This window comes from Vulpes vulpes, chromosome 2 (assembly GCF_048418805.1).
Source record: "Vulpes vulpes isolate BD-2025 chromosome 2, VulVul3, whole genome shotgun sequence".
Lineage (NCBI taxonomy): Eukaryota > Metazoa > Chordata > Mammalia > Carnivora > Canidae > Vulpes > Vulpes vulpes.
Genome location: NC_132781.1, coordinates 148543918 through 148823999, shown reverse-complemented (window position 1 = coordinate 148823999; position 280082 = coordinate 148543918). Strand labels below are relative to the sequence as shown.

The 280082-nt window shown below is 46.5% G+C and overlaps 14 protein-coding genes and 1 pseudogene across 28 annotated transcripts; 11 read left to right on the top strand and 4 right to left on the bottom strand.

Moving 5' to 3' along the window:
• Positions 1–13965: 13965 nt before the first annotated feature.
• On the top strand, positions 13966–54380 carry KHDRBS1 (KH RNA binding domain containing, signal transduction associated 1). 2 transcript variants are annotated; one of them, XR_003237348.2, is made up of 11 exons: positions 14082–14599; positions 27619–27743; positions 28570–28686; positions 30601–30747; positions 33412–33545; positions 34488–34689; positions 35202–35269; positions 36027–36085; positions 38372–38564; positions 41169–41228; positions 53701–54380. XR_003237348.2 is itself a non-coding variant. In XM_026014339.2 (9 exons), the coding sequence occupies exons 1-9, from the start codon at positions 14218–14220 to the stop codon at positions 38467–38469; spliced, it is 1332 nt and encodes a 443-aa protein (XP_025870124.1). In that variant the 5' UTR covers positions 13966–14217; the 3' UTR covers positions 38470–39720. The 2 variants fall into 2 exon arrangements, 1 of the variants encoding a protein (XP_025870124.1); XM_026014339.2 differs by lacking the exons at positions 41169–41228; positions 53701–54380 and having other exon boundaries at positions 13966–14599; positions 38372–39720.
• An 8587-nt stretch (positions 54381–62967) lies between these two features.
• Positions 62968–82233, top strand: TMEM39B (transmembrane protein 39B). 6 transcript variants are annotated; one of them, XM_072750390.1, is made up of 10 exons: positions 62968–63123; positions 64782–64908; positions 65416–65635; positions 66042–66124; positions 66240–66323; positions 66645–66799; positions 73799–74135; positions 75067–75254; positions 80177–80297; positions 81779–82233. In XM_072750390.1, exons 5-10 carry the CDS (start codon positions 66270–66272, stop codon positions 82019–82021), a joined length of 1098 nt encoding a protein of 365 aa, XP_072606491.1. In that variant the 5' UTR covers positions 62968–63123; positions 64782–64908; positions 65416–65635; positions 66042–66124; positions 66240–66269; the 3' UTR covers positions 82022–82233. The 6 variants fall into 6 exon arrangements, with proteins under 6 accessions (XP_072606491.1, XP_025870225.1, XP_072606493.1 ...); XM_072750392.1 differs by lacking the exon at positions 66042–66124 and adding an exon at positions 69362–69632 and having other exon boundaries at positions 62996–63123; XM_072750391.1 differs by having other exon boundaries at positions 63017–63123; positions 66042–66086.
• Positions 82234–83905: 1672 nt separating this feature from the next.
• On the top strand, positions 83906–139487 carry KPNA6 (karyopherin subunit alpha 6). Of its 2 annotated transcripts, XM_026014437.2 has the most exons (15): positions 83906–84732; positions 84918–85011; positions 121905–122038; positions 122906–122998; positions 123410–123509; positions 124815–124909; positions 126564–126695; positions 127900–127988; positions 129072–129171; positions 129492–129655; positions 129839–129917; positions 131540–131665; positions 131968–132095; positions 133535–133713; positions 134287–139487. In XM_026014437.2, the coding sequence occupies exons 2-15, from the start codon at positions 85008–85010 to the stop codon at positions 134472–134474; spliced, it is 1611 nt and encodes a 536-aa protein (XP_025870222.1). In that variant the 5' UTR covers positions 83906–84732; positions 84918–85007; the 3' UTR covers positions 134475–139487. The 2 variants fall into 2 exon arrangements, with proteins under 2 accessions (XP_025870222.1, XP_072606490.1); XM_072750389.1 differs by lacking the exons at positions 83906–84732; positions 84918–85011 and adding an exon at positions 85351–85953.
• Positions 139488–142151: 2664 nt separating this feature from the next.
• Positions 142152–157375, top strand: TXLNA (taxilin alpha). Of its 2 annotated transcripts, XM_026014326.2 has the most exons (11): positions 142152–142464; positions 143007–143216; positions 143853–144191; positions 145796–145887; positions 148236–148406; positions 150219–150413; positions 151060–151179; positions 151397–151471; positions 151973–152065; positions 152455–152550; positions 153884–157375. In XM_026014326.2, the coding sequence occupies exons 2-11, from the start codon at positions 143039–143041 to the stop codon at positions 154208–154210; spliced, it is 1686 nt and encodes a 561-aa protein (XP_025870111.1). In that variant the 5' UTR covers positions 142152–142464; positions 143007–143038; the 3' UTR covers positions 154211–157375. The 2 variants fall into 2 exon arrangements, with proteins under 2 accessions (XP_025870111.1, XP_025870112.1); XM_026014327.2 differs by lacking the exon at positions 142152–142464 and having other exon boundaries at positions 142907–143216.
• A 2878-nt stretch (positions 157376–160253) lies between these two features.
• CCDC28B (coiled-coil domain containing 28B) lies at positions 160254–164658 on the top strand. 2 transcript variants are annotated; one of them, XM_026014479.2, is made up of 6 exons: positions 160254–160381; positions 161573–161763; positions 162874–163040; positions 163162–163355; positions 163549–163571; positions 164471–164658. In XM_026014479.2, exons 2-6 carry the CDS (start codon positions 161600–161602, stop codon positions 164523–164525), a joined length of 603 nt encoding a protein of 200 aa, XP_025870264.1. In that variant the 5' UTR covers positions 160254–160381; positions 161573–161599; the 3' UTR covers positions 164526–164658. The 2 variants fall into 2 exon arrangements, with proteins under 2 accessions (XP_025870264.1, XP_072606498.1); XM_072750397.1 differs by lacking the exon at positions 160254–160381 and having other exon boundaries at positions 161126–161763.
• A 139-nt stretch (positions 164659–164797) lies between these two features.
• Positions 164798–167592, top strand: IQCC (IQ motif containing C). 2 transcript variants are annotated; one of them, XM_026014477.2, is made up of 5 exons: positions 164798–164985; positions 165400–165543; positions 165770–166034; positions 166250–166368; positions 166491–167592. In XM_026014477.2, the coding sequence occupies exons 1-5, from the start codon at positions 164944–164946 to the stop codon at positions 167340–167342; spliced, it is 1422 nt and encodes a 473-aa protein (XP_025870262.2). In that variant the 5' UTR covers positions 164798–164943; the 3' UTR covers positions 167343–167592. The 2 variants fall into 2 exon arrangements, with proteins under 2 accessions (XP_025870262.2, XP_025870261.2); XM_026014476.2 differs by lacking the exon at positions 164798–164985 and having other exon boundaries at positions 165211–165543.
• Positions 167593–167981: 389 nt separating this feature from the next.
• DCDC2B (doublecortin domain containing 2B) lies at positions 167982–172906 on the top strand. 2 transcript variants are annotated; one of them, XM_072750395.1, is made up of 9 exons: positions 167982–168351; positions 169260–169311; positions 169715–169791; positions 170197–170328; positions 170643–170789; positions 170890–170929; positions 171521–171743; positions 172153–172256; positions 172512–172906. In XM_072750395.1, the coding sequence occupies exons 1-9, from the start codon at positions 168011–168013 to the stop codon at positions 172608–172610; spliced, it is 1215 nt and encodes a 404-aa protein (XP_072606496.1). In that variant the 5' UTR covers positions 167982–168010; the 3' UTR covers positions 172611–172906. The 2 variants fall into 2 exon arrangements, with proteins under 2 accessions (XP_072606496.1, XP_072606497.1); XM_072750396.1 differs by having other exon boundaries at positions 172440–172567.
• Positions 172907–172911: 5 nt separating this feature from the next.
• On the bottom strand, positions 172912–178855 carry TMEM234 (transmembrane protein 234). 2 transcript variants are annotated; one of them, XM_026014351.2, is made up of 5 exons: positions 178797–178855; positions 178355–178506; positions 177529–177595; positions 173857–173949; positions 172912–173711 (listed from the first exon to the last, which is right to left on the bottom strand). In XM_026014351.2, exons 1-5 carry the CDS (start codon positions 178810–178812, stop codon positions 173683–173685), a joined length of 357 nt encoding a protein of 118 aa, XP_025870136.1. In that variant the 5' UTR covers positions 178813–178855; the 3' UTR covers positions 172912–173682. The 2 variants fall into 2 exon arrangements, with proteins under 2 accessions (XP_025870136.1, XP_025870135.1); XM_026014350.2 differs by having other exon boundaries at positions 172912–173611; positions 178797–178837.
• EIF3I (eukaryotic translation initiation factor 3 subunit I) lies at positions 178846–187417 on the top strand. Its single transcript, XM_026014349.2, has 11 exons — positions 178846–178934; positions 179025–179117; positions 180633–180720; positions 181031–181096; positions 182171–182320; positions 182407–182534; positions 185788–185898; positions 186023–186112; positions 186415–186488; positions 186996–187088; positions 187245–187417. Exons 1-11 carry the CDS (start codon positions 178932–178934, stop codon positions 187324–187326), a joined length of 978 nt encoding a protein of 325 aa, XP_025870134.1. The 5' UTR covers positions 178846–178931; the 3' UTR covers positions 187327–187417.
• A 2211-nt stretch (positions 187418–189628) lies between these two features.
• On the bottom strand, positions 189629–193835 carry LOC112931664 (myotubularin-related protein 9-like). Its single transcript, XM_026014352.2, is given in 10 exon segments — positions 189629–189995; positions 190078–190169; positions 190172–190218; positions 190394–190497; positions 190499–190572; positions 191914–192142; positions 192648–192818; positions 192917–193039; positions 193278–193386; positions 193565–193835. Coding segments are annotated over 10 exon segments (1356 nt in total). The 5' UTR covers positions 193750–193835; the 3' UTR covers positions 189629–189773.
• A 2450-nt stretch (positions 193836–196285) lies between these two features.
• FAM167B (family with sequence similarity 167 member B) lies at positions 196286–197904 on the top strand. Of its 2 annotated transcripts, none has more exons than XM_026014537.2 (2): positions 196286–196766; positions 197429–197904. In XM_026014537.2, exons 1-2 carry the CDS (start codon positions 196506–196508, stop codon positions 197654–197656), a joined length of 489 nt encoding a protein of 162 aa, XP_025870322.1. In that variant the 5' UTR covers positions 196286–196505; the 3' UTR covers positions 197657–197904. The 2 variants fall into 2 exon arrangements, with proteins under 2 accessions (XP_025870322.1, XP_025870321.1); XM_026014536.2 differs by having other exon boundaries at positions 196290–196766; positions 197426–197904.
• Positions 197905–199826: 1922 nt separating this feature from the next.
• Positions 199827–223843, top strand: LCK (LCK proto-oncogene, Src family tyrosine kinase). 2 transcript variants are annotated; one of them, XM_026014471.2, is made up of 13 exons: positions 199827–199974; positions 215092–215201; positions 215463–215544; positions 215740–215830; positions 216279–216377; positions 216505–216608; positions 216854–217003; positions 217303–217455; positions 217606–217785; positions 219925–220001; positions 220094–220247; positions 220329–220460; positions 223206–223843. In XM_026014471.2, exons 2-13 carry the CDS (start codon positions 215097–215099, stop codon positions 223406–223408), a joined length of 1530 nt encoding a protein of 509 aa, XP_025870256.1. In that variant the 5' UTR covers positions 199827–199974; positions 215092–215096; the 3' UTR covers positions 223409–223843. The 2 variants fall into 2 exon arrangements, with proteins under 2 accessions (XP_025870256.1, XP_072606465.1); XM_072750364.1 differs by lacking the exon at positions 217303–217455 and having other exon boundaries at positions 199842–199974; positions 223206–223545.
• On the bottom strand, positions 221475–221535 carry LOC112931848 (U4 spliceosomal RNA; annotated as a pseudogene).
• A 4484-nt stretch (positions 223844–228327) lies between the features above and the next one.
• Positions 228328–262883, top strand: HDAC1 (histone deacetylase 1). The gene is made up of 14 exons (XM_026014472.2): positions 228328–228499; positions 235409–235521; positions 248391–248508; positions 255359–255433; positions 256790–256928; positions 257389–257530; positions 258572–258664; positions 259790–259898; positions 259981–260121; positions 260669–260777; positions 260872–261002; positions 261281–261433; positions 261947–261995; positions 262270–262883. Exons 1-14 carry the CDS (start codon positions 228451–228453, stop codon positions 262295–262297), a joined length of 1449 nt encoding a protein of 482 aa, XP_025870257.1. The 5' UTR covers positions 228328–228450; the 3' UTR covers positions 262298–262883.
• A 208-nt stretch (positions 262884–263091) lies between these two features.
• Positions 263092–265517, bottom strand: MARCKSL1 (MARCKS like 1). The gene is made up of 2 exons (XM_072750362.1): positions 265201–265517; positions 263092–264359 (listed from the first exon to the last, which is right to left on the bottom strand). Exons 1-2 carry the CDS (start codon positions 265285–265287, stop codon positions 263850–263852), a joined length of 597 nt encoding a protein of 198 aa, XP_072606463.1. The 5' UTR covers positions 265288–265517; the 3' UTR covers positions 263092–263849.
• Between the last annotated feature and the right edge of the window lie 14565 nt (positions 265518–280082).

The following is a 280082-nucleotide window of genomic DNA, read 5'->3' as shown; positions in this document are numbered from 1 at the left end:
GAGCCTGATGTGGAACTCGATCCAGGATCCCAGAATCACGACCTGAGCTGAAGGCAGGTGCCCAACCGCTGAGCCACCCAGGCATTCCAGAAATTCTGTGTTTATGGGTTGTTAATATCTTGTCTATAAATGTTTGTGTTCATAAATATCTCAAACCATTGTATTGATACCATCATATAATTACTGAATTCAATATAATTACGCCTGGGGTACCTGGCTGGCTCAGTCAGTGGAGCATGCCACTCTTGATCTCAGGGATTGTGAGTTTAAGTCCCACATTGGGTGTTGAGATTACCTAAATAAATACTTAAAAAAAAAAAAGAAGTATCCAATATAATTATGCCCAATTTTATAGAACTAGAGGACAAAATTTACCTATTTATATCACTTATTATTTATATTTATATCACTTTATTATTATTACCAATTTATATAGGGGTTTGTGGTTATATCCTTGTAATTAAATCCCTAAATTGGTCCCACTTGCAATGTATTGCTTAAAAATTTGGGTTGAGTCTAACTGCCTGGGTTCAAATCCCTGGTAACCTGGAGAAAGTGATATAACCTTCCTGTGCTTGTACTTTTTCAACCATAGTGTAAGAATAACAGCACCAGCTTCATAGGACTGTTGTGAGAATTATATAAATTTGAACACATGGGGATGTTGACTATTATTGGTTTTCTGTGATTCCAAGTTCCTAGTAAGGACTGAATTGTGGAGAGAAGTAGGACCAGCTTCTCCTACCAAAAAAGATTTGACTGGCGCTTGCGTGGCACAGTTGGTTGAGCATCTGACTCTTGGTTTCAGCTCAGGTCTCCTCCCACTCGTGCTCATATTCTCTCGTTCTCTCTCTGTCTCTCTCAAATAAATACATAAATCTTTAAAAGAAAAAAGGTGGGGTGGCTAAGTCGGTTAAGTATCTGCCTTTAGCTTAGGTCACGATCCCAGAGTCTCTGGATAGAGCCCTGTGTTGGAGGGCAGGAGTGTTTGTGTGTGTATGGGGGAGGGGGGGCCTGCACAGCAGGGAGTCTGCTTCTCCCTCTGCCCCTCACCCTGTTCGTGCTCTCTCTCTCTCTCTCGCTCTCTCAAATAAATAAAATCTGTTTAAAAAAAAAAAAGTATCTGAAAAGTCCTAAGTGCTCTAGTGATCTTGCCTCAGGAAAAAATCTGACCCCACAGGTAGTGAACCATTATCTAAAGAAATGCAGACTAACTATGCCAGTCAGGAATCCATTTTAAGCACAACCACTCTAGAGGTTAGGGACAAACCTAGCAAGTCACCTTATTGGAGCATAGAATCAACTGACTGGTCCTATCCTTCAACTAATAGAATTTTTCAGGAGTCCATAAGAAAGATTAAAGCAGGGGCACCTGGGTGGTTCAGTTGGTTAAGTGTCTGCCTTCAGCTCAGGTCATGATCTGGGAGTCCTGGGATCCACCCTGCATTGGGCTCCCTGTTCCCTCTTCCTCTGCCTGCTGCTCCACCTGCTTGTGCTCACTCTTTCTTTCTCTCTGTCAAATAAATAAATAAAATCTTAAAAAAAAAAAAAACAAAAAACTTAAACCAGGGGCGCCTGGCAGGCTCAGTTGGTAGTGTGTGACTCTTGATCTTAGGGTTGTGAGTTCAAGCCCATTGGGCGCAGACCCTACTTAAAAAAAAAAAAAAAAAAACAGGCCCCAAGCCACTGTCCCCCTGGGCTGTGGCCTCATGGATGATAGGATCTAAGTTGTCTCAAGCAGTTTCCCAAATAGGGTCTTTTCCATTACTCAGAGAGTAGGGATTTTTCCCTCCACAGCTACTTCTCATCTAGCTAGGGGAAAACAAAAGTGTTCATCCAGGATGCTTTGTGCTTTTCGACACTAGGTATAATATCAGGTTCAAAGTTACAGCTCAATAGATTATTATTAAGACTGATCCGAGGAGATTAGGGAGAGGCAGTTGAGAGTTGGGCAGGCCCCTGAACTATGTCATTCTGTGCTGAAAAACCTTTCCCACACAAATTCAAAAAGCTTATATTTAAAAATAAAAGCAAAGACAACTTAAGACTGATTTCTTTTACAGAAGACATACGTCTAAGACCTGGCCACGCTGTACTCTCTGCGGGTCCTCAAACTCACTAAGTTCTCACTCCCCTCTAAGCCTCTCAGTGCTTGGGATGCCTTCCTCAGCCCTTCACCAAGCTGATTTGATTCCTGAGGTCCTTCGAGTTCACCTTAAATGACACCTCCTCCAGGAAGCATTCCTTAACTTCTCAAAGGAGCCCCCTCTGTGTTCTCATGGCACCTTGTACTTATCCCATTCTAGCATTTACTGATAGACAATCCCCAGTTTTCTTGTCTGTCCTGCACTGTCGTCAGCGACCTGAGGACAGAAACTTATATCTTATTCACCCTATAGCATCTAGCACAGTTCCTGGCATATAGCAGATGCACGAAAAATATTTGTTGAATATTTTACTGTAACAGCTTCCTTTTTTTAATTTTTATTTATTCATTTATGATAGTCACAGAGAGAAAGAGAGAGAGAGAGAAAGAGGCAGAGACATAGGCAGAAGCAGGCTCCATGCACCAGGAGCCCGATGTGGGATTCGATCCCGGGTCTGCAGGATCGCGCCCTGGGCCAAAGGCAGGCGCCAAACTGCTGTGCCACCCAGGGATCCCCTGTAACAGCTTCCTAATTGGTCTTTCTTTGTACTTCTGTTCTCTTCCATCCTGCACATCATTTTTCCACAAAAGTCAGGAAAAGAGGATCCCTGGGTGGCTTGGCGGTTTAGTGCCTGCCTTCGGCCCGGGACGTGATCCTGGAGACCTGGGATCGAGTCCCACGTCAGGCTCCTTGCGTGGAGCCTGCTTCTCCCTCTGCCTCTCTCTCTCTCTCTCTCTCTCTCTCTCTCATAAATGAATAAATAAAATCTTTTTAAAAAGTCAGAAAAAATTTGGTGCCACAGCCCTCATGGTTATATAGGATTCTGAACACACCCACCTCACCCATCTCACTTCTATGGCTAATCCCCATGCTCACTTTATTCTCCAGCCAAATGGCCTTCTTCTGTTTCTAGAATTCAATCAGCTCCCATCTCAAAGCCCCTACACTTGCTGTTCCTTTTTTCCAGAATGTCCTTCCTTCACCATTTGCCATGGCCAGCTTCTTCCCCCTCATCAGGACCCTCTCAGAGACCTTCCCCACCTAAAGTATCCAACCCCACCCCTTCTCGGTCACTCTATCAAAGTATCTGGTTTCATTTTCTTTTCTTTTTTGGGGGGATATTTTTTTTAAAAAACAGATTTTATTCATTTATTCATGAGAGACTGAGAGAGAGAGAGGCAGAGACACAGGCAGAGGGAGAGGCAGGCCCCATGCAGGGAGCCCAATGTGGAACTTGATCCTGGGTCTCCAGGATCACACCCTGGGCTGAAGGCGGCGCTAAACCGCTGAGCTACCCGGGCTGCCCCATGGCCGGGGTGGGGGGCGTGGGGGGGGGGGGGCGGGGGTTGTTTTCAAGTAATACCTACACTCAATGGAGGGCTCAAGGTTACGACCCCAAGATCAGGAGTCACATGCTCCGCTGAATAAGCTAGCCAGGCACCCCTGGTTTCATTATCTTCCTAAAACTTATTTTGGCCTTGTTTATTTGGTAATTATCTGCCTCTCCACTTACAAAGTACCACAAAAGCTGGGACCTGCTTATCTTGTTCACCACTTCCCTCAATGCCCAGAACAATGCTTAGCATCTATTAGATAGGTATTTAATAAATATTTATTGAATGGGTGAATGCATGCACACATAAATTAAACAAGTGCTGTCCTTGAAGGAGTTGCTTTGGGTGGGTGTGTCTACCCTTGTTCTGACAGTCATCATCGCTCAAAAGTATTTGGGGATGTCATCTTTTAGAATTGATTTCACGATCACTTTAAAAGTTACTCAAGAAAATCAGATTCACTACTTTGTCATCACACCTTTTTCTTTAAAAAATATTTCTCCTGGGTGGCTCTGTCGATTGAGCATCTGCTTTCAGCTTAGGTCATGATCTCTGGGTCCTGGGATGGAGCCCCACATCAGGCTCTCTGCTCAGCGAGGAGCCGGCTTCTCCCACTCCCTCTGTGATCTCTTTCATTCTCTCTCAAATAAATAAATAAAATCTTTTTGGGCAGCCCTGGTAGCTCAGTGGGTTTAGCGCCACCTTCAGTCCAGGGTGTGATCCTGGGGATCCGGGATCGAGTCCCACATCAGGCTCCCTGCATGGAGCCTGCTTCTCCCTCTGCTTGTGTCTCTGCATCTCTCTCTCTCTGTGTCTCTAAAAATAAATAAAATGTTTAAAAAATAAATAAAAATATTTTTAAAAAATCCTCCGCAACTTGATATCTTTTATTTTTTTAAAGCAAGCTCCATGCACAGCACGGGGCTTGAACTCATGACCATGAGATCAAGAGTTGCCTACTCTACTGATTGAGCCAGCCAGGTGCCCGTAACTTGATTTCTGGCTTATTCACTAACTTTGGCTCTGAATTATTTGCTTCCTCAAATTAATTTCAACTTCAAGAATAAAAAGTTGTCACCTTTGATAACAGTCTGAAGAATGGACTTTAGCCTCTGAAGACAAATTTGAAAAGAGGAATTCAAAACCTCTCATTTCAATGTGTAAGTTCTGAACTGTTGTGTTGATTTCAGATGAGATCGCGGGCGTTCAGGGTCGTATGGCCGTAGACAGTTGTTGATTTCAAACGATGCCCTTATTTTATAGTGAAACTCTTTACACTGGGACAATAGTATTTTCACCCCCCTGGATTTGTTTTTCATTTTAGTTATTTTTGAAACAGTTCCATTTTAAAGGTTTATTTATTGTTTGAGAAAGAGAGCAAGCATGTACGCATAAATGTGGGAGCAAGGGGACAGAGAGAGAGAGAATCTCAAGCAGACTCCCCACTGAATGCAGAGCCCTTGTCAGGGCTCAAACCCACGCCCTGAGATCAAGACCTGAGCCAAAATCAAGAGTCGGATACTCAATCAATTGAGCCACCAGGCCCCCTAAAACAGTTCCATTTTAAAGAATTTATTTCTAGAAAAAAATCCAATGGTTTTTAGATTCACAGGAAACCTAGGGTCTAAATAATATGCTTCCTTCTCTTCTATAAAAATCACTCCAACCCCCCCCCCCAAAAAAAATCACTCCAACCCAATACTTCATTATTCCTTAAACATTCTCACCATTCCTTCCTGTTCTTTCTTCTGACTAGAATGGACCTTCCATGCTTCAACCCAAGCCCTAGCAACACTGTAAGCTTCTTTTCAGGTCCAACTCAAATGATTGGCTTCCAGATGTTAGACTCCTGTCAGAATTAATTCCTTCATCCTCTGATCTCCCAAACCACCTGGATGTAAGCTCTGAGTCAGAGGCGTATCTGTCTTCTTCAAAATTATATCTCAGCACCAAGCATGGTGTCTAGCAAATGGCAGGTGCTCAAAATATATATATTGAATGAACAACTGCTTCTCAATTCTATTATCCAGCACGTAATATTTAGTTTTTTATCTTTCTCCCCCACAAGACTATCAATTTCTTCAACAGTAAGAACCATAGTCTTATTCATCTTTTATCTCTCTGTGACATGGACAGGGCATAGGTGAGCCCAGAAGTTAGCGTTTATCTTGCTAAAATTCCAAGATTTCCATTAATTTACACTCAGATCAGCTAGAATCAAAGTAGATTTCCTGGTTTGTTTTTATCTTCTCTTTACTTTAGTCCAATAAAAGCTGCCGATGGCGGAAGAGAGTCTCTAGGTTCTGAAGCTTCTTTCCCTCCCCCACCCCAAGCCTAGGCCAGATTGACTGGGTCCAGATGTAATGTCCCTTAGATCTAGGGGTCTCCATTCTCTTCTTTGGTTCCTCAGTTCCACGGCCCTTCCCCACCTGCTCCAACCAATGGTTCCCTCTAGAAAAGGGTCACTAACTCAAATGCTTGAGTCTGGTTGGGAGTAAAAATGTCTAGGGAGTTAAAGGCAGTTCCCTCTAAAGGCAGAAACTAACTATTGCTTGAAGGAATATGAACCCAGGGTTCCTAGAACGTCTGATGTTTCAAGAAAACTAGAAATCCAGAAATTATTTTTATTTTTTTCATAAATTATTTTTAAATGTGAACTCTCCCAATGTTTAAGTACCAGCAACTATTTCATTTTTAAAAATTAGGCAAGCAAATTAAAACATATGCACACACAAAAAACCAAAAACATGCACAGGGCAAAGCTGGCCTGTGACCACTGGTTTCCTTTTCTTTTTTTAAATTTTTATTTATTTATGATAGTCACACACACAGAGAGAGAGAGAGAGGCAGAGCCACAGGGAGAGGGAGAAGCAGGCTCCATGCACCGGGAGCCCGACGTGGGATTCGATCCCAGGTCTCCAGGATCGCGCCCTGGGCCAAAGGCAGGCGCCAAACCGCTGAGCCACCCAGGGATCCCCTGGTTTCCTTTTCTACTCTAGATCTGTGACTGTGTCACCTCACTGCTCCCCAAGGGCATCCTATTTCCTTACTTGAGCTTTGAGACACAGACTACCTCCTGAGCCTCATCTCCTGCCATTCTCCATGCACACTTCCCTCCTCTAATCTAAGTCATATGACATGACTTGTCAAACCAGGGACCCATGCAATGTTTTGTAATGTTTTAATGTAATGTTTTAATGCCTCTGCATGTGCTATTCCTATTTCTATTCATTGAGCCAACAAATCTTTGTTGATCAGACAGTCCAGCCCCGCACTCTGCTGGGTGCTGAGACATAACCCTAAACACCACTGGCAAAGTTCCTGCCCTCCTGGGGCTTACATTCAAGTGGCAGAAGCAGATGTTACTCAAACAATAATGCAAAGTAAATTTAAAATGTGATAGGTTTTAAAATAAGCCATAAGAACATATAACAAGAATTAACCTGACCTGCTTTGGGGATCTGGGAAGGATTCCCTAAAGAAGTGACATTTTGGAGCCACCTGGTTGGCTCAGTCAGTGGAGCACGTGACTCTTGATCTTGGGGTTGTGAGTTTGAGCCCCACAGTGGGTGTAGAGATTACTTAAAAATAAACTCTTTTTAAAAAGTGACATTTTAATACATCTGAAATTACAGTGACAGTATCCAAGGAAAATACATGGTGGGGAAGGGAGGGGTAAAGTGATCAGAATTTTAGGGTAGGGAACCAGAAAGTGTGCAGTTTGGAGGAAGCAGGAATCTGCCTTCTTTGAGGAACTGAAAAAGGCCAGTGCCGCTAAGTACAGGAACTGAGGAGAAAGACCTGAGTTGAGGCAAGAAGGCCAGGCGGGGCTTACCATGTGAGCAGGGTGAGTCAGGTATCTTCAGGGTTCTGGTCTTTAATCCTGAGGGCAATGGGAAGTCAGTGAAAAGGTTTTACGAGGGCTACGTGCAAGAGATAGAGAGAAGGAGAGAGCAGGAGAGGCAGAGACAGTGACAGGAACAGAGACAGACACAGAGAAACAGATAGGCAGGCAGGCAGACATGATCAAATCTGCATTTTGAAAATATGATGGCTTTTGGGTAGAGAATAGAGAAAGGATGCAGGAGTAGGAATAGAAGTAGGGGACCAGTCCAGGGATGGCAGAAGTTCAAGTGAGGCATTATATTATGGAGGCAGAGGTTGTGGAGATAGGGAAACATTCATGGGATTTGCAATATTTATGCAGTGGAGAGCAGTTAAAGAGGACTACCAGACTTCCAGCTGTCCAATGAGTTAGGGGTGCTCTTCCCTAAGACAGGGGACACTGGAGGAGGAGCAGGTTGGTGGTGAAGGTAACAGAGAGAATAGGAGTTTAATTATTTTGCAGATATTTACTTGGTCAGCATACATTTATTGAATGTATGAAGCTGCTCTATTCCAGCCTCTGTCTGTGTATACAAAGACAGAAGTGTTTCCTGCCCATGAGCTGCTCACCATACAGTTGGGGAGACAAGCAGAAAAGATGATTATAATCCAAATATCATGTAGGCCTCCTAAGCCTGTGGACAGAAACAAAATCACATGAACACTAATTCATCATCCTGAGTTCCAGTTGTTGGCCCTGCAAAGTCCCCTTTGAGTATTTTTGGGACACTTCTAGGGACTTTTGACAAGTGGCTGTCAGACAAAGCAGTAGGTTGTCACTGGCCACACCAACCCTGCTCTGATCCCCACTGTTCCTACCAAAGGCACCTTCTGTGAGAATGCAAAAAGCACCCTGGGACTAGAATGAGTCAAGCAAGGAGCATAGCCTTGAGAAGGAATCCCTCCTTAAATGTTGCTTGCCCTGATGCTCTCGAGGTGCTGGAGCAGGCCTAGGTCCTGAAAAAGGAGCTTCTTCCAAGCTCTGAGCTATGTTACATCATCTGGGCCATGAAGCAGTGCTGCTAAGGGCTGCAGTTGGAATGCTTCTGGGGACACATAGAGTTAGAGGAGTCTCTGACACAGCTAGACATGGGTATAAAGAGGGGTGCAATTGGCTATCTAGATTTGGAACTCAGAAGTTTGGGCTAGAGATCTACATTCCAAAGCCATGAACATGGAAAATGGAGAATAGGCACAGGAACCACACTCTGCTGAACAACCAATATTCATTCATTCATTCATTCATAACAACCAATATTTAAATGGCCTGCCCCCACTCCACCTGGCAACTTCCCAAAGATCCAACTTCCTTAATTCATGTCCCTGGTTGGTCAGTCACTCTTTTTTTTTTTATTTTTTTTTTATTTTTTTTTTATTTATGATAGTCACAGAGAGAGAGAGGGGCAGAGACACAGGCAGAGGGAGAGGCAGGCTCCATGCACCGGGAGCCCGACGTGGGATTCGATCCCCGGTCTCCAGGATCGCGCCCTGGGCCAAAGGCAAGCGCTAAACCGCTGCGCCACCCAGGGATCCCATTCTTTCCTGTGCATTCCTACAGCTCTTTGTAGGCCTCTACTATAACACTTTTCACTCTACATGATAACTCTTGGTTTGTATATTTGTCTCCTTCACTCAGCAGTGAGCTCCTTGAGGGTATGGACTCTTTTTTTTTTTTAAGATTTTATTTATTCATGAGAGACACACACACACACAGAGGCAGAGACACAGGCAGAGGGAGAAGCAGGCTCCATGTAGGGAGCCTGACATGGGACTCGGTCCCGGGTCTCCAGGATCAGGCCCTGGGCTGAAGGCAGCAGCAGTAAACCACTGAGCCACCTGGGCTGCCCCAGGTATGGACTCTTATTCAATGTTCAGTCTCATGCCATTTTCATCTACTACATTGGCAAAGACTAAAATTATGGGAAGATGATGCCCAGAATTAATGAGGAGAAGGGAGAAAAGAATGCTGCCTCCCCGGCTGCATGGCACTGTCTTTTTATATCATTTCTAGAATTAACCTATAGATATATGGATACTAGTGCACAAAGATGTTGTCCAATGATGCTCATTGCATTATGATTTGCCATACTAAAAAGGTGGAATGACCCTTACATATTTCCAAATATAAGCACCAGACCTAGTTGATGGAATGCTAGGCAGCCATGAAAAATGAAGTAGATTTATATATACTGAGAAGAAAAAATGGCCAGAATATTTCTTTAAAAACAAGTCAGAAACTATTCATACTGAATGCTGCAATTTTTTAAAAAAGATAGATTTGCATATAGATGTATTAAAATGTCTAGAAAGGGGATCCCTGGGTGGTGCAGCAGTTTGGCGCCTGCCTTTGGCCCAAGGCACGATCCTGGAGACCCGGGATCGAATCCCACATCGGGCTCCCGGTGCATGGAGCCTGCTTCTCCCTCTGCCTGTGTCTCTGCCTCTCTCTCTCTCTCTCTCTCTCTCTGTGACTATCATAAATAAATAAAAATTAAAAAAAATTTAAAAAATGTCTAGAAAGCTACACAAGTAACCATTGAATAAGGGCCTTTGGAGAAGGGTAGTCAAGTGAATGGGCAAGGTTTGGGGTGTATTTTACTTTTCACTTTATGCCTATCTTATGATTGGATTTTTTCTTTTCTTTTTTTTTTTTTTTAAGATTTTATTTATTCATGAGAGACACAGAGAGAGAAGCAGAGACATAGGCAGAGGGAGAAACAGGCTTGCTGCAGGGAGCCCAATGCAGTACTTGATCCCAGAACTCCAGGATCATGACCCAAGCCAGAAGCAGACTTAACCACTGAGCCACCCAGGTGTCCCTGGTTGGATTTTTCTTTTCTTTTTTTTTTTTTTAAATATTTTTTCTTTATTTATTTATGATAGTCACAGAGAGAGAGAGAGAGAGGCAGAGACACAGGCAAAGGGAGAAGCAGGCTCCATGCACCGGGAGCCCGACGTGGGATTCGATCCCGGGTCTCCAGGATCGCGCCCTGGGCCAAAGGCAGGCGCCAAACCGCTGCGCCACCCAGGGATCCCCAAGGATTTTTCTTAAAACTAGAAATATATGTATATATACATATATCTATATGATTTTATTTTTAAGTGACCTCTATACCCAACATGGGTCTCGAACTCAAAACCTCAAGATCAAGAGTCACATGCCCTACTGACTGAGCCAACCAGGCTCCCCAGTAGTATATATTTTTATAGAAAACAAATCTTAGAAAAAAATTTAAGACATCAAATCTTTTTTTTTTTTTTAAGACATCAAATCTTGATCTCCCTTTCTCCTTCTCCACCCTCCACATATTTGGCACCAAGAAGATGTTTAAGCTTGAACAGATGAATTACACTCTTGGAAGAGAAAGTCTCCTGTTCAGATCTGGAGCCCTTCTTCTCCCAGGAACTGGCTGCAAAGCAGGAGAGGTAGACAGGGCTTGTGGATCTCCATTGGTAGAGATCACACAGATCAGGCAGCTAGACAAATTTCTACCTTTCCCAGTCCATCCATTAGGGACTCACATGAAAGTGAAAATCTGTAATAAGGTACTCAAAAAAAAAAAAGTGTGTAGTAATAACAATGGTCACTATCACCTCTCAAGCACCTACTAATTACCATCCCTGGTGCTGAGTGCTTTAATCCTCATAGCCCGGAGGTAGGTATTGTTTCAACTCCTGATTTTATCAAAGAAGAGGAAGGAGAGGCTGAGTAAGGGTAAGTAATGTGCTCAAGCATCCAGCAGGTAAGAAGAAGCCAACTCCATCTGAATAACTATGCTCTCAATTGCTCCTACTACACCATAATAACTGGATTATAGGAGGAAACAGGGTAAAAGTGTATTTGGAAAACTCCCCTTCCAAATTAATCTAGTTAGAAGTCAGTGAAAGTGATACAGATTAGAGAGCAGGCCTTTGAGATCCGCAACCGAGATGAAGCACCTCAAACTCTTCATTGGGCACTAGATGGCAGGATGATAATTTTTCTTTTGCTTCTAAGTTATGTCAGGAGGTTTACATTTGTATTTGTTCACACGAATTCTGCAAAGTAGATGTCATTACCAGTTATCTCCACTTTAGAAAGGAGGAAACTAAGGCTCTGACAGGCTGTGCTTTTTGCTAATGACACACAGCGAAGACAAGGCATTGTTGTGTTTGAATCTGTCTAGTAATACTCCAATGTCAGCCTTTTCACAAGGCTTTATACTGTTAATACCTTTAGGCAAACCTGGAGCATCAGGTGATATCATGGTTAATACAAAATGAGCTCCAGACCTCTGGGCTTTCAGGACAGGAATTACCCTTTCTAACCTCCAGGGAACTCCCCTCAGCCCCTGGACTGGCCCAGGCCCACCTCCACCCCAACTGAAGGCTGCTGCATCCCTTACTTGTTAAGTACAGGACAACGTCACAACCTGTTGCCTCAGAGATTACCTTTTGTCTCATCAGGAAGAACTCAAATCTCCCTTCAACCCCACCCTTTTCAAATAAGTAAAGGTTTGGCAGCCATCCGGAAAGACTGGTGATTCTAGTCTAGAAACCCACAGATACCACTACCCAGCTCCTTCTCAGACGCTTTTTTTTTTTTTTTTAAGATTTATTTATTCATTCAGAGAGAGCGAAGAGAGAGGCAGAGACACAGGCAGAGGGAGAAGTAGGCTCCCTGCAGGAAGCCCAATATGGGACTCGATCCTGGGTCTCCAGGATCACACCCCGGGCTGCAGGCGGCGCTAAACCGCTGCGCCACCGGGGCTGCCCAGACACCTCTTTATCAAAGTTTTATTAGCCTCAGCTCAAGGTACCTCCATCTGGACATCTCATTATAGAGCAAGGACACTTCAGTCATTTGTAATACCACTCCCACCCAAACAGGATTTTCAAGGACAGCAGCAGGAATGAGTTGCAAGAGAGCTATAAAATCCACCTTGCCCCCTTTTCCCCTCCTCCATGCATTTGCTCTCTCAACCCACCTATTTCTTCATAGTCTGCAACTGGATTACTTCCAGTCCTTAAACGCATCTCTGACATTCTCATTTTGAATGTTCATTTGTTCACACTTCCCCTTGCCTGGAACTCATTCTCCCCTGGCCAAAATCTATCTCCTGCCTTGAAATCCAATGGCACTTAATAGTCACCTATCTTTTGGCACTGGTCACTTTGCATTTTTCATTACAATTACTCAAAAACAGTTTTCTCCTACTTATAAACTACCTAATGCTACTTCAAAGTCAAGTACTAACAGTAATATATTACTGTTGTATATACATAACAGTAATATATAATAAACGTGATAGTTTATGGAGATATTTGTTTGTTCTCATTTCTGTGGGTAATCCCCCCCCCCCCAGACGGTAGCCAGACCTTAAATCTTCCCTAGTTTGAAGGCTTCTAAGTTTCAGATCCAACAATTAAGTTTCCAGCCACATAAGACAATGTCCAGAAATGGTTTTGAAAAGCATGGGCTTACTAGGGGAACTGATCCAAAAGGAAAAGGGAGTGCTTTGGATGGGGGAAACACAAATCTGTGGAGGGAAAGAAAGGTTAGGGGAAGCACCAGGTTTCTGAGAATTCTGGAAGTAGAGACCTGGGCTCATTTGCATATAGCACTCCCAAGATGAGACTGTTATGGGAGACTGTCCACTATATGCCCTGGCCTGGAGAGCAGTGTTAATGCTCTTTCTGAGCAAGTCTGGAATGATCCATTGTGAAGAGTCCAACAGCGGCAGGGGGATTAACACCCGCATCAGTAGAAGGAGCCATCCTAGTGGTATAAGTAACCATCACGGATTAAGGACCTGACCTCTTCCTCACTTTTTTTGCGGAAGAAAACACTTAAGTCAGCAGAAAGCAGCACTGTATAAAGAGCTAAAATGTTTCGTCTTCTCAGACCAACAATGGCTCACCTTTTAGAGCCTACTATATTGGAAATCATGGGATAGGACTTCTGGGGTTCCTGATCCCATCGGGCGCCCTTTTCCTCGCTGGACTTCAGGCCTCCAATCTAAACCTTCCCTCTTCGTTCGAGTCCCTGGCCCGTCCTTCCTCAGTTTCTCCCTGCAAGCGTCCCTTCCCCATCTCCACCTCGCATCCCCGAAGCAGACTCTTTCAGTCGTCCCTTCTTCCCTCCTAGTTCCCCCGAGTCCTGTCCCTTCCCTCCCCCCGCCCGCTCCCCACCCCCCCCCGGGTTCAGGCAGTCGCTCTCCTCTCTTCCGACCCAGATCGCCCTCCAGCGACCCCCCGCGCCGGGCTCTGTTCCTTTCTACACTTCAGGGACCCCCTCTACCCACCCCATACCCACCCCACTTCACTCCCACCCGGAACCCCACTGGGCGCAGCCCCCCTCCGCGGCTCAGCCGTTGGCGGGGGCGTGGCCCCGCGAGTAACAGGTCTCCCGCCCCACACTCCGCGGGCCCGCGCGCAGACAAAGACATTCCACAGCCCCCGCCCCTTCGCGCACCCGGCCAGAGGGGGAGGAGACACGTGTCCCGCTAGCGCCGAGTCACGTGGAAGAGAAAACGAACGAAGCCCGCGGCCACTCGCGCACGCGCACCAGACTCTGGCCTGGCGGGCTCGGAGGGAAAAGGGGAGCGGGGAGGCGACTTCTTCGGGCTCCGCGGCGGTGCGCAGGCGCCGTGGCCCGACTGGAGACTTTGTTCTCCGCGGAGAGACCCAAGGGCGGTGCCGGTGGCTGGCTGCGCACGCGCGCCGCCTCATTTCCGGTGCTCTCTTTCGCTGGGTCGCTCGGGTCGGCTTCGGTCGCTGTCGCTCCCGCTCTCCCACCCCCGCCAACCGCCGCTCGGGCCTCTGCCGCTGCCGCGTCGCTTCCTCGATCCCTCGATCGCACATCCGCCCCAATGCAGCGCCGGGACGACCCCGCCGCGCGCATGAGCCGGTCCTCGGGCCGCAGCGGCTCCATGGACCCCTCGGGTGCCCACCCCTCCGTGCGTCAGGCGCCGTCTCGGCAGCCGCCGCTGCCTCACCGGTCGCGGGGAGGCGGAGGGGGATCCCGGGGGGGCGCCCGGGCCTCGCCCGCCACGCAGCCACCACCGCTGCTGCCGCCCTCGGCCACGGGTCCCGACGCGACAGTGGGCGGTCCGGCGCCGACCCCGCTGCTGCCCCCCTCAGCCACTGCCTCCGTCAAGATGGAGCCGGAGAACAAGTACCTGCCCGAACTCATGGCCGAGAAAGACTCGCTCGACCCGTCCTTCACTCACGCCATGCAGCTACTGACGGCAGGTAAGCGGGCCTCCCCGGTCCCTCTGGGTCGTCTGGCCCCCCGGGGGCATGGGTAGCAGTGGCTTTGTTCCGCCTGCCTTCCGCCCCCTCGGGGCCAAGGCCATCGTGAACTCCCCTCCTCTCCTCCTCATTCCGGGAGCCTGGATTCCACGCTCCCATCCCGGCCCTCGGTGCGAGGGAGAATTCTGAGGCTGCAGTGGAGGCCCAGAGGGGACTTGGTGATCTCTTAGCGCAAAGGTCTTGATGGATAGCGCTGCGCTCTCCGCCCCTTTGCCGACCCTTCCCCCTCCCACCTTTTGCAGCTGCCCTGCGCTCTGGGTATTCAGATCCTTCCAGAAGCGAACCTTTTATCTCCCCCTACCCCCAAAGGGAAAGCCTTCTTCATTGCAGGTGGCGGTAGACGCCTCTACTGAGGGTGTAGGGGGTGAAGACAGCCGGAGCGGGGAGGGACCGTGGGAGGGAGGGCCGGGGTGAAATGGGGTGAGGCTGGAGTGCCCTGTCCAGCGCGCCGCGTTCTCTGGGGCCGAGTCGGACTTAGCGGTAACAGGAGCTTAAGTTGCTCGGAGGCAGGAGCAACCTGTGGGAATCGGATCTTGAGGCTTTCCGAACCAGACTTCCGACTTGGGCCGATAAAATGATCATTGCTATACAGCCAGACGGTTGGACCCCTTTATTTTATAAGATGGTGTTCATCAGAAGGGTAAGAATAGCCCTAGAGACAGTGAAATGGAATCGGAGGAGGTAAAGGTTGGTTTGCAGGACATTTCTCACTCAATAAGATGGACAAAAATCGAGGGAAGTTGCAAGATGCTTGTACCTGAAAGGCTTGGTCTTCCTGTTTTATTTCTTTTTGCTTCAATAGTGAAATAGATTCTGGAAAGTAGTCTTTGTTCTGTGCCAGTAGACTAACGCTCCTTTCCTGCCCTAACTGGCCAATCACCTAGTCTAAAGACGTCTGTTTTGCCCCCACTTACAGTTTAAACGTTGTTTTAGTAAGTTATTTCTTATGAGACCTGAATTTTATAAGCAAGTAAAAAGTTGCAACCTTCAACTCTAAATGAGTAGTTGGACTCTTTGGCAAGGTTGATATAATGGACTGATCGATATTTCGTTTCCCTCCCCTTTGTTCTCTATCTCCTTACATTGGTAAGGGGTCTTCATTTTTTTAAGACAGTAAACAAATCTCGCTGTGGTAAAAAATAAGAACATTTGGATAAATTGCTTACATTTTCAATTGGGTGTTTTGCTGTTCTGTAACACAGTCAGATTGTTTGAAACATTACTGTTCATTGTGTTCTTCTGGCAGTCGTTTTGAAGGCCAGGGTGCTTTTTTTAATATTTATATTTTTCATGTTGTCTTGCAATATAGCAAACACCAGGTGTTTGAATCTGAAAACAACTACATGCAGACTTAGGAATGTCAAGCTAAATGCTAAAGGTTGACTTGGTAGTCTAATTTTTATTTCCTTTAATCTTTAAGCAGTCCAGGTTAAATGAGTGAGAATAACAAACTTTAGAACTTAAAGGTGTTGGCTTGGGTTTGAAATTCTGACCCTTAATTAGTTATCTACTCTTGGGAAGTTTTCAGAACCTCGGTAACCTTATCTGGAAAATGGGATGATGAGAGAATTAAGTGTCATGTAAAAGCACTGGCGCCATTCCCTTTGGCCATAATAATAAAGATAATAATTTGTCACCACAGTTTTCTAATAGTTGTAAATCCATGGTACTAAGTAAAGTATGAAAACAAGGTATTTTTTGCCTTTCTGACCACACCAAGTGCCTACCTAGTACACTGTTTGTCTTTTAAGTAGAAGGTGATTTTTTAGGATAACTATAAAAACTGTTGATCCAAAAAAAAAAAACTGTTGATCCTTGAGGACACCTGGGTGGCTCAGTGATTGAGCATCTGCCTTTGGCTCAGGTTGTGATCCCAGGGTCCTGCAATGGAGTCCCACATCAGGCTCCCCACAGGGAGCCTGCTTCTCCTTCTGCCTATGTTTCTGTCTCTCTCTGTGTTTCTCATGAATAAATAAGTAAAATCTTAAAAAAAAAAAAAAAAAAAAAAAAACTGTTGATCCTAAAAAGTTATTTACAGGGGTGCCTGACTGGCTCACTCAGTAGAGCATGTGATTTTTGATCTTGGGGTTGTATGTAAGTTGGAGCCCGCATTGGATGTAAAGATTACTGAAAAAAAATCTTTTTTAGAAAAGTTACTTAAAATTTTCACTGTTCTCTCACTGCTTAAATTCTGTTACAAGAGAGTATTTAATATTTTTTAACTTGGGTTTTGTTTTGTTTTGTTTTAATTTTAATCAAGTTATTTTCTTTCTTTTTTTTTTTTTTTTTTTGTTTTAGATTATTTATTTATTCATAGAGACACAGAGAGAGAGAGAGAGAGAGAGGCAGATGGAGAAGTGGGCTTCGTGCAGGGAGCCCGACGTGGGACTCGATTCCAGGTCTCCAGATCACGCCCTAGGCCACAGGCGGCGCTAAACCGCTGTGCCACTGGGGCTGCCCTTAACTTGGGTTTTTTTGATGTCTGCCTTTTTTTTTAATGAATTGAATTTAAAAAATATTTTTATTTATTTATTCATGAGATACACGAGAGAGGCAGAGACATAAAGGGAGAAGCAGACTCCTCGCAGAGAGCTCGATGCAGGACTCGATCCCTAGACTGGGATCACACACTGAGCTGAAAGCAGATGCTCAACCACCAAGCTACCCAGGCATCCCTAAACTGAATTTTTCATTGGAGAATTGGAGTTGAAGTAATGCTGGCTCATTGAGAGAGCAGACTTGGGGTATATGTTAAGTCTTGATATATATTGGACCTGGCTTTTAATGTATTTTTTAATGATCTGGAAAAGGGATTGTAGTGAAGTCAACCCACTGTGAGGAAGTGAGACACTGAGAAGACAGAATAGTAGTATTTAAACTCTAAGAAGGATATGTGTAAGAAAAATATAGTTAACACTTACTGTGCCAGGCACTGGACTGAGCACTTTAAGTCATATATTTAGTCTTTGTGACAATATTATGAGAACGTTATTCTTATCCTCAGTTTTACAAGATACCCAGAGATTAATTTGTCTACAGTAACAAAATTAGAAAACAGCATAACTAGGATTTGAAGTCAATCTGAGCCTGGATCCATATACCTAACCTTCTTCACCCACCCAACCCCCTACTATATAACTATATATAGTAACCTGCAACAAATTGTACCTTAAAATATTTTGTACTACTTGGACAAAATATTACAATTTATTCGAATGCATTGGAGTGCTAGCTAACAGGGCAGTAAAGATCATAATGCCAGAAGAAGAAGGAAACCCAAAGAGCAGAGCCTAGCTCTTGGAACTGACTCTCCTCAGGTACCTCTGCTCATTTCCAAAGAGAAGCCTCAAGACCCAGGCCACTCTTCCCTAGCCTTTTTTTTTTTTTTTTTTTTTTTTTAAGATTTTATTTTTAAGTAATGTCTCTACCCAACGTGGGGCTCAAATTTAAAATCCTGAGATCAGGGCAGCCCGGGTGGCTCAGCAGTGTAGCACTGCCTTCAGCCCAGGGCCTGATCCTCGAGACCCTGAATCGAGTCCCACGTCAGGCTCCCCTCATGGAGCCTGCTTCTCCCTCTGCCTGTGTCTCTGCCTCTCTCTCTCTCTCTCTCTCTCTCTCTCCTGAATAAATAAAATCTTAAAAAAAAAAAAATCCTGCGATCAGGAGTGGTATGTTCTATTGACTGAGCCAGCCAGATGTCCCCAGCTTTACTTTATTTTGTACTTAATCAGCATCTGATATACAATATATTGTAGTTATGTGTGTATTTGTTAACCACTCCTTCACAGCTAGAATGTCAGCTCTACCAGGGCAGGGATCTTTGTTTTTGTTCACTGCTATATCTCCTATTCTTGAAGAGTGCTGCCCAGAATGGACTCTTACTAAATATTTGATGAATGAATATTCATCTTCATTGCATGATGGAAAAATATCAACACAGTTCCGAGATACTTACATATTGACATTACATAGACTTCTGTGTTAGCCAAATTGATACTCAGTTATGATGACAATTAAATGCATTTGCAGACATGCAAGGACTCAGAGTACACATGCTTGTTTTCTGAAACAAAAATAATTTATCTTGTGTTACATATTTATGTAATAAACATAAAATTCTTATATGTGTATCAGCGTTTTTCTACTTTGTACAGTTAGGAAAATATAAGTTTGTAAATGTTTCAGGAGTAAGTAAACATTTTGAAGAGATTAACAATCCCCAGAAGATCTTGAAAATATACCTAGAAATCCATCTTTCAAAACACTCAGTAGACATTTAAAGACAGTCTATTGAAATTTCAGAATACTTAATTCCTTTATTTCATTCACAATATGCTATAAAAGTATATCTATTTCATTTCATCAACAGAGCTAGCAAAACCTATTAAATTCAGAAAGTGGAATTAGTTGCAAAGAACTCTAAACCAAATATAGATATAATAGGATAAGCAGGCAGAGATTATCACTATTGGCAGCAATATTTTTGTTTACATAGGTAAGTGATCAGTGATGCAGCTGATTACAAGATAGAGCTGTACAGATCAGTAGGTTTCTGATACATGAGCAGTAGCCAATTAGAAAAGAATTGACAAAATCATTTTTAGAATAGTATCAAAAATTAAAAATTTTTAAAAAATAATATCAGTTGCCTTGGGGTAAGCAATAAAAATCATTTTAAAAATGTATGTGAAGGGACACCTGGATGGCTCAGTGGTTGAACATCTGCCTTTGGCTCAGGTCGTGATCTCAGGGTCCAGGTCGTGATCTCAGGGTCCTGGGATGGAGTCCTGTATCAGGTTCCCCGCAGAGAGACTGCTTTTCCAAACTCCGCCTATGTCTCTCATGAATAAATAAAATATATATATTTAAAAGTATATGAATAATAACATTAAATAATATTTAACCTTGTGTAGAGCATGTTAACATGTGCCATGAAGTATGCTACTTATTCATTCAGTCTTCCTGGCCATTATAGGAGGGAGAATTTTTTATCTCAGTTTAACAGATAAAGAATTGGAATATTGTGATCATATTGTCAACTTTAAAATTTTATTAAAGGTGATAAAGATCTGAATGAAAAGAGAAATACGCCATGTCCTGGGGAAGTTGTGGGGTTGGGGGGACTAGCATTATAAAGATGACAGGACTTTTAAATTAACATGTTGATCTTTTGCATTTTCCAAACTAATTCCAACTGGATTTATTTTTTTAAGAGATTTATTTGGGGCAGCCCAGGTAGCTCAGCGGTTTAGCGCCGCCTTCAGCCCAGGGCCTGATCCTGGAGACCAGGGATCGAGTCCCACATCGGGCTCCCTGCGTGGAGCCTGCTTCTCCCTCTGCCTATGTCTCTGCCTCTCTCTGTCTCCCATGAATAAATAAATTAAAAAAAAAGAGAGAGAGATTTTTTTATTTTAGAGAGAGCATGAGTGGGAGGGGCAGAGGGGGAGAGAATCTCAGGCAGACTTCATACTGACTGTGGAGCTGGAGCTGGTCACGGTGATCGATCCCACGACCTCGACCTGACCTGAGTGGAAACCAAGAGCCAGACACTCAACCAGCTGTGCCACCCAGGTGCCCCACCAGGATTTATTTTTTCAACCTGACATATTGAATATAAAGTAGATAAAAGAGGAAATGAAGAAAAATGAGGAAAAATTTTGGAGACAGGAAAATAATGAAAATCTGAAGTATTGATGGAAATTCGGTTAAACAAGACTTAGGGTTTGAGAGTATGAGAATTAGAAGGAACTCTAAACATTGCTGGTGAAAGTGTGAATTGATACAACCACTCTGGATAACAGTTTAGCATTTCATCTGAAAATTAATTTTCAAATTCCTTAAAATTCAGCAACATCATTCCTAGGAATATGCCCAAAGAAATTTAAAAAAAAAAATTTTTTTTTAATTTTTATTTATGATAGTCACAGAGAGAGAGAGAGAGAGAGGCAGAGACACAGGCAGGGGAGAAGCAGGCTCCATGCACCGGGAGCCCGATGTGGAATTCAATCCGGGGTCTCCAGCATCGCGCCCTGGGCCAAAGGCAGGCGCCAAACCGCTGCGCCACCCAGGGATCCCCCAAAGAAATTTTTGTACATGAATGCCTCATTCATAAAATGGTACACCTTGTTCATAAAATAGTGCACCTTGTTCACAAAATGGTGCAACATGTTTCACCATTGATTGGAGATTGAACTTTTCAAAATAAAATATTTATGTAGCAGTGAAAACGAAAACTTACAGCTACATGCAACAACATAGAGAAATCTTGGAAATCTAATATTAGTATGATAATATTACTAATATTAGACTAATATTAGAAAAGCAAGTCCCAGTAGGCTGGATACATACAGTACAATACTATTTTTTTGGAACATAATACTAGTGAGACTAAGTATAAAATATTGTTAGCATACATTTTTCTCTGATAAAGCAGCTTTTTACAAAACTAAATATATGTTTACCATACGACTCAGCAATTGCACTCTTGGGCATTTATCCCAGAAAAATTAAAACTTAGTTTCACACAAACCTGTGCATGAGTGCTCATAGCAGCTTTATTCATAATAGCCCCAAAATGAAAACAAACCATATGCCTCCAATAGGTGAGTAAACAGGTACATTCATACCATGGAATACTATTTAGCAATAAAAAGAAATGACAAGTGGAACAACTTGGATGGAGCTCAAAAGAATTAGGCTGAGTAAAAAGAGCCAATCTCTAAAGGAAACATTGTATAATTCCATTAATTTAACATTTTTGAAAATACAAAATAATAGAGATGGAGAACAGATAAGTGGTTGCCAGTGGTGGGGGACAGCTGGAGAGAGGGGACTGTGGCTACAAAAGGTTGGGTGAGGAATCCTTATGGAACTGTTCTGTGCCTGGACTGTGGTGGTACTCGTGTGACTGATTAAATTGCATAGAACCAAACATAAATAAATGGGTGTAAAACTGATGAAATCTGAATAAAGTCAGTAGATTGTATTAATGTTAATTTTCTGGTAATGATATTGTATTATATATGTGCAAAGTATTATGGAGAAAATGGGTGAAAGGTATATGAGATCTTTTTATTACTTGGAACTGCATGTAAATCTACAATTACCTCAAAAAGGTTTTTTAAAAAAGAAAAAGGGTGCCTGGGTGGCTCAGTTGGTTAAGCATCTGCCTTCAGCTCAAATCTTGATCTTGGGGTCCTGGAATCGGGCCCCATGGTAGGTTCCCTGCTCCGTGGAGTCTGCCTCTCCCCCTACTTGTGCATGTACACACATGCTCTCCCTCTCTCTCAAATAAAATCTTCAAAAAAGAACAGAGAAAGCTCTAAACTCTAAATTGGATCATAAGAAAGAAATTCAGGAGACGATGGTCTATATGTCATAACAGGGTTTGCCACTATCCTGGAATGTGAGAATTGAGCCCCTTAGAGGGCTCTTTACTCAGACTAGGGGGATTTTTCTGAACCAATACCCACTGTCAGTCAACCTTGTCTGTGAAATATTGTATTATCTTTTCCTAGGGAACCCATCTGTACCTTTCATCAGATTTTCAAAGGAGCCCATGACCCCAAAAAAAGATTGAGAATCTCTATTGGTCTCTGCTCTTGCTTAAAACAGTTAAGTAATTTGATCAATAAAAAAATGGAATTTTTTTATACAGAGGTAGTAAGCTTACTGGACTTGTGATTCCACAAGGTGGGTATCAACAGAAAAGATACAGGGCAGAGAACTACAAATTTGGGGATGATAGTCATGAATCATTGATGGTGTTAATGGTATGTTTCTTTCATTCAGTTAACATTTATAGATGCCTATTTTGTATTAGGCATTATACTAAAAATGGCAGGTACTCAGTTTAGGATTGGAAGGGGTCCAGAAATCATTAACAAAGGAAGGAATAATGTAGTTAGAGGTATGAAGCAAGTGCATTGAGAGTTGAGAGGAGGGCATGATCCCTGACCTTTTGGAGCAGAGATCCTCTGAATCTTGCCCTCTTAAAAACACTGCCTCTGGATGTGTTAGCCAGGGAATCTTGACCATTGTCTTATAGCTTATACAGCCCTTATCACATGTTGTTGATGAAACATACATGGTAGTCTGTTTTTAGCCTATCCAGTTGATAAAATTTGTATATAATTTTCCCAAACTTCTCTAGTATTAACATTTTTGTTTATTAGATCTCTTCTTTCTTTTTTCTTTTCTTTTCTTTTCTTTTCTTTTCTTTTCTTTTTTCTTTTCTTTCTTTTCTTTCTTATCCTCCTTTTTTAAGAAGTAAGAAGGAGGAGTGCCTGGGTGGCTCAGTTGATTAAATGGCTGCCTTTGATTTAGGTCATGATCCCAGAGTCGGGATCAAGCCCCACATCGGGCTCCTTGCTTAGCAGGAAGCCTGTTTCTCCCTCTTCTCCCCACTCCCCATGCTCTCTTTTGCTCCCTTTCAAATAAAATCTTTTTAAAAAATAAAAGTAAGATGGGAAGACTAAGATTTAATGACCTGTTGAAGATCACATACCAAGTATGTACCAATACTGGGAATCAAACACAGTTCCATCTAGCTTAAAATTCATGCTCTTTCCTCTGAGATATGCATTTGAGAAACAATCCTTGGCAGCTCCTTTTGCCCATAGGTCCTGTCCCTGTGTTTTAATAAAACCACCTTTTTGCACCAAAAGAAAAAAGAAAAACCTCATTCTTTAGAGCTTACAGTCTGTGCTAAGACCAACCAAAAAAAGGAATGGTTAAGTTATAGTAAAAGATAGAATAAAAGAAATGCCACCAGAATAGTTGAATTTGTTCTGACTGATAGAAGGAGTGACCTGGATTTAAGTACCTCACTAACTAGTCTTGTGATCTTGGACAAGTTACATAACTTTTCTGAGCCCAGCTTTTTGCACCTGTTAAATAGGGATAGTCCTGGTTATAAAGACAAAATGAAACAATAAATGCAAAATTCCTGACACAGGCACTGCATGAAATACCATTTCCATAAGCATCTGGCTAGGAAACAAATGGATCACCTCTCTGTTGTTTACACCTTAGCTTTCCTTTCTTTGGCTCTTGGGACATCCAAGGTCTCCAGAGGCCCAAGCAAAGATCACTTAAAGGAGTTGGTTTCAAAAATGTTGTCTAGAAAGTACTTTAGCCTGAGGGTTAAACCATTTTTAGGAAGCTGCTTGATGTTTTTTTTCCCTCCCCAATATAGCCTACTGTAAGCTCTCTGAGAAAAGTAAGGCCAAGGAGAGAAATACAGAATTGAAAACTGTACCCAAAATTTTGCAAAATCAGCTTTTCCTTGCTTAAATAAGGTATATGTGTCCCGTCCCCCTCCCTCCACCCCTGTATTAAAAGTACGAGGTTTGAAGCTGGAGAAAGCCTGGGTTTTGATCCTTTTTCTGGTACTTTAACAGCTTTGTGACTTAGAAACTTTTCTCTGAATTTGTTTCCTCCTTTGTAAAATGGAAATAGTACCAGCTATTTCATTGAGTTATTTTGTAGGATAAATGAGGTAATATTTGTAGGGCATTTGATACATAGTAGACATTGAATGAGTATTCAGTCCTTCCCCTTCCAAACATGGAAGATGAGCCCTCTTAAAGACTTAAAGTTACCTCTTTGTGTTTTGCTTTCTAGGCTAAACTTCCCTGATTGATTGATTGATTGATTGATTTTTTTTGATTGATTGATTTAAGAGAGAAAGAGAATGAGTGAGAAAGCATGAGCAGTGGGGAGAGGCAGAGGTGGAGGGAGAAGCAGACTCCCCAGGACTCTGAGATCATGACCGGAGCCAAAGGCAGGTGCTTAATCCACTGAGCCAACCCAGGTGCCCCTCCCCTTTTTATCTTTTCAGTTCTCGGTTTTATTTAAATCACCATTCTGTGACTTCTCCATAAATGCTTTAATGTTCTCTTTTAAATTAAGAGATAAAATGTACAAAAGGATTCCTTTTTTTAAAACACAACCAATTCATTTTTTAAAAAATATTTTATTTATTCATGAGAGACACAGAGACATAGGCAGAGGAAGAAGCACACTCCTCTCAGGGAGCCCAGTGTGGGACTCGAATCTCCGGACCAGGATCACGCCCTGAGCCAAAGGCAGATGCTCAACCACTGAGCCACCCAGGCGTCCCAAGGATTCTAATTAAGATACAACTAGTACAGAATAGAACAGAAGGCCGTGTTATAGAAGGAAAGGCCTGAAATGTACAGGGTACATTCCATTGCATCAAAACAAACCTTTCTCTTGGTTCAGTCTTTGCAGCCCTGCTGCCTATAGGAGTACAACAGATTAACAGGCTTAGAGTCTTCTCTTCCTGCACTGGCCAAGGAAAGTTTCTGGAAAATGGTATAAAATACAGCTGAAGGGCCTAACTAGATGATAGCAATTAGGACACACAAGAGAGAATTAAAATGAGGCATGTAATTTGTTCCACATTTTTAGAAGCTCTTTGGTGATGTTTTCAGATCACAAATGTAGCATCTTTGTTCCTAGGATTTTTGAGAGTTGAGTACCCAGCTTTTCAGCCTGGAAACTCAAGAAGAGATGTATTCAGAGATGGTAGGCTCAAAACTGGTGACTAGAAAAAGCTAATATTAGCCGTAAGTGGGAGGGGAGAATAGAGGTCAGGATATACCACCAGTAAAAGAGCAAACAAACAGGGTGTTGAATGAAGCATTTAGTCTGTTAATTTTAAGGTCAAATTTGTTTTCTTTTCTAAGCAATGAAACATAGGAGTGTGTAGAGCATCGTCATCTACAGTTCTCATAGGAGTAAAGATTTAGTTAAGAATATTTGCAATATGATTTAGCAGTTTTAATTGTCAGAAAGCGAGGGAGTTTGTGCTTTTAGGCATAAACAGGTCAGTTAGCTCACCATATTCTGCAGCCTCTGAAATTGGCTTCTTAATAAACAGAAAGCCTTCAGTTTGAAATTCTGAACTCCTACGAAAGTCTGTCAAAATCAAAAGGATTTTCCTTCATCTGTGTACTTCACAGCTGGAATTAGTCTAAACAGTTATTTTTTTTTATTTTTTTTTTAAGTTTTTATTTATGATAGGCACACAGTGAGAGAGGCAGAGACATAGGCAGAGGGAGAAGCAAGCTCCATGCCCTGGGAGCCCGACATGGGATTCAATCCCGGGTCCCCAGGATCACGCCCTGGGCCAAAGGCAGGCGCCAAACCACTGCGCCACCCAGGGATCCCTAAACAGTTATTTTTTAAGGCTGTTAAAGGTATGGGTTTGCAGAATGTGTTTGAAATAATATATCTTTTAATATTTTAAAATAATCTCTACATCCATCATGGGTCTCAGTCTCACATCTCTGAGATCAAGAGTCGCATGCCCCGCTTACTGAGCCAGCCAGGTACCTCTGAAGTAATTTATCTTTACCCTTTAAACCAGTGGGTTTCAAAGTGTGGTCCCTAGATGAGTAATATCAGCATCACCTGGTAACTTGCTAGAAATGAAGATTCCTAACACAAATCCCAAACTGGGGTTGGGACCCAGCAGTCTGTTGAATAAGCCCTCCAGGTGATTCTGATGCATACTGAAGTTTGAGAACCATTACCTTAAAATTATAGAAGATAGAGGGGTGCCTGGATGGTTCAGGCGGTTGGGCATCCAACTCTTGGATTCAGCTCAAGTTATGATCTCAGGGTCATGAGATCGAGCCCTAGCTAGGGCTCCCTGCCTAGCTGGGAGTCTGCTTGAGATTCTTTCCCTCTGTCCCCACCCCCCACATTAGGGCAGACACATTCTCTAAAATAAAATATTTTTTAAAATTATAGAATTTAGAAGCTGTGGGAATAGTATATAAGGAGGATATTTGGCGTTACTTAGAATGTTCCACTGACTTTAGGGAGCATAAATTTCTTTTTTTGACTGTTTTCAGTGGACCATATAACCTTTTGTTGCTATTCATTGCCTTTGCGCACACTGCCCCATCTCTGTTACTACTCTTGTCATAGTACTTAAGTGTATTTCACTGCCAACTTCATAGACATTGTCAGTGTATAAACATAGTGAAGAGGGAGATCATATTTGACTTATTCTGTTGTATCTCCTATACTTTATAGGTTAGATGCCTGGCCCTTGGCAAGTCTCCCCTAGTGGTTAATGATCATACCTATATCTCTCCCTTATCTGCCTCTCCATAGGAAGCGCTCAAACGCTTCCAATGAGTGGATGAAGTTCCCTAATTATAGGAGATCTTTTTGGATACTAAGATGATAGTTTCATCTGATGAAACTATCTTAACCTGGGAATTGAAAGTACCTTGGTTTTCCTTTAGGACATTGAATTTGGCTAGATAATGTTGACCGTGTATCAAGCACTTCCTAGGAAATGGGTTTTAGTTGGTGTGTGTATATACATTATTTTACTCGGTCTTTATAGCAGCCTCATGTGAAGTAGGTATTCCCCCCATTTCACAGATGAGGAAACCAAAAATTAGGGCAATTAATTAAACAACTTTTCAAAGTTTACACAACTAGTAAATGGCAGACTAAGAATGACGTCTTTCAAAAACTCTTTAAGAACTACTATGATCCAAAGCTCTAATATCACAGTGGAATTTTAATGGAACCCTTCATTGTATTAGTAACTTTTGTTTCTTCATCAGGACTGTGCTCTTTTTTTTGATACAGGCTTTTTATTTTTAAGTCATTTATCCTCTTTTCCCCATCTCTCTGCATTTGTTTTGTTAAATTCATTTATTCTTGAGAAACATTTGAATGGCTCTGATGTAGAGGCTTCAGGTGGGGATGAAAGAGCAAACTACTTTCATAAGAAGCAGCCTCTGGGTTTCCTAGTTAACTCTGTACACCTTTGATGCTTTCGGCCAGTCTCTACCTGAAATTAGCACATTCATCTGAACTATTTGGTCTTATGTTGTTTTTGCTTTATGCAGACTTGGATATTTGCATTTAGTTACCAGAACAAACTGAATTGTGTTTGTCTTATTCAGAAATTGAGAAGATTCAGAAAGGAGATTCAAAAAAGGACGATGAGGAGAATTACTTGGATTTATTTTCTCATAAGAACATGAAGCTGAAGGAGCGGGTACTGATACCTGTCAAGCAGTATCCCAAGGTAAGGCCAGACGTGCCTCACTTGGTTGTCTTTGTAGGTGTGAGAGCCACGGGCTATAATAAAGACTTCTGGAAATTGTGATGCATTAGGTCCTTGAGCCTGTGAAGCTTCTCTTCCATACTTGTAGTACTTGTTTTTGGTAGTTGAAACATCTGAGTCCCTAAGTAGCCGTATACCTATATCTAGGAAGGAAATATAATCAACTTTTTATTACCAAAAAAGAGTTTCTTTCTCAAACATTCAGGCTCCAAGTTCAAAGAAAAAAACTGAAGAGTTGCTCTCTGTCAAAAGATTGATGTGGGGAAGAAAAAAGATTGATAAAATCTTAATACAGGGAATATAGCACAAATCTTTGACTAGATGAAGTTAATTTTATTTCTTAATCAGTGTTTTACTTTCAAATAAATACTTTTTTGTTTTTCTCCTCCTCCTCCTTTTTTCCTTTTTTTAAAGAAAAGAAATTAGTTATATTTAGTTTACCAAACAAGTACTATAAAAGAATGCCATATGTCTGTTCTGTTCTGTAGTCACTGCCTTAAAAATATTTGTTTGTTGAAGCACTAAGGGTTGCAGTGTGATAATTTGGAAAGAGCACTAGACTACATCTGGAAACCCAAGTTCAAGTCTAGGAACTGCTGCTTTCTATATGTATAATCTTAGACTATTCATTTTTTTCCGTGTATCCTCAGCATATCCTTTTCAGTAAAATAGGAATGGTAATATGCGCCCTATTTTACAGGGTTGTAGATCAAATGAGATAGTAAGACATGTGGAAGTGTTTTATAGGAACATACGTATTTAGAAATCTATTTTTATTTTCTGTCAGTTCAATTTTGTGGGGAAGATCCTTGGACCACAAGGAAATACAATCAAAAGACTGCAAGAAGAGACAGGTGCAAAGATCTCTGTGCTGGGCAAGGGCTCAATGAGAGACAAAGCCAAGGTAAGCTCACATCAGTGAGGCAAAAAGACAATGCCTTCTGGAAGCCAGTACTTATAAAAATACAGAATGTGAATCCCTTAAATTTGTGTTGGGTGTAAGAGATTACAGACCTAGTTAATTTACTTGTTTGGCAACGCTGGAAGAGCCTAGGTGTGCCCTAGTGGTTATTTTTTTTTCCTGACTTTTGACTGCCTCATAATAGAAGCAGCAGTAACACATTTCACATTTGTAAGCTTGTCTCTGAAAACTTGGAAGGGGAGCTGAATATGCTAAAACTTATCCAGACTAAAGACACTAAAATGTGAACAGCACATTCCCTTTCCAGTAACATTGAAAAATGAGAGCAGTAATGTTGTGAGTACAGGTGAATCTGAAGATTAGTTGTCTGGGTTTTTTTAGAGCCAGTTGGAATGTAAAGAACACTAAAAGTATTTCAAAAGGAACCATAGTAATCCTGACAACAGAACCTAATGCTAATTTTTTTTTTCCATGTCATAGCCCATGAGCTTTGTATTCTTTATAAGCACTCAAAAAAAAAAAAAAAAAAGAAAGAAAGAAAGAAAGAAAGAAAGAAAGAAAGAAAAAGAAATAAAATTCTACCAAAACAGAATAGTCTTAGCCTTCTAGGGTCAGCTTTTTATTTTTTTATTTTTTTTATTTTTTTTTTAATTTTTATTTATTTATGATAGTCACAGAGAGAGAGGCAGAGACACAGGCAGAGGGAGAAGCAGGCTCCATGCACCGGGAGCCTGACGTGGGATTCGATCCCGGGTCTCCAGGATCGCGCCCTGGGCCAAAGGCAGGCGCCAAACCACTGCGCCACCCAGGGATCCCCTAGGGTCAGCTTTTTAGATGAGATATATCAGGTACAGTCTAAGAACTTAGTCATTCAGGGCTCCTTTTATGCAGCCTAAACTCATGAACATTGTTTTCTTTTATCCACTCACATTTCTCACTAGATGAATACACTTAGGGCTGAAGTATGTTATTTCTAGCTAATGAGATTTTCTTCACTCTATTCTGACTTCTTTCCTCCCCTAGAACATCCCAGACAATAAAAAGAGCTGGTACTGGGACATCTGGCTGGCTTAGTCACTAGAATATGTGACTCTTGATCTCAGGGTCCTCAGTTCAAGCCCCACAATGAGGGTAGAGATTACTTAATGAATAAAAAAAGTTTAGGGGCACCTGGGTGATTCATTCGGTTAAGCATCTGACTCGGTTTCAGCTCATGTCATAATCTCAGGGTTGTGAGATCGAGCCCTGCTTTGGGCTCCTCACTGGGCATGGAGCCTGTTTAAGATTCCCTCTCCCTCTCCCTCTGTCCCCCCACCCCCAAAATAAATAATATTTTTTTTAGTGTAAAAAAAAATGAAGAGCTTGTGCTCAACAGCTCTACCTAGGATTTATTTATTTATTTATTTAAAAGATTTTATTTATTTATTCATGAGAGACAGAGAGAGAGAGAAACACAGGCAGAGAAGCAGGCTCCATGCAGAGACTCGATTCTGGGGACTCCAGAATCATGCCCTGGGCTGAAGGCAGACACTCAACCGCTGAGCCACCCAGGCATCCCTCTACCTGGAATTTAAAAACAAATACTTGGGAATGAATGAATGCATGCATGCTTGGCAAACAGCTTATATCTGAATGAAGACTGGAATTAAGTTTCTCTCTTCTACACCTAGTAAGAGCTGCAGTGAATATACCATGGACTCAATACAGTGGTTAACTTTTAGTAGCAGACCAATTACAGGTTTAGCAGGTTGTGTGAATTACTGTCCTCTAGACTTTGCTTTTGTCTTACACTTTGCTATTTTTCTTAGATATTTAATTTCTTTCTCTTTCAGCTGGAAATAACTATCATTTTCTCCCATTCTATGTGATGTGATGTTTTTCTGCATTTTTCCATAGGAGGAAGAGCTGCGCAAAGGTGGAGACCCCAAATATGCCCACTTGAATATGGATCTGCATGTCTTTATTGAAGTCTTTGGACCCCCATGTGAGGCTTATGCTCTTATGGCCCATGCTATGGAGGAAGTCAAGAAGTTTCTAGTACCAGTAAGGAAATCCACATCCTATATCTTTGAGCAAAAGAGAACTGGGATCTTGTACTGTTGCTAATAAGGCAGGGGATCTTAATCATGATCTCTGCATAACCTGAAATTGCATACCAAATTCTGTATTTATGTTCATTTTTCTGAGGTAGTGTGTTACTTATACCTAGTTCTCAAAGCACTGTGCCCCAAAGCTACTCTACCCCTCCTTGTCTAATGTGGTTTTGGTTATATACCAGGATCTATTGTTAGTATCTTGGGTCTGCAGTGTGTCTGGCGTTTTAACATCTGATTAACAAAGATTTAACAGTCTTCACCGAATTAAATGTGTTGGTACTAGTGTGGAACCAGGAGGTTATGATAAGAAGAAAGCTAAGATGGTCGTAAACTCTCTGTACTCAGGGGTTAATGTTCTAGACTTTGGAGAGTGTAGAAGATAACAGCAAGAGGCTTATAGCATCCAGTGTTAATATATTAAATTTTGACGTGGGTGCTTTCAGGGCTTTCTCTCCTGGAGGAATTTACTGACATGGAGTTTAATTTGAAAGAGTCATGATCTTATAGTCTTGACTATTGATATTAAACAAATTGGTGTGCAGTTCCTTTCAGAGTGTAACTGAGGCCCACAAAGAATTGGGACAGACCAGGTTACATATCTTGCTTATTTTACTACCTGGTCAGAGGGTCCATTCTTTGAATAAGCAGAAAATGTTGTGATTTTTGCTCAGCAAGACTTATTAGTTGTCAGAGTTAACAAACTACAGTTGAATGTTTAATAACCAAGGATGAATCTGGAACCTTAGGAAGTATGTGAAATACTCTTAGCTAGAATTGAGTAAGCATCCTGTTTTCATCACTAAAACTAATAGGAGGTGAGATACAGTTCTTGGTTTTCTTGAATATGCAAAATGAGGAGTTGGAACTATATGTGTCAGAGGATGTGAGAATTGGTAGAGCAAAAAATTTATAGGCGGTGTGTACCTATAATGCTGAGCTTCAAGAATTTCAACACTGTCTCAGATGTCTCAGCAGCTGCTTGGCTTCCAAATACTTCATCTTCGTTAGAATGTTCAAACATGAAACAGCCAATTTAAAATATCCTAGAGAAGAACTTAGAGCTGGTAAATTTTTCCTTGAGGGAGTCCTTTTTACTCTTTTTGAGGTGTTCTACTGAAGCATCGTGAGCCACCTAGTTCCTGAAGGACTATAGGGGAATGCCCATCTCCTCTTTATCCTTAGTCTCAGCATATTTCTCAAAAGGGATGGCTTTGCAAGGTTTTGATGTAAGTGGATCTTCTAAAAAGATGCCTATCAGGCAGATCTGGGTTTCCTCCGTATTGGTGTAGCATTTCGAAGAATTAGACAAATGGGCTGTCATTGGTTACTTGATTCTCCAGAGTGTGGGTCTCAAGCAGCAGTAGTGTGTAAGATAGGAGTAGGTGAAGAGTTGAGGGGGGACATCTCTATGGTGACCAGAATCTTCTGTTCTTGAAGCTCTATCCACCTGGGATATATAAAAAAAAAAGCATGGAGTATTAAAACTGAATGGCTCTCATCAGGAAGTATGTGAAAAGATTTGCAAATGGCAATTGACTCAATTCTTCCCTCTTGTGAAGAAAAAAAAAGTGAGCCTATTTTTGCATCCATGACCAGAGCCTCCGTTTTCCCCTTAGAACCATTAACTGTACCAGAGAGGCTTCCTGGTACAGTAGGAAGAGCACTGGACTGGGACCTTTATCCGCGTCATCTTGGACAAGTTATTATTTCACTTTTCTGAGCCTCAGGTTCCTTGTTCATCCCAAACATTTGTTAAGTATCTGGTAGGTGCCTAATACTCTGCTTGGGTCTGAAGTTACAAAAATGGCTCCTTTCTCACAATTTAGTGAGAAAGACAATTCTAGAATGACGTGGTAAGTGCTTGGGTAGAGAAAATTACACGGTGCTATGGAAAAAAGAGGAGGGAGTGGGGGTGGCGTCAAAGAAAGTTTTTCAAAAGAGGTAATATTTTATTTTAAATCTTGTAAGAGTTAGTCTCTCAGGTGGACAAGAAAGGCAGTGTAATCTAATGATTCAAAGCCTAGATTTTGGAGACAGGTAATTCTGAATTCACATCAAGTCTACCACTTAACTAGCTGTATATCCTTAATTTGGTGGCTTTATAAGCCTTGATTCTATTTCCCAACCGTAAAATGGGAAGACCTGCCTACTAACTTTGAGAGTTATCGTGAAGATTAAACTGCAAAATCTATAGAGAGTTATTATAAAGTACCCAGGGCGTAGAGCTTAATTAACGGTAGTGGCTTTTACTATTCTAGGAAGAGGGAGCTCTTTGCAAGAATAGGTGTATAAATATGCCAGGTTCTGAGCAACAAGTTGTTCTGCATGGCTTGAAAGGAGGTTATCCATGAAGAATGGGTAGAAGTGATCTGGAGAGCTAGGTAGGGACTAATTATGAAGAGCTTCAGCTGAATAATGAGAGGTCTGCCATCAGGACTTTCCTTGAAGAGGTGACAGGTAGGGTGCCATTTGACTTCAGAGAATGCATGACCTGAGACTTCATCCGGGCATTCAGAGCTGGTCTTAGTATCCAAGGCTTATGTGGGCTGGACAACTTCTCAGCAGGAGGTGGAGACATGGCACAATAGTCCTCATTATCTTTCATTTGCAGGATATGATGGATGATATCTGCCAGGAGCAGTTTCTAGAGCTCTCCTACTTGAATGGAGTACCAGAGCCCTCTCGAGGACGTGGGGTGCCAGTGAGAGGCCGAGGGGCTGCACCTCCTCCTCCACCTGTTCCCAGGTAAAAATAATGGAGACAACTACAAACAGGATATAAATTTTTTTTTTAAGATTTTATTTATTTACTCATGAGAGACTGTCAGAGAGAGAGAGAGAGAGAGAGGCAGAGACACAGACCGAGGGAGAAGCAGACCCCATGCAGAGAGCCTGACACAGGACTTGATCCCCGGTCCCCAGAATCACGCCCTGGGTTGAAGGTGGTGCTAAATCGCTGAGCTACCCGGGTTTCCCAGGATATAAATTTGATCGGTACCATCCTGGTACCAGATGGCCGGTAGCATCTCTTTCGTAGTGGTGCCCTTACCTCTAGCTTGGAAGGGGGCCTCAGGATTTGTACCATCAAAAGTGGAATAGTAGGGATACCTGGATGGCTCAGTGGTTGAGCATCTGCCTTTGGCTTAGGTCATGATCCCAGGGTCCTGGGATCGAGTTCTGCATCAGGCTTCCTGCCGGGAGCCTGCTTCTCCCTCTGTCTATGTCTCTGCATCTCACTCTGTCTCTCATGAATAAATAAAATCTTAAAAAAGAGTGGAATAGTTGATCTTAGGTACTTTGGCCATAGTCAGGTGCAGCAGTTCTGTTGAAACTTCTGGTCTTTTAATTCTGGACAGTTGTAACATTTTAAAATGGTCTCTGGCTTTAGAATTTTACCTTTTGTGAATGACCTTTATGGAATATTCAGCCTTTCCAAAATCGTCCACCGATGAAACATTCACAGACCCACTGTGGAACCTGGGGAGTCACCAATATGAGTCTTTTATCCACCCATATGTTCCTCTGTGGGTTTTTTGTTTTGTTTTGTTTGTTTCCTCTGTGTTTTTATAGTAGTCTATTTAAGGCCTCGTGAAATCTGCCTAGCTCCAGATTTTGCAAACAAATCTGAACAGGAATGTGTTAGTTGATGTATTAAAAGCTCCATTTAACGTAAATTTTCTTTTTGCAGGGGCCGTGGTGTTGGACCACCTCGGGGGGCTTTGGTGCGTGGTACCCCAGTGAGAGGAGCCATCACCAGAGGTGCCACCGTGACTCGAGGAGTGCCACCCCCACCTACGGTGAGGGGTGCTCCAGCACCAAGAGCACGGACAGCAGGCATCCAGAGAATACCTTTGCCTCCACCCCCTGCGCCGGAAACATATGAAGAATATGTAAGGAGTTGGAACAGTGTGCTGTTTCCCAATACCTAGAAGGTTGCCAAAGTTGAATGATAGGGCATTGGCCTTTGACATAGGTGGCAGGGACAACCTATAAGAGATCTGGAGTCAGTCTCTTCTCTTGCAGTGAGCATTAAAATATGAGAAGGTTTTTCCATTTTAAGCAGTTTACTATGTGTGAATAGATTAAACAGGAAATAGGCTGTACCTTGATATGTATATAGTCTTTTAGTAAGGGGTGTTTTCGCTAGTACTACTGATAATTCTCAACTTCAACTGTTTACCTTGTTTCCTGCCCACAATTTGAAGGGTGGTTTGGTTTGGTTGGTAATTCAGTTTTGTTTTGTTTTTTAAAAAAAATAACCCTTTCTCAACAATTCCCCAGTGAGTGTAAATTTTGGAGGGAAATTTTGCGTTGTTAATCTAGGAGTCTGCCATCCTCCTATGAGTTGTAATTACCTTCCCTACTCTGTGTGATTCTGACTATTTCATTTTATTTGTTCCAGGGATATGATGATACTTACGCAGAACAGAGTTATGAAGGCTACGAAGGCTATTACAGCCAGAGCCAAGGGTAAGTCAGGCAATAGAAGTGCTGTTTCGTGTCCTAGGGATGGATGGGAGGGAGTTTGAGCAACTGAGAGATTTAGGTAGCACACATCTAAGGAGCAGCGTGGCTCCCTTTTGGAGAGTATCGCCTTTACTTTCCACATCTGTAGGGCACACAGATCTATAAGCTTAGATAGCTGTGAATCTTAATTTACAGTGTAGAATTTGGGAATAACAGATGGAAAATTACTGAGCTGTGACCACATGGAAATGAAGGGAAAATGCCATTAAATTGTTTTGACGTATTCTTGTCACTTTAAAAGGAAGCCTAGAATCTTACTACCATAACTTGGGTTGTTTTGTGCACTCGTCTTAAATAATAATGTTTTTGTGTATACATATTTTGTGATTGATTGAAAAGTGTCTCATAATTATACAGTGGGGACAGGAACAGCATGTTTGTTTATTCTCTTCCAATGAGCCCTATAAATGTGTGTGTGTACACTATAATTAAGATGGTCAGTTTTGGATTATGCTCTCTCACTTTAAATTATGTGGCATCCATCTTTGCTATGGTTATCAATTTTTTTAATAATTACTAACTCCTTAAAAAAAATAATTACTAGCTCCTATGTGTTTTGAAAATGTTTTCTGGTTTGGAGATGGGGCAGAATGAGCATTTTCCTGTCTTCCACACCTAGTAAAATGACTGAAATGTGGGAGGAATAAGAAATGGAAACAAGAGTTACTCTAGCTCTCTAACCTCTGTCTTTGGCTTTCAGGGACTCAGAATATTATGACTATGGACATGGGGAGGTTCAAGATTCTTATGAAGCTTATGGTATGTCTTTATTTCCATGGTGGGCAAAGTGTGCAAGTAAGTGCCTGCAGGAATGCTGGTGACTCAATTATTGGGGACCACCAGTCACATACTGAAAGAGGAGCTTTTAGAAAGCTGAGATGTTGGTAGATGTGACAGTAGCTGTCCTGCTCTTATTGAAATTGTGTGATGTGGCATAGAAAGAGGAGCTCTTAAGGTGAAATGGGGTACTGTTACTCTTGGAAGGCTAAGTAGGTGTCTTAAACTAGGGCTCAGGTCCAGCTTGGTCTGGTTGGAGCAGCAGACTTTTAAGTTGATGTTGATCTTTTTCTACGTTAGACCAGGAGAGATGGCCAGGCCTAGGTCATGTTGCAGGGCCTTTGCTGCTGGTGCCTAGGCCACATTAGTAGATAATAAGAACTTAATCATATCTAACTTCATTCTCCAGCCCCACTTCATTTTTAGCAACGATTTTGGATCTCATTGAAAAGAATCTCAATGTAGAGGAAATGTTAGCTGAAAGAGAACGAGACGGCAAGTAGCTAGCCAAAAGCAGGTTGGGTGCAAGAAGAGTGCCTATCAGCCTCAGATCTGAGACTATAAGGGCTAGAGCCAATTCAGCTCCTTACTTGCTTGGAGACCTCTCAACTCGGTCCCTGATCCCAAAGGACCTATAGAGGCTGGAATGGCAGTAGGATCAAGCTGTCCTCCCTGAGGTTTAGTTGAAAACACATTGCTCAAGAGTGTCCTCAAGAGCCAATTATGGCCCCGTGTTAATGGGCCCCAAAGGGAGTGCCATGTGGCAGTGGGTGCAGAGAGAGCAGCCTTTTAAATGCAAGGATTTTCAACATACCTGAGGGAGTTCCAGAGTGCTTGGTGAGGGGCTCAGCAATTGACAGTTCATCTTAAGATGCTAGTAAACAGTCTCTCCTTACCCCTAGCTGAAAAGAAGGAGGTGGGGAGCCTCTTAGAGCTCCCACTGACAGACAAGCTGAGCTTTACTCCTCAGCACAGTTATGTAGTAGCCAGTCAGCTGCTTGCCTAGAGAAATGGTTTTTACCAATTCTAGCTAAATGGTACTGGATAGTTGCCATCAGTAACGCTGCACTGCTCTGAGGCCACCGTTTAAAAGGGCAGTGGGATTGCCCTAGGGCATTCCCTCCATTGGTGAGGCGGCACAACGGGGCCTCTGTATGTGTTTGACTAAATTACATTTCTCTTTTGCCAGAAAAGAGACGACCGAAAGAGTCAGACTGCTTCTTTTGCTCCTGGTGTGATGTTGCTGCAGTTAATCTGTTATGATTTCTACCTTTTATAAACGGAATTAGAAAAATAAACTGTCTTGGTAGTACTAGAAGCCACTTGGAAAATAATGGATGTACCTATCATACTAAGGGTATAAATAGGCTTGCATAGGGTTCTGTGGGACTGCGGGTCCATATAGAGGTTTTAGATCTGTAGAGATGGAGGCTCATATTTGTGATGCAGGCAGCTGGAGAAATACATTGGGGATGAACTGGCATAGGTAAAGTATGGGGGCGAGTGGGAAGAATAAGCTCATAATCACAACTCCTGTTCATAAGAGGTCAGCTGTAGAAGTAAGGGATCATCTCCCTCAGGCTTTTCCCTGTATCAAAGGAAAACCATTTGAGGATGTCAGCCAGGTTATCTGGCTTCTCCGGACTACTGCATGAGAAAGGAAATAATGAATTCTCCATCATATCAGTGTTATAAATACATTCAATTGTACTTCCCTCCGCCAGAGCAGTGGACCAGCTCTGCTGGTGGGGAGGCCTCATGAAATGTGGCCCTTGCTTGTTCCTCCCAGAGAGCCAGAGGACACTTCTTAACAGGGAAACCTGACTTAACTGGTGGAAAGGGAGACCACCTTATTTCCAGTCTGAAAGACCTTGCAAAGTTGCCACATTACCCAAGGCTTTCTGCCAGATGCTTTTGGGAACGGGAAGAAGGACATTGTGGACCCACTGAGATTCATCTCCTTACTGTCTCAAGCAAGGTGTTGGTTTATCCAGGTTTGGGGGTTGGAGTAGATCTCATGTTGCCAGTGGAGAATCTCTTTGCTGAAGATGATTCTAGGCCTTTTCTGAGCTGTTTCCTTCTGTCTGTCCACTCAAAATTGCCCTGTTCCAGAAGGCCAAACAGAGTGAAAAGTGAGGACCACTGGGATGTGGCAAGACACGGGAAGCAAAGCAGTGTTTTTGGTGATCTTAACCATATGACCTACTTCTGCTCATCCCAGCATGCCAATGGCACATGGTTTATAAATTGTTCTTGCTTTCCCCACAGGCCAAGACGACTGGAATGGAACCAGGCCGTCGCTGAAGGCCCCTCCAGCTAGGCCAGTGAAGGGAGCCTACAGAGAGCACCCATATGGACGTTATTAAAAACAAACATGAGGGGAAAATAACAGTTATGAGCAAAGTTGTTACTGATTTCTTGTATCTCCCAGGATTCCTGTTGCTTTACCCACAACAGACAAGTAATTGTCTAAGTGTTTTTCTTCGTGGTCCCCTTCTTCTCCCCACCTTACTCCATTCTTAACTCTGCATTCTGGCTTCTGTATGTAGTATTTTAAAATGAGTTAAAATAGATTTAGGAATATCGAATTAATTTTTTAAGTGTGTAGATGCTTTTTTCTTTGTTGTTTAAATATAAACAGAAATGTACCTTTTATAATAAAAAAAAAGAAGTTGAGTAAAAAAAAAACCACAAACCTGTTAGTTTCAAAAGTGACATTGCTTGCTTAAAGGTTCTGAAGTTTAAGGCTTGTTAACTTTCTCTTAGTTTTGATTTGAGGCATCCCGTAAAGTTGTAGTTGCAGAATCCCAAACTAGGCTACATTTCAAAATTCAGGGCTGTTTAAGATTTAAAATCACAAACGTTAACGGCAGTAGGTGCCACCATGTAAAAGTAAGCTCAGACGTCTCTAAAAATGTTTCCTTTAAAAGCACATGGCGGTTGAATCTTAAGGTTAAATTTTAATATGAAAGATCCTCATGAATTAAATAGTTGATGCAATTTTTAACGTTAATTGATTTAAAACAACAGCAACAAAATTAGGTTTGTAAAACTGACTTTTTCATTATGTGGGTTTTGAAATCTAGCCCCAGACATACAGTGTTGAGAGATACTTAGCCGGGAGTAGGTTTTGAAGAGGTTGATTTGGGGAGAGGGGCTGGCCACCTGGATTGAATTTATGCAGAGCTTTTTAGCCTTGAAAAATCTTCCAGTAATAGTACTAATACTTAAAATTTCAGTATTTAAAAAAGACAAAAGTGTTTTGTCCATCTGAGGTCTGCACTCCATGAAAAGCTCACTTGGACACTGGAGCCAAAAGCTGATGATTTTTTTAAGTTGACAGTTGTCAATATTGAACTGTTCCCAAGGTAGTTAGTCAAGTATGTCTCAACACTAGCATGATATAAAAAGGGACACTGCAGCTGAATGAAAAAGGAATCAAAATCCACTTTGTACATAAGTTAAAGTCCTAATTGGATTTGTACCGTCCTCCCATTTTGTTCTTGGAAGATTAAATGCTACATGTGTAAGTCTGCCTAAATAGGTAGCTTAAACTTATGTCAAAATGTCTGCAGCAGTTTGTCAATAAAGTTTAGTCCTTTTTTAATCAAAGTAAATGTGATGAATTGTCATTTTTTTGGGTGGACAATAAAATAGTTTTCTCTTTCAAATAAACTTAAATTAACTCTAAAGTTAATGGGCTTGTTAAAAGTTGGAGACATTCTTAAAAGTGGTGGGGGGTATTTTATTTTAAGTTTACCAAAAAAAAAGTTTATCGAGTTGTTAAGTTTTAGTTTAAAAATAACCAAAGCTTTTTCACCCCCTGGAAGTTGTTGACAGCAGTTTTATCCCATCCTATCTGCAAGCTCTAATTTCTGGAGAGAGAAACCCAACTGAGCCAAAACTTGGATTGGTTTCCACGCATAGGCCTCAGCGTTTAAAGTGCCAGCCACCCTCGTCTGCACCTTCTATAGAGCCCCTAGGTGGCCCTAAGCATGCACCAAATAATCTCCGTGAGCTTGAAAAGGGATAGCACCTGCCTTTAGATAATGACAATTCAGCAAACCCTGGATGCCCTTCAGGGTTTCCCTTCCAATCCCAGAAATGCCGGTAACAAATCAGATGGGCTGGGGCAGGATCTGGCATGATAGGCTGGCTCTAAACTCCCTCCTGAGAGACCAAGAGAGGAAATGATGGAATTGGTTGGCCCTGTTTCCACTCCTCTGTTAATTCTCAGGGTTCTTATGCCTTCCCTAAGGGAGCCACCTAAACTGCTCGGGGGTGAAAAATCCTCTTGTATGAAGTGCCAAGCTGCCTGCAGCAGTGCATGATGGACATTTTTTTTCTTTTTAAAACACACCAACAAAAAAATGTATTTGTAGATTGTGATAAAGTGTAAATAACTGAATTTTCAACCATGGTTTGAAGTCAGCTTTCAGGGCATTATGTCTTGTTTTGATGAAAAGAGATCACTCTATACCCCCCTTTTTAAAGGAAAATTATCGCAAGAGAATCAGGATGTGTAAAGCTAACATGCATCGCAAAAAACCAAAGGTAACCTAAATGTCTGATTTTAATAGCACATATTTCTCTTTTACATAAACTGTGACAGCAACTTGCATAAACAATTCTTTAGCTGTTAATTTTAATGTTAAAACTTTGCAAAACTTGTTTAATAAAAATAGCTGTAAAAAGAAAAACCATATGCTGCCGCATAAATTAGCCATAACTCTTAATAATCCTGCCCATCACAAGTGAACTGTAATGTAACCTGGGCACAAAGTCTGACATCTTAAATGACACATTGTAAAATTTCAATGACTGTAGATTAGACCTGCTGCTCCCCAAAGTCAAGCTTTCTGCTCAGCTATTTAAAAATGTACAAGGATGAGCCCCTATAGGTCCCCATATTGATATTCACAATGAAATGTTACTTAAAATTTCTTTAAAGTTGCATGTTTCTCTCCTGTAATGTGTAAACTGCATGCAGGATCTCTATCTTTTATTTTGTATGTCTTTAAAACTTCCTCTTCAAAAGGCTCATCTCTTACTTCTCCGTTTTCAGGTGGTTGAAAACTCCTGAGGCATTTCCTGGAGTAGAATGGGTAGTGAAGACCCATTTCAGGTATGTTAAGGTGGCTTTCTGTTAAGGATGTGGGACTTTTTTTTTTTCTTTTTTAAAGATTTTATTTATTCATGAGAGACAGAGAGGTTAGAGACATAGGCAAAAGGAGAGGCAGGCTCCCAGCTGGAAGCCTGATGCAAGACTTGATCCTAGGACCCCAGGATCACAATCTGAGCCAAAGGCAGATGCTCAACCACTGAGCCACCCAGGTGCCCCAAGGATATGGGACTTTTATCCTAACTATAAAGTAGTTTCGCCAGGTGGTGGCCTGGGAGGTGATCAGTAGGCAAATCTTTCTCACATGTCATTTGTACCATATTTACAACGCCATATTTATATGTTGGTTTATAGTCCATATTGAATTTACTTGTGATGATGGTAGTGTCAATATATCTATCAAATCCTGCCCTATCCTGTCAGTAACCTAATGGGACAGTGTTTCTTTTTTTTTTCTTTTTAATAAATTAATTTTTTATTGGTGTTTAATTTACCAACATACAGAATAACACCCAGTGCTCCTCCCGTCCAGTGCCCCCCTCAGTGCCCAGCACCCATTCACCCCCACACCCCGCCCTCCTCCCCTTCCACCACCCCTAGATCGTTTCCCAGAATTAGGAGTCTTTATGTTCTGTCTCCCTTTCTGATATTTCCCACACATTTCTTCTCCCTTCCCTTATATTCCCTTTCACTGTTATTTATATTCCCCAAATGAATGAGAACATACAGTTTGTCCTTCTCCGATTGACTTACTTCACTCAGCATAATACCCTCCAGTTCCATCCACGTTGAAGCAAATGGTGGGTATTTGTCGTTTCTAATGGCTGAGTAATATTCCATTGTATACATAAACCGCATCTTCTTTATCCATTCATCTTTCGATGGACACTGAGGCTCCTTCCACAGTTTGACTATTGTGGACATTGCTGCTAGAAACATCGGGGTGCAGGTGTCCTGGCGTTTCATTGCCTCTGAATCTTTGGGGTAAATCCCCAAAAGTGCAATTGCTGGGTCATAGGGCAGGTCTATTTTTAACTCTGAGGGACCTCCACACAGTTTTCCAGAGTGGCTGCACCAGTTCACATTCCCACCAACAGTGTAAGAGGGTTCCCTTTTCTCCGCATCCTCTCCAACATTTGTGGTTTCCTGCCTTGTTAATTTTCCCCATTCTCACTGGTGTGAGGTGGTATCTCATTGTGGTTTTGATTTGTATTTCCCTGATGGCAAGTGATGCAGAGCATTTTCTCATGTGCATGTTGGCCACGTGTATGTCTTCCTCTGTGAGATTTCTCTTCATGTCTTTTGCCCATTTCATGATTGGATTGTTTCTTTGGTGTTGAGTTTAAGAAGTTCTTTATAGATCTTGGAAACTAGCCCTTTATCTGATACGTCATTTGCAAATATCTTCTGGGACAGTGTTTCATTTGGAGTTCATTGGTTGTAAGCATCAAAGTGACTGGCTAGTATAAATGAGAATTTATTAGAAGGATGTTAGGGGCTCACAGATTTAGTGTGAAGCCCCGAAAATCTGGCATTCGAACAGGATTGGCTGCAGAGAACTGAGACAGCAGTGATAGACCACAGGAATGTTCTTGAAGCCAGGAGTAACTGTTTAGGTGCTATTGCTAGAATGCGTGAACTCTAGCCCTGTTTGCTTTCTTTTTCCCTTGAGGTTCAAGTTCTAGGGCGAGAATGTCAGACTGTATTAGCTTGAATCACATGTTCATAGTTTACCCGGATGTGGTAAGAAAAAACTAATTCCTCAAGAGGAAGTCAGGGTGTTATTAGGAAAAAGGAATGGATACTGAGCAGGCAAATAGCAATTGTCCAGTATTATTTGTGTATTACAGAAGTGACTTGAGACTTAGTGAGGTTAAATGACTTCCTGGGGTTCCATAATTAGTACGGTTATTAATCAAGCCCAAGTTTGTTGCTAGATCTTTATTCTCTATATTATACTACTTTTTTTTTTTTAATTTTACTTATTTATTCATGAGAAACACACACAGAGAGAGAGGCAGAGACACAGGCAGAGGGAGAAGCAGGCTCCATGCAGGGAGCCCGATGTGGGACTCGATCCTGGGACTCCAGGATCACACCCTGGGCTGAAGGCGGTGCTAAACCGCTAAGCCACCCAGGTGTCCCTGTATTATACTACTTTTAATCTAAGAAAGGGGTATTTTTCACCCTGTGGATACCCTCGGAATGGGTAATGTGGCATAGGAGGAAAGGCATTAAACCTGACAAACAGTATTGAATCAACAAGCTGTCTTTGTTTAGTGACCTAAAACAAATAATTTATTTCCACATCTAGCAGGGAAGATAGTGATAATGTATACTTTATAGTGATTGACAAACTGAGTTTTACTGAGTTTTACTGTATATAAGGCCAGTCAGGAAAAAATAAATAAATAAATAAATAAAAAATAAAAGCCCGGGGCGGGGGAGGGGGAGGGAAAAAAAAAAAAAAGGCCAGTCAATTCAGTGTCCTATACATATAAATATTCATGTTCTTTCTCTAAGAAAGCTTAGCCCCCTGATTTGGATTGGGCGGGGGCTCTGACAAGTGAGAAACCCATCCTGCTGATTGAAACCATCCAAAAAGTAGCTGCATGATTTTTCCCTCTGCCCCTGAGTGAGTTGTTAGGCTTAGGAGAGTACCAAAGGGACAAGACCAAACTAGGGAGAGGTCAAAAGCACGTACAGCCTTTGACGTGAAATATGCCTTTTTGGAAATCCAGTCTTCCCACCCTGCCTCTCAGGAGCCTCTGAGTTCAGGAGACTTTAAAGAGGACCGTGTGTATTGAGCATGATTCTGGGCACCAAGGAGGTCCTAAGTTTGATACTGATTACATGAATGGCAAGGCAATTTTTAGGGAAAAGTCTCTGAATGCAGAGAATTAGTTCTAACTCTTCCTAGAGTGATCTTTACAGCAGAATTTGGGGGATGCTTCTTTCTTCATTTGGCCTATAATTTACATCCGGAAAAACAGGTTTAATTGTTGGCAGACCCAGGTTTGCCAGTGGTCTGCCTTTTCTGAGCATGGAATTTAGTTAGTTGGTCTCAGTGTTTTCTGTAGCTTTCTGTTACTACCTGTGAATTTTTATTATAGCCCTGTAAGCTTTCAAGCCAGGCAAGATGGGATCCCTGGGTGGCGCAGCGGTTTGGCCCCTGCCTTTGGCCCAGGGCGCGATCCTGGAGACCCGGGATCGAATCCCACATCGGGCTCCCGGTGCATGGAGCCTGCTTCTCTGCCTCCCTGCCTGTGTCTCTGCCTCTCTCTCTCTCTCTCTCTGTGACTATCATAAATAAATAAATAAATAAATAAATAAATAAATAAATAAATAAATAAATAAATAAATAAATAAATAAAAAATCAAGCCAGGCAAGATTGGGGACCTGTCCTGACTCTGCCTCATTATAGCCTTTGTCTTTGTTTTAACAAAACCAAACCCTTAATTCCTCTCTGGGCTTCATTTCTTTATCATCAAATGAAGTTGATAATAGTAGCTAACATCACTGTGATAATATCCTAAGCAGTTAATAAAGATGATCTCGTTTAGTCTTCTCTACCTTTCACTCTTAATTGATATAAAATTTGTGTAAATTAAAATTTACCATTTTAACCTTTTTAAAGTATACAATTTGGTAGCTTTTAGAATATTCACAGTGCTGTGCAACCATTGTCACAAATTCCAGAAAATTCCCATTACCCCAAAAGGAAATCCCATACCTGTTACCAGTCTCAATTCCCCTCTCCCAAGCCCCTGGCAACCACTAACCTACTTCGGTTTCTATGGACTTGCCTATTCTGGACATTTCACATAAATGGAACTATATAACGTGTCTTTTGTGAGGCATCTTTCACTTCACATAAAGTTCTCAAGGATCATCCCTGTTGTAACATGTATCAGTACTTCATACCAGCAATAGGAAGCATATTACTTCCAAAGCAACCCATTTTATTTAAGACAGCTTCAAGTATTACAAGTTATCCCTCATTTTGCATGAGTTACTCCAGTAACTTATACTGATTCTACCTTGGACCCCTGAAGGAAGATCCTGTCAAGCATTTGAAGTTCATTTTCATTCATGTTTCTTTTCCAGCTCCACAAGTTTTTTTTGATAGATTTGATTTTTCCAGAAAAACTAGAAATTTGGATTTTACATACTGGCAGTTGTTTGCTCAGATTAGTATTAGTCCCTGTAAAACCTCTGCTGTAAGCCAAACATTTGCCCATAGGCAGCCTACCAGCTTGCAGCCTCTGGTCAGCTTCTATTAATACAAATTAAAAGACACATTAGGATTATTGAGATGCAATCATGTCCATACAATTCATCCATTTTAACTACAATTCAGTGGTTTTTAATAAATACAAAATTGTATAGTCATCACCACCATCAATTTGAGGATGCGTTTATCACCCCCAGAAAATTCCCACACCCCCGCCCCCCTTTTTTAAATTCCCATGCCCTTTAGCTATCTCCCCCGCCAGCCCACTTACCTTCTCCAGCCCTGAGCAACCATTCATCTACTTTCTACCTCTTGGTTTGCCTGTTCTGGACATTGCGTACAAATGGAATCCTACAATATGGGATCTTTTTTTACTGACTTCTGTCACTTAACATCATGTCTTCAAGCTCCATCCATGTTGTAACATGTATCAGCAACTCATTCCTTTCCTTGTTAAGTAATGTTTCATTGTGTGCATTTTGCAGCTTTATCCATTCACCCATTGACAGATCTCTGGGTTGTTTATGCTTTTTGGCTATGATGAAAAACACTGTTATGAGCACTCATGTACAAGTTTTTGTGTGGTCATGTTTCCAGTTTCTTGAACATGCATCAAGGAGAGGAATTGCTGGTTCGGACTGGCAGCTTAATGCTTAACTGTTGGAAGGACTGCCAGACTCTTATGCAGAGGCTGCACATTTCCACCAATAATGTATGAAATTTCTAATTTCTCCATATCCCTACCAGCACTTGTTATGTTCTGCTTTGTTTACTGTAGCCATCCTACTGGCTGTGAAGTGGTGTCTCACGGTGGTTTCCATTTGCACTTCCCTAATAACTGATGTTGTTGAGCTTCTTTTCATGTGCTGGTCCACTATTTGTGTATCTTCTGTGGAGAAATGTTTATTTAAATCTCATGTCAGTTTTTAACTAAATTATTTGTCTTTTTATTATTATTAAATTGTAAGTTTTTTATGTGATCTGCTGCTAGACCCTTGTCAAATAGGTGACTTACAAGTGTTTTACTCCCACTTCATAGGTTATCTTTTTATTTTCTTTAAAACACAAAAGTTCCATTTTGATGAAGTCCAGTTTATTTTCTTTTGTTGCTTGTACTTTGGCTGCCTAGATAAGAAACCATGGTCTGATTCAAGGTCCTGAAGATTTAAACCTGTGTCCATCTAAGAGTTTTAGTAATTCTTACATTTAGGTCTGTGACTCATTTTATGTTAACTTTTGCAAATGGTGTGAGATCGGAGTTTCATGTTCATTCTTTTGAATGCGGATATCTAGTTGTCCCAGCAATATTTATTTAAAAGACCATTTGGGGGGAGGAGGTGCCTGGATGGCTCAGCTAGTTGGGCATCTAACTGGATTTCAGCTTGGATCATGATCCTCGGAGCCATGGGATTGAGCCCTAAGTCAGGCTCCCAGCTTGGCAGGGAGTCTTCTTGAGTTTCTCTCCCTCTCCTCCCCCTCATGCACACACATTCAGATGCACGCTTTTTTTTTTTTTCCTCTCTCTCTAATCTTTTTTTTTTTTAAAGCATTAAAATGACTGTTTTTTCCCCATTGAAGAATGATCTTGGCACCCTCGCCCATATTGGCACATCAATTGGCCACAGAGGTAGAGATCTACCTTTTGAAGTAGGTATTACTTAAAGGTGATTAATATAATCTTTGGCATTGTAGTAGCTAGCTACTCAATAATAAGGACTAGCTGACTGAGTTATTTTGGCACCACTAAAGGCTAGTGGTAAGCGATGGGGCTAGAATTTGATCCCATGTGTGGGTATCTCTGAATCACATCTTTACCCTGTGCTTATACTGCAGGCTCTCAAGTGGAAATGAGGCTAGCCATTCTAGCTGCCATGCCAGCCACATGTAGTTCTTCAAAGGCTTTCGAGGCTGCGCCCCACATGCCATTTCCCCTGCCATCAACATCCTTTGCTCTCTCCATCTTCCTCCAGGGTGCTCCTGGCAATGACTGTCACTGCAGAGGGAACACTCTCACCCCCTCTTACCTAGGAATATGGCAGTTATTCAAGAAGCCTTGGTGTTTGTCCCTCTTGCTTTCTCTCCTATCACTTCCCACTCCCTGCCCCAAGCTAAGAATGAGGGTAAGGATGCATCAGAAGCTGCTAGGGCTTTCTGGCCACTAAGAATGAAACAGATTCAGACTGTGTTTTGTTTCAGGAACAGCAGCCTGAGAGTTGGGACTAAAAAACTTTCTTGCCTGCACATATGCAGAGTTCTATACCATGTGAATAGGGGGATAGAGGTGGTGTGGTAGTGGAAATGTTTTGCTCAGGTTTTTGAAACTTAAGTACTCCCTGCCTAGTCTCAAACCCTGAAGCTCTGCCCCTCAAGGCTTTGTCCAAAGATCATATCGGAATGAGAATCCATAAAGCAAAATATGGGTTCCCTCTTGATGTCTTTTTGTGCTTTGTGTGACCCTAAACAAGCTGCTGTTTGCTGGCAGTTAAATAGTCATTTAAATTGTTCCTCCATCTATTCCCATTCCTTGATTTTGTGACCCCACTTTGTGAAAGAGGGAAGAAGTAACAGAGAAAGTAGGCAGCTCTGCCTGGCTGAGGGAGGAGAGAACTGAATTTGCATGCCTACTGTGTGTCCCTATTTTTGTAAAGGAGACAGCTAATAGTAGGAGAGGTGAAGTAATTTGCCACAGTTGTATAGCAAGTTGTGGCGTGTGCCTGTCAACATTTTTTAAACCGAATTCTCTAAGATTCAGTAAGATAACACCATATTTCACTGATACTGAGACCATTAAGATGTATCAAGTACTGCAAAGAAAGAAAAAATACTGCAATTAAACCAACATAGTAATTTGTTTTCGTTATCAAGTGTAGGATGCATCCTGATTTCAGGGATGTTAAAATCAGAAAAATATATATTTTAACTACTATTGCATTTTGTCCTTTCTTTTTTTTTTTTTTTAAGATTTTATTTATTTGACAGAGTGTGCGCAAGCAGGGGAAAGGGCAGAGGGAGGAGGAGAAGCAGGCTCCCCACTGAGTAGGGAGCCCATCATGAGGCTCGATCCCAGCATCCTGGGATCATGGCCTGAGCCTAAGGGAGACACTTAACTGACTGAGCCACCCAGGTGCCTACACGTTGTCAATTCTAACATTGTTTCTTTACTATGTGCCATGCCTTATCTTCACCTGTAAAAGAGCTATTGTCTTGGTTTTTTTGTGTGTTTTTGTTTTCTTTTTTGGTTTTTTTTTTTTAAGGATCCTATTTATTTTGAGAGACACAGAGAGAGAGAGTGAGAGGCAGAGACACGGACAGAGGGAGAAGCAGGCTCCCTGCAAGGAGCCTGATGTGGGACTCAGTCCCGGGGCCCAGGATCACACCCAGAGCCAAAGGCAGATGCTCACCTTCTGAGCCACCCAGGCATCCCATATTGTCTTGTTTTTACAGAATGATGAAACTAAGGCCCAGAAAATTACTTACCCAAGGTCATGTAGCTGCTAAGTAGCAGAGTTGGGATTTAAGCATAGGCAGTCTGATTTCAGAGTCTGTGATCAATCTCAACTACTAGATTATGCTGGAATTTAGAAGCAGTTTTGTCAGCCTGAACCATCTCAGAGAGCCTATGCAGCCATTCTCTATCCTTAAAGGAGGCTTCTTCTGCAGGAATATTATTGCCAGTGCAATAAACATTTGCTGAGGCTACTTAGGTCTTTATTCTGGCTGTTCCAGGTCATGGGTCTCCATCAGTTCACAGTGTCTACCTATCAGAAACTCAGTCTAATGGGAGAGAGTAAGTCTTTAATAGTTGCAGTAGTGTGTGGCTGTGCTCTGTTGCTGAACTGATTACCAAGGAGCCTGGGGGAGCTGTCAGAGAAGGCTTAGGAAGCACCAGGCAGGCAGATTAACACAGCACCTTATTAATGGTTTTAAACAGATTAACATCAATTCTGCTGCCTCCAGAGTTAATTTTACTAGCTTCGGAGCTATCCTCCCCAAGACTCAGTTTCATCATCTGTAAAATGGGGGATTATCATTTATTTCACCACATTGTTGTGAAGATTGCATGAATTCATAATAAACATTCATTGTGACCTATAGTAAGCACCCAGTAAATGTTAGCTATAAATAGAGGCTGGAAGAGAAGTGAGCGCTCATTTTGAAAAGTTAAATGCTAGGCAAAGTATTCAGACTTGATTCTGGAGTTTAGGGAGTTATTTGAAGGCCTTGAGCACGAGAGTGACTTGACCACACCCATGTTTGCCATTGTGCTGGCAACATAGGGAAGGAGGGAAGAGGCAGAAGAGCAGAGCCTCCTGTGCAGTAGCACCTATCCTTGTGGGAGAGTGAAGGGTATATTCTCCCCTCACCTTGCCTGCCTTCTGCTGTCCTCTTGCTCCATGGCCTTTTGGTTTTTACCTTTTTCAGAAAGAATAATCCTCTCGTCAGAGATTTGGGCTACTTGAGGGTTGGACGTTAGGTCTTCGCCATGTTAAGGGAGGCTTCCCACCTCCTGTGCTTTTAACCCACCTGTGAGTTGGAGACCAGAACCTGCGGTCTCCTCTGATAAAAACTTTGTTTTTAAGGAATTGTGAAAGAAGGCTTTGCTTCCTCTGAATGCATGAAGTCTCTGCCTCCATTTTAAGCTCTTAATTCTGTGCTAATTCCATTGGAATTATCATATGCAGATGCAGTGACCCATTTAATTTTCACAGACAACCCTGTGAAGTGGGGATAATCCTGGGATCCCCTGGGAAATTGACAAATCTGGGTTAGGATGACCACAGGGCCCAAGAGCTGGAGTTTAAACCCAGGTCTCTGCTCTCACTTGACTGCCTCCTGGTCTCTATACCTATAGTGGGCACCAGAAGATCAGCTTACACGGCAAATAGTTCCCAGCTTTGGTGTACAGGATAGGTACCCCTTGCTGCGTTTCCAGATTCCTGAAATTAAGAGAATTGGATCGTTCTAAGCCTTCTCTTTCTCTCTCCAGAATTTTCTTTCTTTTTTTTTTTTTTCCTCTCCAGAATTTTCATGTACCTCTTGCTCTCTGGATTAATAGTCGTTACATGTTTAAAGCTAGCAGGCATCTGATGAATATTTAATAACCTGAGCAGACAGGCTGGATACAGCTGTCTAAGACAGCAGCTGTTGGGGGGAAGGGGAGGAAGTGCACTGCCCCACCTAACTACTTGTTCTTTCCTTCCCTGAGCTAGCCCTTGTAGGCCCCTTAGGAACAAAGGCATATGGTGGGCACTATACCTGAGTCGTGTTCTGGCCTGATTGCTTCCTGGGCTTCCAAAGAGGCTGCCTTTATGGAACAGACCAAACCGTTTTGGAGGGTAGTGAGCAGATAAGTTCACTGATCTCTAAAGTCAATTTTCTGAGGCGTCTGGGTGGCTCAGTCAATTAGGCATCCAAGTCTTGGTTTTGGCTCAGGTCATAATCTTGGGGTCATGAAATTGAGCCCCACGTTGGGCTCCTCGCTCAAAGGGGAGTCTGCTTGAAATTGTCTCCCTATACCCCCCACCCTTCAAATAAATAAAATATTTTATATATTTATTTATATATATATTTATATATTTATATATTTATATATGAAAATTCAATTTTCTAGCCCCTAGGCTGAAATTTTTTTTTTTTTTTTTTGAAAATTTTTTACTCTAACCTGTTTTAGCACTGCAGCTAATGACATGTTCTTATCCAATTCTGCCAACTGTAGCTCTCTATTCTAAGAGGAGGGAGACTTCTATCTGGAAGGGACTCCAATTTCCTAACCATGCTACTGGTGTTTAGCTTCTTGACATTCCTTGACTACAAACGCAGCAGCCTCTTGGCAGTGGCTCTACTGCTGTGATGAGTATCTTTGGCTACTGTTTTGGGCAGGAGATGGACAAGTAGAAGTTCTCAGATAGGGACACAAGCTATCCCAGTGCTTCTCCCTTGCCGAGACCTAGGAAGCTTGTCACTTCAGGAGGCCTTGTCGGTTCCAGGGCAAACTTGGGGAGGATATGGGGACTCCTGAAAAAAGATAACTCATTTGAGAGGTTTCCAGGCAGAATATGAAGCACAGCAGGCTGTCAGCCCAGATCTGTCACCGTGGAACACATTGCCAGGCATTAGGAGACTACTCCTGTTCTTAAAACTGCATTAAGGTGCCTGAATTAGCCATTCCCTTACAATCTCTGAAGCCTACCTATTCCACCTCAGTCTCTTCTTCCCAGACACTGTGGTGTGAGAACTTGAGATAGAAGAGTTTGGGTTTAGATAGAGCTAATTCCTCCCACGGGCTTTTGGCTCCTCCAGCCTTCATGCTTCCCATTCATGGCTCAGCTTTAGGTATAGAACAGGCGCCTCTCATTTCTCAGGAGGCTCTCTGCAGTTAGAGTTCAGAAACAATCTCTATCTGCCTTTGAGAAAGAAATGCCTTGTGCTCTGATAGGATTCATCATAAGATTGTCTCCAGGGATCAATATAAATGGCCCTTTCATTTTTTTTTTTTTTTTTTTTTTTAGATTTTATTTATTCTTGAGAGAGACAGAGACATAGGCAGAGGGAAAAACAGGCTCCCCATGGGGAGCCCAATGCGGGACTTGATCCCAGGACCCCAGGATCATGACCTGAGCCAAAGGCAGATGTTCAACCACTGGGCCACCCAGGTGTCCCAGATTTATTTATTTTTAGAGAGAGAGTGTGTGTGAGTGGGGGCAGGGGCAGAGGGAGAGAGAATCTCCAAGCAGTCTCCCCAGTGGAGCCAATTTGGGGCTTGATCCCATGACCCTGAGATCATGACCTTAGACAAAATCAAGAGTCAGCCGCTCAACCAAAGCCACCCAGATGCCCCAATATTATTTTTTTTTTTTTAATTTTTATTTATTTATGATAGTCACAGAGAGAGAGAGAGATGCCCCAATATTATTAAACACATTGGCTAATATATACTGGAACCTCTACTATGTGCTGGACCCTGGAGATTGGTGAATAAACAGTAAAATTAGCCCCTGACTTCATGGAGCTTATATATGAAGAGACAGACACTAAACAGATATTAGTCTCATAAATGACATACATCATTTCAGTTGTGATAAGTGCTGGAAAGAACAGGGTGCTATGAGGACAGACAACAGGCAACCTAGCTCAGGGGTTCTCTTTGAGGAAATGATGTTTAAGCTAACATCTAAAGGAAGAGGTGGCTAGGCAGAGAGTTTGTAAGATGGTAAGGACACAAAGCACATTCTAGGTAGAGGGCAGAACCAAGGCAGGTTTGCGGTGAAATAGGAACCTGGACTTTCCTCTGAGGTCAACACTGAAGACTACTGAATGAGATGTCAGAAACAGCATGATTAAATTTAAATTTCACTTGCTCCTAAGTGGAGAATGGATTATGGATAATGAGGACCTATTAGGAAACTTTGTGTTAATCTAGACAAGAAATGAGAAAGGCCTATAGTAAGTAGGGTGATAGCAGTGAAAATATAGAGAAGTGAGTGGATCCAAAGACTTTTCAGAGCTACAATAAACATAATTTGGCACTTGATTAGCTGTGAGAGAAGAGGGCATGATTAAGGAGGGCTCCCACGTTACTGGCTGGAACACCCAGCAGAATGGGGGTGCCATTTTTTAAAAGAATGAGAGTGCTGCTACAGGCTTAGGCATGAGAGCAGGGCCCTGCCCTGTGCCCCAGGCTTGAGATGTGTGTCTCCTACAGATAACCCTGAGTATCTGGGGCTGGGATGAATCCCTCAAAAAGGCAAAAGAGATGGCCCCCTGCACCTAGGATTGAGGTGCTAATAATAGCTGTAAGAAGATGCTGTTTCCTCATTCTCTTTTCCTCCAAAGGTTTTAAAACTCTTTGTTAATCTCTATATTTTTCACATCTCTGAGAGAGCAGAAATGATTTTCCCCTTCATACATCTGGAGGCCCCAAAGCTTGTATAGCTAAAGGCCCCGAGTGGCCAAGTTGATTCTGCCTTGGATCATTCAGCCCGGCATGGCCAAGGATGGGAGGTGTATAAAGTAAGACTCCATTTTCATTGCTTGACCATCAGCAAAAAGCTCTTAGGCTATGGACTTCTATTGCCTATCCATCTGTGCACCTAGAAACCTGTACCGAATGAAGTAACTAGAGCTGTGCTGTGGGATGGGGAGGTTGCAGGGGGGGGGGGCACCCTGGCCAAATGGGAGGCTAAGAAGCCCCCTGATAGGGTAATTTCATGTCTCTTCATTCTCTACCTGTGTCTTTGCAGTGATCAGAGGACTCCGGAAACCAGGAGAGCTGCCTGCTGTGTGTCAAGGCTGGCCTGAGGGCATCTGCCGAGCACAGAGAAACCCAGGCCACAAGAGCAACAGTCTTTTCCCACTCCACCTCTTGAGCTGTCTGATTTGCCCACAGAACACCATCCAGGATTCCCCTAACAGAGTCTCTGGGTCCGGAATGGAGTCCTCAGGGCTGCATGGGGCTGTGATGCTAACAGTTACACCTGCTCAGGACTTGAAAGAGTTGAAGGGGACTGACGGTATCCCAGGCACAGCCTCCCAGATCTGAATAAACTTCCACCTCCCACTGTGTCACTCCCATTTTGCCTGCTTCCCCTTAGCCTCCAGCAGAACTGGCTGGAACACACACCAGCATCACCTATTTCCCACCCTCCCACACTTGTGTTGTGGATGCCAGCCTGGAGGCCCTTGGGCACCTCCAGAGGGCTCTCGGGACAAGATCACTTGTCACCTCTATTACAGGTGGAGGAAAGCCAAGTGAGGAGGTTTATTTACTTTGAGCAAGTTATTTAACTTCTGAGCCTGTTTTTCTCTTCACAGTTGATTACTTACTTTGCTCAAAGGCTACTCTTGCAGGGTAGGGCTTTTCCTCTTCACCTCTGTACTATATCCCTTCCCCAACAAATAAAAGATTTGGTCACATGAAGAATGGTCCCACTCTGGTAGCCTCTGTCAGCTTTGGGAAAGACCCAAAGGCCCCTTGTCTAGCTAGTCCTCCTCCTCCAGCTATGTTGAGCTAGCTCTTGGTCCCAAACACTTTGTTTTGAAGGACTGGAAAGTCTGTCCTCAGACAGACTTCTAGTTTCCTGCAGCTGATTTCATACTGAGCTACCTGAGAGGTTAGGGATCTCTAATATTATACTCTTCCTTCAATAAAAATAACTCTTCTGGTCATTTATCCTAACAAAAGTACTGGGAAGACTAAGCCTGAGAAGAAAGACTGTCTGCATCTTCAATGTGCCTGGGGCATTCTGATGAGCTTGGATTCACTCTTAGCAAGATAAGGATGTTGAAATCAGTTGATTTACTTTGGGCAAGTTATTAAACATCTGACCCCATTTTTCTCATTTCTGATTATTACTATAAAGAATTACAAATATTTTGAGTGCTTATTAGTATATACTAGGCACTGCATCAAGTGTTTATGTGCACAATTTTACTTAATCCTCCAATCCATTATACTCATTTTACAGATGAGAAAACAGAAGCTCAAGGAGAATAAACTTGTATGAGGCTAAAAAAAGAAGCTATCATATAGACTTCATAGTCCCTGCTTTTCACCCATTCATACCTTTCACCACAAGTACTTTGAAATACTAAAGCATTTGTGTTTGTGTGAGAGGTTTGTTTATGGTTCAAACCTGGTCCTGGTTTACCCAAGAAAGAGAAGGTTCCTGGGGTGTCAGACTTTCAGTGCCCAGACCAGGCAAGTCCCAGGCAAACTGAGATGAGTTTGTCAAATGTTTGCATGGAGACTCTTGTTTCGGAGCTGGCCACTGAGGCTGCATTTTCCCTGGCTTCTTGGTCCCTTAGGCCTCACCTTGTGGCTAGAGATCCTTTATATATCTAGCATTTGAAGACTTGCTTCAGTTCAGCAGGCAGGGGAGGAGTTTGGGGCAGGGAGTTAGGGATTCGGATGGCATCTGAATGATAAATGGAGGCACAAAGCCTGGGTCACTATCTGAAAGCCCAGCGCTAGTTTCATAAGCAGCCACACCCTCAACCCCCAGATGCGGGATATCTACTTGGGAGCCACGGAATTACAGTAAAGCTCACAGAGCTAAAGCCAAAGCCTACATTCAAATCCTAGCTCATCACTTGCTGTGTATTTTTCTGGGCCTGTTTACTCCTAAAAGTAGGATAATAATCCCTGTCCACTGAGCAGGATCTGAGAAACAAATGAAATGGATGTCAAACACCTCTAACACAAGATCTACATAGAATACTTCTCAACACAAATCTTCCTCCTTTTTTCCGGCTTGTGTTTCTTAACCCAAGTCCTGTCACCTGTCACGTCTGTCACTAACAGCCTCCTCCCTCCTCCCTGTTCCCACTTGCAGCCCTAGGGATCTTTGAGAGCCCTGACCAGTGGCTTTGGCTGGCCCACCCACCCAGCTGCCCTGCATGTCAGTCACCTCCCCTGCAAGCAGAGAAGGGATGACATCAACCCTCCTCCCTCCCCCATCTGAAGCCTCTGAACTGTTTTGAGCCATAAATATTTTAGCTGGGCCTTTCTCTGGCTGTTGCCAGGGTGATGGGCTCTCAGGGGACTGGGGTGGGAGTGTGGAGGCAGGGCTGGCAGCCCAGGGCCTAGCAGCAGAGCTGGCTCTGGAGGGGCCGTGATGAAGTCTGGCCAAGAGCCAGTGCTTGCTGCAGCAGTTCTGAAGGCTGTTGCTCTGTCTGCCCGCCTTCCCTTTCCTGGGCCCCTCAGAGTTGTTCCTACTGCTTCCAGGCCCAGCTCTGCCCTTGAGTGCTGTATGATCGTGGATAAATTGCTAAGTGTCTTTGGGCCTTCATTTTAACACCTGTATCAGAAAAGTCCCTGCCTAACTCAGTACCGGGAAGTAGAGAAGACAAAGCAAAGGAGGTTTTATAAAAATCCTATCAAATACTAGGTTAGTTGTGATTGGAGAAGTTAGGCCCCATAACCCTTTCTGATAGACCTAATCAGAGTCCTAGGGCAGCATGGATGCCACTTTAAAGACTGATCGTCAGGTAGGGTGCTGCCTCTCCTTCCTCAGGCTGCAGCCCCAGCTCCTTTTCTAAGGTTCCCAGGTCTTGCTGGACTACCTGGTCTGGCACAGGGTGTTCTAGGAAGGAGTTGGGCCCAGTAACTTATGAGAAGAGTTGATGAAAGCCTTTTTTGTTTGAGATACAGAAATTCAGAACCCCCCAGATTAGATCTGGCCTCCATCCTCTACCCCTTGTCCTAGAGATCTTGTTTGGCCAGCTAAATTCTAGTTTGTTGGCAGCATGCCTCACCCCTCCTTGGGACGAGTCTAATAAAGAAAAGAGAGAGGAGGCACCTGGGTCCATGTCCCACTCACACCATTAAGAAGCTCTGGATTGGGTCCAGGATTCCATATCCTCTGCCCAACCAGGCCCACCACAATTTTCCTGTTGAGCCCAGAGCTCTGATTCCTTTGTACCAAGCTCCCTCTGGTGGTTGCCATATGCATTGCAGGAAAATAAATGGAACTAAATTGCAGGCCATCCAGATAGGTGAGATGGTTTGCTTTTATACCAAGGAGACAAGAATCCTTGTCCACAACTCCTAAGACAATGTTTTTTTTTTTTTTCTTTTTTTTTAGAGAGAGAGTGAGCGAGTGTATGGGATGTGGGATGAGAGAGTTCCGGGGATCCCTGGGTGGCTCAGCGGTTTAGCGCCTGCCTCTGGCTCAGGGCGTGATCTTGGAGTTCGAAGATCAAGTCCCACATCAGGCTCCCTGCATGGAGCCTGTTTCTCCCTCTGCCTGTGTCTCTGCCTCTCTCTCTGTGTCTCTCATGAATAAATAAAATCTTTAAAAAAGAGAGAGAGAGAGTTCCAAGCAGGCAATACGCCCAGCACAGAGCCCAACTTGGAGCTCCATCTCATGACCCTGAGATCATGATCTGGACCGAAATCAAGAGTCAGACGCTTAACTGACTGAACCATCCAGGTGCCCCTCGTTCCATTTCTTATCTAGGACATCTCTCCCACCTGTTTGCTTCTGTCATTAATCATCACAACAATGACAATCATCCTAATTTTACCAGTGAAACAGGCTTAGAAAAGTATAGTCAAATCCAAATTCTTCACTGTATGTAGCATTCAGGAACTTAACCTATTTTTCCAAGCCCATCTTCAATTACTCTCAAGCTGAAATGGACTTGCTCTCCTGCAACATACCTTGCCTCTGGGCCTTTGCTTATGCTGTCCTCTGTATCTTCATTGCCCACCCTACTCCTGACCAAGTACATTACCTACCAAAATCCTATTTGTTTTTGAACACCTAAGCAAGAAATACAGTATTTTCTAAAGCTTGCATTTATTATCTTTGTAATCAAATACTATAAGAAATGGAAAGACAAACATCTGGATGAGTACAAATGGGTGGGAGCCCTGAGATGTGGAAAATTCAGACAGGGAGACTAAGATATACATGGAAGTAAGAACGGCTTAGGAAAGTAGAAGAACACGAAGACACATGGATTCTCTTTTGGAGCTTGTGATAAAAATCATGTGTAAGTACTCTTGCTGGCAGAAGAAAGAGCAAATCCCTGGGGAGCTGGGACAGAGCTATGGATGACATTTCTTCAAAGTCTTCAATCTTAAATTCACATTAGTTTTTGTACTTCATAATAGATCTGTTATAATCATAGTAACTAATACTTACATAGCACTTATACTGTGTACCAGGACTATTCTAAGTACTTTACACAGACTGATTTTCACCATAATCTCATAAGATAGGTACTAATACTACCTTCACTTTACACTGAGGAAACTGAGGCACAGAGAGGTTAAGGAACTCCCTAAGATCATGAGGCTTCTAAGTGCTGAAGCCAGGATTTTATTCTAAGACTAGCGCAGAGAAGGCATCCTGAATAACTACACTTTAATATTGCCTCATGTTTTCGTGAATAAAACTGATACTCCAGGGTCTTCTGAGTGGTTCAGTAGGTTAAGTTCTGCCTTCAGCCCGGTCATGATCCCAGAGTTCCAAGTCGGGCTCCCTGCTCAGCAGTGAGTCTGCTTCTCCCTCTGCCCATTCACCCAGCTTGTGCTCTCTCTCACTCACTCTCTCTCTCTCTCTCTCTCAGATAAATAAAACTTAAAAAAAAAAAAAAGAAAAGAAAAAGAAAACTGACACTCCAGAAAGCAGTCCTGTGTTTTATCCTGTGGTTTCAGCACCCTCACAGGGTGCCACTAGAGGTCTACATAATCCAGGTAGAAAACTGCCAATCTAGAGGACAGAATTGTCAGCTATGGCCCCAGAATAACATGACCAAGGAAGAGATCCCAACTCTTGACACCTAATGACATAGGGCTGGCCTAGAGCCAGTGGCATTTCCTTAAAAATTCAGACTCTTGAAAAAGCCAATAGAGAGTTAGTTAATAAGGAAATAAAGATGCAAAGAAAGGAAGCAAGGGCTTTAAGGTCACAGAACAGCTGAGACATGTAGCCACAGATCTGAAAAACAAGAACCTAACCAACATCCTGCCACCTTATGATTCTTTTCCCCAGGGATCCTGTAGGAGGCAGATGTGAGAAGACTAAGACCCTAGATATTTCTGCTGGATACTGGAATAGAAGTGTACATTGTTCTGGATTATGTCAGTTGCAGTTGTCAGACACCAAAACACAAACTGGCTTTTTGTAATAAAAAAGGCCAGGAATGCCTGGGTGGTTCAGTAAGTTTAGGGTTCCACTCTTGATTTCGGCTCACAGTCTCAGGGTCTTGGGATCAAGCCCAGCATCGGCTCTGCACTCAGCTGTGAATCTGCTTAAGATTCTCTCTCTCGGGGCAGCCCGGGTGGCTCAGCGGTTTAGCACCTGCCTTCGGCCCAGGATGTGATCTTGGAGACCCGGAATCGAGTCCCACATCGGGCTCCCTGCAGAGAGCCTGCTTCTCCCTCTGCCTGTATCTCTGCCTCTCTCTCTCTCATGAATAAATAAATAAAATCTTTAAAAAAAAGATTCTCTCTCTCTCTCCCTCTGCCCCACCCCTCTCCTGCTAAAATAAGTAAATAAATCTTAAAACAAAAAACAACAACAACAAAAAAAAAACAAAAAACCTCCATAAAGGGTTCAGGTGTGGCTGGATCCAGGGGTTCAAATGATGCTATCAAGACAATGTCTACCAATTTTTTACTTTTCTATATTTCTTTTATTATCTAAGTTCTACCCCCCTAAAAAGTGGCAACATAGCCACCACAAGCTCCAAGTTTATATCCTGCTTGCTTAACCATCCCAGAGGGGAGGAAATTATTTCCTAATTGTTCCAGCAAAGGTCCTAGGATTGCATTGCATCTCATTTGGCCTGACTGATATCACTACCCCCTCCACTCCCCACCCCCAACCAGTCATTGTAGCATGGAGTGGCAGGGTTGGAATGCTTTGATTCACCAGGCCAGAGTTATCTGCCCACACTGCAACTGCAGAGTAAGGCAGCCCCACCAGACCACATGGACTCAGAGAGAAGAACGAAGGGTAGTTCCCCAAGGGAAAATCAAAGTGTTCTAACCAGAAGGAGGAATGGATGTTGGGCAGACAAAATCAAGTCAACCTGTTCAAGATGGCCAAGAGCCAGAGATAATGGGTTACGTGCATAGCTGTCCATTTGAGTGGCCTTACACTCTTACACGGGGCCACTGGGTTGTATGAATGCCCTCAAATCAATTAAGCAAACATTTCCTGAGTATTTGCCATGTACAAGGTCCAGCACCCTTCTACATAATGGATGGACAGCAAGACATGCCGTTGTCACCAGCACCACTAAGACAATTACCAGACCCAAGCTACTGCTTCCTCCCATAGGAGCATAACAGGCAAACTCTTATTCCTCTCTCAGAAACCAGCTCTGATGTCATCTTTCATGAAGGCTTCTCTTGATCACCTCCCTGTCAGAGTTAGTCACCTTCCATCCACCTCTGGACTTGGTACATACTGGTATTGTTATCACAGTGTGCCATAATTTATTGATTCTCTTGTCTCTCCGAAGATGAGTGGCACCCTGGTATCCATAGTGCCTGCACTATGATGACACTAAAATTTTTTTGTTGAACTGAGTTAAAACAAGTTCCCAGGAATAGCCCAGCTTCAGTCCTTTATGGACTATTCCTGAAACCATTTGGCATTCCTTCCCGTTAGCTTTCCTTTTAAGAGCCAGTTTGCCACTACCTGAATTTAACTCAACTAATACATATTTGAATGCCTATCATATGCCAGGTAGTGTTGGGCTTTGGCAATTCAGAAGTTAACAGGATATATTTCAAATTTAGTATTTCAAATTTCTGGCCAAGGTCAGAACCAGCTCTTCTACCAGAATTTTTTTTTAAGATTTTTATTTATTTATTCATGAGAGACACATACAGAGATGCAGAGATATAGGCAGAGGGAGAGGCAGGCTCCTTGCAGGAAGCCCAAAGTGGAACTCAATCCCAGTACTCCAGGATCACGCCCTGAGTTGAAGGCAGATGCACTTAACGGCTGAGCCACCCAGGTGTCCCTTCCAGAATTTCTTTAGCTGGAAAAAGGAATCTTAGCCCTGGTCTCTTCTCTACTTTGTGAGCTGGTCATTCTCCCTCTCTGCACATCTTTTCTCTCAGAAGAGAAAGCCTGACATGGTGTAAAATCTATAATTTAATAGGTGTATACGTGTTAAACACGTTTCCATTTGCCAAGGCTAAAAACCTTGGAGTAATACTTGATCTTCTCTTTCTTCCTTACACCTATCCAATCTGTCCACAAATCCTATTGACTTTTACCCTCAAATCCAGAATCTAACACATCTCCCTCACTCAATCTGTTACAATCCATCAATATCTCTTGTTTGAATCATTGCCCTATCCTCTGTCTGGTCTCCCTGCTTCCACCCTTGCAGCCCTGCAGTCTACTCTTACACAGGAGCCAGAGTGATTCTTTAAAAATATAAGTTCAAACCCTCCAATAGCTCCCCATCTCATTCAGCGTAAGGAGGAGCCCTATATGGTCCGTCCCTTCTTATGTCCCACTCTCATGTCTATTTCAACCAAGCCACACTGGTCTCCTTGCTGTTTCTTAAACACATTAGCTATGTTCATACCTGATGGCCCTTCCACTGGTTTTTCCCTCTGCCTGGAGTACCCCTTTTCTCTGGATAACCAAATGACTGACTCAGTCATTTCCTTCAAGTGTTTGGCCAAAAGTCACCTTCTCAGTGAAGCATTCTCTGACTGTCCCAATTAAAATGGCACTCTCCCATCCCCCTTTCCTGTTTACCTCCACAATTATTCCCTTCTAACATACTAACGAATTTACTAATTTTATGTCCATCTCCTCTCACTTAACTGTAAGCTCTGTGAATATAGGGGATCCCTGGGCGGCGCAGCGGTTTAGCGCCTGCCTTTGGCCCAGGGCGCGATCCTAGAGACCCGGGATCGAATCCCACGTCGGGCTCCCGGTGCATGGAGCCTGCTTCTCCCTCTGCCTGCGTCTCTGACTCTCTCTCTCTCTCTTTTCTTTCTCTGTGACTATCATAAATAAATAAAAATTAAAAAAAAAAAAAGCTCTGTGAATATATACTAATTAAGTATCTACTAATTCATTCGATTAATTGAATATTGATGTCTGTTATGTGCCAAGCACTGGGCTAAGCCATGGAGCTACCAGGTGATTAAGACAGCTGATAGGGGACGCCTGGGTCGCTCAGCTATTGAGCGTCTGCCTTTGGCTCAGGGCATGATCCCAGATCCTGGGATGGAGTCCCACATCGAGCTCCCTGCATGGAGCCTGCTTCTCTCTCTACCTGTGTCTCGGTCTCTCTCTCTGTTTCTCATGAATAAATAAATAAAATCTTAAAAAAACACACACACACACACACAGCTGATAGGTTTTGTGAGGGAAGAAGTCCTAACAATTGGTGGCAGTAGGTCATTTATTGAGTGCTTCCTCTGTGTTAAGTACTTGCCATGTATCCTAATAATAATGATGGCTAACATTTGTTAAAACAGACCTTCTACATGAGTTATCTCATTCATTCCTCACCAACACCTATAAGGTGAATATTACCAGCCTCATTGTAAAGAGCAAGAAACAAGATTGCAAGGCTCAGAAAGAGCGAACCAGGATTTGAACTGAGGTGGTGGCAAGAGAAAGATTTAGGACTTAGGGTGGGCAAAACTAGGTGAAATACTGGTTGTGGGGGGTCGAGGGAAAGAGGAGAATGACTCCCAGGTTTTGACTAGGGTGGACCAAAGAAAAATAAGGCTGAAGACAAAGACCAAAGCCCGCGTTGAGTTTGAGGCGCCTGTGGGCCACTCAAGGATACGGTCCATCTCGGGCAGGAGCCCCGAAGCGGTTCCGGCCTCCTCCCTCGGGCCTGAAGACGCTGGGAGAAGAAACGCACGGGAAGAGCAGGAGGTGACTTCCCTCCCTCGGGGTCTCGGAGCAGCAGCTGCAGGAAGGGCGTAGGGGACCGCGAGACAAAGAGCGCGCACGCACCGCCTTAGTCCGCGCGGCCCCTTTAAGAAGCGCGCCCCCAGCTTCCAGCCCGCCTTGTATGCAAATTTGGCGGCCAGGCGGGAGCGCGCGGCTGCTACCCGGGGACTGGGCTGCGGCGGTTAGTCCTCTCCCGGCCGCCGTCGCCTCCGACATATTGCCCGCAGGAGCTGCGGCGGCGGAGCGGAGAGCGCCGGGGGGAGGAGATGGGTGAGAGGAGCGGGTCCGGCTCGGCCGGGGAACAAGCGGGCGTGGGGGTCGGGATGGCCAAGATGCTGACTGCTCCCCCACGCGGACAGGATCCCAGCGAGGGAAGGGGGAGGGGATGCGGGGCGCAGAGGGACCCCGCCCCCTCCGGTCGCTTCGCGGGGTGGGGCCTCGCTCGCGGGGGCGGGGCATTGGCGCAGGGGCGGGGCCTCTAAAACGGAGAGGGCCTGTTGGGGCTTGGGCTCGGTGGAGGATCCTCGCCCGGGCCAGAGTGGGGACGGGGCCAGGCGGACGCCGGGGCGTTGGTGCTCGGGCGGAGCCCCGGGGCTGTTGGAGCTTGGGCGGGGGCGGATTTTCTGGGCTGTAGGGTCTTTGCACTGGGGGCGTTGGGGCGGGAAGGAGACCTTGCGGACCTAGGGAGCCCCTTCTGGATAAGGGCTTCTAGGCAGAAAGCTTTTATCGGCTTGTGGGCGGGTTTTCTTGGCTGACAACAGTGTGTAGGCGGGGCTTCTGGGCCCAGGGGCTTTATGTGGGTGTAAGAGCTTCTAAAGAAAGGAGTTAAGTGTGGGCAGAGTTGTGGGCTGAGGGTGCACGTGTGGGATGTTTAAGCCAGGTGTAATACTATAGGAACAGGGCTTTTGGGGTGGGGGCTGGTGGGGTGCAGAGCTCCTTGACAAGTACTTTTTTGGAGACGTGTGGGAAAAGCTTCTGAGCTGAGAAGCTAGGGCCAGGGGTGTGTGTGGGTGGGGTGTGTGTAGACTGTGCAGCCGCGATTTGAATAAGGCTGTAACTTTGATTAGGACTGGGTGGTGCTTTGGAGCTTTGTACAGGACCTTTGTGCAGGATGGTGCCTGGGAGCTTGGGGTGGACTGCTAAGCCTAGAGAAATAGGTTTTGGGTCCACCACCACAGCATTCTCCCAGAGCCCACATCTTTGACCCTATGTTCAGGCCCTGCTCCTGACCATGAGACACAAGGATACTTGTTTAAGCTGGATCTCAGACTCTTGAGGAAAAGGCTTTGAGGGTGCCCAGAATCATAAGACTTGTAGGATCTGAACAGAGCAGTGTTATACCAGACCTAACAGCTCAAGCCTCAGACCCAAACTACCTGTGACACGTTGTAAACTCAGTTTCCTAACCTGTGGAAAACTTACTTTGCTGGTTTCATTAATTCATCAACATGTAGTTCATGGCACTTTATACCGGGCACTGTGGTGGGGGTAACGGATACAACAGTGACAAAGATGTAATGACCTCACTGACCTTCCATTCTAGTGAGAAAGACAATAAATATGTTAATAAATGAATAAGATAAATTCCAAGGGTGAATTCTTTGTGAAGAAAAAAATAAAAATGAGAATTATGGAGGCAGATACTTTAAAAACGGCAGTCAGAGAGGGGCTTTGCAGATAGGATACAGTAAGTACAAGAGGTAACAGTTTGGTTTACTTAAGGAGAGAAAGGATAGTATGGTTGAAGCATGGAGGCCAGGCAGAGAATAGTAGGAGATGAGGCTGAAGAGGTAGACAGGGGCCGGATCAGAGGTCTCTGTAATTGAATCATACAATGAGACACCCAGTAACTAGTAGCCAGTATCATTGCTGTTATCCTTGATATACGCCTTCTGGCTTGAGGATCTACCTTATGTTGAGTCCCACAGGAGGACGAAGAGGTCCCAACAGGACATCCTACTGTCGAAATCCACTGTGTGAGCCAGGATCCTCAGGGGGCTCTGGTGGGGGCCATACTTCCAGTGCATCGGTCACCAGTGTCCGTTCCCGCACCAGGTAAAACACTCTTTCCCCTTGCTGTGGGCTCACAGGGACAATACGAACAAAGCTCTTCTTTACTAGGCTCGGACTCTAGGATATGATACCCCAGATGGCAGATGGGGGTTTGAGTATAGCAAGCAGGAAAAAAGCTCAGGTGGTGCTCACTTGGGTAGATGCGGCAGGACATAGTATAATAAGCCCAAAGGCCTGGATTCCAGTATACGGTCCTGCTCCTGATTTTCTCATGACTTGAACAAGTTGTTTCCTCTCTTTGGGCCTCCTTTTCCTCATCTGTGAAATGGATCTAATAATTTTTTCCTTCCTGGGACATGTTGGAAGGCCTAAATAAGATTAGGGATAGGAAAGTCTTCGCTGGCTCCTTTGTCTGACAGGCAGGATCAGGAAACTCAGTCCTTGCCATGAGCTGCCTTTCTGATCCAGCCCCGCCATCCTGTGTCCTGGAAGCCTGTCTTGATGGGGTTCTCTGGTCAGCTCCTAATGTTTTTCCCTCTCACTTCCCAGGAGCAGTTCTGGGACGGGCCTTTCCAGCCCCCCACTGGCCACCCAGACGGTTGTGCCCCTTCAGCACTGCAAAATCCCTGAGCTGCCAGTCCAGGCCAGCATTCTGTTTGAGTTGCAGCTCTTCTTCTGCCAGCTAATAGCCCTCTTCGTGCACTACATCAACATCTACAAGACAGTGTGGTGGTATCCACCCTCCCACCCACCCTCCCACACCTCCTTGGTAGGTGCCCAGCTAGGACCAGCTGTGTGTGTGTGTGTGTGTGTGTGTGTGTGTGTGCTCCAGTGCTCATGACATTTGGTTTCAGTTTAGCGTAGCTTACCAAGCGCCCTGTACACTTGGCCTCATGCTGGGCATGGAGGGCATAGAAGGAATGGGAAGTGAATGATTCCTGAACGCTCACCCCTCATTGCTCAGTACCATTTTAGGCATTTTAAAGGTAGCAGAGAGAAACGGGACAGATTTTGCCTAAAGGAGCACAGAGTCTTAAGTCCTGTGCGGGATAAGAGCCACAGGCATACATGAGTATTTCAGGAGTGGAAAGATCTCCATGCAGAAAAAGAGGTTCAGGAACAGGGTCATGGGTGATCAGAGCAAGAGGGCTCACACACCACTCTCTTATCTCCAGGGACTGTCCCACTTCCCTCCTCTGGGTCCTGTTCTGCTTCTCTAGGTAATTTCCTGGCCTGACTCAGCTGGAGGCCTGTGAAGGTCAGAGAGTGGGGACAGTCCCTATGGAAAGGACTGGGCAGGGGGAGGGGGTATGAAAAACACCCATCTATGGGCAGGGGGCCCATGTGACCCCCCGGCCTCTGCCCCCTGACAGAATTTCCACCTGATCGACTTCAACTTGCTGATGGTGACCACCATCGTTCTGGGCCGCCGCTTCATTGGGTCCATCGTGAAGGAGGTGACTGGGTCCTAGAGGCTGGATGGGGACTTTGGGACTCCCCTTTCCCCCGGGGGGTACCAAGGAAACATGCCAAACCCTTCAAGCCTCAGGCATTTCCTTGGGCTCCCTTTGAACTTGGTTGAAGAACGCTACATCATCCCATCACTCTTTGGTGTTTGCTGGGCATTGAGGAAAAAGATTCACCTTGCCAGATTCTGCCCAGGCTGCTGTCCCCATGTTTCCCTGGGTGGGATCGCAGGCCATGCTGGGTGGGACTTGGGCACAACCCCCGTGGCCTCCATCCAAGGCCCCAGCCCGTCCTATCTCGCCCTGACCCAGGCTTCTCAGAGGGGGAAGGTCTCCCTCTTACGCTCGGTCCTGCTGTTCCTCACCCGCTTCACCGTTCTCACGGCAACAGGCTGGAGTCTGTGCCGCTCCCTCATCCACCTCTTCAGGACCTACTCCTTCCTGAACCTCCTGTTCCTCTGCTATCCGTGAGTACCCCTCACTTCACCCTTCACCACGTAGCACCGGGCTCCTGACGTCTGCCCTGAGCGTGGCTGGGTCAGCAGGCCCGCATACCTGGAAGACTCTCCCACTGTCTGACCTAGCCTCCTGAGAACAAGGTGATTAGCTTTCTCCCGCAGGAGCAGAAACTGAGAGAACAGGCATCATTTACTCTAGTTGCCACCCAGGGGGAGGTGAGAACGGGACTCACATCTGTGTGTGTAGGCCAAAGGAACATTCCTGAGGAGGATGCATGGGCTTTGTCTCCCTCTCCCTTCCTTTTTCTCTCCGGTTCTTTCTTTTTTTTTTTCTGTCTTTTTTTGTATCTTAGTGTTTATGTAATCTCTCAGTGCCTCCCCCACCTCTGTGCATGCAAGCACTGGCGTGTGTGCCTGTTTCTGTGTGGGTGTCTGTGCATGAAACGTGTGTGTCTGCATGCATGTGTGTGTGCGTGTATCTGCACATACGTGTGTGTATGTCAGTCTTGGTGTCTGTTTGCTCAGTCACTCCATCTCCAGAGCCCAGATTGTTAAGGATGGGAAGGTAGTGTCTGGGAGGAGCCCAGGACTGCCCCCTTCTGGCCTTGAACTGGGGAGAACTTTGGCAAGCCATCCACTCTGGCTGTGCCTAGGGCAGGTTCCTGGCTGCCTGGGCATTTAGTCATTGCCCAGCCCCTGGCCTTTCTTTCTGGTTCATGAACTTCCTCAGGCTGGGCCAGTTCTCTGGCCTGAGAGGCTTCAGAGCCGGATACTCATTCCTCTCTACCCTGCATGATGAAAAGGGCACTGTCATGGGAGGAGCCCCATCGCACCTGTTTTACTTATAACTAGTTTTTAATTATAAGAGTGAGACATGTGTCATATAAAAACATTAAACTTTACAGAAGCTTTTAATGTAGGAAAGTCCTCTAATATCAGTGTTCCAGAAAACCATTATTTGCAACATATCCTTCTAGACTTTTTTCTGTTCAAGCATATATACATACTTTTTTGTTGTTGTTAGAAAAAAGGAATTAATCCATGCATGATGTTGCACAATTTACTACATTTTTCACATAATCATATAACTTGGATATTTTTCCATGGCAATACATAGAGGTTGGCCTCATTTTTTTAATGATCTCATAATATCCGTTGCTATTATAAAAGCCTATTATTTAGGCTTTTCACAGTTGTCGTATTTGTCTTCTATTGGTGACCTTTTGAGGTGTTCCTAGCTTTTCCCTATTGGAGACAATGAAGTAAGGAACCTTCTTTTGCGTACATCTTTGCCTGCTTGTCTAATAGTCCTGTATAACAGATTCCCAGAAACAGAATTACTGTGCTGAAAGGTGCAGTCCATTTATATTTCTGATATTAACAAACGGCCCTCCAGGGGTTAGTTGGTTACAGCCGTCAACAGTCACCTTAATTTTTTTACTTCATAGTTATTATCCAGTGAATCCATTCTCCTCAAACACAAGTATCACCCAGTATTCATATTTTGCTTTATTTTTTTATTTCACGTATAAATTTTTATTAACATAGGGAAGGCATATCACAGCAAATCAATCCAGGAGTGCAGAAAGCTTATGATGAAAAGCAGCCTCCAACCCCACTTTTCAGCTTTTTAACCCACTTCTCCAAAGTTACCCCCATAATTCTAGCATCCTTGTATCTTTATTCTTTTTAAAAACGTAGGATTGATTTTATAGTGGGATAATAGTTTACAGAGTTAAAATTCAAAATGTATAAATATGTGTAAAATGTATATATTCAAAATGTGTAAAGAATATAGAATGAAAAAGTCTCCTTGGCTCCTGTCTGTCAGCTGTCTGAAACTGTCTGTCCAGTTTCCCTTTCAAGAGGCAACCACCAATGCTTCTGATTTCTTATATATCCTGGAAATGTTTTATGCATGTACAAGCATACCATATACCCATATAGGCGCACATATACATTGATTCCCTTCAATTTCAGATGAAGATTTACTTAGTTCACCCTTCCATCCATACTGTTCCCAGTACTTTGTAACTGTTATTGCTCTATTGATTATCTTTTCCAATAATATCCGTATGCCTGTATTTTTTTATTTCATCAACAATAGTATCTTAATCCCTTTTCTGTAGGCAGTAATCTTAGGAACTCTACTCGTCCATTTTTCCTCCCCTCTTCCACCTCTCACTTCCTGGCAGGTATTCTCTTATGTTTTTAAGCATGACATACACATTCTCCTCTATAACCACATTCAAGTCTTCCATTCTTTGTCTAAGGTTAATTCTAAACACTAAAAAGCAGTAAGTAGTATGAAAATATTATTCACTTCAGGGCCAAGTAGTATGCATAGATGATATTCCTTCTCTATAGTTACTGAGTTATAATCTTAGGCCTCTTAAAAAAAGAAAGTTCCTTGTGTCAAGGTCAAATGGTTTCTCTTTTCTTACATTCCATCAATTGCTTAAAATCATGACACATTTTAGTTTGCTTCATATTTAGATTGTAACTTTCTTATACAGCCTTTTTTATTTTCTTGGAGTTCTAATTGTCTTTCTTTTTTCTTGTTGACAAAAGAATGATGGGCCTTCAACATATCCTCAAGTTTATCCAGCCTCTCAATCATGCTACCTGTTGCCTGGAGTCCATTTTTCCCCCTAAAGACATCCCTCCTGGAGCCTTCCATCCTCCTGCTCCAGTCTGGAGTGGTTGTTCTTTAGGCCTGCTGTACAGCTCTCAGCCTGGGACTTCCCTTCGCTGCCCTCCTGGGTTGGATCCACTGTTTCCTGGATCCCATGTCTTCCTCTTTCTTGGTTTTCTCCCTTATTATGCTGGAGTGCATTATCAGGTAATTTCCTTAACAATGGGTATGTGGGAGGTTTATACATTCTAAGGCCTTGCATGTCTAAAAATGCCTTTATTCTACCCTCATACTTGATTGATGATTCAGCTAAATGTAGATTTCTAAGTTCAAATTCATATTCTCTCAGAAGTTTGAAGATATTACTCTATTGTCTCTCGCATCCAGTGTTTCTAATGAGAAGTCTGATGCCAGTGTGATCCCAGTTACTTTGTAGATGACTTGTTTTTTCCTTTGAAAGTTTTTAGAAATACCCTGTTAATCTTTTGATTTGAAATTTCACAAGGTGGTATCTGGTGTGGCACTTTTGTCATTCATCTTATCAGTACTCTAGGACTCTTTCAACCTGAGATGTGGGTATTTGTTCAGAACAGGAAATTTTTCTATTATTTCTTTGATAATCTCTTCCTTCCATTTTTTTCTATTCTCTATGGGACTTCTGTTCATCAGGTGGTAGACCTCATAGATTGATCATCTGTTTCTCTTATATTTTCTCTCATATTTTTCATATCTCTCCCTTTCTCTCATCTTTCTTTTTCTCTCCCTCTACTCCCTCCCTCCATCCTGCCTTCTCTGTCCTACTCCTCTCTCTTTTTACTTTGCCTTTAGAGAGATTTCCTCAACTTTATCTTTTAGCTTTTTACTGAGTTTTTCAGCAATCATATTTTCATTTCTAAGGCCTCTTGTTTTCTGATTGTTCTTTTCTCATAGAATTCTGTTCTTGTTTTAAAAATCTCTTCTGTTCCCTGAATTTTGTCTTTCTACTAGAGTCAGTTTTTTGTTTCATGCTGCTAGTTTTATAAGCATAGTTTCTTTCTTTTTATTTTTTTTTAAGATTTTACTTATTTATTCATGAGAGAGAGAGAGAGAGAGGCGGAGACACAGGCAGAGGGAGAAGCAGGCTCCATCCAGGGAGCCTGATGTGGGACTTGATCCAGATCCCAGGACTCCAGGATCACACCCTGGGCCGAAGGCAGGCGCTAAACCACTGAGCCACCCAGGGATCCCCTAAGCATAGTTAGTTTCTTTTGTCTCTTTACACTTACAAATAGAGGACTGAATAGGTTGAACCACACTTCGTCTCCCTCTGCCATTGTATATGTGAGTGGGAGTTTTGATCAGGAATTCTAAGTACATAAGTAGGACACACTGACTGGCAGACTTTGCTTTAGGATGAGGGAGTATGGTGCTAGTTGTCGGGTTGTGGGCTCCAATAGGCCAGAAGCCAGAGTGAGGGGGTTACTCTAGGGTGCCCCCATTAGAGACCACAATTCTCCCTAGACAGTTTGTTCAAATTTTTTTTTACAGAAGAATCCTTCAGAGTTGCATGAGGTAAGAGAATGAGGGGACTGACTCTTACAAATAAATACAGATCTTTGCTTAATCCCATTTGTTCAGTCCTGCTGCTTGCTTCTACCCTTTATCATCTATGCCTACTTCAAGCCAGAGTCTCCCTTGGGTCACTGGGCAGATAAGCTCCTACCCCCAGGGCAGCCCTCTCATAGCATATTCTAGACCTATACACTCTAGGCCTACATCCAGTTTAGCAGCTTCTAACCACTTGTTGTTACTGAACACTTGAAAGAGGCTAGTTTGAAGTGTGTTATAATCTGAAATAAACTTCAGATTCTGAAGACTTACAACAAAAAAAGAAAGTAGGTTATACCCGGATGGCTCAGTCCATTAAGTATCCGGTTCTCGGTTTTGGCTCAGGTCATGATCTCAGGGTTGTGAGATTGAGCCCTGCATCAGCTCTGCACTCAGTGTGGAGTCTGCTTGAGATTCTCTGCCTGTTCCTCTCCCCTTTCTCCTTGCATGCACTTCTGTGTACTCTAGCTCTCGCTCTCTCTCTAAAATAAATAAGTAAAATCTTAAAATAAGTAAAAATCTCATTTGTAAATGTTGATTATATGTTGAAATGATAATGTTTTGCATATATTGGGTTGAGTATTAAAATTAGCTTCATATTTTTTTCTAATGTGGCTATTAGAAATTTTCAAAGTACGTATGTAATTCTCATTATATTTGTGTTGAACAACGCTGCTCTAGATGATGGCTTCCTTCCTCATCTGTCAACATGTTTCCATCTGCTTTCTAAATTTGTTAAAATCACTTGTGAACTGATAATCCCATTCCCATTCTTTTTGCTGATAGGAATTTCTTTTCTATTTTTATACTGTCGCGTCTTAAGTGGAGAAAAGGAGAGGGAATCTGCCATCTTACATGTGAGGTTGCTTCTAACTTGTGACCTGCGGAGCAGTCACTTGCTGTTACCAAATAATTAAATTATATTTGCAGTCCTTCTTAGAGGCAAAACCAGGGAGATTCTTAAATACTTGGACTTAAATTTGGGTCTGAATCCCTTGTATGTTCCTGTAGGTTCCCCACTCCTTCATTCCCACAAGGTGTCCTGAAGAGTGTTTTGGGAATCCCATTTCAGTCTTCTTTTCTGTCCCATACAATCACTGATCTCTCTTTTCTAAACAAAATTTTATGGATCTTCTCCTTTGGATCAAGCACCGTGCTGGGCATTGTTGGAAGGTTTAAAGAGAGTATTTATGAACACTAGGTGTAATGCCTGACTAAGTGTAGAAAATCAATACAAGCTATGTAACAGGGCAAATTAAGGAAACTGAGGTTCATATACATTAAATAACTTGCTCTAAATTACAATGCGAGTAACTAGCAGAGCTGAGATTTTAACCCTGGCCTATTCGACCAAAGGCTATGCTCCTGACCACAGTTCTCTAAGTTCTCTTACTTAACCTTACCCCAGGGAGAGCAGTAGCATCCCTGTTTTATAGACCAGAAAGCAAAACCCAAAAAGGCCAACTGCTTGCCCAAGAACACTCATGTATCCCTTCTTGGAACAGAAAAAAGGAAGAAAAAAAAATTACTACTGATAAGAAAATGCAGCATTCTCATTGGCCTTAACTCCTGGGGGCAGCCCAGGGACCCTTGTGGGGCTATGTCTGAGGTCCTGGAGAAAAGGATGAGCCCCAAGCTAAAAAAAGGAAAGCCTGTAAATAGCACCTATTACAGTGTTCCATGTACTGAGCTACTGTTTCCCATTTATTTACTTATTTGTTTTTTTATTTATTATTTTACTTAAAGTAATCTTTATGCCCCAGTGTGGGGGGCTTGAGCTCACAACTGCCAGATCAAGAATCATATGCTCCACCAACTGAGCCAGCCAGGTGCCCTGGCTCTTAACTACTTTTTTTAATTATCTACTTTCCCTACTTATCTACTTTCCTGGGCTTTGGGTCCATCTAATTTTCTCTTCAAAAGATACCAGCCAAAAAAGAAGATAGCAGTGATGCGCCCTTTGACTAATTAGCTACAGCCCTAAGGGTACTGCACAAGGAAAGGGATTAGTACTTTTCAAGGGCCCATTTCAGTGCCTGGCACATAATAGGCACATAGTAAATACCGTTCCTGAACCACCTTCCTCCACAAGCTGATGAGCTGACTCTCAAGTATGCAGCTGTAACAACTTAGACCTCTCTTGTGGTACTGCATACATTTTTTTTTTTAAGTACTGTGCTCAGTGTGGGGTTTAAATTTATGACCCCCACAATCAAGAGCCACATACTTCTCCGACTGAGCCAGTCAGGCACCCCTTGTACATTTTTAGCTAATTAATCACTCATAGTATTTGTTGAGTATGTATCTTGGTCTTTGGTACCAGATGGTTTTGGGCTTGAATCTCAGCTGTATTGCTTCCTTACTTAGGGTAACCTTTGGGAATCCACTTCAAACTCAACCTTTAGCTGAGCCACAGCTTCTTCGGAGGGATACAAAATAGTACTGAGTGCATAGTGTTCTTAGGAGAAGCAAAAGAAGACAACGTGTGTGCCCAATGAATGTGGGCTGTTAGGATCACTGTTAGCAATAGACCACGAGGCAGGGCCTCATCTCCTGCTTCCTACTCTATTCCCCGATGCTCGGCACAATGTTTGGCCTGCACCCAATAACACCTATGTTGAATGTCTGATCAGAGAATGGCTGAATAGAAAGATGGGGGTAAATTCTACCCCTCTGAGTAGCCAGGAAAGCTAAGGCCCAGGGAGGAAAGAAGATTCCCTCTGTGGGTAAGGGTTGGGATTGTGGCCCATGGGCAGGCTTCCCCTCACCACTGTATTCCCCAGCAGGTTTGGGATGTACATTCCGTTCCTGCAGCTGAACTGTGACCTCCGCAAGACCAACCTCTTCAGCCACATGGCCTCCATGGGGCCCCGAGAGGCCGTCAGTGGCCTGGCGCGGAGCCGGGACTATCTGCTGACACTGAGGGAGACGTGGAAGCAGCACACACGGCAGCTGTACGGCCCAGATGCCATGCCCACCCATGCTTGCTGCCTGTCCCCCAGTCTCATCCGCAGTGAGGTGGAGTTCCTCAAGATGGACTTCAACTGGCGCATGAAGGAAGTGCTGGTCAGCTCCATGCTGAGTGCCTATTATGTGGCCTTTGTGCCTGTCTGGTTCGTGAAGGTGCGTAGCTCAACCCAGAGAGGGGAGGGACCTGTTTGGGGCCTTACTCTGCTGCCTGCCCCCCAGGAGCCCTCCTGCTTGCATAAATAAGTGGACCACTTTTGATCAGATTGCTATCTGTTCTCTGGAGGGTTAGAGTAACTACTGCCTCCATTGTAGAGTGGAGAGAACAAGGCTGTTCTCCAAGTGACCTGCACCACCTGTCACCCAGCCAATGAGGGGGACATGACACTGTTGTTCATAGTACTTGATAACAAAACAGTGATGTATTTCACTATGACTATTGTGGCCCAGGCATGTCACAGTATCCAGCTTTATCATTCAGTAGGAAAGCCAGGATTCATCCAGACCTGAGTGATTCCAAAAGCCTGTGCTTTCTCTCTAGCAGTATGGTCGCCTAGGAAGGTCCCTCCCCAGCTGACAGTAGGCTTGAAACATTTCTCCGGGGATGGACTGCCCTGAGTGATTTGAGGCTGAGACGACTTACTGTTTATTGACCACCTACAGTGTTCTAGAGCTTTCATGAATGTGATAATCCTCCTAACACCTCTCAGAGATGATTGGTAACTATTACCATTTAAAAGAAGAGAAAGCTAGAGCATGGAGAAATGAAATGACTTGCCCAGCATCACATAGTTCATAAGCAGCAGAGCCAAGATTGGTACTCATGTCTGTTGGATCCCAGAGCCTGTGCTCTGGCTCAGAGAAGTAAGCAGTGGGAGCAATTTTTCTGTAAGAAGAGTTTGAAGGACTGAGTAGTGGCCACAGGGTCTAAGCTTAAGTCTTCTTTGGTGTTTGATCCTTGGTCTCAGGCCTCCCCCCTCCTCCCAGAAGGCTGCCATGGTTTCTGAGGCAGGTAGAATCAGGTAAGAGGGAGGGAGGGAGGCCATTATGGACATTCCTGGCCTTATCCATCTCTCACTGCTCCCAGAACACACATTACTATGACAAGCGCTGGTCCTGTGAGCTCTTCCTGCTGGTGTCCATCAGCACATCAGTGATCCTCATGCAGCACCTGCTGCCCGCCAGCTACTGCGACCTACTGCACAAGGCCGCTGCACACCTGGGCTGCTGGCAGAAGGTGGACCCAGCGCTGTGCTCCAATGTGCTGCAGCACCCGTGAGTCGCCCTCCCCTCCCCTGCCCAGTCTACCCGCTTATGGTCAGTGCCTGTGGAGTCACTGGTCTCCTCCCTCACCAATTCATTCATTCAGTTGGCAGATAGTTGTTGAGCACATCTCATATGCTAGGCGCCTTGAGGCCAGAGTAGGGTATGGCAGGGACCAAGGCAAACGTGTCCTCTGTGCTTAGGTAACTTGCAGTGTGCTGGAGGTGGGAGGAGGCCAGGCAGTAAATTCATAGACCCATTGACTTTCTCATTCACTGACCATTATTTATTCACCTCATTGACCAATATGCTCTTGCATTCATTCTCCGCTTCTCTGCTTCTGTCACCTGCTCACTCATTGTTCAATCATTAGGTCATCTTCTTTCTGGCAGACATTTACCTTCCCAGAGCTGTAACTGACCTGGTGCTATGTATTGGACAGAAGAGCTTGGATTTTGACCTACAGGCAGAAGGGTGCTATGGAGGGTTTTAAACAGTGGAGGAACCCATTCCAAGGTGCCTTAGAAACATCAGTCTGGTCAGAGGATATGGTGCCATGTCAGCCGATGGTGAGCCCTGGCCAGGGAAGCAGAGCCACAGAGAGGGAATGACTGAGATGTAGTCCTTGAGGATGTTGGTGTGGTGGAGGTGATAACCATGTACACAAATGGTTATAGGATGATGGGGAGAAAGAAGCCTGGCTGCAGGACAGCATTGCAGAGACAGAAGCATCTGCTCAGGAGCTCTGAGGTGCTAGGTCGGTCTCCTCTCAGCCTGGCTCATCCTTCATAGTACCTACCTCATGGTACATTTCATCCAGGTTACCCTCACTTTCCATTAAACCGAAAGCTCCTTAAGGCTGGGCCCACCTGAATCAAATCCAAGCCTTGGGCCCAGCACAAGGTGTGGCAGAGAAGAGGTCCCTAGGACAGGTTTTAGAGGTAGATCCACCAAGAAGCAGAGATGCCAAGGGAGGCTACAGAGGCACCTGGCTGGCTGAGTAGAGCATGTGTCTTGACCTTGGAATTGTGAGTTCAAGCCTCACAACTTGAGCATAGAGATTACTTTTTTTTTTTTAAGACATTTTATTTATTTATTCATGAGAGACACACAAAGGCGCCTTGAGGCCAGAGTAGGGTATGGCAGGGCCCAAGGCATAGAGATTACTTTATGCCACCTCCAGCACACTGCAAGTTACCTAAGCACAGAGGACACGTTTGCCTCTCAGAGAGAGAGAGAGAGAGGTGAAGAGACATAGGCAGAGGGAGAAGCAGGCTCCATGCAGGGAGCCCCATGCGGGACTCCATCCCGGGTCTCCAGTATCATGCCCTGGGCTGAAGGTGGCGCTAAACCGCTGAGCCACTGGGCTGCCCTAGAGATTACTTTTAATAAAAAATAAATAATGCAGGGGAGTAGCATGGAACATTGTAGTAGGTGCTGTTTTGTTTTGTTTTGTTTTTTAAGATTTTATTTATTTATTCATTAGAGACAGAGAGAGGCAGAGACATAGGCAGAGAAGCAAGCTCCCTGCAGGGAGCCCGATGTGGGACTCGATCCTGGGATCACACCCTGAGCCAAAGGCAGACGCTCAACCTCCTGAGCCACCCAGGCGTCCCATAATAGGTGTTGTTTACAGGCTTTCCTTTTTTTAGCTTGGGACTTATCCATTTTCTCAGACACAGCCCCCCAAGGGTCCCTGGGTTGTCCCCAGGACTTAGGGCGAATGAGAATGCTATATTTTCTTATCAATGGTCATTTTTTTTTCTTCCTCTTTTCTGATGTTCCAAGAAGGGATACATGAGTGTTCTTGGGCAAGCTGTTGGCCTTTTTGGGTTTTTGCTTTCTGGTCTATAAAACGGGGATGCTACTATTCTCTCTGGGGTAAGGCTAAGTAAGAGAACTTAGAGAACTGTGGTCAGGACCATAACCTTTGGAGTCAGATAGCCCTCTGTGCTAGTCAGGGTTCTTCTCAGGCTCTGTCCAAATGGTTCAGAAAAGGGGATGGACATTGCTAAATGAGCCAGAAGAGGGCCTAGCTTAGCCTTGGCCTCTGTGGGGGAAGGAGGAATAGAAAGATAAAATAAAGCTGAACATGAGGAGAAACCTGTGCCTTGCTCACAATGGTCCTGGTCTGTAGAGAAGACCCAGACCCCTTCATATGGCTTCCCAGCTGCTGAACTGGGTCCTGCCAGCCTTTTCTGCATCCTCTTTTACCCTGCCTTCTCCATTCATACTGTGCTCTAACCAGACCAGACCGCTTCAGATCCTCAGATTCTTTTTTTTTTCCCCAAAGATTTTATTTATTTATTCATGAGAGACACAGAGAGAGGCAGAGAGACATAGGCAGAAGGAGAAGCAGGCTCCATGCAAAGAGCCCAATGTGGGACTTGATTCCAGAACTGCAGAATCATGCCCTGAGCCGAAGGCAGACGCTCAATCACTGAGCCACCAAGGCATCCCAGATTATCAGATTCTTTGTGTATGTTTGTATCTATGCCTAAGCCACATGATGCTTGTTTTGCCTGGACTACCATTTCCAACTTTCTTTCTTGATTAATTCCTATGCATCCTTTAGCAGTTTGCTTCCTCTAGCAATACTTTCTTTACCACCCACAATGGGTTCAGGGCCCCCTCCCCTGTGCTCTCACAATCCTGTAATATCGTGATTATTGCACCTAACACTTCCTACTCTGTTTGCTTAGTTGCTTGCCTATTTTCCCAGGACTAAAGCTCCTGGAGGTCAGGATCCTTGCCTGTTAAACACTTGGCCATCTCTTAGCAGAATGCCTGGCTTATAATAGGTCCACAGAAAATTTTGGTGGTTTGTGTTTCATGTTTTTTTTAAGGTAAAATTTATATATGGTGAAATGTGCAATCTTTTTTAAATTTAAATTCAATTTAATGAACATGTATAATTAGTTTCAGAGATAAAATTTAGTGATTCATCAGTTGCATTTAACACCCAGTGCTCATTCCATCAAGTGCCCTCCTTAATACCCATCACCCTGTTACTCTAGCCTCTGCCTACCTCCCCCCCAGCAACCCTCAATTTGTTTCTGTAGTTAAGAGTCTGAAATGCACAAATTTTTTTTTTTTTTTTAAGATTTTTGTTTATTTGAGAGAGAAAGAACATGAGCTGGGAGGGGGCAGAGGGAGAGGGAGAATCAGACTCCCCACTAAGCAGGGATCCCAGTGCAGGGCTCGATCTTGAGACTCCAGGATCATGACCTGAGCTGAAGGCAGACAACCAACTGACAACCACCCAGGCACCCTGAAATGCACAAATCTTAAAGTGTACAGTTCTTTGAGTTTTGATAGTCCTGTACACCCATGTATAGGTAGAACAAGATGTAGAACATTTACAACTTCTCAGAAAATTTCCTCTTGGCTCTTCCCAGTGACCACCTTCCACTCACCACCACCACCTAGACAACCATTTTTCTACTTTCTTCTACTTCTTCTGTTCTACAACTTAACATAAATGAAATCTTGGTTCTGCTGCTTTTTCATTCAGTATATTGCCTATGAGATTCATCCACATTGTTAGGTATAACATGATAACTGGTTTTTAAATTTTTTTTAAAAGATTTATTGGGAGGCCTGGGTGGCTCAGCAGTTAAGCGCCTGCCTTCAGCCCAGGGCATGATCCTGGAGTCCTGGGATCAAGTCCCACATTGGGCTCCCTGCATGGAGCCTGCTTCTCCCTCTGCCTGTGTCTCTGCCTCTCTGTGTCTCTCTCTGTCTCTCAGGAATAAATAAAAATCTTAAAAAAAATTTTTTTTATTTACATGGTTGAGAGAGAGAGAGAGAGAGAGAGAACACATGTGAGCAGGGGAGGGGCAGGGGAGAGAATATCCAAGCAGACTCCCACCAAGTGCAGAGCTTGATGCTTCTCTCATGAGCCATGAGATTAGGACCTGACCTGAAACTAGGAGTCAGATGCTCAACTGACTGAGCCATCTAGGTGCCCTGATAACTGGTTTTTAAATGAATGAATCCACAGGGTAGGAACCTGAGTTAGGGTTTTTCGTGGACAGCAATTCTCTGTCCTCTGGCCCAGGACCTTTGGAGTCCCTGGGAAATCTGACAGAACACTGGAAGAATCGGAAGATTCCACCATCCCACCTTCATGTGCTCTCTAAGGCCCCTCTGTGCCAGGCCTTGTGCCATGCTCCAAGGACACAGAGATGAAATGGACACCGTCCCCTCCCTCAAAGACTCCCAGACTAGTGAGGGATACAGGGAAATAAGTAACGAAACATTGAGGAGAGTGGACCAGTAGCAGGAAATCCAGGGAGGTGCTGAAGTATGCTGAACTCTAGGGAGTTGGAGAAAGGCTTTCTGGAGGATCCTGAGTATAGAAAGAACTTGCCAGAAGGATGGGATCAAGAAGGGCAGTCCAGTTGGAGGGAGTGACTTATGCAGAGACATGAAACAGTAAACTGTGCTGGAGGAACTAGAAGCAGCTCTGAATGGCTTGATCACAAGCTGTACAGTAGGAGGGAGTTGGAAGACCGAGCAGGGCCTCAGAGGCCACGGCGAATCCTTAGGGACTTGACTCCAAGGGCAATGAAAATACTTCCAAGGGTTTTGAGTGGAGAATAGGCTCAGCTTGGTGTTTTCCCAAGACCACTCAGGTAGCTGTCTGGTGGACTAATGGAGGCTCTAGGTGGGACTAGAGGGAAAGGGTTTTCTTGACAGTCCCTCAGACATGAATCTCAACCCTAGAGCTTCTGACTCCCAGTGCAGTGGATTTCTCATGATTCTTACCCCATTTTTACAGAGGAGGCAACTGAGACCAAAAAAGGAAAGTCACTGTGTCTAAATAATAGAAATGGGAGTAGGGCCCTGGTGGTCACACCAGGCCCAGTCTTCTGGTACCCCCTTTTGGGGGCGAGCTGGGCATAAGGGGCACTCTTGGGCTGTGCCTCCAGGTGGACAGAGGAATGCATGTGGCCACAGGGCGTGCTGGTGAAGCACAGCAAGAACGTCTACAAAGCAGTGGGCCACTACAACGTGGCCATCCCCTCTGACGTCTCCCACTTCCGCTTCCACGTGAGTCTCCTCCCCGGGGAAGAAGGGGCGAGGGCTGCTTTCAAGGGCGGGAGGATCTGGGGGCGGGGGATAATGTCCTAGCAACAGAAAGCCATTTTCAGCATTTCTCAAATCCAAAGGAAATTCCACCTGTGCAGCACAGGACAGCCGTCTGTATGGTGACTTCATAACGGCAGCTTACTTGGTAGCAGACCTTTGAAAACATCAGGTGGAGGCAGGAAAACTGATAAAATAAAAGAGAGGTTCTCAGGGGCAAAAATCGTAACTGTTCTCATTCAGTGTGGTGTGCCAGGCACAATGGTAAGCACCTGCCACATACCCTCGATCCAACTATTGCTGGATGTGTGTGAGAGAAGTACCAGGGCTATCCTCATTTTCTGAGGCTGAAATAGACTTAGAATCTGACTTGTTCAAGGGTGCTTTGCTAGGAAACTTGGGGTCCCATAGTAAGGACTCATGGCCTCAGCATAGTGAAAAGAACTGCTCAAAATCACTGAGGCTAGTGGTCTCCATTTTATTTACTTATTTTGTTATCAAAATCCTTTTTTTCCCAACACTTTAGTCATAGACTAAAGTCTGGTATATAGGATTTCATGGCACCATTCTATTTGAAAGGGTTGGAACTCCCTTTACTTCCCACTCACCACTGCTGTAAGCCCCTAAAAGGCTGCCTCAGAACCTGGGTTTCCAAGGAACACAGTTTCAGAAATCATTGATCTTGGTGCCCTCTTTACATTAGAGAAATCTGAGCCCCAGACAGGAAAGGGACTTGCCCAGGGTTCTGCAGGCTGTCAGATGCAGAGCTGAGACTGGCGGGCTGGTTTCTTGGACTCCCATCTCCTGTCACATCTCTTCTTATCCTGTAAGCAGCTCTTGAGGTTTAGGTACCTTGGCCCCTGCAAAATCAAGATTCCCTAAGCGTTGATCACTCTTTCAAACTGATCAAAACATTTTTCTTGAGTTCCTGCACTCTCCCTTGCTTTGAAAACACCAGGTCAGAGTGAGGTGTCACCACATGCCCTGGAAGTTTCTGGCCTAAGTCAGGGTGCTCCCCATGAAGAAGTGGGTGACTCAGGCTGTAGAGTCTGTAATAACTTTCCACACCTGTGTCGTAAGATTCTAATTTGTTCAGGCCTGATTGTACCCAGAAGGATCACATATAACAAGGTGTTGATTGTAGACCAGAAAAAATTTGAGTGAGCAAGCAAGATCTCTCAAGAAAAGCTTCCTGGGGGAGGTTCAGCAAGATCTTAAACAACTGCTGTGGGAAGCAGTAGTCTTGACAGAAGAACGACCAAAAGCAAAAGCAGAGAGGTGGCAAAATCCACACCCAACCCTACAGTCTTCCTCCTCGCCCACGTCTACATGGGGCCCCATGAGCTTGTCCCCTTCACTGCCACCCTCCCCCCCTCAGAAGCCCCTTCCAAGAGGCAGGTTATTAGAACATACTTTCCCATTTCTGCCTACCTTTTCCTGGGCAGTTCTTTTTCAGCAAACCGCTACGGATCCTCAACATCCTTCTGCTGCTGGAGGGTGCTGTCATTGTCTACCAGCTATACTCCTTAATGTCTTCTGAAAAGTGGCACCAGACGATCTCACTGGCGCTCATCCTCTTCAGCAACTACTATGCCTTCTTCAAGCTGCTGCGGGACCGCTTGGTATTGGGCAAGGCCTACTCCTATTCAGCCAGCCCCCAGAGGGACCTGGACCACCGGTTCTCCTAAGTCCCAGGGTGACCCCAGGGACAGCATCCAGGCTTCAGCCAGGGGTTCTCTGGGAAGGGGCTGTTGGGGAGGGTTGGGTGAGGGGCAGAAAAACCCACAAAAAGAGACAAAAAAAATTTACCAGAGCTTTGTATTTTTGTTACATACTGTTTGTTTCTTTGATAATTGATGTGATTATGAGGGGGGGGAAAAGTCCTATTTTTATACTCCCATTAAGTCTGTGTGTCATTTGTTTCTTTCCCTTCTTGCCTCTGGGGCCTCTGTGGGTCCTGCCTTCTCCATTGGAGAAGAGTTGAGGCACCAGAGGTTGTGGAAACAGTGGTAGCTTCTGACGGCTGAATACTGTATATGGGACATTATTCTTATGTGTATTATAGGCCTTGTCTCAATCCAACTTTATGACAACCCTAGGAGGTAGGTGCTGTCACTCCAATCTTATAGTTGAAGAATGAGCACAGAGAACTATAGTGACTTGCCTAAAGTATCACAGAAGCCAAAAACCACCACTATCCCAGGAGAATGTGATGTCCTGCTGCTCTCAGCATGCAGTCACTGAGGCCCTGCTGTGTGTCAGGTGCTGTGGTAGACAGGATGCCAAGACAGAAACAAAAAAAGTCTTACTACACTGAGATGGGTATAACAGTTGCAAGATACAGAGTACCACAGGAGGGAATACTCTCTGGACTTTTTGGAGGATGGGATAGTCTGAGTTGTCAGCCACTTCCTAGGTGGACAAAATGGGGGAAGGGCACTTCAAGGACACATGGAATAGCCCAGAGATTTGGAACATCCTGGTGTATTTTGGAAGGGGAAGCAGAATGTTTTCTAGAGCAGGGAGGATAAGAAACATGGAGCAGGGGCGGGGTGGGTCTGCAGAGAGGTGATGGATTAGGGAGGACCAATGGTTCTGGGCAGGGGAGGGTGTGTAAGCAAGGTCAACACTAGAGTGGAAACAAAGATGCTTAGAGAGCTACCTGGCTCCTACAGGACAGGCTGGAGGGCTCAGGCTGGGAGAAAAGAACAGTCCTAGCCAGTCTACTCTGCTTTCCTTCGTTGAGCCCTTGTTAGCCACAGGATATGCAGATAAGACTGTGGTGGCGTATGGGAGACAGACACTACAACAAAAGATTTTGGTGTCTCTGTTGAGGGAGGCATCATGCTAGGCATGGAACAGATACAAAGATGAGGAAGATGTCCCTTCCTTAGACAACCAGGAGAGAGGCATAGCTTGTGAGCAAATTAGGGTGCTAAGTGCTGAGGAAAATACATGTCCAGGGCACTGGGAACAGGACAGAGAGACCCAGACTGTCTGGAAAGACAGGGTTTTTCAAGAAAGGGAGGGTTGAATTGGGTCATTTTATTTTACTTATTCATGAGAGACAGGGGCAAAGGGAGAAGCAGGCTCCATGCAGGAAGCCCGATGCGGGACTTGATCCCCAGACCTGGGATCACACCCTGAGCCAAAGGCAGATGCTCAACCACGGAGCCACCCAGGTGTCCCTGAGTTGGGTCTTGAAAGTGAACCTGTTCACCCTTTGGTCAAGGGGGAAGGGGAGGGCATTGCATTTCAAGCAGAGGAAACAGCACATACAATGGCACAAAAGATAGCATACTTGGGAAAGGGGGTTCCCCAAATATGGATGGAGCCTGGGTTGCCTAGTGGGGAGACCAAGAAGTGAATAAGGACCAGCCTGTGTGACAGATTGAAATGTTTGGACAGTACCTAATGACAGAAGATGCTAAGCAGAGGAACAACTCGACCATGTCTCTGCTTTATTGAGACAGTGGGTGCAAGTGGGAAAGCCTGGAGCTGGGAGACCAGTGAGAAGCAGGCAAAATCAACCAGGAGAAAACACAGAGATTCAGCCTTGAGCAGTGGCAGTAGGAAGAGAAAGATAATGCTCCCTTTCCTGGCCTGACCCTGAGTTCCAGAGTTGACTTTTTGAGTTGTTTTCCTTAAGGGGCCAGGCACAAACTAGAGAAGGCAATTTGTTGCAACAGAACCTGGAAACCCAGGTCTCTCATTCTGCTGCCAAAAGACAGTTCCCTGTAGGACTGGTGACTTGAAGACATAGCCTTCTGTTTGTTGAGGTGGGGGACAGAACTGGCCTGTCATTATGGAGGAAGGGAGGTCTGATGTATACCAGCTATAAATTCCATGAATCAAAAGGCACATGAACACTTAGCCTCAATTTCCTTATCTCTAAAAAGGGAGATCATCCTCGCTTATTAGAAATCACAGGCTTATTTATTTGTTCCTTTTTTACTAAATTATTTATGGAGCATATACCATGTGCAGATCCTGTGCTAGGTGCCTAAGATATGGTGATAAAAATACAGAACCTATCCCGCCCACACACACACACACCCCTCCTGCCCTCAGCTTGCTGGGGGTAGGGTGGAGGATGAAAGCGCTCTGTCAACTATAAAGCCCTGCACCGGTCTCATTATTTTTCCTCTTATCTCCCAATAAGGTTGTAATCGGGTTTACTCTTAACTTCTTCATTTCCTTATCTCCATATCCTTAAGCAAATCTCTTCTTCCAGAGGATTCCTTATAAATATCTAGCTCAGGGTCTGTGATCGGCTTTAACTACGAGAGGAAGGAATGCGTTTCTGGGAGAAAGATTTTCTAGGAGAGGAGACCGCACTATAAAGAGGAAATACGAGCAGGAAAAGCTGAGAATTCCTAAGCACTCTTGATTTTCCTTAGTAAGTATCCCTCCTAGTCGCTCTCCACTACTCCTTTTATAATCCATCCCTATTCGCCCGCCTTTAGTAGCTGCGGTCTCTTTAAATGCGCTCCTCCCAGTAAACTGGGCTGTGGGGCGGAGAGCGCGTTTCTTCCCCGGGTTGAATGTTAAATTGTTTGTCCGTTTCGGGCTGCCGTCCTGCAGATCCGCCATATTGTCTGCTGAAGCTACCGCTGAAGCTGCCGCCGCTGCCGCTGCCGCTGCCGCCGCCAAGTAGGAGCGAGCGGAGCCGCGATGGGTGAGTAAGGACGCCAGGCAATTGGGGACTCGAGCTGAGGCAGTCCTGGGGCTTGGGATCTAGCAGGAGCCTGTCTCTGGTCTGCGGAAGATGTCTGAGGCTCCTCCAGAGAGGTCTGAGGGGAGAAGCCAGGCCGGGAGAGCCGCTCAGGCCAGTTCGGGGCCGGACGAGGGCCCTTGCGGGAGCAGTCTTCGGAGGCTGGTTCCGGGAGCACCTTGCCACGCCTGGAGCCCCCACGTGGTGGCCCTGGGCCGGAGCCCACGCGTTCCCGGGGTCTGGAAGGGGGCCGCCCCTCCGGCCTGCGCCGAGACCCGGGCTGGGGGACGGGCTACCGGCGGCAGGCCGGGGCGGCGCTGAGGAGCCCTCGCCAGGCGTGTGTTTGACCGACGCGCATCTTGACTGGATCCGGGGGCTCCTGTAAACTCCGGGGAAACCCTGCTTACGTCGTGAATAGAGTCCTCTGGTGAGGTAGCGCCAGGCGAGCCGACTCCAGGCCCGTAACCAGGGGCAGCCATGCCGAAAGCAGCCCCGGCCGCTGAAGGCCGGCAGAACTTCCCGAGCCGCGGGCGGAAATGGGGTGGTTCGGTTGGACCCATTGACAGCCCAGTAGTAGGAAACCGCAGGCCAAGACCTCGGGGCCACATGTGGTAGATTGGGGATTTCAGGTGTGGGCCTGGCCCTGGTTAGGAGAAAAGGAGCGACCTGTTGCTCTTTCTGAAGGGACTCCGGCTGGCAAGGCCTTAGCTCGGAATAAGAAGGCGAGGTCTTTGGACTTAGCGACAGCACCATCAGTGAAGAGCTGTTTTCTCTTAAGCATTAAAAACTATTCATCTTGCTAAGCTCTTCCTCCGCGTGGGCATGATTTTGAGTGCTTCACGTGTCAAATTTTACTTAATGCGCGCAACCCAATGAGACAGATACAACTGTTACTCTATTTTACAGGTAAGGAAACTAAGGCTTATAGAGGGGTAAAGTAACTTACCAAAGGTCACGCACAGTTAGTGGCTAAACCAGGGTGATCCCACCAATGCCCTGGTTTATAGCTGCATTTTGTTATGGCTTGGCCACCTAGTGGTTGGGCTGGAAAGAAGGGAAGAAAGCTTTTAACCCCTAGGCAAAGTTGTAAAGGGTTTTGTTTTGGGGTTTTTTGGTGTTTTGTTTTGGTGCTAGTGGGTCCACTTTGAAATCTTTAATCTGAACAAAACGGAAAAACTCCAAAGTGAATTGCTAACCCCAACTATTGTGTGTAGAGGGGAGAGCTAAATGAGATTCTGGGGTTGAGTTTTGTAAGAACTCTGATCCTGAGGAAACATAAATTTTTCCCTTGAGTTGCAAGGCAGTAACTTTAGAATCAGATCTGGTATTACAATCCTGCCTGCCACTTTCTAGCTCTCATCCAGAGAAGTCACTTAAATATCAAATGCAGTAGAAAGCATCTAGTACAGCCCACAATCAATGTTATTTTCCTTTCCGATTCTTCCTTTCCTCAGCTCTAGAAGGAAGGGAAAGGGAGTGTTGTTAAGATCTTTGAGGACTAAGCACAGTGTTTAGAGCCTACTAAGAGCTCCATAGGCATCAGAACAGATTCTTTTCTACCTTCAATAGCATTCCTTTCCCCTAAGCACTTTGATTTCTAAAATCCACTGTCAAGCCTTATGGACTTACCTTTATAACTGCAGCTTTATTTATCAATAGAAAATTTAGGGGACTTTTATGTTGTAAATTTCCTATCGGCTTTCAATTTTAGAAACACTGGTGCCTCAAAGGGAGGGAGGGAGCTAATGTTAAGTTTATCAAGCTCAGGGAAAAAAGTTTATGGATTGGGAAACAACCTTAGAGAAGATAACACAGCTAGTAAGCTACAAAGGCAGAAGTGAGATCCTTACCCATTTTGTTGTACACAAACCTCTTAGAGTTAAGGTGTGAAGTAAAATTAGTCATTTTCTGGGAGGCTTAAATGGAGGTTTTTATGTGGAGCAACAAAGTCTTTCAGGACACTTTCAGGATCCTGAAAGTGATTTTTAGTATAGAGTCAGACTATACCTCTCTTTCTCTCCAACTCTATTTCAGGTACCTCTACCCTGTCCCTCTTGGTCTTTCTGAACATCCAGCTATTGGTGTATGTTTTTTTGGCTGATCCTTATACATATGATGTGAGTGAAACTAGTGTAAGGATATATTTAATCCTAACGTGGAATCCAAGGTAGTTTGGGTTATCCCCATTCATAAATGAATAAACTGAGGCTTTGAGAAGATTAAGTGACTTGTCCAAGGCTGGTGATCTAGTTAAGTGTGCTGGGGTCACTAACACAGCTTGTATACCACACCTCCATGAATCTAGAACTTGTTGTTCTCACACTGGCTCTCAGGTGAGCTCCACTCAAGCTCTGGCCTATATTTATACTGTTAGTCCTGTGCCAAATTTCATTAGCTTTAACAGACTTAGAGTGATTTTACTGCCATTTAGGAGCCTGTGGGGGTGATGCTTGCAGCTCTGGAAGTTACTTACTCTAACCTTCCCTAGCAGAGACCACAGTCCCTAAAGACTAAGCCTTGGCAGACTCTGGTTGTGTTATCACCCATTCCTGACATCTTGCTAACCAGGAACCTGGCAGCCCCTCCTCAGCCCCAGGGATAGGTCTTGATTAATATAAACTATAAACCAATTATTGTAATTCTATCTCCCTAGGCAGTGATTGATTGGGTTTGTGATGCAGCTCTGGCTAATTAGACAGGAAGGGAAGCCTGGCGGACTTCTGGAAAATACTTCCTTATTTAAAAGAGATTTTCCAGGTTTTGATTGATTGATTGATTGCCAACATCTATTTTAATTTGGGTATCAACAAAGTATGAGGACCTCAAAAAAAAAGAGAGAAAGAGATGGGCAAGCTATAATAGCCAGCACTTAAATGGAACTTGCTATATGCTAGGCACTAGGTACTACAGTATTAACTCCTTTACGTCTCAGATTCTCGTGTTCTAGTTGAGGAAACTGAAGCACAGAGAAGTTTAGTCATTTGTGCAAGGTTGGAGCTAGTACATAGAACACTTAGATAGTATGGTTCTAACCAACTTGTAGGCTATTAAGGGCTGTGTTCTGCTTCTGGAAAAGAGCCCTTTTCTGACTTTGAAATTAGCATTAGTAATGGTAGGGTCATGAGGCAGAATTTATAAATAAGAGCAGGCCGTTCTCAGGGTGAAAGAGAAGATGGGAAGAATTTGATGTTTTTGAGCAACTGAATTAGGCAACTTTGGAATTGTCTTATCTCTTGGTTTAACTAGAATACCTAAGGCCACTTCTAGTTTGTTTTTTGGCTGCAAGTAACAAAACTGTTCTAACTGATAACACTTCCAGATCAAGAAGTAACTTAGCTCATCTCTTTTAGTTTCCCTTCAACATTGCCCACCCACCCAACAGTGTATAACAGCTATTTGCAGAGCAGGCACCTAATCATCAATGACCTAAGTGTCACACAAGCATCAAACTCAAACTCCTTTCCTGGCCTGCTTTTCCTGCATTTTTGTTAATGGTAGGACTACTGGCCCAGACACTAGGGCATCTATCCATCTTTCGTTCCTCATTCTTTTATTCCCTTTCTGTATTGGCAGTTGAAGATTCAGTGAAGTACTATATATCAAAAAAGAGTAAATTGTAAAGTTAATAATTTAGAAGTCCTCCAGATCTTTTATATAGCTTCCTGTACCACTGCTGTAATTCTTGTAGCAATGTTGCTAAAACATCCATTTGACCTTGTCACTCTACTCCTTAGTTTAGGAATCTTCATGGAGTTATCTACAGGATAAAATCATAACCTATACAGTATGATATGCAAGGCCTTCCTATTGATTTTACTAATCTTATTCTATTTAAAGACTTCATAACCTGCATTCCATTCAGACTACCTCCTTTGTCCTTCAGCATTGCTGGCTGAGAATGTAAGAAGCAATCCCTTCCCCATCCATCTTTTCCTATGGAAATCTTGCTTGATTTTATGTCTTATTTATTTACTTTAAAGATTTATTAATTTATTCATGAGAGACACAGAGAGAGGCAGAGACCTAGGAAAGGGAGACGCAGGCTCCCCATGGGACTCGATCCTAGATCCCGGGATCATGCCCTGAGCCAAAGGCAGACGCTCAACCACTGAGCCACCCAGGCGTCCCTCAGTCTAATTTAAATGCTACCTTCAGGCACCTGTGTGTCTCAGTCACTTCTTCAGTTAAGCATCTACCAATCGGCTCAGGTCATGATCCTGGGGTCTTGGGGGTCCTGGGATTGAGCCCTGCTCTGTGAGGAGCCTCCTCCCTTTTCCTGCTGCTCCCCCTGCTTATGCACTCTCTTGCTCTGTCAAATAAATAAATAAATCTTTTTAAAAATGCTACTTCCTTCATGAATTCTCAAATACTTTATGCCTTCCAAACTGCAAGTGAACTCTCTGAATTCCATGGTACTTTGTTCTTACCCTTCATATAGCCAATTTCATATTCTTTATTGCATCAGTTATTTAATCTGTAATATAATTTTTTTTCAAATAACTCAATCTCCACAGTCTTACAGTTATCATCTCTAAAATAGGGATAATAATATCTACCTCATAAGGGTTAGGGGGATTCAATGAGCAAAAGCATGTAGACCATTTTAGCATGGTGTTTATAGCCATGTAATAAAGTACTCATAGTAATTGCTTTTAGTCCATGAATAAATAAAGGACTTAGTATGCTTCAGGCTCTATGCTAAATACAGGTTAATCAGTTTGTCTTTGAGGGGAAGGCAGTAACATGCTATGAAAACTTGTAAGAAACATACTTTTAGGGGCCAGGCAGGCAATGGTATTCATCAATTTCAGCAAATGTTTCTTGAATACCTAGTATGTGCCAGGGACTGTTCTAGGCCCTGGAAATACAGTGGTGAATGAAACAAACAAAAATCTGTCTTTCTGGTGCAATTTCTGAGTTTAAATTCTAATGGACGCCTGGGTGGGGCTCAGCGGTTGAGCGACCGCCTTCAGCCCAGGGTGTGATCCTGGAGACCCAGGATTGAGTCCCACATCGGGCTCCCTGCATGGAGCCTGCTTCTCCCTCTGCCTATGTCTCTGCCTGCCTCTCTCTCTCTCTGTGTCTCTCATGAATAAGTAAATAAGATCTAAAAAATAAATAAATAAATTCTAATGGATAATCAACCACATGGAGACTGGCAGGCCAACTACAGAGCTCCATGCGGTCTATGCAGCTCTAGCCATTTTTTGCCACGGTGACTAGAGGTCTGGCATTGCCTTGTTGCATAATTTCCCATTTCTTTCCACAGTCCCTCTCCCCTTGAAGTCGGAAATCCAGATTTTCATGATATTATTGGATTAAACATTTGTAAATATTACAAGTTAACTCTTAAGATCTAAAAACCTTGGGGCACCTGGTTTAAGCGTCTGACTCAATCTCAGCTCAGGTCTCAATCTCACCATCATGAGTTCAGGCTGTGTTGGGCTCTATGTGGGGCGTGGAGCCTACTTAAAAAAAATACTTAAAAACCTTAAGCTAACCAAATATTTGGATATTTGAGGCCAAATGTAGCCCAAGAACTGCCTGTCTTACTTGTAAAATATTAGAAATAATATTGTGTATTTTATAAAATATTTCTTGATTTATGTGTTTAAAAACATTTTTAAAGGATGAAGACAGAAGCACCCAGGGGGTGTGGTCGGGTGTCCGACTCTTGGTTTTGGCTCATGTCATGATCTCAGAGTCTTGGGACCCTGCTCAGCAAGGAGCCTGCATTTCCCTCTCTGCCCCTCCCCCCCAACTCTTGTGCACTCATACACCCACTTTCAAATAAATCTTTAAAAAAAGATGCACAAGAGATTAGAAGTCCGTATTTTAAGTAGTCTTCTAGATAATTTAATTTTTTGGCTGACTTTATCTGATTAGCTGGCCATTGTTTTTGTTTTATTGTGATGCGGCAGGTGAAATCCTGGTACTTAGGAGTCACACTTTCAAGGACATCAGCTCTGCTATTTTTTTGTTCCTCTTGTGCTTACATTATTAACATTATCTTCCATTAAGTTTATTGATAGGATTCCAAGCCATTTATCCATTTTGTGAATATTTAGTTAAAAGTAGATAGCTTGTAAATCCACTTAAATATAATGTAGCTTGTAAATCCAAACTACATTAGGAGGCAGTATGAACTAGTGAATGAACTAGTATCTCCACCTTCTTGGTATAACTTCCAGTATTCCTTTAGGAAAAATTTGGCCATTTGACCAGGAGATAAACATTGCCACATTGCCCAGGCTTTTTGTGTAGACTTGATAAGAGCCTCATTAACCTCTTCTTCTGTCACACACTCCAAATTTCTTGAAACAGTTTGCCTCTCCTCAATCATTTCTTAGCCCACTCTAATTTGCTTGCATGCCATCAAAACATTTTTTTAAAAGATTTTAAATTATTAATAGGGGGATCCCTGGGTGGCGCAGCGGTTTGGCGCCTTCCTTTGGCCCAGGGCGCGATCCTGGAGACCCGGGATCGAATCCCACGTCGGGCTCCCGGTGCATGGAGCCTGCTTCTCCTCCCTCTGCCTGTGTCTCTGCCTCTCTCTCTCTCTCTGTGACTATCATAAATAAAATAAAATTCTTAAAAAAAAAAAATAAATTATTAATAGGCTTACAAGTACATATTCATCTATAATAAAAGTAGGCCTCGCTAATGCCTATATTAGTATAAAATCATAAATTTGATCATAGGGGATCCCTGGGTGGCGCAGCGGTTTGGCGCCTGCCTTTGGCCCAGGGCGCGATCCTGGAGACCCGGGATCGAATCCCACGTCAGGCTCCCGGTGCATGGAGCCTGCTTCTCCCTCTGCCTGTGTCTCTGCCTCTCTCTCTCTCTCTCTCTCTCTCTCTGTGTGTGTGTGACTATCATAAATAAATTTAAAAAAATTAAAAAATAAATAAATAAATTTGATCATATCATTTCTGAGATTAAAACCCTTCAATGGCATTCATTAACATCAGGAAAAGTCCAAATATCATTTCCCTCCATGCTACCAGTCCATTATTCTACCAATCCTTTGCTTCTGAAATAATCATTCCCACCCTGCCACTAACCATTATTATTCCATAGGTGATATCACACTTAAAGGCCTTCCCTGAGTCCACAGCATTTTGGACTGCCTCATCCAAATATTTACCATTTTTCACTGGTCTCCAAAGTATGGGGCACATAACTAGGAGGTAGGAAGAAAAACATGTGTATATACTAATATATGCATTAGCAAGGCATACTTTTATTATAGATGAATATATACTTGTAAGCCTGTTAATAATTTAAAAATCTTTAAAAAAATGTTTTGATGGCATGCAGGCAATTTAGAGTGGGCTAAGAAATGATGGAGGAGAGGCAAACTGTTTCAAGAAATTTGGAGTGCGTGGACAAAGGAGAGGTTAATGAGGCTCTTATCAAGTCTACACAAGAAATCATGAAGACTTGAGTTAGGGTAGTTGGCAGTAGGAATGAAGAAAAAGAGAGTGCAAAAATAATTAAGAAATAACGTTTGCCCAAAAAAAGGAATAAAGTTTGCATTTCTTATTGATTTGATGTGTTGATAAGGAGAAAGTTGTCAAGAGTAATTCCCACGTTTCTAGCTTGAAAAGCTGAGATATTGGTACAGACCCCTATTTCCTTGTATCTGTATTTTCTCAGCCTTTTGTTTCATTATCATCCTCCTAAGGAGCTGTTGTAGACATTTTTTTTTTCCTGGTGCATTCCTCCCATGAAATTTTAACAGATATACTCTTTTTATGTACAGTAGTATATCTGTGCTCTATACCTAAAAAGAGTAGACATAAAGCTTGCTTTTTATTCAATATAAGGTTAAGAATGAAGAAATAGGGGATCCCTGGGTGGCTCAGCGGTTTAGCGCCTGCCTTCGGCCCAGGGCGTGATCCTGGAGTCCTGGGATCAAGTCCCACATCGGGCTCCCTGCGTGGAGCCTGCTTCTCCCTCTGCCTGTGTCTCTGCGTCTCTATCTGTGTCTCTCATGAATAAATAAATAAAATCTTTTTTAAAAAAATGAAGAAATAAAAACTTTAGGTTAAAAGTTAAATTTAAAAGTGTTTGCATTTAAGTAAAGTTTGTAGCTGTATTTGCTGAATAACTTTTAATGTAATATATTTACTTACAGATTATAATATTGATTTGCATATGCGTCTCACAAATAAATAAAATCTTTAAAAGAAAAATGTCAATAATATCTAAATGAATATCTAAAAGGTATTTAAGTTGTAAATTTTTTCATATCAAGCAGTTAAGTTTATCATTTAATTCTTTGCATATGCAAATTATCATTTATAAATACTTAACTAATCAAAACCTTTAAAATCAAAGTGTTCATTTTTCCAATAGAAAAAAAAAAACAGGGATCCCTGGGTGGCGCAGCGGTTTGGCGCCTGTCTTTGGCCCAGGGCGCGATCCTGGAGACCCGGGATCGAATCCCACATCAGGCTCCCGGCGCATGGAGCCTGCTTCTCCCTCTGCCTCTGCCTCTCTCTCTTTCTCTCTGTATGACTATCATAAATAAATAAAATAAAAAATTAAAAAATTAAAAAAAATATTAAAAAAAAGAAAAAAGAAAAAAAAACACTTTCTTGAAGTTACTTTAAGTGAACTTTTAACTGCTATAAAATATAAACTTTTAATTTCCAAGAAAGCATTAGGTATCAAACATAAGTAACATCTGCAAGGGATAATGATAGGTATGCACAAACCACTTCTTGTATGACTTCAAAATCCAGTGGTCAGTCAAGAGAAAGTCCCCTAGTCGTGGCCATCTATTCACCAGAACTTTGTAGTACAGATTTTGCATACTTACTGTCTGCCTTCCATGAAATCAGTGTCAATACTGCTCAAGTAATACTCAAGAATGCCCAATGAGAAAAATTAAATACTAAGAAATAAAAATTGGGGTACCTGGGGGGCTCAGTCTGTTAAGCATCTGCCTTTGGCTCAGGTCATGATCCCGGGTCCTGGGATCAAGTCCCGTGTCAGGGTCCCTGCTCAGTGGGGAGCCTGCTTCTCCCTCTCCCCTTGTCATGCTCACTCTTGTACTCTCATAAGACTTTGTTGATAATGTTGAGCTTTGGAGAACCACATACTGTTGTAACATTTTAAGTCTCCCACTCTCCATGAACCAGTTTCACCCTTTTGGGTGCAGTATTTACCCCATCAAGAATGCATGTCTTTAAGAAACCATTTATGCCTACTATTTCAGAATTCTTTTATATTTATATATATATAAAGATATATAAATATAATTTCTGAATTCTGAGATATATAAATTTCAGAATTCTAATCATTTAGATTTTATTTTTTTTATTATTTTTAAAGATTTTATTTATTCATGAGAGACACAGAGAGAGAGAGAGACAGAGACATAGGCAGAGGGAGAAGCATGCTTCATGCAGGAAGCCCAATGTGGGACCCGATCCCAGGATCCTGGAACCCCAGGATCACGCCCTGAGCCAAAGGCAGACGCTTAACTGCTGAGCCACTCAGGCATCCCTGTAGTCTCATGTTTTGTTCAAGTTCTGCTAAATATGTTTTGAAGCTGTATTTACTAAATATTTTCAGAGCTCTTTCAGAATTTCAAATAAGGGATTGTGGATAGTGAATTTAAAAGAATGTATAAGGAGCAGGTTTATGGAAAAGATAAAATTTTTTAACATGCTTTTTAAAAAGATATTTCTGGGGGATGTCTAGGGGGCTTAGTCAGGCGTCTTAACTCTTGATCTCAGCTCAGGTCTTCATCACAGGGTTGTGAGTTAAAATCTTGCATTGGACTTCATGCTGGATGGGGAGCCTACTTTAATAAGATGTTTCTGGGATATGGATAGAAGGACCCCCTTGGGTATTAGGTGTGGACTGCAGATGTAGATTTGAAAAGTATCACACTTTTTCTAAGATGCAATAATTGTCTAATGAGACATGATTGGAATTGCTTATTTTGGGATGAGATAAATGATAAAGGCCCCTTTTAAAAAATGATTTATTTATTTGAGAGAAAGACTGGGGGGAGTGGCAGAGGGAGAGAATCTCCAAGCAGACTCCCAGCTGATTGGGAACCTGAAAAAGGGCCTGATCTCACGACCCATGAGATCACTATCTGAGGTGAAACCAAGAGCTGAACGCTCAACCGACTGAGCCACCTAGGTACTCCAAGAATAAGCTCTTTTTTAAAATCTGGCTCGTTGGTTCTTTCAGCCTAGCTTTGGAGGGAGTGAGGATGGACTAGAAGGGTAAAGATTAAGAGAAAGCTACAGTATTGGGAAAAAGGAAAAGGAAAAACCACCAATTATAGAGAGCAAGAAAATAAAGCTGTCCTCTTTGGCCCTAACTTCCTAGAAATTGTCCTCGTGGGGAATTGAGGCCTTTCAGAGTAGAAGCTGAGAAGAAAAAGAAAATACCAGTGTTTCAGCATTGAGGCCCTACATACCGTCATGTTACTTAATCAATCCTACAAGACTATTAAGTTTATTCTTCTTTTATAGATCATGGAGGTAGAGACTCAAAGGTAGTGGTTATGCCATTAGGATTGCAGCCCAACCCAACTGCCTCCCAAATTGGTGCTCTTTCTCACTGAATCATTTTGGAAAGAGTTGATGGGGTTTAAGGGGCAACACTGGATGTCTATATACACAACCTGCCTTTGAGAGCAGAAAGGATTTCCTTTGTGGCTTCTCAGTCTGGTGCTTCTCCCCCATATTGTCTTCGGCCCTTTGTAGTTCGGGCCTTAGAAGATTGCCTCCCCAAATTGGCTCTTTTTTTGGATTAATATGAACAGGTTAGAGAAATCTCTCCTGCTGATTTGTCAGAAGGACTCTTGGAAAAGCCCTTTCTCAGATTACTAACAGTTAAAGAGCAAATCAGAGAGATTTGTGAGACCAACCTACAGACAACCCAGAACCCTCCATTTAAGGACTAGGGATGGAGCAGCATCGTGCTGCAGAATAGAGGCCCAAGTAGCCAGCAGTTCATGGTTACATCTCAGAGACGTTTTGCCATGGACTAACTAAACTGTTCTTGTTCCTCAAAACAACCTTGGGCTCTTCTAATCTCATCTTTGTTCCTGGTGAACTGTTCTCCTTTTCTACCCCATTACCTTCAGAAATATTAACCACCTAACTTCCAAAGACCCCTGTAGAGCATACACAGGACAGATAGTTCTTACTCCCACCTTCTGAACTCATTGAACACTTAGATTCATTGTCTTTTGTATTCTTGATGCTATAAGAGTTAAGTAAGTTGTAAAACTTCCTAAAGGCAGAAACCTTTACTCAGTGCCTGGTACACACATTTTTTAAAATGAATAATAAATCACTTGTCTATTTGAGTCAGTTTGAAGATGATTATTTGGATTATGTTTATAAATTTTTTTACGATTTTATTTTTAAGTAATATCTACAAACAGTATGAGGCTCGAACTTACAACCCCAAGATCAAGAGTCACAAAGCTCTACTAACTGAACCAACCAGGTGCTCCTATTTTCTTCTTCATTCCTTGAGTAATGGGTGTAGAAGATATTCAGTGAATATTTTGGAGCTAGCTTAAATGGAAGTTGAGCTCTTTGGTTTCTGTACTTTAATTCATCTTAGTTCCTTTCAGCAGCTAGTGGTAGTGGCAGTGGGGTATCCCTAAGAAGGTGAGAGCTGGGGTGGCTGGGTGGCTTAGTCAGTTAACCATCTGCCTTTGGCTCAGGTCATAATCCCCAGTGTCCTGGGATCATCAAGTCATTGGGCTCCCTGCTCATCTGGGAGTCTGCTTCTCCTTCTGCCTCTCCTCTGACTTGTGTTCTCTCTTTCTCTCTCTCTCTCGCTCACTCACTCTGTCTCTTAAATAAATAAATAAATACATTTTTAAAGGTGAGAGCTGCCAGATTCTGCACAGTCTACAAAGGATAATTGGAAATTTTCTTTGGGAGAAATTGTCTGGACTATAGCTATCCTAGTCCTGTCCTGTGTTTCCAACTACCCCTTATTTCCCACCACTAGATCTGACCATTGCACTTATATATAGACTCAAGGGCCAAAAGCACTAGTAAATCTATGGGAAAATTAGCCTTAGAGAATTAGTGCCTGGGACTGTCATCATCTGACTGATTCAGGACTTCAGTGTGCCATACTTCGCTTAGACCTTATACAAACTATGCAGATACAGTTTTTCCATGTGGTCTTTTAGCCAAACCACCTAGTTTATAGATTCAGCTTTGTTTCCTAGAGTGATCACTGTTCAGCCCAGTCCTGTGAGGATCTGCCAGAATAAAATAGCCTAATTATGGCCCCATTGTGGTTTGACCCAGTTGTCCCATAGAAGAGCCTCTCCCATTGTCTTGGTGACTAGCATTTCTGACAGGCTGGCAGATAACACCCTGAGAGCCTCATGCTATGCTGTTTCATAATACTGTTTTCTTGTTTGCAGTATTTCCTGGTCATAACACTATGGGAGAAACTCCAGAAGTTTGAAAGGCTATTACCAAACCTAATCCTAAAAGTACTTTCATGTGTATTGTTTATCTTCATCATAACTCTGAGGTAGACAGGGTAAGGATAGGAAAATTGAGATACACGTAAGTGACACCCAAGGTTGTACATTTATTATAAGTAGCAAGACCAGAAATCCAATTGTCTGGCCTTGTGGCTCCTTTTACCAGTACCACACTGTCTCCAGTATGGCTTTTGGTGGTCCATTTAGCACAGCTATCTTCTCTCTCTCTCTCTCTCTTTTTTTTTTTTTTTTTTTTTAAGATTTTATTTATTCATTCATGAGAGACACACAGAGAGGCAGAGACAGAGGCAGAGGGAGAAGCAGGCTCCATGAAGGGAGCCCGATGTGGGACTCCATTCTGGGACTCCAGGATCACGCCCTGGGCCAAAGGCAGGCGCTAAACCACTGAGCCACCCAGGGATCCCCACAGCTGTCTTCTCTTAGCTATTTCTTTCTAATGCAAACCCTTGAAGATATTTTGTCCATTTACATAATACTGAACTTTCTTTTTAAGAGTATTTCTAAAGATTTTATTAATTAGAGAGCATGAGCAGAGGGAGAGTGGCAGACTTCCCATTGAGCATGGAGCCCAACACCAAGCTCAATCTCATGACTTGAGATCATGACCTGAGCTGAAATCAAGAGTCAGATGCCTGAGTCACCCAGCTGCCCCTATAATGTTCAACTTTTTTTTTTTTTTTTTTTAAGATTTTATTTATTTGACAAAGCAGGGGGAGTGGGAGCGGGAGGGGCTGGATCCTAGGACCCTGGGATCATGACCTGAGCGGAAGGCAGATGCTTAACCAACTGAGCTACCCAGGTGTCCCTGTTGAACTTCTAAAAACATCTTTAAATCCTGCACCATACTTAAATGATATTTATCTTAGCTCATCATATTTCCCTCAACTTGATATCATCAGTGCAGCAGCTGTAGCCACCTCCAGGAACTCCCTTCTACACACACAAACACACACGCAGGGTGGAATACTTCTAAAACAAGGAGGATTAACTCAAATGATTGTTTTTGTTTATCCTTTGAAGTGGCAGACCGCCTTCAAATGATTGCCTAACCACCTGCCAGTCCCTACAATTTTCTACTTCTGTTCTATCAGTGTCTTTGTCATCTAATATTTGTATTCCCCATTCCTGGCAGAAACTGGATCACATCTCATACGAGGGATTGAAGCAGGCAGTCGTTAGGGTGGTAGAAGGAACATTGACACTTCTTCCAGAAAATAACAGGCTGTTAAGTATATGTGGTGGGGAGAACATTGGCTTTAGAAATACCTGGATTAGACCCATTTAATTAATTGGGTCCTTCTGCAAGGTATGCCTTTGTCTCCCTACCTCTGAAATGGGGATTCTATATGAGTTTAGCTTTAAAAGCTAACCATAAATGTTTGGGCGCCCAGGTGGTTCAGCGGTTTAGCACTGCCTTCAGCCCGGGGCGTGATCCTAGAGACCCAGGATCAAGTCCCACGTCAGGCTCCCTTGCACGGAGCCTGCTTCTCTCTCTGCCTATGTCTCTGCCTCTATGTGTGTGTGTGTGTGTGTCTCATGAATAAATAAAATCTTTAGAAAAAAAAGCTAACCAAATCATTACTAAATTGTTACTAATCAAATTTGAGTTTTCCTTGGGAATGTCTTCTCATAGATGTTAGACGTTGACTTTGGGCTATTTCAAAGATCTTTCAAAAGGGATATTTTGGATTTTACTCTGGATTTAGATAAAACCTTTTTACCATGATTAGAGACTTTGGAAAGCATTCTGGACTGAACTTGAAGACTGCTTCACATCTAGCAATGAGGACACAAATTTTCTTGGCAGGAGTATCATGAGCCTTACCTGTGTTGGGGCCTGACAGAAGTATTGCAAGACACAGAACTAAGAAACTTGACACAGGAAAGGAACATGTGTACTGCAGCAGTTTGTTGGTTTGATAGACTAGTTTAATCATAAAAATCATTAACTTTGAAGGTATCACAAAGGTAAATTAGTTAAGAAAGGACTTAAGTGGATCACTAGTTTATTTTTATCAGCCTCATGTGCTAGTTATTATATATAATGCCTAAAAAAGAATAAGTATCCATTTACAAAAGAACAGAGTTAGACATATACAAACATATACAAAATTAACTCAGTGGATCAAAGACAAATCTAACGGGCAAAAATTCTTTTTTTTTTTTTAAAGCAGAAGAAAAAATAAATAAAAATAAAAAGCAGAGGAGTAAAACTTCATGACCTTGGATTAGACAGTAGTTTCTTAGATATAAAAAAGCAGGGATCCCTGGGTGGCGCAGCGGTTTAGCACCTGCCTTTGGCCCAGGGCGCGATCCTGGAGACCCGGGATCGAATCCCACGTTGGGCTCCCGGTGCATGGAGCCTGCTTCTCCCTCTATGTCTCTGCCTCTCTCTCTCTGTGACTATCATAAATAAATAAAAATTAAAAAATAAAAAAAAAAGATATAAAAAAGCAACCAAAAAGGAAAAGATAAATTGGACATAGTCAAAATTTAAATTTTTTTTTTTTTTTAATTTTTATTTATTTATGATAGTCACAGAGAGAGAGAGAGAGAGAGGCAGAGACATAGAGGGAGAAGCAGGCTCCATGCACCGGGAGCTCGATATGGGATTCGATCCTGGGTCTCCAGGATCGCGCCCTGGGCCAAAGGCAGGCGCCAAACCGCTGCGCCACCCAGGGATCCCAGGACATAGTCAAAATTTAAAACTTTGGTGTTTCAAAAGGCACCATCATGGGGGCGCCTGGGTGGTTCATTTGGTTGGGCATCTGACTCTTGGTTTCGGCTCAGGTCATGATCTTGGGGTTATGGGAGTGGGCTCCACACTCAGGAGTCTGCTTGAGATTTCTTTCAAAGAAGTAAATGAATTTTTTTTTTAAGGCACCATTATGGATAATGAAAATTATGTAAGTGTTAACTCATTGCTTTGTTTTGGCTGCCAGGCAGCTGACATGTCAAAATGCAACTCTTTTTTTTTTTTTTAAGACTTTATTTAAAAGAGAGAATACATGTATGAGCAAGTGTGAGTGGAGGCAAGAGACAGAGGGAGAAGTAGACTTCCCACTGAGCAGGGAGCCAGACACAGGGCTTGATCTCAGGACCCTGAGATCAAGACCTGAGCTGAAGGCAGATGCTTAATCATTTGAGCCACCTAGCTGCCCCAAAATGCCACTCAGTTTTGATCATTGAGCCTTGCTTACCTATATTCATCTTTCCCTGTTTTGTTTTTTGTTTTTGTTTTTTATATTTATTTGAGATTGAGAGTATGAGTGGAGGGGGTGGTGAGGAGCAGAGGTAGAGGGACAAGCAGACTCTGCGTGAAGCATGGAGCCTTATGGGGCTCTGTTTCTGACCCTGAGATTGTAACCTGAGCTGGAACCAAGAGTTGGATGCTTAACCGGCTGAGCCACCCAGGACCCCTCATCTTTCCCTATTTTCTATACAAGTTGGTATATTCCTATTCCAGATTTTTTATTTTATATTTTTATATTTATATTGTAAATCACTTTGGATCCTTTGGGAAACTGAAGCTTAAGACGTCGGATGGAATGTTTGAGACTGTGTGCACTGTGCTGTGGATTCTTGCTCTCAAAAATTTAGCGGTTTATTTATTTATTTTTTTTATAGATCTAACATTTAATTATTTTCTTTTTTTTTTTTTTAATTTTTATTTATAATAGTCACATAGAGAGAGAGAGAGAGAGAGAGAGAGGCAGAGAGAGAAGCAGGCTCCATGCACCGGGAGCCCGATGGGGGATTCGATCCCGGGCCTCCAGGATCGCGCCCCGGGCCAAAGGCAGGCGCCAAACCGCTGCGCCACCCAGGGATCCCGGATTTAGCGGTTTAGAAGTGAGAGGTGATGAGTTGTAAACTACAGCAGTGTCATTGCAGGTTGTCAGTAGGAAGCAATTGGGAATCACAAGTCAATGATAAAGCGAGATACTAGTTAAAATGACTAGGACAGATGTTAATAATATACTATTACAACAGGGAAAAGTGTGAACTGAATTCAGCCTCAGTTTGTACAGGAGTAACTGGGCAGTTTAAAGGGAGGATGGAAGAATAGAGGGGCCAGAGAAAGGAGGTTCAGAAAAGTCAGGGAAGTGAAAAATAACAAAATACGAGAAATGGGTATTAGTTCATGTGAAACCCATCTGGGTTTGCTAACTGGTGCTTATTGACTTTATGCTCCTAACCTCCCACGGAGCCTGGGATATAGGGGCCTTGTTTTCAGGTATTGGTGGAAGAAACAGTAACTCTTCGCAGTCTTGAGATTTTTTTCAGGCAGGTACTTTAAGGAAGGACTAGGGTCACCCTAGTGATGCGACCCTGACACCTTAGAAACTGTGTTAGTGTTTTGTTCAACTGTTTATAGACCATGGTTGAGGCCTAGTTGAGAAAAGGCTCAGGGGAGGCTGAGTGGACTTTGGTTAAGAAGAGACTCTGGCATAGGTAAAAATCAGTTTATAAATCTGTTGAAATTTGGGGAGGAAGAAGTTCATGGCTGACTCTAAGGCCCGGTGAATGGTAATTATATTAACTGAACTAGGGAAGATGAAAGAAGAAATTGATTTAAAGAGAAAGCAAGGGGATCCCTGGGTGGCACAGCGGTTTAGCGCCTGCCTTTGACCCAGGATCGAATCCCACGTCGGGCTCCCGGTGCATGGAGCCTGCTTCTCCCTCTGCCTGTGTCTCTGCCCCTCTCTCTCTCTCTGTGTGACTATCATAAATAAATAAAAATTAAAAAAAAATAAAAATAAAGAGAAAGCAAGAAGGGCACCTGGGTAGCTCAGTCGGTTAAGTGTCCTCTGGCTCCCGTCATGATCCCAGGGTCCTGAGATCAAGCCCTGAGTCAGGTTCTCTGCTCAGTGGGAGACCTACTTCTGCCACTCCTGCTTGTGTGCTCGCTCTCACTCTCTCTCTGTCAAATAAATCTTTAAAAAAAAATTTTTTTTTTTTAAATAAAGAGAAAGTGAGGTGGAGATATAGCCAGTAGGCATTGGAAATACACTTCATGCAGGAGGCAGTGATGGTAGAGATTTGGTACTTTGGTATAAAAGTGGAGGTTGAAGCCAGGGGAGATTCCCTGGGGAGCAGGGTGCTCCTGCTGAGAAGAGGACCAAAAGTAGAACTTTGATCCATACTGACAATGAGAGATGGGCATGGAAGAGGAACACAGTATAAAACCTGAGGAATGGTAAGAAAGAGAACTGGTAGAAGGGGGACGCCTGGGTGGCTCAGTGGTTTGGCTTATGGCGTGATCCCGGAGTCCTGGGATGAGTCCTGCATCGGGTTTCCCTTGAGGAGCCTGCTTCTCCCTCTGCCTGTGTCTCTGTCTCTCTTTCTGTGTCTCTCGTGAATAAATAAATTTTTTAAATCTTTAAAAAAGAAAAAAAAGAAAAAGAAGTGGGAGAAGGTGGTGGTGTCAGAATCATGGGTGGAGTTTCAAGAAAGCAAAAGTGATCATCAGTGACAAATTAGAAAGTCAAATAGAATCAACACTGACAATATCACTGAATTTAGCGGTCCAAAATGTATTCTTCTGAAGCACCTGTGTCCTGCTGCTTTACAACTCATTTGTATTCAGTTTTTGTATCAATTCTAGAGGAAATCTATAATTTCTGGGTTTCTAGGAGGAAACTCTTCTAAAATCTGCCTTTGGAAGTTGTGCTCCACTCCAGTCACAGGTAGATTTCTTTGCTCTACAGGTCTTCACTTACCTTACACTTAACTGGCAAACACGTATTATGCAACTGTTAACACTAGGCCTTGTGTTTGAGGCAATGTAGGTATTCAGTAAATACTTAATAAACTTTTTGAACAGTGATTCATTAACAAATGCTTGTGAATTTATGATACTAAAATGCTGGAGATACAACAATGGTCCCTGCCTTTGCAGAATTTAAAATGTCCTACAGAAGAGAATAGAGACTGGAAAATAGTATAATGAAGGAAATAAAACAGATGTTCTGACAGAAATAGAGTAGCTTACTTTGGGTTAGGGTTATGAGGAACGGACCTAGCAATTTTAAGCGCTAGGGAAGAGCATTGTGGGCAGAGAGAAAAAAGGAAGTGTGAAGACCTCAGCCGGAAATAACCTGCAAATACTTGATAGCGCCATTGTGACAGGAGCATATGATGAATGAAGGTACGGAGTTGAATGAGATGAATATATATGCAGGGCCTTGAATTGGGTAGAGGATTTTATTGTACATGGGACCAGTGGTGTCTATGGTATTATTGTGGTGATGGATGGGGAGTGTGGGGGAAGAGAAGAAGAGGTAGAGTTTTTTTAGTAGCCAGAGGAGAGATAGTAGTGACTTGGATGACATCAGGGTCAGAAATTGATAGACGTGTAAATACATTCATGATATATTTGGAGATAAAACTAAGACACGTTTTGGCAATAGATTAGATGAAAGTGGAGAGAGTGTGTTGTATTAATGTTAAGAAATTGTAGGGAGGGACGCCTGAGTGGCTCAGCGGTTGAACGCCTGCCTTTGGCTCAGGGCGTGATCCCGGATTCGAGTCCCGTATCGGGCTCCTTGCGTGGAGCCTGCTTCTCCCTCTGCCTGTGTTTCCGCCTCTCTCTGTGTCTCTCATGAATAAATAAAATCTTAAAAAAAGAAATTGTAGGGAAGCAGGGGTTGGGTTCAGTAACTTGTAAATGCCGTTGAGGCTTGGGGGGGTTAGAGTTAATTTTAGATACCCAAGTAAAGATTTTGATAGTTAAATATATGGATCTGGAGCCCAAGGGAAAAGGCTGAGCTTGGGACATAAATTTGGAAGTTATAATGGGAATGGATGAAATCACCTAGTAAGAGTGGAGATAGAAACCAGTATGTAGATGTAGGGAGGAGGAGCCATTAAGAGGACTGAGAAGATTGGTTGAGGTTGGGAGGGGTGCCAGGAGAAGTGCTTCTGAGAGAGAACGGATTAGTAATTACTACTGAGGGCTTAAAAAGGACAGAAATTTCTGTCCATTAGATATGGATGGCAACAGGGAGGTTGTTGGTGACCTTCATAAAAGCAGTTTCTGTGGAACAAAAGGAATAGAAGTCGGATTTGAAGAATTAGAGTGAACAGAGCACACATAGGTTAAACAATAGTAGTAATGCCTACTTTTAAAAGTCATTTTATCATGCTTTATATCTTTATATCTTTATATCATATAAAATTCTTGCCAAAAACAAACATATTGTCAACCCAGGATGCCTGGGTGGCTCAGTTGGTTAAGCATCTGCCTTTGGCTCAGGTCATGATCCCAGAGTCCTAGGATCAAGTCCTTGTTGGGCTCCCTGCTCAGTGGGGAGTCTGTTTCAACTTTTCCTGGCCACCCCCCATGCTCGCTCTCGCAGATATCTCTCTTCCTCAAAAAAATAAAATCTTTAAAAAATAAATATGAATTATAAACCTGAATCTAGCCTCAAGACCTAACTTCCATTTTGCAGGAAATACAGGAGATAGGCATATAAATTAATGACAAAAAATGAAATTGTAGGGCGTTCATTAAGACAACTGACCTAGTCTCCAGAAAGTCAGTATCACAAGTAAAATAAAGGGATTGGAGGAGAGAAGGATGGGGATTTTACAGATTAAAAATGACCAAATGTTGGAATAATAATATTATAATGAATAAAAGAAAAGTTTTTTTGTTTTTTTTATAAATTTTTTTTATTTATTTATGATAGTCACAGAGAGACAGAGAGAGAGGCAGAGACATGGGCAGAGGGAGAAACAGGCTCCATGCACCGGGAGCCCGATGTGGGATTTGATCCCGGGTCTCCAGGATCGCGCCCTGGGCCAAAGGCAAGCGCCAAACCACTGCACCACCCAGGGATCCCTAAAAGAAAAGTTTTTATTGCTTAAAGCTACATACTGAAGTATATATAGATGAGATATAGGAATTTGCTTAAGTGATTCAGGATCTGGGAGTAGATAGAAACCTGGATTAATGGCTACTAGTTGATATTGAATCAAAATGATCGCATTGAGATTCATTTTACTTGCTATTCTGTCTACTTTTGTATATATCTGAAATTTTCCATAATAGTGTTAATAGACTAATATAGTGGCTGAACCTTGACTGGATTTTAGCTTGGGTTGAAAAAAAAAAACCAACTAAAGCAACCATTTTGAAATAAATAAGAAAATTTGAGCACGGACTGGATAACAGGTGTTTCATTAAATTGATGAATCTTAAAAGAGAGTTTATAGATATTTATTACGCTATTTCAAATTTTCAGTGTTTAAATAATTCATGGGGTGCCTGGGTGATTCAGTTGGTTAAGCATCTGACTCAGTTTCAGCTCAGGTCATGATTTCAGTGGTAAAATGGAGCCTTGCATTGGGGTCTGTGCTGAGCATGGAGTCTGCTTAAGATAATCTCTCTTCGGGGATCCCTGGGTGGCTCAGCGGTTTAGCGCCTGCCTTTGGCAGAGGGCACGATCTTGGAGTCCCGGGATCGAGTCCCACGTCGGGCTCCCAGCATGGAGCCTGCTTCTCCCTCTGCCTGTGTCTCTGCCTTTCTCTCTCTCTCTCTCTCTCTCTCTCTATGTCTATCATAAATAATTAAAAGTAAATCTTTAAAAAAAAAAAGATAATCTCTCTTCCTCTGCCACCACCCCCCCTTCCAGGTACTCTTTCTCTGTGTCAAAATAAATACATTATTTTTAAAGTAAATCATAAAAAGGGGACAAAAAGTTCTTTTGCTCTTAATGAGAACAGAGAAATAGGGCAGTAGCTTCAATGGGAGAATGAATGAAAAGATACACTCGCAAGTGACTGGCTGATTATTAGGATAAAGAATTAGGTGGTCGGGGCATCTGGCTGGTTCAGTCGGTGGAGCATGGGACTTGATCTCAGGGTTGTGAGTTCCAGCTCCACATTGAGTATAGAGATTACTTAATCTTTTAAAAAAATTTCGGGTGGTGAGATTCCTGGAACTATTCATTCCTATGGTGCTGACTTTAGCTAGCAAAGTTGTAAATCAGCAATACCAAAACTTTGTCATCAACTTTGTATGCATTCACAGGAATTATCTACTAGATAGACCAGCTCTTTATAGACAGACAAAATTTAAGCCAGTCTGTGTTATATTTGATAAGAAACTGAGTAGGTAAGTTGGAGGAACGTCTTTGAAAATGTTTGAATTTACCTCTGTCACTTGTGTTTTGTGTTGTCTTCCCACCTTTCCAGTCCTATCATTGCTAGCTTTATCTGTTCTAGAGGAATTTTGATTTGGTTAATTCTGGTTTGTACAGGTGTTTATACAGTGTAAGATGTACTTTAGGTTTGTGGTTAGTTGGATTTGTGGTCTAGAGAGAAGTCTCTGCAAAGAAAAACATACTAGGAAAATGAGTTCCAGGGTGCCTGGGTGGCTCAGAGCGGTTCAGCATCTTCTTTGGCTCAGGTGTGATCCCAGGGTCCTGGGATCGAGTTCCACATCAGGCTCGTCACAGGGAGCTTGCTTCTCCCTCTGCCTATGTCTCTGCCTGTGTGTGTGTGTGTGTGTGTGTGTGTGTGTGTGTGTGTGTGTGTGTTTCTCATGAATAAATAAATAAAATCTTTAAAAAAAAAAGAGCTCCCAAAAATCAGATACGGTGGATAGAGGGTGGAACTCTTAGGCAAACATCTTGGCAAAGTTTTCAGTTGCTCCCTGTATTCAGGTGCACTGTTAAGAGAATTGATTGCCAGTATTTCTCAAGTTAAAATGACTGTGAGTACATAGATCAGTATAGACAGAACCTAGTCTAAGGGCAGGCCAAATTGAATAGAATTATATGTATGGTGGGGGGAAAGGTAATTCTCAGAGGTTGGATGAAAAGTGGAGGCCATTAGAATTAGAGATCTAGATTCCATTCCCAGCTTCACGATTTAATGGCTGAATGATCTTGTGTTAGTAATAACACTTCTAAACCTGGTTCCTTAGCTATTAATTTGTCTTTAGTTACCGTCCAAGGGCTTAAAACCACTGATTTCACCCTAGCCCCTGTCAAATCTTGTTTGGCTGGCACAGTATTGTAAAAACTGAGTATGAGTACAGTTCCTGATGTAATATTATGACTGTCTTGTTAAAACTCACTCACCTCTTTACCTTTTAAGGCATTTAAGTTTGTAGTTAACTGAAATTCTGGGACGTGACCAGATTTGTTTCTTTATGGTGATGGAGTACCTTTCAACCCAGAATTCTGATGGATTTGTTATTACCAGTAGCTTTTCTTTTCAGGAAATAAGAACCTGGAGTTTGGGGCAGCCCTGGTGGCGCAGTGGTTTGGCGCCGCCTGCAGCCTGGGGTGTGATCCTGGGGACCGGGAATCGAGTCCCATATCAGGCTCCCTGCATGGAGCCTGCTTCTCCCTCTCCCTCTGCCTGTGTCTCTGCCTCTCTCTCTCTGTGTCTATGAATAAATAAATAAAATCTTTAAAAAAAAAAAAAAGAACCTGGAGTTTGGGACCAACTAGGTCAGGGTTGATGTATTAGCTTCCTGACTTGTTCACTTGCCCTCTGAGTCTCATTTTTCTCATCTGTAAAATAGATTCTCAGGATTGTTTTGAAGATTAGAGATTATATCAACAAAGAGCTTGGCACATTATTAAATGTTACTAGCCTGCTAAGGTTTATGGATTCTTTTTCCTGGTACCCCCTTATTCCTTTTTTTTATTTTTTATTTTAATTTTCTTTTTTTTTTCTTTTTTTTTATTTTTAATTTTATTTATTTATGAGAGACATAGAGAGAGAGAGGCAGAGACACAGGCAGAGGGAGAAACAGGTTCCATGTAGGTAGCCTGACATGGGACTCCATCCCAGGTCTCCAGGATCATCCCCTGGGCTGAAGGTGACACTAACTGCTGAGCCACCGGTGCTGCCCTCCCCTTATTCCTTTCTTTTCAGTAGCAGGCATATGACCATACGGTTTTATCATAGGAATTGTACGTTGATACATATTTACTAGAGAATTTCTAGTGAAAGTTATGAAAGGCCAACTGAAAAAAAGTCACCTCAACCTGGGAGAAATCTTGCTTTCCTGAAGGAAGAGGCTTTAAACTGGGGAGTAACTATTTATTTCTTTTATCTCTCTTCCCAGTGCCATTATGAAAACTTTAACACATCACAAAGAGTTGTAAAGCTTCTAACTGTAGCATATGTCAGTCTGTGTGATTTAAAGCCTTAGATCATTCTGAGTACCTGGGCAGCTACAATAACATTTCTTTAGAAAGCCTCCTTCTGCTGAGGAGCACCCACTCAACTTAGCACCAGGACAAGGGAAATCATTTGAAAAGAGTGATTGCTTCATAGTGTTCCAGGTCACATCTCCTTTGAAGATTGTCAGGCCATTGCCTAGAAAATAATGCTAGTTCCCTTATTTCCTAAATATAGCTCTTCTGGGTTCTTCCAGGCAGATGCCTTCAATCAATGATTGCTTGGTAGCTTTTTGAAGTACAGACCATGAACATAAGTCTTTGATTTGGAAAGCCCTAGAAGTCAGCAGGTGTACACGATGTGAGCTTGAAGGTGTAGTAGTATTCTTCCCATCCCATACACAGGACAGCTATGTGTAGTATGCCTTTTTCTGAAAACATGTGCAAAATTTTAAACATATCAGTGATTAAATGGAATGTTGCAGTAATCTATTGCTACTCCATATTTGACTTGAGACTCAGATTCTTGAGACTCAGATTCAGTTAGGGCTTACAGTAATTTGCTAGGGCTGCCATAATAAAGTACCACAACCTGTCTGGCTTAAACAACAAGAATATATTTTCCCACAGTTTTGGAGGCTAGAATTCCAAGATCAAATATCAGCAGGGTTGGCTTTTTGTGAGACTTTTCTCTCTTTGGTTTATCAATAACTGTCTTCATGTTTACATGGTATTCTCTCTCTGCATCTGTGTCTTAATTTTCTCCTCTTTATAAGGATACTAGTCATATTGGATTAGGGCCTCACCCCAGTATCCTCACCTCTTTAAAAACCGCATCTCCACATAGTCATATTTGTAGGGACTGGGGGCCAGGCCTTCAACATAGGTGTTGAAAGCAGGGCACAGTTCAGACCATAACAAGGTCCATGCTTATTTTGTATTATTATTGGTGATCCTTGCAAGTTTAGAGAGTGCATGGCAACATTAGCCATTTATTTTCTAGAAATGAGAGGTATAACTTCTAGGACCTATTCATCTTGAGAGAGTTCCTTGACTAAGAAAACCCAAAGGCTAAGACAGATATTAGGAAAAAAAGAAATAATAAGACAGATGCTAGAAAAGGTATATTTGTATCCTAGATTTCTTGATCCAGCCCTAGCAAGTAAGGGAGTGCATAATGAAAAAAGCAAGTTTGCCAATGGTTTCTCAGTGAGAGTCCAACATTCCTTTGGTTGCTGATTCCAGATGTGCTTCTGTGGTCATTCCTTCTTCCAATCTAACCTCCCCTGCCTGGCTTCTTCAGTGAAGTCATAAGCAAATATTTGCGATAGTTTCTTGTCACCATGGTGACTAAAGAAGCACAGCCTGGTTCTCCTTCCAGCTTTGCTGTCAGCTCTGCTTGAAGGAGGAGACCGCCCCCTGGGAGAGCCCAGGCTGAGTCATGAAAAACCATGTGTCAGGTAATGGGGGACAGCAATCCACAGTGCTGCCTTTAGAAATCTGTCCTGTGCCTCTTAGTCTCCAGGCACAGGGGTAATCAGGAACCCCAAAGGGAGGCCACTGCAGTCCCCTACAATTTTTTTTTTTATATAATAAATTCACTTGGGCTTCACCACATAGTTGTGTCTCCTACATTCTAAGACCTACTGCTGTGATTGGTTTGCCAAGCTACTTTTCAGAATGATAGAGGGGCACCCTCTCTGAAATTTCATTTCCTCGGTTTCTCTACCTCCAGAATTCACTTTTTTCAGCTTCCATTTTCGGTTCTCTTTCACTCAGATTCTCTTAATAGACTCTTCCCTGCCCCCCTCCCATTTATGTCCTTATTGTATTTCTACCCCCAACATGACTTTGTGGTTGAAGAACCAGCCCAAATCTTGAGATTTCTTTTTAAACTCCCATTACACTCACCCCAACTACTTCAGAAAGGGGGTACTCTTAATTACTTGTTCTGTTTGCCTGTAAAACTTATTTTTCACCCCTTTAGCAATACTTTTAGTAACTGTTTCCAGTTAGAAACATAGAGAGTGGGAGGCACCTGGGTGGCTCAGTCAGTTAGTTGTCCGACTCTTGATCTCAGGGTCATGAGTTCAAGCCCTACGTTGGGTTCCCATGTAAGCTGAAAGCTTACTTTAAAAAAAAGAGAAAAAATAATTTAGAGAATTAGGAAATACCTCTAGAGGAAGCCTACTTACTTGTGGGTTAACATAATCAGCTTCACTTTTTTTTTTTTTTTTTCTTTACAAGGGGAAGAGAGTGGGAGGGAGAGGGAGAAAATCTCAAGCAGGCTCCATACCCAATACAGAGTTCAATTACAACTCTGAGATCATGACCTGAGCCGTAATCAAGAGTGGGCCATTTAATCCACTGAGCCACCCAGATGCCCCAATCAGTTTCACTTTTACCAGTTTTTTAAATATTGAGATTGTTTTTAAAATGTCAGTATGGGGTAAGCTATGATAAAGTCATTCTGGCCACAGGAAGGGACAGGAATGAGGTGTAAAAGGAAGAAGTCTGTTAGGTTCACAGATCAGAGAACCACTGCATGCGTATCGGGTCACAAAAGAAAGCACCAGGCAGAAGGGGAAGGGCAAGCCAAATTAGGCCAGAGCCTTTACTAAAGTTTGAGGGAAACCGTGAAGGCAGGGCAGAGTATAAACAGTTGAGGATTGGCTAGTTTGAATGAATCCATGCTTTGGCCTACAGGAGTGATCTCTACTTGCCTACTACTACCTGACCAAGGGATGAATTAAAATGGAGGAATATTGCTTTTTGGGGTGTACAGGTAAGATAGAGGAGACGTGACCTTGGACTAGTTAGTTTGCATTCTGTTGGACAAGTTGTTCCCTTTAGGAATTACCAGCCATGGGAGGGGCAGTCTCTCCCTGGGTCTGTAAAGCTTGAAATGGAAAAACATCAAGAACACAAAAATAAGAAAATACGGTTAATATAATTGGCCCTGAAATGAAAGAATGTAAAGAGACAAATACAGAATCTTAAAAAGATTTAGAACAGGGATTCTTTGTCAGATTTAATTGGAGGAAGTGTGCTGCAATTTAAATTTTTTGTAAGGGGTAGCCCGGGTGGCCCAGCGGTTTGGCACTGCCTTCAGCCTGGGGTGTGATCCTGGAGACCCGGGGTTGAGTCCCACGTCAGGCTCCCGGCATAGAGCCTGCTTCTCCCTCTGCCTGTGTTGTGTCTCTGTCTGTGTGTGTGTGTGTCTGTCATGAATAAGTAAATAAAATCTTTAAAAATAATAATAATAAAATTTTTGTATGGTAAATATATCAGAATTCACCATTTTTAAATGCCTAGTTAAGTAGCATTTATTATATTACATTGTTGTGCAACCACCACCACTATCCATTTCCCAACTTTCATCACCCCAAACAGAAACTGTGTACCCATTAAGCAATAACTCTCTATTTTTTCCTCCCTGTAGCACCTGATAACCTTTAATCTACTTTCTGTCTCTGAGTTTGATTACTCTAGGTACCTTATAAATGTGGAGTCATATACTTGTCCTTTTTTGTCTAGCTTATTTCACTTAGCATGCTATCTTCAGGGTTCATCTATGTGTCAGACCTTCATTTCTTTTTATGACTGAATAATAATCCATTGTATGTATTTGCTCCATTTTGTTTATCCATTCAACTTATGACTATTGTGAATAATACCACATTGAATATTGGCATATAGTATCTGACTGAGTCTTGTTTTCAGCTCTTTTTTAAATATACCAAAGTCTTGAATTTACATTCCCACCAGCAATGCACTAGATACCCATTTCTCCACAGTCTTGAGAACACTTGGTGTTTTTTCTGTTTTTATTGTGGTCATTCTAGTAGATATGAAATCATATCTCATTGTAGTTTTGATTTGCATTTCCCTTAAGGTTAATTATGTTGAGCATCTTTTTTTAATATTTTATTTATTTATTAGAATATAAGCGGGGGGGGGGGGCAGGTAGAGGGAGAGAGAGAATCCAAGCAGACTCCTTGCTGAACCATGGAGCCACAGACCCTGATCATGACCTAAGCCCAAATCAAGAGCTGGTGACTTAACTGACTGAGCCACCCAGGCACCCTGTTGAGCATCTTTTCATGTGCATATTGGCATTTACATATCTTCTTTAGTGAGCAGTGCACAAATCATTTGCCCATTTTTAAATTGGGTTGTCTGTCTTTTTGTTGGGTTGTGGAAATTTTTTTTTAGATATTTTATTTGAGAGAGAGTGTGAGGGAGAGAGAGCATGAATGGGAGGAGGGGAAATTCTTTATATATTCTTGATATTAAATCCTTATCAAACATGATTTGGAAACAGTTTTTCTCATGCTACAAATTTTCTTTTCACTTTCTGTTAATATCTTTTATTGCTTGTGCTTTTGATGTCATAGGTAAAAGAATCCATTGCCAAATCAAAAGTCATAAAAAATTTTCTCGGTGTATTATTCTAAGCATTTTATGGTCTTGGCTTGCATTTAGGTTGTTGATCCATTTTGAGTTAATTTTTGTACATGGTGTAAGCTAGGGGTCCAACATCTGGAAATCTAGTTGTCCACACACTATGTTTTGTTTTGTTTTGTTTTTGTTTGTTTTTATTTTTGTTTTTTTTTTTTTCCCACACTGTTTTGAAGAGACTATTCTTACTCCATTGAATGAACATGACACCTTTATTAAAATTTGGCTCACCATAGATGTGTGAATTTATTTCTACACTCTGAATTTTATTCCATTGATATGTAAACATCCTTATGCCAGTACTACGCTATTTCTGATTACTATAGCTTTGTAGTAAGTTCTAAACTCAAGAAGTATGAGTCCTCCATCTATTAAGAGTATGAGGACGCATGGATGGCTTAGCAGTTGTGTCTGCCTTTGGCTCAGGTCATGATCCCAGGTTCCAGGGATTGAGGCCCACATCAGGCACCCTACAGAGAGCCTGCTTCTCCCCCTGCCTGTGTCTCTGCCTCTCTCTGTGTTTCTCATGAATAAAATAAATAAAATATTTTTTAAAAGTAAGAGTATGTTGTTGGGTTCCACATATTTGTGAATTTCTTGCTTCATTGCATATGGTCAAAGATACTTTGATTTTGATCTTTCAGAATTCATTGAGACTCTGGCCTACATGGTCTGTCCTGGAGAGAGCATTCCATGTATACCTGAGAAAGGTATATTCTGTTGTTGGGTGGAGTGTTCTATAGGTCTTTTTAGGTCTAACTGATTCATAATGTTGTTGGAAGTCCTCTTTTTCTTTATTAATCATCTATGTAGTGTTCTGTTCTTTTTTTTTTTTTTTTTTTTTAAAGATTTTTTTAATTTATTTGAGAGAGCACGAGCCAAGGGAGGGGCAAAGGAAGATGGAGAGAATCTGAAGCCAACTCCGTGCTGGGCTTGATCTCAAGACCTGAGATCATGACCCTAACTAAAACCAAGAGTTGGCTGCTTAACCAACTGAACTGCCCAGGCACCCTGATACATATATTTTATAATTGCCATATCTTCTTGATGAATTGACCCTTCTATACGGATATAATGTCCTTATTTATCTCTCTGTTTTAAAAAGATTTTATTTATTTATTTATTCATTCATTCATTCATGAGAGACACACACAGAGAGAGGCAGAGACACAAGGCAGAGGGAGGAGCAGGCTCCATGCAGGGAGCCCAACATGGGACTCGATCCCGGGTTCCCAGGATCACATACTGGGCTGAAGGCGGTGCTAAACCGCTGAGCCACCTGGGCTGCCCCCTTCTTTATCTCTTGGAACAATTTTTGACTTTAAGGGTTTTTTTTGTCTGTTATTAGTATAGCTAACCTAGTTCTCTTTTGGCTACCATACGGATGAAATATCTTTTCCATCCATTTACTTTAAACTTGTCTATGTCTTTGTATATGCAGTAAGTCTTTGCAGACAACCCATAGTGCCTAAAGAGCTTAATCTGTTTACATGTAATACATTACTGACAGGGAAGAACTTCTGGCATTTTACTCTGTTTTCCTTGTCTTACACCTTTTTCTCCTGCTCTTCCTCCATTACTGCCTTCTGTGTTTAGTTGATTTTTTTTTTTTTTTTTTGGTAGTGAATTGTTTTGATTCTCTTCTCATTTCCTTTTGTGTATATTTTTAATTTCTATTTTGTATTTTTTTTTTAGATATTGTGGTTACCATGGGGATTACATTTACCATTCTAAGTTTATAGCAGTCTAGTTTGAATTGGTACCAGCTTAACTTCAAAAAGTATTTCTGTACAGGTCCAATTCCCTTTATGTTGTTGCTGTCACAGATTACAGATTACATCTTTACATGTTGTATGCCCGGTAACACAGATTTATAATTGTACATTTGTCCTTTAAATCATGTAGGAAATAAGTGAGTTACAAACCAAAAATACAGGGATGCCTGGGTGGCTCTGCCTCTGTCTGTCTGTCTCTCTGTGTGTGTGTCTCTCTCATGAATAAATAAATAAAATACTTTAAAAAAAATACAATAATACTGGTTTTTATATTTACCCATGCAGTTACCTCTACTGGCTTCAAGTTACTGTGGAGTATCTTTTTGTTTCATTTTCAGTTTGAGGGACTCCCTTTAGCATTTCTTGTCTAGCAGGTCTAGTAGTGACCTGCTTCCTCAGCTTTTGTTTATGTAGAAATGTCTTAATTTCTCCCTTGTTTTTGTTTTTAAGATTTTATTTATTCATCCATGAGAGACACACACACACAGAGAGAGGGAGAGAGAGAGGCAGAGACACAGGCACAGGGAGAAGCAGGTTCCATGCAGGGAACCTGATATGGGACTCAATCCCGGGTCTCCAGGATCACACCCTGGGCTGAAGGCGGCGGCGCTAAACCACTGAGCCACCCAGGCTGCCCCCCACCCCCTGCCCTTTTCTTTAGTTTAAGTAATCTCTACATCCAGCATGAAGCTCAAACTCAAAACCCCAAAATCAATAGTTAGCATATTCCTCTCCCAACTGATCCAGGCAGGGACCTCTCCACTCCAGAACTTACTTGGTTCTTTTTCTGTTTGATATTCTCATTTTGTTCATGCATTGTTATCCTGATTTCCTTTAGGTGTCTTTTTTAAAAAACATTTTAAAGGGATCCCTGGGTGGCACAGCGGTTTGGCGCCTGCCTTTGGCCCAGGGCGCGATCCTGCAGACACGGGATCGAATCCCACGTTGGGCTCCCGGTGCATGGAGCCTGCTTCTCCCTCTGCCTGTGTCTCTGCCTCTCTCTCTCTCTCTCTCTCTCTCTCTCTCTGTGACTATCAAATAAATAAAAATTAAAAAAATAAATAAAATCTTTAAAAACATTTTAAAAATTATTTTTAGCTCTTTAAATGTATTTAAGACCATTCCTTGAAAGTCTAATATGTCCATTATCTGGGTTTTTGCAGGGATACTTTCTGTCAATTTATTTTGTCCTTTTGAATGGGCCGTATTTCCCTGTTACTTTATATGCCTTGTGTTTTTTTTTTTTTTTAATTAAAAACTGGAAATTTGAATATTAGAATATTGTAACTCTGGAAATCAGTTTGTTTTCTATTTGTCATGTGTTCTTGGTTTGTTTTTTTATAATTGCATTTTATGTCCATTATTGACTTGTAAACTTTAAAGAAATGTTTTAAATGGGAAAAAGTTACTTTATATGTACTTATATGTTTACCATTTCTAGTATCCTTCCTTTTGTGAGGATCTGAGTTAACATCTGGTATCATTTTCCTTCTACTTAACTGTAGTTTTTGTTTTGAACAGTAGTATTTCTTTAGTACATGTCTGCTAGAGACAAAATCTCAGCTTTTGTTTGAAGAGGTTGATTTGTATTTCACTTTCATTTTTGAAAGTATTTTCATTGAGTATAGAATTCCGGTTTGACAGGTTTCCTTCAGTATACTAAAGATGGTATTTCATTATCTTCTGACTTGTATAGTTTCTGGCAAGAAGTCACATCATTCTTACTTTGGTTTTCTGTGTGTAATGAGTCATTCTAGCTAATTTTCAGATTTTCTTTATCACTTTTTCAGGAATTTCACTATGATATGCCTCATTGTGATTTTCCTTGTTTTGTCTTTTAAAGACTGACTTATTTATTTGAGAGAGTGCATGAGTGAGCATGTGTGTGTGTGCAAGTGACAGGGGAAGGCAGAGGAAGAGGGAGAGAGAATACAAGCAGACTCTATGCTGAGTCTGAGCCCCATATAGGGCTCAGTCTCACGAGCCTGAAATCACCACCTGAGCTGAAACCAGGAGTCTGGGACACTTAGCTGACTGCATCACCATGAGCCTTTGATTTTCTTTGTTTTTATCATACTTAAGGTTTATCATGATTTTTGGAGGTTTTATGGGATCAACTTTGGAAATTTTTCAGTCTTTGTTTCTTAAGTTTTTTTCTGTCTCCTTTCCTCCATCCTACTTTTTCTCCTGTGACTCCAGCTGCATTTATATATTAGGGCTTTTGATAACACTTGCACTGCAGCATCATTTTCAAGTCTATTAATTGATTTTTCATCTGACTGCAGGTCACGTTTTCCTGCTTGTTGGCGTATCTGTACGTTTTTAATTGGATTTTTATGTAATTTTTGTGTTTTTTTAAGTATGTAGAGCTTTATAGGCTTTATATTCTTGATTGATTAGTTTAAGTCTTGCTTTTAAACTCTTGTTAGTAGTCTTTTCTGGGGGTAGTTTAATGTGAACATTAAAACATAGCCCTTTTAGGGTCTTCACTCCTTACTGAGTGATCAGTAAGGAATCTCCACTCTGATTCATCAGTTGCCTTCCAGCCTGTGTGAGATCTGCTTTGCCTGACACATGTATATCCTTAGCAGCACAGATTTAAGGGAACCCCAGGCAGATTTCCTGAGCTTTTTTCTGTGTATCTCTTCTCTGGAATTCTGCCTCACAATTTCCAGCTGTCTCAATCTCCTTGAGCCCTCTCCCTGCTCAGCGAAGCATATAATGTGCTTTGAGGCAGAAAGCCAAGGAGATAAGTAAGGCTCCCACTCTTGGGGATCACAGGTTTTCACCACCTCATGTCCAATATCTGAAACCGTTTGTAGCAGAATGGTTAATCCAATCTCTGTTATTCCACCATGATCAGAATGGAAGCTATGTTAATGTCTAACAAAGTAAGACAAAACACATTGTTAAGGAATAATTAGGCTGTTCACAATTTGGGGGGGAAAAAAAAACTTGAATAAACCAGGAAGACAGGACTGTTTCTAAATGTATGTACTTCTAATACAATTGTCTTAAAATATATACAGCAAAATAAAACTACAGGTGAAATGGATACATTCAGTGTTGAAAAGTCAAGAAAACGAGAAAAAAAATTGTAAATTAATGGAAGAATTGAACAGCATGGATAACAACCTGATTTAATAGATACATGGTATAGAGAAGGCCATGAACAATTATTAAAGAATATAGATTCTTTTCAAGCACACGAGGCACTAAACATAAATTGGATATATACAAAGACAAAAAAGCAAATATGTATTTATATACCCACCCCGACTTACTATGGTTCAACTTATAAGTTTTCAACTTTACCATGGTATGAAAGCAATATACAGAGTTCTGTCCATTCAATAAGTTATTTACTCTTATACATTCAGAAAACAAGAAGGAATTTTTTTTTTAAGGTTTATTTGAGAGAGAGTGAGAGTGGGGAGAGGGACAAAGGAAGAGCAGACTCCCTTGGCAAGCTGAGCCAACCCAGAGAACTAGGGGGTTCATTCCCAAGACCTATGGATCATGACCTGCGCAGAACCAAGCTGACACTTAACCAGTTGAGCCACTTAGGCTCCTGAAGAACATTTCTTTTGATAACACCAAAGAAGAAAAATAGAAAGTCCTATACTTTTTTATGTCACTTAATTCTAAATAATATTAAAACATAACCAGTGTATTAAAAACTCTAATCATCCTGACCAAGTGGAGCTTATTACTGGATTTCATGTGTAATTTTATATTAGAAAATCTATAGTTCAATTATGCTTCTTAAAAAAGAAAAACTAGGGACCGCCTGGGTGGCTCAGTGGTTGAGTGTCTGCCTTCAGCCCAGGGAGTGATCCTAGGGTGCCCGGATCAAGTTCCGCATCAGGCTCCCTGCATGGAACCTGCTTCTCTCTCTGCCTGTGTCTCTGCCTCTCTCTCTCTCTGTGTGTCTCATGAATAAATCTTTAAAAAAAAAAAGAAAAAGAGGGATCCCTGGGTGGCGCAGCGGTTTGGCTCCTGCCTTTGGCCCAGGGCGCGATCCTGGAGACCCGGGATCGAATCCCACATCAGGCTCCCGGTGCATGGAGCCTGCTTCTCCCTCTGCCTGTGTCTCTGCCTCTCTCTCTCTCTGTATGACTATCATAAATAAATAAAAAAAATTATAAAAAAAAAAAGAAAAAGAAAAACTGCATATCTCAATAGATGCAGAGAAGGATTGGATATAATATTCAATAGTTAGGATTAAAAACTTACAGAAAAAAAAAACTTACAGAAGACTATCAACACAGGGATCTTTTTTAACCTGATCAAAGATGTATGCCAAAAACCTGTAAACACCATTTTAAATCTTTACTTTCTAGTACTGAGTAGGGTTTTTTAAAATATGAGGATAAAAAAGAAAAAATCTATTATTTGCAAGTGACATATTTGACTACATTTTAAAAATCACAAATTTTGGAATTAATAAGAATTTAGTTTAGCAAGGTGTCTGGATATAAGATACACAGTGACTTCTTAACCGTCCCCACAAAAAAAGTACCTAAGAATAAATAAAATAAATCCTCGATCCCTGGACCTGAGATGATGACCTGAGCCGAAGGAAGATGCTTAACCGACTGAGCCACCCAAGTTCCCCCCAAATATAATCTTTTATTTTAAAAAAGAAAATATGATACTAGAACAAGAAAGAAATTGACCAATGGTAGAGATTCTAAAACTAGATTTGGTCATAGAAGGAGATTTGCTTGATGACAGGAATGGCATAGTGAGAAAGGAAAGTGTTCAGTAAACCTATGCTAAGACCATTGTTTATCCATGTGGAAAAAAATGAATCCCTATCTCATATACACACATAGTTAAATTTCTGATAGATAAAATACCTGAAATGTAAAAGGCAAGTTCTAAAACTTCTAGAAGACAGGGACACCTGGGTGGCTCAGAAGTTGGGCACTGCTCAGGTCGTGATCCTGGAGTCCCGGGATCGAGTCCCACATCGGGCTCCCTGCATGGAGCCTGCTTCTCCCTCTCCCTATGTCTCTGCTTCTCTCTCTCTCTCTCTCTCTATGCGTCTCTCATGAATAAATAAAATCTTAAAAAAAAAAAAAAACTTCTAGAAGACATAAGAAGCTATCTTTCTGATTTGGGGAGCATGAAAGGATTTATTAAAGAAGACACATAGAAAAAGCTAAGTGTAAAAGAGTATTTCAACTATATGATAATTAAGAACCACTTGTTAAAGAACTCCATAAGTGAAAATTGGAAAAAACTGAAAAGCTTTAGAATGCTGGAAGATATTTGTAATACAAATAACCAGCAAGTGATTAACAATTAGAATATCTAAACAACTACAAATCAGTAAGAAAAGGGTAAATAATTCAAAAGAAAAATATTCAAAATACACATGGATTTTTCACAGAAGGGGAACTGTGGCTAATAAATATGAAATCTAACCTCATTAATAATCAGGGATATGCAAATTGCTATCAATAAAATACCTTATACACAGTAGATTGGCAAAAGTGAAAATTGCAAGTAATAAGATATATATCCTTGGAAACCTGTTGTATACTGGTAAGATAATGGAAATTGGCATCACAGTGGAAGGCAGCATGGTACCAGTTAGTCAAGTTTGACATTTACCTGCCTACAACTGGCAGTTCATTGCTTAGAATTCTCGGTGTGATCTACAGAATATTTCAGAGGGCCTGGGAACCAAAGACTAAGATGTTACTTGCCAACTCAAAAATGGATTAACGAGGGGGATCTCTGGGTGGCTCAGCGGTTTAGCACCTGCCTTTGGCCCAGAGTGTGATCCTGGAGACCCAGGATCAAGTCCCATGTCGGGCTCCCTTCATGGAGCCTGCTTCTCCCTCTGCCTGTGTCTCTGCCTCTCTCTGTGTGTCTCTCATTAATAAATAAATCTTTTTAAAAAAATGTCCTTAATTGGGGGGCCTGGGTGGCTCCTTCAGTTAAGTGTCTGCCCTCGGCTCAGATCATGATCCCAGGGTCCTGGGATTGAGCCCTGCATTGGGCTCCAAGAATGTTCTTGATGAAACAACAAATTCAGGGCACCTGCGTAGCTCAGTGGTTGAGCATCTGCCTTTGGCTCAGGTCATGATCCCAGGGTTCTGGGATCAAGTCCTGCATCAGGCTCCCCACAGGGAGCTTGCTTCTCCCTCTGCCTATGTCTTTGCCTCTCTGCATCTCTCATGAACAAACAAAACTTAAAAAAAAAAAAAAAAAGAATAAATCCAACCTTTGAAAATGTGTCTGTAGGAAAATCACCTGTCAGTAATTAAGTTACTAAGTAAAGTATACACTATTTTAGGGCAGCCCTGGTGGCGCAGTGGTTTAGCACCGCCTGCAGCCCGGGGTGTGATCCTGGAGACCTGGGATCCAGTCCCATATCAGGCTTCCTGCATGGAGCCTGCTTCTTCCTCTGCCTGTGTCTGCCTCTCTCCCTCTCTCTCTCTCTCTCTCTCTCTCTCTCTGAATAAATAAATAAATCTTAAAAAAAAAAAAAAAAAAACACTTTTTAAATTGACACCTTTTTTTTTTTTTTTTTTTTTTTTTTAATGAAAAGAAGACAAACCAAAAAAATAGACTCAACTCCAGAGAACAAACTGGTTACCAGAGGGGAGGCAGGTGGTAGGACAGATGAAATAGGTGATAGGGATTTAGAGCACACTTACCTTGATTAGCACTGAGTAATGTATACAGTTGTTGAACCTCTGTATTGTATGCCTAAAACTAATACATCTAATACTAACACAAAGTTTACTGTATGTAAACTATACTGGATTCTTTTTTAATTGACACTATTTTTACTTGAAAGAAAAATTGACAAACTGATTTTCAGACCTTGATACTGGGCAGACGTTTTACTCAGAATGCTTGAAATTTAGGATAGCAGTTTCCTTTTGGTTGGAGTTGCAGTGGTACATCCTCTAAAGAACTTTTGTATTTTTTATCTTTTTCTAGAGACCATGGCGAGCCCAGGGAAAGACAATTATCGAATGAAGAGCTATAAGAACAATGCCCTAAACCCTGAGGAAATGAGACGAAGAAGAGAGGAAGAGGGCATTCAACTCCGGAAGCAGAAACGGGAGCAACAAGTAGGTTAACCTGAGTATGCTCAAACATACTGTTCAGGGAAACAATGCTCAGTTGGTTAAGCCATCTGATTCTTGATTTTGGCTCAGGTCATGATCTCAGTGTCATGAGATAATCTCCCCTTTGGACTCTGTGTGGGCATGAAGCCTGCTTAAGTTTTTCTCCCTCTGTGCCTCCCTACCATGCTGTCTTTCAAAAAAAAAAATTTAAAAATTTAGAAAAAAAAGAACTTAGACATCATTTATGTCTTCAGTATATAACTTTCTGGGTCTAGCCCTTTGTTGTCTTATCTTTTCTTCACCCCTGTAGTCAGTATTCAGCCTGGCTGGTTCATCAGCTATGCTGGCTGTCTTACATCTATGTCTTCAGTCCACTCTTTGTAAGTCTCCCTAGGACTAAGACTTTATTAATGCCTCATCATCTGTGCTCTGCCACAAACCACCAGACTAATGCCTTGCCCAGGTCTAGATGCAGCCACCTAACCTGCTTTTGCCCATCTTCTTGCTTTACTACTTTTTCAAAGCCTTTTATACCCATCAACTTTTATACAAAAGGCACAGAAATCTTTAAATGTTCTCTTAGGGCCATCTAGCTGGCTTAGTAGAGCATGTGACTCTTAATCTCAGGGTCATGAATTGAAGCCCCACATTGGGCACAGAGCTTACTTAAAAAAAAAGTTCTCTTAAAAAACGTGAACAATTAGATATAATAAAGCCCTTGAATATCTTTCCCTGTCAATACAGTAAACTTGTCATTTTCTCAGCTATGCTAGCATTTCCTTGACAGTTATTGCAATAACTTAACATTGGATCATTGTTTTCTTTATTACAGTAAGTAGTTTCACCACTATGTCTTTTTTTTTTTTTCAGCTTTTTAAACGGAGAAATGTGGAGCTGATTAATGAAGAAGCCGCTATGTTTGACAGTCTCCTCATGGACTCCTATGTGAGCTCCACCACTGGGGTAAGGCCTTTGCATGTGCTTTAGGCAGCCCTGGGAAGCACCAGTGTCTATAGAACAGAAATTGGGCAGTTCACATCCTCTAGTTGTTTTGCTAACAACCATGCTAATAAGCTCTTTCTTTCATGGGTCCTTTTGTAGCTGGTTAGCATAAGGAATCAATAGGGTTTCATCTGTGATGGAGACACCTGAGGAAACACTTAAGGGAAGCCATCATTTGCCTCAGATTAGGAATCATCCAAATGTCCAAATTTAAAGCAGCCATGTATTAAACAAAACCTTCTCCTGACCTTACTCTGTTATGCCATCCTCTTGTCCTCAAGTCTTTAGAACACAGGATGCCAAGCAGACGTGTGTACTCATATCTAGCTCTGGCATTGGTTTGCAAAGTCTTAAATCTGTCTTACATTCTAGGAGAGTGTGATCACACGAGAGATGGTGGAGATGCTCTTTTCTGATGATTCTGACCTGCAGTTAGCAACCACACAGAAATTCCGGAAACTGCTCTCCAAAGGTATGAAGCCTGGTCCTCCCCAGGGAAGACCTACATGATTTAACCTTGTTTCTTCTCACTGACCTCATCTATTACTCGCCTTTACTAGTTCTGCTCCAGCTATACTGCTTTGGTGTTCCTTGGTCAAACCAGGTACATTCTTACCTTTGCATTGGCTGTTCCCTCTGTCTGATATCCTCTGGTTGCTGATATATGTGTGACAACATCTCCCTTATATGATCATATTCTGGGTTCTTCACAAGCCTTCCCTGATGCCCTATCTAAAATTGCAGGTCCCCTTCACTCTTGGCATTTTTAACCTTACCCTGTCCTACCTCTTCTTTATTTCCAGTTACACTTATTAACATAAAAGAATGGCTCTCCTCATTAGGACATAAGCTTTCTGAGGGCAGAGACTTTTGTTTTTGTTCGTTGTTGTATCTTTACCTAGGACTGTGTGTGGCACATAGTTTATACTCAGTAAAAATTTGATGTATGATAGAAATGCTTCTTGTCTCAGGATATGAGGCAGTCCTCCCAAGAAACGAGTGTTCTTTTTAGAAGGGAAATATTTAAATAAATGAAAGAAAAAGAAAAATAGAAGGGAAATATTTGGATAAGGGTTCCTCATTTATTGGACTTTCTTCTCTTCCTTAATTCCTTACTTCAGGAATTAAGTTTGAAGAAGCCAAAGGTGAGTATACTTAACTTCGGATTGATTTTCTCTTTAGCATCCCAACTATATCACGCATTTCAAAGGTGACTAATATGAAAACTAACTCACCAAAAAGAAGGTTGGGAATGTTGTTAAGAATGGTCAGGACAAAAAAAAAGAATGGTCAGGACAGGGGATCCCTGCCTTTGGCCCAGGGCGTGATCCTAGAGTCCTGGGATCAAGTCCCACATCCGGCTCCCTGCATGGAGCCTGCTTCTCCCTCTGCCTGTTTCTCTGCCTCTCTCTCTCTCTCTCTCTCTGTGTGTGTGTGTGTGTGTGTGTGTGTCATGAATAAATAAATAAAGTCTTTAAAAAAAAAAAAAAAGAAAAAAGGATGGTCAGGACAGGACAGCCTGGGTGGCTCAGTGTTTTAGCTCCGCCTTCAGCCCAGGGTGTGATCCTGGAGACCCAGGATCGAGTCCCATGTCAGGCTCCTTACAGGGAGCCTGCTTCTCCCTCTGCCTGTGTCTCTACCCGCGCCCCCTGCCCCAGTCTTCCATGAATAAATAAATAAAATCTTTAAGAAAAAAAAAAAGGAATGGTCAGGACTACTTAGGAATGCACCAGCCAAAACTTCTCCTGACTTTTCCTTTCCTTTCTCCCTCTTCCAGAGCCTAGTCCTCCAATAGATGAAGTTATCAACACTCCAGGAGTTGTGGATCGATTTGTCGAGTTTCTGAAGAGGAATGAGAATTGTACATTACAGGTGAGGCCTGGTGTAGAGGGGTACCAGATGAAAGCCCTTTTCCCAAGAAATTGTCGGGTGTTTCTATAGACACATCTCTCAGGAAATAGACAAGTGATATGAGGAAGTATTTAAGAGATGCCTCAGAGGTCTTGGCCTCAAATAAGAGAACCAAAAAATCTCTTCCTACAACAATCTCAAAGGAAAGATACGAGAGGGGCACCTGAGTGGCTCTGTCAGTTAAGCATCCGATTCTTGGTGTCAACTCAGGTTGTGATCTCGGGCTGCTGAGAGCAAGCTCCTGGTCATGCTCCAAACTCAGCATAGACTCTGCTTAAGATTCTTTATCTCTCCTCCTCTGCTCCCACAATGCCTGTTCACATGCTCACACTCTGTCTCTCTCTCAAAACAATAAATAAATCTTCTTTTAAAAAAGGAAAATACCAGAATATGACAAGCTAATTATGCAGTTATAAATTAAAGGTTCTAGGAGTACCTGGCTGGCTCAGTCAGCACAGCATATAACTCTTGATCATGGGATCATAAGTTTGAGCCCCACAGTGGGCATAGAGTTTACTTAAAAATATGTAATATAAATCAAAGGTTCTAGTCCGCTTCTAAATTACCTATGTGACCTGAGGCAAATCATTTAGCCTCTCTGGGTCTTTCTTTTCAGAAATAGGTAATAAGTCCATTAGAACATTACCAGAATCTCAGCTGAAAGAGACTTTGAAAGATGCATGTCACTCTGATCCTGGTTTCAGAAATGAAGAACTTGAAGCTCAGAAATAAAGCAACTTGCCATAAGGTTCGGGTGCTGCAGTAGTGCAGAATTAGACTTGGGTCCATTGAAGCCTGCGTCCAACATCCCATTGTGTTACATCACTGCTCATACTGTTTTTTTGCTTTTTTTTTTCTTCTTGTTAAAGATTTTATTTATTCATGAGAGATGGAGGGAGAGATAGAGGCAGGCTCCCTGCAAGGAGCCCAATGTGGGACTTGGTCCCAGACTCTAGGATCACACGCTGAGCTGAAGGCAGATGCTCAGTCACTGAGCCACCCAGGCGTCCCTTTTTATTTTATTTATTTTAATATTTTATTTATTCATGAGAGACACACGGAGAGAGAGGCAGAAACACAGGCAAAGGGAGAAGCAGGTTCCATGCCGGGAGCCTGATGTGGGACTTGATGCCGGGACTCCAGGATCACATCCTGGGGCAAAGGCAGGTGCTTAACCACTGAGCATCCCAGGCATCCCTTTTTTTAAAAAATTGTTTTTAAATAAAGATTTTTATTTGTAAGTAATCACTTGAGTGTAGTGATTACTCACAACCCCAAGATCAAGAGTTGCATGCTCCACTGACTGAAACCAGCCAGGTGCCCCTGCTTTTTGCCATTTAAAAAGTAAGAGGAAGTAGTTCCTGGGTGGTGGCTCAGTCATTTGAGAATCCAACTCTGTCTCAACTCAGGTCTTGATCTCAGAGTCGTAAGTTCAAGCCCTGCATTAGGCTCCACGCTGGATATGGAGGCTACTTAAGATAAAAATAAGGGGGAAGAGGAAAAGGCTCATATTTTAGTTTTTTGGTCAGGGGCAAGAGGCTTACGGCTCTCAACCAGCTGGCAGACATGGCCACTCTGGAATGATCTCTCAATAGCGGTCTGATCTCACTTGCAGTTTGAAGCTGCCTGGGCTCTAACGAACATTGCCTCTGGAACCTCTCAGCAGACCAAGATTGTCATTGAAGCAGGGGCAGTCCCCATTTTTATAGAGCTGCTTAACTCGGACTTTGAGGATGTACAGGAACAGGTAATGCTCAAATTTGGCTTAATTCCTGATGGTACCTATATTATAATTTTAAAAAGTTTGGTTTTTGTACCCAGTTCCTAAAAACTACTAAAAACCTTGGAATTTTCTGAGTGAAGAGTGTGTTTTTTATGAGATGATTAATGAGATGATTGAGTGGGGCCCCTAGGCAGCCTCAACATGAGGAGGGTAGTTATCAGAACTCCCAGCTCTACCAATGCCTCTACCCCAGCCTGCAGAGAAATTCTGGGTTGGTGAACACATTGGTGTGGTGCCCTAGAGAGGGGATGGAAGTTCCATACCGCCCTGACTGCTCACCCCATACCTTGCCCTATGCATCTCTTCCATTTAGCTCTTCTGAGCTGTATCCATTAGAGTAAGCTAGTAAATGTAAGCAGTTTTTCCCTGAGTTCTGTGAATCATTCTAGTGAATTACTGAACCTAAGAAGGGAATTATGGGAACTTTTGAATTTATAGCCAGTTGGTCAGAAGCATGGCAACACCTGAGAATTGCAACTGGTGTCTTTTTTTTTTTTTTTTTTTTTTTGCAACTGGTGTCTGAAGTGGAGACAGTCTTATGGGCCTGAGCCCTTAACCTGTAGGGTCTCCACTAAGTCTAAGAGTGTCAGAATTGAGTTGGATTGTTGGACATACAAATGGTGTTGGAGAATTGATTGGCGGTGTAGAAAAAAACTCCACATATTTTGCATCAGAGGTGGTATTGGGGGGAAAAAAACCAAAAACATCATAGTACCCATTTATCAGTACCTAGATATCACGGCGATTATGACAACTTAATTTCTTCCAGTGGATTTTTACCAATTGGATAGAATGTAGAACGTGGCACCTAGAATTTTTTTTTTCCTCACTTACTACATATAGGATAGATCCTGTGAGGCTGCAGGAATGCAACTTCTCACTTTCTCTTTTTTCTGGGAAGTAGGCATAGGGAGGTCTTGGTTTGGCTTCTTTGGCTACAGTCCGGATGTCAGCCTGTCTTTCCCACTAAATCAGAAATTCTCCAAGGAAAGACCCTCATAGAGCAAGCTCAGTAAGGACGTCAGCAAAGAGAGGACCTGATCCTGTTCAGGATGTCTCAGGCCTCGATATGGGTTTTGTCTAAGTTATTGGTGTGTCCTCACTCTTGTATAAAATATGGACAGAAGCCATTTGTCTCTGCATGACAGTTCCATCATCCCCTTTTCAGGCAGTCTGGGCACTGGGAAACATAGCTGGAGACAGCTCCGTTTGCCGAGATTACGTCTTGAACTGTTCCATCCTTAATCCTTTGTTAACGTGAGTAATTATGATCATCTATACCTGGGGCATCTATAAGGCAGCGATGTGCCAGATCCTTTGGGGGCAGCTTACCTTAAGATGTTAAGTAAATGCAAGAAACACTAAAAGTATTTCTTTTTGAGAGTAAGAAGATTGTGCCACTGGTCTGTGCCAAGAAGGAGCTTCTGTTTCCTTTCTTCATTGCACAGTAGATTCTCATGTTGGTCATACTTACTTGCCTCGTTGTTGAGCCAGGAGAGAGAGGCAAGACTAACCCATATAGAAAAATGCAACTTTCTCTACGGATGCATTAATTTGCTATTTTATGCCTAGGTACATTGGAGAGCTCGTTGCAAACCACAAATTAAAGACACCATGAAAGGACATAGGGATCCTTCTCCAATCCCTCACTCCCATACCCTTCAAATAGAGTATCTAAACAATAGATGGGATGAGCTGCTCTTTTTTTTTTTTTTTTAAAGATTTATTTATTCATTCAGAGAGAACGAGAGAGAGGCAGAGACACAGGCAGAGGGAGAAGCAGGCTCCATGCAGGAAGCCCGATGTGGGACTCGATCCCGGGTCTCCAGGATCACACCCCGGGCTGCAGGCGGCGCTAAACCGCTGCGCCACCGGGGCTGCCCAGGGATGAGCTGTTCTTCAGAGACTACCACTATAACTCTTTCTTGGGCCTTTCACAGAAAGTCATTGCTTATTGCATGGCTAAAGCCCTTACACTAGATATTCAGCATTGATTTCCAAAGAGAACAGTATACTGTCGTTTAAAACTTGTGGCCATTTAGGAGCACAATATGCCCTATCTTAAAAAGGTTTGCAGTCTTACTCAACTTCCAGCTTGCTCTTTGTCCTTACAAGCTATGGTCCTAACTAGCCACAGCTGGTTCTAATCCTCTGTGAAGGTGTAGATTGGCCTCTTGGCCCAAACAAGCTTAGTTTACTTAGGTCTATGGGTAGAAAAACACAGTGAGGCTGCCAGAGTCTTAGGGGTCTTATTGGATTTGCTCCTGGGGTTCATAGGTGACAGCCCCATGCCAAGGTCATCATTGCTCAGGATCTGTCTGGCTTTGCTGTTTCCTTCAGACTCCTTACTAAGTCCACAAGACTGACAATGACACGGAATGCAGTCTGGGCTCTATCAAACCTCTGCAGAGGAAAGAACCCACCCCCAGAGTTTGCAAAGGTAAGAGAGCTTCTGACCAGTTTCTGAATGAAAGCAGTTTCCTTCATATGCAAGCATTTTGATAGGGAATTTTCAAGTCTTTGGGGGGAACCCCTTAGGGTTTCAATCCATGGGAAATTGAAAGAGGCAATTGTCAGTGAAGTAGGTGATCTTGTATGCTTTGGATAGCAAAGTGAAAAAGATAGTCCTGATGGTAATGTAGCAGAAATCTCTAGGGCTTAGAATTACTTGTAGAGGAGGGGACAGCAGCGTTAGGATTAGTGGGAGAGCTGATGTTAGCCCCATGCCCTCATGAGTCCCTCTCACTCTGCTTCCAACAGGTCTCCCCTTGTTTGCCTGTGCTGTCTCGCCTACTCTTCAGCAGTGACTCAGACTTGCTGGCAGATGCTTGCTGGGCCCTTTCTTACCTGTCTGATGGCCCCAACGAAAAGATCCAAGCAGTCATAGACTCTGGAGTCTGCCGAAGATTGGTAGAGCTTCTAATGTGAGTGGTCTGGTTAGAAAGATTCCCTAAAGCTTCTCCAACCTCCCACTTAAAGAATGCAGTAAGCAATCTGCTGCTCTATGCAAAGGTCTGGAGCCATGCGAGTGCTGCTGGCCTTGGTGGTTGGCAAGGCTGAAAAACTATGTGCTGGCCCTGTGCTGATCAGATCTCCCTCCTCTGTAGGCACAATGATTACAAAGTGGCCTCTCCTGCCCTGAGAGCAGTGGGTAACATCGTCACTGGGGATGACATTCAAACCCAGGTAAGGAGGGAGTTGTTTGTGGGCAAAAGCCTTCCCTACCAAGGGTTTGGTCCTGTTGGGGGCAGCATGGTCCCTGAAACAAAGCATGGGCTTGAGTGAAAAATTCAAACTTTGCCACTTTCTGTATGATCATGGGCAACTTCGTTGCCTTCATTTCTTCTATAAGTTGGAAGTAAATCCTTGTCCATCGCGTGCTTTTGAAGGAAAACTAAATGGAATAAACTGACTATCTGGGACTTAATTCTTAAGTTTTTGAGTCATGGTCCCCTTGAGACACTGAAAGCTGTGGAAACCATACTCTTACTTCCTTCACCCTTAGAATCCTACAGACACTACCTCATGTTAATAAGACCTCCAAGGAGGGCATAGTAAGAAAGGGTTCCTTTGTTCAAAGTCTAGAGATCAGAGTATTCTTTTGGTCGTGAATAGTTGGCTTAATTCTGTGGGATTCTTGACAAATTTCTAACAGGTGAGTGATCTCATTTATACCCACAGTCATTTCCTAGGTCATTGTGTGAATTTGTATGTATGTGTGAATTTTTATAACAGTGTACTGCTTTTATCAGTCATTTTAGTGGCATTTAGTCCATTCACATTATTGCTTAATTGTTATCACCGCCCATCCCCACAATGTTTCATCAGCCCAAACTGATTCTCTGTGCCCATTAAATAACTCGTTTCTCCTCCCTTGTATCTTAGTCCCTGGGAGCCATCACAACACTTTTTATCTCTTAGGAGTCAGTTGCTGTAGGTCCCTCATATAAGTGGAACTATATATAAGTTGTTCTTTTGTGTCAGCTAATTACAATTAGCATAATGTCTTCATGGTTCCTTCATATGTGAATGAAGGCATGTGAAATGCCTTCATTCCTTTCAATGGTTGAATAGTAGTCCATTGTAGGCATATGTCACATTCTGTTTATCCATTTGTCTGTTGGTAGATACTTGGGTTGTTTTCACCTTTTGACTATTACGAATAAGGCTACGTACGTTGAACAGTGGTGTACAAGTATCTGAGTCCCTGCTTTCAGTTCTTTAGGTACACACTGAGAAATGGATCATATGCTGATTTTATGTTTAAGATTTTGAGAGACTACTAGTGGACTGTTTTGTATGGTGACTACACCATTTTACATCCCACCAGCAATGTACTAGGTTCCAGTTTTTCCACATCCTTACCAAAACTTGTATTATCTGAGTTTTTTCTTAATAGCCATCCTAATAAGTCTGAAATGGTATCTTATTACAGTTTGTCTTAGTTTTGTTTTGCTTAAGTAGGCTCCACATGCAACATGGGGCTCAATCCTGTGATCAAGAGTCAGATATTCTACCAACTAAGCCAGCCAGGCACCCCCTTATTGCAGTTTTGATTTGCATATCCCTAATGATTAGTGATGTTTGGCGGGGGTTTTTGTATATTGGCCATCTGTATTTCTGCTTTGCAGCAATGTCTGTATAAGCCTTTGACCATTTTTAAAATTAGTTTTGTTAATTTTTTGTTGTTTAGTTTGAAGAGTTCTTTATATATTCTGGATATTCTTAACAGATACAGGATTTGCTGCATATATTTTAAGTCCTATTTACGAGATTTTTCTTTTGTTCCCTGTGCTTTGGTTTTCTAGGTCATTCTTAACTGTTCAGCCCTCCCTTGCCTCCTCCACTTGCTGAGCAGCCCCAAGGAGTCAATCCGGAAGGAAGCTTGCTGGACCATTTCAAATATCACTGCTGGCAACAGGGCTCAAATACAGGTAGAACAAGCAGGAAGGAAGGGGGCAGGGCAGGAGCAGGTAGAAAGGCATGGGAACATGAAAGGTGGTGGGATTTTTGCTTCTAGAAGAAAGATTTTGTTTTCCCTTTAGAAATTGGGGTCAATGTGTGCTGTTAAAGACTCTTTGGAAGAAGTCAGGTTCCTCTGTAGCCTCTTATTTCTATGGGAAGAACGAAGGACCTCAGGAAGAGGGTGTCTGAATCTTAGGTGATTTTGCGGGCTAGATGTGCTTACTCTTAAAGTGACTTTCTCTGTGCACTCCCCACCCCCAACCTCTCTCAGGCTGTCATAGACGCAAATATCTTCCCTGTATTGATCGAAATCCTTCAGAAAGCTGAGTTCCGTACAAGGAAAGAGGCAGCCTGGGCCATCACCAATGCCACATCAGGAGGAACCCCTGAGCAAATCAGGTATCCTTTCATTTTTCACTGTCTTGAGTGATACATATACTCTCCTTGGTTCATGGTCTGCGGTGACTGCTAAATGGCTTTTCCCGGGATGCCTGGGTGGCTCAGCAGTTGAGTATCTACCTTTGGCTCAGGACGTGATCCTGGAGTCCCACATCAGGCTCCCACAGGGAGCCTGCTTCTCTCTCTGCCTGTGTCTCTGCCTCTCTCTGTCTCTGTCTCTGTCTCTCATGAATTAAGAAATAAAATCTTTAAAAAAAATTAATAAATAAAAAATAAACTGCTTTTTCTGGATAGGCCTGCCCCAGTCCAGCAGCACCAGGTTTAACTGGTAAGCCGCTAGATTGGCACTGGAATCTGAAAGAGATTCCTCTAGAGCATGTATCTCTTCCTAAAGAATAGAAACCTAGGACAGACACCCATTTCTCCTATACTTTCTACCCTCCAGAGAATTTAAGTCTATGTAATTCTCAATTATTCGTACAAATAAAGGAGAACCATGCTGTGGCTCATTCACAGCAACTTCTTTGGGAAATGATTTTTGGGAGTGACACTTAGGAGAAGCAAGTAGAAAGCCATTTTATGTGTGTATATGCTCTTTGACTTTAGTTTCTATCATCAGCTTGAGTAGGAGTGATGGGAACTGGATGAGTGTTTTGCCCTCAGTTTGTAGCCCAGGAAGAGGAGTAGGAATATCTTCATCTTTATTTTTTTTGCGGGGGGGAATACCTTCATCTTTAAAGCCTTAGGAGAAAAGGGATAGCCATTGAGTTAAGCTTTGAAGAATACAGGGTTATAAAAGCCTTTTGGACAGGAGAAAGCATTGAGCACCTAGGTGGCTCAGTTGGTTAAGCCTCTGACTCTGGCTTAGGGGTCCTGGGATTGAGCCCCATATTGAGCTCTCTGCTTAGTGGGGAGTCTGCTTCTCCCTCTGACCATCCCCTGCTCATGCTGTCTCCCCCTGTACTCTCCCCAAAATAAATCTTTTAAAAAAAGAAACTTAAAGGTACAAGAATCAGAACCTAGAGATGTTTACATGTTTGACTGGAATGTAGTGTCCTTGGAAGGGAATGATGGGAGGTGACACTAAAAAGGAGGATAAGAACCTGATTGTAGAGGGTCTCTTTTGTCATGCCTGTAGAGCTTGGACTGAACATTTTAAGCAGGGAAGTGAAGTGTTCAGAGTGGTAACATTACAGCAAGGGGACAATAGAGACAACGTGGAGGAATCTATGGCAGCCTTCCCCATGGAAATGAACTAGACCCAGAGCATTGGAAGGTTGGAGAGACTGAGTTAAAGGATGGGTGGTTATGAAGGCTCAGCAAGTGAAGGTTGCTGAGAGTATTGACATGTATGAGGGAAACCCGTAGGCCCTACAGCACTTACTTAGCACCTCTCTTGCCCTGCATTAACTTAGAACTCATCTGGTCTCTGCCCCTAGGTACCTGGTCTCACTTGGCTGCATCAAACCCCTGTGCGACTTGCTGACTGTGATGGATTCAAAGATTGTGCAGGTGGCTCTCAATGGGTTAGAGAACATCCTTCGGCTTGGAGAACAAGAGGGCAAGCGCAGTGGGTCAGGGGTCAACCCCTACTGTGGCCTCATCGAGGAAGCCTATGGTATGTGCCCTGTCCCCAGCCTCACCTCAGTCTTAAGTAGAGAGGTTCTAGGTCAGGACCCTGGGATTTTTTGGGGGGTCATCATTGAACAAGGTTTTAAAACCATTTCCTTCTCCCTCCAAGGAGCAGTAGATCACTTCTCTTTTTGATAGGATCTGCCCAGTAAGTAGGCATGGCACAGATGCAAAAATAGAGCTCCAGAATTGGTGAGAGAATCAGGTACTGGAAGGTGTTTTTAGCTCAGATTCTCACAAATTCCAGTAAGATTGCTCATCACTCATCTCTGAGAGCTTCAAAGCTAATGATTTGCCCAGGCCACACAATAGTTAAAAAGCAGAACCAGGACTACAACTTCTGATTTATAACTGACATTTTGGTCTTTTCCCTTTGGGGTTATGTAGTTTTAGGAAAAGATTTCTCTCCTCTTTCGGATCAAAGAGAGATCTGATCATATTACTTAGATTGATAAACATCAACATACCTCGGGTAAGGAAAAATAGATAAATGTTTCATGGCTCCAGAGAAGAACAATCACAGTTTACTCTTGTCCCTCCTTCCTTCTTGCCACCATAGGCTTGGATAAAATTGAGTTTCTCCAGAGCCATGAGAATCAGGAAATCTACCAGAAGGCCTTCGACCTCATTGAGCACTACTTTGGTGTAGAAGATGATGATAGCAGCCTGGCTCCCCAAGTGGATGAGACACAACAGCAGTTCATCTTCCAGCAGCCTGAGGCCCCCATGGAGGGCTTCCAGCTATAATGTCTGCCTCCGGGGAGGGGAGGGGATGGGAAGCACCACCAGCCAGCGGAAAAGCAGCCCTCTGGTGGGCGGGAAGCCAGCCCCCCCATCATCAGCCACCACACGCCTCTGCTGCCCTGGAAACTGTGCTCTTGACCTGCTCCGCCCCCTTCCCTGGAGGGAGCACCCTCTGGACAGACAGAACCATCTGAGGCTCACATTGGGGTTTTGTGACAAGAAGGGGACGTGTTGGGTTTTTCTTCCTCACACTATATTTTGGCTGCACATGTGTCTTTAACCCAGGAGCCCAGGGGTAGACAAAGGAGGACTGAGGTAATCAATTTTGCACCTTTTTTATTTTTATTTTTATTTTTTTTCTTTAGTGGTGACTTCCTTCCCTTTTATCTTCCTTCATCCTTCCCAGTTCTCTGCCCTGATCTGTGTAACTCTTATCTTGGGTACTTGAGCAGATGGAATATTCCAGAGGTGGGGGGCGAGGGGTGGGGAGAAATTCAAAACAAAGTGTTCTTGCTCTGACAGAATATTAATCTTGTATGCTTGGATTGAGTTATTTAATTTTTTTTCTTTTGCACATTTTTCTTGTATTAAGATTGCTCTTTCCAAGAGCTATGAGTTCCTGGTTTTAGGAATCCCAGCTGCCAGCATGGTCTGGGACTAGAGGCTGGGGGTGGGGGTCACCATGAGACAAAGGCCCCTTCCTCCCTCTAACCCCTTCCCAGACCTCTTTAATTTGGGAGATCTCCTTCCCTCCAGGGGCAAGTACACCAGTGGGAGTGGAGGGGAGGAGCATAGGCCTTCAGATGGGGCTTCCCATGTGTCGCTACTGATCCCATGTTTCCTACCCACCTTCCAATGGTGCGACCCAACTTCATTTGTTTACTTGAAAATTCCCCTCAGAGTTGAATGAACCTCTGAGGTAGCTGTATTTTCTCCTAAGCATGAGACAGGGGGCTGTAATCCTTCCTCTCTCCTGAGGAGAAAGTCCTTGCTCTGGTGACCCATAAGTTGTAGAGGAGGTGGAGTGAGAGTGTCATTTATTGGGATAGCCAGGGATCCCTGCGTTTGGCCTTTCTTCTTCCTCTTCCTCTTCCATAGTTGGATCATGTATATTTTACTTCCAAAGGAGAGAATGTCAAAAAGTTCTGTATTTTTTTATATTCTATATATTAGGTAGGTCAATCTTAATTGGTCTCAAGAGGAAGAACTGTCTGTAATTTCTGTAAGTAGGATACTGTGAGGAAGACCAAAAAGAGATGGGGAAACTCCTTCGCTCAGGGAGCCTGAGCTTGGTTCTTTCCTCTCTGCTTAGGTTCTGGGCCACCACCTGGGACCAACCCTTAGCTCTGGAACCTTTATGTAGCAGGTCAGCCTGGTCTGATTGTCCCCATACCTAAAGGGAGCAAGGATGGCCCCAGGGCCCAGTGAAGTCTACCACTCTAGTCCTTATTGCTAAGCATCCTGCTTATATCAGGAAACCCAGAAAGCAGTCTGCCTTCTCAGATTAAGTCTCAAAGGGCCTGTCAACATAAGGTATCACCTATGGCTGCCTCTCCAATTATCATAGTAACTTAGCAGCCTCAGGACTTTTGTGAGAGTTATTGGTATCTTTCTTGTTTGTGATCCTTGGGTCTGGTTTGGGTTTTTCTCTTCCTTGTGACAGTTATAATTCTAATGCCTTTTCTCTTTGAGTAAAGCTAGTGCGATGCCTCAGTGGCTTGCCTATGCTTCAATGGATTATATAATATAAAGTCCAGTTGTTAGGAAGAGGGGTGGAGAAAGCTGCTGGCTAAGTGTAGACCAACTGCGGAGCTGTGGGCACAATCTGCTCTGCCCCTGCTTTCCCCCTGTGGTCAGTCAGGTGCCTGCCCTAAGCTGTAGTTTCCCTTCCCCAGAGGCAGTGCTACTCTTGCTCCTGTTCCTGCATATCCCTTCTGGCTCAGGTTAAATCCCTACCCCTCTGCTTCTAGATCTAAAGTTCAGGTGCTCATTGGTCATTGGTCTTGACTCTGCCCTCTTGTAGTATTGAGATCCAACTCCAGAATCATTTGCTGAGGAAGGTGGTTTGGGGCTTGTGGTTATCCCTGAAGTATTACACCAGTGCTGTAACCTAGTAAGTCAGATGCTGTTCTTCAGCTTAGGAATGATGACTACCAACCCACAAATAGGCAAAGGGCAGGACCTCTATCACTTAGCCCACTGGTTCCATTACAAAACTTTCCCCCTACAGTTCAAAGAAGAGCCACCTGCCCCACCCCCTTGTCCTTATCCAAAGGGCAAAGCACTTTAGTAGGACCTATTTTGTACATCTCAAGCAATAGTTGAGTCCCTGTCAGTGGGGCCAGATTTTTATTGTGAGACATACACACCTTTCTGTTCCCAGCAACTCCTCTAAAATCTTGCACTTCAGATCTGGAGCCTATACCAGATGGAAGACTTTTTTTTTTTTTTTAATTGTCTCGCTGCTGCTTAGAGCCAGTTTTCTCCAAGGACTCCAAAGGCTGAAGTCTCCCAGGGTGCAACATAAGGACAGATTTCTCATCAGATAAAGTGGCCTCTAGGAGCTTTCCTTTGTTGCTGTCTTCCTCAGACCATATTTTCCCATTATATTCTTGCACTCCCCCTTTCTGTCAGCAGGTGAGGTTCTTCCAAGCCCACAGGGGCAATAACATCATCTTCAGTGTCTCCTCTCCTTTGGTCTTCTTGGAAAACAAAACATTTTTGTAGCCCAGCCTTGACAACCAGTCTTAGTGGGCAGCCCCCATCTGGACTTCAGACCCTGGCTTCGGTGAGGTCAAAGGCTGCTTCTGGGAGATTTCTGAATGGATGTTGTAGGGATGAAGGGGCTCCACAGCCTGTTGTAGGGAGTAGCCTGAAAAGACATGTTTTTGGAATCTTCATATGTTGGCACATGGCTGGTATATCTATTTTAAGATCTCTGCTGGAGGTGGAGTATCTAGGTGTGGATTAGGGGATAAGGAGCCCTTTTCTTAGCTAAAGGGTTCAAAGACTGAACAGTGCCAGCACTTCTTTATCACCAGCCCCCATAGTTAAACACCCCCACCACCCCACCACCATCCCCTGCTGCCAACATCTTCTCATATTAATAAAGTCTCTGGTCTTCATAGTCTGCCCTCAATTCTGAGCTATCCCCAGGTGACTGCCTGGCCTTGGTATTGAGTACAAGCTTCTGGTAGAACCCACATGGGTTCCATTTGGAGCTGGCCAGCCTGGTTATTTGGGTCAGTGCATACAAATGACCTTCTGAGGAGCAGGCATTGATGACCTCAGCTTTTGGGGACCCTTGCTGTTTCCTTCTCCCCTTACCTAGAACCCTTATATCTACTCCTTCTACTCTTTGCCCTGGAAGCCACTTTCCAAGAGCCCTATTTTTTTGGAGCTAAACTGCACAGATTATAGCTGCTACTGTACTTGGTCAAAGAAGAGCAAAAAGCTCTCAGGCACACTTTCTATTTCTCTCAAGTCACACTAGTTTAAAATGAAAACTGTCTAGCAGAATGAACTGGATTTCCATGTTCTCATGTCTACCTGTTTCCCTCTACACCCTAGAGCCACTTGTTTCTAGCAAACTAGAAGGAAAGGAGATAAACACCTAACACTACTTCCCTCCTCTTCCCCAAGGCTCACTCAGCTTGGTATCCATCATTTTGGATTCCTCAGTAAATTCATCTGTGAGCCCAGATTCCGGATTTTCAGTTGAAGGAGGGAGCTGTAGAGAGAATGGGCTGGCTAGAGGCCTCCCTGGCAGGCTGAGGAAAGGTGTGAGGCTCAGTATGTTGAACCATAGGAAGTGCTCATAGCTAGTAGCAACGTCTTCCCAGTAAGACTGTCCTAGAAGTGAGCGAGTGTGAGACTGAGAAATTGCTCAGAGTAGGTTTCTTCCACAGCCGTTTAGGATTGCACATTTTAGACCAATCTTGTCCAGTATTTTTTGTGTCTTAACTTTTGAATTCTTTTGTTAAGCCAACAAGCTGAGAATTTGGCCCTGCGGGGATCCAAGTGGTAGGCACTAGCTGCTCTTTGGCCAAGGCCTTCATAAATGATTCAGTCAACCCACTGTCTACCCCCTTGCCCCACTCCCACTTTAAGACCATGACAAGGGAAGAATTTGAAGTCAATACCAATCAAGTCTGAACTAAAGCTGTTTTTCCTCTGAGAGGGCATTTTGCATCGGGCCTGGGGTATGTGCAGAACCAAAACTGGGTGTGGGAGGCAACATTAAATTTTGGTCCCAGAACACCCAGGAAAAAGGTTTATGTAGTATTTCATAAAGGTCTCCAGTGGATTTGGGCCTACCTCGCTATTTTTGGGCCAGTCTGACTGCTGATGCCCATGTTAGCACATACCTGAACCCCTTTCCTAATGTTAGCCCTGCTACCCTGTGTAGGTTAAATTTTCAGCTCCTGGGTTTGGGGAGAGAAAACTGCTGTGCCGTGGGGCTGGTGAAGGAAGTCAAAGCTCAGATCCTGAGACTGGCTGGGAACCTCTTGACTCATGATGTCATTAAAGAGTCCACCTCTACCAGAACCTTCAGGCTGTGGAGTTAGGTATTATCTTTCTTAACTAACTTCTATGAGAACTGCCTTTGACTGAACCACTAAAGAGCAAAGGAAGGATGGGGGTCGGGTATGAGGTCCCAGCCACCTAGGACAGATGATGTCCTTCAAAAACAGCTTGGGTTCCCGGCTAAAGACCCTAGAAAGGTGAATCGAAATGTTTTCCTCATTGGTTTATTCTTTCCAAATTCATTTGCTTTTAGTTTTCTAAGAACTATAAACTCTGGCTGCTTTCCATGTTCTCAGGGCCCCTGGGTAGACAGACAAAGCTTGATTTCAGAGCAGACATAGGCCAAGAAACCGTGGCATTGAGTGTGCTGAGTCCAGACAAATGATATTTATATACACATCCAAATTTGAAGAGAAAATGTATTTCTTTAGGTTTCAAACACTGTACTAGATATAAAGCAAAAATAAAAACCTGTTGCAAAGTTCTAAATCGTCTTCTTGGAATCATCCTAAACTGAGTTTTTTGGTGAGGAAAGGGTGTTTAAACATGTGGCCTAACAGTGGAATTAGGATTGCAGCAGCCTACTCCTGCAATAAAGAATTTTTTTTAGGATTTTATTTGAGAGAGAACACAAGCTGGGGGGGAAGTGAACAAGCAGACTTCCCTGCTGAGCATGGAGCCCGCCACCACCTGGCAGATCCCAGGACCCTGAGATCATGACCTAAGGCAGATGCTTAACATACTTGAGCCACCCAGGTGCCCCAAGAATTTTTTTAATCACCTTTATTGAAATACAATTGATACAGTAAATGGCACATATTTAAAATATACAATTTGATAAGTTTTGACATACACACCCATGAAACCATCATCACAATCAAGATGGTAAACATATCCATCACCTCCAGAAGTTTCCATATGCCCCTTTGGAATCCCCTTGCATGCCCAACTCCCAGCAAACACTGATCTGTTCTGTCACAATAGTGTGCATTTTCTAGAGTTTCTCTACAGGATTTTGATCACATTTAATCAGTTCCACTTACAGCCCTTTGAGCCACTGAGGTCATGCAAACTATTCCATTTAGGTCAGTTCCTAGGACAAGATTAGGCTAGGACAAGACCTAGCCATGAAGCTGATTTAACCTAAAAGGATTTTGGTTGTCTGATAGTGTATTTAATTCATTGCCAACATTTTTATTTTTATTTTTTAAGATTTATTTACTCAATGAGAGAGGCAGAGACATAGGCAGAGGGAGAAGCAGGCTCCATGCAGGGAGCCCGACGTGGGACTGGATCCAGGGACTCGAGGATCATGCCCTGGGATGAAGGCGGTGCTAAACCGCTGAGCCACCCTGATTGTCCAGTTGCCAACATTTTTAAATGATCTATCTTGAAAATTTTCTGGCACTACTAGATCTGAGTTTCTGCTTAAAAACAATCTGCAAGAGCTCTCTATTTTACCACAATCCCCAGTGTTCCCAGTGGTCTCCCCAACTGACCCAACTTTCCTTTATAACAAAGGAGAAAATAACCTTTAACCCATGTTTCTCAAATTTTCTTATTCCTTGCCTGCCTATTTTAATCAGCTTTATTGAAATACATTTTTACCCACCTGTCCTCTGTAGGCCACTGTTGATCCTTCTAGCTACACCATTCTACCCCCTGGCCCCACAGATACCTTGTTCTTATTATCTTTAGAACATCTTCTTCCCATTGGGAAGCCATCAAGGCCTGATTATATGTAACCTCAAGAGATTTCCAACATGTTTTTTCTGGAAATAATCAGGGCCTTCGAAAGACCTGGATTCCAAGCATTTCTGGCTTGAGTTCCACCTTTATACTATATCATATTGCCTCTCAATGTTAGTTGATAAACAGCAGAATAAGGGATGGGGAAGAGCACTGCCCATAAGTCTAACTGGGGAAAATATTGAATATCTTTAAGAGCCCCCAAACTGCTCAATTTGCATGATTTCATTCTGTCTTCACTGCCCCAGACTGATGCTAGGCTTTAGGAATACAATTTAGCCAAGAGTTCTTGTAATGTTCATTGACTTGTAAGCAAATAATTTGAACATCTCATTACAAATGTTAGAGTTCTATCCAAAAAAAAAAAAAAAGGCTCTATCCAGACCTAGAGAGCTGGGACAGACTACAGAGCACTGGGAAGGCTCTGAAATGACCTTTGTGCTAGACCTCAAAATACTAGTTTTGCCAGAAGGGCATTTTGGAAACTGGACTAGCACCTGCAAAAAACTTGGAAATCCTGGAAACAGAGTATAGTGGGAGGGAAAAAGGCAAAGGGCATGGACAGAACTGACTGGAAACAAAAGCCAAACCATTTACACATTAAATTCCAGGCACAGGGGTTGGTAGCTTTTAATCCATTATCTATAGACAGCTGAATATAGAACTGTGATCTCACATTTAGAGAAAGTTTGGGTTTTTCCCCTTGAGCCCATGGCAATTCCGATTTTGTCTGTAGAGGATGGGCCAGTCAGAGAAAAGTTTCAGGAATTGGCTGAGGCCAAAGTTCTTGCAGAGCCCTGTCAACCGCTTCCAGAGGACTCAAGCTGGTAACGCAGAGTTGGGGCGGGTGGGGGGAATAATTCCACCAAATTACCTTGACTCATCCTTTGAGAAAGTGCCATGAATTTCTTCTGGGTACGAGTCAGGGTAATCCAGGAGGTAAAACGGAAGACTTTCTGATTTTGAATCCCTACTCACTACTCAATAGCGATGGGACAAGTTATTTAACTTTTGCCTTACTGTCCTCAGATGCAAATGGGAATAAAAAATAGTACTGAGCTTAGTAAATAGGCGGATTAAGCTAGTAGGTGGGAAAGCACACTGTAAGCAAAGAACTACTGTTATGAAAAGTTTTCATTTGAATACGGAAAATGAGGCCTGGAAAAGAAAAGAATGGCCCCTCACACAGCGAATTCGCGATGAGGTTAGAACTGGAATACAGGTCTTGATTCCCAGCCCAATGCTCTATCCCTTGTCATCAGAGTTCCTAGTCATAGATGTTCACAGCAGAGGGTTGAGGCTGGTAAGGGCGTGCGGGAAAGAACAGTCAGGCACAGGGCTCTGGACCTGAATCATAAATTCTGCACGACAGGAACCAGGCGGATTCCAGGATTCGTGCAGAATGACTAGCTCCTTTCAGACCTCCTGGGTATCCGCCTCCCAGGACTGAAGTCCTTTCTATTGCATCTTGGGAGTTAGGGGTCAGCCGCGGTGCATGGAGGGACATGTGGTCCTTTCCCTCCCCCTCCGCCTTCCCAACTCACCCGCCTCAAAGGCCGCCTCAGGCTGCCTTCGCTTCATCTTTCCCAGCAAGCCCCGCGAGAGCGCCGGCTATTGATTGGCTGTGGCAGGAGCAGGCGGCTTGGCCGGCAGCGGTTACCCAGGGTTTCCGGTGCGAGGCCAGAGCGGGCGAAGCCGTCAGGAGGTCGGCAGTGAGGTGCGTGTTGCGGAGGTTTGGGGGGAACAAGGCGACCAGAAGGTCGGTGGGCCTGAACACGCTCGGTCGGTGGGGGGAATCACGCCGATTCCGCGCAAGGGAGTGGGCTGGGGGGGGCAGGGCTGGTCCTGTGCGCATGCGCGGACGGGAGGCGCGCGGGGCGTGGGTGGCTGCGCGCGGGGGGGCCCACGTGGGGCTTGGGGGCCGGAGGAGGGATGGGAATCGAGCGTCCCGCCACGTCAGTCTCCGGCCCTGAGCCTATCCCGCGCTCGGCCTGCGGTAAGGGGGCTGTGTAGTGCCGGGAAGCGGCTTCGAGAAAAAGGAGGCCTCGCCTGCCGCGCTTCTGAAGCAGCGCCCCGAAAACCTGCCTGGGCGCGCCGTGCTCCTCCGACTGGCCAGAGAGAGAACCGTTGGCTCCCTCTGGTGAGGGACGGCCAGTGTGTTTGTTCTAAGAAGCTTTGTGCAGCCGGGATTGGGATTTCGGATCCAGGCTGTGAAGAATTTTGAAGTCTGGAATATAGCGAGTGTGCTTGTTTCTATAGGATCTGTTTCCAGCCTAGCATTGCAAACCACAATGAAGAACCAAGACAAAAAGAACGGGGCTGCCAAGCAGTCGGGCAACACTTCCAACCCAAAAAGCAACCCGGGGCAAGCGGAAGTAGGACCAGAGGGAACCCAGGGGCGCCCCAGCCAGCCGGCTCCTGCGACAGAAGCTGAAGGTTCCTCCAGCCAGGCTCCAGGGAAGACTGAGGGTGTGTGCCATTTCTGCTTTCCAGCGGGCAGGGGGAGGAGTTTGTGGTGCGCCAGGATAGCTTCTGGAGTTCCAGGCCTAGGCCACTGTTTACCCAGGAAGGAGGAAATGTAGAATGAGAGGAGGACTGGGCCACCCGCAGATCCCTCTTTCCCCAGGGTGTTGATAGAGCCTCCCACTCAAAGCACAGGAGCAGAACTCTGAAGAGAAGGCTCTGACAGGGTTAAGTCAGGTGGCGCTCAGATGAGACACCCAACCAGCCAGCCCGGCTTAGAAATGCTGCATTCACCAGTGGTAACTACTCTTCATGTTGGAGGCTTTCTTAGAACTTTTTTAATAGCAAGAAATGATTCTTGCAGGGAGGGGAAGGGGAGGGACTAGATGTTGAGCTCCAGGTACATGCCGTCCCTATATGCTGGATGCTTTATTTCCTTGATTCCTTTCACATCTATAACAGACATGATTGGGCAATAGTGGGAAATAATCTTATCATTTTATAGGTAAATAAACTAAGGCTTAAAGAAAGTAGGCAACATTTAGCCCAAACCAGTAAGTTTGGGCCTGAAAAATCCCAGCAAATGGAATTACCATCTTGTTTCTCATTTCTCATTCTGCCGCTCATCTTGACCTGCCACAGGAGCACATGCCAAAACTGCTCAGTCCGGGGCCCTCCGTGATGTCTCTGAGGAGCTGAGCCGCCAGTTGGAAGACATCCTGAGTACATACTGTGTGGACAACAATCAGGGGGGCCCAAGTGAGGATGGGGCACAGGGTGAGCCTGCTGAACCCGAAGATGCAGACAAGTCCCGGACCTATGCTTCAAGGAATGGGGAGCCTGAGCCAGAGACCCCAGTAGTCAATGGTGAGAAGGAGACCTCCAAGGGGGAGCCGGGCACAGATGAGATCCGGACCAGTGACGAGGTTGGAGACCGAGATCACCGAAGGCCACAGGAGAAGAAGAAAGCCAAGGGTCTGGGTGAGCAGAGGGCAGCTACTGGTGAGGTGGGGATGTTTGGGCTAACCTGCTGTCCCAGGATTCAGAGGAAATTACTTTCTGGAGCACCGAGTCACAGTAGTTTGATCCAAGTAAGGGGTGTGGACCGTAGAACAGAGGGGTGTAGGTGGGATCCTGTGTCAGCCAGCACTATCTCTAACCTGCTCTGTAAACTTGGGCAAGACCTTTCTCCTTTCTGTTCCTTAGTTTTCGTTTCTCTACAGTAAGATTTGGACTAGCCCAGGGTTGAAAACTCAAATAAGCCAAGTTAGGGGACCCTAGGAGGACAAGACATTGCCTACTTCATCCAAAGGGGTGATTGCCATCTGGTCCCACAATGCTGATAGCATATAATACTACAGGCTAAGTGTAGCCAGCCTTTTTTTTTTTTTTTTTTTCTCCCTCGTTCTTTTTTCTCCTTTTTTCCCCTTTGTTATTATGCAGTTAAGTGAAATCTCTCTGGATTTTTAACAATTGGCAACTGAAAAAAAAAATTGACAACTAATATGCTGGGAGCCAAACAAAACTCATGTGTGGGTTGGATTTGGCCTATGTGCTAGTGCTTTGCAGTCTCCACACTGATCTTTCGAGCCTCTTGGGTTTGACACTTCAGGAGCCTGGTGCTGTGCTATGTACAGGAGCCCTCCAGGGAGACAGAAGGAAGCCCCTTTGAAGCACAGTGAGAGAAAGTTATTGGGGGCAGGGGACTAGTGTGTATGTTAAAGAATCAGAGTTAGGTGATATTATACCTGTGTCTTAGTCCTTAATTCCCCACCCTCTGCTTGTCATCCTAATGGAAAGGGTTTTTTTGTTTGTTTTTGGTTTTATTTTGTTTTGTTTTTTAAGATTTTATTTATTTACTCTTGAGAAACACAGAGAGAGAGGCAGAGACACAGGCAGAGGGAGAAGCAGGCACCATGCAGGGAGCCCGATGCAGGACTCGATCCAGGGGACTCCAGGATCACTCCCTGAGCCAAAGGCAGACGCTCAGCTGTTGAGCTGCTAAACCACCCAGGCATCCCTGTTGTTTCTTAATTCTGGGATCACATATCGGAAGATATATTTGTTTAAAAGTTCACTGTTTAGGAGGGAACAAATAAAGTTCACTCTTTGGCTACCACTGTTGACAAAAGTTTAGTAGTTACCGAGGAAACCTATTCCTTTTTGCCTCCTTCCTCTTTCGAAAGGGCTTTCCTTGCATTGACACAGTAGCACTTAAATTGGCCATTGGGATGTCTTTTTTTTCCTCCTGCTATTAGAGCAGGCAGGTTTTTTCTCCCACTCTCAGTGTTCACCATGGAGTCTCCCACATAGACTCAGTTATTAGTCTATTAAGCATTTGTTGAGCATGTCGTCTCTGATGGGCACCAAAGACAATATGGAGCAGCACTGGGGCCACAGTAATAGGCTGAGTTCAGTTGGTGGCAACCCTCATGAACCACACGGTCTAATGGGATGGCAGCCAGGTCAACAAACAGTATCAAATATGATAATGTAGGGCTGCCTCAAGGCCTGAGAGTGTGGGCCGAGGCCTGGGGAAATCCCCAGAGAAGGGGGTACATGATTTTGATCCCTGTGCTTTGCAGGGAAGGAGATCACGTTGCTGATGCAGACATTGAACACCCTGAGCACCCCAGAGGAGAAGCTGGCAGCTCTGTGCAAGAAGTATGCTGAACTGGTCAGTTCTCCCCCTTCTTCTTGCATCTGCCCTGCCTTGGAAAGTCAGCAGGCCACCTGGCATGGGGTTGAGGGTGCCGGGGCAGGTGGGTGGCTTAATTCCTATTCAGTCTCTCTCTCAGCCTTTTCTCCATCTGTTAAGTGGAGATTCAAGTCCCAGCTGGCCCCGTCCAGGTTGACTGTAAGAAGAAACCCTTCATATTATAGTGGTAAAACCATAGCTCCTGCCCCCAGTCCCACATACCATGTCATCTCACACCTGTGTGCCTCAGTGTGCATCTCCCCAAAATACAGAAATGCACAGTGCCATCCTCACACTTAAAACTAGCACTGAAAAAAAAAAAAAAAACAAAAACTAGCACTGATGTGATACTCTAATACGCATATTTCCCCATTTGTTTAAAATGTCAGTTTGATCAAATCAGGGCCTACAGGAGATCCATCTAATACTTTAGGTCCTTACAACTTTTTTTCCTTTTATTCCAAAATAGTCTTCATTTACTGCCAACCTTTTTCTCATGACATTGATTTACTGCAGATCAATCGCCCTGTGCCTCACTTCTTCGCTTTTGTGGTGACATTTAACTTCTTCCTTTACCTCCTTAGTTCCTGTAGATATAGGGGAAATTAACTCTAGAAGCTTGATCCAATCCAAGTTCAACTATTTTGACAAGAACTCTACATAAGTGGTACTCTGTAGAGAAAGTGTGTTCCTCCCACTTTTAGTGATGGAAGATTGTCCACTGAGTTCAGGTGGGGCCAGCCAGGTTCCTCCCTTGTCAGGTTGCCATCAGAATTTGTATAAATGGATTCATCTACTGTGGGTCATTTCCTAACTACTTGTTTTGAAATTCTTTCACTCCATTTACATTTATTAGCTAGAATTCTCTAAGAAGTTTTTCTCATTTGTAAAATTGGGAAAAATCACACCTGCCTTATGGGGTTGCTATAATGATTAAATAAAGGACAGGATATGAAAAAGATACCACCCCTTCAGAATGAGCCATCCAGGGAAAGATTGATGAAGAGAGCAGGAGCTGAGTGATGTTCTCAAGTAGAGAAGGAGCTAAGGGCCAGAGCATAAGGAGAGGGCTGGCTGTGGTGGGAAGCACCACTGCACTGGATCCTGGTAACCAGAGGAAAAGGCCAGTGCGGGTGGATGGGCAGAGGTGGAGCTTATGCCCCTATGCCTCTGGTTGCTTCCATTCTCAGGGAAATGAGAAAGATATTTTTTGCTGGGCCAAAGGAGAGTTGAGAAGGAGGAGGATGAAATAGTTCTCTGGAAGAGGAGTGTGACTAACATAAGGAATATGGTTAGGCCGCATGGCAGATGAGGGTCTTCCTCAAATGGGTAGTTAGGAATTAAAAGTGAGGTTCTTCAAGCAGGGCTGCTTCAGTGCCTGTGCAGAGGAATCAGAGGTTGGGATATCAGGGTTGGGGTTTTGATAAGAAAAGGGGGCAAGAGAGTTGGGTGTAAGAAATCTAAGACAAGCATAAGAAGGTCAGTGGTTATTTAAAGACACATTGAAGGAAAGTGAAAGGATAGTTGGGTCACTGGGTTGGAGGTCCAGTATGGTAGACTTTCTGGGACCACAAATTTTGGATGGAATGAGCTAGAATGGTAGGGGATAGTGGTCCTGCCCTGGGATGAGATAATGGAGGGGTGTGTGCTTCTGGGTAATGACAAAATCTGGATCTGATGTCCAGGATGGTAACCATTAGCCAACTGAAATGTGGCTAGTCTAGATTTGGATGTAAGTGTAAGATACAACTTGGGTTTCAAACACTTAAGGAAAGGGGGGGGGAAATGACAATGTTCAATGACTTGAACAGTTGTCATTACATATTTGAGTTGCACTGTATCAGCGTTGACTAGGCTCATGGGAGGGTAGCTGATGTGGGGAAAAGACAGGGTCTGAGAAGGTTAAGATCTGTCCATAATGAGAAGGCCAAAATGATAACAGCAGTCATGTTGAATGAAGTGGCGCTAAGTTTCAGAGCAGTGAAGGGGGAGTGACGGGGGTCTATTGAATACAAGGAGGGGTGGTAAGGGGTGTCATCTGAGGACATGAGTGTCACAAAGGTTGAAGGAATGTAATGGTCTGAGAGTCTTGAGAACTTTATCTCTAGAGTTAGAGTGGGGAGAGGCTGGGGTCTGCAGCCTCTGCATCCCTGCTTGTCGTAAGTGCCTGTTTCTGTATACTGGAGATCCCCTTGGGTTTATCGGAGAAGTACATTAAGCACCCACACAGTGTCCAGCCAGAACTGTTAACAACTGGGAGTCGGGAGAGGGCCGGGGTCCCTTGGGAAAAGCCCGACAAGGCACTTACTTGCCTTCCTGCTCCACAGCTGGAGGAGCATCGGAACTCCCAGAAGCAGATGAAGCTGCTGCAGAAGAAGCAGAGCCAGCTGGTGCAGGAGAAGGACCACCTGCGTGGGGAGCACAGCAAGGCTGTCCTGGCCCGCAGTAAGCTAGAAAGCCTGTGCCGGGAGCTCCAACGCCACAACCGCTCCCTCAAGGTGGGCTGGCCCCTACGACTCTGATTCCCTTGACTTCCACTTTTCCTTGGAGGGCTTTCCCCTTAAAAAGTAGCACCGAGCGGGGGGATCCCTGGGTGGTGCGGCGGTTTGGCACCTGCCTTTGGCCCAGGGCGTGATCCTGGAGTCCCGGGATTGAGTCCCGCGTCGGGCTCCTGGCATGGAGCCTGCTTCTCCCTCTGCCTGTGTCTTTGCCTCTCTCTCTTTCTTTCTTTGCCTATCATAAATAAATAAATAAATAATAAATAAATTAAATAAATAAATAAATAAATAAATAAATAAATAAATAAATAAATAAAATGTGTATATATATATATATATATCTTAAAAAGAAAAAAAAAGCACGGGATTTTGGCAGAGAAATTGATTTCCCCAGTAATGCCCTGCCTTAGGGATAGCTGCCTGTAACCACTTGACCTGTCCCTGTGTCAGGTATGGTGAGGGAGCCCAGGAGACAGGTCTTTGATATTGTTCAGTTCTCTGGCAGTCTGCAGGTAAGTCAGGTTCCAGCGCTGGTTCCAGCAGCTCCTCTCCCAGACTTAAGCAGTCTGAAATGCTGGGTCTTTTTTCTTTGTCCTGCTTCTCCTCAGGCACAGGTCTGTCTGGTAAAGCCCAGTCACTGCTGTGACTTCTGGGTGGTTTTTGTATATGTATCCTTTATATATTTGTTACAAATTTGGGTCAGTGAATATATGGTGTTTTCCAGCTTGTTTTGTTCATTTTTAGTTTGTCTTTGACAACATTTTTACTGTAATATAAACTTGATATGAGAGATTCAGAGGTGACAAAAATATGAGATTCAAAGGTGACAGTTGCTGACCCTCCTCAGCCCCAGTGTCCAGGAGAAACCACTGGGAAGTACACCTACTTACCCATAAGTTTAAGTACAGCCTTCAGACTTCCTGCATCCATATGTAATTTTCTATAGGGTTCTTTAAATGGAGAGGTCATGTGTATTGTTTCACATCCTGTTCTGTCCTCTCCCTTAACATGTATAGCTCACTTTTCCTCTCATTTTTTTTTTGAGGCTGCCTCATCCCCCCCCCCCCCCCCCCCCGAGATTTTACCTATTTATTCATGAGAGAGACAGAGAAAGAGGTAGTGATATAGGCATAGAGAGAAGCAGGCTCCTTGTGGGGAGTCCGATGGGGGACTCGATCCCAGGACCCTGGGATCATGACCTGCGCCAAAGGCAGACCCGTCATTCTTTTCAGTAGCATTGTTGTATGCGTATTCTGTATTCTGTCAGTGCCCTAGTTAAGGAATTGCTGAGTTGTTTCTAAGTTTACAGTACTTCATACACAGAGCTACAGTGAAAGTTCTTGTTATATATATTTTTGGCTAAGTGTATCTAGTTTGTCCATAGGATAAACCTCAGAAGTGAAAGATCTAGGTCAAAGAGCATGCACGTTATAAGTTTTAATAGATTTTGCCAGATTACCTCCCCACCAGTATTGTCCTCGTGCCTAATTCTGCACAATCTTCCAACCCTGGGAACTACTAAATTTTAACTAGTTGGTGAGAGGTGAGAAATGAGAGCACAAAAACAAGACTGCTTAGCCTGAGTCTAGAAGAGACCTAGATTGCTCTAGAATGACACTTAGGTGTATGCCTGCATTCTTCTAGGGAGAGAATATCTCCCTTGCTGTCACCTGATAGAAGGGTGCCCCCATTGGCATGGCATCTTGGAGCCTGGCTGGTGCTGCTCACTGAGAGTAGAGAGGGTTGTGAGTACAGAGTATTGTGGGCTGGGGAAGAGCAACTGATGGAGCCAGGGCTGACTTCTCTGCCCAGGAAGAAGGCGTGCAGCGGGCCCGGGAGGAAGAGGAGAAGCGCAAGGAGGTGACCTCCCACTTCCAGGTGACGCTGAATGACATTCAGCTGCAGATGGAGCAGCACAACGAGCGCAACTCCAAGCTGCGCCAGGAGAACATGGAGTTGGCTGAGAGGCTCAAGAAGCTGATCGAGCAGTACGAGCTGCGGGAGGAGGTAAGGAGTCCCAAGCAGCCAACACCCGCCTCCAGGCCACCTTTCCTTTCCTATCTAGAACACAAGTGTGTCCCCATGTACCTTTTCTCAACCGCTCTGACCTTTGAAGTCCCACTGAGTTCCGTGCCTCCTCCTCATTCCTGCTCTCACCTGCCCCTGGTTCCTGGGGCTCCTCCAACATTTAGGACTGCCACTCCCTGAAATTTGCACATCTAGTCTTGGTCTATAGGTGGGGAGATCTTTGCCAATGGGGCTAAGCGGTTGTGTTGGTGGAGGTGTCGTTTTTGTCCTTTCTTCCCATTTACAAGGGAGTCGGGCTACAAAAGTGAGGGTTGTTAGCCCAGCGGAGTGATCTCTTGGGGCTGGAGGTTTGAGTGTATTTATTACTTGGCTTCCTGGGAGCTGATCTCATCCCTGTGCACACCTAGGACTGACTGGAGAGAAACAAGGTGAGGTTGGGAAGTAGACCTTCCAGGGATTTGGGGCCCATGTGCTATGGAACATGCGGGAGTCCAGCGTGTCACAGTGAGATGGGAGGCTGGGCAGGGTACCCTGGTGTCTGCAGATGGGACATCCATGCAGCCCACTGGGCCTCCCGAGAAAGAGAACTGCTGACAGGTGGCCCTCCTACCATGCCTTCCTGCAGCATATCGACAAGGTCTTCAAACACAAGGACCTGCAGCAGCAGCTGGTGGACGCCAAACTCCAGCAGGCCCAGGAGATGCTGAAGGAGGCAGAGGAGAGGCACCAACGAGAAAAGGACTTTGTGAGGCTCGGGCCCTGTACAGGGGAGTCTGGAAGGCGGGGTGGATTCTGGCTCAGCCCAGAGTCATGTTTGTAAGGGAAAGTTGCTGCCTGGCCGGGCCAGGATGCAGCTTGCTCAGGGAGCAGGACACTTTGTGGGTACTGGGGTATATGGCTAAAAAAGACCAGACAGCCCCTAAGGGTTTCTGACAAGATCTGGGGTCCTGTCTTGAAAATAGCTCCTCAAAGAGGCAGTGGAGTCCCAGAGGATGTGTGAGCTGATGAAGCAGCAGGAGACCCACCTGAAGCAGCAGGTGAGACAGTGTGTCCTGATCCTGTGCCTCTGAGGTCACCTTACTGGGCCCCCATCCTAGGGGAGGGAAATGGGACCCTCGTTCTAGGACCACCTTGACTGCTGTGTGACCTTGCTGAGCCTTTGTTCTGTCTGGACCCGCCCAGCACCTATGGTGACCAGGTGGCTAGGTGAGCTTGAAGGACTTTGTTCCTAGTTGGAAGTGTTGTGCAGCTTTTGAGGAGGCAGGGACAGAATGGTTGTTCTTAATTACATAAATTGTACTTAATTTCGAAGAGAAGTTTGAAAACAAACATAGAGGCAAAATATAAGTCACCCCAAATCCTACTTTCTAAGCTTAACATTTTGGATTCTGTTCTTTCAAATAGCTTTTTTGCTTTAAAGAAAAATGGTATCTCGATAGAATTGTTGGGTCAGAGGTCCAAGGATAGGTCTGACTGCATTAACCAGAAGTGCATTCTAGAGAAGCGTAATCTTATTTCTGGGCTTCTTTCTCTCCCAGCTTGCCCTATACACAGAGAAGTTTGAGGAATTCCAGAACACTCTTTCCAAAAGCAGTGAGGTGTTCACCACATTCAAACAGGAGATGGAAAAGGTAACTGTGTCCAGCCTGAGTGTGGCTACAGGGGCACCCTGGGCCTGCCTTCAGGAAGCCCCCCAACCCCTGGGGTTCCTTCTGGGGAGCTATTCACAGTAATAGTATGATTGATACCAGGGATGGGCTGTATGGAGGAAGGGGTCAGAGCCTTTCCCCGCCTCTCAAGGAAGCATCACTGATACGTGCATCCTCCAGGTTGTCCTGGAGAAGAGGGGTAGCCTTGTCATGTGGTGGCGGTGGTGGTGGTGGTGGCGACATTTACCTTGAGATGTCTTCAGGTGGCACAGAAGGCACAGACAGCGTGCTGTAACATGTTGCCCACCTTGGAGACACAGATGGACAGTCTGGCCCCCTGACTATTTTCTTCTATCTGTCCCATAACTCAGATGACTAAGAAGATCAAGAAGCTAGAGAAAGAAACCACCATGTACCGGTCCCGTTGGGAGAGCAGCAACAAGGCCCTGCTTGAGATGGCTGAGGAGGTGGGCCGAGTGTGCTCTGCAGCTAGGGGGGGTAGGGGGGTGCAGATTTTGAGTGTTGGGCCCTTTCCTATACGTTCTGCAAGTAAGTCATGCAGCTGGCATGAGGTGGAGCTGGGACTCATAAGTCCATCTGCCCAAGTCCAAAGGCACTGCCAGTGGTCACCCTGTGTGAGATGATGAGCCCAGTGGTAGATCTGCAGTAGAAGCAAAGAGAACAAATGGTAGGTAGAAGTACAGGAACCGAAAAACCAAGGGGTACCAGTGATGGGCACAGTTTATATGCAGGGTGGCTCAGCTAATTTGATTTTGTGGTTTGAGATGCAGAAGGGAACTAATTAGTGTATGCCAGACCCTCCTGAATGAATGTTTTAGGTGATGCCAATTCATTGAACCTTCTCGAGATCTATGAGGTTAATGTTAGTAGTTGTTTGTTTGTTTTGTTTTTTTTTTAAGATTTATTTATCTAGGGGCACCTTGGTAGCTCAGTTGGTAAAGCATCTGACTTCAACTCAGGTCATAAGCTCAGGGTCCTGGGATCACTCTGATTTGAGCTCCCTGCTGAGCAGGGAATCTGCTTATCTCTCTGCCCTTTCCCCCCTCACTCGTGCACATGGGCATATGCACACACACACTTTTTGTCTCTCATCTTTTTTTTTTTTTTTTTTTTTTTTTTAAGATTTTATTTATGAGAGAGAGGCAGAGGGAGAAGCAGGCTCCATGCAGGGAGCCTGATGTGGGACTCGATCCCAGGTCACCAGAATCAGGCCCTGGGCTGAAGGTGGCACTAAACCGCCCGGAGCCACCCACGGATCCCCTCTCTCAGATCTTTAAAAAAAAAAAAAAAAAGATTTATTTGAGAGAAAGCTAGCATGCACCTAGGTGCATATACAGGCGGGGGAGATGAAAGAATCTCAGGCAGGCTCCTTGCTGAGCACAGAGCCTGACATGGGGCTTGATCTCAAAACCCTGAGATCATGACCTGAGCCGAAATCAAGAATCGGGTGCTTAACCAACTGAGCCAACCAGGCACCCCAGTAGTCCATTTTAACAGATAAGGAAATAGGCTCCAAAAGCCAAGCCTTACTTTGCCAGTGTCACCTGATGGATAAATGGAGAAATATGTGTCTTCAAGTCGTGCTGCTTCTCTGCACCACACGGTCCCCTACCAACAGCCAGGTCTTGGCATATGCCAGGGCTATTTTCCTAGGGGGCAGGGTTTTGATGCTGGCCTGGCCTGCTCATAGTATCATTCAAGTATGAATGTTTTCTACCAAGTGACTCTGTTGGGTGGGGGATTAATGGCATGGCACTAAGGCCCGGTTTCTCTCCCCAGAAAACACTCCGGGACAAAGAGCTAGAGGGCCTACAGGTAAAAATCCAGCGGCTAGAGAAGCTGTGCCGGGCACTGCAGACAGAACGCAATGACCTGAACAAAAGGGTGCAGGACCTGAGTGCTGGTGGCCAGGGCTCCATCACTGATGGTGGCCCTGAGCGAAGACCAGAGGCTGCAGCTGCCTCCAAGGAGCAGGGATGTGAGGGTTCTGGGGCCCAGTCACCTGGCTCCCCAAGGGTCACAGAAGCTCCTTACTGCCCTGGAGCACCGAGCACAGAAGCACCTGGCCAAGCAGGGCCCCAGGAGCCCACCTCCACCACCGCCTAGGAAACCTGGCACAGGGGGCGTGCTGGGAAGGGAGCAAGCAGCCCAGCCAGGCCTGGCCCATGCAAGGCTCCCACTGCTAAGCAGTCCAGTGCTGAGGCCCAGGGTGCTTTAACCTGGCTGACATCTGACACTTGGCAGTTTTGGATTTTGTGGGTCAGTTTTACTTACATATGGCATATGTGCAAGGCCTCATACATTTCTATCTATAAGTGTAAAATGGGCTTGCACTGGAGGTGGGGGTGTGTACGCATGAAGTCACTGGCTCTTCTGTGAGCTGAAGAGTCTTAAAGAAGAGCTGCCATCTGTAGCTGCTGTCACAGTGGGCTGGCAGGACAAGTGACTTGAACATTCCCCTGCCTGATTTGAGGCTCAGAGCTCAGACCCCCCCTCCCCCTTCCTGCCCTTCAGGGCTCGTGACAAGTGGCACACACTCAGGCCTTGACATTGTTTCCCTCGTTAACAGGGCTTGGGCGGCTCTGGCTCTCGTAGCTACCCTGGAAGCTCCTTTGCTTCTCATAACCTGGAGAAGGGGGTCCCTGGGCAGAGCCTGCAGAGCTGGGGATCCACCTGCTGTCCTGCTTTGGACAGGGGATCTGGAGAAAGTTGCTATGGGCTGGTACACTGTTAAGAGCCCTCAGGTGGTGCCAGGACCAGGCCAGCGATGCTTCTCAGTAGCCTTATCATTCACAGGTGCCTCTCTAGCCTGCACAAATGATTGACAAGAGATCACCCAAAGGATGCTTTCTGAAGGTTTCTGTTTTTTTTGTTTCTTTGTTTTGCACATGATAGTGTGTGTATGGATCTGAGGAAGGAGTTGGGGTGCTGGTGCAGTTGGCCTCCAGTGCCCCCCACCCTCACCACCCCACCTGGTATCTTTGCCATGTTGGTGCTGAGCTTTTCTGTTCGGTGAAATCAGATTGTGGTTAGGAGGAAGGGAAGGGTATCTGATGGTTTTGCCACAACCTTGCCTATGTGTTTGAATCCTGGGAAGCCACTACTGATGCCCATCACCACTGTCTCCATGCAGCAGTTGCTGGGCCCTGTGCCCAACTGCCCCCTTGGCATTTAGGAGTCTGTGTCTGCTTCTGACCCCACCCTTCATGTGCGATCCTTGAGATTTGCCCTGGTTCCATTGCCTAAGGAATAAGCTGAAGGATGTCCTCCTTGACATCCCAGTGCCTGTGTGGAAGCCCCTGGCTCTTGTCTCTGACAGCTGAGGAATAGACTTGGCAATTGATGAGCCTCAGAAGTCCACAGAACGACTGCAGGTATTTGGGTTTGGTGCCCCCCCTCCCTGCAACCCCCAGCCCTTGCTACTCTGGACTGGAAGTTCTGCTGGTTGCACACTTGCTAGGGTATTAACCAGTCTGTATCGAGCAATTTTCTGGAACAACAAAATGAGGCACAGACTGGGAAGGTGGGCTCTGGTGGGCTCATACTATAGCCCACCTCTAGCCAGGCCTTGGTTCATTGTAGCTGAGGGAGCTGTGGGCCAAGAGGCACAGGATGGTGCAGTTTTGTTTCTTGCTGAATTTTCTTGAAGCTACTTCATTATTGCTGCAGGTCCCTTCATCTTCAACAACCAGCCCACTCTCCATGCCTTTTTCTTCAATCCCTCACATAAATAGGTTCACTCAGTGCTCGCAAAATTGTGTTATGACTTAGACCAGATTAGACCAGAGATGGCAAATGAATGGCGCACCATGTTTCCTCTGCCCCCAGGGCAGGTACCACTAATTAGCCTCCGAGTGTTTCCCACTAATTTCTGGTATACCCGTTTCTCAAGATTTTCCCCAGCAGCCAGTAGAAGTGTTGAGACCTGTTTGCCATCGCTGGCTGAGCTACTGCTCTCCCGTGGAGACGTGTTTCCTAAGATCTTTCCCTCTGAGATGCCTGTATCTGGAATGGTCCCTGGGTCTGTCTTTTCCTTTCATGATATGGCTGTCCCCCACCTCCAATCCCTGTGTCCGGCTGAGACACAAGAACTGCCAACCCCATACAGGGTTTGCTGGGCTCTGGAAGTGCAGGGAAGAGCCAGAAGCTTCTGCCTGCCCCAAGTAAAGAGCAAGAGGCCTGCAGTAGCCCATGTGATTGCCTCGTTTGCTTCAGCTACCTCGTAGAGCCCAAGGGGATTGAAGGGGAAGGCTGTCCCCCCAGTGTGGGGGATCGTGGCTGTGCAGCCTAGCTGCCCTCAGAGACCCAGTCCAGCCATTGTGGGATTGTGGGGCTACAGTGAGCAGGGTGGCCCCAGCCAGTCTTCCAGGTCCAAAACCCAGGCCCTGGGTGACTAGAACCTTTGCTCTCAGCTCCAGCTGAGTCTAGGCATCCAGGCCAGGCTATAGGAGGATCCCATTCTCCCTCTTCTTTCCGTTGACCAAATCACACTAATCACTACAGCTGCTCTGCTTGTTCTGCTTTCCAAAGTCAACCCAGGTACCTGGGTGCCGCCCTCACCAGGCAGGAGCCTGGGCCAGGTGCAGGAGAGGTGGCCTATCTGAAGGCCAGTGCCTTCCTCACCAGGGCAGGTCCCACGCACGTGACCTCAGTTTTAGGACCAAGAGCTGTGTTGGATTCTTAGATTGCTAGCTTTTCCTCCAGGGGACCATTGCCGGTGAGGCTCACAGCCCAGAGCCCTGGCCCTGCTGAGAGTAATTTGTATTCCGGACCTTGTCCAGCTGAGAGCCTTGTACACCAGATTCTTGAGAGGTATCGGCAGCACTTTTTGTTTTCCATGAGGTTTTTGGACCATGGGCTGAGCTCAGGCACTTTCTGTAAGAGAATGTTGTCCGTAAAGATGGTTTGCTTTCACTCCTCCACTCCCATCACAGCAGCCCTCCTGAGGGCTGACCAAGAGGCCAGTGGAACTGCCCTGGTGGCTGTGGGGGAGGGCCAAAGCCTGCTGAGCTGATTGTCCAGCTGCTGCTCCAGCCCTCCCACCTTAACAGCACAGAGGTGGTCACCCCGGGGACAGCCAGGCACCTGCCTGGGGGAGGGGTGCGCCTTCTGTCCCTGTCACTGCTTCCCATATGGCCCAACCTGGCCACCTGGATTGGTTTTAAAGCTGTGCTGACAGCCTTTTTTGTCTCCTTTTGGTATTCACAACAGCCAGGGACATGATTTTGATGTATTTTAAACCACATTAAAAATAAAGAGTCTGTTGCCTTACTTGTTTCTCTCCTAATCTTTGTGGTCATTTGGTGCTTCTGGACCCATCTAGGCATCACTGACGTGTCTGGATCTGCTGCAGAGCCCTTGGCTGTGCCCTGTGGTGCATCTTCCAGAGTGCTGCCTGCCAAGAGCCACCACAGGCAAATTCATAGAGCCCTTGGCAAAGTTGGCATGATGTTCATATACATAGAAGCATCAGATTTCTTTCATTCAATGAAAAGTTGTCCCTGCCCCGTGAAGGGCTAGGCTAATGATGAAGATACTTTTTTTTTTTTTCTTTTTTTCAGTAATCTCTATATCCAACGTGGGGCTTGAACTCCCAACACCTAGATCAAAGATCACATGCTCTACTGACTGAGCCAACCTGCTCCCTGGAAAAAGATGCTGTTTTTTTTTTTTTTTTTCTTCTAATACTTTGAGAGAGCACATGCAGGGGGAGCTCCCGAGGGAGAAGGAGAAGCAGGCTCCCCGCTGAGCAGGGGCGCTGACAGGGGGCACCATCCCAGGACCCTGGGATCATGACCTGAGCCAAAGGCAGATGCTTAACTGACCAAGCTACCCAGGTGCCCCAGAAAGTTCCCTTAAGACAAAGTTGGTGGTGGGATCCCTGGGTGGCGCAGCGGTTTGGCGCCTGCCTTTGGCCCAGGGCGCGATCCTGGAGATCCGGGATCGAATCCCACGTCGGGCTCCCGGTGCATGGAGCCTGCTTCTCCCTCTGCCTGTGTCTCTGCTTCTCTCTCTCTCTCTGTGACTATCATAAATAAATAAAAATTAAAAAAAAAAAAAAAAAAAAGACAAAGTTGGTGGTGCCATGGAGCACAAAGGAAGCTCCTGTCCCCTTCAGCAAGGAGCTAGGGGTGGACACCTGGAAAGGCCTTATGACCCAAAGGGCAAGTAGAAGTTGGAGAACTCGATTTAGTAGTGAAGTAGTTCACCTCGAGATGCAGGTGCACAGGAGGGCAACGGGAGGAGGTTATCGAGAACCTGTGTGCCAGGTTAGGGGATTTGGAGTAGATCCAGAGGACACGGGGAACCACTGAAGGTGCTAAGTTGACCATTGGGAAGATCCATGAGGAAGGCATAAGGTAAGGAGACCAGAGACCTAGGCATAGGCCAATTTGGGCATAGCCCGAATCAGATGGCTGGACACTGCTGTTCAGGGCTGTCTGCTGTGGGCAGCATCCTCTGGCATTGGCCTACCTCTGAATTCCTTTGATTTTGTACGTTCCCTAAGAGCACTTTTGCATGCAGTTCTGAAGAATGGATTGGTTTCTTACATACTCCTGCTCACCCAACCAAGCCCAGGTACAAAAGCTGGGGCTCTTGTCCCAGCACCCTATTCTCTGGAGGCTGGGTTGGCCTGGCATAAAGGATGGTATGTGAATGCCCAACAAATGGCCGAGACAAGTAAAGGCCCCTTCCCTCCAGGCCTCCACAATGCCTTCCTCATGGAAGAAGGGGAAGAAAGTCCCCTCAGAGCCTCTGCCCCCTCTAATCAAGCTCCAAACAGGTTGATACTTCTCTGTGCTGGCCACATGGCTGTAGTCAAAGATCCTTTGGAAGGAGTCAGGAGAAGCTGCCCCAACTCTTGAAGCCCCCAAGCCAAGCATCTCTGAGAACAGCTTCACCCTAGAGCCCTAGGGCTGCTCCCAGGCCTGCCACCACTTTCCTGGAGGAGCCCTGGAGCCCCTCTCACAGCTGGAGGAGAGCAACTTCCCAACTGTTCTCTCTGCCTTTGCAGACCCCTCCCTCCAACCTCTGGTTATTGAAAAAGTCCTGAATTAATGTCTCCCCTTCTGGAACCATCTAGGTGTTGGAAGCATGTGGGCAAGTCCTTGTGTGGATGCCTTAACTTACCCAGAGGCCCAGGTGCAGGGAAGCTGCTCCTGCCCTGTGGGAGGGGAAGGTGGACCAGGGTGCCCTGCATATTGCCCCGCGGCAGTTATTTGAGACCACAGGGCAGCCAGGCCAAGGATAAGCCCGGCTCCTGTTGCATCAGATGGTTCTCCAGGGACCTGAGCTGGGAGCCTCTGCCAGGGCTTTAAACAGCTGCCCCATCGATCTGGCCTGCAAGGCGCACAGGCGGCACTGGGCCAGCCTCTGCGTGGCGCCCGGGTTTCCCTCCTGGGGGCTGGGGTCAAGCGCCAGGTAATCGCCTGATTCCCTCCTAGACCTGGGGGGGTGGGAAAGGAGGAGGCTCAGTCCCCTCCCTCCATCAGATGCCGGCTAGAGCCCCCACTGCTTATCAGTGAGGAGGAGTGACCATAGTTGGGGGCGCCTGGGTGGCTCAGCCGTTGAACGTCTGCCTTTGGCTCAGGTCCTGGGGTCGAGTCCCGAATCCGGCTACCCACAGATAGCCTGCTTCTCCCTCTGCGTATGTCTCTGCCTCTCTCTGTGTCTCTCATGAAAAAATAAAATCTTAAAAAAAAAAAATAAAAGACTAGTTGACTTTCAGCAAATGGGATGGTGACAGTATTCCTATGGGATTGTTATGAAGATTAAGCGTATGTAAAGTGCTGAACAAGCGACTTAGACCTGATAGGTGGTTGTCTTCTCTTGCAGTTCCTTCCTGCCGCCGCTGCTGCTGCTAATAGGCTTGTGTGTATATATATCCTTTGTGCTTTTATCTATTTTCCTGCTTATGTACATTTCCCTCCTCCCTATCCCCCCACCCTGGCCTTCTGACAAAGCCACCACCATTTTGTAAGGGACTGTAGTTTCTCTCCAAACCGATGGGAAAGTGAGTTTTTGGATTGCCATCACACAACCAACATTTGTCACCTTAGTTCAGGTGGGGAGGTGAAGTCAAGTGAGGGGGAGAGCCTAGGAACGGCCGTAGGCTCCTCCCATCTTAGGCATCCCAACCTCTAAAGGAGGTCACTTTCGCTTTAAATGCAAATTGCCTCCTGCCAGCTCCACTTCCACGGCTCCCTTCCCTAAGAGGGGAGCAGCAAGGGCGGAGGGAACCGTTCGGAAGCCTCCGTGCAGACCCCACACCTCCAGGTCAGTTGCCCCCGTCCAGGGTGTGGGAGGGTGCAGGACGTGCAGGCCTGATGCTCCGTTTTGGATCCTGGCTCCCCATCCCCAGCTGAGCGATCCATTTGGCGGCACACGGCTTTGAAGACTGAGCGTGGGAAATAGATCCCAGGTGGCCCCAGCCTTCCTGGGGAGCAGGGGTTCCTGCTCCAATTCGTCTGTCGAGTCCTTAATTGGGCTAAGCTGCTGCAACGCGAGACGCGGGACGTGCTCCTGTCTCCCCTCCACCACACCCCCTCGGGGCCAGCCAGCCGGGGGCCAACTCCGATGCTTATGCCCCCGGTGGCGCCACCATCCCAGAGTGCAGCCCCCGGCTTGGTGGCGGCGGCCCGGGGCGAGCCGCTGGGGAGAGCCCGGCCTCCCCCGGAGGACCTCAGCGGCCTGAGGCGCAGGGTGGGGCTGGGCTGGGGCTGAGCAGTGCCGGCCGCGGCGGCCCTTTCGGAGGCCGAGTGCGCCCGCCGCCCGCCCCGGCTGCCGCGGAAGCGGAGCCGCCCTCGGGCTGCGGAGCGGGAAGCGGCGGCGCGCCGGCCCGGAGGACTGGGAGCCGCCGGAGCCTTGCGGCCGGGCGCGGGCGGCAGGGGACGGATGCCAGCGGCCAAGTCGGGGAGCCCGCGGGGAGCCCCGTCCCCGTCTTCTGGTGGCTACTGCCCGACACCCAGGTCTCCCCAGGTGCCCCCCCGTACTTGGCCACCCCCCTTACTGACGGGGCGGAGGGGCTTGTCGGCGTCTGCCCGGCCGGCTGGCTGGATGGAGGAGGGCCCAGGGAAGGCGCTCCGAGTCCGAGTCCGAGTCCGAGTCCGCCGCCCCGCCGCCCCCTCCGCTTCCCGTGCCAGCTCCGCCCCTCAGCTACTGGGGCAGGAAATCCCAGCAGCAGCAGCGGGAGAATGGTGCCCGCTCCACCCCTCCTAGGCGGGGGCCAGGTTTTCAGGCTGGGGCTGAAGGGCAGGCGGGGGCCCTAAGCTGGGTCCTGGCAGGCCCTTCAATACACATCCAAGACCCCAGCAGGAAGGCACTGGCCTCTGGCCCTGCCCATACTGGACAGAGGAGGGGACAGAGGCCCTGACAGTTTGAGGGGACAGTCAGAAGGTCCAGGGCCCATGCTTTGCAGCTCTCAGGGCTTGCGGGATGAAGTGATGACTTTGCCTCTCACTGTCTCAGTGGGACCTGAGGCCTAACTGGCATCCAATGGAGGACAAGAAGAAGAAAAGGAGCCCCAAGCCCTGCCTGACCCAGCCAGCCCAGGCCCCGGGCACACTACGAAGGGTCCCTGTGCCCACCAGCCACAGCGGCTCTTTGGCCCTGGGACTCCCTCATCTGCCATCCCCCAAACAGCGGGCCAAGTTCAAGAGGTGGGTACAGAAGGAAAGCAAGGCAAGGAGGGAGGGAGGGACCCCAACTCTGGGCTGAGCCCTGTGGGAAGGAAGGTAAAGACAGCCTTAGCCTAGTTACTAAGCAACAGTTGATGCCTTCCCTGGGGCTGCCCTACTGGCTCCTGAGAACTCAGAGATGCCTCCGCCCCAATCTCTGCCCTCAGGCGTAGGGTAAAGCTAAATGGGTGACTGTGCACCTTAGAGAAGGGAGTGAGGCGATGCTGCCAGAAAATGAGAGGCTATAGGGCACACGAGAGAGACAATGTCAAAGCCAAAGGACCTGCCTGACATGGAAGAAAAATATTGCCCAGAAGGTTCCCAGAACCACAGGTGGTTTGTGGCCCCAGAGAATCATGGAGCAGGAGATGGTAACAGGATACTCAGGTGTACGTACGATTTGAATTTTCTGCTAAATTTTTCTTAATGATTAGGAATTTGCATCCTACCCTTCAACCTGTCCATGTGTGTTTCCCACTAAACACGAGGTGTTCTTTCTCCCATTATCATGCCTCCCTCTGGCTTTGCACACTACTAGCCTGAGACAGATGTCTGGGGATGGTGACAGTGGGATGTCACAGAAGCTCAGAGCTGGAACAAAGACTGTAGGGAATGCAACAGGAGAGAAGGGCAGGCAGGCTGAGAAGGGTCATTCAGTGTTATCCTGGGGTGATGGAAAATTCAAAACAGTTTTGAAGTAGAAGAGGAGCAGAAAGACATTTTGGGGAGAGATAAGATGGCTGTTGTGGCAATAAGGAGTAAATGTCCCCAAGTGAGGGCAAATGATACTCGGGGTCAGGTGAAGAATGAAGGCAGGGCTCAGATAGGAATCCAAAAGCCCCCTTCCAGGCCTGGTTCTGGCCATGAGGGTCATCTGAAAACAAAAACTTCTTTTGACCTCTTCTCCCTATCCCTCCTCACCTGTTCCCTTCCCATCCCAATCTGGTACTCAGGGCAGGGCCACAAGAACAAACATCCCTTTCTGTTCTGGAGTAGAGAGGAAGATGAATTAGTGCATAAAGGGCATAAAAAAACCCTTTGGGTACCTGGCTACTCCCACCCTGTGACCATGGTCATACCCACCCCAACCAGGGTAGGCAAGGAGAAATGCCGCCCAGTGCTGGCTGGAAGTGGGGGCGGCTCTGCAGGCACCCCCCTGCAGCACTCCTTTCTGACCGAGGTGACCGACGTCTATGAGATGGAGGGGGGACTGTTGAACTTGCTCAATGACTTTCACTCAGGCCGGCTGCAGGCCTTTGGTGAGTCCCAGGGGCTGGGCCAAGAGGGTATGTGGCAGTGAGGGTGGAGGGCCTGGTCTCTGGGAGGTGGCTGGGGCCCGGGTCCCAAGCTGCTCCCAGAGCTCAGACAGGTGCTGTCCAGGGAAGGAATGCTCCTTTGAGCAGCTGGAGCACGTGCGGGAGATGCAGGAGAAGCTGGCCCGGTTGCACTTCAGCCTGGATGTGTGTGGGGAGGAGGAGGAGGAGGAAGAGGAAGAGGACGGGGTCACTGAGGGGCTGCCTGAAGAACAGAAGAAGACGATGGCTGACCGCAACCTGGACCAGCTGCTTAGCAATGTGAGTCAGGGCTGGGTGCTGCTCTTCCCCGGGACACTGGGGGTGGGGGAGGTAAACCTAAGGCTAGTCCTGGCCCCTGGGTGAAAAGCTGGGGGTGCATGGAGCCTCAACCCCCACAAGATGGCTCCCAGAGCATCTGAGATTTGGCCTGGTGCCTCTCCTGACAGAAACCTCCTTTTCTCTCTGTTGACAGCTGGAAGATCTTAGTAATTCTATGTATCCTTTCTGGGCAATCCTTCTGTGTGTATGTGTGTCTACACCTCCCACAGCTGAGATGAGTTCCCTTCTTCCCACCACCCTCTAGGAGTATTTACAATATACCAACCTCTCTCCCCTTTCTGTGGAACTGAAGAATTAGCCACAAACTGCCCCACCCACAGATTTCACCCAAATAGCAGGAGGAAGGTAGTTGCAGGGAATGTGAGTTATGTACTTACGAAGATCTTTGCAAGTGAGGCTCCTGGCTGGCTCAGTTGATGGGGCACGGGATTCCAGTCTCTGGGGTTGTGAATTCGAGCCCCATGTTGGGTGTAGGGATTACTCAAAAATAAAACTTCTAGTTACACTAGTGAAAAAGATAATTTTTTTTTCTTTTAAGAGAGGGAGATGGGGTGAGCCGAGGGAGAGGGAAAGAATCTTACACTCCATGCCCAGGCAAGAGCTCCCTGCAGGGCTCCATCTCACAACCCTGAGATCATGACCTGAGCCAAAAACCAAGAGTGTGACCCTTAACTGACGGGAGTCACCCAGGCGCCCCCAAAATAAAATCTTTAAAAGAAAGAAAATCTTTGCAAGTAGTTTAGCTGACACCAATCCATGGCAAAGCTTGTCGGATGTCTTCCTACTCTTTCAACATTGGACAATTATTTTCACTGATTTCACTTTACTGGGGAGATCCCCATCTAGTCTTAAGCCAGAAATAGTGCAGGTGCACGTACCTGCAAGATCTAGACCAAGAGAGAAGGGATAAGCCACCTAGCAAGGGGGGCAGGTGTGGACTGCAACCTGGACCACGGATCACCCGAGCCCCCGCCCCCGCCCTAGTGCAGTTGGGGAAGGGCGGACGGGGCGGGACAGCCTGAGGTCCAGAGCGTCACAATCCTTGACTGGCACAGCCAGAAGCTGCACCTGGCGGAGAACGCCGAGCCTGAGGAGCAGTCCGCCGCGTAGCGTCGGCCCCAAGTCGGACCTCTCACTCCGTTCAAACTGTGACTTTTTACTGATTCGATCGGGTGTTTCGCGGCCCCCCAGGTGCTATGGGGGAGGGGGGCACTGGATGGAATTAAACCAGACAGACACCGGCTCCGTGTGCTTCCTGCCTTCCCTGCGCCGTCACCCGGGGAAGCCCCCGGCCGCGACCCCGCGGAGGCACCGGGCGCCACACACGGTGGCTCGGACGCGCCAGCTCGGGGGCTGGAATTCCCAGCGCCGGGTCTGCGAGCGCGAGGGGTGAGCCCGCGGCCCGACGCCGGGCACCACTGCGGGAGGAACAAGGTTGCCATGGAGACGGGGGCGGAGCCTGCGCGCGGCGCGGACTCGTGACGCAACTCGTAGGCGCCCGGCCAGCGGCGGGTCGGTGGGCGCCGGGATGGAGCGGGAGCGGTTGGTGTGGAGCGTCTCGGCGCTGCAGGTGCGGAGCGGGCCGGGGGCGCACGATTCCCACCGCGGGATCTCGGACTGGGCGGTTCGGACGAGCTGCGGCTACCACGCTCAGTCACCCTCCCTCGTGCCCCCTTCTAGAATCACCGGCCCACCCCCACCTGAAGAATGCTGGGACCCACGGACCGCCCCCCCCCCGCCCCGCCACTCCCCCCGTACGCTCCTGCGGGATCCAGGAAGTGGGGGGAAGGGCCTCAAATCCAAGAGGGGGATCCAGTCTGGCATCCTCCCTTGAACGCCTGTCCTGACGCACGGAACCACCTACCCTTTCCCCGTGGCCAGATCCCCTCTTACAGTCCCTGGGATGACCTCTCCAGGAGAATCCCTCACATGTTCCCACTTCTGCAGTGATAAGCATTTTCTTTCCCCTTATTCTACACGCCAGGCCTGCGTCCGGGGCTTCTTGGTCCGACGCCACTTCCAGAGTCTTCGAGCTGAGTATGAGGCTATTGTAGGAGAAATCGAGGGTGATCTGGGCACGCTTCAGTGGACAGAGGGCTGGATTCCCAGGCCCCAGTTTATCCCAGAGGTACTAAACACCCCAGTGGAAGAAAGGGGGGGAAGGAGGGACCTGGGCAGGGAATGCAGAGAAATGGTAGCATCCACCCCTTCCTGTTGACGAGCTTTTCTCAGGGGAAGTGACTCCACTCTTCACATTACAGTCCTTAATCCTTACCACTTTGCATGCTAAATCTTGGCACCCAGATGTTTTTGGATGGTTTAGCTGTGAGGTTCTCATACTTCTAATTTCTTAGAAGGCAAAATCCCATCGGACCCGGAAACCCCAAAGGAGGGCACCAGATCCACAGCAGGAACTTTGGAGCCGCTTCTCAAGTAAAGAACCTGAGAGAGATCTTGTCTTGGGGGAGGTGATGCTGAAGAGGTCAGGAAAGAGCTCGGCAGACTCAGGAAGTCTTCTTTGCAGAAGTGACAGCCCCTGGTTTCAGAATGAGCACAGCAGGAAAGCCAGGAATGTCAGCCAAGAGGAGATCAGAGATACGCCAAGTATGGAAAACCCAGGTACCTCTCTGCCTGGACTCAGGGCAAGCCCCTGACCTGCTCTCGGCCTCAGCTTCCCCATCTGAAAAGTGAAAGCCTTGTGCTCAATAAGGTGCATCCCTCTCCTCTTTCCCCATGCCTAGTTAATGGCACTCATGGGTAGGGAGGGGGAGAGTAGCCAGTGCCCAGTGTGTACCCCTAAAAGCCTTCTTCCTCTTTTCTTCCCTCCTTCACAGAAGCTGCAGGTCCAGGACTGCCCTACAGCCCCACAGAGCTCCGGGAGCTCCAGTACCACCACAACCACTTGGCCATGGAACTGCTGTGGCTGCAACAGGCTATCAGTAGCCGTAAGGAGGTAGGCACTACCTTGGAGCCCTTCCTGCATGTTTAGGGCCAGGGGTGGGGCTTAGAGAAAAGCCTTATGCTCTATGCTTAAGCAGTCTTGCCTGGTACAGTGTCTGTGCTCTTCCCCAACAGTACCTGATTCTCAAACAAACACTGACATCTGGCCCAGAGGTGAGCCGGCCCAGAGACAAGCCCAACTTGTGCCCAGATGGCAGGACACAGACCTGTGAGAGGGCTGGGTCACAAACAAGCCCACCACCAAAAAACCAGTCCTACAGAGACAGGACCACTAGAGAGCCAGACTATGTGGATGACTGTTGGAGGCTCAAAGCACAATGCCACAAGTCTCTGGAAAGACTGGCCACTACAGACAAAACCACTGCTGGGATCAAGTACAGGGACCCATGCTACAGAAGAGCTGGGCCACAGCTGCCCACACTATCAGATAACCAGGTCTTAGAGAACAGGTTCACCAAAGAGCCAGACTGTGGGGAACAGACCTTTGGACGGACCTGCCCGCAGCGGATGACTGCCCTGGATGACCACACCCCCAAAGGCCTCAAACCCAGGGGCTCCTATTCCGAAAAGGCCAGGACCTGGGTGCCCACACTCTGTGAAGACCCAGATATTGAGGACAAGTCTCCCAGAGGGCCGGAACACAGAGAGGCCAATCGCCAAAGAGCTAGGCCATGGAAGTTGGACCTCTCAGAGGACTTTGGCATCTGGGATGAGACCTTGGCAGAGTATGGTGGCCAGGACCTCTGGAAGACTAAACCACCTAAGGGCCAGTTCCCTAGTGACAAAAGCTCCAGAGACAGAACCTCCAATGAACCTAGCCACGAGGAAGGGAAAAACCAGAGGACTGTACCATGGCAGTCAAGGCCGCCTGAGAAACTGTCTTCAACAGGGACACTCCACATGGGAGAGGAAGGCCCTCCCTGGGGAGCCAGGGGGAAGACCCGCTTCCAAAGGGGGGTGCTATGAGAGGGTGATGAGGGAGGCAGGGCTTCATCCTTGCTCCCTGCTACCAGCTCTACCTTCTGCCCTTGGCCATTGGTGGCTAATGGGGCCAAGAGAAGCTGGAGCAAGGAGCTGGCACCAGCATAGGGAGAGGAGAGGAAGAGACTCTCTTCCATCCTCTGTCTGTAGCTTAATCCAAATTTTGGGACAGGGAGTTATCCGGGGTAAGTAAAGTGGGGAGCCTGATAGAGAATAAAGGTTTTTCATGATTCTACACCTGGTTGCATTCATCATCTGTCTCTGTTCAGGATCGACATTGGGCCTTCCTGTTCCCTACCTGCTGGCATGGGGCATCTTCCCAGGGCTGGCCGGGAGCCACAGTCCAGGGGCTGACTGGCCATCCTTGGGAACAGCCCCCAAAGCTGATCTTCCTTTGAGCTCAGCCCTTGGCCTTCGGAGTGGCAGGGCGCCTCAGAATTCTTCCTCTATCCAGTATTGGAACATCTGTGTTTCAGTGTTATCTCCAGCACTGCCTCTCACTAAGCCCCAGAGTCTTCCTTCCAATATAGTCATCAGACCCACCCAACTCTCGAGAGGCCCCACCAAGGGCTGACTGGCTGAGACCCAGAATGGAGACACATGCTCCTGCAGTCTCTCCCTGCCTTCTTTGGTGAGGGGGCAGGACTCTACTTATGATTGGCACTACTCCCAGCCTGCCTGGTTGCCTGGCAACAGATCTGCGTCTATGGCAGAGGACACACACTATGGCTGGTGGTGGCAATCCAGCAGCCAAGAGGGTGGTGATATACCGGAATGGGGACCCCTACTCTCCAGGCCACCAGCTGGTGGTGAGTCAACGCTGCTTTCCCACCCTGGAGACCTTCCTCCAGGAGGTGACATCGATTGTGGAGGCCCCAGTGGCTGTGCGGGCCCTCTATACGCCTTGTCACGGCCACCGTGTCACTGACCTGGCCGACCTGCAGAATGGAGGGCAGTATGTGGCTGCTGGCTTCGAAAGATTCTGCAAGCTGCAGTGAGTGGGCTGGGGCTGGTTAGAGCCTTGGGAGGGAGGGAACTGCAAGAGCAGTAGTATTTGTATTTAGTACTTGTATGTGCAGGCACCTCATATGTTCTCTTCTGGAATACAGCAGCCCTATGCAGGGGGTGGTCTTATCCCTGTTCTGTAGCAGGGAAAGTCAAGACAGGCTAAATATCCTGCCTAAGAGCCTACAAATTACAAACAGCAGAGCCACAGCTCTAGGGAATGTCTGACCCTGGTATTTATGCCCATCACAGGACTGGGCTGCTAGAAGAACATTCTCTGCAAGGTGAGCCCCTTTTTCCAAAGGTTCTTCTTGATTGGATCCTCTACCACCACCATCGCCCACCGCTAAATCCATCCATCACTTCCTCCCTGCTGTGATTAGGCAGCCTGTGCTCTCCGCTGGCTGGGGTCATCCCCTCTGCAGGTGGGGCCATGCCTTCCAAGATGGGAGAAGAATTTTGAGTACCTGAGCTTCCAACTCCTATCTGGTTTCCAGGTGCTCCTCAGCAGTCACCTGAGGTTGCTTAGGGTGGCATAAGGAGCAAGGGGTGGGAAGCCAGGCTGACTTAGAATCTGGGCTCTGGCACTTCCGTGTACTTTAGGTGAGTCACTTAACTTTCTCTGTCTCACGGAAAATGAGATACACTTGTGAGTGAGAATATTTCTGAGATACAGTATGATGCTTAAGGAACTAGTTTCTCTTGACCTTTAATCTTAATGGTTGGTGTCTGAGACCCCAGTCTGGATGCTCAGCCTGACACAGGGCCCTAAGGCAGGTTCAAGGGCCACATCTGTTTCTGGAAAGATGTTTTGAGACTATCCCAGTAGGGATGGATACCTGGTAAGCTGAGCCCCCAGGCTCCCCAAGATGACCTGTGACCCATCTGTCCTTTCAGCTATTTACCCCCCGGAAAGAAGGATTCCGGTGGAAAGGGCAGCAGATTACCAGTGAGTACTGGGAGTGTCCTCTAACCCTTCGTGGGGTTGCCCCCAATTCTGTCTTGGAAGTCAGGGGCCCTGGAAATAACGGGACCTGCCAGTTCCACAGGGGGCACTCTGCACACCCACTCTGGAGCCAGTTGCTGCCCTTCCTGGGGTGCAGGATTTCAAAACTTTCCCTTGATCCTTTCCCAGCCTTTTACTTTATCTCCAGATTGTGGTCCCCAAAGCAAAGAGAAAGCTGTAAAACACATGGGGGCAAGGGGATGGTTGGAATGTGACTCCAGGGAGATGGAAGGGCCCTTTGGCGAAAGATGTAATCTATCCCATCCCTCCTTGCCCCCCTTGGACTGACCCCTCCAACCAAAGGCTTCAATTCTGTCCTGATTTGAGGGCGTGACTTGGGTTTCAGGGTCCTCCTGTGACTCACTACCCAGGTGACAGGACCCTTGGATTGCAACCACCTGCAGGCTCCCCCTGCTATATCCAGTGAGTACCAGCATCAGCAGGAACAGAGATTCTGTTTCAGTAAAGACCAAGAAAACGGCAGTGGGTTTGTTCCAGGAGGCCCCAGGTCACCAGCAGGGATATAAAAATTCCCAGTGTGAGACACCTGGGTGGCTCAGCGGTTGAGCATCTGCCTTTGGCTCAAGGTGTGATCCTGGGGTCCGGGATTGAGTCCCGCATTGGGCTCCCTGAAGGAAGCCTACTTCTCCCTCTCTCTGTCTCTCATGAGTAAATAAAATCTTTACAAAATAAAAAGTCCCAACGTGCCTGATGGGTGAAAATGGACCCATGCACTGGCTCTTAGATCATCTTCTGGCCCCGTGCTACCCTTCTTCCTCTCACACAGGGGGTTCTAGGGACTCTTCTTACCAGACTGCTTTGTCCCAGTGTGTTCAGGAATGGGGACCTGTTAAGTCCCCCATTTAGCCTGAAACTGTCCCAGGCTGCCAGCGAGGACTGGGAAACCGTGTTGAAGCTCCTGACTGAGAAGGCCAAACTGCAGGCTGGGGCTGTGTGCAAGTGAGTGCGGAGTATGGGTCTGGGGAGGTCCACAAGTCCCTAGAGGGAGCCTCCCTACTGATTCCAGCTGCCCATGAGGGCGACAAGGCAAAAGGAAAGCACATTTCCCCAAATGGGATTCCTTCTATGCCACAGGGAGAGGCCCCTCCAGCTGAGCACCTGGAGGCAGGGCAGAGCCTGGGTGACTGGGCCAGGTGCCCAGAGGGCCAGCAGCCAAAGGATACCTTGGGATAGCCAAACCCATGCCATCATAGTCTGCCAAATATGAAGAGGCGTCTTGTTCACGGGCCTTTACTCACTTACCTCTCTCCCAGACTCTGCACCCTGGAGGGGCTCCCACTGTCAGCAAGAGAGGCTCTAGTGAATGGCCATTATTATGTGGCTGTTGGAGAGGAGGAGTTCAAGGCCCTCCCCTATCTGGAGCTGCTGGTGCCTAACCCCTCACTGCCCAGGGGCTGCTGGTACGTATGGGTGAGGTGGTGGGGCAGCAGAGTAGGGCAGAGGAAGCCAACCTGATCCCATGTCCTGCTCTGCCTACTATAAACCTTTTTTTTGTTGCAGGCACCCCCCAGACCCAAAGTCTAGACTCCCCAAGCAGCGGGTAGGTGACGGGGGAGGCCATGGGAGGCAGGAAAGGAAAGAAAGGGGGGTGACTGGCTAACCTCTCCTCCAGCTCAGGCTCTTATCACATCTTCTTGTGGAACAGAGGTTACCATTCCCATTTTCCAGAGGAAACACTCAAGTCACAGGAGTGAAGTCAGTTGTTCAGGGCGACACGATTACTGAATGGTGAGGGCCAGACCAGAAGCTGGGGTAAAAGACTATTCAGCTAGGCTCTAACGAGGACCCTTAGACTCTGAGTTGCTGGACCTAATGCCTTCCTGCCAGGCTGGATGCTGGGAGAGAGAACTGGCATATCTGGCATAGTAGGGTCCAGAGGAGCTTATCAGCTCCCCAGCTGATCCCAGACCTGAGCCCTCTCAAGAGATGAGCCACTGAGCACTTTGTGGTAGGGGTTTGGGGGACATGGCCTGGCTTCACTGGGCCTCTTCACTGGCTTCACTGGGCCTTCACGGGGCCTGAGTGCCAGGCCCTAGCTGCTGTCCCTGGATAAGGCAGCTTAATGGGAAGAGGGAGACAGGAGGGGATGCAGGCTACGAAGATGGATGGCATCTCTCCCAACTTCCCACAGGCACCAGCAGCATTCAAGCTTGGCCTGCCAGGAGTGAAGGCAAGAAGAGCCAGTACCCAGAGTCCAAGCCCCATATTGCCTCTACAGGCCCATGGCCACAGGGCACAGGTACCACAGCCCTCTTCAAAGGAGCCAAGCCAAACCGGGCCTTTTTATGCCAGACCCCAGCAGGCCATTCAGCCAAGAAGCAGGCTCCCCATACCCTCATTTTCATTTCCATCAGGTGAGGGGACCCTGGGCCCTTCTCAGCCACCCTCTACAAGTTTCAGAGAATGTTCCCCACTGTTATGGGAGGGGTCCATGAGGGCATGGATGCCCGGGTATAGAGCTGCCCTGGACCTCCGCACACATCCTTCCTGCTGCCCCATGTGCATACGTGGCCCCTGGCATCTCCATAGGGACCTGGCAGTAGGAAAAGAAGCACAGGGAAACTCAAAGCACTGAAACTTCAGGGGTGGGATTTGGAAGGAATGGGGGCCAAAACCCTGCCTCAGAGCTACCCTGCCAGCCTCCAAGATAGTGGGGAACATGAAGCAAGGCTCAGGGGAGGGGAAGGGGCTGGGACAGAAGGGCAAGGGAAGAGCTGATGGCTCCTTGGCCTAGGCATCAGCCAACACTGCCTCTTTCATCAGGAGTAAAGGGAGTGTATGAGGCTCCCCACCCAAGGAAGGAGACAGCAGGGGCCCAGGAAGTGGCAGATGACCAAGACACCTGCACAGAGGACCCCTTGGATCAGGTAAGCAGGAGCTGGAAGCAATATGTTGGTTCAGGAGTTCTGAGTTGGAATGGCAGCCCTGGGTCCCTGGAGAGTTCCCCGTTAGGACTGTGAGCAGATCTAACTCTCCAAGCCTGACCTTCTACCTTGTTAAATGAGAGGGCAGATCCAAATGTATAAATTCTCTTCCTTTCCTGGGGTCAGAAACTTCAGCTGAGGGCAGGAGGCGACAAGGGATGCTAATGTTCCTTCCGTATGGCCTTCCGCCTCCTCCAGAGGGCAGCGCAGATGGTGGATGAGGCCCTGTGCCCAGAAAAGCAGCCTGGGGCTGAGGCAGCAATCTCAGCCTGTCTTGGGATTCAGCAGCGCCAGTGAGGAACTGGAGTGGCCACTCAGCAGCCACCTATCATCCTCCTCTCCAGCAGCCTGTTCCAGAGGACCCACAGCCTCCTCTGGGCTCACAGGATACTCTGTAGCCCCCTCAGCCCTGCCCCACTCTTCTCCTAAACCTACAGCCCAGTCTTCTTTTCCTTCTGAGTAGAACAGCCCTACCCTTGGAAGCCATGTTCCTATGGGGTTCTCTGGCCAGAGACAGGAGGAGCCAACCAAGCTTGGGGGAGAAGCTATAAACTTGGGAGCAGGTCTGTCGCAATAAAAGAATACTTACTGTCCTCCGTCTGTTTAGTGCAGATTTATTTGAAGCTACTACTCTCCCGGCACCATGCCACTTGACGGAAGTGACCTGGTTGTGGGACCCCAGGCTGTCTATTTGAGAGGGGCAGGCAGGTGAGGATTTCCACCCATCTCACAAGTGGAACAGGCAAGGCTCCTAGACTGTTCATCTCTACACCTGCCATTCTGGTGTACCTTCTTCCCCTCAGGTCCTCACCTCAGCCAGCCAAGGCCTCTGACAGCCCTAGAGACCTTCTGTTTGCATTTCTGGCTCAGGCTGCAGCTGGCCATCTCCATGCCGTCCATGGCCCCTGCTGCTGTGACAGTCTAGATCAGGCCATGATGACAGTGGCTGGCCTGGGGGCCCGATATGACAGCACAAAGAGAGCTGCTGGGGCAGAAAGGTTGCTGGAGAGGTATGAAGTCTCTCTCCTAGCAGTTGAACTGCAGTTCTCCTGTGTGAGCCACCATGAGGTAGCTAATGCACCCTAAGAGATGAGGGTGTTGAGGCTCAGAGGGGGAAGTGCTAGGTCCATCTGCTCACTGGCTGCACCTCACAGCTCAGGGAGTTCCTGGAGGTAGAAGGGCTAGAGGGTGGCATCGGCCCACTCACAGGGCAGATAGTTGCCCCTGGGTCTTGCTCACGGAGCTTGTGATGCAGAGTGCAATTCCTGTCACGGTGAGCACCATGCCTGTGAGCGCTCCTGGGAGAACGGGCAGAAATTGAGGGGCTGATCCCAGCTATGCTAGGAGGAGCTGGTGCAGGGCTGAGGGATCAGGGCAGAAGGGCTTTCCCCAGAATACCTGGAAGAAGGAAACTCTGATGGCTGTAAGGAAGCAGGAGAGCTGCAGAGGCAAGGGGAGGGATGGGAGATGGCTCTGGGAAAGCACTAAGCAGGGTGGCAAGGCCCAAGTAGCAGCTTCCTGCACTTGCAGTGGCCTGACTTACCTTTTCCACCAATATCTTCTCCAAGGACCTTCCCAACAATCAGTGTGAAGACAATGGCCAGAGAGTTACTGATGGGCACAGCTAGAGTCAGATCTGAGTAGTTGGAATGAAAAAAAATCTCTGAGTTGCCAAAAACTGTCTGTCTAGGCACAAAACACATTTTATCAAGACAGCCAGTTTAAAAAAAAAAAAAAAAAAGGCGGCAGGGGAGGGGGGAAATATCATTTTCCAGATGAAATCACAGCACAGCTCAGGATTCAACCCAGGTTTCCTGAGTCTAAATTCAGTGCTCCCTCAACTCCAGCACAAAGAGCTGAACTATAAGGTGATCTGGGAACACCCTGGTTTGCTGATAAGGAAGAGCTCCTGAGATCTCAAGGATGTGGAGACAGGCCCCAACACCGAAAGGACACAATAGGATGAGTGCAACGGCACAGCCCCCCTTTATTAAGTGCCCACTGTGTGCTAAGTGCTCTGTGTACGCCTCTCCTTCAATCTTCATAACACTGTGAGATGAGCATTATCACTTCGCAGAGATAAGGGAAACAAAAGCTCAAAGAAGACAGACACTGAGGCAAGTTGAGGACTTAAACCCAGGTTGACCTGATGCCAAAGCCTGTATCCTGACTGAACTGAATGGACGTGGACAAACCAAACAGCAAGTGAAGCATACCTGATGGTTTCAGCTCAGGCTCAGGCCTTATGGAGTTAAAGGACAGAAATAAATGTCAGAAGCCGGGAGCCAAGGATAACTGGGTGGCTCAGTGGTTGAGCATCTGCCTTCTGCTCAGGGCGTGATCCTGGAGTCCCAGGATCGAGTCCCACATCAGGCTCCCTGTGAGGAGCCTGCTTCTCCCTCTGCCTATGTCTCTGCCTTCTCTCTGAGTCTCTCATGAATAAATAAAATCTTGAAGAAAAAAAAAAAAGAAGCAGAGACTCAGGTACATGTTCAGGATGGGCCCCACAGGGCTGGGCCTTGGGTAGAGGACACAACGATCCAGCATCTGTCCCATAATTTTGAAGTTCCAAGGGACACCCAATAAACAAACTTGAAAGGCTAAACCAGTCAATACTGTTACCTTAAAATGTGTTACATAGGAACATCTGGGTGGCTCAGAAGTTAAGTGTCTGCCTTCGACCCAGGACATGATCCTGCAGTCCCCGGATTGAGTCCCACATTGGGCTCCCTGCATGGAGCCTGCTTCTCTCTCTGCCTGTGTCTCTATCTGTGTGTGTGTGTGTCTCTCATGAATAAATAAATAAAATCTTAAATAAAATGTGTTACATATAAGTTTTGTACACTTAAAACCTTTTAAGACAGGCGGGCACCTGGCCGAGCATAGTCAAGAGCATGTGACTCTTGACCTCAGGGTTATGAGTTCAGGCCCCACGCTGGGCATAAAACTTACTTAAAAAAAAAAAAAAAGAAAACTTGTTAAGAAAACAGATCTCAGGATGTGTGTGGGGCTCAGCGGTTGAACATCTGCCTTCAGCTCAGGGCGTAATCCTGGAGTTTACGGGGTCCACGAGTCCCACATGGGGCTCCCTACGAGGAGCCTGCTTCTCCCTCTGCCTTCCCTATGTCTCTGCCTTCTCTCTGTGTCTCTCATGAGAAATAAATAAAATCTTAAAAAAAAAAAAAGAAGACAGATTTCATGTTGTGTTCTTACTACACACACACACACACAGAGAGAGAGAGAGAGAGAGAGAGAAGGATACATCAGAAACTGACTTACTTGATTATAAGACGTATAACTGCCAGGCTGACTGCTCACATTGGCCCCTTAACTCATTCCTTTCCAAGCATTCCTGGTTTATCTGCTTCTCCTCCCGAGAGTCCCCACCATGGTTGGCATTTCCCATCCAAGAAACTGACCACAACTCCTTTTTTTTTTTTTAATTTTTTAAATTTATTTATGATAGTCACACACACAGAGAGAGAGAGAGAGAGAGAGGCAGAGACATAAGCAGAGGGAGAAGCAGGCTCCATGCACCGGGAGCCCGATGTGGGATTCGATCCCGGGTCTCCAGGATCACGCCCTGGGCCAAAAGCAGGCGCTAAACCGCTGCGCCACCCAGGGATCCCCTGACCACAACTCCTACCTACTCAGAGCTGCTTCCCTGGGCTTACGCACCTTCCCAGGAATTCCATGACTGCTAAAGACTACTCTGCAACAGTAGATAGGAAAGGGGAGCGGCAGGGAGCAGTGGAAGAGCAAGGGTGGTAGAGTGAGACCGACCCAGGTTTCTCTGTGCAATCTTGGTTAGGTCCTTGTTCACTGGGCCCTACAATAGTGATAGCAAGGGGACAGCATCTCCATACCACAGGGCTGGTGTAAGATGAAACAGGGTAACGTGTCTAGCCCCTGGCTGAATATACACATCCTTGATCTAGTGACCGTTGCTGCTGATTATTACACGGGCAGATGCTAAAGAATAGAGGTAGGGCAGGTGATGACAAAACAGGACCCTAAGATTGCCATTTGCTCAAAACTTGGTAAAGGGCTAACCATAGTATAGGAAAAGGGTTCAGCATTCTTGGGCAGCAGGATGTGTGTGCCACAAGCTTTCAAACTTTCTTTACTTTTTTTTTCAAACTTTATTTTTTTCAAGTTTTATTTAAGCAATCTCCACATCCAAAATGAAGCTTGAACTCATGACCCTGAGATCAAGAGTCACACGGTCTACTGACTGAGCCAGCCAGGCACCCCTCAAACTAATGCAGGGCTTGCGTTTTTATTTTTAATTTTATTTTTTTTAAGATTTTATTTATTTTATTTTTAAGATTTTATTTATTTATTCATGAGAGACACACAGAGAGAGAGAGGCAGAGACATAGGCAGAGGGGAAAGCAGGCTCCATACAGGAAGCCTGATGTGGGACTCGATCCCAGGTCTCCAGGATCACACCCCAGGCTGCAGGCGGCGCTAAACCGCTGCGCCACCGGGGCTGCCCTTTAATTTTATTTTTAAGTAAACACTACACCCAAACTTAAAATCCTGAGATCAATAGCCACATGCTCCACTGAATGAGCCAGCTGGGTGCCCTTAAACATAACTTTTATGCACTGGGAAACCAAAAAATTCATTTGATCTGCTCTGCAACATTTGTTGTATTTAGTAATCTGGAACCAAACTTGCAATATCTCTGAGGTATGGCTGTAAAATGGGTAAAACTAGTACAGAATCTGATGCAGTAGAAGACAGTCAACAATCAGTAGGAGAAAGGAAATATATATTTATTGAGCTCCTACAGTGTTCACCAGGTATTCTGCTAGATGCTTCCCATACACTGAATTTAATCCTCTCAATGCTACAAAGACCATCATATAAAACCAATGCTCAAATAAGAGACTTGCTCAAGATCAGCCAGGTAGCAACACAATGGAAGCAAGAGTGTCAAGGCCAGCCATTGGCATAGCAAAATGAACCTTCTCTCTTCCTCTGCTGCTGCACAAGACTGACAGGCTTCAAACCAACCCAAGTGCCCGGCAGCATACTCCTAGTTAGCCCACTGCGCCCCAGCTGCTCAGAAAAGAGGGTGCAAAGAGGGAACCAGAGATGATAGGCTCTGCCTCACTCACGGAAGCAAGGTGTTTCAGGTACCCTCCCCAAGTGACTCTTCCGGGTAGCCCCCACCACTGAGCATAGCAGTTCTAAGTCAGAGACCCACCTGTCGATGCCAAGGTGAGGTAGTAGAGAAGGGAGCCACACTGGTTGAGGAAAAAGGGCATCAAATACTGGAAACAGAAGAAATCTGCAGTCACTGTGATGCTTGATTGAGCAGCCCTGCCTTCTTTGAGCTTCTAGATATGTCCTTCCTTGGAGGAAGGGATAGCTATAAGGGTCCAGAGAGTGGTTAGCCTTCTGAAAAGGACCCTTCCAACAAGTTACTAACAAGTTACTGACTGAACTCTGTGCTTTTGCTTTGAAGGCTTCTCCCTCAGCCCGTGCAAGTCCCTGAATGCCAATGTCACTCCCTCCAAGAAGCATTCCCGGAGGCCCCTACTCCAGCCTCCCTCCTGTGAACTCATGAAGCACTTAATCTGTACCTCTCTCATAGGCCTTAGCTCTAAGCCGTGGTTGTGTCTATGTCTTGTCTTTCCCACTAGCCTAGACTGGCAGCACTGGACTCAGAGGTAGTTCTCTGGATAGAGGTTATCAGAGAATAACGTTCCCTATCCTCCCTCCCGGGTCCATTTGAGCCCCAAGTCCTCCCTCAGTGAGGTCTGTTGGACAGATTACCATAATAAAATACTAGTCATCTCAACCATAGATTGAACCCTAATTATCTCCTAGACCCAATGTTAAGTGGTCTATGTGTCTCGCCTCGTTGAATCCTCACAACTGCCCTCATAAGATGGTTACCACTATCATTTCCATTTTACAGATGATGAAACTGAGGCTCAAGGAGGACCTAGCGACTAAGCTGGTGGAGCCAGATTCTGCTCCAGACTTGGATCAGCTATGCACGAGAAAGGGGCCATTCAGAGACACACCTCAGTATTCAAGAAGAGGGTCTTCATCTCCTGCAGCAACTGCCGGGCCCACGTCGGCTCATGGACCTGCTGCAGGCGGGCGGAGGCCCGCTTCAGCAGCGGCTGTGTGCCACCCCACAGGGCGGCCACCAGCACCAGAGCCAGCACCTGCCCTGGAGGGAGATGCGAGTGACCCTCATCCCCGACAAAGGGCCACCCGCCGGGCCCAGCCCTTCTCGGGCCTCTTTTCCCCCCGTCAGCCACCCCCACATCCCTCCCTCGCTCTCCGACGCCCCGGGTGCGACTGGTGGGTTGGAAACGGCCCGGGAGGCGGATGGATAGATCCGGCAGCCCGGAGATTGGGGACCGGGCGGAGGTCAAGTTCAGGGAGGGGAGGTGAAGCGGCAGAGGAACCCGGGGTAGGGTCTGGGAAGCCCCGAAAGGGGTGGGGCCGCCTACCCACCAAGGGACGCCGCCATGGCAACGCCGCTCTGGCCCACTTCCGGGGGCGAAGGGGCGGAGACCCATAATCCGGAAGTGGCGCCAAAGCCTCTTCCGGTCCTACTCACGTTGCCGCTTCCCTCGCGTCAACGCCAGGATGGTGAGTTCTGAGTTGAGGTGTTAGTCTGGGGGTCTGGGACTGGGGCAGGGGCCGGTCCGGGGCGCTGACACTCCTGTCCTGTCCCCACAGAAGCCGATCCTGCTGCAGGGCCATGAACGATCCATTACGCAGATTAAGTACAACCGCGAGGGAGACCTCCTCTTCACGGTGGCCAAGGACCCTGTGAGCGTCGGCGGCCGGCGGCCCTGCGGGACCCTGCGAGGGTGGGGGGTGTCGAGAGGGGGAGACTTCTTTCGGCCGGGGTGAGGGGTGGACAGGCCGTTTTTTGCCGTGAGAGGGGAGCCAAAGAGCTCCCCATTCTGAGAAGTAGGGAGAGGCCATCCCGGGAGTGGGTGGACGAGACATTATTCCGGGATAGAACGCAGTAGTTGGTAGGAGGAGGGAGTGGCCAGGAGGAAAAAAAAGCAAGAGACCATCACGGAAGGGGACGGAGACCAGAGTCAGACTGTTCTTCCAGGGGAGGGGAGCAGGCCACCCCTAGAAGGGGAAAGCTGCTCCTTGGGCGGTGAGGGACAACAGAGGACTTCCTGGAGGTGTCCCGGGTCTCATTTCAGTCGGTCCTTGTGGGTGTCTTTCACTGAGTGCAAACAGCCCCTCACAGCAATGCCCTTTGAGCACCTCCATATGGAAGATGTGTTAACTCTAGTGGCCAAAAGTGGGAGTTCAGAGGCCAGCAGACCTGATTTGAATCCTGACCCCTGCATCCAGTAGCAGTGTGACTTGGAGCGTGTCATTTAACCTTGATAAACTTGGTTTCCCTTTTTTTTTTTTTTTTTTATGAATTATGGGTACTAATAATTCTTCCCTTGTGAGAGTTGTCTTCAGGGTTAAATGAGGTTATTTGGGGAAGGAGTTTAGCACAGTAAATACCTCGTGTATGTTACTGGAGAATTGTTACTGTATTTTAAATTCCTTAGACATGGGATCCCTGGGTGGCGCAGCGGTTTGGCGCCTGCCTTTGGCCCAGGGCCCGATCCTGGAGACCCGGGATCGAATCCCACGTCGGGCTCCCAGTGCATGGAGCCTGCTTCTCCCTCTGCCTGTGTCTCTGCCTCTCTCTCTCTCTCTCTCTGTGACTATCATAAATAAATAAAAATTAAAAAAAAATTCCTTAGACATTATTTTTATTGAAGCCTCACAGCTACTCTTTGAAGAAGGCATTATTGTTGTGGCCATTTTACAGACAAGACAATAAGCTCAGAAGAGAGAAGCACTGTATTTGAGAGTTTCAGGAAAGACCGGAATAATGGCATGGAGATTTTGTTTTGTTTTGTTTTAAGATTTTATTTATTTATTCATGAGAGACACAGGCAGAGGGAGAAGCAGGCTCCATGCAGGGAGCCTGATTGTGGGACTTGATCCCGGGTCTCCAGGATCATGCCCTGGGCTGAAGGCAGGCGCTAAACCACTGAGCCACCCAGGGATCCCCAATGGAGATGTTTTTACAAGCCTCCTGACTCCCCTGCCACTCACCTGCAGGAAGGAGGAGAATCCAGGAATTGTTGTGTTTTTTTTTTTTTTTTTGCCAGCAGCCTACTGTTTCCCAAGAGATGAGCAGGAAAGGGGAGAATCTGGCCTGGTTAGAGGTTGCTGAGGTTCCTGGGGAACCTCTAAGTAGGAGACCATTGCTCTGCCTGGGATGTTTACTATGTGTCACACTGTCATTGACTCCTCCAGATTGTCAATGTGTGGTACTCCGTGAATGGTGAGAGGCTGGGCACTTACATGGGCCATAGTGGAGCTGTGTGGTGTGTAGATGCTGACTGTATCCTTGTCTGCGCTGAGTGTGGGATCCCAGGGTCTGCCAGCGATGGAGAGGCTGCCCATGTGGAGTTGGGAGTTTGGGGTGCTATTGTGGGTCTAGGGAATGATGTCTCCCTCCTAATCCCTGGTCTTTTCACTGGTTGGGGGAATATTCAGGACAAGTTCCAGTTCTATATGAGAAGGTTAGAAAGTTCTGAGGTAAGAGAGGAAGAAAGGCTGTCTGGGGCTGAACAGGGAGGTGATTCCGTTGGTTTTCCAAGAGGACAGGGGCTCAGGTGAACTCGATCATGTTTCTTTAACACCTTCTTCAGGGGATACCAAACATGTCCTTACCGGCTCAGCTGATAATAGCTGTCGTCTCTGGGACTGTGAAACAGGTAAGCCTGGATCATTTACTTTTCCATCAGACAGTGACGACCTACAGTGTATCTGTTGAGGTGAACAGGTTTTGGGGAAACAGATAATCCAGAGATGGCTCCTGTTCTAAGGAACAAGAAACAGACAAGGAAAAGAAGACAGACAAGAAAAGAAGCACTACAGTAAGATATAAGCCATATTAGAGAAAGCACAAAGCACTGTGGAAGGCCAGAGGGGTGAGGGGGCAACTGACTGCCTGGAATGGGGAGGGGAGCCGGCAAGGTTTCCCAAGGTGAATGTCATATGAGCTAGGGCTTTACAGATGAGAAAGAGGTCATCACTTTGGCACATACTGGAATGAAAACATGGCAGGTGTCCTGTCCAAGTCATTTGATCTGATGGGAGCTTCTGCCTCTTGGGGAATAAGAAATAGTCAGGAGAGAAGATGAGGCAAACTAGGGGCAGAATAGGCTCCAGGGTCAGGAGCTTGGCTTTGTTCTGTAGGACTTGGCATGCCTTGGAGGTCCCTGAGCAGCGGAGAGTATGTTTCATTTTAGCAAACTCAGGTAGCAGTGGGGAGTATTGAAAGAACAGACCAAATACATGGGAGCCTATTAAGCTGCTCCATTTAGTAAATATTTACTAGGCACCCAATTCTGTGCCAGGTCTCTCCTGGGTTCCTTTTTTTTTTTTTTTTTTTTTTTAAGCAAAGTGGTAGAAGTTTATTAAGCAGAGATACGGAGATACAGAGGAAGCTCTCAGAAGTGAGAGGGGTCCCGACAGGGTTCCCCTCTCTGCTGGGTTCTGGGGACATGCAGAGAAATTAGAGCAGATCCTTGTTCTAGAGGAATGCATTCTGAGAAGACATATGTATTGCAATTCACTATGAGCAGTGCCATAGGAACAGGATGTCTGGGGAGAGATGGTGGGGAGCAAGTTAAAAATCTTGAGCCAAAGCCTAGCAGTGAGGAGGAAGTAGGGGTGGGTTTTGGTCACTAGAGCAGGAGAAATAGTAGACAGGAGGATAGGCGTATGGAGAGTGTCCTCCCCTTGATGACATTAGGCAAGGGGTAGCCCAAACTGCTTGTCTCTAGGGAAGCAGCTGGCCCTACTCAAGACCAATTCAGCTGTCCGGACGTGTGGCTTTGATTTTGGGGGCAACATCATCATGTTCTCCACGGACAAACAGATGGGCTACCAGTGCTTTGTGAGCTTCTTTGACCTGCGGGATCCAAGCCAAATCGGTGAGCCAGTACTAGAGGGTTAGTTAGGACTGGGGTGAAGGGTGTGGCTCCAGAGCCCAAGGCCTGACATCTTCTACCCCACACAGACAACAATGAGCCCTACATGAAGATCCCTTGCAACGACTCCAAGATCACTAGTGCTGTTTGGGGACCCCTGGGGGAGTGCATCATCGCGGGTCATGAAGGCGGAGAGCTCAACCAGTATAGCGCCAAGGTGAGGAGGTGGGTGGAGGCCAAGCCCACCAGAATGATTCAAGAGTCAGGATAGCACAGTAGTGAAGAGCAAGGATTGGGTTCAAATACAGATTTTACCACTTTTTGGTTATGTGAACTTGGCCAAATTACTTCACTGAGCCTGTTTATATATGCAAAATGTTCCGAGGATCAAATGACATAAGGCGTTTTAAAAACTTGTCACAGAATACTCTGGATATATGGGTTGTTTTTTGTTTTAAGATTTTATTTATTTATTCATGAAAGACACAGATCAGCAGAGACATAAGCAGAGGGAGAAACAGGCTGCCTGCAGGGAGCCCAGTGTGGGACTTGATCCCAGGGCCCCGGGATGACAACCTGAGGCAAAAGCAGAGGCTCAGACACTGGGCCACCTAGGTGCTCCTACTCTGGATATGTTAATAATGATCATAAATAAGCATTTTCCTGCCACCACTGAGTGCCAGGCCTTGTGTTGGGCTCTAAGGAAAAAGACCTGAATCAGACGTGGGCCCTGCCCCCAGGGAGACAGACTGGCAAACAGCTAGCATGAATCAGGTTGGAAGTTGTGCCAACACAGAGGTCTCAGCCAATTACATTAAATGCTCTCTGTCATAGAGAAGATGGCACATACGTTAACCCGTGAAGAATAAATGGAGCTTTAAGCAAGAAGGGAAGGCCATTCCACAGGTGGGAAAAACAGTACACACAAATGCGGAATTAAGGGAATAGGGGGATTGTTCAGGGAAGGGTCTGGGGTTTTTGGGACATGGCATTGGAGAGAGTGGATAGCAACTAGATTTTTTTTTTTTTTTTTTTTTTTTTTGAGTGTCAGGAGGTAAGGAACTGATTTTCCTGTAGGCAGTAGGGAATCTCTCTTTTTTTTTAAGGTTATTATTTGTTTGTTTTTTTGTTTGAGAGGCAGAGAGAGAATACAAGCAGGGTGGGGAGGAGCAGAGGGAGGGGGAAGCAGACTCCCCACTGAACAGGGAGCCCAACATAAGGCTTAAACCCAAGACCCTGAAATCATGATCTGAGCCAAAGGCAGATGCTTAACTGCCTGAGCCGTCCAGGTGTCCCAGTGGGGAATCTTTAAATAGTTATTGGTGATCAAATTTTCTCTTTATAAAGCTTTTGCAGGCTCAGTTCAGAGAATGGACCTGAATGAGGCCATAGCTCTTGGGACGTGGAGCACCTGACAGAGTCAAGAGATATTTAGGAGTGACTTGATGAGATGGGGAGTAAGGAAAGGGTCAAGCCTGGGCTGCCCTGGATTTCTCTTGGGTACCTGGGTTCCTGGACAATGCTGGCATGTACTATGATAAAGTTTAGTCGTTCAGCAAACATTGACTATAGTCCACCAGGCCCCAGACCTACCCACAGGCAGGTAATGGGAACCAAGGTCAAAGGCATACATAAAGCTTGTTGCCAGCAAATAGTGAAGCTGTTCTGTGTTGTTAGATAGGCCTGACTGCAAGACTCGTGCTTGGTCCCCAAAATACAGGAGCTGGATCTGACTCTTACCATGTGTCCTCATTGATGGAGGAAAGCAAAAATACATCCTTCTCACACAATAGATAAAAATAATTCAGGAGGGACTCCTGGGTGGCTCAGTGGTTGAGCATCTGCCTTTGGCTCAGGGTGTGATCCCAGAGTCCCAGGACCAAGTCCCACATCAGGCTCCTTACATGGAGCCTGCTTCTCCTGTCACTACCTCTCTCTCTGCCTCTCTGTGTGTCTCCTGAATAAATAAAATCTTAAAAAAAAAAAAAAAAAATTCAGGAAAGGGACACTTGACTGGCTTACTCAATAGAGCATGCGACTCTTGATTGCAGGGGTTGTAAGTTCAAGCCCCACAATGGGCACAGAGCTTACTTAAAAACAACAATAAAAGTAATTCAGAAAAGGAAAGGAAAGTTCTCTGAGGGCCCACTCTGTGTGAGGCACAGTGCTCACAAGGCCTTTTAATCATCTGACCAATGTCTGCAGAACACAGGCCAGGTTCCTGTCACAACAAAGTCAAATAAGACAGTCTCAGTATCCCTCTGGTGACACGGGTGGTGTACTTTTAGTAATCTTGTTTTTTAGTTAGAGAAATTGAGGCAGAGAGAGGTGCTTCTGAGGGCAGACTCTAAAGCTCTGCCCTTTGTACTCTACAGGCTAGCAGGTTGCTGAATGCGAAGGGAAGTAAAGAGATGAAATGGCCCTTTGAAAGATCTAAAAAAAGCTAGACATGCAGCAGTACTGGTGGACTGTGGCTCCAAACTAGCTGGGAAGGGGGTGAGCACAGGCTCTTTACATCTTACATGTGGCAGGACCTTTAGCGAGTCACATCATCCCTATGAACCTTACTTTATTCCTTTGAAAATGTCCTTTAAGGGGTGAGCCTGGGTGGCTCAGTCAGTTAAGCCTCTGCCTTCAGCTCAGGTCATGATCCGAAGGTCCTGGGATTGAACTCCCCTCGCGGCCGAGCAAGGAGCCTGTTTCTCCCTTTGCCTGCTTCTCCCTCTGCTTGTGCTCTATCTCTGTCAAATAAATAAATAAAATCCTAAAAAAAAAAAAAAAAGGAAAATGTCCTTTAAAATACCCACTTCGGGGGGATCCCTGGGTGGCTCAGTGGTTTAGCGCCTGCCTTTGGCCCGGGGCGCAATCCTGGAGTCCAGGGATCAGGTCCCGCATCGGGCTCCCGGCATGGGGCCTGCTTCTCCCTCTCCCTGTGTGTCTGCCTCTCTCTCTCTCTCCCTCTATGTCTATCATGAATAAATAAATAAAATCTTTAAAAATAAATAAATAAATAAAAAATAAATAAAAATAAAAATAAAAAAATACCCACTTCGTAGGATGGTTGTGAGGATGAAGTCAGCTGGCTTCATTCAGTATGTAGCACAATATTTGGCAAATGTGACTCTTCACACAATTCAGTGACTATTTGTTAAAAGAAGGAGTGAGTGAAGGATGTCTCTACCATTGTAATGTGCTGATTCGTTAATAGGTCCATAGATTTGTCACCATGAGCATGTGTTTTCCTAGATGAACTAGCTGTGTTTATGAAATGTGTACGCATGGGTGAGGTTAGGATGTGGGCTTGGGGGCGGTGGCGGAGGTGAATGTTGGTTCAGGGGATACTTAGGCCCACCCGACCCAGGCCTCCCCCCACCCAGCCCAGACAGGGAGCAGTATAGAACAACCCCGGTGGAGCAGTGGTGCTGGTGGAGTTCAGGCCACCCAGAGCCTCACTCTTCTGCTTTCCCCAGTCTGGAGAAGTACTGGTGAATGTTAAGGAGCACTCCCGGCAGATCAATGATATCCAGTTATCCAGGGACATGACCATGTTTGTCACTGCTTCCAAGGACAACACAGCTAAGGTGAGCCTGGGCAAGGAGTCTGGTGGGGCTGCTCCTACTCCCCTACAAAGCTTTCAACTTGACCAACTTTCCCCTCAAGAAGACTCCTTTTATAGATTCCCCTCCCCCCATCTTCTCTTTCTAGCTCTTTGACTCCACAACTCTTGAACACCAGAAGACTTTCCGGACAGAACGTCCAGTCAACTCAGCTGCCCTCTCTCCCAACTATGACCACGTAAGGGAACCTCACCCAGGCTTCCTGCTGCAGCCTCAGAATGCTTCCAAGATCTAAGTGTTCGCCAAGCAATTGAGATAGGAACTCTTTGGGAAATAGTGTCAGGCAGAGAGGAGATTCCCAGAGCAATGAGAAGGATGAATTCTTGGAAAGCCCCAGGGGGCAGGGTAGGAGGTGGATAAAGTAGCTGTTGGGGTCCTGCCCTTAGCATCCTGTCAGTCTGATGTGGGGGCTAGGGGTAAAACACAGAAGATGGACTTGGCTGCCCTTTTGGGCTGTCTAGAGTTTCTTCTTCCCTTCAGGTGGTGCTGGGTGGTGGTCAGGAAGCCATGGATGTAACCACCACCTCCACCAGGATTGGCAAATTTGAAGCCAGGTAAAGAGGGAGGGGGCTCTTCCACATTGAAACCCCACAGAGTGTCTTTCATGATGGACACAAACCATATACTTGTGGAGACTTCCCTTATTTCCTTGCCTACTAGGCGGTACACCCAGATTTGTGGCCTTCCTGGGACACGTGTATAATGTAGCAGTTATGAACATGACCTTGGGCTCACTCTGAGGTCCTGGACCCTTCCTCCTATTTATCTGTGCCTGGTTTCCTCCACTATAAATGGAGACAACGATAATATACTTACCTTATAAAATTGTGCAGATCAAATGCATGAGTTACTACTCGTTGCCCAGCACACAGTAAGGAAATGTTAGCTGGGTATGCAGGCAGACACTTGGGTCCAGTCTTTGCCTCCTCTTATTTTGTTCACATTCATTCCCCCTCATCCCCATTTCCCCACTTTCTGCTTTCCCTTTGGGGAGTGGTACGTCCATTGTGTTTTGAGAGGAGATGGAGAGTGACTTGTCCCTTCCCACCATCCCCTTCCAGGTTCTTCCACTTGGCCTTTGAAGAAGAGTTTGGAAGAGTCAAGGGTCACTTCGGACCCATCAACAGTGTTGCCTTCCATCCCGATGGCAAGAGGTAGGGAGAGCTTCGTGCAGGAAACTGAGCTCAGCCCAGATCTGGCCTCTGGCCCTTTCCCGTGCCCCGCCCGCCCCCCCCCCCGCCCCTCCACTGGGGCCAGCCTCCCCCCAGAGGGGACACCTGACTAGTCCCTGGCTCTCTCTCCCTCTCCAGCTATAGCAGCGGCGGTGAAGATGGTTATGTCCGCATCCACTACTTCGACCCACAGTACTTTGAATTTGAGTTTGAGGCTTAAGAAGCTTGGATCTCCATCGGGACCAGGGAAAATTTCTGGGCCAGGGCTCACAAAGTTTTGGACTCTGAGAAGTAAATTAGTTTGGAAATAAGTGGTTTCTGGTCAGAAATTTTGTGGGGACTATTTCATTCATTTCCTTTTTTAGTGACACCCCAGAAAATGTATACTAGTCGTGGAGATCTTTATTATTTAGACCTTCTCATGACACCATAAGATGCGCCAAACCTGGAGCTTCTGTATATTTTGGATTAGGCTGGATTGCAGACGCCCTGATCCAAGGTCCAATGGTGCTGAGGGGCCCTGCGGGGTGGAGGGTGTCTCAGGAACATTTCAGCCATCATCCAAGGAGCCAGCACTTAAAGTTGAAGCTCAGAGGTTGTAACTGTCGGCTGACAGCCCTCTGTTTTCTCCTTATCTGTCACTATTTGCCACACCTTCTCCCATGCCACCTCTGAAGGTTCAGGCAGGCAGATCCAGTGCAGAAACAGGCCTGTGGAGGAGGACAGATGAAGCTGGACAGAGGATGAAGAATGAAGCTCCCCCTAGCTCCACAGGGGAGAAGGTGGGATTGGGGGTTACCTTGCCACAGTTGCAGGCTCTGGGGCTCCACAGAGGGCCAGATGGCCAAGGGATTTGGGATGTAGAGTGAGTTCTGGAGCTTCCGTTGCTCATTTGGCTGGTTGAGCCCAGACCACAAGGAGTGGGTTCAAGTCCTTACTTTACACAGGCATCTCTAGGGAGTGAGTTTCCAGACTCAGATTATGCCTTCTGGGATTCGGGACTGGGGACCCTGGTGAGTAGGGTGACAGCCATCTCCTGGGGCAGTGATGACCTGTCCTTTTTTCCTGCCAATGTTCTTGCCAGTCAGATACTGTACTGGGCGCTGGAATAAAGTAAGACAAGGCAAAGTCCTAGTTGTTCAGGAGTTAGTTCCATTAGTTCTGCCTGGAAGTGTCAGGGAAGGCTGAGAATGTGCCAGTTGGGCTGGGTCGGTCTGCAGAAACTCACCAGGTGTGCAAAAGCATAGGAATATTTAGGAGGGGAGACTACAGGGCCAAGACCAAGAAAGTGGGAACAGGCCCAACTGAATGTTGGTGGATTGTTTGTTTTTTTTTTAGAGAGGACGCGCACAAGCAGGGGATTGGGGAAAGAGGGAGAAGGAGAGCAAGAGAATCAAGCAGGCTCTACTTCCGGCACAGACCCTGACATAGGGCTCAACACCGGGCTCCATCTCATGAGCCTGAGATCATGACCCTGACATTAGGACGTGAGCTGAAGTCAAGAGTCAGATGCTTACTGACTGAGCCACCCATCAGTCAGTGTGTTTTTTAAACTGGTGTGTTTTTTAAACTGGTGGCAGAGCTAGAACAGGGAGGCAGCTGTTTCAACAGCCCAAATAGGAAGAAGAGTCTGGACTGGGGTTAGTAGGAGGGGCCTTTTACAGGAAAGGACATGGTAAGAAGGTTTCAGGAGAAAGGCTGTATATATGAAGGATGGGTGGGTGGGGGAGGTACATAAAGATAACAGGTTTTTTTTGTTTTGTTTTGTTTTTTAATGAGAGACACAAAGAGAGGCAGAGACACAGGCAGAGGGAGAGGCACACATGCAGGGAACCCGATGTGGGACTTGATCCTGGGTCTCCAGGATCAGTCCCTGGGCTGAAGGTGGTGCAAAACCGCTGAGCCACCCAGGCCACCCAAGATAACCGTTTCTAACCTGGGTGACCCAGCAGTGGAGTCTGTGAAAAGTGTGTGTGTGTGTGTGTGTGCACAAGCACACGCACACAGGGCACATCAGACAACAAAAGAGAGGAGTGTGAGCCCTCCCTCCCCTCAGGCTGATGAGAGAAAGATGGCTTTGGGGGGCTTGGGAACAAGCCAACCAGATAATAACGACCACTGCATGTGTGCCCACTGCACCCACTGTGCCAGGCCCTTCCCATCCTTTAACTCAGCTAATCCAATTCAGCCCCACCCCACAGAGATGGCTGTTACTGGAAGCCTCCTTGCTACTGACAGGAAACAGGTTACCTGTGATCACCCAGCAGGTGAGTGATGGAGCTGGAAGTTAAGCCCAAACCACTGGACTCTGTTTTCAACCTCTACTCCATTGCTTCACTAGAATTAGCCCCGCAAAGTGGTGGAAAGCCCCAGAAATGATTTTGCAGCAACTTTCCCCTTCATTCCTTATTTTTAAGCTGGAGTGTCTTTGGTCTTTGTTATGGACAGAGTGGGTAGGTCTAAAGGATTGGCCTTGGACCCATCCAAATCTGGGTTTGCAGAAGTTCTGGGGAAAGGTGAGATTTGGAGGCAGGGGAGGAGAGAACACTCAAAAGTTTTACCCAAAGAAAAACTCATCCAAAAGGGAAAGATGTCTTCTCGTGCTGACAGCAGGTACCTGACCCTGGCCTGTGCCTGGCCCCTGACCCACCTTGACTCCCCCCTCGCTCACCTCTCCTTTCTGCTGTTGCAGAGGAAGGTGCCAAAAGGGGAGGCATAGGCGTGCTCAAACAGAGCCAACAGCAGCCCCTCCCCAAACTCCAGCAACAGCGGGAACTGGCGGCCCAGCTGCCACACACAGTGCAGAACGAGGAAGATGGGTGCCTCATGCTTGGGGCAGGTATGGGAGAAGGCCAAGGTGGCACAGTGCAGACGGAAGGAGTGGCCGGCCTAGGGAGGGGGCAGAGTGATGGGCACAAGGAAGCAGGGTTTCTGGATGGAGGGGGAGGGCTGGGGCTCAGCGGCCAGTTACCTGAATCCATTCACGCTCCACCAGTTCCTGGAATCCAGCCATGGTCCGGCTCAAGGGGTTCAGGATGAGTTGGGCCAGCGAAGTCACAAACCGGTGCTGTCCATGCCTTCAGTCCCATGCACCTGGATGCAGGCCCCTTCCCTGTGGGCCAGGGCTTATTAATAGTGGCCAGTCCTCCCCAGCCCAGGGTGCCCTGGCCAGGAAACAAATGGGCCCGTTTCTAGGCTGTATGTGCTTACTGAGACATGGCTATGTGCCCAGGGGTAGAGAGCCCTGCCCGTCCACCCTGTTCTCTGCCTCGTTGGTGGGTGCTTACCTTTCCATGCCCTAGGCAGCTAGGCAGGTGGTGCTCAGTGCCTCCTTCACGTGTACCAGCCAGCGGCAGCCCTCTAGTCGACTGAGCCAGCTGTCCATGCTCTCTATCCAGGTCCCCAAAGGCTTCCACCAGGCACACAAAACTCTCCTGTAGGGGGCGACCCCTGCACAAGTGGGAATCTGGTCATCCCATCCCCAACCAAGCTCTGGTGAGCACAGCCCTGGGAACAAGTGCTCTAGACCAATGAAAGAGACAAAGAACCCTCAGAGGAACCCTTTGACAAAAGGGACACTGGACCCTTTGGGGGAGCCCACCTAAACTGATGGAAATGATTCAGTATCTTTGAGGATTTCCCAATCTGATGGAGGAGACCCAAGACCCCTTGGGGGAGACCTAGTCTATTAGGGGTGCCTGGGGAGTGGTCACACAACCCTCTCTGGATATAAGAGGAAGCCCCCAATTTGATGGAAATGTCACAGTACCCGTGAAGTAGCCCAATGTGATAGGAGCAACACGGTACTACCTGGGGGAGTCCCATCTGACAAGAGACACAACACTTAGGATTCTGGTATCTCTCTTGCTTCCCAGGAACTGCTCCGCTCAAGATCACCAATGCAACCTCCTGCTGGAAAATCTAATGAAGGCTTTTCCAGGCCTGTTTAATAAAAGCCTTCAATGGCTCCCCTCTCCTTTACGAGATAGAGTCTAAGTTCATAATCATGGCATTCAAGGCTTTTGCTCAGGTCCTGTCACCCCCTTAGCCCCATCTCTCTCTGCCTTTCACACTTGACACTTCCACCATTCTGAAATACTTGTAGCTCCCCAAACAGGACAAATGACAAGGAGTTCTGCTCCTATACCCCTGTAGTTCCTCCCTTCCATCTGGAATGTCCTTTTGCTCTCTGGCTAACTCCTCTTTCAGGTGTCAGCAAATGCCTCCAATTCTCAGGGAAACTTTCTTTGCACTGCCTACACACAAGAGAGGGGAGCCTGCTCTGTGCTGCTGCTCATCACACTGAATCCCAACTGCCTAATTACTACTGATCTCCCAACCATGTCTGGGCTGGCCACCATCTCAGCCTCTGTGCTCAATCAACATTGGTTGAATTAAGGAATAAACAGTTATGTATTCTGGAAAGGGGAGCAGTCCTCTCTCCTCAAAGCACAAATACTCCCTGAGGACCTCCTTCTAGTACTACCATCACCTGGATGGATACAGCTGTGTAGGTAGAGCCCTCAGGGGAGGGCTGGGTCCAATGGGGAGAAGGGTGTGTGTGGTGAGGTTGTTCTTAGAAATCAAATTTCAGTTTAATGTAAAGAGAGGCTTTTTCTTTCCAGACAGAATTGGGGTGCCAAGAGGATGAGCTCTCAGTGGGCAGTGTGCAAGTGAGGACGCTCCCCGGGTAGGATGGCTACCTGGAAATGCTTAACAGTCCCCAAGGTCTGTGGATGATACTCCCAACTCCTACCCCCTCCCTGAGGAGTCCTGTAGGAGAGCCCCTAGGAGAGGATCTGAAGACCTCTCACCTCTGCAAGGGGCCAATGCAGCGGTTCCCAGCCAGGGCAGGCGCCTCTGGCCTCGGTGCCGCCGCCGGTCACACGGGCCAGTTTGGCGGCCTGAGCCGAGCGGGTGTCCAAGATGAAGCCCCGGGCCCCAGGGCCAGCGCCTGCAGCTCGCAGCAGCTCCTCGTCCTCAGCGCAGCACCTTTTCTGGGGACCAGTCAGGGGCTGGCTGGAACGTAGCAGAACCTGCGAACCGGGACGCCACTCCGGAAGCCGTAGCCACCTGGCCCTGGCTCGGGGATTTCGCTCTGGGAGCCCCTTGGGGGTGGGGGGTGGCCTAGACCCTCGGCCTGGTCTAGAGCTGGCGGGGGGCTTGCGGGAGCTAAAGGACCCTAGCGGCGGAACTCGCAAGGCGTGGGGCCCAGCTGGAGTGGGGTGTAGCCGGGGGGAAAGCGACCCGAAGAGTAGAACGTGGGTGGGTCCGGGGTTGAGGAAGACGACTGGGCTCCAGGGACCCCACGGGCCGGGGGCCGGGCCCGAGATGAGCAAGACTCCGAAGCCCGGCAGAGGGGCGGGGGCGGGGGGAGGGGAGGGCGCAGGGGGCGGGGCCCGTTGGAGGCCTGTTGGGGTTCGGCTAGAAAGGGTAGGAGCTCGGGCTGCAGGCGCGCGACGAATTGGCCGGGCGGTGCAGGAAAGGGCCGAGAAGGGCCGCAGTTGGTCTTAGTAGCGGAGTCTGGCTGGGTGGGCTCACGGTTCGCTGGGCATGGTGGTGGCTGAGCACCGGGCAGCGGCCTCCCCGGCGGAAGCGGGAGCTGAGCGCCAGGGCCGGGTCCTTTACAGCGCGAGCCACGATCACGGCGCGGGGGTAACTGGGGCACAAGCTGAAGTTCTCGTTCACCTCACTCAGCCGCCACGCGTTGGTCTGCCGCGCAGGGAACGGCGAAGGCCAGGTTGGGCGGTCAGGGAGCGCCGGGGCCTCACGCCCCTTGCAGGACCACAGGCCCGCGCGACCGCACCCACCTCGTGAGCTACTCGCTCGTAGCGTTCGGGTGGGTGGAAGTGCCAGGAGTCGCCCAGTCTCAAGCCCTTGGGACGGTAGAAGAATGGAAAGGAAGTGATGACCGATCCCAAAGACGACAGCGCCTGGGGAAGGAAGTCGGGGGATCCGGGCAAAGTCGGAATCGTCTCGCCCGCGCCCTGCCAGCCGCTCCGCTCCGCAGCCCCTGCTCTGCACAGCCTGCAGAGCACCCCGCGTCCCCTGCCATTAGCTGTGTTCCAGGGTAACACTGGAGGCCGGGTCGTCTTGCGCAGTAGGCCTTGTTTACTCCCCTCCTAACGAAATAGGGGTAGCTTAAGGGCCTCGGGAGCGCGGCTTGCCTGCCTCCACGGAGCGGGCGATGTCCAGCGTCGCTTCCACGCCCTCTATGTCCAGCTGCAACACTTGCAGGTCCTTACAGCTCCACGTGATGGTGCCGAAGCCACCCGAGACCCTGGGGATAGACGGGCTTGAACTTAGTGTCCCCTGCCCCCCTACCAGGGGAGGAGAAACGAGTTTATTAGGATTGGACGTAATGCAAGGGGGCACCAGCTCCAACTGTGCTTGCCCTTCCCCCTCCCCCGCGGAGCAGAAAGCTCTGCAACTACGGGGACGCCCCCGCCACGTCTCACCGCTTCTCGGTGGAGTCTACACTACGCAACAGCAGCAGCCACAGGTCTGAAGTGACCTGGGGCCCTGGCGACCGCAGCAGGTGGTGGCGGGTGACGCTTAGCGCGCCACGCAGTGGGGGCGCCTCCGGACCCCGCAGGAGCTTGACTTGGGCTTGGCCCGTACGGATCAGCTCCGAGAACTCCATTCCGCCTGTCGTGGGCCTGGAGCCCAGCAGGACAGACTCCAGGAGCGTCAGGCGGGGCGAGCGCGGGCTCGGGCTCCTAAAGGGACAGAACTGGCTGGGCAACTGGCGACGCCGGCTGGACAGCTGTTAAGGAGGCCCCTTGGAGGAAGTGATCGAACGGTTTCACAGGAATGTCCCCCTCCTACTGCCAGCACCTCTGAGCCAGGACCCGGGCCCGAACCTTTTTAAGGAAACCTCAATTTCATCCATCTGTGAAATGGGGAGAATAATCTTGCTTAAAGCCCTTTACCTCGTGCCTTGGTCACAGGTGGCACTCAACATTTTTTTTTTAAACAGGTGCTGGCACTCTCACTGACTTAAAAAAGAAAAATACCATCTCTTCTTGTGTACCCTGGTAGAAGGGTGGAAAGGGTAGGTGTGAAATTGGGAACTATCTACTTCCTCCCCTTATAGCGGAGGCTGGGTGGGGGAAATCCCTTAGTCCACCTTAAGTGCAAGCAGCTATGTAGCTGGTGCCCCTCCCCCACCGCAGCTGGAAGTCCCTGCCGGAGGGCGCCCTCTATAGAGACCACTTCTGGCTTAGTCCTGCCCTCCAAAGCCCAGTCTATCACTTCATCCTTCAACCAAATTTGAATGGCCCATACACTAAGCTGGACACTGTATTTAGTGAAGGACCCAAGGATGATGGAGGAAGGTTCTGTTCACTAGACCAGAGTGTGGTGTGGCAAGAGATACAGCTAAACTGATAAATTACAAGAGTTGCAAGGATTTACTAGAGGACTCATCCATCCATTTATCCATCCATCCAATTATTCTTTCACTTTAAAAAAAATTCTTTCATTTCTTAAACACTAATGCCTACATTGTGTTAAGTGTTGATTATCAAGAAGAATGAAAAAGACCATACCTTTAAAGAGCCTTTTGGACCACTGGGTTCCAGGCTTGGTGTAGGTGCACATGTATGCAAAACCTTTTAAAACACACACACACACACACACACACACACACACACACACGCACACACGGACACCTGGGTGGCTCAGCGGTTGAGCGTCTATCTTCTTCGGCTCAGGGCCTGATCGAGCTCCCTGGGCTCCCTGCGAGGAGCCTGCTTCTCCCTTTGCCTCTGTCTCTGCCTCTCTTTGTGTGTCTCTCTTGAATAATAAACAAACAAACAACAACAACAACAACAAAAAACCATACACAAAGAAAAGAAATCAGGTGGATACCCATAGTATAAACATAAAATCGAAGTAGTCTGTGAAAGGAACTAGATGTAAAAGAGTGTAAATTGTAAAAATCCAAACCAAATGGGCTGGGAATTCGTTAGAAATGTGCCCCAACCCACATGTCTCTTTAAACAAGTTTTTCAGGAGATTCTCTTGCACAAGAAAGTGTGAGAACCATTGGAAAGTACATAAAAAAGAACAAAACTAGGAGTACCTGGGTGGTTCAGTCAGTCAAATGTCTGCCTTTGGCTCAGGTCATGATACAAGGGTCCTGGGATAGAGCCCTCCCCTAAGCAGGGAGCCTGCTTCTGCTTCTCCCTCTCTCTGCTGTTTCCCCTGCTTGTGCTCTCTCTCTCAAATAAATAAATAAAATCTTTTTTTTAATTTTTATTTATTTATGATAGTCACAGAGAGAGAGAGAGAGAGGCAGAGACATAGGCAGAGGGAGAAGCAGGCTCCATGCATCGGGAGCCCAACGTGGGATTCGATACTGGGTCTCCAGGATGGCGCCCTGGGCCAAAGGCAGGCGCCAAACTGCAGCGCCACCCAGGGATCCCTAAATAAAATCTTTTAAAAAAAATAGGCAAACTAATCTTCACTGTCAGAAATTGGGAGAGAAAAAAAAAAGAAAGAAAGAAGAAAGAAAGAAAGAAAGAAAGAAAGAAAGAAAGAAAGAAAGAAAGAAAGAAAGAGAGAGAGATTGGGAGAGTAGTCACAGACCAGGAGCACTTCCTGGATGCTGGTAATGCTCAGTTGTTCTATCTGGGTGCTGGGTACATAAGTGGGTTCAGTTGGGGAGAATTCAGCAAGGCATGTCCTTAATTATGATGTGTGAAATTTTCTGCGTGTATCTTATAGATCAATACAAAATTTAAAAAAGGGAACAGCTCTGGTTGAAGCCCTGGGAGGGGCAGGGATAGGTGGGTCTAGGAACCCAGCCACAGCTCTCTCTGTCTTTATCACATACAGACCTCCTGAGGGATTTCCAAGGGAACCTAAAGTTCCTGAGAGTACAGGTTGAAATCATTGATCTGTCCCCATAGAGTCAGTGACTTGTCTAAGTGTCATGAGTGAGGAGAGAGGGCACCTCACCAAACTTCAATCCACTCCCACCCCCTTAACTTGGGTCTTGGGAAGAAGGCCAAGACTTTAGTGTGGATGATGCTTTTCTCATCCTGGAGCAACTTCCTTTCTGGGAACAGGGTGTCTCCTTCTGGGCAAAGACAATAAAATTCATCCAAGGGGCAGGAGGAGCCCTGCTCCTCCGCCATCCGGATGGGCATCACGTGGCTCCCCAGAGTTGCAGGCCAGGAAAATCCCAGCTTGCACACTCAGCCTTCCATACCCCTCTATTCGCCCTCCCTGACACACTCAGCCTCTCTGACCCACCTTGAACATTCACCATCACACACTCCCTGGAACAGCTCTGTCACTCTCAGCTCCTGCCACCACTCCCCAGCAATACTGCCAGCCTTTCCCAAATTCCCAGGGCTGCAGCCTTGCCCTGTCACCCACTCCAAACCCACCATGTCCCTGGGGCCACTGAAATTCCAGGCACTAGGTGAAGAAAATGAAGAGGATGAGGAGGAAGAGAGCCTGGACTCTGTGAAGGCGCTGACGGCCAAGCTGCAGCTGCAGACACGGCGGCCCTCATATCTGGAGTGGACAGCCCGAGTTCAGAGCCAGGCCTGGCGCAGGACCCAAACCAGACCTGGGCTGGGGGGCCCTGGGGCCCTCTGCGGATTCGACTCAATGGACTCTGCCCTTGAGTGGCTCCGACGGGAGCTGGTGAGTTGGGTAGGGTGGGCAGTCATCCTTAGGACCCAAGAAACATGGGTTTGGGGAGGGCATGAGAATGGGCCTCACCTCTAGCAACTGCCTACTCCTTGGCTTTGTCCTGGGGCTGAGGAGTCGTGAATGGACTCCTCCAGTGATTTATTCAGGGATACTTGCTGAAGCAGGATTCCATCCAATCTACCTACTACCGACTACTCCCGTGACTCTGGGGACAGAGCCCTGCCCTTTGGGGCCACGGGTCTTAAGTGGGGAAGGCATAGCCTCCCCTACTCTGGGAATGGCCATACCTCAAAGTTGCAGGGAGGGAGAAAATGACGCATTGATCACACTGTAGGCAGAATCTGAGGAAGCCAGCATTATGCAGGTGGCTCTTAACCCAACATGTGCAAACAAAAAAATGTCTAGGCTCCAAATTGGAGATTGCGCTTAGTTGACCTGGGGTGGGGCACCGGACACCTGTGTTTGTGTAACAACTGCTCCTTAGCTTAGTTTGAGAGCCAGATCTGGACGTTGGGGAGGGCTCAAGCTGGGGCGATGGGGGATGGGGAAGACACAGCCTGTGCAAAGACCCAGGGTGTTGACAGGAAGGGAAGACTGATGCGAGTGGCTGAGGACCCGTCAGGCAGCCTCACGCCCCCTCTCTGCTGCAGCAGGAGATGCAGGCTCAGGACCGGCAGCTGGCCGGGCAGCTGCTCCGCCTGCGCGCCCAGCTGCACCAGCTGAAGGTGGACCAAGCCTGTCACCTGCACCAAGAGCTGCTGGACGAGGCTGAGCTGGAGCTGGAGCTGGAGCCTGGGGCCGGCCTCGCCTTGGCCCCGCCGCTGCGGCACCTCGGCCTCACCCGCATGAACATCAGTGCCCGGCGCTTCACCCTCTGCTGAGGGGCACCTGCTTGCCTCCTGGGACCTCCTGGGAAGGGGGAATGGAGGGGTGCCTCAAAGGTGCCAACACCTGGCAAGGGGTGGTGGGAGGGTTGCTAGGGGCGGGGCTCCCTCAGTTCTCTGGGAGCATAAAGCCCCAGCATCCTGTTACCCTTGCTGCCCTAGATTGGGGAGGGGAGGTTGGAGGAAGGGGAGAAACTCACAGACCTCCAAGCTCTTCAATAAAGGCCCTCTCTGTTTCCCAAAAAGGTCTCTGCAGTCATTTATTCAGGCCCAAGGTCACTGTGTGTCATCTGTAGCTAGGGCCAGGACTTCCACTGTGGGAAAGAAGGCCTGGGTTGGGGGTAGAGATGAACAGATGGATCCCCATCTCTCCCCCAGCTCCAGCTCTGTCTCTATATCTTATCAAGCTCAGAACTGGGCACGAGCTTGAAATCCTGAATCACCCCTATGGAAGGTGACAGGTCAATGGGCAGCTGAAGAATGCAGGGCCTAGTAGACCTGGGTTCAAAGCCAGCTCCACCTTGCATTTCTTTTCTTTTCGCTTTTTTTTTTTTTTTTTTTTTTTTTTGAGAGAGAGAGAACAAGTAGGGTGGGGTGGAGGGAGAGGGAGAAGCAGACTCCCTCTGAACAGGGAGCTGGAGGTGGGGCTTAATCCCAGGATCCTGAGATCATGACCTGCGCTGAAGGCAGACGCCCACCGGTTCACTGAGCCACCCAGGCGCCCCTCCACCATGCATTTCTAGCAGACCTTAAGGATGTCCCTAAGCTTGCAGCTGTTTCTTTACCTCTAAACTGGAAATGCTATTTCTTACTCCACAAGTAGTTGAGGATGTCTGAAGTGAGACAACACTTAAACACTCAAAAAACATGGAACTCTCTCTTGCTGATCCTTGCTTCCACCAGTGGTATGAATGCTGTTGTGCTGAAGGCCAGAGACGGGCCTGTGCAGGGCTCTGGGTCAAGTAGGTTTTTTTTTACAACGTATCTCCTCAGCCTTTGTTTCTGTGTTACCCTCTTTGTCTGACTTTCCAGCTCAGGCTTCCTCTTCCCCCCACCCATTTCCTGTCTCCCCCTTCCTTCTGCAGCTGAGGTGCACACAGCATCAGCTTCCACCTCACAAACCCCAACAATGCTCTGTGGGCTCCCCTCCCCCAAACTGCTCGCTAAGTGTGGGCTCCAGCAGTGGTGACTGTGACACATTTATACTTTCCTATGGGTGGGGCCAAGGCCCAGCTCTTGTGCCTCATAGAGACCATCCAGAGTTCCTCATAACACTGATAACCTGGCACTTAACCTATGATGGGTGCCACCCTCAGCTTGGCCCCAGGGGGAAGGGAGATTCTCAGCCTGCTTGCTGCTCCTGACAAGGCTTCTCTGTCCTGCCTCTAACAGAAAAGACCTGCCAGTCAGCGGCTGGCACATGGGAGCCTGGGCAGGAGTGTTTGTCTGCTTTCCACCTGTTGCAGGAGATGGTGGCAGGCCCTACATGTCTAACAGGGGCTGTGACCTTGCCTCTTCCTGAATTAGAAGTGTCGCCCTGATGAGTGGGTGTTAGCCTGTCCTCTGCCCCCAGCAGGAGCTGTTAACCTGTCATTCTAAAGACACGAGGTGGTCTGGCCTGCTTGCTTAAACAGCTTGCTATCCAGTCTTCTGTCTGTAAGAAGCTTACCCTCTGACTCTAGTAAAGTTGTTGTCCCTTGCCCTGAGATGGCATGACAGTTGCTAGGCAGCCGTATTAGCCTGACATCTGACTGTAGCATAGGATGTTTGGCTCCCCAACTATTTAACAGGGCTAGTGTTCTCTCCTCTGACTTGGAAATGGGGTCACCTTTGCCATCTCTAGACTGCAACGAAACGTTCACTCAGCTCTCAGACTGTGACAGCCGTACCACTCGCCTTTCACTGAAAGCTAAGTGTGTGTCTGCTCACCCTTTGCTCACTGGGGTATAAAGGCTGCCCTTGACTCTCTTGTCCAGGTGCTCCCTGGGGGGCAGGAGGGAGGTTCCATCAAGTGTCCTCTCTTCAGCTCCAAGTGCCACCCTCAGGAGGGCCTGGAGATGGTTAGGACCCCCAGGGACTGAGGAGTGGGGGGCTCTAACAGCAGGAAGCTTGGGGTGCCGGAGGCTTGTGGTTGGGCTGCTGGGGCCCGGTTGGCTGCGGAGCCCTCAGGAGGAGGCAGGAAGTCAGGGTGGGACGTGGGCGCGCTAAGACAGGCGGTGGCCACCTTAGCAAGGGGAGCCGAAAGTGTGTGTAAGCAGCCAGGCCAAGCCAGGAGGATCATGTGAATGGGACCAGAGGGCTCCCGGGCCGGGCAGGTAAGGAACACTGGGAACAGGGGTCTCAGGGCTGTGCCGGGAGCCTGACAGTGGGGGCTACACCTGGGCATGGGCATGGGGCTGGGCTCCCTGGGCATCCAGCAGCCCTACAGGCTGGGGAATAGAAAAATCTTGCTAGAGGTCAGGTGGGCCTCATACAGTTCAGCTGGATCACCTCTTGCCCCTGCCACATCGTCAGTCACTGGTCCCTACGTCACTGGGAGCATTTTCTTAGAGATCTGGCACATGGACTGTCAGGTATTTTAAAAAGGCATCAGAAATCCCTGAGTTCAAGGGCACCTGGGTGGCTCAGTTCGTTAAGCCTCTGCCTTCAGCTCAGGTCATCATCTCAGGGTCCTGGGATCGAACCCCACATTGGGCTCCTTTGTCAGCAAGGAGTCTGCTTCCCCCTCTCCCTCTGCCCCTAACCCCACTCATGCTCACTCACTCTCTCTCTCAAATAAATAACTAAATAAATAAATAAAATATTGAAGAAAGAAAGAAAGAAAAAAAGAAAGAAATCCCTAAGTTCAGCCCCTGATCCGATGATGGGTGAACATCTTGAGGCCCAGAGAAGGCAAGACCTCCCTCCCCACAGTACTCAGCAAGGCAGTGGCAGGGCCAGTCTCTGGGAGAGAGTGGTGGCCTAGGGTAGTACTACCCCCCACCCATGGGGCAGGGTGATAGGCTTGAGTCAGGGGACCCAGGAATCCTGTTGATTGCTGGGGCAGACCCCAGGGACAGGAATCTTCTGAGAGAGACAGAGTGAGATTGAGAGAGAGAGAGAGAGAGAGAGAGGAATCCCTCGGAACATCCGGATGGACACGTGAGAAGTGATTTTAGCCTCAGTGACCAGCAGCGCTGGAGAGGCAGAGGTGTATTCTTTGGAAGCTGCTGGATACGTGAGGGTATGTTTATCATCTGGGATGGGCCTCCAGGGCGGAAGTGTCTGACTGGAGGTCAGGGAGTCGAAGGACAGAGAATGGGAAGGGAAGAGCAGAGGAAGGGCTATTTTTATCCAAGACAGGGGTGCAGTTGGCCCTGGGCAGAGAACGTCTGCATTTCCATCTGGAAAGTTGCCATTCCTGCCCCTGCTGAGTGTCATGGAATGCCCACCCCCTTCCTCTGGTTTCACCCCTACCCCCTACTGCATGTGTAGGACCAGTTGGTCCTGCTGATTGCTGCTTCAAACCCCTGGGAAGTGGAGGCCCAGGAAGGCATAGTCAGCTACCTGCCCACCCCCTCATTTTCTTATGAACCTTCAGTTTATGGGGGGCATCCCCATGTGAGCCAGACTTTCCAGGTTTCCCTCACCCTACGCTCCACCATTGGAATTTTTTTGACACATAGTTTCCACCTAGTCAGCAGCGTATCCCAGCCTTTCTCTTGTCCCCAAGCCCAAGGCTGGTAGCCTTTTGTGGGGACTCTCCCTGTGCTTCAGAGGGGCTCATCTGCACCCTGGACTTGCACCCCTCTCATCCAGCATGTGCTGATAGATCACACAGGGTCCCTTGCCTTCATGGCTCAGGGACAGAGGTTCTCCTCAAAGGGTTAAGGACCAAGTGATGGGCAAGAGAATAAGGTGAGGTTCTCAGAGAACAGCCTTCCCTCAGGTGATCTGGAAGGCTTCCTGGAAGAGTCAACACAGTTCTGAGAAGGACAAAGGCCCATTTTGGAAAGCGGTTATGACATAGGCAAGGGCACTGTCCTTGGTTTCTGTTTCTTGAGAAGCAAGAGAATAGAGCAAGACCAAACACCAGACAGTTAATGGACATGGTGTAGTGCAAAGAACATGGGTTTCAGGGTTAGGCCAACCCAGATACAGTTTTGGTCCTGGCATTTCCCTGAACAATATTGACTTCATCCTCTAGACTCCCAACTCCGGATCACTAATCTGTGAAGAGGCAATACTAAATCTCTCCCTTACAGAATGCCTGTGGGGACCTGTGATATGCCCTGGGTTGTACCTGACACATTGTAGATACTTAACAGAGGTTAGGTAGTCCCTCCCCTGTAAATAGTGCACCAAAGGGAACACTGTTCACACCCAGAATTATACCTATTCAGCACCTTGGCTGACCAGTGCACCACCATTCCCTCACACTTGTGGTGTGGCTTTGCAAATGAGCTTGTTTCCTGTGTTTAGTAGGAGTGAGAACTCTAAGCTGAGCCACAGAGTCTGCTCAGTGCTAGATGAGAGTTCCCCACACACAACTTCACACTCACCCTATCCCAAACACGAGACATATCACCAGAAAATATATGTGTGCACGAATAGGCAGAGGCAGAAGCAGGTTCTATACACACAACATACACTGGATCTTACAAATCTATACACACCCCCACAGGTCGGTGACTTCAAGGCCAAACTCAGTTCAGTGAAAGCAATGCTGAGGGGAGCTGGGGGTGGGGGTGGGGGTGGGATGGGGGCCGGGAGGACCAACATACCATCCAGAGAGGTGGCCTCCAATAACAAACTTTGGTGTTGGCTTTAATGTAGCTGGCGCTGCATTTCCAACGCTTGTTCTTTTTTTCTTTTTTTTAAAGATTTTATTAATTTATTTGAGAGAGAACGAGCAGTGAGGAGGGGCAGAGAGAGAGGAAGAAAGAGAGAAGTAGACTCCCCGCTGAGCAGTAAGCCTGGATCCGGGGCTTGATCCCAGGACTAGAGATCATGACCTGAGCCAAAGGCAGATGCCCAACCGCCTGAGCCACCCAGGTGCCCTTCCAATGCTTGTTCTGAAGAATACCAGTTCCATGAGGCACCTGGAAAGGGAATCATTCTGGGGCCAAATCAACATGGCCTCAGCCACAGACTGGCCCATATTAACTTCTCAGTCCAAGTCAGCATGTTAGCACTCTGAGAGTTCCCCCAGAGAAGGGGCCTGATCCATTCTGTCTAACTTAGCGTTTCCCAAGCTACTTTGGACACAGAACCCTTTTTTTCCTGGATGACCCATTCCACGCCTACCTTTGAGACAAGAAGAAGAATGGAAGGGTAGGTTATGCAGTGAATCCTCCTCAAGTGATTGTGTCTCTTGGCAGAGTTTCTGCGTTGGCGGTGGTTTGTTGTTTTTTGTTTTTCAATTACAAAATTAGCACATGGCTGTCGTTAAAAACTCAAACAGTACAGAGGCATAAAAAGAAATACAAAAAAAGCAGCCCCCTCTGATTTCACTTCTGGGATGTGTTCACTGAGAACGATTTGGTGTGCATTCTTCCAGATTTTCCTATGAACAGCTGTTGAAAAGGGTAGTGGTTCAAAGCTTAGTCTCTGGAGGCAAGTAGACCAAGGTTCAGCTCACTACTCCACCACTTATTTGTTTGTTATGAGGCCTCAGACAAATAGCTTTACGCTGTTTGTGCCTCAGTTTTTGCATGTGTAAAATGGGTATAATAATAGCCTTGACGTCACGTCATAGGATTATAATGAGAATTACATGAAAACATGCAAATAAAAGCTTAACACAGAACCTGGCTTAAAAGAATCCCTTATAAGAAAAAAAAAAAAGAATCCTATATATATATATATATATACATATTTAAATGCAAATAGGCTTCTATTCTACATTCTGTTTTGTAACTTGCTTGCCATATTTTTTGTTTTTTTGGTTTTTAGCTTGCCATGTTATGTCTGGGATATCTTTCCAGGTCAATATATGGAGATCAACCTCATTTTCAGTGATTTTAGCTAAATGTCAACTTGGTAAATGGGTAGTGGTGGTGATTTTGCAATGCTACTTCCTGACAAGTATTGCTGTTTTGTGTTGCCAGTGTCCTGAGCCATAGACATTACCAATCCCTGAGCTGAAGACAGGCCTATGGCCTCCTATGAAAATGGAGTGACCTGCTAGAGGGGCACTCACTCACCTCTGTCAGAGAGAACAGAGCTAAATGGACAGGAACCTCTCTATCTGCTCACCTCTGTGTCCCCAGCACTAGATCAGAGCCTGGTACATAGAGGTACCCATTAAATTTTTGTCAGTAGACTGGCCAGTTAAGAAAATTGTGCCATTTCCAACCCACTAACAGAGGTCTAAGCCCAAAGTTCTGTCTCACACTGCAGCATTTCCCAAAATATCCTGTGTACTTCTGATGTAGAGTCATTTTAGGGGGTAATGAATGTGAATTAACATATGATATTATGTGTTTTTTATAATGTATATTGATTTCTATCTATGGCTGGTAATACTGGTTTTCCATTTATAGTAGTGAAGTTTCCATTTTAGGTAAACATATTAAAGGTGAAAAGGTGTTTGTGGAAGTGCCCAAAATCACAAAGGAAAATGAAATGAGGGCACCTGAGTGGCTCAGTGATTGATCGTCTGCCTTTGGCTCAGATCATGAACCCGGGGTCCTGGGATCAAGTCCCACATCAGGCTCCCCACGTGAGGAGCCTACTTCTTCTTTTGTCTATGCCTCTGCCTCTCTCTCTCTGTCTCTCATGAATAAATAAAAATAAAATATTTTTTAAAAAGAAAATGAAATGAAAATGAAAATGATTGAAAATAGCTAATGTTAGGATTTAGACTGGAAAATGTTCGAGGCTGGTGTAATGACATGCTCATGCTAGCCTCAGTAACAATTAGTTGACCTTTAAACAATAGTGGGGTTTGTGTTCTGACCGCATGTAGTTGAAAATCCACATATAACCTTTGACTGCCCAGAAGCTTTAACTACAGTTGATCCTTGATCAACGTGAGGGTTTAGAGGTGTTGACTATCAATGGGGTCAAAAATCCACGTATAACTTTGGTTCCCCCCAAAATTTTACTAATAGCGTACTATTACCAGAGCCTTATTGATAATGTAAATAGTTGTTTAACAAATATTTTGTATATGTCTTATATACTATATCCTTACAGTAGAGTAAGCTAGAGAAAAGAAAATGTTAAGAAAATCATGGGGGAGGCACCTGGGTGGCTCAGTGATTGAGCACATGCCTTCCGCTCAGGGTGTGATCCCCAGGTCCTGGGATTGAGTCCCACATTGGAGTCCCCACAGGGAGCCTGCTTATCCCTCTGCCTATGTCTCTGTCCCTCTCTCTATGTCTCTCGTGAATAAATAAATAAAATCTTAAAAAAAAAATCATGAGGAAAGGGCACCCGGGTGGCTCAGTCGGTAAGATGTCTGCCTTTGGCTCAGGCAGTGATCCTGGGGTCCTGGAATTGAGCCCCATGTCAGGCTCCCTGTTCAGCAGGGAGCCTGCTTCTCCCTCTCCTCCCTGCTTGTGCTCTCTCTCACTATCTCTGTCTGTCTCTCCCTCTCTCTCTCTCAAATAAATAAATAGAATCTTAAAAAAAAAAAAAAAATGGGATGCCTGGGTGACTCAGCAGTTGAGCATCTGCCGTTGGATCAGAGCATGATCCCGGATGCAGGGATCAAGTCCGCAATGGGCTCCCTGCAAGGAGCCTGCTTCTCCCTCTGCCTATGTCTCTGCCTTTCTCTCTATGTCTCTCATGAATAAACAAATAAAATCTTTTTTAAAATTATTAAACAAAGAAAGAAAAGAAAAGAAAAGAAAATCATGACGAAGATGGAGTATTTGGCTGGCTCAGTCAGTAGAGCACGTGCTCTTGATCTTGGGGTTATAGGTTCAAGCCCCATGTTGGGTGTAGAAATTACATAAAAACAAAATCTTAAAAAAAAAGAAAAGAAAAAAGGAAAGACAAAGAAAATCACGAGGAAGAAAAAATGTATTCATAGTACTCTACCGTAAAATATCCAGTATAAGAGGAGCCACACAGTGAAAACTTGTGTTATTCAAGTGCCAACCGTATTCACATTTGTTTAGTTTTACTATGTGCCGAGCACATGATAAGCACTTTATGGGATCATCTGTATCTCACATGTAATGCTTACAACAGCCCTACACACAGGTCCCACTTTAATTCCCATTTTGCTGATGAAGAAATAGAGAGAGGCTCCAAAAGGTTTAGTAACCTGCCCAGAGGCCCTCTACCAGTGAGTGACTAGGAGGCTTTGGGATTGACTGTGCATCACTATGACATGGATACGGTAAGCTGAGACTCTATGACCTGCAGACTCCCAAAGACTAATAAAACAGCATGGTTTGTCAAGCTGTAAGCAAGGCTCCAGGCAGCCCAGGTGGCTCAGCGGTTAGCGCCGCCTTCGGCCCAGGACCTGATCCTGGAGATCCAGAATGGAGTCCCATGTCAGGCTCCCTGCGTGGAGCCTGCTTCTCCCTCTGCCTGTGTCTGCCTCTCTCTCTCTCTCTCTCTCTCTCATGAATAAATAAATAAAATCTTAAAAAAAAAAAGTAAGCTCCGTCCATCCTGATAAAACCCTTATGTCACAAAATGTGCACAGAGGTACACAGGGAGTGGACTCGCTGAAAGGGATTTCTAGGTACGTACAAGTTACTAGTTGGAGGGCCTCTACCAAAAATAGCAACTTTATTTTTTTTAATTTTATTTATTTATTCAAGAGAGACAGAGAGAGGCAGAGCGAGGCAGAGACACAGGCAGAGGAGAAGCATGCTCCCCACGGGGAGCCTGACGTGGGACTTGATCCCAGGATCTCGGGATCATGACCTGAACCAAAGGCAGACGCTCAACCACTGAGCCACCCAGGCACCCAAATACCAGCTTTGGTATATAGAATCATTGCTCTGTAGCCCATATTTATGGCAATAATTAATAGAATCCGTCTTATGGTCAAGCCACTTCCAGCTCTTGCTTGCATTTAAGAGAAACTTATCTTTTTGTTCTTTATGGATAAGAAACAAAGGGTATTATATCACAAAGGAACACATGAAAAAGGAGGGAACTCAGGACACATCCTTCCTTTGTTTTATTTTATTTTATTTTATTTTATTTTATTTTATTTTATTTTTAAAGATTTTATTTATTTATTCATGAGATACACACAGAGAGAGGAAGAGACATATAGGCAGAGGGAGAAGCAGGCTCCCCGTAGGGAGCCCGATTTGGGACTCAATCCCGGTACCAGGATCACACCCTGAGCCAAAGGCAGACGCTCAACTGCTGAGCCACCCAAGTGTCCCTATTTTATTTTATTTTATTTTTAAAGATTTTATTTATTTATTCATGAGAGACACACACAGAGAGGCAGAGCCATAGGCAGAGGGAGAAGCAGGCTCTGTGGGGAGCCAGATTTGGGACTTGATCCTAGGATCCAGGGATCAGGACCAGAGCCAAAGGTGGATGCTCAATCATTGAGCCACCCAGGCACCCTCTTTAAACCATTAGAAATTATTTACCATGCCCACCAATCTTGATTCTTGAGTACTGTGGTGAAGGAACTGGGTGGCCCTCTATAGCCAAGGCTTTTCATTGAACATATACAACTTTGCTAATAACCAAATCTCGGCCAAAGAAAAAGGCCAAGAAAGCGTTTTAAATGATTCCTGACAGATTTTGCCACAAAGTGGCCCAGAGAACCACAATGGTCTGCCATAATATAGCCACTTGACTAAGAAACCCCGGCAAGAAACCTGCACACATTATGGACAGAATGTTCAATACGTGAATAGGTTTATAGTGTAGGGAAGGAAAAATGTTGTGCCACCCCCCTTTTTAAGGGGACAGAACACATTCTAGGCCCAGCCAGGTGAGATAACATCTATGGGGTTGATAAAAGTAAATGGATTGGCAAAAATCAGAACTCATGGTGATATGAGTCCTAAACAGGTCTGGGTTCAGACAATCCAGTCCAGGAGCTGCACATAGCCTGGGATTTATGGTCAGTTCTACACAGTGAACAGGGCCACTCTTGTGTTTGGTGCTATGCTGAAGGGCATGAAGGGGTGGGGAGTGAGGTCTCCTCCACTCTCCAAGTTTGAAATCCCAGGGAGGAGTGGTTCTTTATAATTGACACAGAGTACTCTGTGGACCATGGGCAGCTTTGAATTTGACCAAGAACAGTATAGACCCTGGTCAGAGGAGGTCTAGATCTATAAAATTCCTGCTATTGACCTTGAATTCTGAGTTAGGAGAAGAGAACGTCCTGTTTCAGTCACCCCAGAATCTGCCCTCGTTGCTGGTTCTGAGAACCCTGTAGATTCTCTGGATCTGCCTTTTCTTCCTTTCAAACAATGAGCATTAACTAATTTTTAAAATATTTTATCTATTTGAGAGAGAGTGAGAGAGAATGAGTAGGGAGGATGGGCATAGGGAAAGGGAGAAGCATTCTCCCCACTGAGCAGGGAGCCTACCCACAGGGCTTGATCCCAGGACCCCGAGATCATGACCTAAGCCGATTGAGCCACTCAGACAGCCCTGACAATGAGACATTTATATTAAGCTTTATTTTTTATTTTCTTTTTACTGACCTCATTTATTAACCTGGTTAGATTGTTTTGGCTCCCCCGTAATCTCTGTCAAACTAAGACCAGAAGGAGGGGACCCACATTTTGTTTTTGTTTTTTTTTTCATATTTTGTATAGATAGATGTATCAGTACATGACCTCACAATTATATAGGGACAGGCACAAACCATACATAGTCTCATTCTGTTACACATCCATCTACACCCACAGCCTGGGACAAATCCACAGGTATGCACACAAAAGCAGGATGCTCACTGAATCATGTGCCTTCATATACACAGAGCTGCTTTCACCAGTCAGGTAAATGTACACTTATAAACATGCATTCCAGGTGGAAGGAGAATTTTCTTGGAGAAAAAGGCCTTTGTCAACAGCACAATGATCAAATTTTTGATGAAGAGTGGCTCCCTACCCTGCCTCCCTGCCCTGTTTCCTCCAAGACTTCTCAGGATCCTCCACCCTCCCCTTTTAGACTTCCCAGGGAGTGAAGAGTAGAGGAGAAAACCCCCAAAAAGGAGGCAGGGACCTGATTTGTGTTGTGCTGCTGCCTAGAGCCCTCCTGTGCGGCTGGGAAAATCATGTAAACTCTCTGATCTTTAAAACAAGGCTGGTAAAGTACTCTTGTGTTTCTAAACTCTTCCCTCTCAGACTCCATGGCCCTTTCTCTTTTGTACTCCCTACCCCTCTTGGTCATGAGTCCCATGATTTTGAAGTTTTTGCCTACTAAACTATTTCACTTAGGTACTCATTTTCATGTTTTTCTCTCTTTCTTTTTAAATATTTTATTTATTTGACAAAGAGAAAGGGAGAGAGCAAGCACAAGCAGGGGGAGCCAGGGAGAGGGTGAGGGAGAAGCAGGCTCCCCACTGAGCAGGGAGCCTGATGCAGGGTTCAATCCCAGGACCCTGGAATCATGACCCAAGCTTAAGGCAGATCCTTAACTGACTGAGCACTCAAGGGCCCCTCATTTTCATGTTTCCTTTTTTTTTTAATTTTTATTTATTTATGATAGTCACACACACACAGAGAGAGAGAGAGAGGCAGAGACATAGGCAGAGGGAGAAGCAGGCTCCATGCACCAGGAGCCCAATGTGGGATTCGATCCCGGGTCTCCAGGATCGTGCCCTGGGCCAAAGGCAGGGGCTAAATCGCTGCACCACCCAGGGATCCCTATTTTCATGTTTCCTAATTCAAATTTTAATCAGAGACTTCATCAAGTATGCACTGAAGAAACAATAATATAATTTGTCAAACCTTCACAAATTATAGTATAATTTTTCTTCAGGTTTTGCAATACTGAAATAACCTGGTGCCTCCCAGGAGCATGGAGCGTCCAGTAGCTGGGAGCTATTGAGCAAAATCATCTCTGGTATTGGCGGAGCCTAGGGTCTCATGACTACTTCCAGGCCCTACATTCTACAACTCATGCTTTTGTAGAGGGCAGGATACATCCACTCCCTGCAGTTGGACAGCTCCAGGAACACACAGCAAGCCACAGAGGAAACACTAGGGGTCAGATTCCTAGAAGAGTTAGAGTTCCTTTTGGCTTAATCAAGGCACAGCTTGACATTTTCCTCATTTCTGGCTCTAGTCTTTAGGGACATCAGGTCTTCTCTGGTAGGCCCAGACATAGGTCCAAGACATAGGTCTTGTCTTCATGCTGTCCTGGTTCCTGGCTCTATGCCTTGGGGTTCTTCCCTGTGCGGTCCCCCAGCCCCCTGCCCCTGCATGACCCAGTACCAGCTTCCAGCCCTGTGATCTGCAGCCTAGCTTCCTTCTGGCCCTTCCCCTGGCCTCTCCTCACTGCTGTATTCATATTCATTCCGTTACCTCAACTCTAAACTTTTCTCATCTCTCTCTTACTCTTTGCTGCAACCTTTGAGAATGTTAGCCTGGAAGGGACCTTACAGATCTAAGTCCAATTCCATCTAATGTTGGCATTCTCTCTGCAGTACCACCAGTCTGTGATCTTCCAAGGCCCACTTGAGTGTCACAAACAGGATGCTCAAGGCCTCACTACATAGTTCATCTTAGGCTGCTTCCAGATTGTTATCAGTGCTTCTCTGGAGGCTTTTGCTGCTCATTAGTCCTTAGCCATAATAAAATTAGCTGTCAAAAAGCCATTTGCAGGGGATCCCTGGGTGGCTCAGCAGTTTAGCGCCTGCCTTTGGCCCAGGGCGTGATCCTGGAGTCCTGGGATGGAGTCCCATGTCAGGCTCCTGGCATGGAGCCTTCTTCTCCCTCTTCCTGTGTCTCTGCCTCTCTATGTTTATCATAAATAAATCTTTTTTTTTTTTTTAAGCCATTTGCAGGGGTGCCTGGGTGGCTCAGTCAGTTAAGCATCTTATTCTTTTTTTTTTCTTTTTTTTTTTTTAAGCGTCCTATTCTTGATTTCAGCTCAGGTTATGATCTCAGGGTCCTGGGATTGAGCCCCGAGCCATGCTCCACCCTGAGCAAAGAGTTGGCTTGTCCCTCTCCTTCTGCTCCTCCCTTGCTCACTCTCTCTCTCCCTGTCTCAAATAAGTAAATAAATAAATAGATTAAAATCTTAAAAAAAAAAAGCCACTTGCAGCCATAAATGGCTGGTTGAGCAGGATTTCTCAAATGTCTTTCCCCCACACTCCAGGATTCTTAACAGTAGGGAGGAGAGTGAATTGTACCCTTTCTCTTGATTTGACCTAAAATTCCATCTGTGGGCACCCTGGGTGGCTCAGCGGTTTGGCGCCGCCTTCTGCCCAGGGCCTGATCCTGGAGATCCTGGATGGAGGCCCACGTTGGGCTCCCTACATGGAGCCTGCTTCTCCCTCTGCCTGTGTCTCTGCCTCTCTCTCTCTCTCTGTCTCTCGTGAATAAATAAATAAAATCTTAAAAAATAATAAAAAAATAAAATTCCATCCGTGTATATTTTGCATTTTCCTCCATAATATATCTATGCTTAACTATATGAATAAGGTCAGATAACATTCATGTTCTGGGAAGATGTACACCCATGACTCCTGGTACTCATGAAGGGTTCTGAGTATTTCAGTTTAAGAAACATGAGTTTCAAGGGTGCCTGGCTGGTCCAGTGGTTGAGTGTCTGCCTTTGCCTCAGGGTGTGATCCCCAGGTCCTAGAATCAAGTCTGACATCAGGCTCCCTGCACAGAACCTGTTTCTCCCTCTGCCTATGTTTCTGCCTCTCTCTGTGTGTCTCTCATGAATAAATAAATAAAATCTTTTTGAAAATTAAGAAACATGAGTTTCTAGCAAGAAGGATTATTTACCAATCCCATTCTTCCACCCTCCAAAGTAGGTGCTGGGAGGACGGAATGAGCAGTGGTGGAAGTCTTTCTAAGCTCTAAACTAAGCTAATGGGATGCCTGGGTGGCTCAGCAGTTGAGCGTCTCTGCCTCTGGCTCAGGGTGTGATCCCAGAGTCCCAGGATCGAGCCCCACATCGGGCTCCCTGCATGGAGACTGCTTCTCCCTCTGCCTGTGTCTCTGCCTCTCTCTGTGTATCTCTCATGAATAAATAAATAAAATCTTTTAAAAAATTTAACTAAGCTAACATTTGTGTAAACTTATGAGAAAGGGATGATCATCCCCATTAGACAGGAAAGGAAAAGGAAGAACAATTTCAGGAAAGCCATATAGTAAGTGTCAGAATAGGGGTTAGAACTTAGGTCTCTCTGACTCTGAGGCCTGTCCTTGAGTCTTTTTTCTTTCTTAAGATAAAATTGACATGTGTCCTTCAGTCCTGCAAACCAAAATATCTCCACTACTCCCCACTTTCACTTGATCCCAGCATGGATTAGCTTCTCTGACTTTGTTCTGTCCCAAATAGGGTGTGTGAGTTTAACTTTTTAAAAGATGTATTTATTTTACAAAGAAAGCATGCCTGAGCCAAGGGAGGGACAGAAGGAGAGAGAGAGAGAATTCTAAGCTGGTTCCCTACTGAGCGCAGAGCCCTAGGGCAGGCGTGGAGGAGCCTTGATCTCAGGACCCTGAGACCATGATGTGAGCTGAAACCAAGAATCAGATATTCAATTGACTAAGCAATTCAGGCATCCCATATGAGTTTATTTATTTTAAGATATATTTAATTTTTTAAAAAAATTATTTAATTCAGCTCAGGTCAGGATCCCAGGGTCCTGCGACCAAGCCCCACATGGGGTTCCCTGCTCAGCAGGGAACCTGCTTCTCCCTCTCACTCTGCCTCTCCCTGCATCAAATAAATAAATAAAATCTTCAAAAAACCCCAATATTTATTTATTAATTCATTTGAGAGATTGGGGGAGGAAGAGAAGGAGAGAAAGAAAAAACTCAAGCACACTGTGCTGAGTGGGGAGCCCGGCACAAGGCTCAATCTCATAACAGCAAGATTGGCCCCGAACCAAAACCAAATGTCAGTTGCTCAACTGATTGCACCACCCAGGCCTCCTTAAAGCGGCCCTCTTTGGGCCTCCATTTGCTCATCTAAAATCAGAAGTTAGGGGACACCTGGGTGGCTTAGCAGTTGAGCATCTGCCTTCGGCTCAGTGCATGATCCTGGAGTCTTGGGATCGAGTCTCACATGGGGCTCCTTGCATGGAGCCTGCTTCTCCCTCTGCCTATGTCTCTGCCTCTCTCATGAATAAATAAAATCTTAAAAAAAAAAAAGAAAGAAACACTTCTGTTCTGGATGAACCCCCTCCCATCTCATTAAAGGGATGGGAAAATCAGTGGGACTGACCTATATCAGTCTAGTCACAGCACTCAGTGCTAAGGGGACGACTGTGCCTGTGTTGTAGGAGAAGGGTATTTGGAGGGCTTCACAGAACAGGTAATATTTGAGCTGAGCCTTAAAGGTTGAGTTAGTTCAGTAGGCGGACAAGAAAACATTAAGGCAAGGGAACCACGTGTGCAAAGGCATGGAGTAAGAAAATAGTATGGGGTGTTTGGGAAAGGCAAGGGTAGCTCAGAATAAAGGCTCTGTGAGTGTGAGTGTATGCATGTGTGTGTAGCAGAATTGAGTGTGGAGGTAGATTTGGTCTTGATATTAAAGCCTCATGTGTTGGGACGCCTCAGTGGCTCAGCGGTTGAGTGTCTGCCTTTGGCCCAGGGCGTGATCCTGGAATCCCTGCATGGACCCTGCTTCTCCCTCTGCCTGTGTCTCTGCCTCTCTCTCTGTCTCTCATGAATAAATAAAATCTATAAAAAATAAATAAAGGTTTGTGGGGAATGCCTGCGTGGCTCTGTCGATTGAGGGGCCGACTCTCGGTTTCAGCACCAGTGGTGATCTCAGGGTTGTGGGGTTGAGCCCTGGAGGGCTCTGAGCTTGGTAGGGGGTCTACTTGGGATTCTTGCCTCTCCTTCTCTGCCACCTGGGTGCGAGCTCTCTCTCCAGAATGAATAAATAGATCCTTATTTTTTATTATTTTATTTTTAAAGATTTTATTTACTTGTTTATGAGCATGTGCACACAGGAAAGAGAGCATGATTGGGAGAGGGCAGAGGGAGAAGAGACTCCCCACTAAGTAGGGAGCCCAAGCGGGCATGGGGGGAGGTGGGTGGGTGCTCCATCCCAGGTCCCTAAGATCAAGACCTAAGCCGAAGGCAGAAACTTAACTGAGTCACCGAGGCGCCCCAGTAATTTTTAGGGGTCATGGGGCACCTGGGTGGCTCCCCTCGGTTAGGCATCCAACTCTTGATCTTGGCTCCAGTCTTGATCTCATGGTGGTGTTTAAGGCTCACGTTGGAGCCATTGGAACTGTGCCTAGCGTGGAGCCTACTTAAAAAGGGGGTCTTGATCTTGGCTCCAGTCTTGATCTCATGGTGGTGTTTAAGGCTCACGTTGGAGCCATTGGAACTGTGCCTAGCGTGGAGCCTACTTAAAAAGGGGGTCTTGATCTTGGCTCCAGTCTTGATCTCATGGTGGTGTTTAAGGCTCACGTTGGAGCCATTGGAACTGTACCTAGCGTGGAGCCTACTCAAAAAGGGGGTCTTGAATGGTAAATTGAATTGTATCTGAGGACTAGTGCTTTCCAAGAAGTCCGGAGGAGCAGCCCTAGGGCAGGAGGGGTCTCAGGACTCCTAGGGGCTTCACAATGACATCTCCACTCTGTTTCAGGCAGAACAGTCTCATTTTTACCTGCTTTATCTGTGAGGTTCTGCTTGATTTTCAGCTGACAGAAAGTTTCCACTGCTTAAGCAAACAAATAAAAAAGTTATGGCCAATAGCATCACTGAAGGGTTTTCAGCTGGTGAGAATGAGAACTCTCTGAAGGAAACTTGTTCTGGGGGAGGCTGAGGCCTGACTTCTGACATTACAGAGCAGGAACCTCTTACTCTGCTTCCTTGGCCAGAGAGGGGAGTTGTAATTAGAAGGTAGGGCACACACACTTCTCTGGTAGGGGAGTACCAAATTTAGGGCTCCCCCAGAGCCTGGGGAAGTGTGTGTGATCTCTAGTAGGTAGTCCTCCAACGTGGGGGATGGGAGGAGAGGGGTGGGGGGAGAGGCAGGAAGTGGGCAACTAGGCTAACAAAGGTATCTGCGGCGGTTTGCCCATCCCAGGTGGGAGGGCGGGGCCTAGGGTTCAGTGGGGGCCCAAGTGTGACTTTACTTGTGGCCTGGGGGTTCAGAGGGAGCAACAGTAGGGAGCTCCCACTGACCTGACCTGGCCCTGCACCACCAGACCCATTTCAGCTTTTCTGTGGCTGGTGAATGGGGGTTGGGAGGCCTGACAATCTCAGGTACTTCTGGAAATTCCCAGGGCAGGTCTTAGGATGTCTGATGTTGGGGACGTAGATCTTGGGGGAGCCCCTTCAGCCCCCTCTCCATTCGCCCAGGGACCATGGGCTGTAGCTGCAGCTCAAACCCTGAAGATGACTGGATGGAAAACATCGATGTATGTGAAAACTGCCATTACCCCATAGTCCCACTGGATGGCAAGGCCACGGTAAGAGGCAAGATGGGGGACTTGGTGAGGGAGATGGGTGGAGTATACCAGCCAGGAGAAAGAAATGGATCATCACTGAAAAAACAGTGGCCCTCTGACCATGGAAAACAGAAAGGAAAGGAGTACCAGATAGAAGGGACTCTCCAAAGTAGTTGGCAAATGCAGGGAGAAGACCCAGGCAAGCTGGAGAAGTGGGAAGGGGAGCTAGGATCTGACTCAGGTCTCTTGCTCTCTGACCCCACTTTTGAACTCACCCCACAGCTGCCCATGCGGAATGGCTCTGACGTGCGGGATCCACTGGTTATCTATGAAGGCTCCAATCCCCCAGCCTCACCACTGCAAGGTGACCTCACAACCAGAAGGGCCTGAAAGTTAAGGGCCAGGGATAGATCCTTGGCTGTCCACCTCCATCTCCGTATCCACTCTCTATCCTGTCTTGCCTTCTCTTGCCCCCGGTCTCTGCTGCCCTGGAACTCCTAAACTCTGTACTGCCAGCACAGTCCAAGCTAGTTCTCCCTGACATCTCCTGTCTTTCCAGACAACCTGGTTATCGCTCTGCACAGCTATGAGCCCTCTCACGATGGAGACTTGGGTTTCGAGAAGGGTGAACAGCTCCGTATCCTGGAGCGGTGAGTGCACCCTCCGCACGACCATCCTTGCCCGACGGGAGCATGGGACCGAGCAGTGATTCCCCAGGACCGCGGTCCCTGGGACGGAGCAGTGATTCCCAGGACCGCGCTCCCTGGGAGAGGGAGCCGGGATCCCCGGTACCGCGGTCCCTGGGGCGGGGGGGAGCTGGGATTCTCGGTACCGCGGTCCCTGGAGGGGAGCCGGGATCCCCGGTACCGCGGTCCCTGGGGGGGGGTTGGGATCCCCGGTAACGCGGTCCCTGGAGGGGAGCCGGGATCCCCGGTACCGTGGCCCCTGACGGGCTTGCAGAGGGCGCCTTTGGGACAAAATGGGAGGCTCCAGAGTGCTGAGCTGGAGGGTGGGGTGGCATGGCGTAACTGGGGGCTCTGAAGGTTTCCAGCCGAATCCAAGGCCAAGCCGACCCCACTGACTGCCGCTGTCGCACAGGAACGGTGAGTGGTGGAAGGCGCAGTCCTTGACCACGGGCCAGGAAGGCTTCATCCCTTTCAATTTCGTGGCCAAAGCGAACAGCCTGGAGCCCGAACCGTAAGTGGGCACTCCTCGTGGCGAAGGGTGGAGCAGAGGTGGGGTGCTAGACTGGCGGTGGATGCTTGAGGGCGATGGAGGAGGAACAGGCCAAACAGACGACGGCCTTCGCTTCTGCCTTGTGCAGCTGGTTCTTCAAGAACCTGAGCCGCAAGGACGCGGAACGGCAGCTCCTGGCGCCCGGGAACACTCACGGCTCCTTCCTGATTCGGGAGAGCGAGAGCACCGCGGGTGAGCGGCGGGGCGGGGCCTCGGGGCCTCGGGGCGGGGCCTCGGGGCCTCGGGGCGGGGCCTCGGGGCCTCGGGGGCGGGGCCTCGGGGCCTCGGGGGCGGGGCCTCGGGGCGGGGCCTCGGGGCGGGGCCGCGGCGCCGAGGTGGGGGCCAGGCGGCCCCAGGGAAGGGACTCGGGCCAGGGCCGCCCCTCGCAGGAGGCTACCGTCCCCCGCTTGCATTCGTTCACCCATTCTTTCGTCCAGGATCGTTTTCATTGTCTGTGCGGGACTTCGACCAGAACCAGGGAGAGGTGGTGAAACATTACAAGATCCGTAACCTGGACAAAGGCGGCTTCTACATCTCCCCTCGCATCACTTTTCCTGGCCTGCACGAGCTGGTCCGCCATTACACCAGTGAGCGCCAGCGGGAGCCCCTCACACGTGCCCCTGAGGCTCTTTCACCCCTGCCCTACCAGCCTGCCTTCCCTAAGCCCCTCTCAGGGTACCCTCCACCCACCTCCGTATGCTTCTTCGTTACTCGCAGTGGGTGAGCTGCGGTACCCCATAGCCCCGGTGTCGGTGACGGGTGACAGCCCCACACACCCCCTACCAGTCCATTTCCCCTGGGGACGGGGACTTGGCCCAGTGGGGACTGATGGGGACACCCGAGTCCACCGTATTGACGGCCCTAACCCCCTCGCTTGTGCTCGCAGATTCTTCGGACGGGCTGTGCACGCGGTTGAGTCGCCCCTGCCAGACCCAGAAGCCCCAGAAGCCTTGGTGGGAGGATGAGTGGGAGGTTCCCAGGGAGACGCTGAAGCTGGTGGAGCGGCTAGGGGCCGGCCAGTTCGGGGAGGTGTGGATGGGTGAGTGAGGCCCTCCGGGGCTGCAGGGAAGAGGGGATGGGACGCATCCGCTGAGGTCGTGAGAGGCCCAAGACAACGTCCTGGTTCTGGCAGCCACCTGGCTCTGGGTGCTAGGGCTCCGAGTGATTCCCCGATCCCTCCCCACCTCAGGGTACTACAACGGGCACACAAAGGTGGCAGTGAAGAGCCTGAAGCAGGGCAGCATGTCCCCTGACGCCTTCCTGGCCGAGGCTAATCTCATGAAGCAGCTGCAGCACCAGAGGCTGGTCCGGCTCTATGCGGTGGTCACCCAGGAGCCCATCTACATCATCACGGAATACATGGAGAACGGTGGGTGCCGCCACTGTGATCGACCGCTGGGGGGCGTTCTCATCCCCTCTGCCCCTGATAGAAGATGGAGGAGATCTACATTTTCGCCTGGTTTAGCACCAAGAGTTCTAGTTTTCCCGGGCCCCTAAAGACTCACCACCACACCAGGGATGGGAAGAGGGTGTGGTGTCGGAGCCTGTCTGGGAGCCCAGCATAGGGTGGCAGGCTCTGGAATAGCTTTCACTTCTCATCTTCCCTGACCTGCAGTCTTGTTTGCCTTTTTCAAAGCCCTACCTTGATCTTGGGATGCTTGATTTCAAATGAGTGGATCTCTTGCCACGTTTCTTTATTCCTTTCGACCCTGACTCTTGGGAGGTCAGATCTGCTTCAAATCTCTTTTTCAGTTCTAGGTGGGCTCCTTGCCCTCCCTTGGGCAGATTGAGAGTCCCTAAGAAGATGGATAGAAATTTCTAGGTCTTGCTTTGTCACTGATTTGCTGTGTGACACAGGCCAAGTCTGTCCCATTACTGGTGCTCGTTTTCCCCAAGTATAACATCAGAAATCTAGTACGGTCCTGTTCTAGAAAGAATTCAGAATACTCATTAAGGACTCTAGAATCTGACTGCCTGTGTTAGAATCTTGCCTTCACAATTGTGTGGCCTTGGGCCAATCACTTCACTGCTCTCTGCTATGGTTTCTTCATCTGTGAAATGGTGATAATACTACTGTAGTAACTTTCTCATAGGGCCTTTGTGAGGATGAAATAGTGTCTATAGAGCAGTTAAAATAATGTCTTCAATATATTAACTGCTCAGTAAGTTTGTTTTTGTCATCTGGTTCTGATTTTTTGGGGGGTATATGATCTGTCCCTCTTTCAGAAAGGGAAAAAAAGCTCTTAATTGGCTAATGGATTCTGGGAGTAGCAAAAGGTTTTACCATGTGGGCCAACTTCAGCTGGTAGCTGCTTGGAGTTCTGTGTTGAGGATGCTGAGGCTCATTGGAAATGAGTGCTGGGATTGATCAGAAGCATCTGCCATGGCCCCAATGCAGGAATGGCAGTACATGCCCACATATTGCCTGTGTCTGGGGGACCATTTTATCTTTGGCAACTAATTCAGCACTGGTAGTGGGGATACTTAGGCTAATGCCTTTACATAGGGTTTTTTTTTTTTTAAGATTTTATTTATTTATTCATGAGAGACACAGAGAGAGAGGCAGAGACAGAAGCAGGCTCCATGCAAGGAGCCCGATGTGCGACTTGATCCTGGGACTCCAGGATCACACCCTGAGCCAAAGGCAGGCAGGCACTAAACCGCTGAGCCACCCAGGCATCCCTACACAAGGTTCTAACCTCTTGAGAAGGGCTAGCAGTCACTAGCTCCATTCTAGCAACTCCCATTCCTGGTCTTCTCTCCTAGTCATCCTCTGCTACCAGATGTGGCCTCCCAGGTCCCCAGGCACCTCTTTCCATACTCCATTCAATACACTCAGCACACATTTATCACTGCTTACTTTGGGCTGGGCACTTTTAGTATGAATGGACAAAACAAGGTTCCAGATTTCAGGAAAAGTTCATTTTAGTTATGTGGCACAAACCCCAGGAAAACCAGAGTCTTTGTACAGGAAAAAATTCCAGCATGCCATGGGGAATGTAGATTATGATGCAATTTATTAGACCTGGTAACATCTAGAGAAGCTTCATAGAGGAATAATCTAGCTGGGCCATGAAAGAAAGAAAAGTAGAATTTTTAGCAGGCAGAGATGGGACAAAGAAACTGGGGGTGAGAGCCCAGTGGTCTATGCGGAAAAAAAAATCTCAAAATTGTCTAGGGTGGGTTAAGAGGCAGGAGTGGGGGAATGAGAAGAAACTACAATATGGCCTATGCAGGGCTTTGGACACCTGGCTAAGGAATTTGGGCTCTACCATATTGGTGACAAGAAGCTTACAGACTTCTCCAAGCATGCTCCATCCTAGTCCCCAGGAAAAGACTTTATATATCCTGGGCATCCTCACCCTAAATGCACCCTTCTCCATTCTCACCCCTTATTATTCTTTCTTCCACTTGTCAGAGAGCTTCTAGATAGCCAGTTAGGGGAGGAGGGTCTGAGAGCTTTCTGCTAAGGGCAGCTTGAGTCAGCAACTTTTGCTTTCACTTGCAGGGAGCCTGGTGGATTTCCTCAAGACCCCCCCAGGCATCAAGCTGACTATCAACAAACTCTTGGACATGGCAGCCCAAGTAAGCAGATTGGGGAGGGGCTGGACATGCGCATAGCCCACTGGGGTGAGGATGTCTGGCCCAGGACTGCTGACCTCTTACCTGGCCTGCAGATTGCAGAGGGCATGGCATTCATTGAAGAGCGGAATTATATCCACCGTGACCTGAGGGCTGCCAATATCCTGGTGTCTGACACCCTGAGCTGCAAGATTGCAGACTTTGGCCTGGCACGCCTCATCGAGGACAACGAGTACACAGCGAGGGAGGGTAGGTGTGGGATATAAGGGAAGTCTGGGGGCTGTAGGGTCTGGCCAAGCAGACCCAGGTGACCTCATTGCCTCCCTGCAGGAGCCAAGTTTCCCATTAAGTGGACAGCACCAGAAGCCATTAACTACGGGACATTCACCATCAAGTCGGACGTGTGGTCTTTTGGGATCCTGCTGACAGAGATTGTCACCCATGGCCGCATCCCTTACCCAGGTCAGGGCCAAGGGCAGGAACTGAAAGAGTGATGGGGAAGAGCAGCAAATCCATGTCTGTCCACTCACTTCATCTGTTCCTGATTCAGATTCTGAATCTTTCTAGCTGCTTTTCCTGTATTCATGCAGCACTCCAGCATGCCCAGTCAGGTGCTACGTTTCCCAGGCCTGGCTTCCATCTCTGTCTCAAATTCCTTCCTCCTTCAATAATCCCAGCTCTTTACTTTTGACATGGGCAGCCTAGGATGGTAGAAGAGGATCTGGTTAGGGAGGCAAAAGGCCTGCCTTTATTACCAGATCTGCCACTGATGCTAACTTTCTGTTTGGCCTTGATCAGATCACTCTTTCCCCATCTGTAAATTATGAGATTAGAACAGTACCTGGTCCATACAAAGCACTCAAGAGTGTTAGGTTTTATTATTATTATTTTTAAAAGATTTATTTATTTCAGAGAAAGAAAGAGAGCAGGGTTGGAGGGGAGAGGGAGAAGGAGGGAGAATCTCAAGCAGACTCCCCTCTGAGCATGGGGCTCAATCTCGTGACCCTGAGATCATGGCCTGTGCCAAAATCAAGAGTCAGACACTACACAGACGGAGCCACCCAGGTGCCCCTAGGTTTTATTATTAATCATCACTTTGAGCAAGTGACTTTACCTCTCTGAGCCCCAGTTTCCTGATATGAACAAACAAGATTGTGAAAGATCTTGACTTCTAGTGGGTACTCACTAAACACTGACTTGCCTTCCCTCTGAAACTCACCATCTAAAGAATGTGAGAGACATATAAACTAATTCCTACCCTCTCCCATCCCTTCCTCCAGTCTCTGGACAGAGTCCTTTGCCCCTGAATTCAGCCCAGATGGATGGAATTTTTTGAAAGGAACTTCTAGGACACTCTAGGGAAAGGAAATAGGACACAAAGACAGAGTAGAGAGGTCATGGAGCAGATTTGCAGAAGCTTCCCACATCCCCAGAGCAGTATATATAGAACTTTGCTCCTAGGAAGGTAACGGCACCTTAGCAATAATCGCACCTCGGATAAACCTCATTGGCTACGATACTGCCACTGCGCAAAGCTAGGTAAAGGTACTTTAGAACCAGGTGAGAGCCTTACGGCCTTCTCTGCCTGGGATTGGCCCCACCACAGAGTCCAAGGGCAGCACGAGGATGAACTAGAACTTTAGTCAGCCTGCCAAGGGTCATTACTGCTCCTCCACTGTGCCCATAGAGGTAAACCCATAAAGAATCTCTCTGTTAGGAAAAAAAAAAGCATGGAGCACCTAGCTGGTTTAGTCAGTATTACATGCAACTTGTGATCACATTGGTCATAGTTCAAGCCCCACATTGGGCATGGAGCCCACTTAAAATTAATAATAATTTTAAAAAAAGAAAGCATTGAAAGCATGATGATAATTGGCAACTGACACATGGCTTCAGGGTCAGAGAGACAATGGGGAATAATGGGGACCTGAGTGAACTTGCCTCTGTTCAGAAGATGGTTGCTACTAAAAAAAAAAAAAAAAGATGGTTGCTACTAAGATATAGATAGGAACCCCCAAAATAGATATTTTCTTTTTTAAGAGAAGCCAAAACTTGGAATTTTAGGAAAATTTGCCTATATCCAAATATTGATGATTGATTCAAATTATTTAAAAACATTGAAGAGGGGGGCATTTGGGTGGCTCAGTTGATTAAGTGTCCAACTCTTGATCTTAGCTCAGGTCTTGATCTTGGGTCTTGAGTTCAAGCCCTGCATTGGGCTCCATGCTGGGTATGGAACCTACTTAGAATAAATAGATAGATAGATGATAGATAACACTATAGGGGTCAAACCAAAGTATGTCTATGGGCTATATTTAGTCTGGGTGCAGACTGTGACTTTGCACCCTTGGCTCTAGCCATGAGCATTTAGTTCCCTTGTCTGTGTCCTCTAATATCCTGATTTTAAGGGATATCCCGAAATTATTTAATCTGGGTCATGAAGGTGCCTGGTGAATCTACCTTATGCAGGGTCTGCTCTGCTGGGGTCTAGGACCCATCTGGCTTCTTGATGCAGTATCTCATGTGCCTGGTCCCCAAACCTAAGAAGCTTCACCACTGTGCTGTCTGTGGCTCCCATACTGCCCTGAGCCCTGACCACCTCATCTTTCCCACCAAATCATAATAATCACAGATATTTTTCATGAAGCATCTCCTCTCCAGGCACTATACTTGGTGCCATATATGTACTGTCTCATTCAATTTTCGTAACAGCTGTATAAGGTTGGAGATACTGTTTAATCCATTTTCCAGATGAGAAAACTGAGGCTCAAAGAGGAGACATGGCTTACCCAAGGTCTCACAGTGAACATATAGGTGTTATTGAGTGCTTGAGCCATAGCAGACACTCCAGTGGCATTACTGACATTTGGCAGGTACCTGAAGTATATGGTCTTACTTTTTTTTTTTTAACATTTTATTTATTTATTCATGAAAGACACAGAGAGGCAGAGACATAGGCAGAGGGAGAAGCAGGCTCCCTGCGAGGAGACCAATGTGGGACTCGATCCCAGGACCCCAGGATCACGACCTGAGCTGAACCACTAAGCCACTCAGGTGCCCTAGTATATGGTCTTACTACCGATGAAGACCAAGATCCTTTTGGATTGGTGTTCACATGGTACCAGTTAAATATTCTGAGCATCACCCCTGCTGTGGGTTTCCAAAGCCTGGACCCTTGATACTGTTTTTGAACCCATCAACCTCTAGGGATGACCAATCCTGAGGTGATTCAGAACCTGGAACGAGGCTACCGCATGGTGCGACCTGACAACTGTCCAGAGGAGCTATACCAACTCATGATGCTGTGTTGGAAGGAGCGCCCAGAGGATCGGCCCACCTTTGACTACCTGCGTAGTGTGCTGGAGGACTTCTTCACAGCCACAGAGGGCCAGTACCAGCCCCAGCCCTGAGAGACTTAGGGGCCTGGACCCTTCCCTCCATCTAGCAAACCTGGCTGGGGGAGAATCAGTTCTTGTGTCATACCCATGTAGCCTATGCACATCTGGACTCTGTGTGTGAATTCTACCCACGGGTGGCACGTACACTTCTTGTGTCTTATACAGGGGTTCTATAGTTGTATGGGCTCTGCACGTGTCCTATAGATGTATGGCATGTGTATATATGTCTTGGACACCTGTTCAAGTTGTCCCCTTATGGGCCTTTCTACTTCCTAAGACCACCAGAGAGAAGAGACACCTGTGATTGACACCAGCTTCTGCCCGCCCCCTTTTCCCTTTCCATCAAGAAGTTCCTTGAGGCTGGGGCCTTATCTGATACCTCTGTGTGCTCCTCCTTGGTGCCTGGCACACATTAGGAGCTCAATAAATGACTCTGTTGATGAGGACTATACATCTCTCAGTTCTCCACTCCTATCTCCTCTTCCTTGGGAGGGGGGAGTAGGGGTTCAGAAGACGGAAAATAAGTCACCCTGAATTGAGGTGAAAGATGGGATGAGGGGGGATGTCTGAGCTTTTTCCAGTTCTGCTGATTTGGGGTTCCAAAAGGAAACTCCTACAGTTTGCTGAATGGGTTCTTTGAACTCCTTCATACCCCTACCCCAAAGGATTAAGGGTGACCTTTTTAGAACCTCCTAAGGAATGGGTGTGTCCCAGGATCCTCCCTTCTCATTATATAAGGGCAATAGCATTTTTTACAGCTACTGATTCTGGGGCTATATTTGTACTCAGGTACGTTTTGATTCACCTTCAAGATGTTTTTAAATATTTTAAAGTAATTTCTACTCCCAGTGTGGGGCTCAAACCCACAATCCTGAGATCAAGAGTCACATACTCTACTGACTTAGAGAGCCAGGTGCCCCTAAGATGTGTAGTTGGTTTTGTTTTGTTTTGTTTTGTTTTGAGAGCGGAGGAGAGAGAGAACAAGCAGAGGGAGGGACAGAGGGAGAGGGAGAAAGACTCCCCACTCAGCAGGGAGCCTGATGCTGGTCTCATTCCCAAGACTCTGAGATCATGACCTCAGCCATAGGCAGATGCTTAACCAACTGACCGCCCCCCCACAAGATGTTTTTAAACATTGAATTAATCCATTCTTTGGCAAATACTTATTTGTGATATATTTATTTATTTGAGAGAGAGAGAGGGCAAGTGCAGGGGAAGGGAGAAGGAGAGGTCATCTCAAGCAGACTCCATGCTGAGTGCAGAGCCTAACATGAGGCTTCATGCCAGGACCTCCCTGAGGTCACAAACTGAGCCAAAACCAAAATTCAGACGCTTTTTTTTTTTTAAAGACTTTATTTATTTATTCATAAGAGACACAGAGAGAGAGAGGCAGAGGGAGAAGCAGGCTCCATGCAGGGAGCCCGATGTGGGACTCGACCCCGGGTCTCCAGGATCACGCCCTGGGCCGAAGGCGGCGCTAAACCGCCGAGCCACCCAGGGATCCCCCAAAAGTCAGACGCTTAACCAACTGTGCCACCCAGGCATGCCTTGGCAAATATTTATTGAACATCTACCATGTGTTAGGGATGGTTCTGGGTTCATAAAATATATAATAGATTAAAAAAAAATCTCTGTCCTTATGGAGCTTACATACAATAGGACAGACAATAAATGTAGTTAGGGAATACAGACAATAAATGTTACAAATAAGTAAATGATACAGTACACAACAAGGTGCTGAGTGCTAAGGGGAAAATAAAGCAGGGTAAGGGGAATTAGGAATGTCGTATTTGGGGGAGGTTTGCAATTTTAAGCAGGGTGGTCTGGGAAGGTCTTATTGAGAAGGTGACTTAAGGAAATATTTGAAGGAGATGAAGGAGCAAGCCACGTGGTATGGGGGAGGAGAGGCCAGGCTGAGGGAACCGCCTGAGGCAGAGCTCCTTTGGCAAGCATAGAGACATAAGGTCTTGATGGGGGGCCTGAGGGGTAGAGATCCTGTGGTGCCTTGTGGCCTTTGCAGAAACCATTTCAAGAAGACTGTGGAGATTTTTGCAGAGCCGTGACAAGACCCGACTTACTTTTCTTAAGCCTTTTTTTTTTTTTTTTTTTTTTTTGAAAGAAGAAGAGAGCATGTGCTGGCACAGGAGTGGGGCAGGGGTGGAGGGGGTGGGAGAGAGAAGCTTAAGGCTCCCTGCCCAACGCAGAGGCCGACACAGGGCTCTATCTCACAACCCTGAGATCATGACCTGATCCGAAATCGAGTCGGAAGCTTAACGGACTGAGCCACCCAGGCACCCTATGACCTGACTTACATTTTATTTTATTTACTTATTTACTCATGAGAGACGGAGAGAGAGACAGAGAGGCAGAGACACAAGCAGAGGGAGAAGCAGGCTCCCGACGGGGGACTCGATTCCCAGGTCTCCAGGATCACAACCCAGGCTGCAGGCAACGCTAAACCGCTGCGCCACGGGGGCTGCCCCCTTGACTTACATTTTAAAAGAATACCTCTTATTACTGTCTTGAATGTGAACAGAGTGAGTTAGCAGTCAATTTATAAAACTGGGAGATTTAAAAAAAAAAACTGGGGAGATTTTGGATAAAACTACAGGTTTCTGTCTTCTCTTGGAAAAAAAATCTTGAAGATTTGGCTTCATTGGGCTTACCTGTCCTCATGGAGCTGATTAGTGGACACCACCTTCACGTAGGGCTTAAGCTCTTCCTTTGCCAGGGTCTTCTTTTGCTAGAGTCCCTTTGCCAAACAGTTGAAACTGAGTGTCAGTGGTTATCATCATGCTTGCACTGTTGTTCTCATAATGAAGAGGAAAATGAAATGTTTTTCACCTCTATTTCCAATAAAAAGTGAGAAAATGAAAGGTACCTGCAGATGGCAGTGTGTTTGAGGAAAGATGGGGGAAAGGCATTTTGCTTTACGAAAGTGAAAAGAATCCAATTTTAGAAATATGCAAAGCACCTGAATCAAACTAATATAAAACCACTTATTTTTACACCACCTGCCTCACCTCTATAAGGATCTGAGGTTCTGATTCCTGTTCTGCATTTTATAAAATGCTGCCACACCCATGACCTCATCTGATCCCCACCCTCCTCTTCTTTTGGATACTGTGTGCAGCATAGAGTTAGTGAACTTTGAATTCTTATCCTCTGCATTTTACAAAGAGGGAAGTGAGGGCCAGAAAGGTTCTAGCCAGGAAGCAGCAACACAGAGCTGGAAAAAGGGATTCCCTGGCTCTTTAGCTGTTTTCTTTCTTTCTCTCTCTCTCTCCCTCTCTCTCTCTCCCTCTCTCTCCCTCCCTCTCTCTTCCTTTAGCTGTTTCTATAAATCTTAAATTTTCTGTTACTTTTATTTTTTTTAAGATTTTATTTATTTATTCATGAGAGACACGCAGAGAGAGGCAGAGACATAGGCAGAGGGAAAAGCAGGCTCCCTGCGCAGAGCCGGATGCAGGACTTGATTCCAGGACCTGGGGATCACGACCTGAGCCAAAGGCAGATGCTCAACCACTGAGCCACCCAGGCGCCCCTCTTCTATTACTTTTATAATGAGTGGCCCAAATGCAGTTCTCAAATGAGGAACACAAGTGTCTAAGTGCCCAAGCACTCTTTAAATTGTACAGGCATAGGGTTACCTGGGTGACTCAGTTGGTTAAACATCCAACGCTTGATCTCAGTTCAGGTCTTCATCTCAGGATCATGAGTTCAAGCCTCCAGATGGGCTCCACTCCGGGTGTGGAGCCTACTTAATAAATAAATAAATTGTAGAGGCATAAAAATGTATCTTATCAACTATAGGACCATGAGTTTGTAACTTACTTGGCACACAAATAGTAAGTACTCACTAAATATTAATATTGTTGTATTTTATTATTTTAATAGCCCATCACAGTGCTTTTCAGTTTTTCAGATTTTAATAATGAACAGTTGATGATTGATAAATAAGTTCAGTGATCCTCAAAGTTATGGTGGGGCAATTTTACACTCCTGTCTTGCCCTGGAAACAGTTATGCAATGTCTGGAAACAATTTTGGTGACCACAGCTGAGGGTGGGAGTGGAGGGTGCTATTGGCATCTAATGAGTAAAGGCCAAAGATGCTGCTAAACATCCTACACAATGCACAAGAGAGCCCCTTACAGTAAGGAATTATCCAGTTCCAAATGTCAATAGCTTCAATAGGTTCAGAAACCCTGCCCTAGTAGAAGGGGACAATCAGTGTCCTCCTATGTAAAGGCACTCTTCAGTGCTCGCGGGTGACAGCATCAGGGAGGCCCCGCTTTGGAGGTAAGAAAGGCTGGGTTCGGCCCCTTCCCTACAGTGTCTCCGGTGCACAGCAGGCATTCAGAAAATCTGTACTAGTGAAAGGTGAATTTAATTCCTAATTGTGTGACTGAGCAAGTCACAAAGGTCTGAAGTTCATTATCCTTATCCATAAAACGGGAATAAAAAGCCTCTTCCAAAGCTTTTGTGAGCAATCGTTGAGATAAACGTCGGTAAAGGGGTTGCACAGCACTTGGTCCACAGCAGTTTTCTTTCCTTTGTCAAGTTGATTCCAAACTCAGGCTCCAAGCCAGGTTCAGCCCGGTCCTTAGCTGAGTGACCTTGTGCAAGTCACTTTCCTCCCCGCAGGCTTCAGTTGATTTTCCATAAAACGACAAAGTTGGCTTCTGGTCTCCCAGCGCACTTCCAACACCGAAACGGGACGGCGAAGTGTATGGATCCGTTTTCTTCCCCCGGGACTAATGGTACGGTCCCCGGGCAGCTCCCCCACCCCCCTGTCGCAGACCTTGGTACAGGCCCAGGGGGCCCTCGGCAGCCTCTCAGGGCTGCCCTTGCCCCCTGCCGAGTTCCGGGCCGTCCCTGCGCGAGCTGATTGGCTGGAGCCGTGCCCGGGCTGCGCGGCTATAGGTGAGCCCGGGAGGGGACGGGCGGAGCGGGCGGGAGGCCCGCCCCCTCCCCCCCTGGGTCGGACGCCGAGCGGAGCCGCGGGCGGGAGGCCGGACGGACTGACTGACGGGAGGGACGGGAGGCGAGCAAGATGGCGCAGACTCAGGGCACCAGGAGGAAAGTCTGTTACTACTACGACGGTGAGCACCGTGCGCGCGGCGGGGGCGGGGCCGGGCCGGGGCCGGGAGAGGGAGGCTGAGGAGATGCGAGCGGGGAGGCTGGGAGAGGCTGAGGCGTTGGGGAAAGGCTGAGAAGAGGAGGCTGCGAGGAGGACGAGGCTGAGAGAGGAGGCTCAGAGGGAAGAGGCTGAGAGGAAAGAGGTCGAGGCTGAGGGAGGAGGCTCAGTAAAGAGGGCAGGGGGAGGGAGGAGGCAGGGTGAGGAGGCTGAGAGCAGGAGGTGGAGGCTGAGGGAGGAGGCTCAGAGGAAAGGAAAGGAAAGGAAGTCGAGGCTGAGGGAAGAGGCTGAGGCCGAGTGGGGGTCTTCTGAGGAAGCCTGCTGTAACTTGGCTGGAGGGGGGTGGTTCTCAGGAAGCCTGATGGAGAGAGTTTGAGTGGGACCCCAGGAGAGGAGGCTGAGTCTGAGGGTGAGGCAGGATCTGGTGGAGAAGGGTGCAAGGATGTGTTTTCCTGCCGAGAATACAGAAGTCTTCCTCTACCCCTTTGCTTCCTCATCCTTTTTGGTGAGAGTCCTGCAAGAGTCCTCACCTCCTGTCACCAGCCTCCCCCACCCCCCCCCGCCCCCTCCGTTTCTCAGCTGGGCCTACACTTTGCTGCTGGAAATGGGGCCCCTGGGCTTGGAAGGAGAAAGATACAACCTGTTAAAACAGACTTTTTCATGTAACAGAAGCCTGGAATGGCTTACTCTGTACTAGGGACATTTAGGTGCTGAGGCCATGGGGCTGATCAGGTCACTTCTCATTGTCCTCTCAGCCTGGATGGGAAGATAGATGGACAGTGACACAGAATTGCCTTCCAGGATCATGCTGGGATAAAGGAGAGCTCAGAGTGTTTGGGGAGCACAGAGGAGAGGCACCCAACTGAGACTGCCCACTTGGGGCAGGAGGTGCCATCTCAGTTAGGACCTGAAGAACAGGAGTTAGTAGCCAAACCCAGGGAAGGCAAAGAGAACCGTAAATTTAGAAGAGAGAGGACAGCATTTTTTTTTTTTTTTTTTTTAGGACAGCATTTTTGAAAGACCACAGGTGTGTGTACAGTATAGGTTTGAGGGCAGAGTGTAGAAGGTCAGGGAATAGGGTGGAGGGAAAAGTTGAAAGTCATGAGGCTGGAGAAGTATTCGGAGACTAGATCCTGAAGGGCTGGACACACTGGCTTAGGGAAGTTGGACTTTATTCTGAGTGCACTTGTGAATCATTGAAGTTTTGTGCAAGGTTAGTGACATCATCAGATTTATACCTTAGAGCTATCACTCTGAAAGAAATTAAGTTTATGAATGTAGGGGTAAGGAAAAAGGTAAGTATCCCAAACTCCTGGGTTGGGCAGTTTAATGTGTTTGGAGAAGGCTATATCAGTCGATAACTTTGGGTTTTGTATTTCTACTCTTAAAAATACTTACTGAGGGCTACCCCTACTGGGGGATATCCGCTTAGAGGTATCCAGTAGGCAATTGGCTATTCAGGTCTGCAGTTTATTTTTTATTTTTTTTTAATATTTTATTTATTTATTCATGAGAGACAGAGAGAGAGAGAGAGAGGCAGAGACATAGGCAGAGGGAGATGCAGGCCCCCTACAGGGAGCCTGGTGTGGGACTCCATCCCAGGACTCTGGAGATCAGGGCCTGAACTGAAGGCAGACGCTCAACCACTGAGCCACCCAGGCATCCCAGGTCTGCAGTTTAGAAGATAGAAATGAGAAGGTAGAGATTTTTGGTAGTTATCAGCATGCAGATGGTAATTTTAGTTACAGAAGAGGATGTGATCATGGGGATCCCTGGGTGGCTCAGTGGTTTGGTGACTGCCTTCAGCCCAGGGTGTGATCCTGGAGACCCGGCATCGAGTCCCACATCAGGCTCCCTACATGGAGCCTGCTTCTCCCTTTGCCTGTCTCTGCCTCTCTCTCTCTGTGGGTCTCTCATGAATAAATAAATAAATCTTAAAAAAAAAAAAAAAAAAAGAGGATGTGATCACCCAAGAAGTGTTTTTTTGTTTGTTTGTTTTGTTTTTTTTAAAGATTTTACTTATTTATTCATGAGAGACACAGACATAGGCAGAGGTAGAAGCAGGCTCCCTGCGTGGAGTCTGATGTGGAACTTGATTCCAGGACCCCGGAATCACAACCTGAATTGAAGGCAGATGCTCAACCACTTAGCCACCCAGGTGTCCCTCACCAGAGAAGTTGTATACAACGTGGAAAGAAAAGAGGATTCCGGGTGAAATTCTAAGGAAGTGGACTGAGGAAAAGTCTAGTGTATTCTTTATGCTCTGTACCCTTCTGTCATAGTGCTTGTCACTGTGTATTGGAATTGCCTGTTTACTTGTTCATTCTTCTTAGATGGTAATCTCCTTAGGGAATGGGATGGTGTCTTATCTAGCTCTGTATGCTCAGCCCCCAGAACAGTGCCTCGTTCATAGTGGGCTCTCAATAAATACTTGCTGATTAAATTGTACAGAGGGAATATAAGTGAACCAGAAAGTCTTTTCTTTGTTGTTTTTAAGTAGCTCCACTCTCAGCATGGAGCCCACCATGAGGCTGGAACTCACTACTGTGAGTCAGATACTTAACCAGCTGAGCCACCCAGGCACCTCAAGAACCAGAAGTCTTTGTTACAGTAGCCAAAAGAAGGAGGGAGTGGCCAGGTGTTGGCAAGAACTATTTCCTTTTTTTTTTTTTTTTTTTAAGATTTTATTTATTTATTCTTGAGAGATAGAAGGAGAGACAGAGCCAGAGACACAGGCAGAGGGAGAAGCAGGCTCCATGCACTGGGAGCCCGACATGGGATTCGATCCCAGGTCTCCAGGATTGCGCCCTGGGCCAAAGGCAGGCGCCAAACCGCTGCGCCACCCAGGGATCCCCAGCAAGAACTATTTCTTATGCAGGTTTGCAGTGAAACTAGATTGCAGTAGATTGGAGAATGAATGGATGGGTGAAGAGAAGACGTCAGATTGAACCCTTTTCAAAGGAAGTTTGGTTGAGGCAGAGAGAAAGAGTTGTTTATAAAGAGGGACATTAAAAAAAAAAGGGACATAGTGGCTAAGGGTTGAGCATATTCAAAATCCAAATGGAGGGGTGCTTCGGTGGCTCAGTGGTTGAGCATCTGCTTTTGGCTCAGGTCATGAACCTGAGCTGTTAAGTAGCTGTTGTGAAAGAGGGAGCTGAGGAAATAAGTTTGGAAGAGTCCTTCCATTACTGCTGGGCAGCAGTGAGGGCCCGTTCCAGGCTGGAGCCTTTGACTTTGTAGCCATATGAGTTTGCACAGTTTTGTGATCTCTACACCATTAGTTTAAAATGAGAAAAAGTGGAAAGACCTTAGTTTTTAGACGAAAGAGAGTTACTTTTTGAGAAACCATTTGTGAGTTTTACAGAGGTGAGCATGGGACTCAGAAGCTTTGCAGTATTGGGCAAGTTACTTTAACTTTGTAGGCCTCAGGTCACTCCTATAAAACCGAAAAACCTTGAGGGGCACCTGGGTGGCTCAGTTGGTTAAGTGTCTGCTTTTGGCTCATGTCATGATCCCAGTATCCTGGGATTGAGCCCCTCATTGGGCTCCCTGCTCTGTGGGGAGTCTGCTCCTCCCTCTTCCTCAGCCTCCCCGCCTCTGCCATCTCTTTCTCTCTCTCTCTCTCTCTCTCTCAAAAAAAAAAAAAAAAAAAAAAAAAAAAATATATATATATATATATATATATATATATATAAATTTTTTAAAAAAACCCTGAAAAACATTGAGAAGAGTGGGAAAAGCTCTCTAACTATAAAGGTAGTATCTAAATAAAAACGACTATTTCTTTTAAAAAGTCTCTCAGCAACTGGATTAAAAGCTGTTAAGAAAAGGATGGTGCCTCTGGGCCCCACGTCAGGTACTCCCCTAGCCTTCTAGATAAGTTATCTTAGTTCTCCAAGTCTAAGCCTTGGCTGAATTCAGGTTTGATAGGCAGGGGACTTGCTGGGGATTAAGGCCCTGGGTAAGCCAGGAATCCAGTTACATAACAGTATTGGTCATATTACTATCCATCTTCAAATTGGGTCTGCATCTGGATGTCTCCACCAATCCCTAGGGAACCTGTTCTACCAATCGCCATGGCTGATAAGGTGGTCTGAAGGTCTCTGGAAACAAAATTTTCCACGTGCCTTCTCTGCTACTACATCTCAAAGTCTGTGTCTATATGGGACAAGGGTCCCAATTGACTGCCACCAAATACTATACTCTGGCTTGTGGCTCTTTCAGCACAGTTCTTGCCCTCACAGGCCTTACTAAGATTAACAGAATAGGATAAAAGGATGGTAATAAAAACTAAGGGAGTTTGAATAAAGCATGGGCTTTTAGTCAAAGATAGTGTATCAATATTGGTTCATTAATTGTAGCAAATGTTTTATCATGTAGAATGCTGATAATAGGGGAAACTGGGGTGTCTGAGAACTCTCTCTACTATCTGCAATTTTTTTTATAAATCTAAAATTGTTCTAAAAAATAAAATATATTAAAAAGACAGGTAAGAGGGCAACCTGGGTGGCTCAGCAGTTTGGCGCCGCCTTCAGCCCAGGGTGCAATCCTGGAGACCCAGGATCGAGTCCCGTGTCGGGCTCCCTGCATGGAGTCTGCTTCTCCCTCTGCCTGTGTCTCTGCCTCTCTCTGTGTCTCTCATGAATAAATAAATAAAATCTTAAAAAAAAAAAAAAAAAAAAAAGGTAAGAGAGTGAGATCCTAAACATCTAGCTGTTTAGAAGTTTTCCATTGTCCCTGGCCATGTATATGGCAAAGAGAATTGGGAGTGTGGTTTGGATGCTATTGGTGACATTCTCCACAGTGCATTAGTCGGTGGAATGAAGCCTGTTACTGACACCACCCAACCATGATGCATAAGAGGTTGAGACCTTTTTATTGGTGCTCAAAAATCTGCCTCAATCTGATGGACTTCTAAGTAGGGATCCTTGGGTGTGCAGTTTACTTCATTCTTGTTTGTTTTTCAGTTGTTTTGTTGTTTCATTTTTTTTTTTTTTTTTTTTTTAAGTAAGCTCTGTGTCCAAGGTGGGGCTCAGACTCATGGCCCTGAGATCAAGAGTTACATGCTCTAGTGACTGAGCCAGCTGGGCACCCCCACTTGATTTTTGGAATATTTGTGCCAGGAACTTTGTGCCAAGGAGTTTCACTGAGCTCCCTATATTAAGGGCAAACTGAAGTAGGTACTTGGGAAACCCAATGCAACTTCTTAGGGTACTAGATTTGGAGTAAGAAGAGTTGACCCCTGCCTGCATCATTTGTTGTGTGATATTAAATAGACACAACTTCTCTGAGTCATTCAGTTCAATTCCTTGAATCTTTATTCAGCCTTTATGATGTACAGAATGCATTTGTCCTGGCATTCAAGGAGCTTCCAATCTTATGTATATAAATAGATAAAGTAATTCCGATACAAAACAAAATTTATTAAGTGATATATACAAATTGCATGGAGAGGAAATGGCCATTTATTTTAATTTTAATTCTTTTTTTATATTTTGATCAGGAATATGTTTGGCACTTAAGCTGGGCTTTGTAGTATGAGGGTCATCGGAAAAGGAAGGACATTCTGGGTCAAAGGAACAGTCTTAACAAAGACTACTTGGGTGTGAAGGTGAATGCCATGTTCAGGATGCTGATAATCATCCAGTGTGTTTAGAACAGAGATTAGCAGATTTTCTGTAAAGGGCCAGATAATATTTTTGGCCTCGTGTGCTATATGGGTGGGTCTCTGTGGCAACTGTTTACTCAGCTCTGCTATTATAATGTTAAAGCAGCCATAGACAATATTTAAGCTAATGGGCTTGGCTGTGTTCCAATAAAATTTTATTTACAAAGAAACAGGCAGCTAGTTGTATTTGGCCCAAGGGCCATAGTTTGCCTTTTCCGTTTAGAGTAGAGAGCTGGGAGAGGGAGAGAGCGGGAGAGGGAGCGTTGTGAGTTGAATGCCAGGCTAGTGAAGTTGTTCTTTATCCTGTAGAAGATGGGGAGTCATTAAGGGTTTTTGAGCAGGGGAATGGTGTTATTAAAGCTGTGTGTTAGAAAAATAACTGGTCAGTGTGGCAGATAGTTTTGAGTTGAAGACCGAGGAACCAATTAGAAGTCAATTGCTATAGAGGAAGCTAGAGATGATAAGAGTTTAGTTTTCTTATCTATACAATGGGAATAATACTCCTGTTTTACCAGGTTATTGTGAGGATCCATTAATTTTTTTTTAAGATTTTATTTATTTATTCATAGACACAGAGAGAGAGAGGCAAAGACACAGGCAGAGGGAGAAGCAGGCTCTGTGCAGGGAGCCTGATGTGGGACTCAATCCTGGGTCTCCAGGATCACACCCCAGGCTGCAGGCTGCGCCAAACCGCTGCACCACCAGGGCGGCCCCTGAGGATCCATTAAGAAAGTAAATGTAAATGTGCTTTAACCCCATAAAGTGTTTTAATATGAAAGAGGTGAACTGTGACTTATAATAATTCTGAATAGTAATGGTTATTTTTCTGTTGTAGGAGTGAATTCTTTGCAGATACGGTGAGGTGATTCACCTCGTTGCCTGCTATTCTCCAGTAGCTTTGGAATGAACTGTTTTTACATTGTGTAGTGCCTATTGGCTAGGCTTATATCTTTAAGTGCTGGACTCACCAGAGTCCCCTGCTTTTTTTGTTTGTTGTTCCTGTTTTGTGTGTTTTATTTTTATTTTGTTTTTTTTGTTTGTTTTACTTTTATTTTGGAGTTAACTCTTCCTCAAGGTGGGTGAGAATCTTGGGGACTGGAACGAAAGAGAAAGAATTTGATTAGGAGATGGTTATAAAAATTCCTGGATTCTCCTGGGAATGTATGTCTAACTGTGTCACTGAAACTGTCACTCTTTCTTCTTCAGGGGATGTTGGAAATTACTATTATGGACAAGGCCACCCAATGAAGCCTCACCGAATCCGTATGACTCACAATTTGCTACTTAACTATGGTCTCTACCGAAAAATGGAAATCTATGTGAGTTACTGGGACCCCCACCACTCCCTAACCCCATCAGCTCTAGTTATATTATCTCATTTTCTCAACTACTCATTCATCAGATGTGTCGAATGGGCTGTTATGTGGCAGACATTGATAGAGATTTCTGTTTTTAAAGGGTTCGCTCCAGTACTGGAGACTGACAGGTACACAAATAAATTGTACTACAGTCTGAGAGTGCACAATTAAATAATGTACAAGATACAGAGATAATGAAAAGTGAAGGAGGAAGGGAACCTTGGAATGTTTCCTGGAGGTACTATCTGAGCAGAATTTTAAATATTGAATAGAATTTAGCCAGGAGTTCAGGAGGGGACTGACATTCTAGACCAAGGGAAGAGTGTAAACAAAAAGGCAAAGAGGAAAAAAAAAAAAAAAAGGCAAAGAGGTGAGAATAGTATGGTGTGTTTGGGGAAACTATGAGTAGTTTTTAGGTAGTGCTATAGTGTAAAGGTCTCACAGGTGTGAGTAAAGGGACCTACAGTTGGAGAGGTCAGCAAGGATTGGATATGCTGTACTATGTAATAAGCAACTCTGATGGGCCAGGATTAAAAAAAAAAAAAATCCAATGCCTAAAAAAAGAGCAGTTGGGACTATGTTGAGCTAGACAAGTCCCTAATTACTAGAGAGCATAGACTCTAAACTGCTTGACTCAGTTCCGTCTGATTTTTGTCCACCTACCAGTTTTTATTTTATTTATTTATTTTTTAAATATTTTATTTATTTGAGAGAGAGAACACGAGCAGATGGAGAGGGATGCCTCCACTGGTGGTGCCCCCACCATCAGTTTTTAAAGAGAAGATAGGGATCCATATTATTCTGTAATGTGGGGCCTGATCTCAAGACCTTGAGATTGTATTCTGAGCTGAAACTGAGAGTTGGACATTTAATTGATTATGCCACCCAGGTGCTCCAAAGATTTTTTTTTAAGTAATCTCTACACCCAGTGTGGGGCTGGAACTTCAACCCTAAGATGGTGAGTTGCATGCTCTACTGACTGAGCCAGCCAGGCATCCCCAAGTAATGGATTTTAAATCAAAGAGAGATAAAACAGGTATGCATTTTATTTTTATTTATTCTTAAAATATTTTATTTATTTTTTTTGGGGGGGGGATGCAGCTGGGTGGCTCAGTCGGTTAAGTGTCTGCCTTCGGTCAGGTCATGATCTCAGGATTCTGGGATCGAGCCCCACATGAGGCTCCCTGCTTCTCCCTCTATGCCTACTTGTGCTTTCTCTCTCTGTCAAATACATTAAAAAAATGAATTAAATTTTAAAAAATAGAGTTAGTGGGTGGGAGGGAAAGGGAGAGAGAATTTGAAGCAGACCGCACTGAGTGCAGAGCCACACATGAGGCTTGATCCTGCAACCGTGAGACTATGACTTGAGCTGAAACCAAGAGTTGGATGCTTAAACCGACTGAGCCACCCAGGTGCTAAGTAATCTGCCCGGTATGGGGTGAAAACTCTCAGCCTCGAGATCAAGAGTCACATGCTCCACCAACTGAGCCAGTCAGGAGCCTCCAGGCATGCATTTTAGTAGGGAAGCCAGTTAGGCTGTTGCAAAGGTCCAAATGAGAAAATAAAGAAGGGCTGGGGCCTATGTTGCCTTATGGTTAGAGCCTAAGAGTCTGTGGTTAAAGTCTGTGCCGGCAGCTTAAGTAACCTAGCAACAGCAGTATCCTTCCTCACCATTCCAGAGACTGAAAGGAGATGAGTCTTCTGTCTCAGATGGCCCTGTTATGTCCCTAGAGCCACTGGAGGCAGCTGGGGAAGCAAGGAGGGAAGGTAGACAGAGGAGCAGGCAGATGTGGGACCAGAGACCTTTGTCAGGTGTGAAAGGCATCTGAGAATGAAAAACATAAAAGGTAGCAGACAGAGGTTTTGAGGGACTCTAGGGAGTAGACTAGCATTTAGATAAAAAGAGGATACCTGAATGTGGAATAGCGAGCGCCGAGACCTTCCAGAGTTCCCTCTTACACATCTATACCTTGCTAATCTGGCTCTAGCTTGCCTCCTTTTCTGTCACTCCCCTCTCAGAACCCTTAGATCAGATTCTGCCTCTTTCTCCCCCATCCTGCCCAGTCATATTTTACTCATCTTCAAAAGTTACCTCAAGCCCTCTTTCTCTCTTTCATTCATTCAGTATGTATGTATGTATGTATGTATTTATTTATTTATTTATTTATGATAGTCACACAGAGAGAGAGAGAGAGGCAGAGACACAGGCAGAGGGAGAAGCAGGCTCCATGCACCGGGAGCCCGACGTGGGACTTGATCCCGGGTCTCCAGGATTGCGCCCTGGGCCAAAGGCAGGCGCTAAACCGCTGCGCCACCCAGGGATCCCCTCATTCAGTATATTTTTGTTGAATACTTGTCATATCCCAGGGACTATATTAAACTCCATGAGTGATACTGAAGTATTAAAAAATGGATCCTATCTTCAAGTAAGGAAAAATAAATGAACATTTATTGAAGATTGCTTGGGTGGTAGGCCAGGGCTACCTGTTATTTCATATAATCCTTATAGCAACCTTAATTTATAGCTGAAGAAACAAGGTCAGAGAAGATGATTGACATGAACCTAAGACTCCAACCCATATCTTTTTGGTTCCAGAGTCTTTATGTGTCCATTTGTCCTCCTCCTACTCCCTCAACCTAAGATATATACATATATATATATATTTTTTTTTTTTTTGATATATATATATTTTAAGTAGACTCCACATCTAGTGTGGAGCCCAGTGTGGGGCTTGAATTCAAAACCCTGAGATCAGGGCAGCCTGGGTGGCTCAGTGGTTTAGCGCTGCCTTAAGCCCAGGACATGATCCTGGAGACCTGGGATTGAGTCCCACATTGGGCTCCCTGCATGGAGCCTGCTTCTCTCTCTGCCTCTCTCTCTGTATCTCTCATGAATAAATAAATAAAATCTTTAAAAAAAAAAAAAAAACAAAAAACCCTGAGATCATGAACTGAGCTGAGATCAAGAGTCAGATGCCTAACCAACTGAGCCACCAGGCAACCCGCCCTAAGCAATATTTTAACAAGAACTCTAGAAGTAGATGGTCTCAGAATTTTTTGATGATATCATCAGAGACCCAGGCTTATTCTCTCCTGCTCAGTCATCCTTAGCTTATTTGATTGTTTTTGTTTGTTTGTTTGTTTGTCTGTTTGTTTTAAATATTTTTTATTTACTCATGAGAGCCAGAGAGAGAGAGAGAGAGAGAAAGAGATAGAGACATAGGCAGAGGGAGAGGCGGGTTCCCCACAGGGAGCCCAATGTGGAGACTTGATCCCAGGATTCGGAGATCATGACCTGAGCTTTGCAAAGGCAGATGCTCAACCACTGAGCCACCCCGGGTGCCCCTGATTTTTTTTTTAAGTTTTATTTATTTTCTGTGTGTGTGTGTATGTGTGTGTGTGTGTGTGTGTGTATAAAGAGAGTGCATGCATGCACGTGTGCAAGTGGGGGGAAGGGAGAGGCAAAGGGAGAGGGAGAGAGAATCTCAAGCAAACCTCCTGAGTTAAAAAAAAAAAAAAAACAGGGGCAGCCCGGGTGGCTCAAGCAGTGTAGCGCCGCCTTCGGCCCAGGGCCTGATCCTGGAGACCCGGGATCGAGTCCCACGTCAGGCTCCTTGCGTGGCGCCTGCTTCTCCCTCTGCCTGTGTCTCTGTTTCTCTCTCTCCTCTCTGTGTATTCTCAGAAATAAATAAATAAAATCTTAAAAAAAAATTAAAACAAAACAAAAAACAAAACAACCTCCTGAGTACCGTGGAACCTGATGCGGGGCGGATCTTGTGACCCATGAAATTATGACCTGAGCTGAAATCAAGAGGTAAACACTTAACTGACTGAGCCACCCAGATGCCCCAGCTTATTTGATTTTATCCTTTTGTTTTTTGCCTTGAAATCCCATGATGGGTGTCTCAGCTCCAAGTGTTAAGAGTTTGTACAACAGAATACAAAGAAGAAGGGAAGTGGTGGCAAATGGATCATTTTCCACTATCCCCATCCCACACTGTCTTCTTTATTAGAGAGGAAAACCCTTCCTAGAAGTTTCCCAACCGATTTCCCCTTAAATCTCACTGGGTCATTTGCCATCCTTAGATCATTCACCAGCAATTGGCTTAGACTAATCACATTTGATTCCTTTGGCTGAGTGCATTAACACCCAACCAAATTGAGATCTGTTAACAAGAAGAGAGAAAATGGTTCTTTGGGAAGCATCTAACAGTGGTTGTTGTAGTGATAATACCACCTCTTGGCAAGACGCCTGGGTGGCTCAGTGGTTGAACATCTGCCTTCAGCCCAGGGTGTGATCCTGGAGTTCTGGGATCGAGTACTACATCAGGCTCTCTGCATGGAGCCTGCTTCTCTCTCTGCCTATGTCTCTGCCTTCTCTTTGTGTCTCTCATGAATGAATAAATAAAATCTTTAAAAAAAATAATACCTTGGCAATTTCTTTATCTGTAGGTATTATTGTAAACTTCTAAAGTGAAATTCCAGTATACTCTCTTAAATCTTTAAACTGGTTCTGTTTAATGTGATCTGTTTCCTTCTCTTGGGTATGAATCTTTGATCCTCTTCCCCCAACAGTGTTTCTGTGCATTCATTCTATCTTCTCCTTTCTCTGGGCTGTGATCCTAATATTCCTTTCCCAAAACACAGATAGCTATTTTAATATCTTTCCTAAAATTGATGGCTTTTGAGAGTCAGACCTGGAAGAAGCTCCGTAGATTTCTTATAGAAGTTGCTGTATTCTGGGGCACCTGGCTGCCTCAGTCAGTAGAGCATGGGACTGTTGATCTCAGGGTTGTAAGTTTGAGCCCTATGTTGGATGTGGAGATTACTTAAAAATCAAATCTTAAAAAAAAAAAGTTGTTGTATTCTGTCTCTATACCTGAAGGAGACATATTGAAGTCTTTCACACAGTTGGTCCCTCCCCCAATTCTGCCTCCACACATCTAATTAATCTCTCCCAGAATCTATATCCTCATTTTTCATCCAGGAACCTTCCTATTTACATAATCAACAATTCTGCTCTCTTTCTTGCCTTGGATGCTAATTTTGTATATTCCCAGGCTTCTTATTCATCGCCTTCTGTTCTTTTGTGCTTTTTTTAAAAAATGTTTTTATACAATATTGAGTAGATATGAAAGAATTTTTGTAAAATATGTGGAAGGTATAAAGAATCACAATACAATTAATACCATCTAGTTTAAGCAAACAAACATTGCCATGACTGCTAAAGCCCCTATATACCATTCCCTGATCCTCTTTGCTCTCCTCTTCCCCAGAGTTAATCTCTGCCCTGTATTTAGGATGTGTTATTTCCTTGCCTTTTTTTTTTTTTTTTAAGATTTTATTTATTTATTCATAGAGACAGAGAGAGAGAGAGAGAGAGAGGCAGAGACACAGGCAGAGGGAGAAGCAGGCTCCCCATTCAGGGAACCCGACATGGGACTCGATCCTGGGTCTCCAGGATTATACCTTGGGCTGTAGGCGGCGCTAAACCGCTGCGCCACTGGGGCTGCCCTAAAGATCTTATTTATTTATTCATGAGAGACACAGAGAGAGAGAGAGGCAGAGATATAGGCAAAGGGAGAAGCAGGCTCCCTGTGGGGAGCCCAATGCGGGATTCAATCCCAGGACTCTGCGATCATGCCTGGAGTCAAAGGCAGATGCTCAACCGCTGAGCCACCCAGGTGTCCCTATTTCCTAGCTTTTTAAAGATAATTTTACCAGTATATATTCTTAAACAATACATGTTCTAGTTTTACGTGTTTGAATGTTATGTGAATGGAGTCATACAGTACTGATTATGTGACCTACCTTTTTTGCTCAACATGTTCTTGAGAATCATACATATTGATGCACACAGCTGGATTTATTTTCACTGTATTTCATTGAAAGAATATACTACAGGACATATGTACATATTTACCCTTATTAGGGAGTCAAAATGGTTTCCAGTTGCCAGCAATGTAGAAGAATTGCAGTTGCTTTAAGTCTTTGCCAACACTTGATTTTGTCATATTTAATTTTTTTGTCAGTTTAGCTTAACGTGAAATGATACTTTAACTTTTTTTTTTTTGATTTATGTTTTCCTTGATTTCAACCTAGGGAGAGTAAGGATCTTTTTGTATGTTTATTGGCCATTCAAGTTTCCTTTTCCAAGTCCCTTTTCAAGCCTTTTACCCATTTTCCTACTTGATTGTCTGTTTTGTTTTAATTGGACCTTGGATATACAGAATTGAGATAAATGTTATCCTTGGCTCATAAGCATCAAAGGAAGGTCATTTTTGGTCTTTTGAAAATATATATCTGGGATGCCTGGGTGGCTCAGGGCATGATCCTGGAGACCCGGGATTGAGCCCCACATCAGGCTCCCTGCATGGAGCCTGCTTCTCCTTCTGCCTGTATCTCTGCTTTCTCTCTGTGTCTCTCATGAATAAATAAACAAAATCTTAAAAAAAAAGAAAAAAAGAAAAGAAAAATATATTTTACTGCTTATTCAATATTTTAATGGGTGTTGAGACATCAATATTCCTACACCCTGATCACCTCTAAATTTTGTGTTTATTATTTCTATCTTTTAAAAAAATGTTTATCTTGTGTGTATGCCTAAACAATATATAGTAATTATTTACTTATTTTTGAACTTTTAAAAAGAGGTGTCCTACATGTAATCTTTTTTTTTTAAGTTTCTTTATTTAGGGACGCCTGGGTGGCTCAGCAATTGAGCATCTGCCTTTGGCTCAGGGTGTGATACCAGGATCTGGGATCCAGTCCTGCATTGGGCTCCCTCTGAGCAGCCTATACTCCCTCTGCCTATGTCTCTGTCTCTGTCTCTCTTGAATAAATAAATATATCTTTTATTTAAAAAGTTTATTTATTTTTAATAATCTCCACACCCAACATAGGGCTCAAACTCATGACTCTCTGATCAAAAGTTACATGCTCTTCTGGGGGAACCGGGATGGCTTAGTTGGATAAGTGTCTGATGTCAGCTCAAGTCATGAACTCAAGGTCCTGGGCTCTGTGTGCAGGGAAGAGTCTGCTTTCCCTCTTCTTTCCCTTTGCTCCTCCTCTGACTTCTCTCTCAAATAACTAAATAAAATCTTAAAAAAGCAAGCAAGCAAGCAAGCAAGCTGCATACTCTTCCAACTGAGCCAGCCAGGTGCCTCTTGTGACTTGTTATTTTATCACACAATATTATGTTAGTAAAATCCAACCACCTTGCTGCATATAGCTATAGTTTTTCAATTTTTCTCTGCTGAAAAATATTTTGTCATTATCTTTCAATTTATCCATTCTCCCATGATCTTAATTTGTATTTCACTTTTTAATGTTAGGAACAGTGCTTTGGATATTCTTGTACATATCTCTTAGTGCATGTATGCAAAAGTTTCTTTTGACTGTTTCTCTAGTACTGGAACTGCTGGACTGGAGGGTATGTGAATAACAAATGCTACGTTGCTTTTCATTGTAGTCAAATGAATTTATACTCCCACTGGCAGTGTGTAAGTGATAGCTTGAGAGGTGCCTGGCTGGCTTAGTCAGTGAAGTGAATGACTCTCAATCCCAAGGGTGTGAGTTTTTTCCCTTACCAATTTGTAGTAGTATTTTATTTTAGTAGAGGTAGTCCAGTGTCAGTTTATTGCTCTAAATATCTTTTTTTTTTTTTAAGATTATTTATTTGAGAGAAAGAGTACACGGCAGGAAGGAGCAGAGGGAGAGAGAAATTCTTTAAGCAAACTGCTGAGAATGGAGCCCAGTGTGGGTCTGGATCCCACAACCCCCTGAGATCACTACCTGAGTCAAAACTAAGAGATGCTTAACCAACTGTGCTACCCAGGCGCCCTGCTCTAAATATCTTCTACTCTGGTTTTGTCTTTTTACTCTATCTTTAATGAACAGAAATTACTGATTTTAATATAGTCATATTTATTAATTGTTTCCGTTATAAGTGCATTTGTGTCTCTAGAAATCCTTCCCTTGGAGCACCTGACTAGTTTAGTCAGAAGAGCATGCAACTCTTTATCTCCAGATCGTGAGTTTGAGCCCCATGTTAGCTGTGAAGATTACTAAGAAAGAAAGAAAGAAAGAAAAGAGAAAAGAAAATAAAATCCTCAACCCTTAGGGTCTTCTCCTAAGTTCATCCTTTAAAAGCTTTATGAGGGGATGCCTGGGTGGCTCAGCGGTTGAGCATCTGCCTTTGGCTCAGGGCATGATCCTGGTGCTCCAGGATCAAGTCCCACATCAGGCTCCCTGCAGGGAGCCTGCTTCTCCCTCTGCCTGTTTTTTTTATCTGCTTGCTTCTCGCAGACAGCCTGATGTGGGACTCGATCCCAGAACCCCGGGATCACGCCCTGAGCCAAAGACAGACGCTCAAACGCTAAGCCACCCATGCTTCCCGCAAGTCACTTTTTTTTTTTTTTTAAAAAAGAACAAAGTGGAAGGACTTGTGCTACTAGGTATCAAGACGTACCGAAGAACCATTATAATTAAGCCACTGGGTATTGGCATATGGGGTAATAAACAGACCAAGTCAACAGAACACAGAGCCCAGAAACAGACCCATACACACTGCTTGGCATAAAGCTGGTGCTTACTAAGTATTTGTGGAATGAATGAACAAATATGGACATCTCATACATAAAAGAGCTGGCACTTAGATCAATGGGGCGACAACAGACTTTTCAGTAAATCAGCTAGGACAATACAAGGGAAAAATTTCAGTGGATTCCTACCTCAAACCATATTGACAAATCAGTTCTAAATATAGTAAATACATATACGTGAAAGCAAAACTATAAAGCTTTTATCTTTTTAAACTGTTTTTATTTTTTAAGTAAACTCTATGCCTAACATGGAACCTGAACTCACGACCCCAAGTCCAAGAGCCACATGCTCTACTGACAGAGTCAGCCAGGTGCCCCCCATAAAGCCTTTTTTTTTTTTAATATTTTATTTATTTATTCATGAGAGACAGAAAGAGGCAGAGACACAGCAGAGAGAGAAGCAGGTTCCTCACAGGGAACTCAATGTGGGACTCAATCCTGAGACAGGGATCATGCCCTGAGCCAAAGGCAGATGCTCAACCGCTGAGCCACCCAGGCATTCCTCCTATAAAGCTTTTAATTTTTTAAAAGATTTTTTTTATTTATTCATGAGAGACACACACAGAGAGAGAGGCAGAGACACAGGCAGAGGGAGAAGCAGGCTCCACGCAGGGAGTCCGATGTGGGACTCGATCCCGGGTCCCCAGGATCAGGCTCTGGGCTGAAGGCGGCGCTTAACCGCTGAGCCACCCAGGCTGCCCTTAATTAAGTCTTTTAAAATGTCTTCTATAAACACTTCTTTTAACTTTGTTATTGTAAAATATAATACATGTACAGAAGTGTATAAAACAAATGTGCAATTTAACAAATATACAGTAAACATGCATGTAAACAACAATTAGTGCAAGAAGTAGAACATTGACAGTACTTCAGAACCCTGCCTTTGTCCTTTCCTTATCACAGCTTCTTTTGCTGCAGAAAATAACCAGAATCCTGACTTTTCTATTAATTGCTGCTCACTCATCATTTAATTACCTAAATATGTATTCCTAAACAGTATAGTTCAATTTTGCCAAACTTTATATAAGGGGAATTATACGATATCTCTTTATTGTAGTTTGTTCATATTAATTGTTTTGTAGTATTTTATTTTATTTTTTTATTTTTATTTATTTATTTATTTATGATAGTCACATAGAGAGAGAGAGAGAGAGGCAGAGACACAGGCAGAGGGAGAAGCAGGCTCCATGCACCGGGAGCCCGACGTGGGATTTGATCCTGGGTCTCCAGGATCGCGCCCTCGGCCAAAGGCAGGCGCCAAACCGCTGCGCCACCGAGGGATCCCTATAGTATTTTATTGTAAAGTATACCACAGTTTATCCATTCAACTGTTGATGAATAGTTGAGATTTTGACTGTCAGTCTAAAGTTTTATAAATTTCTCCTTATGGCGCAGCCAGGGTGGCTCAGTGGTTTAGCACTGCCTTCAGCCCAGGGCCTGATCCTGGGGACCTGGGATCAAGTCCCACGTCGGACTCCCTGCGTGGAGCCTGCTGCTCCCTCTGCCTGTGTCTCTGCCTCTCTCTCTCTCTCTCTCTGTCTCTCATGAATAAACAAAAAAAATCTTAAAAAATCTTAAAGAAAATAAAAATAAAAATAAAATTTTATACTTAGATTTATTTGCATATAGAAATGTTATGCATTTTTTTTAATTAATCATATATCCAAGGTATCTGTAAATCTTTTTCTGCTATTTGTTGTTTCTATTAGCTCTCACTCTTAGTGCTTTGTTTCCTTGCATGTTTTGTGATTTTTGGCTGTGTGGTCACATTTCTTGGAACTTTGTGGCCTGGGATGAAGATAGGTTCTTAGAGCAAGATTTGTTTTTACTTCATAAAAGGGGCAGCTTTTGAAATGGGCTTTGTCCTTGTTGAATGTAGTAGATGAGGAATGCAAAATTAAGTGTGGCTTCTGTCTTGAGCAACTGGGTGGATGGTAGTGAGGATGGGAACACTGGGAAAGAAGAGCATAGGAGAAATAAGGTGGTGGATGCAGTCAAGATTATGGAGTACCTATAATGAAGGGGATAGGCAATGGATTGAAATGGAAGTCAAAGAGGGTGGAATTAAGGATTACATTTAGTTTCGCAGCCTGAGTGAATGTTGGTGTCATTAACAAAAATAGTAAAAGAGAAGTCTGGAAGTGAAGTTAAATTTGAATGCCTTTGGGCTCTCTATAAGTTGTCAGATCCAGTTGAATTTGAAGTGCCGCTAGGATTCACAAGTGGGGCTGGCTGAGAAGCTGTTGGAATTGTGAATCTGGAGCTCAGAGCAGAAAGCAAGATGGAGTGAGTCTGGGCAGGTATCTATGTAGAAGGGATAATCAAAGCTCTGTCCGCAACATTGCTGTGAGGGTAAAAGGCTTAATATAGAAAAAGCAATTTAGTATTTGGGGCCGTGTCTTGCTGCTTTCACTATGACTGTGTTCTATAGAATAGTATCCATTTTTTATTCTTACATTCCTCCTTATATTAAGTGAGGATTAAACAAGAGTCAGGTAGTGCCTGCAGCCAGACCTCTGGGTTCCTAGTCAATTTTCCAGCTGTGTAACCTTGGACAAATTACTTAACCTCCCTGGGGGCAAAGTGAGGTTAATAATAGTATGGAGTTTAAGAAGTTGTGGTAAGGATCACAAAATAGCGTACAATGCCTGACTTAGGGTAAACAATGTTAGGTATGTATTGAAAATGCTTTATGGGGTCCCTGGGTGGCCTCAGCGGTTTAGCACCTGCCTTTGGCCCAGGGCATGATCCTGGAGTCTCAGGATCAAGTCCCACAATCAGGCTCCTGCATGGAGTCTGCTTCCGCCTCTGCCTGTCTCTGCCTTTCTTTCTCTGTGTCACTCATGAATAAATAAATGAAATCTTAAAAAAAAAAAATGCTTTTTATTTTTTTTAATTTTTATTTATTTATTATAGTCACAGAGAGAGAGAGAGAGAGAGAGAGGCAGAGACACAGGCAGAGGGAGAAGCAGGCTCCATGCACCGGGAGCCCGACGTGGGATTCGATCCCGGGTCTCCAGGATCATGCCCTGGGCCAAAGGCAGGCGCCAAACCGCTGCGCCACCCAGGGATCCCCAAAAAATGCTTTTTATAAACTAGAAAGGTATTGGTAGCTAGAAAAGAAAAGCAGAGGGTCATCTTAGAAGAAGACCTACCTTTAAGAGATGGGAGGAAGAGAAGAGGTTTTTAAAAAGGGAAAGATGAAAAAAATAACATAAAATAAAAAAGGGAAAGATGAATCAGAATGTTAGGATAACATTCTGGAAATTACCATGTCAAGGAAGTTTCAATGGGGAGAGTATGATCAGAATTGTTGGTGTGATGGTGATTTATAAAAGATTTCATATTTCAATTATTGTTAGTCACCCTTTTTCCTCAAACTCTTAGAGCCATTTGGCCCATAACTATATATTGTTTTATTTGGAATTTTTTTAAATTTTTTTATTTATTTATGATAGTCACAGAGAGATAGAGAGAGGCAGAGACACAGGCAGAGGGAGAAGCAGGCTCCATGCACCGGGAGCCCGATGTGGGATTCGATCCCGGGTCTCCAGGATCGCGCCCTGGGCCAAAGGCAGGCGCCAAACCGCTGCGCCACCCAGGGATCCCGTTTTATTTGGAATTAAAAAGAATGAAGAGTTTGTAAAGCACTTCACAGTTTACAAAGAAATTCATCTCATCCAATTCTCGTGATCCCTGTGAGGTAGAAGTTGTTCCTGTTTAGTAAATGAGAAAATTGAGGCTCACTAGATAGACTTACCTAAGCAACAGAGCTTGAGTTGCAGTCAGGGTCTTTTTTTTTTTTTTTTTTTTTACTTATGATAGTCACAGAGAGACGGAGAGAGAGAGAGGCAGAGACACAGGCAGAGGGAGAAGCAGGCTCCATGCACCGGGAGCCGGACGTGGGATTCGATCCCCCGTCTCCAGGATCGCGCCCTGGGCCAAAGGCAGGCGCCAAACCGCTGCGCCACCCAGGGATCCCTAGTCAGGGTCTTCTGATACTGAATCTCATTTGATAATCTTATGTGCCTAATTAGATTGTAAATTTCCTGAGGCCTTAATCTAATCAGTGTTGTTTGTTTGTTTGTTTGTTTGTTTGTTTTTTTCCCTCCCCTCACCTTTACAGCACCTACCTCAGTGCTAGGGTGATACAGGTGTTCAGAGTAGACTGGGTGAAGACCGGCCACTGTCAGGAATAACACGTCCTTTCTCCCCTCTGCCCTCTAGCGCCCTCACAAAGCCAATGCCGAGGAGATGACCAAGTACCACAGTGATGACTACATTAAATTCTTGCGCTCCATCCGCCCAGATAACATGTCCGAGTACAGTAAGCAGATGCAGAGATGTAAGTCCATTCTGTTCCCTCCTTACTCTCGAGGCCCCAGTCAGGTCTGCCTTTGATTTTTATTTATTTTATTTTATTTTATTTTATTTATTTATTTGTGAGAGAGCGAGTGAGTGAGCATGAGCTGTCAGGAGGGACAGAGGCAGAAGGAGAAGCAGACTCCGCTGAGCAGGGAACTGGATGCAGGCTTACTCCCAGGACCCTGAGATCATGACCTGAACCAAAGGCAGACACTTGACCAATTGAGCCACCCAGGTGCCCCTGGATCTACCTTTGAATTGTAGAAGTCTACCCTGTCTTCCCTAGTATCTCCTATTCAGCTGACGCTTAATTTCCCCTGCCTCTTAAGGATGCCAAAGTGCTGCTTTTTTCTCAAGTCTGGTTTTCCTTGTATCTTGATTATAAGGAATAGAGTTTGATCTTTGTCTAGTTAGATTCACAATACTATGCCAAGGAAACTAAATGTTGTTATGGAAAAAGCACTGACCTGGTAGAGAGACATAGGAGATAGAAGCCCCAGCTCTGACACTTAACTGACCAGACAAGTCACTTTCCCTCAGATTTTTGTAAAATGGCCTGGGTGTCATCCCATACAAGTTTAGCTGTTCTCATTTTTGTGAGTGTTAATTGAAAATTGAGTGGCCACTTAGACTCTAGATGATGTGTTTTTTTTTTTTTTAAGATTTATTTATTTATTCATTCAGAGAGAGCGAAGAGAGAGACAGAGACACAGGCAGAGGGAGAAGCAGGCTCCATGCAGGAAGCCCGATGTGGGACTCGATCCTGGGTCTCCAGGATCACACCCGAGGCTTCAGGCGGTGCTAAACCGCTGCACCACCGGGGCTGCCGATGATGTGATCTTTGAGTTGAAGTGATTTTGCTCCTGCTTCCTGAGACTTGAAGCTCAGAACAGGTGGCATCTCAGAAGCTACACTCGGTTTATAGGAATCATGGGGATTGTTTCAGCTAAGGGAGAAAATGTGTTGAAATTCGGGAGAAAAACTATTATGTGACTTCTCCCTTGTGTTATATTAGAAATTTTCTCTCAAAAAAAAAAAAAGAAAAAAGAAATTTTCTCTCAGTACCTGATATCTCATATAATAAAACAATGAAGCAACATTGTCCAGAAGAAGTTTTTTTTTTTTTCAGTAGTTTTGATTAGCTTATAACAGCTTATTTTGAAATATCAGCAAATCTTTTTTTTTTTTTTTCACATAACAACACTTTATTGAACTTGTAATATCAGCAAATCTGTGGCACTTGTTGCTACTGACCACAAGGTAGTCTGATTCCCAAGGCAGAAAGTTTATTTGTTACAATAATTGTGTAGTTGTAATGATTACAGAGCCACAGAGACTTTTTTTAAAGCATCAAGCTTCTTTACCACCTACAACAATACTGTCCCCTCTTTTTTTTTTTTTTTAAGATTTTATTTATTTATTCATGAGAGACACAGAGAGAGAAGGAGAGGCAGAGACACAGGCAGAGGGAGAAGCAGGCTCCATGCAGGGAGCCTGATGTGGGACTCGATCCCCAGACCTGGGATTATGCCCCAAGCTGAAGGCAGACACTTAACCGCTGAGCCACCCAGGCATCCCAGTGCTGTCCCTTCTAAGTGCAGTATTTGCTCTTTGAATTGACAAGATCTTTTTTGCTTTCAAGATGAGACAAATTCCTTCCTTTGCTCTGGATGGCTTTAGGGCTTCTCATAACCTATTTAGGCCACTGATCAGGCTCCACTGTCAGCAGAGAGGATTCTCATTAGAGAAGGAGCTTGGTGTTGAAGAGAGAAAATGAGCTTTGATGTCGTGGTTTGAATTCTTTAGCTCTACTACTTAGCTGCTGTGTGTTCTTAAGCAAGCACCTAGCCTCTCTGAGCCTATTTTCTTTTCTTTATTTAGTTTTTAAAGATTTTTTTATTTAAGAGAGAGTGTGCTTATGTAGGGGTAGAGGCAGAGGGAGATGGAGAGTGAATCTCATGCAGACTGTGCTGCTGAGCCCAGAGCCTGATACAGGGCCTGATCTCATGATCCTGAGATCATGACACAAGCCCAAACCAAGAGCCAGGTGCTAAGCTGACTGTACCGTCCAGGCACACTTGTTTTCTTTTCTTTAAAAGAAAGACAGGGGCACATAGGTGGGTGGCTCAGTCATTTAAGTGTCTGTCTTTGGCTTAGGTCCCTGAGTTGGGCTCCAGCCCTGAGTTGGCCTTCTTGCTCAGTGGGGAGTCTGCTTGTCCTTCTCCGTCTCCCTCTGCCCCCTACCTCACACATGCTCTCTCTCAATTAAATAAATAAAATCTTTTTTTTTTTTTTTTTTTTTTTTTTTTTTAAAAAGGAAGGGACACCTGGGTGGTTCAGTGGTTGAGCATCTGCCTTTAGGTCAGGGTGTGATCCCAGGGTCCTGGGATCCAGTTCCTCATCAGGTTCCCCATGGGGAACTTGCTTCTCCCTCTGCCTATGTCTCTGTCTCTCTCTCTGTGTCTCTCATGAATAAATAAATAAAATCCTGAAGAAAAAAAAAAGAAAGACAGTAATGACTATTTCATAGTGGAGGTTGGGGGGATATAAGTGAGAGCACTGACTGTCAATGAATAGTAACTTTTGCTGTGATGACATATTACTTTCATTATTTTCAAATCTGTCAAAGCAGACATAAAATATTAGGCCCTGAGGAATGCCCAGGTTTGGGTCTGGCTCCCAGTTTGCTCCAGTTTTCCTGAAACTAGCATTCTAAGGTTGTGTATTAAAAGATTAGGTCTGGGGATGTCTGGGTGGCTCAGCGGTTGGGCATCTGCCTTCAGCTCAGTGCATGATCTTGGAGTCCTGGGATCGAGTCCCACATTGGGCTCCCTACAAGGAGCCTGCTTCTCCCTCTGCCTGTGTCTCTGCCTCTCTGTGTGTGTCTCTCATGAATAAATAAATAAAATCGAGTCCCTCCCACAAATAAGTAAGTAAGTAGATAGATAGCTAGATAGATAGATAGATTGATCGATCTGGGGGGCACCTGGGTGGCTCAGTGGGTTAAGCGTCTGCCTTTAGCTCAGGTCATGATCCTGGAGTCCTGGGATCAAGTTTCACGTCGGGGTCCCTGCTTAGTGGGAATCTGCTTCTCTCTCCCTCTGCCCTTCCCCCTGCTCTTTCTCTCTCTCTTGCTCGCTCTCTCTCAAATAAATAAAATCTTTTTTAAAAAAAAATTTTTAAAAAAATTTTTTTTAAAAAAAATCTGGGATTTTTTCTCTCATTGAAGATGGATTTGGAAGGATGAAACTCTCTAAGGACTTTAAGGCACCTTACTGACTTGATCCATAGGGTTATAGAAAGATGTCATTTAGTGAAGTGCTGTATAACCAGGGGTATCTACAGAGACAATAACAGGGATGTGAGAGCCAAGCTCTTTTATTATATTACCAATATCTAACCTAGGAAGTTATATGTGTAATAAGACTAAAAGTAAGTTAGGCTTCCTTGCTCTTGGCTAGAATGTAATAGACATTTTGTGGTCATTTTGAGACCTTGAGAATCTTGATCAGAAGTTCTGACCTAGGACGCTTGGGTGGCTTAGTGGTTGAGCATCTGCCTTTGGCTCAGGTCATGATCCCAGGGTCCTGGGATTGAGTCCTACATTGGGCTCCCCGCGGGGAGCCTGCTTCTCCCTCTGCCTATTATCTCAGTCTCTCTCTCTCTCTCTCACGAATAAAGAAATAAAATCTTTAAAAAAAAAAAAAAGTTCTGACCTAATATTTTAATTAGTTAACATGGGACCATGATGTACAGTGAGCTCCCTGACAGCCTGGCTCGATCTGCCCATTTGCACTTGGTCCCCTATCAGCCAGCCTTTGCCTGCCAGGGAGCTCATGGCCTGTTGGGCTCAGGCCTTCTTAAAAATAGTAATAAATAAATAAATGGGTTCAAACATCAATAAATGCAGTTTTGGGTTTTTGGCCAGATAGTTTATCAGAATGTGAAACATGGTGGAAAAATGATAAAGGGGAATTATGGTGGTAGAATTTAGAGATATAGTCTATTTTATAGATACATAAACTGAAGTGAAATGACTTTCCCAGAATCACCCAGCAAGGTAGTGGTAGAATGGAGAATGGAATGTTTCCACACAAAAGTATAAAAAGTAGTAGAATGAACATCCAACTACCCACTCCCAGCCTAATAAAGAAAACATTACCAATATAGTTGAAGCCCCCTTGGTCGCCTCCCCTTGATCACACACCCTTCTTTCTTACCCTCCACTCCCCGCCCCCCATTATAGCACCACAGTGGTACAAGCCCTCTCCTGAAGTCCCTGTTAATCCCATGCATCTCTTTCTGCAGTGTGCTTTTTACCGCCTTCCCCATCTCCCTCTGCTCTCCCATCTCTCACCCACTGTTGCTCCCTTCATTCTAACACCAGCCTAAGAGTAAGAAACGTATTTGTAGTAGGAAGAGAGAAACCCATAGAAAAGTCCTCCCTAATTTCACAGATGAGCACAAGTGAGGGTCTTCAGTCCCTTCCCCCCTTTCCATCTCCAGTCACACAGCTTGTTGAGCTGAGAATAATGGGCTGGCTCTTTGAGCCACGTGTTGGTTTGGGGCCTGAAGGAAAATATTTTTTTCTCCTATCTAAACCATTTCCTGGGCCACCTGGCTGGCCTAGTCCATAGAGTACGCAACTCTCAGTCTGAGAGTCGTGAGTTCCAGCCTCATGTTGGGTATAGAGCTTACTTAAAAATAATAATAAAGGGACGCCTGGGTGGCTCCGCAGTTTAGCGCCTGCCTTCGGCCCAGGGAATGATCCTGGAATCCCAAGATCGAGTCCCACGTCAGTCTCCCTGCATGGAGCCTGCTTCTCCCTCTGCCTGTGTCTCTGCCTCTTTCTTTCTCTCTGTGTCTCTCATGAATAAATAAATAAAATATTTTTAAAAAAATAATAATAATAAAAATAAAACGTAAATAAAACAACCATTTCCTCCCATGGTGGCTCCACATCCCAGATGGGAGTATAAGCAAAACTCTGGAAACCTAGGCAGGCCAAACCCAATGAAGGAGGAAGCAGCTGGAAGGGGCAGTCGGTTGCCAATGGATAAGGATCCTGGCCCCAGGGACCAAAGTTCTTATTGACACAGCCTCCCGGTGCTCAACTGGGGAGTGAGGGTGATAGCTACCAACTACTGCTCACCCCCTTCTGCAGGCTGCACTTCCCCAGAGCGCTTGTCTTGGCAGGGAGCCCTCTCAGTCTAGGCCAGTGCCAGAGTGGGTAGTGTGTGTAGTTACTGCAGACTGAGCTTCAGCCGTCTCAGTGGGTTACCGCAGTCTGAGCTGGGCTCTGCTACCCTCCTCCTAGGGCTCCTCCTTGCTCTACCTGGGGAACCCCAGTTGACAGCAAGTGCAATAGGAAGGCCAGAGCAAGGGATAAGGGTCTAGCTTACCCTGCCTGTAATTTCCTGTGTATCATTCATGTCTCAATAGTTTCCTTTTTTTGGTTGTTTTTTTAAAGATTTTGTTTATGTGAGAGAGACTGCTTGAGGAGAGTGGACTGAGGGGGAGAGAGAGGGAGAGAATCTTGAGCAGCCTCTGTGCTGAGCCTCAGAGCCTCATCTGGCCCTGAGGTGAAACCAAGAGTCAGATGCTCAACTGACTGAGCCCCCCAGGCACCCCTCATAGCTTCCTTTTCTAGGAGAGGAGACTCGGAGCCCTGAGGTTCCTCCCTAGCTCTGTGACTCTACAGCCCTCAGGTGTGCTTCCTTTCCTGCCTCTCAGCTTCTCAGTTCATTTGCATCACTGTTTGCATGTGTTTCCTCATTATGTGTTAGTTTGGACTTTTGCCCCTTTAGGCCGGAAATAACTTGACTCCAGTTGTCACTTGGGTGTAATAGCAAGAGCCCTGGACTGTGGGAGTCGAGACACCTGGACTCTCATTCTGGCTCTGCCACTGCCTCCTTATATAACTATGGGCAGGTCGCTTAATTCTCTGGATCTGTTTGTTCCTCTGGACAGCGGGGTTGATGTGTCTTGTCCAACTCATGGGGTTGTGATGAGGATCAAATGAGATTGTATATGGAATTATTGGGGAGAAGGCCTAAGTATATTTTCATGGGCTTTTAGGGCAGGCAGACCAATGTTTAAGATCACCTCTGCTGTTTATTAGGAGTTCACGTCTCTGAGCTGGTTTCCCCATTTATAAAATAGGACCAAATCCCGCCTTAGAAGGTTGTGCGAGGTATCTAAAGCCTTTAGCACAGTGTCTGGCACATTGTTAAGCATTCAGTGGATGATAGTTATATAGGTCTCAGTTTTTCTCTGCCTTGTTAGTCAGCTGGAGTGAGATCTGAACCAACTCAGGAATAAGTAGCTCAATTTTCTCCCTCGAGGAAAGAGCTAACATTTTCCAAGTACTTACTTGCCGTATTCTTCCCCAGTAAGACTTATGTTAATCTTCTCAACATTTAGGTGAGGCAGATATCATGGTTGCTACTTAAAGGTAATGAGCCAAAGCTCTGAGAAGTTAGATGACTTGATCCAGTCACAGAATCAGTAAGTAGGGCAGCCCTGGTGGCTCAGCGGTTTAGTGCTGCCTTCGGCCCAGGGTGTGACCCTGGAGACCCGGGATTGAGTCCCACCTCGGGCTCCTTTCATGGAGCCTGCTTCTCCCTCTGCCTGTGTCTCTGCCCCTCTCTCTGTGTCTCTCATGAATAAATAAATAAAGTCTTAAAAAAAAAATAATCAGTAAGTAGAGCCTGAACTATACCAAGCCTCCTGAATCCAAATTCTGTGGGTTCCCCTGCCCTATAGGCTCATATGTGTAAACAAAAACTAAAGGAATTGTGGAAACTAACCTTTCCCTTATGTCTTTCAAGTCAACGTCGGTGAGGACTGTCCAGTATTTGATGGCCTGTTTGAATTCTGTCAGTTATCTACTGGTGGCTCTGTGGGTAAGGAATATACCTCCCTCCTCACGGGCTGTGCTGGGTTGTACTAGTGAGGCCTGCCTTTTAGGCCGCTGTCCCAGTGGGGCTGATCTGGGACCCTTTAAACGGTCCTATGAGTTTTTACCTTACGTCTTTAAAATATCCTTCTGGTTCAGTCCGAGCCTAGGTTCAGTCTCTGACATGGTACTGACAGGTGTCCTTGACTGTCCTCTCCTACCAAGAGATCTTAAATACTAGAATTCCCTGCGGACCTCATGGGGTTGTGGAGATGCTGTACATAGAAGCAATTTGCAGACTGCAAAGTGCTATAAAAATGGGAAGTGTCACCATCTGTGTCTTACAAAAGACCATTGTAATTACCTTTAGAGGTCAGAAATAGTCCCCACATATCTCCCACTTCCATTATTAACTTCTAGATTACCTCTATGATTACTCTAAACCCTTTCTTAACAAATATTTATTTTCCTATGATCCTTATTTCCTCTCCTCTCCCCTTTGGCTCCCAATATAATCTCAGAGAACAAAGATGTGTACAGGAAAAAGTTGCCCACAATCACGCTGTCCACAGATAATCGTTATTACCATTTAGGTGTTTATATATCCATTCTTTTTTCTGTGTGTGTATATGTGGATAAAACATATACATCTGTATTTTGCAAAAATGTGTCACGTGTGTATAATTTTGTGTCTGCATCTTTTACTTAGTAAATCTTTAAAATTTCTTTAGTTCTAGTAGACTATAGCATGATTTCTAGGCTACATGATTATTCCATGTTATGGACCAACTTTAGTTGATATAATCAGTCCCCTCTTGTTGGATCACTTGACTTGTTCCATGTTTTTATTGCTGTTAGAATTACACTGCCACAAATGCACCTGATTACACAAGTGTCTATTTCTCTAGCTTCTGGGGCCAGTTTGTACTTGGAGCTTCTGATACCTTCAGTCAGTATCTTCATCATTTTTTGACCATGAACCCCAGTAATAAATACATTTACACGCAGTTGAGGTTCTGCATGCACATTCTTGCTCAGAAGCCAGTTTCACAGAAGAGCATTTACCTTTACTGCTATTTTATCCTAGTCTCTTTTGTTTAGTACACACATACTAATCATGACCCATTAAACCAATTTTAAGGCTTACTGATGGGTTACCACCCTCAGTTTGGAAAAAAGTTGTTTAGAGTAGCCAGGGTCATATTTACTCTCTGTTGGAATAGGGAAGGAGGGAGAGGACTGGCCTCTGGATCATACAGTCCAGTTGTCTGATAGGTCCTACCTCTCACTGGTTTTCTGGGCTTCTTGGGGAAAGAGAGAAGATGGTTTGCTAACAGTCTTGTGTTTGCTCTCTCACACCCAGCGAGTGCTGTGAAATTGAATAAGCAGCAGACAGACATCGCTGTGAATTGGGCCGGGGGGCTGCACCATGCAAAGAAGTCTGAGGCATCTGGCTTCTGTTACGTCAATGATATCGTCTTGGCCATCCTGGAACTGCTAAAGTATGCCTGCCTGGCCTTGTCTCTTGGAGGAGCACCTTAGGCCAGGTTCCCACTTCCCTCTCCCCATGGGCTTGCCTCCCTAGTTTACTTTTCCTAGCAGTGTGTTGGCTAGGATTGTGTTCAGTGAGTGTCTCTGGCCATCCTCTCCTTGACGGGGTCCTGGTTTGATCTGAGCCCACGGCAAGATCAGGGGCAGGCGCTGCTCAGATCCTGCCTCCAAAGTGTCCCTGTGTGGCTGGAGTTGACCCTGGCTGTAGAGTAGGAAGATCGGACTTGGTCGGCTTGGTCAGGCCTCTGGAGACACCCTGCCGCTCTTCCACCTTCCTTCAGCCAGTTTCCACGTCTCTGGTGCTTAGAGATACCTGAGGGAGGCAGCCAGCCCGGTAAGCTGGGACCTGGCGCCCTTGGCGCGTCCCATTCCCAGAGAGCCCCCAGACCCCTGACCCCCTTCTGATCCTAGGTATCACCAGAGGGTGCTGTATATTGACATTGATATTCACCACGGCGATGGCGTGGAAGAGGCCTTCTATACCACAGACCGGGTCATGACTGTGTCCTTTCATAAATACGGAGAGTACTTCCCAGGAACTGGGGACCTACGGGTGAGAACTCCCTTCAGGGGCCTACCAGCTCACCCTCAGCTGCCAGCTCTAACTCTCCTATCTCATGTCACCAGAAACCACTCCTGCCTCTTTAGCCATTCAGGACATCATACCCCAGCCTCGGGTACCTGCCCTTATCGCCTTCCTCCCTTATTCTAGAGGAAGAGAGGGATAGGGCTCTCATGAGAGGTCCCTCCTGGCCATAGCTAAGTTACGTTACACTACTCAGATGTCCCATAGGACTTGAATTTTAGGCTAGAAACATCAGGTTCACTCCAGTGGGCTTGGAATTGGGATTCTTATGGACCATCTCAAGGGTTCTTAACCTTTCCCCTTGATCATCGGACTGCAAGCTATGGACTCTGTCCTCAAGAAAGTATAGGAAACCTTTTGTGTCTGATAGTGAATAGTTAATAACAGACACCTCCCCTTACAGAAGCCCATCAATAGACCTCAGGATAAGAGTCCTTGGAAGCTAACTCATCAAACTCTTGTATCTGCTTCTATTATCATGAATATGAAACAAGCCCTTTTCCATGTAGCCCTCTGGTGAAAGAGTGGCACTAGTTCATTTGTTTGCTGTGGCAAGCACTAGAATAAGTGGGCATTTCCTTTTTTTTTTTTTTTTTTTCTTTCTTTCTTTCTTTTTTTTTTAAGTGGGCATTTCCAATTCTAAAGAACTCTTCTGCCTTCTCTGGGGAGGAAAAGGTTATCCCAGGGTGAGTGTTAGTTCTGTGACCCAGCCACCAGCAGCTCTAACCCAATCCAAAGGTGAGGTCTTGTGCTATGGGGTAGGCTATTCCATCTCTGGCTTCATAAATAGTTCTCAGCCTGGGTGCAGGCTCAGGGGTGTGTCCAGAGGTGTGAGCCTGTGTGAGGGATGGTATTAGCCAAGATGCCCCTGTTCTGTCCCTGGCTCAGTTCCTGGGCCCCACCTGTCTCTCTCAGAACCACTGCCTCTTTCCTTAGCCTTCCAGCCCCCATCTTGAACTTCTTCCTAGCTTCATCTTTCACTATTACTTTAATGTCCTTCTTGATTAGGATATTGGGGCTGGCAAAGGCAAGTATTATGCTGTTAACTACCCGCTCCGAGATGGGATCGATGACGAGTCCTATGAGGCCATTTTCAAGCCGGTAAGTGGCTTATCCACCACCCGGGCTGCAATCAGACTTAGTCTGAGGGAGGGGTAGCAAAGTACCTCCAGCATACCTAGGGACTTCTCCCCCAACCCCGAGAAGCTGGTTGGGAAATGAGATGTGTTTTGACCCTGGATTGTATGCTGTGTGGTCAGCTAGGGGAATGAAATTCATGCAAATATTTATTGATGCCTTCTGTAGGTCAGGCCCTCTGTTGGATACAAGAATATCTAAGACATGAATCATACCCTTGAAGACCTCACAGTCTACATTGCGGGAGGCAGGCACATACACGACAGCGTGTGGTCATTACTGTTTTTGCAAGATGAACAGAAGGGTGGGAGACAAATGGCTGCCTGGGTTGGGGGGATGGTAGTCAGAAATGACTTCACAGAGGTGGTGATATTTGAGCTGGACTTTGAAAAATGAGTTGCCTATGTAAAGGAGGTGGAGGCTGGAGAGCAGGGTGGCATTCAACGGGGGAACAGCACCAGCAGAAGTACAGAGGTGCCAGTATGTAGCTGCATCTAGACTAGTTCAAATATGGGAGGACCATTGAAGGATGTGATGGGAAACGTATGTTGGGGTCAGGATTTCAAAGGGGGCCTTGAATGCTGAGCTGAGGAGTTAAATCTTTGTCTGTAAGCCAAAAGGAACCATTACTGGCTTATTAACCTAATAGGGTCAGGTAGTGAAGTGCTTCCTATATGCCTTATAGTAAGGGTAGCAGCGAAGCCCAACATATTGTCTTTGTCCTAGGTGGTATCAAAATCTTGTCAGAATGAGAAAGATGAAAGTGAGTGCCCCCTTACAATATGAGGCACAGAGTCTGTAGGACTGAAGGCAGATGCAGCTAACAGTCAGAAGTGGCACTGGAGCTTGGGCAGTGAAGGAAGGGAAAGATGAGGCTGTTCCAGGTTCAGCGTTACTAGAGCTAGAAAGATCTTGGAGAGCCTTTCAAATTGGAAAATTGAAATCCCAGACTGATGCTCCCTACCACCCAGCATGAGGGAGAGTGGAAAGGTAGGAGTAAATGATGCCAAAGTACTGCACCCACCCTTTGCAGCCCCAAACATCACATAACCCCTTCAAGCTGGTGGTTACCGGGATGTGTCCTTTTAGGTCATGTCCAAAGTGATGGAGATGTTCCAGCCCAGTGCGGTGGTCTTACAGTGTGGCTCTGACTCCCTGTCTGGGGATCGATTAGGTTGCTTCAATCTCACGATCAAAGGTGAGGCCAGGTAGCATAGGGATTGGTGGGCAGGGTCCTGCTGGGTGCTCCTGTAATCCAACAAACCCTTTCTTCCCCGAAGGGCACGCCAAGTGTGTGGAGTTTGTGAAGAGCTTCAACCTGCCTATGCTGATGCTGGGAGGAGGCGGCTACACCATCCGTAATGTGGCCCGCTGCTGGACATATGAAACAGCTGTGGCCCTGGACACGGAAATCCCGAATGGTGAGAGCTCCAGGGCCAAGCCAGGCTGGGCTGGGCACAGCTGAAGCTTGTGTTTCCTCAAGTTCACAAGCCCTTTCCCACTAGCTGTGTGGCCTCCCCTCTTCTGATGCTAGTCATCGATTAATTCTCCTGCCTATCCTCTTGTGATAGTCAGACCACCAGTTTTTCCTGAGTCCTTTCTTGACCCTGTCCTCTCTCCCTCCTGCTTCTGGTCTAGACAGAATTATCAGTGGTTATTTATAGCTTTGGAATTTCTACTCTGTAGGGGATCTGGGGTAGTCAGTGAGGAAATGCTCCCAATGGGCATTGCCTAAATTTTTCCAAATTGGGCTTGTGCCTCTTCTCATTTTGTGTATGTTGGAGGGTGACACTGGAGAACAGCATTAAAAAGACTGAAACCCCACTAAGTACCCAAGTCTCACCATCTCAGAGGCATTCTTCTGTGTTAGATGGTTGGGCTGACAGGTACAGATAAACCTACAAATGCTTTTTTCTTGGGGTCCTGTGGCAGCCAGGTCTCTTGACTCCTATCTCCTGCCCCAATTAGAGCTTCCGTACAATGACTACTTTGAATACTTTGGACCAGATTTCAAACTTCACATCAGTCCTTCCAATATGACCAACCAGAATACCAATGAATACCTGGAGAAGATCAAGTGAGTATATCCCCATGCACCCCCTGATTGAACATTCCAGGCTCTGGTTTGTCCCTAACCAGAGCCCAGCCACCCTCTCTACCATTGGCCATAGACAGCGACTGTTTGAGAACCTGAGAATGCTGCCCCACGCACCTGGGGTCCAAATGCAGGTGATTCCCGAGGATGCCATTCCAGAGGAGAGTGGCGACGAGGATGAAGAAGACCCTGACAAGCGCATCTCTAGTAAGACCCAGATCCAGGGGCGGTACCTTCCCGTTCAGTAGGTAGCTCTGGCTTCCCACCCCTGTTCTTGGTTCCATGTTCCTCCTAAGCTACTCATCTGTTGAGAAACCCATGTTCTAGTTCTTGGGACAATTTAGGGAGTCTGAGTTTCCTTCCCCTCTTCTTAGTCACCCCTTCCCTTGGTGTCTCTTGGAGGACACACAGGGAAGCACTGGGCACAGACCTTGAGGTAAAGCTGATCTCCTGCTGTCTCACTTACATTTCCCATTGCCTCCCAGTCTGTTCATCTGACAAACGAATTGCCTGTGAGGAAGAGTTCTCGGACTCTGATGAGGAGGGAGAAGGTGGTCGTAAGAACTCTTCCAACTTCAAAAAAGCCAAGAGAGTCAAAACTGAGGACGAAAAAGAGAAAGACCCAGAAGAGAAGAAAGGTGGGTTTGGGTCATGCCCAGACTTGGGTCTTGAGCCCCAGGCCCCAGAGGAGGATGAATGTATGTAGGGCTCTAGGAGGGAGCTGACTCAGGCCCTGCCTTCTGTTGGGGTTCTGCCTCCACCCCCAGAAATGGCAGGACCCACAAAAGAATGAAATTCAATTTGTTATCCGCACTGGCCGGTTGAGCCCTGCCAGGCTCCAGAGCCAGGGACATGCCTGGTCTCCCCATGGTCAGGAGTGTGGCTCACACACACCACCCAAGCCCCTTTCCCAGTGCTTCACCCCAGGTTCCCAGGGGGCTGCCCCCGCCCACCGGGTTCAGGCACTAGCAGGCTGGGAAACCGGTCCAACCTGTTTGTTCTCTGCAGGGCTCAAGGGGAGGGCCTGGGATGGGCTTTTCTCTTTTGTATGTCCAGTGAGCTGTGTTGGGGAAGGGGTTTCAGCCTAAGTGAAGATTCCATGGGTCTTTCTGGAGGGGAGCCTTGGCCATCCCTGCACTCTTATGTTCTAGAAGTCACAGAAGAGGAGAAAACCAAGGAGGAGAAGCAAGAAGCCAAAGGGTGAGGAAGGAGCTGTCGGCCATCTCCCTGGCATTGGAGCACCAGCCCCTTTGTCCGCCCTGCCGAGGGAGGCGCAGGGACAGCTGGTGCAGCTTACAAAGACCTCTTTCAGGGACCAGTCTGTCCGTCTCTGCAGTTCTAGGCAGAGCTAGGAAGCCCCAGCCCTCGGCAGTCACCTGGGCAGCTGGGGTCCTATAGAAGTCATTGTCCCCGTATTTTTGCCTCAAGGCCTCTGGGGCACGTTATCTCATGCCAGTCTCTGCTCTCTCCACAGGGTCAAGGAGGAGGTCAAGTTGGCCTGAGCAGACCTCTCCAGTTCTGGTTTCCTGCCAAGTTCCCCACCTTTCTCCCACAACCCCTCAGATTTTATATTTTCTATTTCTCTGTGTATTTATATAAAAATATATTAAATATAAATATCCCCAGGGACTAGACAGGAACCAGGGCCCTGAGCCTAGGGCACACATTAGGAGTGAGCTTTTCTAGTGGCTGCCTCGCCACCCATCCTTCCCCAGTTCTTAATTTTGAACCATAAAGGGTACCAGTTCTGGAAGGCATGCTTTTAGGCAACCATAGGACAAAATCCAGAAATGCCAAGTGCCTGCTTAGTAGCTTTGGAAAGGTGCCCTCATTGAGCATTCTAGGAGTGGCTGGGTCTTCTGGGACACCCCCCCCCCCCCAATCAGGCTCCTTAAGGTAACATCAGCCATTTTTAGATTGGTTCTCTTATCATACCTTCCCACTGGCCCCATGTGAGCCAAGGAACTCACTGCCTGCCCTCTATCCTTGCCCAGTTCTGCAGGTGGAGATTGATAAGTCAAGTATCCTTTTTTGAGATACTATTTCATTTTCATGAGAATCTTTGTAATAAAATGGTACATTTCTACATCCTCCTGAGCTTATCTCCTAGCAGTATCCCTGGGTTGATTTCAACTCCACTTCCCTGCCCTTCTGGTGTCCAGGAGAATCTGGGCAACTCCATGAACAAGGAAACAACCCCACAAACTTAACCTTCACCCTAATCCCTCCCACAAGGGTTGAGGTTAACCGATCTTCTCACCCTACCCCCAGAAGACCACTCATTAAAAAGCACTACTAAAGGGACGACATTTATTCCTTTTCCAAATGTTACAGTAAAACCAGGTGGAAGAGAATGGTTTTAGCAGTTAGAAAAAAAAAAAAAAGTACAAATCTGGGGTTTGGCCATTAAAAGTTATTTACAACAATGGGAGGGGGAAAAAAAAAGACAACAAGAAGTTGTTTCACATTACAGACCTCCCCCCACCCCAAAGCCTAATACTTGCTTACCAAGTCAAAAAAGAGACACAGTCGATTCACAAGCTGGAGGTTTGAACTTGAGTAAGACATTTATAAAAACCTAGACAGGGGCAGTGTCCTCCCCAGCCCAGGTGCCACTAGGCACAGCACAAGAGACTAAAAACTCAACAGAGGGGAAGGCTGGACACTCGGGTTTGGGAGTGTAGGCACCCCACATCTGGCTCAGGGATTTGGGGAGTAAACAAAACCTACTTGGAAAAGAACTGGGGAAGAAAACCAGCAATTGCCTTCTGCAGGGGTAGGGGCAGGAGAGGTAGGGGCAGGAGCATATTTCACATCACTAACCTAACTCGGGAAACTGCAAGGGACCATCTTCAGCTGGCCTTAAGAGGAAGGCCAGATGGATGATGGGAGAATCCACAGGAGGGAAAAGGAGAGGGAACGTGGCTGGGAGGGGGCAACAGCCCCTTCCTTTCTGGGCACAGGAAGGCAGCCAGGGCACCAGGTCCAGGGAGTGACCTCACAAGGACAGCACAGTTTTTGCAGCTTAGAGATCACCCACCTGCCCCCACCCAGCTACTCATTCTGCTCGGCAGGTGTAGGGCCACTCTCCGGCCCCGAGGGAGTGGACGGCTCTGCAGCCTGGGGCCCTGCCTCTTCTTCTGTGTCTCCTCCCTTGGAGGCAGCACTAGCCTCTGCCCCCTTGGCCTGGGGCTCCTGGCTCTCAGGGGTGGCGGCAGCCTTCCCTTCCTGGGCTGTGCCTTCCTCGCTGCAGGCACCGATCTCGCCCTGCTCCTGCTCTTCCTCTGTGGGTGAGGAGGCAGAGGAATCACCCCCACCCTCCTTCCGATTTCTCTTGAAGGACAGACCACTCAATTTGAAAGGCTTCTTGAAAGAGAATTTCTTCTTCTTCTTGGGGGTCTCCTTGGCGGGGGCATCCCCCTTGACCTCAGCGCCCTGGCTAGGGGGTGCTGGCTCGATGGCATCGCCAGTGGCCCCGGCTGCCTCCTCTGTTCCGTTCACGGGGGGCGACTCCCCTTCACCCTTGGGGGATAAGTCTCCATTGCTTTTCACGTGGCCATTCTCCTGCAGGGCAGAGGAGACAGCAATGAGGCCCGGGGCTCTACCCCTCCTCCCCCCACCCGCCCCTGACCCCTTCCAGGCAATAGGATCCCGACTCTTCTGCAACCCGGGAGGCTGCTTGTGGCCTCACCCCCCACCAGGATCCCGTCAAACATCTCCCTCCTGCCCTCACGAGCGCGCGGGGGCCGACCGCGCAGAGGCCACGGCCGGCAGGAGGCGCTGGGGTCCCGTGGCCCCCCACCCACCTCCCCCGGGGCGCGCTCTCCATTCGGCGCAGACCCGCTCGCGGCCGCCGATTCCCGGCGGGCGGGCGAGCCCTGCAAGCCGACATCGGGCGGGAAGCCGCCCCGGGGCGCTCTTCTCCGCACCTGGACGGCCCATTTTCCCAGCCTCCCGCTTTGTGTGAACGGGCCCCCCACCCACCCCGGGCTCTCCCCACATCTCGACTCCCCACTAAAAAAGGGCTGTGAGCCACCGAGGTCGAGTCTGCGGGAGGAGTGCCCTCCCCCCCCTCCCCGGGCACCCGCCCCGCGGCCCCTGGGCGCCCCCTTGGCGCGGCCCGCCAGCGCCTTTGTTCCCCGCGCGGCACTCGGGGCGGCCGGGGGGCAGCGCCGGGGGCCGGGACCGCAAACAAAGAAGGCGGCGGGGCCAGGCCGGCGCCCCCTCCCCGCCCCTCCCCTCGCTTCGCCCGCGGGGGCTGCGGCGCCGAGAACAAAGGGACCGGGCGGGGGAGGGGGCGCCGCGTGTCCCGGGCCGGACAAAGCGCGCGGCCCCGGCCCAGGGCCCCAGAGGGGGCGAGGTGCGGGAGGAGGGGGCCAGGTCGGGCCGTGCCGAGCGCACCCACCTGTCCGTTGGCCTTAGCAGGGGAAGCGCCTGCTGCCTCCTCGGCGGTCACGTCGCCCCGGGGAGCCTTGGAGCTCTGGCTGCCCATGATGGGGGGGGTCTGCTGGGGGGCGCCCGGGGCGGCCCCGGGCTCGCGCCGCAGGGGATAGTTCGGCCGGGTCGGCCTGGCCGGCGGAGGGGTGGGGCTCGCGCCTGAGGGGGAGGGGTATGGGGGGAACCGAGCTGCACCCCCTCTCGGCGCCCGACCCGCTAGCTACGCCCGCCACCGCTCCGCTCCGCGCCAGAATGCCGCCCGCCGCCCGCCGAGCCGCCTTATATATGCGCCCCAGCTCGGGGCGGGGCCGGACATTTAAATGAGCGCCCAATCGAGGAGCAGAGGCGGGCTCAGGTCCCGGGCCCCACTTGCGCAGTGGGCGACGCTGGCGGTCTGATACCCCCAGCCCGCTCTCCTATCCGGGGCGGGCGGGGGCCAACGTGGAAGGGGGGAGGCGGGTCGTTAAGCGAGCTGGGTAGAGGACGTGCTCCCAGAGGAAAGGGAGAGCAATCGTTCCCTGCTCTCACCGCCCACCCCCCAGGGTGGACGCCCCCGCACCTGGAGTGGCCCCGGACGCCTCGGTCCTGCACTGACAGCCCCTGTCAGTCTCCCCCCAGAACTCCTGGACGGGCTCACATGCCCAGACTCGTCAGAGGGCTGGTCCAGAGTTACGCTCCGGAGAATGTGGTCATAGAAGCCGCTGGGCCCCGCGCCGGGATCTGCGCCTCCTCAGGCCTGGACACCGTCACGGGTCCCACCCACGTCCCCGCCTGCCTGCCCCGGTCAGCCTGGGGGGTCCGGCCCGCCGCGGAGGCACTCTGGTCAGGCTGGTGAGGCCCGGCCCCCAGCTCTCCTCCCAATCCCCTGGCAGCCGGTCACACCAAACCCCCACTGACAAGCTCACCCTCCGGCTCCCTGGCCCTCAGCCCCCCTTGGGGCGGTCGTGCGATCTACAAGGGCATTTCCATCTCCTGTGACAGCTGAAGAGTCTGAGGCTCAGAGACGTTGACATAACCTGTCCGACTTGTCAGATGCTCTCCCCCTACATCTGCTCCCCCACATTAAGGCAGAGGAACTCCAGGAGGGAATTCAACAAAACCTCAAACATTCCAGTAGAGGGATGAAACCTCACCGAGGCTCCTGGGACAGCCTGTTGAGGACAACCTCCAAGGCTACCCAGCGCAGCCTTCCTGCCCAGCCTGAGTGGAGGGGAGCCTGGACGCAGGGACCAGGAGCTGGTGGCTGGAGACCCTACAGCTCTGGTCCCCTGCCTCTGCCTCTTCCCCTTCCCCTTGTGTGGACAGGCCTGTGGAAACTCCAGAGTCCTGACTGGCCCCGGATGTGTGTGTCCGGTTGCCCTCAGCCTCCAGGAGGAAGGGGATAGGGGCTGGAGGAAGGAAAGTGTTGCAAAAGCAAGGCTATGTCCTGGACAGCTCAGCACCTCCCTCCCTCCTTCCTTCCCTCCTACGGGTAAGGCCTCCTGGGAGGCCTGAGGCTGTGAGGTGTGGAGACACCCCAGGGCCTGAGAAATCAGGAACTCCCCACAGATCGGACCACAGAGGAGCGGAGGAGGGCTGAGCTGGCATTGACACTCAGCACCCACTCCCCCCTTATTCTGAGGCTCCAGAAGGCTCTCAGCTTCATTAACACCCCTCCTCTCATTTTCCAGACTGGGACACTGAAGTTCAGAAAGGGAAACAGACATATCCAAGGGCACACAGCAGATGCCAGTAACTGAGGTGAGAAATGCTTTGGAAAGACCTGCTCAAATGAGGTGGGGGCTCTGAGGAAACCCCTGGAAAAATTCTCCTTTGACATCGGGGACTGCCAGGCCAGAGTGGAGGTACAAAGAACCAGCTCTGGGATAGGAGGGGCACCACGCCCCACTGCTGCTCACTGACAGAACAGTGCCTTCACCCACTGCCACTGAGCGATGGGTTCCGTGACCTGCATCTCTGTCTCGACCACAATAGGGAACCCACAATGCTGCCAGGCGCTGCCCGCACCGGCTGGCAGGGCTCAGATGGAGAGTGTGTGACTCCTGGAGGGCTCGGGGTCAGAGATTAAGAGCAGATCCCAAGGCCCTGGACTTCCAGGCTCTGCACTGTGGGTTGACAGGCAAATCTCTGGAGGAGAGCAGAACATCCGAACTCAAGGACCCTGAGTTCCCAGAGCCTCTGGGGGAGCTTGGGCCACAGGGAGCTCTGCCTCTCCCACCAGGTGTTCCTGGAGGCTGGGGAAGGTTCATCCGGGAGCTCAGGCCCTCAGGAAATCCAGGTCCCCCAGAATCTGGCTTCTGGAAGAGGGAAGAGGCTTCGGATGCTGTGAGAGTGAGGGGGGTGGTACAGCAGCCCCCACGGCCTCCTCCGTCCACACTGTGGCTCCTTCCTCCCCAGCTGCTGCCAGCGCAGACAATGCACCCATTGTTCCATGGTCTCCAGGGGCCTGTGTGCAACTGTGTGTGTCTGTTTCCCTCTGTGTGGGACTGTGTATTGCTCTGTATCTGTCTGTGTGTGAGAGACTTTGTGACTCTGTGTGTGTGTGTGTGTGTGTGACCAGGTGTGCACGTTTGTGCTTGTGTGAGTCTGTATCTTTGTGTGTGTTCAGGGCAAGAGAGGCTTGCTGACTCTGGGTGTCTCTGAGATTTTCTAGGTGTGTGCCTGTCTGTCCTTGAGATTGTGTGTTGGTAACTGTGTCTCTGTTTGGGCATATAACCATGAGTGTGTGCGGCTGTGGGAGACAATCTCGATGAGCATGTATGATAAATTAGCTATTTGGTGTTTGGTGTGAGTGTCCCCATAGGCAGCTGTGTGTGCACCCGTGGGTTCTGATGCTGTGATGGTCAGAACCTATGAGGTATGGAGCAGCAGGGAAAGGAGGATGGAAAGGACAGGATAACTCAGGAATGGACGCGGGAAGTGAGCAGCTGGAGAGACTAGAACCCCATATTTTCACCGGCCCGTGGCTGTCCCCATTCTCAGGTGAAGCCTCAGCCCCTGGCTCTGGCCTGAGATGCCTCTAGCTTTCCTGGATGGAAGGGAATGAGTTTCCTTGGCAGGAAGCCCAGGACCTCAGGAGAGCCACAGGGTGGGGCTGAAGGTGGGAGGCAGGCAGAGAAGAACATGACCCCATAAAGGAGGGCTGGGTGCACTTTGAGGTCTCCGACTGGGCCCTGTGGTGGGGATCAGATTAGATGCCAGGTGAGGTGTGAGTGGGCAAGAACTAGTCAGATGGGGGCCGGGCCTTCCTAGCAGGGGGTCCCCCAGCAGGGGACTAGCACCTGGAACAGGGAAGAGACATCAGAGAATGGCTGGATCCCAAGGGAGACCTCAGTAGTGCTGGTGTGGCACTGCCCAGATTTTAGCTCCAGTTGCCCCCACCCCATCTCCTGGGGAGCATCAGCCGGACCTAGAAACCTTAGTTTTGTCTCCCCCTGCTCTGTAACGGTGAGCTAGTCCTTTCTTCTTGGGCCTGTTTGCTGGTGAGTGACAGGCTGGGCTCCATGATTCATACTCACAAAGACTAGAGTATTCCTCCTCCTGCTCACAAGTGGTGGAGCACCAGCTGTGAGTCATGCAGGGCTCCTGCCCTCAGGGGTTTCCCATCTAGGGGAAGAGACTGGCAGTGCCTTAAGGGGAGAAAAAGAGCCAGACCAGGACCTGCCAAGGGGCCTGCAGGCTGCATGAAGGAGGGCCATATGCATGGGCCGGGGATGGAGTTTAAAGCAGGACAAAATGGGAACAGACATGGGTTTGTGTGAGGGCAGGGGTGGAGGGACAGGCCTAACCTGGAGCAGGGTTTGGAAATAAGATCCCTAGGACTCCAGGACCAACTGGCTGCACAGTTGGGAGGGAGTAGGGAGACGAAGTGACAATGTTGTCACCTGCATCTCTGTTATGGGTGACAGCTGGTCAAGTGGATCCTTTCGAGACAGGAAAACAGAGGGAAAGAGAACTTGGTGGGAGGGGGTGCTTGCTGAATTGAGCCTTGCTGAGTCTGAGGTGCCCAGGGAACACTGGGGAGCCCATCCAGGAGGCAGTGCATAGACATGCCATCAGATCATGTTTCCTGAGCCACAGGCCAGGGCCCAAAGTCTGGCTAGTGACCTTATAGGGACAACAGACAGTAGGTTTTAAGTCAGAACTGACCCCAGGAAATCTGGGCCTCTGGATGCTGCTAGATAAAGATAAGTGTTGCTGAGCAGTACATGAGGTCACCCAGGAAGCACCAGGCCAATGAGGAGCCCTACCGTTGGAGAGGCAGACAGCAGTACAGGGCTCCAGGGAAGGAGTCTGGGAGGGAGCCAGAGGGGAGGCACAGGAGGGGACCCCAGAGTACAGAATCATGGAGATCCTTGACCACCCGGGAGAGTTTTGAAGAGGCGGGAATGACCACCAAAAACAATAATCACAGTTCCTAGCATTGCTTACTTACACACGGTTGAATGCCAAGCCCTGTGCCAACTGCTTTCCGTACCTTACCTCGTGAGCCGGTGAAATGTGTCCCCTCATTGTTCCTTCCCATTCACAGAAGAGGGAATGAGCCCTGAGCCCCGGGAGGTGGGGTGTTTCTGCGAGCGAGCAGCAGAGGAGGGCAGCACCAGCAGAAAGTGGTTTTCAGGATCTCTGAGGAGCAGAAGAGTATGGCCAGAGTTTGGCCAGAGGCATTCCCAAAGGGCTCAGATGCTCCCAGTTATGAGCAGCACGCAGGGTGTCAGCAGGGAGAGGCCAGGTGGCCCCGGGCTCGGGACCCCAGGCCCTCGACTCCCCGGGATCCTGGGTACGCAGGGGTTCTGGTTTGGTTGTCAGCAGCACCCAGGGCCACAGCCTCCCTGACAATCATGGGCCTTGAACCTGGGCCTGGAGACTGGGGCACCTTAGGGGCTCTTCATAGGACCCACCATCCAACTGGTCACCAAATCACAGGCACAGGGATTCCATAGGTTCCCTTTTAAGATTTGAGGCTGCTCATGCTCTTATTTCTTCCTTCCCTCCCTCTTCCCTTGGTCTCTGAGTGAACGTGTGTGTGTTTGTGCGCGCGCGCAAACGCATGTATGTGGGGGTGGGGTGGAGTGGTTGTGTAACCTGGCCAAGGCCCAGTCACTAACAGAGCTGTCTCTCTGGGGCTTCGATTTCCCCAATAACCAAGAGATGTGTCATCGGCTCACCTGCCTATCTTCCCCAGGCTCGATGAGGTCATCAGAAACTCAACCCGTTTGACACTGGTGGCTTGAGCCTCTCCCTTTCCCCTTCCCTCCCCGCTTCCAAACTTTCAGTTTCTGTTCGGATCCTGGGTGCCACAGTGGAAGAGGCAGCCAAACCGGTGGAATGTGGATTGCTTACAACTTTCCAACCAAAATCCCCCCCCCCGCGCCCCCCCGCCCCGGGAAAGTCCCTTTAAAAGGGAAACTGAAACCCTGTCTTGGTCCACTCCCCAGGCCCACCTCATCCTCTCCAAGCTATTCAGATCCCTCGCTCCTCCCATTCAGCCTCTCCCTCAAATGATCTGGACCCACCTTGCAGCTTTGGGACCCTGGACAAGTCCCTCCCCTCGCTGGGCCTCCCAATGCGCACCCCATAAAATGAGGACACTGGGTACTGCTTGAGGCAGCAGCAAGGGTGCAGCGAGGTATTTCTGTGTTGAGGCAATCGTAGTCATGAAGTATCGTGTCCTCGCTGTGTGGCTGTAGGGCCTCTCTGAGCCTCAGTGTCCTCATCTGTAAAGTGGGAATGATCATAGCCAGGTCTGGGGTAATTGTGAGGTAATGAGCCAGCAAGTGAAGCCCTTAAATCCGTCACCTGAGGCTCAGAGCACACGGGAGCATCCAGTAACATTCACTGATATGACTGAGTGAAATGCTGCGCAAGAACGTGGTGCCAATTTGGCACTCAACGGTGTGCCCATTCTCTTCTCGACCTGGGGAAAGGAGGCAGGGGGCCAGGAGCTCCCTGAGACGACCCAGTGTCCCCTCTATCAACACTCTTCGGGGGCAGGTGGTAGAGGGACTGACCAGGCTGCTCTAAGGATGTTGAATTATTCAGAGGGAAATTTATTTGACTCAATCAATTCCTTCCATGATAAAGGAATCTGCGTCTTCCCAGAACCCTAAGGATTCTCTCGGTCTCCTCTTGCAACCCCCGAGTGTCCCACTGGGACCTCCTCTTAGTGACTATTCCTAGAAAGACATGCTAGGAAGCTTGCCTCCTATACACTTCATCTGTCTGTCCCCTCCTAACCCCTTCTCAAACTCTCCTTCCCTCCCACCTGCACAGAGGCCCCTGATATCCTGGTGACACCCCTGCCCACACCCCTCCCCCCCAGCGCTCCAGGGCGTACCTCACAGGGATCAAGCTCCCAGCCTCATTTTCCTGATTTTTCTCTGGCTCCCAGAACCTCAACTCTACTGGCTTATCAGTGCCTCAGTGTTGAGTGTGTGTGGCCTCAGGGCTTTTGAACGTACTCTTCCCTCTGCCTAGAATGCCTCTCTCCACTTCTCTATTTGTTGAATTTCTACTCTTTTCTTAAAACCTAGATCAAACAAAAACAAAACAAAACAAAACAAAAACCCCAGATCAAACCACTCCTGAGAACTTCCAGGTTTGCAGGAGGAAGGGAGGCTCTCCCCATCACATACCCTATATCTCTGAGCATAAGGTTCCCACTACTCTGTTGCCCAAGCCAGGAATCTGCTCCCCACCCTCCCAGCTCAGCTCATCATCCCCTCTCCTCCACGTCCTCAACTGCGGCCCTTCTCACCTGTGCCCAAGGCCTGCAGCACAGCCGCCTTCACACTTGTCTGTCTGCCCCACGTCCAGAGCCTCCAGCTGCTCTCCTCTGCCTCAGGGTCACTTTCCAATAGAGGGTGCTCAATGAATATTTACTAGCTGATGGAGTAAATGTGCCAAGGAAGGCACAAAGGAGTGAAAGGAATGTCAAATCAAACACGTCCCCTTGGGCAGCCTGGGTGGCTTGGCGGTTTAGCGCCACCTTAGACCCAGGGCATGATCTTGGAGACCCGGGATCGAATCCCGCGTCAGGCTCCCTGCATGTTGCCTGCTTCTCCCTCTGCCTGTGTCTCTGCCTCTCTCTCTCTCTCTGTCCCTCCTGAATAAATTAAAACAAACAAACAAACAAACAAAAACCATGTCCCCTTGGCTTTAGACCTTGCTGTGGCTTCCTACTGCCCTCGGGATGTCTGCACCCTACATCGAAGGTCTTGGCCATCTGGCACCCATGGCACACTCTGGACTGTCCACCATGCTATAACCTTGCTCTCTTTTCTGCCATTACGCAGGCAGTCCCTCTGCCTGGACTGTCCCTCCCTGCCAGGTAGAAGGGAGACACTGGGTTGTTGCAATCACCCAAGCTAGACATTATGGGGTCCTGAACTAAAGGTCCAGAGCAGCAGCCAACACCAGCATTTCCCGAGCTGGGGCCTGTTCTTAGGGCTGAGGCTTACATGCATAGCTTTGGAGTTAATGCTTGAGATGCCCATCAGAGCCCCATGGAGATAGCAGGCTTGCAGTTAATGAGTCTGTGAGCCTGGACTTAAGAGTTTGGGGTGTCCCAAATTGGAATGGGACTGGATGGGATTCACCAGAAAAGGAGTGACTCAAGAAGACAGCTCCAGGGGGTGCTCACCAACATTAAGACTGGGAGCAGAGCTAGCAGGGGCACCCAGCCGATGGTCATTGGGAAAGGGAGCAGTCCAGGAGCAGGGGGCCTTGAAGGCCGAGGGAAGCAACGGTTTCCAATGGGAATGAGTGATGCACCACGTCAAATGCTGCTGGAAGGTGGAGGAAGGCAGAGGGAGAGAGGTATGGACAGTGTGCAGGGGGCAGAAGGGGCAGGACTCAGGGAAGGACCAGGGACTAAGGGAGGGAGTGTGTCAGGAGGGAGGACAGGGGATGGTGCTGAGGGTCCAGCCTAGCGAATGGGTAGATGGAGGCACCAGGCCACACACGGAAGCCTTAGAGGAGGAGAGGTGGGCACATGTGGAGACGGAGAAGTCAGTTTGGGACAGGTTGAGGTGAGGTGACTTTGGGATGCCATTAGGATCAATGGGTCTAGATAGCAATCTGTGCTGGAGAGGAAGATCTCACTCTCTACTTCTCTCTCTGTACGTGTGTGTGTGTGTGTGTGTGAAAGTTTATATGCTGATGACTGAAGTCTCTGTCCCTAGCCTAGATCTCTCCAGAATTCTGGCTACCCTTGGAGATTATCCTGGATGACCCACAAGGACATACAAAACAGGAAAACAAGCCCTGGTGGACTAGAAGGGACAGAGCTGTTGGTGAGAAAACCAGAGAGAGACTGGTCCAGATGAAAGCAATAGTGTAATAGTGTCGGGGGGGGGGGGCGGGGGGAGAAAGTGATAATGGCCGGGACAAGATGAGGGTGGAGGGCAGAGGAGGAGAAGACAACATCCAGAGACATTCAGGGAGCAGAGAGCACCAGAGACAGGGACCCACGTGGAGGGAGAGGGGCTGGAGGTGGAAGGGAGATGGTTCTAGGAGTCTGCTCCTGTGGGGAGCTGGAGTGGGACAGCCTTGTCGTTACCTGTTTGTGTGACTGAGTCCCCCATAAAGGGCATGGGATGGACCATACGTGGGTCTCATGGGATGCAGAAGGGGGCTGCTGTTGACCACTGAGTGGATGAGTTAAGGTAAGAGCCCAAAGACTCCATCCTCCAGCCATTAGCACCCTCTGTCAGACCTTTGCAGGGAGGCTTGGACAGGATCCACTCTTGGTCTCAGTCCCGGGTAGACGCTGGCAGAGTGTGTAAGGGGGAGCATAGGGACAGGTGCCCTGAGGCCTTGGACTTTGGTTGACCGCCAGAGGCTACTCATTGCCCACCAGCATGGTCCCTGAAAACACGGGGAGGACTCTAGGCCTGGAGATGCCATGAAGGGACCATGTCTCTCCCTTGCTTTAAACCTGTCCACGGTTCCCCATCTCCTCCTGGAGAACGTCCAACTCCTTGTTTTAGCAGTCAAGGTCTTTGAAGCGCCAGGCTCAGTTAGCCTCACTTCAGGCAGAGGCCCTTGACTGCCAGTCTCACGATTCCCTCGGCAGGATGACCATTTCTGCCCGTAAATGACTGCTGCCCAGTCGGCCTGGAGTGCTATTCCCTCTATGTGCCTACCCAGTGCCTGCGTAACCATTAAGATTTAGCTCAAGGAACCCCCCCTGAAGTCTTTCCTGGCCCACCAGGGGACTCACTATGCCCCCCAAAAACTAATGTCACCTGCTGTGGCACTTTACTGAACTGGCATATGTCTCTGTTTTTCTCCTGCTGTGATACTGTGAGAGTCTGGAGAGCAGGAGCCAGGTCTGGTTCATCCATTCTCTCCCATTGAAAGGGCTCGATGAGGGCAGTGGAAGGGTCAAGAGTGACAGCAGAAGATGCCACCGACCCCTAGCCCTGCGGGTTCAGTCTATCTCAGAGGGTGTGAATGGGGAGAATTGAAAGGATCACCCCCAAAGTAGAGAGAGCCAGAGAGGTGAAAACTGCTTTATTTGGGCAGTAAAGAGGCAGAAACATGGAGATCCCAGGGAGGAGGGCAAAGGTAGAGAATCTTCCCCCACAGAGAGGGATACAGGATTTTGCAGGGCTCCCAGGACATCTTCCTGCTTGTCCTGCCTTGGCACGAGTCAGCCTCGGGACGTCATGTGATGAACCTGAAGCCCGGCTCCTGAAATCCCTGGAAAACAGACCTCCATGACATCCCCTGGAACCCTGAGGCGGCGGGTGTGTCACTGGGCATCCAGCACTGCCTGGGGTCACACGCAGCTCTGCCACCAACTAGCTAGGTGTCCCTGGGCAAGTTGCATAATGGCTCTGAGCCTCAGTGTTCTCTGAGGGGAAAAGAAATAACTGTGGTAGCCACCTTGAGTAGGTTTATGATACATCTTTTTTTTTTTTTTTAAGATTTTATTTATTTATTCATGAGAAAGAGAGAGAGAGAGAGAGAGAGAGAGAGAGAGAGACAGGCAGAGGGAGAAGCAGGTTCCATGCAGGGAGCCTGATGTGGGACTCGATCCCAGGACTCCAGCATCACACCCTGGGCCAAAGGCAGGCGCTAAACCACTGAGCCGCCCAGGGATCCCCGGTTTATGATAAATCTTAAAAAAGAAAATGCAGGGAATCCCTGGGTGGCTCAGTGGTTTAGCGCTGCCTTCAGCCCAGGGAGTAATCCTGGAGTCCCGGGATCGAGTCCCACATCGGGCTCCTTGGGTGGAGCCTGCTTCTCCCTCTGCCTGTGTCTGTGTGTCTCTCATGAATAAATAAAAATTTTTAAAAAGAAAATGCACGCAAAATTTTAGCACAGTACCCGGCAGAGAGTAAATGGGCAATAAATATCTGTTGTCACGATTATTACTATTTCGTCAGGAGACTTGTGCTTGGGTCCCAGTTCTGCCCCCTTCTGTTCTCTGGGCCTGCCTGAGTTTCTGTCTATGAAATGGGCGCTGAAGGTCTGAATGACAAAATACATGTAGCAGAAGCTTTGAAGATGAGTGATTGCTCTGCCCCTCCCAGGTGCAGGGGGGGGGTGTGCGGGGGCGGCAGGGGGGTTATGCCTCCCACTCTGTCAGGTCTTTCCTGGGCCTCTCTGTCCAGGCAGGACTCCTCTGCCTGCAAGGCAGAGTGAGAGGAAGGACTGTGGTTAGGGAGCATGAAGGCCTTCCTGCCAGCTACAGGATGCTAGCCCGGGAAGGAGCCAGAGGTCATGGGACTGAGGCCGCTGGGGGGAGGGTCGGCTTCCAGGGGAATGGCCGGGCCAGGCTAGTTAGGCCAGAGCAGGCCAGGGGGTGAATCAGCTCAGTAGTGACCTCACTTCCGGAGACCCTGGAGGGGCCCTGTTTAAACGTGCCTTAGGATTCCCAAGATCACAGAGACAACAAACAGAGCCGGCAACAGGGATACAACAGGGCAGACAACCGGAGGCAACTAGTCCTGTGCTGTTCCCTCCACTCAGAACACTCTTTCCAGGGTCTGGAGTGGCTGACCCTTCATCCTTCAAGCCTTGATTGAGAGTTCCCTCCTCAGACAGGGCCTAACCAAACCATTCATTCATGCAACATTTACTGAGCCTCGATTATGAGTCAGGTATTGTTCTAGACAAGACAGATTCCCTGCTCTCTCCATATAAAGCAGCACCTGGCCCACCTTGTTCTTCTCAAACCCAGGGCATTGTTTATCCCTTCTTTTTATTGTTTCTCTAACCAGAATGTAAGCCCCATGAGGGCAGGGAACTCAATGTCAGCTCAATCACTCAGAGTATAAACCTAGCATAAACGAAAACAGGCCCTTGATCCTTGATAAGTAATCGTTGAATAAATAAACGGACATAGAGATCAGAGATAGATGCACACCCAGAGAAACACAGCCATGCTCAGAGGCAGAGGCAGACATTCAGAGATGCACAGAGGGTGACTGTCAGTACTGTGCCCTCAAGGCCACCAGGGCTTCCTTTCTCTCAGGTCATTCAGCTGGGTTGCTAGGCAGGAGCTTTGTTTGGAACTCTATTATACTTTATTATAATTTTTTATTTTTAAGATTTTGATTTATTTGTTTGAGAGAGCGAGAGAGTGAGAGAGAGAGAACACAAGGCGGGGCAGGTGGGGCAGGTGGGGCAAGGGACACGCAGGCTCCCAGCTAAGCAAGGAACCCGATGCAGGGCTCCATCCCAGCACCACCTGAGCGGAAGGCAGAGGCTTCACCCACCGACCCACCCAGGCGCCCTATTATTATTATTATTTTAAAGTAATTTCTATGGTCAACGGGGGGCTCAAATTCAGGACCCTGAGATCAAAAGTTGCATACTCTACCGACAGAGCTCGCCAGGCACCCCTCTATTTTACTTTTTTAGGTGCCTTCTGATGAACAGAAATTTTAATATAGTCCAATCTGTCAATCTTGTAAAAAGTGTGGTGGTCAGAGAAAGGAAGGGATGGGTAATGCCGCAGAGTCCGACGGCCCGTCCCCTCCAGGTCCCGGAGCCCGGGAGGCAGCGGCTGGGGAAGCTACGCAGACGTTGGCGCCTCGCCCTGCCCCGCCCACCTCCGCCAGGCCCCGCCCACCTCCGCCAGGTCCCGCCCACCTCCGCCAGGCCCCGCCCTCGGAACCCCGCCCAGCCCCGCCGGCCGCACCCTCCTTTGGCCCCGCCCCTCACCGGCTCTCACGGGCGCAGGGGAGTTAGATGCCTCTTCCTCTTGCCCAGGAATTGGTAGTTAATATTCTGCCATCGGTGCTTCCACCTGGAGGGGGGGAAAGTCGGGCAGACAGGGTGGGGGCAAGGCTCCGCCCCCCGGCGACGCCCATTCCGCCTGGCCCCGCCCCACCCTCCCCGCCGGGTTCCGCCCCCTGCTCCCGCTCCCAGGCCCCGTCAGGCCCGGGCTACCCAACCCCTGACCGGCCCTGCGCCTCAGGCCCCGCCCCCGCCCCGCCCCCGCCCCCGCCCCGCGCGCTCACGTGAGGCGCGGGCGCGCGCCGTAGCAGCTGGGCCAGCGCGCCGAGGGCACGTCCGCCAGGCCGGTGGCCCCCGGCAGCAGCAGCAGGTTGCGCGTCGGCCAGCGCCAGGCGGCGCCCGGCGGGCGGCGGCGCTGCGGGCTCAGCCAGTAGTCGCCCAGGCTGCGGCGGGAGGCGGGCGCCGGCAGGGCCGGGCCGCGGCAGCCCCAGAAACACAGCTCCTGGTCCAGGCGGTGTGGGGGCGGGGCCCGGGGCCGCCTGCGGGGGAGACGCGGCAGCCGTCACCCCGAGCTCCGCGGGCGGGCCCGGCCTGCGTCGGAGGCCCTGTGGGCCGGGGCACCGGAGGGCCTGGAGGACCGCGTCGGGGCGCTCGGCCGGCGCCTCCTCCCCCCGCTGCTGGAGGCCCTTTGTCCCGCCGGCGCCCTCCCCGGGGCCCCCTCACCGGGACAGAAGAAAATTCACCACGAAGTGGGCAGTCTCGGTGAAGAGCATGGCGTCGGCCCGCCCGGCCGGCCTCGGCCTCTTAAATACCCGCCGCGGTGGAGGGGAGGCCTGAAAGCCCATACTCCCCCCGGGACGCCCGTTTTTAGCAGGAGGCATCAGCGGGCGCAGCGGGGCGGGGGCGCCACCAGCCCGTCGGGCGGGTGGGCGGGTGGGTCTGGGCGGTGGTCGGACTTCACCCGCCGCCTTGGTGGGAGGCGGCCAGGCCCCGGATTTCCAAGGTCTCCTGAGACACTCCCTACTCCCCCCCTGCCCCCAGGACCAAGGACGGGCAGCAAGATCAGCTGCCGGCTAGATGGACTTTCCCCATCCCACCCCGGGGCGCCAGCCTCTGCTTACAGGCCGACCCGATGGCATCCTCAGGCAGGACCCACACCTTCAAAGGCGGGCCTGCTCCCAGGCTTAGGATCCCCCACCTATACCTCCCAAGGCCCTTTCAAGAGCTTTGCCCCTTGCTCCAGGACACTTTCAAACGTTAGAGGCAGAAGGCCCCTCAGCCACCTCTAGTTCAGTAGTTCTCATCTGGAGACATTCTATGAATGAACTTCTGGGGATCCAGGACCCCCTAGACTGTCTCAAAGTTCCAAATACATATATATTTCTGGGAAGAGTTTAGAAAGGATCCCTGACAGCAAACCCTCCTCACCACCCCCAACAAAGAAAAAGTTAGAAGCCCTTGATCTGGTCTAACACCCTCTTGGGAGAAGGGGAAACAGGTTCAGAGAGTGGCAGAGAGAAGCCAAAAGTAAAACCCAGGCTTCATACTGCTCTGCCCACCCCTACAGAGGTGCCCTTGTTCTGATCAGAGCATGGGGTTCAGGGCTCAGAGCCCAGGCTGGGCCCTGCTCCCCGACCCCCTGGGGATCCAGTGGAACGTGCTGGCCCAGCTCTCTTTCCCACACTGCCAGTTTGGGCTATTTCCCCCCCAGTGACTCACACTGGCTGCTGGGGAGAGTGGGCAGCTGTTCCGAGCCCCCAGGGCCTACTACAGGCCCTGACTTGTCCCCCAATTTTGCAGCCATATTTGGGGATTTAATCTCCTGTTTTCCCCTCCTTAGGGACTCTCCTCCCCTCATCCCTTCCTCTTTTCTCTATCTCCATCCAACCTCTCCCTCCCTGATGGCTCCTTCCCAGCAGCAAACAAACAGGCTCTAGTCTTTCCTATCTTTGAAAAAGAAGAAAGCCTCCTTCAACCCCATGTCCTTCTCCAGCTCCCCTTCACAGCCAACATTCTTGAAAGAGTTGTGTACACACGCTGTTTCCACTTCCTCACTCAGCCCCTGCAATCTGGCTTCCTCCCCCACCATTCCACAGGAACAGCTCTGCTCGTCAAGGTCACCACTGACCTCCTCCTTGCTAAATCCCAGGGATGGTCGTGAGTCTTTATCTGACTTGACCCTTTAGCAGTGGCTGACTTTCATACAAATACTCCCTCCCACGTGAAATACTTTTGTGTCCTTGTTTTTCTGGACACTGTGCACTCTTGATTTCCTTGCCATCTTACTGGCTGCTGCCATATGGCAAATTTCTCATCCTTTGCTCACTGCCTAATCATGTCCCAAGGAAATCTCATTGGTTCCCTTGCCTTGGGTGTCTACCTCTGTCAGAGACTCACTTCTCTCTTTCAGCCCTGGTCGGTCTTCTCTGCCCTATACCTGTCTCCTCACCCCTCCCTCCCCGGATGTCCCACCTCGGAGGAAACATGCCCCACACCTGCCCTTCCTCCCATGTTCCCTAGCTTGGCCATTTTCTCAGCTGCCAGAACCAAAAATCTGGGTTTTGTTGTAGGCTCTTCTCTGTCGTTTCATATTCAAGCAGCTATGAAATCCTGTCCTCTCCAGGACATTTTATTTTTTTAAAGATTCATTCGTTCATT

Coding starts and splice junctions, on each gene's coding strand:
- TMEM39B (XM_026014439.2), top strand. CDS start 64,766: ATGTTGAGTCCCACAGGAGGACGAAGAGGTCCCAACAGGACATCCTAC. Junction 66,324..66,644: donor TTGGGTCCATCGTGAAGGAG/GTGACTGGGTCC, acceptor GCCCTGACCCAG/GCTTCTCAGAGGGGGAAGGT. Junction 75,255..80,176: donor TCCAATGTGCTGCAGCACCC/GTGAGTCGCCCT, acceptor CTGTGCCTCCAG/GTGGACAGAGGAATGCATGT.
- HDAC1 (XM_026014472.2), top strand. CDS start 228,451: ATGGCGCAGACTCAGGGCACCAGGAGGAAAGTCTGTTACTACTACGAC. Junction 259,899..259,980: donor CTTCAATCTCACGATCAAAG/GTGAGGCCAGGT, acceptor TCTTCCCCGAAG/GGCACGCCAAGTGTGTGGAG. Junction 261,996..262,269: donor GAGAAGCAAGAAGCCAAAGG/GTGAGGAAGGAG, acceptor CTCTCTCCACAG/GGTCAAGGAGGAGGTCAAGT.
- EIF3I (XM_026014349.2), top strand. Junction 186,113..186,414: donor TCTCTCCCAACTATGACCAC/GTAAGGGAACCT, acceptor TCTTCCCTTCAG/GTGGTGCTGGGTGGTGGTCA. Junction 186,489..186,995: donor ATTGGCAAATTTGAAGCCAG/GTAAAGAGGGAG, acceptor ATCCCCTTCCAG/GTTCTTCCACTTGGCCTTTG.
- CCDC28B (XM_026014479.2), top strand. CDS start 161,600: ATGGAGGACAAGAAGAAGAAAAGGAGCCCCAAGCCCTGCCTGACCCAG. Junction 163,041..163,161: donor AGGCCGGCTGCAGGCCTTTG/GTGAGTCCCAGG, acceptor GGTGCTGTCCAG/GGAAGGAATGCTCCTTTGAG. Junction 163,356..163,548: donor TGGACCAGCTGCTTAGCAAT/GTGAGTCAGGGC, acceptor CTCTGTTGACAG/CTGGAAGATCTTAGTAATTC.
- MARCKSL1 (XM_072750362.1), bottom strand. CDS start 265,287: ATGGGCAGCCAGAGCTCCAAGGCTCCCCGGGGCGACGTGACCGCCGAG. Junction 264,360..265,200: donor CTGCTAAGGCCAACGGACAG/GTGGGTGCGCTC, acceptor TCTGCCCTGCAG/GAGAATGGCCACGTGAAAAG.
- LCK (XM_026014471.2), top strand. CDS start 215,097: ATGGGCTGTAGCTGCAGCTCAAACCCTGAAGATGACTGGATGGAAAAC. Junction 215,831..216,278: donor CAGCTCCGTATCCTGGAGCG/GTGAGTGCACCC, acceptor GCTGTCGCACAG/GAACGGTGAGTGGTGGAAGG. Junction 220,002..220,093: donor TCTTGGACATGGCAGCCCAA/GTAAGCAGATTG, acceptor CCTGGCCTGCAG/ATTGCAGAGGGCATGGCATT.
- DCDC2B (XM_072750395.1), top strand. CDS start 168,011: ATGATTGGCACTACTCCCAGCCTGCCTGGTTGCCTGGCAACAGATCTG. Junction 170,329..170,642: donor CAGGCTGGGGCTGTGTGCAA/GTGAGTGCGGAG, acceptor CCTCTCTCCCAG/ACTCTGCACCCTGGAGGGGC. Junction 172,257..172,511: donor CAGAGGACCCCTTGGATCAG/GTAAGCAGGAGC, acceptor CGCCTCCTCCAG/AGGGCAGCGCAGATGGTGGA.
- TXLNA (XM_026014326.2), top strand. CDS start 143,039: ATGAAGAACCAAGACAAAAAGAACGGGGCTGCCAAGCAGTCGGGCAAC. Junction 145,888..148,235: donor GCAAGAAGTATGCTGAACTG/GTCAGTTCTCCC, acceptor CCTGCTCCACAG/CTGGAGGAGCATCGGAACTC. Junction 148,407..150,218: donor GCCACAACCGCTCCCTCAAG/GTGGGCTGGCCC, acceptor TTCTCTGCCCAG/GAAGAAGGCGTGCAGCGGGC.
- KHDRBS1 (XM_026014339.2), top strand. CDS start 14,218: ATGCAGCGCCGGGACGACCCCGCCGCGCGCATGAGCCGGTCCTCGGGC. Junction 35,270..36,026: donor TATTACAGCCAGAGCCAAGG/GTAAGTCAGGCA, acceptor TTTGGCTTTCAG/GGACTCAGAATATTATGACT. Junction 36,086..38,371: donor AGATTCTTATGAAGCTTATG/GTATGTCTTTAT, acceptor CTTTCCCCACAG/GCCAAGACGACTGGAATGGA.
- IQCC (XM_026014476.2), top strand. CDS start 165,319: ATGACCTCTCCAGGAGAATCCCTCACATGTTCCCACTTCTGCAGTGAT. Junction 165,544..165,769: donor GGCCCCAGTTTATCCCAGAG/GTACTAAACACC, acceptor CTAATTTCTTAG/AAGGCAAAATCCCATCGGAC. Junction 166,369..166,490: donor CTATCAGTAGCCGTAAGGAG/GTAGGCACTACC, acceptor CTTCCCCAACAG/TACCTGATTCTCAAACAAAC.
- FAM167B (XM_026014536.2), top strand. CDS start 196,506: ATGTCCCTGGGGCCACTGAAATTCCAGGCACTAGGTGAAGAAAATGAA. Junction 196,767..197,425: donor AGTGGCTCCGACGGGAGCTG/GTGAGTTGGGTA, acceptor TCTCTGCTGCAG/CAGGAGATGCAGGCTCAGGA.
- TMEM234 (XM_026014350.2), bottom strand. Junction 177,596..178,354: donor CCCTCTTCTTGAATACTGAG/GTGTGTCTCTGA, acceptor TTCTGTTTCCAG/TATTTGATGCCCTTTTTCCT. Junction 173,612..173,856: donor AGAAGATATTGGTGGAAAAG/GTAAGTCAGGCC, acceptor CCGTTCTCCCAG/GAGCGCTCACAGGCATGGTG.
- KPNA6 (XM_072750389.1), top strand. CDS start 85,920: ATGAGACAGATACAACTGTTACTCTATTTTACAG. Junction 129,172..129,491: donor CACCCCCAGAGTTTGCAAAG/GTAAGAGAGCTT, acceptor TGCTTCCAACAG/GTCTCCCCTTGTTTGCCTGT. Junction 129,918..131,539: donor GGGATGACATTCAAACCCAG/GTAAGGAGGGAG, acceptor TTGGTTTTCTAG/GTCATTCTTAACTGTTCAGC.